Source organism: Strigops habroptila, chromosome 7 (genome assembly GCF_004027225.2).
Source record: "Strigops habroptila isolate Jane chromosome 7, bStrHab1.2.pri, whole genome shotgun sequence".
Taxonomy (NCBI): domain Eukaryota; kingdom Metazoa; phylum Chordata; class Aves; order Psittaciformes; family Psittacidae; genus Strigops; species Strigops habroptila.
In genome coordinates, this window is record NC_044283.2 from 24399022 (window position 1) to 24637488 (window position 238467).

Consider the following 238467-nt stretch of genomic DNA (forward strand, 5'->3'; position numbering starts at 1 on the left):
TCAAGAGCACGGTCGGTGGTGAGCAGCCAAGGCTCCTGCTGGTCCTGTCTGAGAGGTTTGGGAAGTTCCCCGCAGCCGAGCCATGTTAGTGTTGTGGGAGCAGCCCTTGCCTGTGTCAGGGCAAAGGTGCTGTCCCCATTCTAAACACCTACTCCCTGCCTGGGTGCACAGGCAGGTACGAGGCTTCCTTGAAGCAGGAACCCTCGCTGGTTACAGATGAGCCAGATGATAGGATTCAAGGTGGGTTTTGGTTCAACGAGCCCAGGGATATGCTGGCAGCTGAGCGTTTTCTTAACAAACAGCAAGCACTGGAAATCACAGCATCCCCACAGGTTTGAATTTCTCTGAACGCAAAGCTGAAGAACACCAGACCCGCAGTGGGTCCTGGGTGTTCCTGGAAGTGGTGGCCAACATATCTTCATGTTGCGGTGAGAAGCTGTTGGAGGTGAGGTGGTTTATCTGCGCAGAAAGTGGCTTAAAGGAGCTGAAAGTGTCAGTTCAAGTGAATTAAAACACCTCACACTTAATGGCTTTTGCTATTCAAGAGGAAACTCTTGGGAAATGAATTGTGTGTGTGAAATTCCTAGAGGTGAATGACCCACGGGGATGGGGGCAAGGGGCAGGGATGTTCTCCCTCTTCTGCCTGGCGTGCACATTCTCCATAACAGCATCTGCCACATTCAAATCCTTCGATGGCCTGAACCACATCAAAAATGCCAGGAGTAAACTGTCTCTAGGCCATACTTGTCACAAGAGAGGTATGAACAGAATTGTTACCAGAAGTGCTGAGGTGGGAAAAAAACCAAACCCAACCCAAAAGGTTCTAAAGAACAATAGAGGGAAGGAGTTGTTCTTTGTGGTGTTCATGTGCTGATCTCCTCACCTGTGGATGGGCCTCACATGTGGGGAGTTCACCAAGGGGAAGAGCAAGTCCTGCACCTGGAAAGGAACAACCCCAGGCGCTGGGGTAATGAGAGCAGCGTGGGGACCTGGCCTGAGCCTGCTGTCCACCCAGGGCACCACAGGGTTGGGGGGCTCCATCTGTCAGTGTCTCTACCAACGAAGCAAATCAACAGCCACAAAAATCCTTTGTGTAGATGTGAAATGACAAAGCCCTCTTGATAGCAAAAAGGTTGAAGACAAGATATTGTGGTTAAAAGGTGTGATGTTGTGGAAAGAAAGCAACTCAGTGATGCTGAGTCAAATGAAATTCTGGTATCAGCTCAGCCAACTGCTTTGGGCAGCTTCCAAAGCCATCGTCGGGAGAAATGAGGAACTCATTACCAGGGCTGTTGTTACAAGATTTCAAGGCTGAAGAGTGAACAAGTAACAAATGGACTTGAGCTCTTGAGATCTGACCATGATGGCGAGTCTGTCTTGATACGTTTAAAAGGAAGGCCCCTGTGCCTGTGCTCATAGCTCCAGGGGTGGCGGTGCCCTCAAATGGCCAAACAATATCCAACCCCCTGTAACCTGATGTGGGTTGTGCTGGTCAGACACAATGTGCTTGGAGAAAGGAGATGGAGGGAGGTGGTGGGACAAAGTGGAGCCACAGCACTGGTGGCGTCAGTACCCTCCCCATGGGCACACGAAGAGCCTCAGGGAGCAGCAGCCTGTGGATTAACCAGGCAGGTGGCCTGGAAACTGGGGCCTTTCCGTCCCTCTGTCCCCAGAAGGGCACCTCTTCACCACTCTGCTGTGGGTCGGGTCAGGCTCACACCACACTGCACCTCCCGCGGCGCCGCTCCCGCCGGTCCACAGCGGGTTCCCACCATCACAGCTCTGCTTAAGCCTCTGCCGTGCGCGGCCACCCGGACGCTGAGGAAGCTGCTGTCAGCCTCGGCTGCAATAAAATAAATGTATTGGTTTAATTACTGTTTTTCAGCAGGTCAACGCTCCCTTCATTATCCTGCTTAGGAGATTTCCAGTAACATCTGCTGAGTCAGTGCTTTGGCAGGGCTGGCGCCTGAAGGTTGCAGGAGATTATACAAGACAGCCCTTGTGTTATTCCCACACGCCGGCCTTACTGGATCAGCGCGCCACTCTGACATGTTGAACTTGGGGTTATGAACCACTGTCCTGACAAAAAAACCCTGGATCAGCAGGAAGAGAAAATGAGAAGGTGAAGCTCCTGCCACAACTCTGTATATAGAAGACAGCTCAAGTAGTGCTTGATGGAAACAATCATCACCATTTTAGAGGACTCAGAGCCAAATACATCAATAAATCAACCACCCATTTCTCAAGGAATGCATCTCCAAGCACAACTTCATGTGTTCATTGAGAAGAGCCTGGCTCCGTTTGTTTACGTGCTCTCCTGTAGGTATTTACACATTGATGTGTTCTGTTCATGGTCTTACCAGGAAGCTGTCTTTGAAACTTGGAAAGCCAGAGAGATGGCCATGCCTACCTCATGGTCAGCACAATAGGACCGTAATGGGCAGTCTGTGAGGGATTGGTATTTCATACATACACCCATGGAAACCACCAAAGATTAAAAATACACACCACTTTAGGGCGAGTGGTCTGGATAGAGTTAATTTTCTTCCTGATAGCTGGTACAGTGCTGAGTTTTGTATTTAGGATGAGAAGAACATCAGTAACACACCGATGTTCAGTTGTTGCTGAGCAGTGCTTACACAGAGTCAAGGAGTTCTCTGCTCCCTGCACCACCCCACAGTGAGTAGGCTGGGGGTGCACACGGAGTTGGGAGCAATTGCATTGTGCATCATTTGTTTTGTATATTCTAATTGTTTTATCATTATTGTTATTTTCTTCATTTTCTGTCTCATTAAACCATCTTTATCTCAACCCAGGAGTTTTCCCACCTTCACTCTTGCCTTCTCTTCCCCACCCTGCTGGGGGGGGGGGCAGGGGAGTGCTTACTGCAGCTGGGGTTAAACCACAACAGAAGGGGAATGCTGCATCTCCTGCGATGATAGTTTGTAATAGACCAGATGACCACAAAATGTCCCTAAAGCATCTGAAGATGGGGCCATTCAGTGCATGCTGACAGCCCCTTGTGCAGCTCCCAAGATGACCATGTGCAGCTCACAGACGGGGTGACATTACAACAACATACAGGTTACAAGAGCCAGAATCCGCATGGTAGGTGCACTGTCAGAAACAACTCCCCGCTTGACAAAGGGAGCGAGTGAGAGCAACAACCTGTGCTGAGCTGGGGAGGACACCTACTGTGAACCTGGAGAGTCCTTGTGGGAAAAGCAGAGTTTAAAATCCTGTTACTAAAGCAGAGCCTGAGGAACTGTAAATACATACCTCCAGGAGCATCAGAAATTAATCATGGCACCCAGTCCTCTTTCTCCCCAAAACCTTTCATGCTAGAAGACAAGATCATGCAGAGGAAAGCAAGAAGGCAATGCAGAAGATGCAATGTGCAGGCATGGATGGACACAGCAAAGAGGGCCCTGAAAAACAGCTGGGAAGCAATGTACTGTGGCCGGAAGATTGGGTAAGGGGATGGGAAAGGACACTACAGAAAGGTACAGACTATTGCAGTCATGTCTGCTCCCAGGGTCTGCAGAGTGGCTTCCGTGTCCGTGTCCCAGCTTGAATCCTGTCTTGGTATAACAGCATGAGGAGGGGTGAACAGTGATCACTGCCTCCACCATCCAGAATAACTTACCCAGACTACAGATTGCTCTCTCCTCTCCTGGAACACTCAGGGATGGAAGCAGCCAAGGGGGGGGGTGACATTAATTACTTGGGCAGCAACAATCTCTCCTGATTTTGTAGGAAAGTGGAGAAGAGCTTATCTGTGGGCAGTGGGGAGCTGTGTCCATGCAGGGCACCCCTCATGTGCTCTGGAGGCAGCACATAAACCTCCTGAGAGAAGAGTGATGGCTCAGACCTCTGCCACTAGCATTAAGCCCACCCCGTTTCTGGTTTTGGTACCAAGATGGATGATGCAGAGGTACCTCGATATACAGCACTGCAAATGGTATTTGGAGTTTTCACAAAACACTCTGAGTGTCCCAGCTTTCCTCGCGGTAGGGTGCCAGGCTATGTGCCCGCTGCCCAGACAGACGCTGCTGCTGCAACTATGGCATGCCAAGGTATGAAATCAGAGTATCACCCATGAAGTTTCTGGAGCGTGCAGTGATAACCCACCTGCTTTATGGCAATTGGACCCAACACCAAAGCAACTCGGCCATCATCACCTGCCATCTCTTGCTTCAGCTTTGGTGCATCAGGGTCAACACACATCAATCTCTGCTTCCAGGGCAATGAGAGGAGACTTAAATGCCTGAACTTACGGAGCAAAACACGTATTTCTTGTTCTGGAGCACGCCTGCCTCGCAGCATTATGAACACACATCTGAGCTCTTGTGGCTGTTGGAATCACAGTCATGTCACAGGAGGAGGACGCTCAGTGTACCTGAGGTTATTTGGTCATGCTTCTGGCCTCAGCTGACATGCTGCTGAGCTGCACTGCTGCCAGTGTGTTAAAAATCAGCTTGGACAACCTCTGTGCTCCCACCAAGCAGCAGACCTGCCTCCTGACAGCTGTCCCTCCTCATCAGGTAACACAGGACTCACCTGTGCTGCCCTTCCATGTCGCTCTGCTGACCTTGGATCTAGCTGTGCAGTTGGTGATGAATCCACCACGTTCAAAGTTGAACAGCCTCTTAGAATCCTAGAATCACTTCCTGCCAAAGCTGAAGGAGTCACCACAAGCCCTGACTCTTCCTCCTCCTGGCTCGCAACACCCAGCCATGGCACAGTGCCTCGATAACAGTTTGTCATGTCTTTTGCTAGGCGGAAACAGAAGATGCTCTGCTGCAGCTCAGAAAGGTCTTTCCATCAGGCCAGGTGGAGGACTTCTTCCAGGGCAATGGCACGGTGACTGCACGTTGCCTGTTGTGGGCAATGATTCCAGTAACTCTTCATATGCAGTTTGGAGAGTGACACCAAGGCCCTGGGGAATGCGCTCACATCATCATTAGGCTGAGTACAGCTACAACACTGCTCCTACCAATTACTGCAGTCAGGGTGGCTGCTGCTGCGCCTTTTGTAGCCGGGTGAGGGGCAGGTTTATCTGAACCAACCTTTTGCTGTGGTCCCACTCATGTCTTTACAAGCAGCTGCAAATTCCAAACTCTTGCTGATTTCCTTTCAGACCACAGAAAATAAGGCTGGAAACTTGCCTTGAGTGAGAGATGTTCCTACTTTGAACTTAAGGTATTGTGGTGAGTCAGATTGGTGACAGTAGTCATCCTGTGGGTCACCGCAGTGAGCTGGTGCTAAGGAATCTCCAATGAGAGCTGCGGGACTGGCCACCTTCCGTCAGAAACAGAAGATCAGAGTGTGAGCTCGAAGGGAAAAACTGGGTCACTCGCCCCCTTTGGTCTCTTACACGAGGTAAAACTACAGGAGTGAGACATTTTGGATCCACCCTCCTGACCTGGGCTGTGCGGCAGCGAAGGGACAGACCTCTGCTTCTGTACCAGGACTTCCAAGTTCTGCTCCTGAGGAAGTCTGGTCTCGTTTGCTGCCCTCCAGGAACCAAGGCAAATGGATCCAGGGAATGTTGGGCTTAGAAACCTCTTTCAGGAATGGAAGTTGCTGTTGGTATTTGAAGTTTAGTAGGAGTATTATATTTTACTATTTGAGCTTCCCTCTGACCATCTGAGTACCTGGGATACTCACTGGCAGGATGATTCCCTCATTGTCAGGAATTTAAGCAGGGGAAAGCTTCAAGGGACACATAAAGTGCTGCTGTACAGAACGACTTCGCCAGTTCCTGTTTAACACCTTGCTATTCCCTATGCAAACCTGTTCCCGCACAAAGTACAATTCCTTGGGCTGAGACCAGCTACTTTGTGACTAATGCTTGGTTATCAGCTATGCACACCTGCAGCCTGGCTGACAAGTTGACTTCATAGTCCAGCTTCTTTAGTTTTCCTCGAGCACTGATTTGGGACTTGATTTCCCTGCACAAGCCAACCTATTACTGCCAATATACGTAATAATGGAGCACACATGCAAGCCAGCTAGGATCCACATGGATGATTTCTTAAAGCAGCACATTTCCTGTGTATTGCAAATGTTTAGTGATCCCAAATCTTTCTCCATCTTTAGAGGAGACAGTTCAGCTGTTACAGGCCCACTGACTAACTTAGAAGTCAGGAGCCTGTCTGATACTGAACTTGGTCCAACGTGTGCTAAGTACCTAATGGCTAGAAGTACATTTTAGATAAGGATTTGCTATTTATCACTTATAAAACTTAGGGGCTTCTCAGCATGTGCAGAAAAGATTTGTAATGTGTATTTATTTTTCCTGTTTAAGATTGCTCTAGGAAACATCATTTTGTCTAAAACAACTATTCAGATTTAATTTTGTGGAGTGCTAGAGGTTTAATTTGGTGTTATCACAAAGTACACTCTCAGAACAGCGTTCCTGTCTTACTGTTCTGAAAAGTGAGCAGTCCAGGCACCAGAAGACACAAAGAAACAGAAATAAATGTATGTCTGCTAAGAAACAAAGCCACACTTCTATGAAGATGGGAACTTAAAGATGACGAGAACTTAGATCTATGTAACTGAATGTGAAACCTCAGGACCTTTAAATCCTACACTATGGATAAAAGCCATAAAGACTGGGTTTTATCGGCTTCCTTTTATTCTTTATCACACATTAACAAGTGAAAAACTCTGAGCATCAGTTTTCTTATTACAATGAGAGAATCCCCATTCTTATGTAAAATATTGAAGTACAAACCCCCCTCCCCTCTTTCTTTGGAATAATTTGCCTTCAGTTCCACAGTTTCATACTGATTACTCTTAAACAGATTTTAAAGCATCAGAAGAAGCGCTAGCAACACGTAAATTACACAGGTATAAAAACTACGCCTGTACTTCCCCATGTTTGATAGAGGCTGATGGTTCCAACAACCTGCTATTGCAAGTGAGACTGCTGTAAGGAGCCCTGGCCTTAAGGGATACTGCTCTTACAGAAAGATGTCCATTGCTGAGGCCACTCTGGACTGTGCCATGGGTGCTCTCAGGGCTTTGGAGAGGGAGCAGTGGGGGGCAGGCAAGAAATGCAGTTTTCTGGGGCAAGTTCTGACAAGAAACCAGCGAGCCACTGGCAGACCTTTCCTGTACTTTGCATGCTGCATTCTGCTCAGCCAATTCTGCCCAGCCTAATTTGCTGCATGAGTGTACCGATTTCCTTTAACTATACTATCAACTTAAACTGTACTGATAATCAACATAAGGAAATAACTCAAATGTCTCCTTATTGAAAAAAGAAAAAACCCCCCAAACAACAAAATCCCCAAAAACATCCCCTCTCACTCCCCCAACCCCACAAACAAACAAAACCACGAAACAGCAGAAAAAAACTGCATAACTCTGTGGAAAGACAACTGCCTGCCCTGAGCACGGCACTGAACCTCCAGAAAACCATCTAACCTCAACTATTCTATGATGATTCCTTGAGTTACTTGACATTTGAACTGATTAAAAACTGACCAAAAAAGGGGACACCGTCCCCACAAACCAAACCCCAAAGCCCAGCAATTATCCACTTCACAAAAACCAAAGCTTTTGGAAATAATTCTGAATATTTGCAACATGTGTCAAGTCCAGGTTTCAAATCACTGTTAGAAGCACACCAGAGCTCATTTCTAAAAGAGTTTCTTTTTTACATAGCACCTGAAAACATCTAACAAAAACATTTCAACATTTCGTTTAAACCAAAATACCACAACTTTGTGTGAGGGAAGTACGTGACCAGAGCACTAAAAAGAAAAATGCGCTATGATCACTAAATCCATCTCGTGAAATTATTTCAGTGTTGGGAATCAAAACCCTGATGGATGTGCCATTAAATGCTTTTAAAATATCCCAGTCTCTCCTTTGTCAAAGGCATTTCAAATCCTTCAAGTCAAAGCAACACAGATTGCTTTTGAGAAAGCTGCATGTGCTGCTTTATGAAGAGTCCGATTTTCTCTGTTACAGAGGAAAAATAACTGTAACACCAGTTGAAAACTTGTTTAAGAGAGACTTACTCATTGTCTAAGCACACAACCGCACCCTACCCATTTTAGAAGAGCAAGTAATCCTAACTAATGTCAACAGTATCCAGCTCTTCCACAATGAATCAAGGGATTTAAAACCAATTTGCAGAGGAAAAATGTGGAACTGAGGCAGGGGGAAGCAAAATGAACTGCTCACTCTCACTCTGCAGACCGACCCCCTTCTGCCCATAAAACTTTACAAGGTAAAACTCTGTAACTTCACCTAAACCCCCTACCTTTTAAACTAGTAACTGTCTGCATTACAACATCTTTGCTCAATTCAGTATTTCTATGAACATCCGAGACCATGCACAGATACAGCAAGTAGTTTTCTGTGAAAGAAAATCATAAAAAAAGAAATTAAAAGACTGCCACATGACACCTAGAAGCGTTTATTTTATGCAACAAACTTAAATATGATCATGTGTACATAAAAGCGTACACTGTATCTATGCTGAACAATGCCAGGAAACATAATATTGATGCAACAATCTTCTAAAATAAACATTAAAAAATGAGCCTGGACAGGAAGACAAAATGCAAAACAGACTTACTTCCAATCAGCACAATGCTTAAAATTGAGAGCAATCCTAAACATTTCCAACTTTCCTTACAAAGCTGCCAAAGTCCAACTATTTTTAAAAATTGATATTTTTTTTTTTTGTTTTCTTTACATCAATAATAAAAATCTGGTGACAAACATTATAAAACCAAATGCTGGACTGCCTTTACTCCTTTAAAATTTAGAATATTCCAACAGAACCGTAGGAGTAAAAACACTTAAAAGTGATATATGTTTTTATAAAACAAACATCAATATGTACATTTATTGCAAATTATATTAAACTAAAATGGAGGGAAATTAAAAAATGAAATGTCTACTTGCGAATTAATAATAATTTTAAGTGATTACTTTCCCACTCTGATAAAAATCAGAAAGCAACATTTATAAAATTGCCACCACATGACTTTTCATAGCAGGGAACTGAAATCTGTACATCTTATTTTTGCAGAAAAGTAGGCAGGCAGAAAGAATTATACATAAAACAGTCTCCAAAAGTAAAGCAAAAAAACTTTTTTTGTGATTTTTTTTTTTCTCTAGTCTTGTTTAAAATCCATTCAGTAGACTTCTACTTTTGCTGTGAAACATGGGAATACCTGGCTCTAGGATCATGAATTTTAAATGTCAGTGTAAGGACCTCCTCTGACTTTCTTTAAAAAAAAAATGCAGCATGAAAATTAATGGTGTAAATACACTTTTAAACTCCAGAATGCAGGAACTGGAACCAAATGTTAAGCAATTTGCTTAATTATTGACTTTTCATAAAAAAAGTCTCGGGGGAAATAAGTACAGATGCTTTTAGCCTCTTTCTCAAGAGTTTCTGCTTTACATTTCCATTGAGAAGGATTAATTTCATGTGAAAGGGAAGCATAATTTTCCTTCTGGTTTCAGAGCTGAAAGCTGTGTGTTTTGAAGTAATTTCAGTTCCTGTGCAGGAAATTTCTGAATCCTAGTTTTTGCAGAAGCTTGGAGCGTGCCTTTATTTGGCCTTCATTTCCTCCCTTTTCGAGCAAGTTTTCTTTTTACCTTTTTTAGGGGAGAAAAGAAAAAGTTAATTTTAAGAACATGGAAATTAAAATTAATTCTGCATCAAAATCCTACCTATATTGTTTACATTTTAGCTTTTACGCTCTTTATACTGTGACTTTTTCCAACTCCATCTTCTCAGCAATTACATAATCAATTGAACAGAACTTAATTTCCTTATTTTATAGCACAACTTCCTGAAAAACTTGAAAATACACAAGTTGAATAATAATTATTCCATAACTGAGTCATTTTTTTTAGCATAAACAGAAACATAATTATCCATAGCTTTCACTGGAATCAGAGAATAAGAACGATAACTTGTTCTAATTAACTCTATTTAATTACTCAGGTTTATAAAAATAGCCTTTCTGAAGAACAAGCACTACTTCAAATGTTTTTCAAATATTTACAGTAAGTTGTACATGTCTACTTAAAAGCAAAAATAAAATCTATCAGACACACTATCTTCACATACATTTTTCTAGAAGACAGATTTGTTTTGATATCTTACTGTATAAACTACAATAAAAACCACAGAATTGTCCTACATAAGATGCCTGCTACACCTTAAGGAAGCCTCCCTCTGCTATCTCTGTATCCTCAGTATCTTCCTGGCTGCTCCCACAGGCCTTAAAAAGATCCATTGCATTTTGGGAACATTCTGGACTGGAGTCTATCTCCAACAGTGAATCTCCATCACTTCCAAGCACGTGGCTTCTGAAAAACGTTAACAATGTTTTGGTATTTTTTCCAAGAACACTGAGGTATTACATATTTAAAGAAGCTCTCCGATACAGATGGCTTATTATAGGCTATGGATAGTGCAGTTTGATATGAAGACTTAAAGAATCTGATGTATAAAAAAAGCATTGCAAGGCAGTACATGGATATTACTCTCTTGAATGACTGAACAATTTACTAGTGTATGAACCTTGCTGTGAGAGGGAAAGGTATTTCTTTCTGATTGAGTTTCTCTGCAAGATTCTGTTCAATTTACAAAATCTCTAGAAAGAAAACACTCCAATGATTATTTCTTCCTTTAGTTTAATTTGTGATTTCTTCCAGCACACTGGTTTGCTGATCTTCTCTTACTGCACAAGTTTGGACACTTTCGCATTAACATTATTATTGTACCAGCTAAACAAATTTCTCAGTGTTTATGTGCGTTTGTGGGTTGTTTATATTGGAAATTAAATCAACACACTTAAACACCGAAGTATAGAAAAACAAATTATCATCCAAGAGCTGTTTTGTAATTTACACAGTACCAAATTCTGCTTTTGATTACTTAAAATACAGATATTGAAATATTGTTAATATTAAACAGGCACAGACCCAAAATATCATAAAAGAATTAGTCAGAATCACAATTTGTTGTGTTCATTAGTCAGTTTTCAAGCCTTTTTTTATCAATGAACTGAAGCAGAGAAAAGCACCTGAATTCCTGCGTACTTGGCATTAATGAATGCACTGAAATACCCTCAATTTTTAGTCCTTTTACAAAGCAAGACTGGTAAGGGGAACCATGATGCAACAGACAAAAAAGTAAAATTTGGTGAAAACAGGTTAGATTACCCTGTCCTGACCAAACAAATTCAATTTCTCCAATTCTAGCTGCCTGGTACTTTGAAAATCAGAACACAATATAACGTATGTTGCACCGAAGTGTTTATAAATCCTCACGGTTTAGGTGTGCTCTTTAACTGTGCTGGATCTGTTATAATTGTACATTCAGGGTCTATCTTGGGACAGGAAAAGCCTACCCCACCCATATATTTTATTATCTGTTTATTTTTACCTTTGTAGATCAATTTGTCTCTGTGTTGCTGCTGGCTTTTTTGCTGTGTCTTGCTGTTTTGGTGCTTTGGCATTACCTGCCTCTAAACTACCTGGACTTTCTTGACTGACTGCTGCCCTTTTCCTTCCCCTGACAGGTGGCTTGTTTGTTTCCTCATTTTTTGCAGTGGTACCCTGAGGTTCAGGTTTGGGTGGACGCCCTCTCCTGGTTTTTGCTGCGAGTGATGGTCCTGTTTCATCTACATTTTTTTCTTCTGGTTTTTGATGAATATTCTCAGTTCCAGATGCTGTTGCTGTTCTTTTTTTCCCACGTTCGGTGCTGTTTCCTTGGGTAGCCTGATCAGAATTAATCTCCTAGGAAGTAAAAATCATGAATGTGAAGAAAAAAAGGATTCCCAAAGGTGAACTGAAATTGCTACCTCCCTCCAACAGAAACATGAGTTTATAAAACAGTAAGTGTTCTTACAAAAAACACATCACATGATCTTAGACCTAGTTTTACTAAATGGGATTTCAGGCATTAACCTTGCAAAAAGATTTTCTGCACTGTGTGTAATGTTAATATCTGTACCCAATGTATCTTTTAGCTGCTTGAAAGTGAGATTACAGTAAGATTAATAATCTCAGATCCTCCCATGAGGGTTCTTCTGGACAAGCTCCTTTTGCTGTCTCTTTGCCAACTGACAGGAGAGAACTGAGGAGCAAGAGTAATGATGCTGGTACAGCAAATGATATTTACTTCAGTACGTGCAAATTTTGAGACCAACCTTCAGTAAAAATGCAGATTACTAAAGCCCTAAATGCCAGTAAAAGGAAAAAAACCCAAGGCTTGCAAAGAATAAAGGGAGCAAGACCTAGTCACAAATGCAACTTGCTGTCTTTGTTAATTCTTTGTCATGTCTGAATAGGTATGGCCTATGTGCATGTTTTCCTCAATACAGTGAACAAGGTAATGGGAATGATAAAATTTCATGAAGCAGCGTCTGTGTATGTGAAACAGAAAGGGTAGTGGCAATGTAGGTCTCTACACAGTAAAGTATTCATAGGGAAACAAAAAGGAAGCCAGTGGATGCTAGACCTTCATTTGAACATTGGCTTCCAGAACAGTTAGGAGGAGGGGCAGAGAAAAGGGCACTGAAGAAGTGTGACTCTGCATTTTCAAACAAACCAATTGAGGCCACTCACTAATGTAAGTGCTGCATCTGAACACCTTTTGTGTTAAATATTCCACCATTATTTCTTAAACATTTAAATAAGTCAGGCAGTCTCTGTAATGTTTATAACTGTTCTAGCAGCTTCATAGCAGACATTTACAACTGCTATTCCCAAGAACTTTAAAAAAAACCACTCTGATAATTTTAACTGAAGTCAAGTTTCATGAAGGTAGAAAGCATTTTTGAAGATTAATTTCATAAAGGCTTTACCTAACTTCTCTAACTTTTCAGGAGAACCCTATTTTGAGAAAGAGAATGAAAAAAGGAACCATATGTTCAGATTTGAGAAAGACTTTTCTTCATCAGCTCAGAGGTGTATCATGCGGATGTTATTTTAAAAGATTAATAAACCCCTAACTTTTCTATGTGATACCAAATAGAATGCTGATGATGCAAATCCAAAACACCTGCTTATTACTCTGATTTCATTTAATCAAAAAAGACTGAGTAGGAATATAACTTAAAGTGCATGCAGCATGAACCATCTGTGTATCCCTACATTATTACAAAAAGTCTATTTTGATTTTAGAATCACAGAATCATCTAGGTTGAAAGTGACCTCTGGATATCTTCTGGTCAAGCCTTCTTGTTGAAAGCAGGGTTATCCAGAGCCCTTGACAAGCCAAGCCACGAATAGCAACATCCCACCACTTTTCTGAGCAACCTATTCCAGTGATTAATTTTCCTCACAATTTCCCCTGAAGCAACTTCTGCCTGTAGCCTTTTATCCTGTCATCATGCAGCCTTGAGAAGAGAGTACTTCCATCTTCTCCATTTATCTTTTAGGTATTGAAAGACTGATTAGATCCCCTCAAGGATTTTCTTCTCTAGGCTGAATAAACCCAACACTTTCAACCTTTCTTCATGTAATGACATCTCCAAGCCTTTATCATCTTGGTAGCCCTCTGCAAAGCTCTCTCCAGTTTTTCAGTATGTGTGCTCAAGTGGCAAGAACACAGTATTCTGGCCACAGTATTCCACGTGTGGCCTAGTGAATGCCAGATAGGATGGAATAAATACATCCCTCAATCTGCAATCCCATCTCTTGCTGATGCAGCCCAGGACCCAGGTTGCCCTCACTGCTACCAAGGCACACTGTCAACTCGTGCTCTGTTGATTGTCTACTGGGATGGTCCCTCAGGTTCTTCTCAGCCAAGTTACACTCCAGACACACAGATCCCAGAGTGTTGTACTGCTGCCTGAATTTAATCCACCCAGGCACAGGACTTCACATTTACCTTTGTTCAACTTCATGCAATTGTATATTTTATAAGTTAAGAAAATCATTACTATTTAAGCATGATCCTTCAGTTTAACATACAGGTGTCAACCTTCACTTTGAATCCCAGCCCTACTGCTACGTATACTGGAAAACATAGAATAAAGGTTGGAATCCTTTGGAATTTTAGAAAAAAGCAGGAAGTCCCTTCTGATTTGCCTGAGCTATTTTTGAGCATGAGCTCTGCTAATTACTCCAGATAAAATAAACAATGGTTTTGAAAATAAAGGATCTAATACTGGGCCAGGAAATTGATGTAATTACAAGAAACAAAATTGGACATTACCAGTTCCTCAGAGACCACCTGCAATAAGATGTACTAAATAGACCCCCAATGCCAAGCTTATTATACGTATACAGTTCATAAAATACCCAGACATACCTTGTTTTTCACAGGTTCCGTCTTTGCTGGTGTGACTGAAATAATCCTCACAGGATTTTCATCATTTTCACTGACCCCGGTTTCTGATATATCTGAACTTTGTTCCCTGGTAGCATAATTGAAGAAAAAATAAAATATACAGAACAAAAGATGAAAAATGTGTGCAATTATTTAAAAAGAAAAAGAAAAAAGAAAAAAGAAAAAAGAAGAAAAAAATCAAGGGGGAAAAAAAAAAAAAAAAAAATCAATGCAGACAGGCTACACTAGTTTGAAAAAAAGAAAAGAGCTGAATTTGCCAGAGTTCACACTTAAGATTTTCTTTCCCAGAACTGGGAAAGGTCTAGAAGGGATTAGTTACAAGCCAAATCCCTTATCACTGATACAATGCCATAAAATGCTTTTTGCAAACTTAAGACTAGTGCTCTACATGAGGCCATGTTCTTTTTCCAGATAGAAAAAGCCAATACTGGCAAAGGTAGTGAAGAAAAATAAAGACCAGCAATTCACCACCAACTTCAAGTTAATTTACACAAACACACAATAGTTTTAAAAACACAACAGTTTAAAAAATAATCACAATTACTACAGCACATATCACGCACGCTTACAGAACAAATTCTGAACTCGGTTATACTTCCATTTGGCCTTATGAAATGCAGTAACTAGAGGTGATGTTCCCTACTTCCTTTAACCCTTTATCTTAGCCAGTTAACCAATTCAAAAACAAATTAATCCATCTTAAAATTTGAAAATGTAAACTGCTTCTCCAGACTTATGACAAATTTAAAACTCTGGATCCACATAAAATAACACTCAGTAGAAGAAAGACTGAATATTAACAGTCATATGTTGCATCTTTCCACTGAGATCCTGGTCCTCTTCAGCAAGTTTTTTTTAATTGTTCTTAAATATTTCGTCTACATCAAAAACGTTCGTTGTTACCAATCAGGATTAATCCTAATTTATACATCAAAAATGTGGGAGTTGCAAAAACTGTATGGCTGGTCTCTTCAGTTCTGACGCAAAAGTATGAATATTCAACCACCACCATTTCAGACAGTATAGCATCTCTTCTGTTCTATTATATGTAATTACACCTAAAGACTGGGCTGAACTTTTGTTTACTAAAAAAACAACCCAAAACCCCAAAACAGAAAGCAAAGATGGAAATTTTGCCTACAGACAACTATTACATTTCTTAAAACTGGACAAAATAAAGGCCTTCTTCAAACACACTGGCACACACCAGATCACCTCCTGTCTTAAAACATGCAAGCACACTGAAGAAGATGAAGTAGAGAGTTATTGAAAGAAATTTTAAACTCCTTTACCTTGATCTGTTTCCTGCAGAAGAGCTCAGCTCAGAGTTTACACTGATATTGCTTCCAGTCTCTGATCCTGTAGTTCTGATGTACGGCCTCCTTCCAGTTGCAGATAACGGTTTGTTTACTGTACCTAATACACCAGTTGGTTTTGGCTGGAAGAAAATGTTTAAATATTATGAAATAGCAACTTCAGATAGATACTTGATTTTTAAAATATTTACTTAAGTATTTTAAGGTACTTTTTTCTGAATTAACAGTCTCAATCCCAATGCCATCAGCTTAGAGCTACAGACCTCATCTTTACTTTAAAAACCACTGTCTGCCCTACTTCTATTTCTTATAATTTAACAGCACTTCATGAATTGCCTTGCTCTCTCTCATGAAGGGACAGCAGCTGGAAAAGTCTCAACAAAAGCCGGAATGTTAGGTAATACTAGTCTCAACACGGCTGAGCGCCTCTGGGTAAGGATGAAGAGGGAAGCAAATAAAGCAGATGATGTTGCAGGAATCTACTGTAAGCCACCCAGGCAAGATGACACCACTGATGAATTATTCTACAAGGAAATAAAGGATAAATCTACATCAACAGCCCTTGTCTTTATGGGTGATTTTAACTTCCCAGACATCAACCGTGAATATCATACAGTGGAGTCAAACAGATACAGGAAATTTCTGAAGCACACTGAAGGTAACTTCTTGGTGCAGGTACTAAGGGAGATGAACAGGAAAGGGGCCCTCCTAGGTTTGTGGTTTGTAAACAGAGAGGAACTTGTGGGCAAAGTGGTGATTGGTGGCTGTCTTCAAGTGACGACAAAGTAGCTGAGTTCCAAATTGTTGGCAATAGGAGAAAAACTGCCAATAAAACTCTGATCCTTGATATGGAGAGAGCAGACTTCAGGCTGCTGAAGGAGCCAACATCAGAGATAACACTGGGCCATTGCTTGAGGAAGTTGGTCACCTCACAAATAGGAAGTGACAAAGCAGAGATGTTTAATGCCGCCTTTGCCTCTGACTTCAACACCAATGACAGGCCCTGGGATGCCTAGAGCCCTGACTGGACAACCATGACTGGGTAGCGATGAACTCCCAGGAGATCCAGAACTTGTTTGAGACTTGCTGCTTCAGTTGGATGCACATAAATATATGGGGCCCAACGGGATTCATCCCAGGGTACTGAAAAAGCTGGCTGATGTTACTGCAGGTTCTTCCTCCATTATTTTTCAATGGTCTTGGGAGTACAGATTCTCCAGCTGGGATGGTGTAATGCTGGTTATACATACAAATGGGGGGATGAGAGGCTGGAGAGCAGCCTTGTGGAAAGAGAGCTGGAGGTTTGCGTTGATGGCAAGTTGAACATGAGTCAACAGTGTGCCTTGGAAGCCAAAAGGTCCAACCATGTCCTGGTGTGCATCAAGCACAGCATAGCTAGCTGGTTGAGGGAGGTGACTGTCCCACTCCACACTTCGCTGGCGCGGCCCCAGCTTGAGTACTGTGTGCAGTTTTTGGTGCCTCAGTATACGAAGGACATCAAACTATTACAGTGTGTCCAGAGGAGGGTGATCAAGATGGTGAAAGGCCTTCAGGACAAAACTTATGAGGAGCAGCTGAGGTCACTTGGTTTGTTCAGTGGAGAAGGCCAAGGGGTGACCTCATCGCAGTCTACGACTCATCTCAAGGTGACCAGTGATACGACACAAGGAAATGGAATGAAGCTGTGTCAGGGGAAGTTCAGACTGGACGTTAGGAAAAGGTTCTTCACTGAGAGGATGGCTGCCCACTGGAAGAGGGTCCCCAGGGAAGTGGTCGTGGCACAAAGCCTGTCAGAGTTCAAGGAGCACCTGGACAGTGCTCTTCATCACACAGTTTAGTTTTAGGTAGTCATGTGAGGAGCAGGGAGTCGGACTAGATGACCCTTATGAGTCCCTTCCAATGTGAGATATTCTATGATTCTAACATCCAATATTTGCAAAGCAAAGCACCTCAGGGAAACGTTTTCCAAAAGGCAGTACATAATTAGGTTCACTACAACAACAGGAAGTGCATGTACTTTTACTATACAGAAAGCTAGTGTAAAAATATTTAACACTATTTCTCTATTCTCGGGTTCTTTGATACAGCAATGGTATTTTAGATCTTGCTATGGCTGGTGTCTGTTGACCAATCAATCTAGTCTAGGCAGCAGGAAGTTTTTATTTTGTCTCTGGAGAGGAGTCAAGGAAGTTTTCATAACTGGCATGTCACATTCTTCATGTAATTTTACATTTCCTCAGAGACCAAGTTAATTTATTAAGACATTCCCACAAGAAAAAATAATTCCCATGTGTGGAAGTTATGAGGGAGCAGGCAGGAGAGGGATACCACAGATGCTAGGAAACATTTGGCTAGAGAAAAAAAAGCTGTGATCTCTGCAGAAACAGCCTGTTACTGAGCACATGTTCAGTAGCTGTATCATCCTAGTGCTAACACTGCACAACATTTACTCAAACATATTATTCTTATAATATTTTATTTGCTCTATTTATTGAGTAATTCAATTTACTGCATGCCCAAAGAAGGGCAATGAAGCTGGTGAAGGATCTGGAGCACAAATCTTAATCAGGAGCACCTGAGGGAACTGGGGCTGTTTAGGTTGGAGAAAAGGAAGCTCAGGGGAGACCTTATCGAGAGAGAAGTTTTGAAAGGAAGTTGTAGTGATGTGGGTGTCAGTCTCTTCTCCCAAGTAACAGGACAAGAGGAAATGGCCTCAAGTTGTACAAGGGGAGGTTTAGACTGGATATTAGAAAAAATTTCTTCACCAAAAGTGTTAGAACAGGCTGCTCAGGGAAGTGGTGCAGTCACCATCCCTGGAGGTATTTAAAAGACCTGTAGATGTAGGGACATTGTTTAGTGGTGGTCTTGATAGTATCACGTTAACCGCTGGACTCGATCTTAAAGGTCTTTTCCAACCTAAATGATTCTATGGTTCTATGGGTACTTCATAAAAAGTATGAAGCATTCTGACAGCTAACAGAAGAGAGAAAAATGTTAGAGAAAAAGTGCTTTTGCACAACAAGGTTGTGCAGAATTTTGCAATCAGGTTGCAAATTTCTGGCACCTACTACCATAAGAGATTCTGAAGGCAGAACATCGTGAAGCTTAAAATCAGAGCGGACAATTTTGGGAACAAGTCCATAAGCAAATCTCAAAACCAACAGGCATGGATGCAGAATCTAGCATCCCATTAAGAAAATTATGAATGCTGGGTGAGTAAGAAGGAGAATGTATTGCAGAAAGTGACTAGACTTGCATACTCTCCCTAACCATGTTGTATTGGTCCCTCTGGAAAAACAGTATCAGGCCAAAAAAGACCATTGGTCTGAGCCAGTGGGGTATCCTTACACATCTTCTTTTTCTGTAATGGAAGTAGGCAGAAAAAGAAGCACACGCTTGTGTATTCTATAAGGTATGAAATAAATGTTTGTTTTCCCAGAACATTAAATAGCTTTAGTCTACAGTGCTGAATGCCTTATCAAAAGAAAAATGTGGTAAGTTTACACAGCCAACTAAACCTGCTTCAAATGCTTCATTCATTACATTTGAACATTGCCAAAGGTGAAACAATTACAGCCGTAGATAGATACATTCTTCTGAAGATATTTAAAGCACCAGTCTGGTAGCAGCTGCTGCTAAAGAAGGTTGTTTTCTGCTTGCCTCCTCCCTTCCTACCATAACTCCAACCCAGCTGAGTAGCATACAGGCTTGTGTCACAGGATGAACATGAAGCAAGGAGACATAGGATTCTGCCAACTGAGCAAACCTCACCCCACATGAACTGCTCTGATAGCAGAAACCTTTTGCGTAAATGAAAAATCAGTGTGAGAAAAGGCAATTTTAAATTATATGGCTATTTACAGTGATCATTCGTCTCTACTCTTACAATGAACAATTACCACAAAATTCTGCTCTAACTGAAGACTTCAGGAACCAATGCAGCCACAGTTCATGGAACATAGAACATGAAAACTAATAAATGCACATGAAATTGGTCTGAAACCCATGATTTGTATTGTTCTAAGGATTTTTATACTTTACAGGTCAGCCAGCATTCTTTCACTAAGCTCAAGAAAAAACAGAAGAGGTAATTTTTTGGGCTAGACTAAAAAGCATTCTGACATAATTTAACCAGAACCTAGGAAAGAAAAACCTAGAAAGTTTCAGAATCCCACGAAAGGCCAGCTGATGGTAAAAGGTATAAAAACGGGTTCTGGGGTTTTTTTTGTGGGTTTTTTTTCTGTTGTTCCCCCCACCAAGACTTTGTATTTTCTCTCCCCTGTGAAAGTTATCAGCCCAATTATGTCTGAAATAAGATGTTCAAAACAGTGTAGACATTTGCAGTTGAATTTAACAGCATTAACAGCTATATTAAAAATGTTGAGATTGAAAATTTAAGACCTCCAATGGTAGGGGTGTCACAAGTTCATATGTGCATCATAACTTTATGCCACGCTTATCTGAATAATGGAAAAACCTATAGTTATGTAACAACCATAGTTAACCAAGAACCTATGCCTCAGTGCACAGATAACAATCCTGGTGTTGTGTACTCACCAGGCATAATGGTGAAAGTGCTAAATATGCCATCAAAGAATCACAAATTATTGCACACAAACTCTTAATACCATTTTTAAACTACAGCAGTCCAGAACATTTTAAAACAAATCACAAGTAATATTCAAAGAATCATAACTTGTCAAAATACAGTACCTTTCCTGTCAAAAGAAGAACCCTTGTCTCTTCTGAAATGTAATTCCTGTCATTGCAAAAATCCTGTATAGAAAATAAAATAAAAATCAGTATGTGTTTTGATCTCTCAATCTTGCTGTTGTTTTTTCATGTATACATGACTGGCTTCTCAAACTAGATGCTACTATCAAGTGCAACAGACATTTTACACCATGCAATCTGCTGCAAATGAATCAATCTAATAAAGATAGGTCAAAATAGTATTTTGGAGGAGATCTGTAGCAAGCATTACTGAATGACAGTATGTTGTACCTGAAGCTGGGATTAACATTTCCCATTCTAAACTAAATTTCTTTTTAAACAGACTCTAGAAAGGCTGTTAATAAACAGTCTAAGACACCGAAAAATATGAATTATATTCTTCAGTACAGCCAACACGTCAGGTCTGGGCCAGAGAATTACTTTAGTTCCACTTACACTTTTTAGAAGTATGCTTCTTAAAGCACACTACTGCTATTGCTGACAGCCGGGTTGTACTCACCAAGACTATTACTAGGCAATAAAAGGACCAAAGTGTACAGCAAGCAAACCAGCCAAACAGCTACTGACAGATATAAACATACCACTGATAACACAAAAACATTCCCTTTTTCTTTTTTGTCTGCTTTGCATTCCAACTCAGATATACAGTCAGCTGATACATATATTCTCGTAGCTCTCATCTGGCTACAAACATTTCTGGCACATGTTCATAATAAAAGAGATAGCATAGCATACAACTGATATTCAAAAAATTCACTGCTGAGGATAAAATACATGCATTTTCACACTCATGGTATTATGTTACGGAGATAACCAGCTTTCAAATGTAAAAATGAAAATGCTTCCCTTCATTACTTTGGAAATTAAACAAACAAATTTACCTTCTCAGGTTGCGTAAAAAATTTGGTTGGCAATACAGGGTCCTTTGGTGAATCTGCATTGCACAAAGCACTTTTGCTGTTGATTACACATAGTGCTACATCACATACTGTATAAAGTTTCTGAAGAAAAAGAAAAAAAGACAAGTATGGTTTAGGAATTACTGTTTTTACAGTGTACAGAGAACATAATTCTTTAAAAAGTTTAATCTGTGTGTTGAAATAACCACCACAAAGGACATATTTTGTAATTACATCATTAACCGTACTGCTGGCTCTTCAACCACATACAGAAGTCCCCGTTTTTCATATGGTATTACTTTTTCAAAAAACTAGTAATACTTTACATGCCTATGCTGTAAAACAGAATCGCTTGCTCAATCAAATCACCATAAATGGTTTCTAATCTCTGCTAGAAACTAATAGGTTTAACAGCAGCCGTATAACACAGCATTTCCTCCCCCAACTGCAGAAGACACTTATGTTGGGAAACCAGGCAGTAGGAGTTAAAATAAGGCAGGCAGGCAGAAACAGTAATATTTAACAGATTTTGTTTATTAACCTCATTAGGTATTGTGTGCTGGGTAAGGTCAGCAAGGTTCTGAAGAATGAGACTGGCAACATACAGACAATGCTTGCAATTAACACTCTCTCTAAAAGACCATAAAAACATCTGAACTAGTGCTTTCAGATTTCCTGTAAATCCTGTTCATCAAGTGTTGGGTGATGGGCTGAGGATTTCACAACACTTATCTGAATTGTTTTTCTTACTTCATTTGCCTTTGGCTCATCAGGAGACTGAGCATCTCGGGTAAGCTTGATGTTTTCTGCCATCTTTTTCATGAAAGCATGGCTATTGTTCTCATTCTTTGTCATTAAAACTTCAAGCATGAACCACAGGCACCTAAAAAGCCATAAAACCACAAGCAGTTATATTCCAGCTTTTATACTGTAGCTCCCACATATAGCAAGGTCTTAAAAATTTTTGTCATTTGTACTAGCTTTTTCTTAAGAAATCACAATCAATTTGAAGATATAAACAGGTAACATCATCTGAAGGTGTAAACAGAATCTAGACTTCTAACATACAGAGTCTTAATCATACTTTTCAGATTAAATCTGCCAAATCAGTGTGTTTCTTATTGAATCTATAAATGCTGCCCAACCAAACAACTTTTTCCTCTTCTAAACACGAATAGAAGCAAGAATCCTGGTGCTACCATAGTATGGATGAAATTATGTAATCGCTACCTTGGGGTTCCTATCAACAGTGTACCATGACCATACTCAAAACAGGCTTAAACAAATCATACTGCTGCTAGACACTTACCCACACTATGTGGTTTAATACTGGAATTCAAATAGGAGAGGAGATCCAAAACTGAACAGGTCAGATTTTTGCTAATGCTCCATATGGGAGGAAAAGCAATCCTTACAGATAGACATAACGGAATTAGCTTTCCTCATTTTCTTTCTTTAAATCTAATTTATTTAGACATTTTGACTAAAAAGTTTGCTTTAAGAATTTTTCAATTATGATATAAAGCACAATTGGTCCATCCACGCTATCATTTGCTACCAAGCTTTACAGCTGCACGTGGCTAGAAGGTCAACAGTCATAATATGGTAAAATAATACTTAGTTGGGAAAGACATATGGGCGGGTCTGAGAAATGCAGGCTTTGCCAGTAGCTAATTTAATTCTGAAGCTCTGGAAGAGAGATTATCTTGTAGAAAAAGGCTAATAAAAAACTAGAAAAACAGGATGACTGAACATCAGAATTCCCTGTTCACAAAAGCCCCAATCTTCTTAACTGATACAAATTTAAGATTGTAACACAAGAGATGAAGGAACATTTCTCTCAAGAACTCAAAGTAAAAGAGGGCTGTGCTCTGTCAAAACACTTCAATAGTTATCTGGTGTTGAAATAAAATAAGACATCTATATTCTGACTTGCATCAAAGAGCTGTAAAGGCTTTAGTAAATAAATCTCTTGGATACCTTTACATCCATCTATTCACTATTCTCAAGAACTTAAATGGGATGCATACAGGACCGATAAAATACCATACTGATGCCACTTCTACAAAACCAAATATTACTACTGAGGACAAATTTTACTCTGGTAATTCCAGTTAACATGTATCAACTTCAATAGTTTTATTTCCTCACTAAGTCAACAAATTAAATCATTATCAACCCTGAACAAGACCTTTCCAGAAAAACAGTGGGATTTCATGTAATAAAACCAGGCACTTAGGGGAACACAGTCACATGAAGAAAGTTCATTCTCTGTATCTATTTCAGTATTTTTGGAATATGAATTTGGAAGAAAAAGACACTGTCTCGATATAAAAAACAAACCCAAACATACCTCTGCAGGACAATCTTAAACTTCCTAAGGATGAGTATCACAGATTATAGTTAAGGAACTTGCTAAGCATGTATTTACTTTACGTGACTGAATTTACGGCATGTAAAACCAAGATGAACTAGGGAGACAACTGCAAAACACACTGCCAAGTCTGCTTTTCTAAGTTTGCAAGCATCAATGTTAACACTTTAAAGTGAACACTATGAGTCTCAGAACTCTTGAAAGACACTGTATTACATTATATGAGAAAAATGTTTTGCATTTATCTCAGGAGACTACTCAGAGAAGTATTCCTGCCAAAATTCCTGTACAGAGTATTTCTTTGTTTGGAGCAGTCCTCTCTGGCTAGTTCAGCCAGCCTGTGACAAACATGAGGGAGGAAATCTGACAACAAAGGAAAGCTATACAAGGGGCGTCAAAAAAAGCTCTAGTGCACTAGAAAGCACTTCTCAGATAAGTATTAACTCAAGAACTGTGAATCAGAACTTGTTGCATGTATTTTGGATTGAGCACATGCTGGAAGATGCTTTCAGATGTTGGCAGGAACAGAAGGTCCTGGGGCAAAACATAGACTTGATGATTAGGCAAGAAATCTTCACTGACTTCAGATTCTGACCAGGTGTGAGTCAAGTAACTCAGAAATCAGAACAGATTAAGTTTTTCATTTAAAGAAAAAATTAGACTTGGACTCTCACAGGTAAGGGTGCAAAAAGAATTAAGATGTGAACTCGTCTATTTGTACCAAGAATGAACTGCTTTTCTGAGGATGTATATTGTAGTATGTGGTTATACATGCCTTTGTAACAGCAAAACGCCACTGCTCACAGTTCCACCAAAAAGAAATACAAGAAAAAGCCCCAAAACACTAAAATCAAAGCTGGGGGTGGGGTGGGGTGAGGTGTGTATGTGCTTTAATAATTTTTATGAAGTGTTAAAACTTAACTATTTTTTAAAATTCATTACAAGACACAAAAGAATACAAAAGTTATACTTAAAGTATGAAAGATTATTTGAGGCAAACAAGAAGGTCTCAAAGTGGAAGCAGTACAGAACAAGCTTCTGTATGACAGGCTTGTGTACACTAATCTGTGCTGAATACATCAAGAAGCACTAAGCTGCACTGCAGACATATAGTGCAAATGATAAGTCGGCAGCAAACTTAACATGAATTCTAGTAGATTTGCTTAGGGGGAAAAAAAAGAGTTTTCAAGTCTTGGAAAATCTATCTTATAGTATCTGAACTGACATTACTTGGCATTCCTTAAGTGCACTGCGAAATTCTGCAGATATTCCTAGGCACAAATACAAGAATCTAAAAATCATTGCTTCACTTTATAAGAAGGCTAGACAACTCACTTATTTGGTATACTACGGTGTGACCTACAGGCTACCATTTGAGCTTTCATGATATACTGCTAAGCAGTTGTTGATGGCTTCTTCCCTTGGTTAAAGTGTTACACATTTCCATGATTACTGTTTTGCAAAATGCCATTGATGAAACAAAGAGTACCTCAGTTTTCTCCAAGCACAGAATTCTCAGCATAACAATTCTAGAATCATTTGACACTTACTCTTTCACATCACGAAGTTGATCAACATCCTGAGGTTTTGTGAAATCTGGATCGTGTGCCAGTAAGTGAATCATATATGGTACCACGTATTCGGGCAGCAAGGATAGCAATTTTTCTACAATAACAAAAATGAAATCATAAATAACATCTATATTACACCCGCATGCACATCACAAGAAATACTTTTTCAAAGTATTACTTTTTCAAGTGTGGAATGTAAAAATTTCAATTTGCATTTTCTTCCTACAAATTTTACTTTTAATGAATCATTAAAAAAAAATGAGTGAGTTTTACTACTAAGAAACTACTTGGTCTTACTTCAGGAACACTGTCGTAAAGCCTCAAATATCAAAACCCAACATTTTATTTTTTGAGCAATACAACTACCACAGTAACAACATTGGATTTTACAAGCATAATTCTTAACCATGTACAGAAAAGTTTTTTATGGTTTACGCTACTGCTAAACTACATAAATTTAGATTTGAATGTGTCTAGTATAAAGATGAGGAAACAAATTAAACTTATCCAATATTTCTTTACAGAAGCAATTTGCTTTAGTTTTAATGATCATTCCTTCCAGTTTACTATTTGACTATTCTTAACGACTTTACTGATATACTAACCGTTAGCCATAGGATTCTGCTTAATATATTCTCTTCGTATACTGATGTTTTTGAGCAAGCACTGTCTGGCATGTGCTCTTCTCTCCTTCACAGGGTCTTTGGCACACAAAGCAAAGATTGCCATATATTCCAAAGGGAGCAGTAATTTCACAAGTGCCTTATGCAGTTTCTGGGCAAATATCTGCCTCACTTGGTAGCACTCATCCTATAGCAAAACATAAAGAGTGCAAAAATCTCGGTTTTAAAACAGAAAAACAAACAAACAAAAATAAAAAAGGCATTCAAGGTGGAATTCAAGGAGGAGACACTTTAAAAATATCAAGAGGTGCAGCACAATAAGTACCATGAAATTTCAAGAACTCTTAAAAGCTGCAGTGAGGAATAGAAAATACTCAGTGTAGCGGCAACAAAAGCTCAGACGTAAGGACTCTGAACCCAATTAATTAAAAGTCACTTCAATTCAAATGCAGTTACTTACATTAATGACAAGCGCACAGAGCTGGAACTGTTCTGGGGTAATTATTTCATGGTAACAGGGTTCCTGTGCAAGCTTCATTATTGCACTACCAGCAGCTAATCGCAGTCGAGACATATCCGACTTACTATATAAACATGAGAGGGAAAAAAGCAACAAACAAAACAAAACTCACTCAAATATTCTTGAATTACTTGCATGTCACAATTTCTTCTTTTTACAAGATCAATGCGCAATTACGGTTTTTCTCTGTCAGATCAGATCACAGTTCTATAGTTTCAGATTGAGCTAAATTAATCCAACCAAATCTGTGAAAACAAGGTGCTCCTCGCTTCCCACAAAGTAACTGATTCTAGTAAAATACTGAAATGAGTCAAGTTTCTTGTTTTCATATCATTGGTTAAATGAAAGCAACGCTTCTGCTGCAGGTTTTGTCTTTCCTTCCTTCACCCTCAGAATGAAGATGTGGTGCAAAGTTACCTCACTGCTGGAATAAAAAAGCTCCACTCAAAATCACACAACTCCCAAGTGTGTTAAATCTCATCACTCAATTGTTTTCAAAGACACTCTTGCAGGTCTTTTATTCTCTACTATGTCTTTTGCTGTTCAGATATCTACAGGGTTCCGAGTTAGATTATTAGTAAATTACAAGAAACGAGTATCAAGAATATTTTTGTTCTGCCATTCCATTCCTAACGCTGAATTCCAATCAGATCTGTTTTCTATCATCCCATTAGCTGCCTTAAAATTCTAAAGCAGCTCCAAAATAATTAATATTCTTTGAAATTCTACAACAAAACTGATGGTAGCCTGAAAGGAACAAAATCTGACCTGATCCGCTTCTGTTCTGTCAAGTCTCCTTCACTGACAAGCATAGCTGATAATAACCGGAGCGTGGAGTTTGCAGATTTCGACTGGTTGTTTTTCATACCCAACAGCCAGCGTACCAAAAGTTTAATTGCTTGCACCTATCAAACACAAACAAATCGACAATGAACGTACTTCCTAGAGTTGATAAATCACTAAAACCTACTGCTGTCAAACTGAAATTTCCACAGACTCCTATTTTTTTGATACATTTTTAAAGGAACAGAATGAAGCAGTAAATATTTACAGAGTAAAGGAGGAAGTGGCGGTCTTTGTGACATCAGGACATTTAAACTATGTGTCTTCACACAAGTGCATCTAGAGGATGCAGGATACTTGCTACCTGATTAAAAATAAGAGCAACTAGATAAACGTTTCTAGAAATGGTCATAATTAGATTCACAGTAAATAGCCCATAAAGATGAATGAATAAAATTTATCAGGGTGTCAGTTTATTTCAAATCTGTTTACAGTCAGTAAAGTCAAGTCAATTTTCTTGTAAGGAATACTAAAACTTTTGAATCTCTTAATTTTCTCAACATTCAACATAATTAATATTAGTAAGTGAAGACACCAAAATGCATAGGTTCTACCGGTTCTGTAACTGTGTGTATAATCCACAGAAACTCTACAACACTGCATATGCTAAGGAGACTAATGCAAAGGTACTCAAAGGGATTTATTTTAATACTCTGTTTCACAACTTTGAAAAAAGTAAATTTTTAACCTCAAATATAGGCATTATTACTGACAGCAGATCATTCACCTTTGCTAGCACTTCAGGAGAAACTTCTTCATCTGGAGACCACAATTTTCCATTTTTCTCACCTGTTGACTACAGACATTCATGTAAGTTTAAGAACTGGCTCAACCCATACAAAAAATGCAGAAGTAAAAATGGAAAAAAGTTAAGGACTAAGCTTTCTTTCACACAAAGATCTTTTATAACGCAATTATCACTGTACTAGCCATCTATAGAACATTCCTCTATTTACTCACTTAACAGAAAAAGCTCTACTCCCCACAGAGTTGATAACAGGCAAACAGAAGAGTAAGGACTTACCAAAGAAAGAAAATCTTACCCTGTCATTCATTAGAAGATCTTTCACAATAAAGTTTGCAACAACAGATTTCATTGGAGAAGCAAACTGGTCTGGAGCCAACATAGAAATATGACCCAATGAGACTAATGGAGTTATAAGTTGCTCTGGTACATCAGCGTTCAAACTTCTACTAAGAGGCTGAGGAAGGGTGGGGGGAAAAAAAAAAATAAATCAACTACAGATAAGTAAATTAGCATGCCTAAAAATAGTTTGTTTTACTGCTGGATTGCTGCTGAGTTTCACAGTTTTTCTTTAAGAATAACATTAGCAAATAAAAATGCAGAAAGAATGTGATTTCCTAATTAAAAGAGAAACCAAAAATCTTACATGAGATAGGGGCAGAACAAGTTTTATAATCTCTTCCTGTTTTAATGGTGAAATACATTCAGACCTGGGAGACATGGGAAAAGCTCTGACTCAATTCTGTTCAGGAGCTATAAAAACCTAAATTGTAACTGCAAATGGCAGAAAATAATAGCAGGTAAAAAAACCTTGGAAACCACTAGGGACATTTCTGTTAGCAATCAGTATTTCCCTTCCAGGAAACAATCACCAGGATAATTCTGTGGTGCTGTGCCACCCAGCATCCTCATATCATATTCTGGTGTTAGGGAAGGAACATGCACTTTCACAGAAGTCTAAGCAGAGATCAAACTCTTACAAGTCAAAGCTTTTCACACTTCTGAATTATGAGTAGGTTCAAAGATAGCCAAGATTAAGGGCCTAAGATATTCTACAAGTGCAGATTAATAATGTTATTATTTAAGAAATTACAGTGAAAAGTAATAAACCCTCTGCTATGTAGAAGGTGACTTTCTGCTTTACAACTTGTCTAAGCAAGCAGCAAGCTAACGTCTGAGCCTACGAGTCAAGTAGTTATTCTGCACTAACTTCCTTTGTAAGAAAGTGCTGTACATGCAAAAACCTTAAAGCAAAGTAATTTAATACAAGTTTGGAAGCAGAGGATGTTATCTCTCATTTAGTATCTGCTAAATGTGTCCTCATGGAATTTAGTGTACATCATCCCAGCATATCTAGCTTACTTTCCCCTAACTTTTCCTGTGTAGACAAAAAGGAAAACTCTATCTATCATACATCAGAATATTACAAAATTGTGACTGTAAGAGAGAAACATTAATCATTTGCTGTTGTAAAATTAACGGCTTGTCTTGACCACCATGCACCTGTAGGCTTCTTGACCTCTTAAATTATCTGTTAATAAACAGTCTGAATTAATGTTAATTAGTGGTATCAATTAAGAACAACATAAACAGATCTTAAAAACAAAAAAACACGACATACCTCAAAGATCTGTGCAAGCTGCACTTCTTTATTTGAAAATATGGCATGTATACAGTGAACAGCTTGTTTTGCCTGATGAGGAGTGCCTCTTTTTGCTTTCTGATGCAAAATCGGAATTAGTGTTCTGTGAACATTAAACAAGATATTTCAAAATGCAATTTGCAATCTACAAAAAATAAAGCTCTTCACCTATACAAATCTATCCTCACTGTCTTACGATTCACATTCCTTTGAAGTCTGTTCAGGAAAGATCATAATCATAAACTAAAAAGCAGGATGGAATTGTATTAAGTAATACTTGTTGAACATCTGGCTGTTCACATTTAAGCAGAAAAAAGCCCACAGGGAAAAATCAAGCATGAAAGAAAATAATGATTAAAATAATGCAGTTTAGGAAGCCAAATAGGAAGTGGTAGGAACCTGACAGGTTCAGCTAAGGTAAACACCTGGGGTTGTTACCCAAGCTTGGAAGTGACAGGGCTGAAGGAAATCCATGAAAGCTAGCAATAACCATTAAACATCAGTGTGTTTATAGGCCTTTACTGCTTAAACTTTGGTCTTCAGCTGCAATGTATACTCAAGTGAACAACTGCTTGGTTCTGAGCTTTTGCATTTGAATCCTCTGAAATCTATCTGCTGATAAGAGGCCACTGAAGGCAAGAGCAGGGCAGAAGCCACGCCAGAGCCTACGTCAAGGTCGGTCAGACTGTTCGGTTCCACTCATGAGAGCTCTGGAAGGCGAGAGGTCATCGTCTGAGACACTAACTCCTGAGGTTTACCACACAACTCACCCAGCAACTGACAAGAGAAAACAAAATTACCTAGAAAGAGTCTGAGAGAGAATCATCTAAAAGAAAATTCCTTGCTTTCTTGAAAGGTTCCATAACAATACATCATTCAGTTCATGGATTATTTAGCATCCAGACTTCACTGACACATTCTACGTAATTGAGAGCAGCAACAAGAAGTGGAAGAACAGCTTGCAGGGTTGAAAGAATGAGATCTCATACAATTTCCTCAAAAAACACACAAACCTCAAAACAAACAGAAGGCTCCCTAGAAAAATATTAAGAGTATCCTGAAGTAGGAAAACGTCTCTTCTCAAACCTGCCAAGACTCGACAAATTGGATTAAGACCCAAAATAGCAAAGAATTTGGTAAAACCTAGTTAAAATAGGTTTATAGTTAAAATAGTTAAAATAGGTTTCAATGCCTAACCTACAGTTTTCATAGTGTAAATATGTGCATATTAAAGGGATGTGCCAAGCATCGATGCACCAGTTACAAACCATACACCTCCTCACACCACAACTGACACAGATCTGCAAAAGGTGAAACCTGACATGTTTACATGCTCCTTTAAATGTTTACATCTACAAGTTTACACATCGTGCACAGGCTCTATTTGAGCATGGCCAATGATTCCATCACTGTGGAGTCATACAGCAGTCCATATAATGAAGAACTTGGGCTACTGCTGGTGAACGCTGCTTCAAAGGACAGCAAGCAGACTGCTTGCTTTAAACAAGTGGTTTAAAAAAAACCCAAACCAACAACAAAAAACAGGTCACTTGAAACAAACTATCTTGCTGATTATATGAAGTCTTCCGTTTATGATAAAGATTTCTGAATATACAAAATCTGGAACATCTACTTGTCCTCAGACTTCTTTTTCTTTGTGTCAGTGTAAACACTAACCTGATTTTGGCTTTCAGAACATTAACCTGACTTGCGTGCAAACCATGCCAAAGGCTAAACCTCCATTTTGACAGCTCTATTTTTAAGTTGAGACTGCCCAGACTATACTTCAGCAATACCTGGCTAAGGCATGAAGCCAAAAGAAATGTTAGCAATACCAGCTCCTCTGACAGAAGATGGTATACCCCAGCACTGCGCAGTCTTCACTAAACTCTAGTAGAGAAGTACAGACAATTGGAAGTACAGACAGCTATACTGGGAACTACAGTGGCAATGGGGACTGCTGTGCTTATTCTTCTCTTCACTCCTGCAAATGTCTTAAAAGGACTCTTGTATGTGAACTTCCAACATGTTTCTTTTGCCCAAAATCCGACCCAAATCCATAAAAATCACTCAGGTTACCTCTTCAGTTCCCTGACAACTTCAGGTGTACACTGGTACGCACTTCAGCATGGTAATATCCGAGATGCTATTTCAATAAAGAAGAATTTGAAACCTGTGCTTTATAATCTGGATTAGGTAGTTACTAAGAGGCTAATTTTAAGGTCTTAGATGTTACCCACAAGGTTTTAAATAGTCTGTGAATACCTAGCAGATTATGCAGCTTTAATCAGCAGTTAAAGCACGAATTGTATAATGATGACTTACAGACAGCCAATTATTCTTTGTTACAAATTCATGCCTGCTTTTGGATCTTGTTTCCCAACTTGTTTCATAACAAACAGAGCTGTTAACCATCACAGATTAATTTTTGTTCCTTACAAAGATAGAAAAATTGCATGAAGGGCAGATATGAGTAGAAATGATGCCAAAGAATTATACCTACACCATATTCTTGCTGTTGCTTATTTTGTAACCTGGGAAACATGCTACACACTGCTTTTAATGTGTCTATTATAAGAAGATTTTTAAGTACCACCTACCATCTTCAACAAATACACAAACAATGCCAGAACACAAAATTTTAAAAATGAAAAGACAGAAAGGTAGTAAAAGAGTACAAAATGATGGAAGAGAAGCTGTTCATGTTTACAAGACTATAAAGTTAATTTTAGGGGCAACATATCGAATAAACAATCAAGAGGAAGAATTCCAGGTATGAAAAGCAGCACGTAAAGAAATATACTCACGATCTTATCTGTGGCAAGTCCGTTTCTATTTTGTGACCCGTGTTTCTGAAAATCTGTATGGCTGCCTCAGCTACCTTATCATCTTCCATCCTGAGGCACTGAAGCAGAGACTCATAGGTCTCTGCAGAGTGGAACGAGGTAGGATGTGTAAAGGACAGAACCTGCAGACAGACGTTAAAACAAAGGTATATTTATTCACGGTAAATGAATCATCAGAAAAACAAAATTATGGCTGTTTATGAGCATTACCATCAATAGCTATTACATACTCATATGAGATTATTACGTTCAGTAAGTTCATTTTGGAGAATGTGATGCTAAGCATTTTCAAATAAATTAATCTATGCTTTGTTCAGGTCCTCCCCTCCTCCAAATATTTTATAAGATAGTACATTACTTGAATATGTAAATGTATTTACTAAAACGAACACTTATTCAAGAGTATTCATGTATATTACAATATACTTAAGAACGCTTTTTTCAACTTAACTGAACAGAAATCTTAACTTTTCCGGAATCTATAGTCTCTGAGCAGAAAAGAAATCAAGGAAGTTAAGGTACCTACAAACAAAACAGATTACTGGCCTTTTAATCTAAAGCTAATGAAATATAACACATTCTGTTAAATAGAACAAACATCAAAAAGAAACTAAGCATGCAGAGATTCAAGGCAGGACAAGAGAGAACAAAAGCTTCTCCCAAAGCAAAACTATAGTAAGTAAAGTTCAGACAATGTAAGGTAGGGAGAACAATGAAAAGTTGCATGTATTTTGTGTATTCTTTGGATTTATCTTATCTTGGTTTCTTTGATCAGAGTTGCCCACTTGCATGAGTATCAGTGTGTGAAATAACATTCTCGAAGATATCCACATCACAGCGACAGAATCTTCAACCTTGGCAGATTTCTGAGTTACATTACTTCTTTGCATACTTCATATAACTGTTTCTACCGTGGTTGCCATTACCAAACTTGGTGTGATGTGTCTCCATAAACTCCACCTCATTCACTCACACTTCTGAAAAGTCTCACTTGAATTATGTAACCTTGCTCTCTTCTCCCTCCTATGTTTTATACTTCTTTGTAACATGTTGAAAATAAAGTCTCACCAGTGAACTGCCAAATCCATCACAGATGCTTTCCAGATATTTCAAATCCTTCTTTCTACCCCAGCTATTTCTCATCACCGCTGAGAACACAAGTTCCCCCATCCCCCCTTTTTAGCCTCTACATAACTTGGCTCTTGAGTTTATTGCTTGCCCTCCTTCCAGGATCACACAGGCCCCAAAGAATGTACCTCTCCTAATTTCCCCATTTCTCTTCCTCTCACTTTACCTCTGCACTTTATTCTAAATGACTCCCCTAAGCAGAAACCAATTTCTGCTTTAACATGTGTATTTCAAGTCTAGGCACCCTTTCCAAAACATACTTCTTCAAAAAAAGCCCATCTCTTTCATTATTCTTTTCTCAAGTGAGTATTAAATAACACATTCATACATTGAAAAAGTAATTATCTAAATAACAACTACTAAAACCATGCTAACATTAATTCATTAGTTATACCACTTTTGTCCCTTCCATTACAAACTACAGCTGCATTAATGTAGATTACCTTGAGAAGTTCAAGTCCTGCACGAATAGCAGTATCAGGACTTACACCCTCCTCTTCGTCATCAGCTGTCCCCTCTATGGATTTATTCATTAGTTTTACTAGTGCACTGAAATAAGAGATACAAAATGAAAAAAGCAAATGAATGTGACAATGTACAAAGATTACTTGTTTTTGACAACAAATAAAGGGAAGGCAATACGTGATTATGGAGGAGGTGGTGTGGTGGTCGATTTTTTGGTTTTGTTTTGTAATCAAGGTATTCCCTCATTCCTTTTCCTTCTAACTTAAGCTTTATACAAACTTAATTTTTTGGTGGGCAGGGGGACGGAATAAAACAAACAAACAAAAAACCCCAAAGAAAACCCACCTTGTTGGCAGCATTCAGACCAACACACAGTTGCATGAGTTTCAGAATGTAATTAGCTTGCCAGACAAGTCTCAAAAGAAATCCAAACATTCTCTTACACAATCCCAAAAAAGCTAATTAATTCAACTGCTATATGCAAGACTGTTGCAGTTAATTATGTGAATTTCACCAGAAGTTCCACAAATAGCAGTTTCACCAGGAACAACTACTGTATTTTTTAAAATCATTTGCAGACGGCACTGCAAAAAAGTATTAAAAAACCCCACAAAATTGCATCCTCTGCAACCCCAGCCACCCAGGCTGCTGGAAATGAAGACATCTAAATAAAATGTTTATTTTTAAAATGCGTATTTTTACTTCTAGGACAGATTAATCTAAATCCCAAGAAAATACCCCCCTCCCCACTTCTTTTAAAACTCCTCCCCCCACATCATCTTTATAATCATTTGTGAGTTGGCATGATCTTTGAAACTTACCTAATGGCTTCTGAGTCAATATGTACAGGGGCAATTCTTTCCAAAAGAAATTTGACCATTTCCAGAAAAGGATTTGTTGGCTGCTTAGGATTTGCAAGTTTCCGGGCTATCTCTCTCTACAAGAATGTTAGATACAAACAAGAATTGTACTTATTTTACTTACTTCTTAAGCATGTTGAGTAAGCTAAATATAGCCACTTCTAACCACACACTGCCTCTATAATCAGTGAAACATATTCTAAGGCGGGCTGTTATCTCCAAATCTTTATCACATTATATTGAAAGCAGACATGCTTTACCAAACTATTTGAATGTAAGATGCATTCAGGTTTCTGAATGTTCTTCATTTAGAAGAGTTCTTCAGAGTTTTTTAAGGAATTGCAAGCCAGATCCAAAACAGAATCAAGGGAGACTTAAGTGCAATGTAGATGCAATTTGCATATCTACATTGAGAAGAGTAATCCATAAATCTCTAGGTAGCCCTGTTGTATGTTTGGGGGTTGGAACTAGATGATCTTAAGGTCCTTTCCAACCGTAACTATTCTATGATTCTATGTGTGAGATTTCATAAGCAACAATGAAAAAACAGCACTACTTGCAGATGTGCAGAAGCACTACACTACCTTTGCTACAACAGATGTTCAGACCCTATGTACTTGCTTATGAATGTTTTGGATCCAAAAATCTGTTTTTCCCCTCTGAATGCCCCAGATGTCAAGAATACTAAATTCAGCTGCAAACCCAGCAGAAGATGGACATGAAGTTACTTTTTCTTTTGAATGTAAGTCTAAAAATCTCTCAAAGAAATGACTTCTTGACATTCCTTCTCCTAAATGGTTGAATGCTGCAGACCATACAAACTAGGAAATTGTTCTCTTACACTAAATTATTTTCAGGAAGAGGGAAGAAACCTTCCTCTTGAAATTGCATCGCTGCATTCTCAATAAGCAAAATTTACTAGCTTAGAAGGAGACATACTTTCTACATCAAGTGATTAGGACATAGTTCTTAAGGTCATTTTGTTCCCTTCCCTGTACAATATCAGAGCCATTACACAAAACCCAATATGCAGAAGGTATAACATTTGGCTTGTTCGTACTCAGAAGTTTCACCAGTGTCAGAAGACAGTTTAGGAACCACAGAAGAGACACTTAAAAAATTAAATTAGTCTTTTAGACTTCATGCTTGATGCTGCTATTTCCAGGAACGAATAAAGCTAATGTTTTCAACAGGAAGCAAGATTATGATCATAAACTGTATTTTCCATAATCTCTACAGGTTAATCAGAAAGGTATTTTATTAAAATCAGAAATATATAAAAATCATGTTAAGGTACCAAAAGAGACCATTAACTCCAAAGAACTGGTTTAAGCACAAATATCTGAAGCATAAAAGTTTGCTTTTCCATTTCCTTACCACACAGACATCTGCCTGTTTACAAGAACATGTAGGGCTAATTAGCAGTTCAAGCTGGGACCGAAGTTTCTCATCGTCACCCAGAACCTGATTGAATTTCTTCACAAAATCTTGTGCTTTTCCAGGATCTGGAAGGTTTTCTGTACAATTAAACACAATTCATCATAAGATAAATCTGCCACTTCAGTATGCCAAGATTCACAGAAATACAATTTCCAGGAATGCTGTAATAACAGTTTATAGAACTTATTAACACTTACTTGCTATGGTCATCAGCTTTCCAAACATGGCAGCACTGTTTGCTTCTGACTGAGGACAACAGCAAAAAACAAACAAACAAATCAGTGATATCTCCCTTATAAAAATATACCTTTAAGCTGATCTGTTAGTTCTCCAGCACTACAGTCTACTCTGGAATCTTACGTTTTATGTTTCTATTTTAAGAATGAGCACTAGAATAGTATAACAGCATCATTAGCAGCTAATACACACGGAAAAAGGGGAAAAAAATCTTCTTGCAATATCAAAGAACTACAAAAATTCACTAATTCGTGTAACACATCAAAATAAATTGTTGGGAAAAAACCTCAATAAAAACCCCCACAATTCCCCCAAGCCCAACTCCACACCAAACCCCAAAGCAATGCCCTTCTATTTAAATTGCTGGTAGTTTGAAGATATGATTATAAATAAAATTTCAGTATAAATACTCCAAAACTTTTGTTTTCAAGCAAATAAATAAATCATTATGTCACAACATATTCCACTCTCAAAATACGCTGTAAAATGAAAACCAAAAAAGGTCAAAAGCAGACAAAAAACATGCTGATTTTTTTTTTTTTACTTTTCCTGAAGTTATTCACCAGTAATATAAAATAAAATTATAAACTTAAGGAGACCATATATATTTAAGCATTACTGAAAGCAACTTTACTTAATGAGAACAGAATATTTTCTACGTATAGAAATCAACAGAATAATAAATTCACATGAAACAAATAATAATAGTAATATAGTATTAAAACCCCCTCCAATAAATTAGTCTAGCAGGTCCATTGTATAAGGTATTAATATTTTCAAAACCGTACAGTGGGTTGTTTATGCAAGTCTAGTAATTCTCGTACGTGACTCCTCAGCATGTTCTGGCACTTCCACATCTCATTCAATGCTCTGCAAAAGCACAAAACCAGAAAAGAAAAGCTTACCCATTTATCCATGACAAGAACATGCTGGATGTAACATAAATAACCAACCTTGTTTACTAATACAAGTGCAACATCTGCTAGGTACAATCAAAACCTAACAAGTATTAAACAAACCTGTTCCAAACAAGGTGGAACTGATTTTCTCTTTTTACAGAACATCCCCTCTCTTATTATTCTGCTTGGAACAATTTCACGTATGGGGGACAGCCACAAACACACAAATCATCTTGAAAACAACATTTTCCGACATAAAACACAGGCCAGTATAAACAAGAATTCAGTTACAGATACCTTCATCATGGACCCTAATATAAAACAAATCTAGAATTCATTACTTGCACATTTTTAACTCTGCATTATTCTCACTGGATGAAAACAAATGGATAAAACCAGTCTTCAAATATCAAGGTATCTTTTTGTCTAATGGACATGTGGATTTTGTATTGAAAAATGTTTTGAAATACTCTTGCAAATAATGCTAAGCATCAATTACTTATATTTTTATTTAAATCCTGATAATACAGGTAAGATGATATAGATGTCGGAAAAGGTGAGAAAGCCAAGTATTTGCTCAATAGAAACTATACTCACTTGACAGCATTTGGATCCAAGCTAGCATACAAATAGTACAAGCACTTCATTCGCTCTTCCGTTTCCAAATTGTGTGGAACGAGATACTGAGCAAAGATTTTCTCTACCAGTAATCTGTAGGAAGAGAGATAAAAACTGTACATTTCCAAAAGTGGTGATAACTTTTAGACATCTGAAAAACCCAAGAAATATCAGAAGTCATTGAAATTAGATTTTTCATCAGAGAAGACAAAAAAGTAGGGGTCTTTTTCTCATCTGTAAAGATCTTTTCCACTGTTGATAGAAAGATTAGCAAGAACTGCTTCTTGAGAGCTTTTCCATGTTCTTTCATTTTCACCTCCAAGAGGGAGTGTCACCCCTTTATGTGTCACCATCCAAATTCTTTTTCCTTTAGGCTCTGAGAATCATCCTTTGTTCACTCTCATACATAAGACAGAGGGATACAGAGAATAAAGAGCCCAAATAGAGAAGAAAGAATAATGAGTAGTTTCAAATGTTTTGCTTTTTTTCCTCAGCTTTATCTTAACCCCTCCCTCAAGGATACTTCAGATTTTTACTTTTCCTCCTGCTTGCGTTACATTCTTGTATTCTAATACAGGAGCTAAAAATCAGCATTAAAAAGGTGGAGACAAAGGAACACCAAAAAGTATACAACAGAAGCACCAAAAGGAAAACTAAGTGAGAGCAAACCAAACCAGCAAAAAGTCTCCAATTATCTCCTTAAAAAAAAAAATAAATTTTGAAGTTTCACATAAAATACAAAACTTGAGCTACAAAATATGACTGTACAGTTCATTAATTATCATCCCCCAAAGGAAGAAATCATTCAGACATTAATTTAATCCATAGCAATGAAAGCTGTGCACAATGTTCAGCTATACAATCTGATATTTATGGACAAATACTTTGTGTACTTAATTTTACAAACTATTTCACCATGATTCCCAGTAAGCACTCTGGGAGTGTCTTATACAAAGATCATAGATGGCAGCACAGGTCTCACACACACTTTATTTCTACTCAAAGAAAATTCCAAGACAAATGGCAAGGCAGAAGAATAGAAGTATGATCATGAACACGGATACAACTATTTCAAGGCACTCTGTTCACATTAAAGAAAACCTGGCTTTCTGCCTTTAAACATACATAAATACACATTTTACTACTGTTGACTCCAAGAACTAAACTGCTTGGGGATCTTCAGACCCCAGGGGACTCCATCTCTGTTTAACATGCTAGGAGATTGGTAGCATCAGAGTTATCTTAATTTATGAACATGGCTCTAGCCCATGTTTCTACAGACATGTAGAAACATTTCCCTTAGTGACATGGTTCCTTAGTGACATGGTTTAGTGGCAGACTTGGCAGTCCTGAGGTAAAGGTTGGACTCGATGATCTTCAAGTTCTTTTCCAACCTAGTTCTTTCTGTGATTCTATTCTGTATGTTCTAGAAACTGTCAATACAAATTGTGAGACTGTATCATGGCTTTCCTGGACCATGTTGGTTAGGGTAAAGATTTACAAATAGGGAATACCTCTGGGTCACACTTTTCTGCTGTAAGGAAAGTTATTGGCTAGCATATCTAAAGCAGGTAACAGGGCAGTGTTTAAGATGTGGTTACATTACTCCATTCCCTATGCGTTTGTTGTAAGACAAAGAAGCTCAGAGCACGCAGGTGATAAACAGTTCTCATGGTTAGAAGTTCTCTATCTTGAGTAGACATGCACATCAATAGTCAAGTAACATTAAAACCATTATAAAGTGACAGAGTTAAGGATTTGTGAAGAAAATTTGTTCTGTTCCGCTTCCTGCCTCAATACTGTGTGATACTGCACAATTATTTTTGAAAGAACTAGTGTTATCCTATGCATACAATGGAAACTACTCCAAGGCTCAGACAGGTGTTCGTTGTTACTTTTTATCCTCCTCCCTCATTATGGAAGGAAAACGGGCTAGAGTTGGCTAATTATGACTTACGCTCATGTGTTTAAAGGATTGGATGGACTCTGTCTTAAAAGATCACAGCGTATCTACAGCTCTTCAGATGCTAAAAGTACTAACTTTCTAATTCTGAAATCTATGACATTGAAATGCATTATTATCCCCTGAGATGGGGAAAACAACCCAGTAGTGTGACTGAGCAAGAACTTCACTGTCAGCCTAATGTGAATGAAAATTCATAGAATCATAGAATAGTTTGGGTTGGAAGGGACCTTTAAGATCATCTAGTTCCAAGCCCCCTGACACAGGCAGGAACACCTTCCACTAGTTCAAAGCCCCATCCAGCGTGGCCTTGAACACTTCCAGGGATGGGGCATCCACAACTTCTCTGGGCAACCTGTTCCAGTGTCTCACCACCCTCACAGGTACCAAACTGAACTAGAGGAACACTGAAAGTCAAGCTGCCAACCTTTCAGAGGATACCCAGAAAAGAAACAGTATACAACCCATACCTACCAATGAAAAGACCAGATTCAATGGCTTAATCAGACATTCAGAAGAAATAATGTCAAAGAATCTCAGCTTTGATGACACAGTCTTTGTTTAAAACTCCTTGCCTCACTTCCCTGACAGTGTTCTGCATTTCCCATGAGCAGGAGCATTGAAAACATCTGCACCATTCAGTATGGAACTTTTGATTCATTCTCTGCTCACCATCAAACCTGTGTACTGACAGCAAGTCATGAACATGATAGAAAAAACCCACGATGAATCTATCAATGCAAATTAAAGCATATTTGACGCCTATACATATGCAGAATTAGCTTTGTATAAACTATGTAAAGACTTCCTAATTTTTCACTATTTGATACTTCTACCTCAGCAGACTTGCAGCGTAATTATGATCAGCCAGGTGAACAAAGCAAGAGCCTCCGACGCTGCAGTGGTAAGAATTCACTATCATAACTGGCAACTGAAGGAGGCTATTAGCCTATTCAGTAGTCACTAAGACTAGCCACTAAGATTATGAAACATACTGAGGTAGCAGGCTGTATAACCGAGATGCTAAAAAACACTATGAAGAAATTTCTGAGTCTGCTGTATTAAAAATCTAGGCTGAAATTCTTTGTGTGATCTCACAGTCTGGCTCTCCTTATGAAAGCAAAGAATTAATAGTGAGAGTTGAAAACTATCTTCCAGAACCTTGGCCAAAATACTTTTCTATAAGCCAAAATGTTATTTCCAAAAAATTAAAGGGACTGAGTGACAAAACAGGTAAGAGTAGACAACAGAAGCAGCACCCTGATATTTCTCCAGCTTTTGTTCTACCTAAAGGGTCCATTTCTACATAGCATATGAAAAGGAGATGTCTGTACATGTACTGTGGTACATAAATGCACGATGCCCACAGATCACGAATTTTAACACTGTAGTTTCTGGAAGGTAGCAATACAAACAAGAACTGGGTATAGTAAATGCAAAATTTGACAATTTTTTTCCATGCAGTAGTTAGTTAATGACCATTTACTATCATCACAGTAAACAGAATGAACACATGACCGGGCAATGCGACCACCCTGAACATCTTAATGATACGATATGATAATGAAATATATCATACTTAAAACCAAAAATACAGAATGTGATATAACAGCTTTTCAGGATACACAAATTTGCAGAGTATTTCTTATCACTATAAAAAATTAAAATTAGGGAGGCTTAGGTTGACTCACTTGTCATCAATGCTATTTTGATAATATATGTGCAAAAGTTTATCCTTTATCCAGCTCACTTTCTCTGCAGCATCTTTTCCAGCCTCGGCATGAAGACAATACTTCTTGTATAGCTGGGCAAGCCCCATCATAGCTTCTTTTCTTACTCGCCACTTGTGGGGGAAGAAATAAAAAGGACGTGAGGAAGTGGTTTTGGTAAATATCAAACATATACAAAACACAATAAAGATGCAGAAGCATGAAAACAGCCGTATTGTGATGTCCTATACTTAAGACGTCAAAAGCTGAAAAATGCTGTTTAGAGCCTCTAAATGAGAATTTGTAAAGACTGCATAAGGGGTTTCTATCCTGTACTATGCAGATTAAGTATTGTCTGTACAGAGGAATCCAGTAATCTCTCTGTGCTGAGAAAAGAAAATCTGGGAACTAGTTCGTTTAAAAAAGTACAGGTTAACATGCATGCCTGAATAAGTTCTTTCTTCAGCCAGTATTTGGAAGACTTACCTATTCAGAGACAGGCACCAAGCAAAGGTGGCAGCCTTCTTCCTCCCCATAGCCTTACACTATCTTACAGCACACTTGACTAGAAATGGGAGATCCGGAGCTCAGGCCTAGCTAAACCTGACAGGGCTGGAATTCAGGTCACTTTCCAGGACAGTGAAAAAGGCACTTTCTGCTGAAGCCTCAAAGTAACCACAGTAAGACTGCTGGGATCCAGGAAAAAGGCAGACTACAACATCCACAGATGGAGTTCCTGGGTTTTCATCCTTGCTTTTGGTGGTCACTACTTTGTTCCCTCATGTAAACAGGAAATGTCTCATTATTAAACACTTTAACAGACAAGATCTGTAAGCTCTCCTACGCTGACTTGTGCAAGGAATAACACCGAAACAGACTGAGCATTAATCTAGATAGAATAGTGTCTCCCACTGAACGATTTATACAGACAACCTCAGCGGAAACTTGTTTTCCCTCACCATTTAAAAGAAATGCACGAAATTCAAACTGAGATAATTTCTTCCAGAACACACCAGACATCAATTTTGGTCTTGAACTCCAATGACTACCAACACTCACATCATTTCACCCTATCAAGTATAAATGTAGATACTACTATTCACACAGTGCATAATTTTTTAATTTTTTTTTTTTTTTTTTTTTTTTTTACACTGAGGGTTTGTTTCAATAACACTAGGTGATACTGCAGGTTTAATTTCTTAACAGTTTTACCGACTGACTTTCTTTTCTTGAAGGGCAAAGAAAAGAAAAATCTTGAAGATAATATGTTATGTTAGCACAACAGCCTTAGACACCACTGGCTGCTGGAGTAAGTTATATCAAGAAGATAGAAAAAATAGAATTGTGTTTTGCTAGAGATTTCTTAAATATTAAAACCACAAGTAACACGTCAATGACTTTGACAGTACATAGTATAATACTTTGTTTTCACAAAAGAGAAAATGTTTAGATATAAACAGATGTAATTGTTCAACTTCTCTGCAGGAATTTGTTCACGCCCACTGTGATCTAAAGCACATTTTAAAGAAAATAAAGATCTGAAAGAGGAAACATTTTCAGAAAAGTATTAATATCTTAATGTGTTCAGATATATCCTTCCAATGCAATCCGATTTCCTATGCAAGACAGGAAGGACGGCAAAAGAAGACAATGGATTATGGATTGTAATGAATGATTCTATAAAAGTTAAGCCTAAAATGAAAGCAAAGTACTTAACAAAGGGTTGTAAGGAAAGAAGGTTTGGAGTGTCAATAGATTTCTCATCATTGAAACTGCTGTAGAGAATGTAAGTCAGAGAAGACAGAAAGGCAGTTTCAGGCAGAAGATGAGAGGCATTGGATAGATTCCCTTAGAGAATGCTTTGAGACGCCATGGAAGCAAGTCACTGAACAGGAGATACAGGTTGAGGGTGGGGGTGGAGGGGGAAAGAGTAAGGTGCTACTGAAAATTAAAGCTCAAACAGCATACAGAAGGGTGAAAGATGAAGGCAACTGAAAATAAAGTGGAAAAGTGGAATGTAATAATCGGTTTAAAAGGGAGCTGATCAATAGACACAGCTAAGAGAAGTACTACCCTGATTTAATTAACAAACTAATTTTGACAGTCTTGGCTTCCTTGGTTAACCAGCATAATTAAACTCCTTCGCTGAAGACTACTGGGCTGAGTTTTCAAAAAAAAAAAAAACTGTTACTCAATTTTAAGACAATCCCATACCTGTTGCAGTAGCTAACCTATTCCTTCCATAGACTTAAGAATATTAACATCTATAAAAATCTTTCTCCTTCACCTGGAAAAAGCCACAATGCTTTTTAGCACACACAGAGAAGGAGTCATCAAAACTAACACATGCAGAAAAAAATGAGTAGAGAGAAATAGAAAACTGGAGTCTGTTCTTATGGCTTCTCATTCTATAGCTTCAGACTTCAAGCTGATGAGGTAAAAAGTCTGCTCTAACAAAGAGACTGAGTCTCCAGACCACAAAGGCTGCTGGGAGAAATGGGAACAGAAGTCAGCTGTCAAAACTCTTCTCTAAGTTTTCAGGTTCTTAAGGATACTGCAGCACAAAGGAAAAAGTACCTGAAAAATTTTTAGAAGCTTATTAAAAAAATAAAATAAAATTTTTAAGTATCTCCTGAAACTAACTATTCTGAAAAGTGAAGTCACTGGAAAGACCCTAGAGACAATGCTCCAATGGAAAATTCCTCACCATTCTTACCAAACACTGGATTCCAGTTTTTGGAAAGCATCTGTTCCCAGAGTTACTTTTCCAGCTGGAGGACCAATAAAAATTGATTTGAAAACTACAGATGTTAAGGGGGGTTGTGTGTTTGATTGGGTTTTGTTGTTATTTTTTAATAGCTGTAATCATTGTGCAAATGCCCATATAGATCGAGTTAGCAAGGATGTTTTCTAAAAAACAAAGTACTGTCTTTTAGCAAAAAATTTCTGCTCTAAAGAAGTCATTAGGCTATCTTTATTAATACCGGGCCAATTAGAATATCGTCAGGAGAAAAAAACAGATTAAATAAATGGCATAACAGCAGTATTTAAGTTTAAATTTTCACATTATTTTATAAAGAAAAAAGGCAGAACTGAAATAACAGATTAGTGTGTTTAAACAATCATCACTTTACTTCAGCTTGTTGGACAAATGTTCTTTTTATAGTAATACCTATACTCATTTGATAGATGATTGCAGGCCTGAGAAGAATTAGATGAAGTCAAATTGATGAATGATCACTTAGGAATTTGCAGTAGATTTGTCCAGCAGAAACCTGGCTACAAGGGGTAAATGCATAATATAATTGAGTTCTTTAAAGCAAAAGAATAATTAAAATAGGTATAATGCACTCTGTCTGGAACTGCAAAAATCCTACATAGAAAATATAAAGACAGTTACATGGACAAATCAATGTCCCCCTCCCAAACTGGAGAAAATCCTAAAGAAAAAAAAAAATCTGAAAGTTCAGAAGTCCTCCATACGTGCTTTACAACAGTAATAATATGTACAAAGACATGCTATATTGTTACGGTCTACTTCAAATGCTAATATTTGTTCTATTAATTCCTAGTCAGCCCTCAAGTTTTCATTTCTCTTCAGGATGTGTTTTCATTAAAGCTCTCTCCAGAGATTTTTATAAGAGAATCATCAACTAAAGGTGAAATTATTCTTCACTAGTGAGTGCCTGAAAAGGCACCTAACCTTGAAATTTAATGTATTGTCAAACCTATGTTTGGTGTGAAATCACTGAGTCAAACATACTAGGAACATTAAGAAGTACCACACTGGGTTTAAGGCTACATGAACCAAAAATCCGTAGCTCCATAGAAATAAGTATTACAGTGGTACAACTGCCTGTGCTCTTACTGATGGCAACATGCTAAAGTAGAACAGAAACATTATGTATAAGACACAGTAACTATCCTCCCACCCTGACTAGATGAGAGTCCCAGTAGGAAGTGGTGGTTACACTAAAAATTTTTAGATCTCACAAATGATGTTTTGGACATGCCTGTTTAATGGCTTAAAAAGAAAGAAGGTGGTCTTAATCCCTCGTGAGAAGCACGCAAGGTCAAGCTGCAGGTACAACTAATTGAAGAGCTGCTTTATAATAAAAAAACATACTCAAAATCACCTTTTCATTTTGTGCAAAGATGACAGACAACCACTTCTCAAAATCCATTATAGTAACATTCTCATTTAAAAAGGGGAACATTAAAAAAAAGAGAAAATTATTTTAAAATAATTAACTCACTAGAATGACGTAAGTTATAGGAAGGATGCCCCCTATCAAAAAGGAACAGGGGCGGGGGGGAGGGGATAAATAAAAAAGTCAACGTTGCTACACAGCACAGAGAAATCTGCTCTTAGAACATCCCCCTCCAAAGAGCATGGAGCCACATCCAAAAAAGTGTAAACAGCAAAGAGTATAAGCTCTGTCAAGCTGAAGATAAATTCTTGATGAAGCACGGCAAAAGTTTCAGAACCGAATTATTAAAAGCATACTAGTTAAACATCTTCACCAAAGCCTCCAGAAGCCTCCAGAAGCAAGAAGCCTTCCAGAGGCTGGAAGACAAACAAGATCTATTCCAGGAGGTCTGAAGAGCTTTCTTATGGTGTTATCAGAAGACATTTCAAAACAAATTGATAAAATGAGCAGTAACAAAATCATTAAGACCAGGATCCCATCCATGACTTCTACAGGCATTTAGAAATGATACACCTAATACTAACTTATCCTGCTATTGTAATCTGTCAATGAACAGACTGGACACAGCAAATGTGAAAGAAACCAAAAGGTCCCAAGAGGAACAGAGCGCCACTCACCAGAACATCTGATTTTGAATGGGCAAACAGGTTGAAACAAAACAGTAACAACAACAAAGAGCAGACACTGCTGAAAAATGAAGTTACAGGAATGAGTCATTACACTTTACATAATGGGAAGTTTTGTCCAAGAAAACTTAAATTTTAGCAGAACCACAAGTATATCAGTAAAATGCATTAGAATCCCAAAAACCTTCCATGAAAGTCTCACACCAGAGGATCTTAAAATAAAAATGCTGTTGTGAATTAATTATTAACTAAAACATAGGGGACAATGACAATGGGTGGAAATAAATGACTGGTTTTCACAATGATGGGAACAAAAAGACCTATTGATGGAGTCAGAAGGGAACCTGTGACACTTAACATATGAAAAATTATTAGAAAATTAACTGAACAGTGTGCATAAAGTTTACTGAGGTAGTCAAATCTGATACTGTAATGAAGAACTGCAGAAAAATGTCATGCTACTGAACTGTTACAATATAAAATGAAAGAAATTCATTTCAAGGCCACCTGCATTAACTCTGCATGCATAGTATTAGGCAAATGCATCGTCTAAAATTATTCCGGAAAAATACTGAAGTCAACATGGATGTTTTCCAAAACTGTCTGCTCTATGCTCAGAAATAACATAAATGACAGAATGTTAAAAAATAAGAAAACAAAAATTATCATAAAGCATGTACACAACACAGTGCACACCTTAAATGCCATGGCCGAGTCTGGTCACCTTGGTTCCAACAGGATATAGAACAACCAGACAAGAATGATCAGAAGTGTGCAATAATCAATTTGTGAGGAAGTTAATCAGATGATTCTTTAGCTTAGAAAGCAAAGGAGTGGAGAAGATAAAGGTAAACATATTTATTAATCATAAGTGGGTCATAATATTTATCATTTATATAATGCAAGAACAAGATACCCTGTGAAATTATTGGACAAGTTTAAAACAAATAAGTGAAGTTACCTTTTCCACAATGCATTATACTTGAATTTACTGATGCAAATGCCATGGATTTTTATAAAGTCCAAGTAAATTAAAAAACGAACTTGGTAAGTTCATGGAATAAAGCTCCATTAAAAGCTATGATGAATGTGATCAAGCAGATTTAATAAATCCTTAAATCACAAATTGCTGGAAGCCAAGACTGACCACTGTGAGAATTCTACTGGGCTATAGGGACCTTTGGCCTGAACATATGTAGCAATTCTTTGTTCTTACGACATGACTGTGTTCTCCACAAGTCACACGATCTTATTTGCTTGACACTTTTTATTCCGTAATTGGGAATCTACATTAAGATGTTCTGTAAGAAAACTGGTTTTCCCCATAGCATTGTAGTTAATAGCCAACTCTAAGATTCTCCGTTTCTGCAGTGGCTTTTTTTTTTTCTGTTGTTTTACCAAATTATATTAGAAGCAGATATTCCTGAAAATGAAATATTAGCACTTACCCGTTTGTCTAGCGTTCTTTCCCTTACAAAGCCAAGCAGCTGGTCATTGACTAAAGAAAGATCTCTCTTGCCCGCAGTAATAATTGTAACAATAACGTCATGTCGAATGGCTTCTTCTGGGTCATGTGATCTAACCTTCAAATATTCTGTTGTGATCAGAAACAATGAAAAACTTGTCTTTTTATGTAGATATGATGTATTCCGATTTATTAATAATGTTAAAACAATTAAATGACAGTCACATATCACAAGCATATAATCTATTAGAGACGTAACTGCCCATGGGAAACATCTGCTCCAGCACTATGTTAAATATAAAACAATTACATAACTGTAAGTATCAGAATAATATAAAAGCGCACAGCTTTTATAATAACCTTATTTGCAACAAGTGAAATAAAGCCAATTAGAATATATAAAAAATAAAGGGGGGTGGGGGAGTGAGAATAGGAAGAGCAAACACACTTGTTCCCAAAGAGCCAAGAAGGCAAATAACTGAAAAATACTGACGATTACTGCAGGTTAGCTTGCATCAGAAGAACAGTATTTTTAGTTAAGCCTAAAATTCTTCTCATAGTGGAAAAAATGATGCTGAAGGGAATGAAAAACTTCATAGTTTTGATCAGCACAATGGCATTTTCTACACTCTCTGGAAGAGAGTACTGGGGAACACACTGAATTTTTTTAACAATAAATCAAGATGTTGCACCAGTATTTGCTTCGACTTGCCAGAAGTTTGATTAGAATTTGAAAATACTTTAAAACTCATTCTGCAATGGGTAGCTTCTTAAAGACTCACTCTGACAAAGTCCACACAATGTCACACTCCTCTTCCTAACAGCTAGCACCTGTCATCAGCAGAAAGCTATTTCTCAGTAGTCAGCTCTTCCACCCAGCATCAAGCTTCATACATTTTACAACTCCAGAGCTGTGTACAGAAATAATTACATTCTTCCTTGCTCATTCCTTAAATTATTCTAAACCCCTGTATAAGCATCTCACCAGTGAGATCTTTCGCTAAGTCTGGATGGTTCATTAAACAATGACTGGCGAATTTCACACTCTCTAATCTCACAGGGACGTGGATATCATTGAACCTAGAGGGATAGAAGATGATGAATGTTAATTTTTAATTAGGCTTGCAAATCAAGATTGTTCTCTATGTAGTGACATGTATTGATAGTATGTTACATTAACTATCAGAATACTTTAATATGGCAAAATAATACAAGAGAAATGTTTTGTATTTACCTCCGTAATGTACCTCATACAAATTTTTATGTTATTTCTTGTGAAATTAAGTCAGGACTAAAATTAAGGGATGGATATGCTAGATATGGATGAAACTGTTTTTTGTCCATTGACTTTTGAACTCTTCTCCATACGCTGCTGATCATGTATGTGTGTGTATATTTATATACACATACATGAAATTATAAAAACATACATTGCCATATAACATGTACCACTTGAAAACATTCACTTTTAAAAACCAAGAAATTTCTATACTTACTTAAAAGGAAATTTCTCTTCACTCAATAAGTTAAATGCCAAATAAACCAGATATAGTTGCAGACATAGCTGGAACAGCACAAAATTTCAGACAATGCTGGCATAGCTATTATGTGATTTCTGTTATGTATGTAATGTGCTATATATCTAACCTATACTCCCATAGCTGACAGCACTATAGCTGCAGTCCTTTAGGCTTCTTCATTCTAAAATATACCTATATGCAAGCCTCTGCTTCAAAGATTTAACAAAAGTACTTGTTCAAATACAAATAGCTACATCCTCTAAAAACACAACAAAAAATGCAATACTATTGCAAAATTCGGGGGTGGGGGGGGAGTGAGGGGAAGAAAAGAAAAAGGAAAAAAAAAAAAAAAAAAAAAAAGAGACTTGAAATTCAGAATCCTATCTCAGTTTCTCTTACCGCCCAAGAAAGCACTGCCAAAGAGGACGATTTTGTGTGGCCAGATCAGAATCTTTGGAGCCAAAGAGTTTAGCCAGAAGTCGAACAACAGCCAAGCGTTCTTCTCCGTCGTTGCTCTGAAAGCCAGAACATTAAAAGGAAACTGTAAGTCATTACCTGTAATATCTTAGTGATAATTCCTGGCTTCCTTTTCCTTCTGCTTTTGTAAGTTAGACTAAAAAGTGAGTTTAAAATAATTTCTGATAATTCTTAGTCTCCCTAATTAGATTATTAGATGAATATGAATAAAAATACACAGAACAGCTATTAAGCTAACATATTACAGCCATTGAATAGATGGCTGTGCTTTCAAATTCCTTCTTTTAGGAATAAAAACCCACACACATTAGTTCGAATAACATGCATCCTTAACATTTTCAACAATGAATGATCATTCTTTTGTTTTAAAATGCACTTTAAGACTATTTTATACATGTAGAAAAGACACCACTTAAGACGCTATAAATGGACGTGCACTAACAAGAGATACATGTCATTTCACCAAATACGTATTTCTTGGTTGGTTGGTGCGACCATACCCTGTATTTACATGCACACGCAAAGTTATTTCTCTTGTCCATGTACAATCTTATGAAAGACAAACCCCCAAATCAGGATAAATTCACTATTTTCAAGGATTCGAAAGAAGCCTTATAAGCTGATTATGAAGATCTGATAGAATATTTGGAAATACTTCCTTACTGTTAAAACAGATGACACACTTGCATTTCATGAGATAAGCCAACCAAAGCTTTATTAAATTTCAGGTGAAACTCAACGATGAAGTACATTAAACTTTTGCATTAAACCATATGAATTTGTCATTATAATGATCATCTATTTCGTGTGCATAATACACATTTGCAAGCAGACAAAGCACACACGCGTATACAACTTTCCAGTGTCCTTCCTTTTATTTTAAAGATAAATGTAATATTAAGCAATCAATATAAAATTTTTATCCCTCCAGTAGGACACTTACTAAATCTGCACTCCTTAATATCCACACAAATTTCATTATTTGTTGAAAGCTATACTGTAACCTACCTTCAGCTTGAATTCAAGCTGTGGCATGACAGACAGCAGTAAGTGAGGATCTATGGCAAAAAGCTCTTGTATCAAGTCGAACACATGTTCTGATAAGTCACTTACTGAAGACTTTCCCAGTACCAGAACCTGGTTAAAAAACTAGAATACAAACAATATTATTTAGCATGTTTTCCTTTATTAATGCAAACACTATTTAAAAAATTATTTTAATGTAGTATCATACTTCTGTTCTTCATACATACCTTCTAATGGAAGGTACTCAATGTACACTTTTTCATTACATCAAAGCATTTCATCCTTGCAGTTTTGGCTCAAGCAAACTACAAACATCATAGTTCAGTTCTGTTACTTCCATAAGGATTAATTCATGGTAATTTGATAATTCAAAATATCAATAACTATCTCCCCAGCAAAATTAACAGCAAATGAAAGAATTGTTAATTTAAAATACATTTTCATCCAATAGAAGTTGAGAAAAAATTAGTATCTTATTTTTAATTTTCTTATAATTTAAAACCAATCCAAATGGAAAATCATCAAATGTTGAAAAAGAAGCTTCTCTACTTTTAATCCATTTTAAAGAATGTCAGATGACTTTATGATATGTCTTGCGATATTGATGGTAATGTATCAACGTTGTCAGCGATCTAACAGAAAAAAACAAGGTAGCCTAAAATATTAATAATTTCTTTTGGATTTGTTAAATTTTAATATGCTTGGATACTTCCTACTACATACTGTGAGTATTAATATTATTTGAGCAGTGCAAATGCTACAAAGCTATTATACACTTGAATAAGAAAGTAAGAAAAATAATATTAAATCAACCCAAAGGTCATTTTAAGCACTATCCTCCTCCCAGCTACGACTAATTACAAAAGCTTAAAGAAACAGGGGAATGTGAAAGTGTTACTTGTTAGTGAGATTTCTTGAACTTTTAAATACTTATTGATTAATCTTTTATGAATTTGCCTAATGCCCTTTTTAAACTACTCTGACTTCTAAGAGATCTACTGGCTTCAGCACCAAGGAATGCAACAGAACGGACCAGACTACATCCCCCACAAGACTACATTCTCCACAAAACAGCAACAGATGTAGCTGCTGTTTTAATAGGTAGAACATACAACATCAACACTCAACAGAAGGCATTACAGTAGAAGGAAGATTTGTAAGAAAACCCTCAATTCTTTTACTGTTTATGACTAAAACAAGTTTAGAGTGGAAAAAATAAATAAATAAAAAAAATCTAGTGAAGTGCTGGTAGTTTGAAATGCTTCATAATACAGCTTGGTATGAAATGAGGCTGTCTGGTTACTGGACATACGAAGTACTAACAATTCCTTTTTGTTCCAACAGGATTTTTTTGGTGGTCACTTATTTTCACAGCCTAGATTTAGGCTTTACTGTAGACTGAGATGAGTAAAAATTAATTTCCTTTTCACTTATTTGAAACACCTCACATACTATTTTAACACCCAAGGTAGTAATATCCTATTTGGAAAATGGTAGCTGTATTGCAAAATGTATCTTTTATAAACTGTCACTTTTAAACAAACAAACAAATTTCCAATAAATCAAGACAGTAACAAGAACACTTGTTAATTGTAGGTAACATGAATTAATTAATTTACATACATTGGCAATACACGGTTCAATGGTCTGGACCGTCCTTTTCAACAGGACTTTTGCAAGATCAAATGCTTGTTTATTAAGGTTCTGAAATAAAGAAAATATAACAATAAAATTTTAAAGAGACAAACTATTTCAGATGACTTTACTTTTCTCTCCCAACCTTGAAAGACCATGACCTTAGAAAGGTACGTTTTACCACCAATCTATTTCTTTTCAAAGCTGTCGAAGTTCAGTAATGTTAATTCTACAACTACAGACTTAGAAAAATCTTAAACCTATTTTTTCCACACACTTAAATCTAATCCAAAACTGTCACTTCTGCACATTCTAAGACTTTTATCACTCCAGTTGTTACCTTTAGCATTGCATTCATACCTATAAAAAGTTTCCACGTGCAATCACATTAAAAAGCTTGAAGAAACATTACCATACACATTACCACACACTTCAGTAATTAACTGAAAAATGAACTAGTCTAACTTACTATTTAAATGTGGGTTTTTTTCGCTTCACATAGTCATGAAAAGTACACCCTGTAGCAAAGTTCAGCCTTGTCTACAGGGTAAAACTGTGCACTGACTTCTCCACAGACTGTACTGTATGCTCTGAGATAACCCAAAGAAAGCATCTATGCTTGGGCAAAGTTAGCTGCAAACTTTCCAAATAAACATTTGATTATAACATAACAAATCTGAACATTGTTTTTATTACTCTTGAGCAAGATAAAGAATGTAACTGCACGTCTGAAAAATGTGACTGTCCAAATCTGCACAAAATCCAATATGCAGTATCTCATCTCATCTAGGGATTAATGCAGCTTGGAGGAGGAGGGGGAAGGGTGCAGGAGAACGGTGGATTAGCCGATTGCCCTGAAAATTACAAATGACTGCAGACAAAATACAGGTAAAGCCTAAGGATGACTGATTCTTGGAAAGACAGTATTTGGCAAATCTACACTGAGAATGTTCTTTTAGCTAATGAGATGACAGACTGAAAGACAGTTCATCAACTGATAGCAATGAGAAATAAATGGCCAAAGGCTCAAACAAGTATCTCCTCAGTCGCCACAGCACTAAGCTGATGTCTTCTTATAGAAGACAGACACATATGTATGAGCTCTTCTCAAATTCAAAACAAAAGTTTCTCTCCAAATTGGACCCTGATTAAAATCTTGTTGGCAGATACGTCTGTATGAAACTACAGGACTGCCAACCTCATACAGAAAATTTATTTTATTTGGATCTTCAATAAAGCTTCAAAGATTTCCTGCAATGAAGTTGTGTTGGCTTTGTTTTTTGGTTTGGTTTTTTTTTTGCCTAGCCAGGCTCACTGGAGCTCAAAAACACCCTGAACAAAAAAAACAAACCCCAAAACCCCAACACCACAAAACAAACAAAAACCAAGAGAACAACAACCAACCACAAAGAACTCCCAAAGAACCAAACACCAAAACAGCCTAGAAAAGAAATATATATTGATAAAGTATGTATCTATTAATAAATAATTAACAAATAATCAATCTGTTAGGAGAAAAAAACAAAACAAAAACTTTAAAGCTCTGGATTGGCCATGTTACAGAGGATGCAGAAGAAAATACTGATTTTAATTACAGGACATACATGTTTTTAAGGAATAACCTTGATAGTAAGAGTGGCAAGAAAAATATTCACTGAATAGCACTGGTTTTAAAGTTAATAAAAAGAACTACAGTTTCATGCCATAGGTGGTCTGAGCAAAATGTGACACACCATTCTGCTATTGAAAACCTGGATTTACTGGAGGAGAGCCACATTAGCACATACAGAGAGAACAATGTACGGTAAAACCACTTTACTGATAATGGAGGTACAAATGAATATAATTTACAGGCTGAGGTAGACTCTACTTCACGTCTACGTACTGGCATATTCCTTTTTATTGCAGTACTGCCTTACACAATGCAAGAGAATTTTTTAAAAAACAAAACCACCAGAAAAGTGGAATATATTATATCCAAACCACGTTATTTCAGCTCCTTTATAAAGATGAACTTCCATTAAACCACACTGATAATTTTATTATGTCATAGCAGAGAATGACTAGTATTCAATTGCTTTGCACGGACATAAAAGTACCTTCATTATATGTTCTCTACAAGAAAACAAACTGTGCTTTTCCAGCTATGGTGCTTCTGATTTACATACCTACAGACAAATAATATAATCACAGAATTTCCTAGGAGATCTTTTCATGAAAGAAGAACATAATTACTGCAGTCAAACTCTGCTTGGCAGTGCAGACAAAAGAACTTTCTGGTTGTTGTTTTGTTGTTTGGGGTTTTTTTTTACTACCATGGCAAAGCAGTATTTTAAGTTCTGTTGTTACAGGAAACAAACAAGTTAGAACAGACCAAAATACTGACTGAAGTATGATATTGAGCACTGACCACAGCATATTATTTGCTCAGTCATGATGGCCAAAAGCCAGTAAGAACTGCCCACCAGTCCTCTAAGTAATACTAAACATGCAGTACAACCCAACATTTACACCAAGTTTTCCTCCCTCTTTCTCAGAGCTTTTTTTCAGAATTTCCTTCATTAGGCAAAATTATATGATTAAGCTAACAATGTTAATGCTAAAGGATCATACTCACTTTTACTTTGCCTACACCAAGTAGTCACAACACGATGTTCAGTTGTAAAAAGTTTACCAGGTCTTTGCATCCTCAGAGCAATGCCCAGCACCTGACATACACATCCGCATTCCTCTATTTCCACTCCTGATCTCTACTGTCTATAGTTGATTATAAACAACTTACAGTGTATTTTCAAAAGGACTCTTTTTCCATTATTATGAATAAGATGCCTGCCTTCCTGTTAGCAGCTTTAATAAGGGATCATCTTGTTGCTGTTGGTAAAAATGAGCTGAGAGAATGATATTCCCATCTCATGGCCACAACAGAAGGAATGCAAACTCAGGACCTGAGTAGATAGGTATCTTTATACATCCATTGCTGAGATTTTGCAAGTAAATGACAATGGCCATGGTTTAGTCACTCCTGTGATACATATTTCCAGGAATTCTCCCTCTTTAGGTAACCAAAGGAATTATCCCTGATTTTATATGCTAATTTAACTTTAATTATGTAGTCACAGATGGAGCTGCCTTAATTTTGTCATTATTTTAAATTACTAAATGAACAAACACATACCCAGTAATCAGAGTACAGTTCATTTACTGTAGCTCTTATCTGAAACTGAATTGTTCTTCGCACAACATTCAGTAAGAGGCACAAGCGTTATAGCAAGGGAATTTTCTTGGTCAGTGCAGGGCAACTCCAGCCTGCACCTCACTTCCCCGATTTCACAGCTAAGGGAGCTGTGTTTATTCTCCTTTCAACTTTATTCAGCCATTATGGTAAATGTACTTCAAAAGTTCAACTGCAGACCCAGTGACCAGATAAGTTGTTTCACACAATGAAACCAGGACAGCATCAGTGACAGTTCATGAAGCTGGCTGTAAAGGGGGCATCTCTGAAAAACATGTCCAAGTAGCTGTGTAGATGGGCTAAGACAACACCTGCATGACAGCAGCAATCTGCTGGGAGGAGCTCACATAACACTTCTCTAGGAAGAGACGGAGGTCACTTATAAGTGAGTTAAAGACATGCTGAACTTCAGAAAAGGCAGAAAGATTATGGAGCTCATAAAAGAATGGAACACTAAAAGCAACCAACTAACTAAAAAAAGTACTGTACTTCACACAGTAATTAGGTTTATTAAGAGAAAAGTTTAAGGGGGAAAGATACTGGGAAAGAACAATAAAACAAACCAATGAGGGAGGTGGAAGGGAGTCTGGCAAGCTGAGGCAAGCAGCAAGTCACCACAGAGGTCTTAGGGAATTATCTTTTTTTTATTTTAAATAAAAAAAAAAAATAATACTTCACATCTTCTCGATTTAAAAAAAAAAACAACAAACAAACAAAACCCAAAAAACAACCCAACCCAAACCAAAACCAAACCAAAAAACTAACCTAAAAATCAAAACAACCAACAACCCTTAAGATACAACGTTTTCTTCTTATATATTACATTTGCTTGAAAACACTTTATTACTGTTTCAGTACAGAGTTCCTGAGGTGCCAAGTAGGCAGAATCTCTTGATACTGAATAATCTAGCCACAGCTAATGAACAAAGGAGATTTTCAATTCATTGTTTCCCCAAGGCTTTGAAAAAAACTAAACAATCAAACAGCAGTTGTGATGGCTAAAGTGTGTGGAGAGATAAACAAGCAAAAGGCAATAAAAGTTGTTATAATGGTATACTACTATAATATTTTACTTTGCAGACCTTGTGTGCAGGAATGAGGTTAATCAAAATCGAGTCCAGCAGCTCCTGAGTTACTCCATCGCCTTCCATGATGATAGAACTCATCAAATCCAGCATATGCATTTGTACCTTCTGGTTGTGGCTATTACTAAGATGATAAAGAATATTATCAATACTAAATTTTCAGACAAATATTAACAGTACTGTTCAGAAACAATGTCTAATGCTGTCCCAGCTTGCCCTCCCTCACACTCTCCACATCTCAAAACTATTTTATGTGCCTTTCCTCTCTTACAGAAAGCTTCAAAAATCTGTAACACCCTAGCTTTGCTTTTAGAAACCAAAGAAGAAAATACAACATGGCAATATAAATGTAGATAAATGAGTCAGAACTCAGTATACTGTTAAAACATGGGCCAGAAATTTTAAAACATGTTTACTTTTAGACACATACCCCTCCATACTGTCAGTAATTCACACTCATTTGCTTTCCCTGTATCTCCTTGCTTGAAGGAATGAAGACTTGCTCTATTCAGTCATATTTATTTGTAGGCTATGCAAGGATTCAGTCTACCCCCAAAAATGATGCTAGTTTGACAATTTGTTATAAAACTGAAGTGATTCCACTTACTTGATAACTGAAAAAAGAGTCCTAAAAAGCTGAATAAAAATTTCATTGCAATCTTCCAACTCAAAGCAGATGTTGTAAGATTTAACCCAAGCTAAATTCTAAAACAAAAATAGGATATTAAGGATATTAAAACTTCACATTAAGTCACATGAATATAATCATGTTAGTTACATTTTTTTCTATTTAAGGAAAAACATTATACAATAGATTGTAAACCCTTTGGGGAAAGAGACAGGATATTTGCTTTGCATATGAAGAGCTCTTAACACAAAAGGGCTTTGCAACATACATCCAGAAAAAACCTAGATATAGAATAATCCTATTTCTTATGCATAAAAGCTGATTGACAGAAATTATCAATATAAGAAATCCATGTTTCTCAACTTTTTTCTTCATGCCACAAAACAATACAGTTTTAAACATCAATAAAAGGTTTACAAACAAGATACTGTTTCTAAATACACACTGATAAAACCCCCACACTTCTTGTCAAGAGTAGATTTTTCTAGTGTTTTTAAACCAAAATCTTATATGCCTTCTCCCATCATTAATATAAGCAGATTTGCATTTTAATCAGCATTTGAAATTCTCTTTTGATGAGGTAATATAACATCAAGGATGCATGATACGAAAGACAACGTATAGAATTGTAAGATAAAGGCTAAATGTTAATAAACACCAATCGGTTTAATGTTCTCAACAATAGGCTGCATAAACTTATTAAACACAAACAGAATTATAACTCCTAAAAGAAGTTATTCATTGAACTTTAATGAGCCTGGTATGATTTACAGAATAAAAGAAATTTCCCAGGCATACGGGCACATCTGGAGAAAGACTGATTACATTTCCTAGGCTTATAGAGCAAATACCATCTAGTGAAAGTTATAATTATTGTGTTACCTCTAACAAGTAAAAGTATCTGTTAAACTGAGGGCTCTTCGTGTCCTCCAAGCCTTTTAATTGTCTTGTAATAAACAAGAAAATGTCCTGTCAAAAAACAATAAAGTGTTTACAAGCTTGACTCTGCAGAGAGTAAAAATACAACCCTTCAGTAGTGACATCTACCCCTATTTACAAACTCATGACACGGGAACATGAAATTGTCTTTTTCAGGCACTAACAGAAAGCTTACAACCAACACAGATACCAGTTATCTAGCATTCCTTTACACATCTCTGGCCCTTGAAGCACTACGCTGACTCACAGGACTAAAGCAAAATCTCTTTAATAAAACTAAACATGAGTATAAATGCAATTTAGGAAAAAAAAAAAAAAAAAAAACCAAACCAAAAAAAGTCAGGGGTGGTGGTTTGGGGTTGTTGGTAGGTTGGTCTGGGGTTTTTGTTGGGAGAGTGGGGTGGTGTGGTTTTGTGTTTTTTCCTCAGAAGGAGAATGAGGTAGGAAGAAAGCCTTTTTACCTTAAGTTTGTCATGGGAAGTATATGGAGCTTCAGGAGCATAGATACGAAAGATATCAGCCAAGCAACACGCTACAAGGAGGCGCACATCTTTATTGGGATTCCTGAGGAAGAATTCAGATGCAAGGTGCAAGGCTAATGGGAGATACTGCTGCTTCTCATCCTCCGAGTCCTGGTCCATATCCATGAAGGTTTTTACCACCATCTGAAAAACACAGGAAAAAACCCATTTGAGTGCTTTCTGCTTTTATTCCTTATTACTAAACAATATTTTCTAAAAGGATGCAATACCACCAACACATGTTCCATTGCACAAGCACAGTACTAAAATTTTTTTGTTAGGACAAACATCAGAAAAAGAGAAATGCTACTCTGGTACTTAAAGGCTTACTCAAGTTGGTATTTAAAGTTAAGATACTAAAATATGCTTTGCAGCTCTCCTTATTTTGCCACTCTTAACCTGAGTTGCAGCACAGAAACTGCTGTACACCAAGGAGGTTGGAGATAGCAGCACCACTTCATCAAAGCAGTCCCAGACCACTTCAAAGCGACGACTTGCCTCAGTGTAGAGTATGAGGGGATGCAAGTCATCTGGCCTAGCGTATACATCACAGTATAATGCAGTTGATCTAAGAGCTACGCCAAGACTTGAGAGGAGCCTAAGAGGCCAGTCTTACGCTCTGCCTGTAGCAAGGCACAGAGCTGAAGAACTACTTTACAGGCGCACAATTCTTTGATCAGGTTTAGTCAAACTAGATACCAGGTAAGAATTTAATCCCTCATGGAAAGTATGTCTAATGCCGCATATCTATTCCTTCTGTATACTGAAACCTGCACCAATACCCTTATCTATATCATGAAAAAAATCAACTATGTGGTCTCCTTGTTTCTTCTAGCACACTGAGGAAGTACTAACTCCTCTGAATTGCCACCAAAATTGTTTATTTTTGATTATTATACAACCCCAGTTAATTGAAACATGTGAACTGAAAGTGAAAATTTAGTTTGAAGAAATAAAAAGCTGCAGGTTTAACTTCTGGAATAGGGTTTGTTAAAGAATGAGGATGACTTCTAAGACATCAGCACAGAACGGGGAAATGTGCCACAGATTCTTAGTATGACCTTAATCAAATTGGTCTTTGTGTCCCATTCCTCCATGTTGCTTGAGCATCCTTAAGAGTTAAAATTGTGAAGAACAGCCATATTGCATACCAGTTGGATTTAGTATACCCATTACACATATTAAAGAGATGTAAGAGAAAACACAGAATGATAAGTCTTGACAGGTCAAATTCACCTCTAGAATATTAACAGTAAAACACAACAGGAGATTGACCTTACACACTAATAAACACATCTCCTACTCTTACCACAATTCTTTTGTTATTGTGTCATTCAAATGATGCTAAGCTTGTTCTTCCGTTATTAAGCATGCCCCCGCTTCCAACATGAAAACACTTCACCTCCTCCCTGCGTTTGGCGACCCAGTTTTAAACACAGTAGAGCTTATAAATTAAAATAAATGTTTGGCAACAACCTTTCCCACAGTACGTTACTTAAAACTCCTCAATTTCTATAAATATGCAAGTACATTCCTTTATGAAGCAACCTATAGCAGAACCAAAAATGAAGAAAGGAATGGAAGGGGGAGGACACAACAGAATAAAAGAGAAGTTTACAACCACAGCCCATAAAATTCCAAATTCTACCTGCATTGGCCTGTTTCCCTACAAATATTCTTAAGATGTATTTTGAAACACTAGCTGAAAGGACAAAACCATCTTTCTATCGACAGCACAGGTCTGTCTGTTGCAGTGTCACACATCACCTTTCCTTCCTAGATACCAGAATCAAAAAAACAGGTAACACAGGCTTCAAACCCTACCAGATTCTTTCAATAAGGAAGGTTAAACAAAACAAAACAAAGAAATAAAAAAAAAGAAAAAACCTCCCAAACAAACCACCACACCGGTCATTTTACTAAATTTTTAGATAACCTATATAAGAAATCACCTGATCTTTCCCCTAAGCCAGATCTCCTTTCTCCCTATGCACATCATAAGCTTCATAACCAGAATACCCTCCTAGATTCAGATCCCTCTACAGGTTCTCATATTCTTATGTCAATATGCATGAAATCTTGCATATATCCCTTCTTTAATACATCAAAACCAGATATAGAAGGCAGCATGGTGCTGTGAAAACGCACAACTTTCTTACCACATAACAAAACATTCATTAAAGTAACGAAACTAGTATTTGGCACTGTCTTGCCTGTTTGAAAACGCGCCAACTTTAAACATTTTCCTATACTGCTCCTGTATTCAGAAGGAACTGCCCAAAAACATTCATAAAACCTCATTCTGTTTCTCAGCAAAGCAGTCCTCGATACTTCTTTTCTGTTACAAAACAACACTTGGGCAGTAGCTGGGCCATTGGCATGCTGCAACTGCTATTTAACATACTGATCTATGTTTCCTCCATTGTTTCTTTATAGTCACATATCTGCTGCTTCTTGCGTGCTGTCTTTTGTTTTATAATAAAGTCTTTGGTGCATGATGCTCTGTTTATGACATGCACAAAAAACCAACATAGTATCTTCATCTTTATCTAGCATCCCAGATACCAAAGCAATACAAATAATGTATGTGGGGTACACAAAATATATAGTAAAATGCAAATAATGAAAGTAATATATAAACAAACCACACAGGGCTAGACCACAGTTAAAATAATGATGTAAATCCTTCCTAGTACCAGGGCACATGCGAGATTTGGGAAAAATTGAATTAATAAAGCCATTAATTTGTTGGAATGTCATCGCAGTTCAATACAATAATTCTATACATGTCTTGAATATATGCAATTAACTTTATCTAAAATCCTACAGCCTGGGGGTAGTCTCTATAGCCAAGCAACTACTGCCAATGATTACAGTATTACGCAACAGAATTATTTCCAAATGCTTCCTAATCTATATATGAGATTAACTGTTAAAATAAAAGAAAAGGTGAAAAAAAAAAAAAAAGTCCAGACACTAAATACAACACATGCTTAGCTCTTCACACTCGCTAGACAGCCAAGAACTCGCTCAAAATTTCAACAGTTACAGAACAGGTACTCTTGCCCTCTAGCACAACTGAGAAATTAGTTATCAAGTGACAATTAAGAAAGCAACTGAAGTCTTTAGAAGTACAAGATATTCCATGTTTAATGAAATCACTTATTCATACTAGAACCGCATATCCTCAACTACAACACACTGACCAACAACAGCTCCATGATTTCCTGGGGTACTCATGTGTTTACAGTCATCCCTTGTCTTATTTCCTCTATGACAAGAACTACCTTCCCTTCCTGCCCTCATGATTATATTGTCTAACGCAAAGTCTTGGTCTAGGATTATAGTTCACAAATATGACCAATAATCCAAAGAAATTAAATGACAACGTACTGCAAGTTATTTTCTGTGCTAAGGTCTGACAAAGAAAAGTTACTTCTAATCATGTGGGACTGGTATTACTTGAGATACACAGAACCAACAGAAATAAACATGTAAAGTTAAGCATACTTCCCAAAAGTCTTTCATAAATTGTATGTAGCCAGAGTTGCAAGTCTTCCGACAGCTCCTACAACTCCATTCCATGGCCTGTTGCAAATTATAGGTTTTCTCACGGGAATTTAAAAAATGCAGCAGCAGTATTCAAGTTGCGTGATACCCAATAAATATTGATAACATCTTATAAACAACCGCTCAGAATGGGTTTAGAAAGATTTTCATACTTAAATTTTTAACCATACCACTGCAAGACAGTATTAATTGTGACAGCTAGAAACTGACCCCTTAAAGGAATCTGCTAATGAACCTAAAAACTTGAAACAAACTCTATATAGACAAAGAAAAGGTCCAAACGATTAAAGATTTTCAATTCTTAAACCCACTCTGAAAGCCACTCGCGACTACTAATATACACAAGTGCAACAATGAGAGACTATGACAAAGCAAGTAAGCCCCAAAAAATGCAAGTTGTGGTTAATATTTAATTGAACCAGAGGGAAGTAAAATACAACTGCAGAGAGGAGATAAGAACTGCTACTGCTGGACAGATTTTAGAACAATTATTTTTTCCAAGAATCTGCATGTTCAGAAAAATCTTTACTAAAGTTATTCACACTATAAATACTCAATTAAAGCAAATTACATTCAAGATGTCATCCGATCTATCCTAATTACCCGTGTTCTAATTGCAAAAAAAAGAAAAAAGCCCAAACCAAGCAAAACCCCCCTCCAATTCCTCTTTGTATTAAGGTTTTCACTTTAGGTCTAGAAGAAGTTTCAATTTCCCAAAGTTTTGATTCTACCATTACATAAATATTTCTCTAGCAGAATGAAGTAGTTATTTCAGAGTTACGTACTAATATTATCATACTAAGCCAGTTTTTAGTCCAGGGAAAAGTGATCAAACCGTATGTCATGGTTTAGCCCCAGCCAGCAACTAAATACCACGCAGCTGCTCACTCACTCCCCCTACCCTCAGTGGGATGGGGAGGAGAATTGGAAAAAGGTAAAACCCACAGGTTAAGATAGGAACAGTTCAAAAATTGAAAGAAAGTAAAACATACTACTACTAGTAATAATAATAATACAAGAGAGAGAATTAAAACAAACAAAAAACCCCCAAGTGATGCACAATACAATTGCTCACCACTCAGTGACCCATGCCCAGCCTGTCCCTGAGCAGCGATCTGCCCTTCCGGGTGACTCCCCCCAGTTTCTATACTGGGCATGACGTGCTGTGGTATGGAATACCCCTTTGGCTAGTTTGGGTCAGGTGTCCTGCCTCTGCTTCCTCCCGGCTTCCCGTGCCCCTCCTCACTGGCAGAGCATGAGACTGAAAAGTCCTTGATCAGGGTAAGTGCTACTCAGCAACAACTAAAACATCGGTGTGTTATCAGTGTTGTTCTCAGACTGAAGCCAAAACACAGGGCTGCACCAGCTACGAGGAAGAAAATTAACTCTATCCCAGCCGAAATCAAGACACTGTAACATGAACTCACTACTTTTTCAAATTCCAGCACTATTGTCTAACTGAAGTCTTGCTGTACAGTTGAAACAACCTAGAGCACTACTATTCATTTGTATAAACCCCTACAGACTTTGTAGCTCCCATTACTGAAAATTGTTCATTCTCTGCAAAAAGCAGGAGACAGAAGAGTGTTATTTAAAAATATTAATGTAACATCATCCATTCTTTTCCAAACAATTAAACACTCAAATAAAACACTAATTACTAGCAAACATAAACAAAACACAGCTATTCACATTTACTATTAAATTCGTTCTGCATTACTTTTGGTTTAATGTACCTACCTCCATTAAGTTGTCACATACTGGTGACAGTAGGTGAAGGTACTTTAGTTAGACTGCAGAAATAAAAGTGTTAAAACTATTCTAGAAATTTTCATTATTGCCATTTTTACCATAGTACCTTCAAATTCTAATTATTATACCAAGATTTTACGCTCTCAGGCTCTGCAAACATGTAAGTGAAATGCTCCGACTATTACATTAGAGATAGTAAAGAATTGCAAACACGTCACTCAAACTAGCAAAAACAACTAGAATGAAGTTGTTATGCAGACTGCTAGGTCACTTTAACACATTATGAACATACTGAAAATTAAAGAATTTAAAGCTTTCAGGGAGGCATTCATCCAACTGCTAAAAACACACACTGTGCAAGCCAGTCACTCTGCCTACTCTTTCACCCGCTGCAGAGAAATGCACAGACCACGGCTGAACTAAAGTTGCCATGGGAGGGGAACCTCAATTCATCCCACTCCAACCAGTTTGATGCCAGTGCCAACAAGAGATGCCCAGAGCCTGGAGAAAAATCGCAGGTCAGCAGGAGAGCACTAGAAGAACAGTACAAAGGAATTCCAGTCACTCCGGCCAGTAAGTTGGCTTCATCAGGGACGCATCTTAAATGCCTCTAGACAAATTCACGTAGCAAGGGAAATAATCAAGAGGAGTTAGTGTATGCCTGCAGCGCTATGATCTTACTGGCATCTCGGAGATGTGGTGGGATGGTTCCTATGACTGGAGTGCTGGAACGGAAGGATACAGGCTCTTTAGGAAAGACAGGCAGGGAAGACGAGGAGGGGGTGTTGCCGTGTCAATAATCAGCTGGAGTGCACAGACCTCCGCGTGGGGATGGATGAGGAGCCGACTGAGAGCTTATGGGTCAGGATTAAAGGGCTGCCCTCCCTTTAATCCTGATCCATAAGCTCTGGTCAGGCGACATTACAGTGGGTATCTGCTACAGACCACCCAAACAGGAAGACCAAGTGGATGAGGCCCTCTATAGACAGATAGGAACAGCCTCATGTTCACAAGCCGTGGTACTCGTGGGGGACTTCAACCACCCCAGTATCTGTTGAAGAGACAACACCGCAGGGTATAAGCAATCCAGGAGGTTCCACGAATAGATGATAACTTCTTTCTCCAAGTGACTGAAGAGCCAATGAGGACAGGTGCTATGCTGGACCCTGTTCTCACCAACAAGGAGGAGCTGGTGGGGAATGTGAAGCTCAAGGACAGCCTTGGCTACAGTGACCATGAAACAGTGGAGTTCAAGATCCTTAGAGCAGCAAGGATGGTGTGCAGCAAGCTCGCTACCCTGGACTTCAGGAGAGCACACTTTGGCCTCTTCAGGGATCTGTTTGGTAGAGTACCATGGAATAAAACCATGGAGGGAAAAGAGGCCCAAAAAAGCTGGTCAATACTCAAGGATTACCTCCTCCAAGCTCAGGAGGAGCTCCTTAGTAGTGATGCTCCCAGCAAAGGCAAGGTCAGGCAAAACATGTCAGGAGGCCTGCGTGGATGAACAAGAAGGTCCTGGATACAATCCAACACGAAAAGGAAGCCTACAGAGGGTGGAAGCAATGAAAAGTCACAGAAGGCAAAGGGAGGGACTGAGTGAAGAACTGCCTGTTGTGGAAGAAGACCAGGTTCAAGAACATCTAAGGAACCTGAAGGCACACAAGTCCATGGGACCTGATGAGATGCATCCACAGGTCCTGAGGGAAGTGGCAGATGAAATGACCAAGCCACTATCAATCATATTTGAAAAGTTAAGGCAGTGAGGTAAAGTTCGGCCTGACTGGAAAAGGGGAAACATAACCCCCATTTTTAAAAAGGGAAAAAAAAGGAAAACATGGGGAACTACTGGCTGGTCACTCTCACCTCAGTGCCTGGCAAGACCATGGAGCAGATCCTCCTGGAAACTATGCTAAGGCACATGGACAATAAGGGGGTGCCTGGTGACAGCCAACATGGCTACACTAAGGACAAATCTGGCAAGCTTCTATGACAGGGTTAGTGTTGGTGGATAAGGGAAGAGTGACTGACACCGCATGTAGTGACAAGAAAAGGGGGGATGGCTTTAAACTGAAAGAGGACAGATTTAGATTAAACATTTGGAAGAAATTCTTCTTACATATGAGGGTGCTGAGGCGCTGGCACAGGGTGCCCAGAGAAGCTGTGGCTGCCCCATCCCTGGCAGTGTTCAAGGCCAGGTTGGACGGGGCTTTGAGCAACCTGGTCTAGTGGAAGGTGTCCCTGCCCATTAGCAGGGCGTTGGAACTAGATGATCTTTAAGGTCCCTTCCAGCCCAAACCATTCTACGATAATGTGAATGTGTCTCTTTTCCAGCTCATTGTTGCTATGCATTTTTTTGAAGTTTGCTGCTGTAATTAGTAAATTTACCACTGCCTTCACATGGGTAGAACAGCATATTCTGTATTGTTTTACTTACATCCAGCAACTCAAGACTATTTTCAAAGAGCCCAGATGTTAAATTAATCAGACATACTAAAAACCATAAAACTATTTTGTAATGAAACCAGTATTTGGAGCCATTCATTAATTATTTGAAGTAACTTCCTTGATGCATATTTTTAAGCAACTGCATAATGAATAAGTATCACACACATACAGCACCATAATTGAAACAGGACAGGCATTGTTATCAATTTGGAAGAGAGGTTGTACAATTAGCCACATGCTGTATCTCTGTAATGAACACAAAGCAGAATTCCGATTCTGCTGTAAATCTAGAAGATTCCTCAAGTAACATAAATGCAACAGATGGGGGCGAAACGGCAAGGAAAATGGGAAAAAAAGTCAAATGCCTTAATCCAAAATGTCTTTCGTTGCACAAGTTAGAACATGCTACTTCAATAGTGGTGGAATATTTTGCCCTGCAAAATCAGTCACGTAACATTGACAACTTGATTACAGTAACTTGTATGGACTACTGCAAGGAAAGATTGAAAAAAAATGCTTCCCAAGATTACAACAGCACAAAAGGAAGTAAAAGGTGTCCTTCCTGCCCAGAAGATAATCCTAATAGTGTTATCACTGCATGTAGTAAATCTTGTACTCTGGCCATGAACAAGTCCATGGGAAAAATGAGAGTCAAGATGTGCAAGGACAACACTACACTGCCCTTCCTTATCACTACAACTTCGACAAAACATAACATCTTGTTCAGAACTGCCTATTATACTATCATTGACTTTAAGTTTTTATTGTAGTAAGATTTGGAAGATTTAAAATAATTTTTGTGCAACCTCAGTTCCTTCACTACTGTATGTGATAGCGAAGCGTGTTTTTTTTTCTCCAAGCCAAATGACACTTTAAAGGCAAGTCTATTCCTTTTGTCTTTAAGCAAGTACCACTATGCTTCACATAAGAACATCCTGCAAGTTCATTTATATCCACTGTAGTTAACAAAAAACCCCACCACCACAAAAAAAAAAAAACAACCCACAAACAAAAAACCCAAAACAAGGCAAAAAATACTCTCCCCCCCACCCGACCCCCCAAACACTCCATCAAAACAGGCTTTGCTTTTGTGTGATGTTAGAATTCCTCATTAAGGGGAAAGTGGATTATTATCAGCTTAAATGGCCTGGAATTTAACAGAACTTCCCTTGTAACTGACTGGCTTTATCTTTCTTACAGCTCTGTACACACTGACATGGTAAAAAACACTGAAGGAAGACAAAGCGCATATGGAAATTCAGACCTGTTTGCCAACCAGGAGTCACAGTAGCACACAGTTTAAATCCCCTCTCCCAGCAGCTATGGTTTTGGTTCCATGGAGAACCAATTTAGCCACTTGCTGCCACTGTCTCCTCCCTTTCCCGTTACTTACCCTGTCCTGCTCCTAGTTACGCAGGGCCACTGTGTATTTTGCACTGGCCCCAACACATGCTGGATAACTGTGAGTCAATCTAACCTACTAATCTGCCTGAAAACCTCCTCAGAAAGAGTCCCGGATATTTTTCTGACAGGTATAATTAGATCATAGACAGATGTGATACAGTAGAAGGGAAGGCAGTTAGAATTCAATGGCCAAGACCAGAGTGGGAAGAAGAATTTAGTTTTCTGGTACATAAACTCTTAACAACCTAATTGTGACACAACTTCTTAACCTTAATAGTGGCAAGCACATGGAGCCTGAAATAGGCAGCTATACCCAAATCCTACTAGTCCCCCTTTTATCTTCATCTCTATACATTAGAAACTGGCATAAGATATGAGAATGCATCACTTTAAATTCAAGGTCTCAGAACCATGTTGTTACAGTAATTTCCAAAACTTGTATCCCAAGAATCAACTGATTTATTCATTTTAATTGAATTATTATTTCCAGAGATTTCCCATTTACCTTTGTGGGCCATCACTTTTATTTTGCCTCTAGGTTCTTAACTACTCTCATCACATCCTCATCTCATACCTTTCGAGGCAAAGGTTCACTGGACTGCAGTACTGCACAGAGCACATTCACATGCTATTCAAAAAAGCACACATGCCTAATTTATATAAGAAAAAAATAATATCCATAGTATTTACCATTTGGCTCCTTACCCAGTGTTAAGGATTTTTGTTCAGTGAAAGATTTCACTGAATGGTCTAGATTGACACATCAGTCTTCCCTTAGTCCTTTTCAACTTCATAAAGTCAATAATTTTGTTTTCTCTCTCTATTCTTCACCTTACTTTTATGGACATTAAACCTAAAAGCTTCCACTGAATTCACCCTACTCACTTACATTATTTGACTTACTAGGAATTCTGTGAAATCCTCCTTGGTTATGATCAACCAAACTAACTCACCTACCTCATCATGTTTCCTGCTCCCCAAACAGCTAGAAGCTTTTCCAAGTGTGCAGAGTACTATCCAACCTTAGGTCATGGTATAGTTTGTCATTAGCAAAAATTATTTCTTTAACTATACTTTTTGATAGCAGTCAGCTTTTGATGCATGACACCACTTGGCTACTCAACTCAAACCCTTTTAAAGTAATTTTAATGTAAGAAATGATGAGAAATATTGTTAATTCGCTGTACCATATTGAAATACTGTCAGTATTTTATTATCCTACTTTTAAGCTGCTTCACACACTTTTTCTTTTACACAAGCTATAATACTGTGGATCAAATCACACATTTTAACAATGTATGGGTATGTATTCTCAAATAATGAGAAGTAAGAGGCAGTGAACTTATTTATCAGAACACTATCTTTTCATACTCATGCCACTCACCATCTCCTACACATCCATGATTTCAGTGTGGTGCTACAGCACCAATTTTTGTTTTATTTTTTTAAAGCAATTGAGTCCTCAGCAGTATCTAGTCGCTATTACTGGAAAGATTTGTAATGGGATTCTTGCCAATTTTCCTGCCAAAGTCTGACAATTGTTTAAGTACTTTAAAGAAGGTTGATAAATTAAAAACACTGAAAGTGTTCTAAGTTCTCAGAAACTTTGCTTCCCCATAGATAGATACATAACGAAAGAGTATTTGCAGAGGGATTAAAAAGAGCCTAGTCTTTAAATGTTCTAATGATAATTCAAGATATCATCAGTTAGAAGCATTTCATTAAATAGTCCTTTTCCCCTAGGTATACTAGCAAGTGTTATACATGGCTGGGGCAAAACAAAACAAAAAAAATCTTAAAACTGTATTCCCCAGGTGAAGGCGTTTCCATTTCCATACAAAGTTTCCCAAGTACTTTGATAATAGCCTCCAGATGTGAGAGAGAGGATTCTTTAGAACCAGCTCACTGCTGTGTGATAATTCATTTCCTCTTCCAAAGAGAATGTGGTGCTGGACAAGAACTACAATAGCATTTTCATCTCTACTGTAAATTGACTGTAAGAATTGATTTTGAAGTGAATATTTAGGCTCAGTTCTCACAAAATCACGTTAAGAGTTTCACACTGAAACATGACTAAAGGCTATGCTTCCAGCAATACTGGTGTTTTAAAGACTATATCCATGTCTATTTCTACAACCAGAGTGCAGGTACATCCCGCGGTACATCACAGTCTTCTGACTCAAGCCATCCAAAAGCAGGTGGCGTATAAAGCATATCATTCTGTCTTTCCTGCTTGTGTTCCAATATAACCAATAAATGAGACAAAACTAGGTTTGGGGTTTTTTTCTAAGAAAAAAGGTTTGGGGTCTTTTTCTATTTCAGCAATCTTATACATTTTGGTGAGTTGAAAACTTGCTATAGCTACTGAAGCAAAAAATGATGCGAAATATTTTTACCTCGTTCTTTAGCTCTGATTGCATGGTCTATGACAGTAGAAGAAGAGATAAATCAAAATTTCTGTAACGGAACTCGTTCAATGACTGGCATTTACACATAATACTATCATACTCCATAGCACAAAAAGGTATCAAAGTGAACAAAAAAATACTCTTTAGCCATGGCATTCACTTTCTAGTTTCTTTAGGCACCAGATTCCACTGGGCCTTAAGACCGAACATTAGGAGACAAATCATGTGAAACCCTAGCGCAAACTCATATCAAGTGATAAAATCTCACTGAAGAATTTTGTCTATGTTCCTGTCATCTCCTGGAGCCTTAATACAGAACTGTCATATTAACAACAATTACCTAGAATGCAGAAGATGCGAGTTTCACATTCCCACGTGAATGGCTGGACAAAAGTCCTATCTGTAAAACTGTGAAAAAGTTTTGCTATTTTACAGTCAAAACTAGTATTACCAACCAGCAACAACAAAAACAAACTCCCTTAACCAACCAATGGCACATGGAACCAGAACCTGCTCCCCCCCAGAAGGCACTGGCTGACACGGACATTCCTGTTCATCTCACTGCTGCAAACTTCATCCAGCTGGTGGTGTACCAGCTACTGCACCTGCTAAATCAGACACACTGCAACAAAGAATTTCTATTCAGACCAATTAGCACTTTCCAGTGAAGCACTACTTTACCAGAAAATTTTGCTACCTGTTGAGCACTATCCATACGATTAACACAAAAAATAAAAGTTTTCTCTTTAAGCAGCTACCAAGCTTAAAAACAGAGCACTCTAGAATGGAATGAAAGCAAAATGCAGAAATCTGCTTACTCTGCGTATGGCTGGTGGCTTCATTTTATTTTTAAGTAACCCCATTAAAAACAACGTTTCAGGGAATTCTTAAACAGGAAAAAATTGGTGTGTGAAAAACTGAACCTGAAAGATACGTGGAGTGGCTTCCTGGCTATAAGTTTCTTTAACTCTTAAATAAGGAGGAAGAAAATTATTTATAATTAGTGCATGGAAAAGTATTGTATTGGTAGAATTCATCTATTAGAATCACAGAATGGCTTGGGTTGGAAGGGACCTTAAAGCTCATCTAATTCTAACCCCCTGCCATGTGCCAGGACACCTTCCGCTAGACCAGGCTGCTCATGGCCAGGTCCAACCTGGCCTATTTAGTAAGTTTGATAACTTATAAATAACTGTTTAATCTATTAACTATTTAATATCAACTATTTAATAAGTATAATTTATTTTACTCTGAATAATGGCAAGTAACCCTAGTAACACAGACTGATTTCTAATACATGTTAAAAGAATAAAAGAGCATTTTAATGAAATTTTCTATTTTCTTTAAAATGGGGAGACTAAAGGCAAAATAAAAGGCACCAATATTGCTAATATAAGGATATGAAAGTCAAAACCACAGTGCTCAGCAACGTGATGATGCTGAAGACATAATGATTATGTGCAGGATATTCAGTTTCTGAGAAATAAGCCTGGAAAATGAATATGACAAGCCTATGTATTTTATTATAATACAGATAGCACAGAATAATACGAAAAGTTTTCAACAAATTAAACTTGTAATATTATCATAATTGCCCATATTAAAAATGTGGAAATATTTCAAATTGAATATATCATTTTCAGAAAGCATTTTGGGGGACTTTATATGACAGTATTTAAAATGTTATTTTTAAGGTTTTTACTGTTCATTTCATGCTACAGTATCTCACACAAGAATGCAGACTTTTCCATTTTCACTATGGGAGGTGCATTTGTATGACAAAGAAAAAGTAAAAAAGGATAAGAGAAAAGGCAAAAGCAGCAGACTGAGGAAAAGATGGGAAGACAGGAAAAAAAACAGAGATTTTCCCATTCATGCCTCTATCTTGTATCTGTTTTTATTTGTTGAATCTTGATGTTTACACCCAATCACAGGACTATATTTTCAGCTGGTGCCAAGTTTGGCAAACATTTTAATAGTATCTTCAAGCCATATAGCTACATTCAGCTGATCAAAAATTATCCCTCATCCAAAACATGTACTCTATTTTCAAAACTAAGACTCTCTTTTGCCTAATTAAAGGAAAAAAATCAAATTACTTTTACAGAACTCCACTATACCTTTCTGGAGTAGCAATACTATTTTAAAGAATAATGAGTTGTAGTGGCTTTGTTGATCTTCTGCAGTTATTTTAATTTCAGGCTAATAAAATTCCTCTCTGGGAATTCTTCTCTAATAGTTTGAGAACTTTAAGTAATTCCTGATCTCCTCCATCAGAGTTCTGCAACTATTTTGCCTATCAGTTCCATCAAATTCTTGCCTTGTGGATGGCTGGAATATGCCCATAACTGCTGTACCTGTCTCTCAACATTCCTCATATGTAATCACAGAGTTTTATAGCTACAGATTTTGCCAAGATAAGAAGCAGGCAATATATCGGATATAAAACGTTAATGCAAGACTTTTGTTGTTGTCAATAGATGTCTGATTTTTTTATTTTCTTTTTTTAAGAAGTTCCAGTAAGGAGTCTTCCCATGCTAAAACTTTATTAGTGAAATATTTAAAGATCACAGATGTTCCCCAAACCACAGAGACCACTGCAATTTCCTTGCAATTTTGCTAGAAATGGAGTTCAGATGAAGACTTCATGATATAACCATACCCAGTACACACATCCGTTACCCACCATTAGGCAGATTTCCCAGACCATTGTTGGTGACTCACATCACCTGCATTGTGCAGCATTGTCCCATTTAACCTCTAGATACACTTCTCCCATTTTAACCTCTAGATACACTTCTGCTTTATTTTGAAGCTCTCTAATTAGTATAACAATTTCATTATCTAAGAAAAAAAAAGGGATTTTTTTAAAATTTATCTATATATTTAACATATTAAAATACACTATTCAAGTTCAGTCTCAGAATTAACTATGCTGAATTTAGATTAAAATAACACTTTGCTAAACTACATTGCCGAAATCAGCAACCTGCAAGTACTAAATATCATTTAAACAGCTGCCAGCAATATTCTCATAAAGAATGCCTAAAATAGGAATCGCAGAAAAATTTTACAGGTGCAACATACTTAAAACACTTGAGGCATAGTAGCTCTGTACTTGCGAAATGCTTTGTCATGTTCAGCCAGAAAATCACTTATCCTCTCTATGACAAAATTTGAGAAATTTCAACCCCAAAAGCACAAAACATAGAAGTTGATCCACTCTTTGAGGTTAAGCTCCTAAAATTACTTTAACACCTAGTTTAATACTTTATTAGAAATATTTTGTTACCCACTAAATGTTATAGTTTGTAAGAGTCTCACAGTACAGTTATTTAAACTTATTCAATAAATTCTACCAATGCAATAGTACCACTGTCTCAAGACAGTGTACACACTGCAGCAGTAACTTCTGCCTTTACTTGAAATAGCTGGAAGATGTGGCTGATTCCTTCTATAAAATCAGACACCTGAAACAATACTAACCTGTACCGAAGCATAAATTTGGTAACGACTGGGAGAGGCTTTGGTCATTTCACAAATGTCTACTTCTGTGCCAGAGGCAGTACCAAGGAGAAATCCGAGCAGCTTACAGAGAAGGCAGCAAGCCTCAGCCTAAAAAGTTATTGCCCAGAACAGATAAGAAAGTGCACACTTTATCAAGAGCACTGGATTGAAGTGCCTGAAGCCACAAGCAAAAATAACCAGTGGTTGTTTAAAAATCTGTTTATTCTCTGTTTTTGTTTCTCTGACTCAAAAATTGAACAGAGGCTCAGCACGTTCATATGCTGGAGATTTAAAAAGCAGCTAAAACATTAGAAGGAATTATAAAAAACAATGATTGGGAAAAATTAAAAAAGGAGGGGAAATGTTACCTATAAAGGACAACAGATCTCTCACAAACTCTGCAAGAGAATGACAACTAGTTGACCAGGTGACTGTCAAAATAAAACACTTGATCTTTCTTAAGCATACATGAGACATTACATAAGCACAAAATTTAACTTCTCTTATCTAAAAACATTCATCTATCTTATCTAAAAACATGCATTTATCTTATCTAAAAACATGCATCCAACAGTTTCTGGCAACACTACTGCGCAGCTATTTTCATAGAAGTTTCCAAACAACTCACTACTAGAAAAATGGGTGAAATTCAGTTCTAAGGTTGGCTGAAGTTTGGCAACTGCAGAATTTCAATACATACACCACCACAAAAGTGCAAGCTCCCTGTAAACACTGTCTCTTCAAAGAATAAACAAAATTATATTCAAACATTTTTCAACAGCAGACAGATTTTTGGCCTATCAAAGAGTCCTTAACTACATATTCTGCACAACTCTCAGGCCCTGAAGTGTAAGAAATAAGAGTTAAATGAGCAACAGCTAAGGAAGCAGCATTTTCACTTTCTATGAATAATTCTGGAAGAGCTTCACGTGCAACAGTAAACTCATGATCTGTTCTGCTATGAGCCCTGTGGAGTGTTAATAATGCTGGCTTTGGGATGACACACAATATTCTACTACTTGCATTTTATCAGTTCGTGCTTGGGGTGGTGAGAGCTATTTATGGTGCCCGTCTGCTGGGTAGTACAGCATTTTTTGAATGTGTGATTATATGGAAATAAAAGATTAATTTTTTTATATGTGTATGTATGCACATACATACTCCTCTACAGACAGATACACATCCTGTAAGTTAGCTCAAGTCCTCGTTTCAAGAACAAGCCACTACCACAGGCATTAGGAGGTGGGGGGGGGGAAGAGAATGAGAGCTGGCATAAAGACAAATCTGTTTGCAAGCACTGGCCTGTACCGCCTACTCCAGTTCAAGTCACAGCACAAGACTCAGTAGTTTGGACTGCAGAACAGGAAAAGACCAGTGTAAACATCAAAGACCGCATCTCATAATCATAATACTGGTACAGAACTGTGAGCCGTTGGGCTTAGGGAGGCCTGAAAAACACTGAAACCTCAAATTCTTTCTTTTGTTCAAATAGGAAAGACAACAAGGGGAAAAAAGAGGAAACCAAACATTCCTAGATAAAGAAGTGTGTGTCAGTACCTCTCACTGAATATTACCACAACAATTCTGAATTCCAATATAAAATCCATTTATTTTGAAAGCAATCATGTATTAGAATGAATGGTATGATCTATTACAGCAGCCAGTCAGCTAAAACATTAGAAAACTCATCGTGGATTCCACAACATTCACATTCATTCAAAATTACTGGCACCAGCACAAGCCACACATTTGCGATTAAACGCAGCACTGATTTCAATTATTCCTAACCAGAAAACATTCTCCTCTGTATCTTAGTTTCCTTCTCAGATGTGGAAGGGTAGCACATCATTCAGTGCACTTATATTTGCAGTTCTCTGAAACAAGGGACACCATTTTGTAGACAGATACTGCCTCGTCAAATTGGGGGGGTAAGGGATGTTTGTAAAATTTCTCAAGGTGCAGTTTTACTGCAGTGTGAGTCAACCCAAATCTGTCAGACCTGTCCTTCCATTACTCCAGCATGCATGCAACTGATGAGTGACACCACTGAAACATCCCTTTTGTTGGCCAGGTAACTTTTCAGATAGCTCTGCTTCCTGAAGCAGTTCACTGCATGGCTGTAAAAATGCACAGGGGAGGGTGGTACTGCTTCAGTCCCAGGGTGCAGTTTAATGAATCTTTAGGTTGATTTAATAAGGTCAAACCCAATGAACACAGTATTCCAAATTAAGCTGTCACTGCAAGTACAGTTCTGCCAACCCAAGACTGTCAGATAGCTTTGACCAACACAAGGAGGGGGTAGTAAGTGACTGCATTAAGTCACATTGACCCAAACAAAAACTAACCTGAAAAACAATTCTGCCAACCCAAGACTGTCAGATAGCTCTGGCCAACACAAGGAGGGGGTAAGTGACTGCATCAAGTCACACTGACCCAAATGAAAACTAACCTGAAAAATAAAGTGTTTTTGAATAGGATCACTTCCACAATCCATTAGTCTGCAGGCCAGAGATGCACCTGGATTGGCATGTGGAAAAGGATGGCCCACAAGCAAACCAGAGCACTTTAGTAGCTCAAAGTGCTGCCTTTGGTGTTTGTGCTTCTTAGCATTCCGGTGGAGTGAGGTACACCAGGGCTTGATTCGGGGCACTCCTCCAGCTACTGGTGTAGCAACTCCAGCCTTTCCAACTATACTACTTTCCCTCTCCTTGCCTACAACCACTGTGTGCCTCTATTTTTTACTACCCCCCCCACCCCCCCCCGCCCTTGATTTGTTTCTATGACTTTGAGAGTGCAGGTGACTCAAGGCGGCGAATGACTTTGAATTGTTATTCTGCCTGAGCAGCAATGGTGAAGTGGTGAAGATGAGTAACCGTTTCCTTCAGTAGCGGCGTCAACTTAAAGAGTGCTCAAAGTAGTCAAGTACCAAGATACAACAATATTGGGATGACAAGCTTCCAAAACACAATTCTGGCAATTTGTAAAGAGGACTTGCACTTTTTTATTTTTCCTTTTTAGATAAACTAACTTGCTTTTGACCATGTTGAAATACCCGCTGTGCACATCAGCACAGATTAATAACCTGACCTGTAGAACTAACCTGTCATTACTTACCCTTCCACCTTTTCAACTTCCTGATGAAATTATTTTTGCCTATAGCTTTGTTCTCAAGCAGATTGATAAAAATTATGAAAAGCAATGGGAAAACTCTCAACAATCCCTCTAAAAATACTAGCAACTAATATTTTCCTCACTTCTAAAATTCTGAGACTAGTTTTAAAGTTAATTTTATGGGGATGTTGCATGATGCCAGGCTTCTAACCGAAGTGTTGACAGGTGTTAAATCAGATAGTATACAGAAACTCATCACGGCCCACATACAGACTGGAGTCAGAGTGACTCTGAAGAGTCTCAGGACAGCGTGAATTAGGGCACGGCACAACACTACAATTTCTCAGGAGGCAGAGCGAGTGTAAGAGTCCCTGAAGATGTCTCTTAAACCAGCTTCACTGCTAGATACAATGTGGTGGAGAACTCCATCCTCTCAGCTGTATACGGGCATGAGAAACCAATTTTAGCATCAGAAATGGCACAGAGCACTGCAACTCTAGGATGAGTGTGCTTTAATCTACATAACAAATCCAACTCACACGAGAATGCTCCGATCTGCACAAGTACCTAAACCAAGAACAGGCAAAGATGTCAAAATGAAACAAAATTAAATGGCAGCATTTTTACTTTGTAATCCAACTGAAAGAGTTTTAACCTTTAAAGCGAAACAAAGGCTAGGACTAAAAGAGAGTAACTCTGGAAAACATTACATGCCACCCTCGCTGAGGTTTAGAAACATAGCCTTTAACTTGGTTTTCATTCCATTTCAAAGAGATTTTATTAACAACTTATTTTCTACTGACCTACTTCCAGTTGCACCAATGTATATATATTCTACAAAGATACAGGTTTTGTACTTGGTGAACTCTCCCATTTCCTAAAGCAAAATTCTCATGATTTTACAGCAGTCTAGACTACTGGTTCCAACTGGAACAAAGCTGAAATCATATTTCCAGATTTCCCGATTTCCCTTAGGCTGCAGAGTTATGCCTACTTTCATATTCCGTATTTTCTAAGAGAAAATGTCCCTAACAGCTCACAAATGCAACTCTCAGACCTTAATTTACTGACTTCACACAAGCAAAAATAGTACTGCTTTTCTTGCCACTGGAATTTTACTGGTAATAGCAGAAGCGGGAGCTTTAGAGAAGAGATGGATTAGAAGTTTTTCAGAAATAATGACACATGCCAACTATGTTTACAAAGGATGAATAAGGTATTTAAATAAAGACGTATTTTCAGCAAAAAGCTTTAAAGTTGCCTAGCATTTCTGTGGTTTGCTTTGTAAGTACAGCAGTTCAGTGCAGAGAAAGAACCACCTGTCAAAAAAAACAAACATATTAGAGTAACCTTTTCCATTTCCCCCCAGAATGCCGAATTCTATTTCTACTGTCAAAAAAGTACTGAGTTTACTTCATTTCATTCATACTACTTCAACAGCTTAAGAACTGAACTTCAGTTATTCTACAATACATTGTGCTATTGCACAAACAAAGGGGCATAATTTCTCAATGATTCTTCTTTACTGTTTCACTTTACTGTTTAAAAACAACATTTTTAAAGAAAAATTGTATCCTTTCTGACTGGAACATCAGGACTAAAGCCCACAGAAAAGCACTGCAGTCAGTGAGAGCTAAATAACTATCAGGTTTTATTCTTAAATCACAAGAAAATAACAGGTTTTATAGTCCTCAAAATTTAACTTCTAATAATTCCCTACTAAATTATTCATATGGTTTGATTAAATTTCAATAATGAGTTTATTATGGAGAACCATTACTACGTTTTGGATAATTAAGTACATGCATGTATTTTCAAATAGTAACAGAAGAACACCACAGTTAAAACATAAAATGGTACCAAACCAACAAGATTTACCCTACTTTGAATACTCTATCTGAAGGTAGAGTAAAAATTTTAAGGGCAAATATCCAACAGCACTTTCATTAAATAAGTAACACGAGTAAAGTAACTCAGTTTTTTTTAAAGGAAAAACATTTTAACAAACTTCTTTTTACATTAACACTGTGTCATAAAGCTCAAATAGCAAATTTTCTATATATTAAGCACTTCCTAAGTTTAATTCTAGTTTCACTACACACATTTTGCCTCAGCATTTGTAACATCACCATGATTCTAAGCAGCCAAAAAAACCAAGACTCCCCCCCAAATTATGTAAGAAAAATACTATAGAAAACATTAACCAAAGAACCACTGCCTTTAAGTTAAAAAATTAGTCATGTTTTCAAATACCATGCACAGCCCTCTACCAGTCTGTGGTTTAAGAGAGTATTAAAAAGTTTCTGTGCTTCATTTTAGTGTTTTATCTCCTTTACTGCTGCTATATGAAATGAGCTTTATCATGTGCAGCAATATTAACGATGGCTGGTTTCCAAAAGATCTGTTCCCCATCACTCTCCTCCAAAAGAGCTGCCAACTCACTCCCTTCTGCATCTCTCACTCTCATCCTCCTGCACACCTGCCCAGTTCCCCCTGGGTGCCATGCCTGGAGAGCTGGGGAGGGGGCAGCACATTCCCTGCAACATCTGAAACACCATGTGGGAATTAGTTGAGTTTATTCCAGCTAGCACACGGGCTGCTGCCTTTTGAAATGTTTAACAGTGCTCGTCCAGTTTCCCTTTATCAACAGAATTAGGATTTCTCTATTCTGCTCAGCACCAATTAGATGAATCTTTCATCTCTGAAACCTTTGCCTAACTGCCAGCAAGTTTTGAACTAATGTAACTTCAGGGAAGATCAGGAATAAAGAAATTAGACCGGCTGACTGGGTAAAAACCTTACTTCATTAGAAAAGCAAGCTAAAAACATTTGTCCAGACAAATCTCTATCACATACGCAAAGTAAACTGAAAGACACAAATATGTTTTCTTTCCATTTATGAGAGACTAATTCTCAGGCACTAAAACTACAGTAATAAGATTTTCATAATAAGTAAAAGTTTCAAGTTGGCCTTTTGATGGTCTCTCATGTTAGATACAGTGATAAACAGATCAGCAAGTTACAGAATAGTAAAAAAAACCAAACCAAACCAAACAAAAAAAAAAAAACCCCAACTCTGTAAACCTGGAGATCTAAAGCTATTCCCTGATGGCCAATCAGGTTATTTTCACAGAAAGCTGTAAGATGGACAGAGACTACAACTGCAGAGGAGATTCTTTAGTGACTGCAAGCAAATACTAACACTACTACACACTAACATGACTACTTTTTTAAAAAAATCATGTGCATTTTTCAGGTGCTGTAGCCAGCAAGGTAGGGTTTTGGGGAAGACTCCAGAAATACCTGATTTCATCAAATTCCTTTTAAAATATTCTTTCTCCTTCTCTTTCATCTACAATATCTGTATCAGTTCAAAAAAATATTTGTAAATAGAAGAGACCTATGTCTGCTTAATGCTTATGATATGTTTTGCCAGCACAAAACTTATTCTCTGTTTCAACAGTTTGGAAAGTTTTGATAAATCTCCTGGAGAATAAATGCCATTATTTGTGCCAGGAGATATTAAAATACAACACTAAAAAAAATGTAAGGCCTAAAATTGCTAATGATTACCAAATAGTGTTTCAGCAAAAGGTGACAGGCTCTATTCGTGGATGACAACAGAGTACCATTAAGATTAGGGAATATAACTGAACAACTAGAAACAAGAGGAAACTTACTTGAGAATAAGCAAGACTTTAAAAAGGCTGACCAATCTTCACAGTAAATTTGAATGGATTTTTCTCCCACTGTGGCTACAAAATTGATAATTGATCCTAACACTGCAGCTGACATCTCCATCAGATAACTATGAATCTTCTGTTTCACATAAATAAAACATATGTTTAGAATATCCCATGCTATCTAGGTACCACAAAGTTTTCAACATTAATTTCTAAGCAGGAACATACTCTGTGCCAATTTTATCTTTGTTTACCTTTAACAGTACTTCATCATGCTTAAGACATCTTTGCAACGGCCAAAATCTGATGTCAGCACAGCAGAGGGAATACAGTTCATTAGTTTACTGCAGCTGCAGAGCCAGCAAACACATACTGCTTTGAGTGACACCAGTAATAAGCATGTGTTTTAGATTTCTACGTAATAATGATGATCAAAAAGATGCTGCAGTCTGGAAAAAATTCATGTATGAAGAATCTTTAACATAGATTGTGCACTAGACATAAGTGTGGTTTCTTTAACTACCAAAATGGCTATAAGATATACTGCGAACGAATGATCTGTTAATTATTTTGCCTGTTGTTTTTCTTTCTGGTTGCAAAGATGCACATATGCACTAAGCAGACAAAATAGTATCAATTTATTCAAGCAGACAAGGAAGAAAAGTAACCTCAGATGATGTTTGATTTCCCTTCCTACCAATCATCTCCATATTAGTGTCTGCAAATCAAGGGATAATTTTTCTTTCACTTCACTGTTGTGAGATTAACACTTCATTTATGAGTCTTTGAGCACAGCTAAGGCTCCTGCTGTTTTGCAGACTTATGTGTACAAACTCCTCATGAGAATACAGCTATATGTCAAGGATTTTGTATCCAAACTTTGTTTAAATTATCTGAATACACAAAAAGTCTCCCACATTATACCATAAAAATACATACTGACAGGCACACCCAAACTAAGTGATTTATATGATTAAAGCATGTCATTTATATGAAAGACAACATCAGCTCAGCTCTGCTCAGCTGCAACCTTCCAGTATGACCCTAAGAAATACTTAACCTTCAACAATTATTCAAGTTTCTATTTCAATGAGTGCTCTTTCTTCAGGAGGGGGTCAAAACCAGAAATTCCTAATTTGCTATCTGTCATTCATTATTTTGTATGCTTTTACCACAATAACTCTTTTCATCTCTTTTCCACAGTAAACAATCTTATACCTCTCAAACCTCCAGTCAGTCTCCTCAAGCCTAACGTTTATGCACTATTTGGTAACTGATTATGTATCTTTAGTTGTTTGGGATTTTTTCCTTAAAAAAAACACCCCAAAAATAAACAAACAAAACCAACAACACATACAAAAACCCACCCCACCACAAAAACTTGAAGCCATTACTTGGTTCAGTCCACAGAAAGGACTTGCTCTGGAGTTAATCATGGTTGCTTAGTAGAGAAGCATACTGCCCAAAGGCCATCTTTCTTATTAAATGAAGCTGGAAGACTGTAACTGAAGGAAAACACTGCAGGAAAGGAATATTCTATACTATCTTTTAAAACAGTTCAGCCTGATGTTAAGCCACCTATCACAAAGTTTCTATACAACGCTTGTTAAACAGCCTATAACGAAGTTCTCAAAACATTTGTCATTTTCTGGGTTCTTAAGCAGAGACAATGAGGTCTGGTTTACATTAGTGCTAGGAACTCAGAAATGTAACTGAAATCAAAGGAACTTGTGGTCTGAACATAAAGTGCAACAGAATGCACAGTCACTTCAGAAGTCACATTTTAGAAATGCCAACTCAGGCATACGAAGCCAGCTTGTCTTTCTTGTGCTTGGATTTTTCCTTTTCAGTTGCTCTTCAGTTCCCCATCTTTTAAACTGTGATTAACATTATACACCCACCCCACAAAAAAAGCACTAGCACAAGAACAAAATTAATAATTTTTTGAGGTTTATTAGAATACATGAGGGCATAAAGACTTCTGAACTAGCCCGTGCATTTCGGTGGTCTGTCATCAGAAGTTATCATTCCTAATTTAGCAACCTCTGTTTCTTCCCCCTTTCAAATTGGGGCTTCTTTTCTTTCACAATATATTTATCTTATTGTTGCCAGGAAACCATTACAATAATATTGTACATCTGAAACTGCCCCTAATTACTGATGCACTTGTAACAAAAGAAAATTATCAGATACAAAAACAAAGGGTGTCATCATCAATCAATTTGAAATTCAGTAACATCTGGGGGAATTGGGTGAGCCTACACATGGTCTATTCCTCTAAGGATTGAGAAAACTGGGACATTTACAAAGCAAACAGCTAATATTCCATTGGAATTAAAAAAAAAAAAAAAAAAAAAAAAAAGAAAAAGAAAAAAAATAGGAAAGAAAACCAGAACAAGGTTTCTTCTTCTCTGACTAGTGGCCTGTCCTAGTTAATGAAAAACTTGATTGTTACAAGAGTCAAACTAATTAAAAAGATTTAACTATGAGCAAAATCAAATTAGAAATTTGGCTTTAGGCTTATGTGGCCAGCAACAGCTCAAGAACATTGCAAACTGCAGTCTGCAGTTAAATACAATTAATGTAAGTTTTCCAATTGTTAGAATAATTAACTGTGGATCATTTCTGTAACCTGGCTATATGACCTCCACAGAGCTACTTCTAATTCTTAAATATAAGCATGTAAGTACATGCAAGTCAGAGGTCTTAGCCACAAAAATACCCATGTCATCTAAGTCTTGACAGCAAATAGTATTTATTAACTAATACAATCCAACATACTTAATATGTTTACCTTTTCCCCCTCAAACGTACCAAATTCTAATGTATGGCAATAGAAAAGATTTTCTTCTCTCAGATGATACGATAACTTGTATTTTTCAGTTTCATTCAAAATAGCTACCTAGGCATAGCCAGCTCAGATCAAAGATCCATCTAACTACACAGTCTCAGAAAGTGGCCATTAATTTGTGCAGAAACATCAGGTGAGTGAAGAGCAACTTTTTTTTCTTCTCACATACCTGCGCCTACTCCAGAACATTTAAGCAGCAAACAAGCAACCTTTCCCAAATTTAACGTTATGTAACAGATGCCTAAAAATCACCTGCGCATAATATGATAAATTATTAGCATTAACTATTTTTAGTGATATGAGGATAATCTTTCAAAGATAAAGACACAACAGGCCCAACTGCAAAGAGGCCAACATCTAATAACTAGAGGAACATGCAGAAAGACAATGGGAAGAAGGAGAGGGAGTGTTTGTTTCACTCTGGCACAAATACATATCAGATAACTAGGAAATGCCATGGGACAAGATGAGGAAGACTTCAAGGCACACTACGAGTGCTAACTTTTCCAGGCAATCACAAGCTAGGCCTTGGGGTGGGGTGGCAGGGGGAGAACTGGAGGAGAGGGTGAAGGGGTGGGATGTGGTAGGATGGAAGTCAAAAGAAACTTGGACAGAGAATGCCAGAAAAGACTACTGGACTGATTGCAAACAAAAGGAAAAGCACTCCCCAAAACAACAACAACAAAAACAGAGTAATAACACCAGCTCTGGCAAAGAACTTCACCATCCTCAACAAATTCTAACCTATAAAACTCTTAATTTCACAAAAACATACTTTTTACAGTACCTTAAACCTTTGTCAAGAATCCCTGTGCTGAAACTAATTTATCACTCCTTTTCCTTTGGAAGGTTTCAGAAACTTCCTCCTTTTTTTGGGGGTGGGGGTAATTTTGTATCTTTAGTGTCTGACTAAATGTGCTTTTTACAGATTTTATGAATTTGTGTTGCTTACACTGGTATTTAAAGGTAAAAGCAAACACTCGACTACAAATGTTTCCTTTTTTTCTACAGACTCATCATATGCTTTACTAAACTATAGTTGTTGGTACAAAGCTGTATCTGAACTCATCATCATGCGTTATTTCTTTTACTTAAAAAAAAAATCTAGCAGGCAAGATAGTTTTGCAGAAACAATGCAAAAGTCCCCATCTCTATCTCAGAAGATAACATTTGTAAACTTTCACATTTGAATCAACAAGTTCCTTCAACACTCTAAGGCAGGGCTGCCATAGAAAGAAGCTGCTTCTTCCCCTATGCCAGCACAAGTATTTGTGAGCTCTCACGATAAATCAGGCAAGGAAATTATTCATGCTAAAATTAACACAGATTTGTTTTGTTTAGTTGGGGTTTTTTGCTTTGGGGTTGTTTGGTTTTGGGTTTTTTTTCCTTAAGTTTTAACCCAGATCTGCTCACCCATCCGTTTTGGCACCTAGCAAAACAAAATGCTTGTAGAGAGGGTACAGAACAGAGGTTGGGACAAGCAGCAGAGCGAGCCGCTTCTTTCAGTGGCAGTTCTGGCTTTGCCTACAAAGGCTGTTTAAGTCAGCCTCTGAGAAAGTCTCCAGGCATTTTGGATCAATGGGGCTATTTTTACTGTGTCTGACATTAAGTACACTACTATTAATCTTATTCATAGTAATTACAAGGTTTTATATAAATGACATCAAGATATTCTCTTGTGACCAGAGAAAGTTGTATCTGAGATTTAACAGTTTACTGACAGCAATATACAAGTCTGGAGTTTGACAAAGCGGTAAAACACAGTCAATTTTGAAACAAATCCAATAGTCAGAAAGAAGCATTGCAGCAAAGCAGATGCTGAGTTTCCAAAACTTCTTTCAACCTTCAACTATCTTTGGAAAGAAATATTACATTGCTAGTACAATTGTTCTCAACTTGCATTTAGTTGCTGGCCCACTTTTGGAACTAAAGGACTATTTGGGTACCTTGTAATAGTTTGGCTTTCTCCACCTCTGTCACTTGGTTGAATAAAAGTTACCACTTTCCCCACAAGCCTTACTAAATTGACAAGCATGTGACTTACAGCCCCAAAACCAATCACCATATAACCTGAACAGATGCAGTGTAAAGAGGAACACTGGCCTAAAAAAAAAATAAATACAAAAGTCATTCTGTAGTCAAAGTACAGCAAGCCTTAACTCTCCACTACATGCCAGCAGCCTAGCTTGGTTAAACATTATTTGATCTATGAAATGGACACTTGTCCCCAGCCACACCACAGTTAAAATCATTTCTTTGATAGCTGAAATTATACATCACATAACCATCTCACTCTAAAAAGGCACTGACCCATCAATGTAATCTAACACCAGAAAACACCTTTTTGACTTCATTAAGCACCTGAACTAGTGTTTCATTCATCATACATATGCAATCCAGAGGCTTTCTACATCACTCCAGAGGTCCGTGTTGATTTTAAAATCCTCAGTACTTTCAGGACTGTGCTAATGTTATCATACAGATATATCAAAACACTGTAAAAGAATCTGGCCTACATTTTATTACCCACAACCCCAAGCAGAAGGAGGGAAAGGATAGAAAAACATTCTTTTTAGAAGTCCTTGGCACAAAAGCTGCTGCTCAGGCACTTTGGGACAGGTGCCCAGAACGTCTCAAGTTCCAATAATAAGAAAAGCCTTCATTACGAGAAGAGATCTGGACACAGAAATACAGATGCAATATCAGAAAACTTGCTAATAAAGACACAAATTTGTAACCAGTTAAGTTGGCAATTACTTCAACAAGCTAAAAGAACAAAAATTTGCAGGAACTGTCCCAAAGCCTGGTGGCCAAAACACAAATTTACACACACATTTCTTCTAAGAGACACACAGAGCATCTTTAGATCACGCATGGCCAAGGCAGCAGCAAACCCCCTACAGTTTCAAGGACTGATTCATGCCTGAATTTATACATTCTGCTAAAGACAGCATTTATCATGAGATCATATTTAAGGTGTGGAAAGTTGTCTTATAAATAAAAAAAAAAAACCATCACTTTTTTAAGCATTTCCATCCCAAGCACTGCATCGTCATAATATTCTACATGCCAAACGAATGATTTTATAAATCAAGTTGATATAAAGCAGCATGGATTTCATAAATAAAGATTATATATGTGTATACAAAGACATGAAGGAAAAAAAAGACTTCTTGTTTAGTTCTAAAGTGAACAGAACTTCCAATTTTCTTGATGCTTCAGTAAAGCCAATAGCTGACAAAAAAATCCTCAAACTCAGGTTAAACAGTACCAATAAGAAAAGAAAAATCTTCCTGTGTTGTTTCAGTGATGGTAGGTCCACTAGCAAAGTGTTTGTTCCCATGTAGTCTACAGTCTTGAAGTCATCTGAATTCCTTAACATTAGTTCATTAAAAGACAGAAATAACAACCAAAAAAATCTGCTCTTAGCCTGAAAATTATGTCCAATACATACACATTAATTCAGCAAAACATATGCATGACTTTGAAACTCTATTATTCCTATTATCTAGGAACTGCACAGCTCACCATTGCAAGTTCTCTAACCGGCACAAAATAAACTACCCATTTCAATAAGCACCTCAAAACTGCGCTCCTCTCTTTTTGACACAGACTTTCATACAAGGTCTCTGTCCAAACAATCAAAACTGTAGGATCTTCTCCTGTAACTGGCAATGTTCCACTGGAGTTTTAAAAATACTAGGCTGGACTTGTCCATTCAAAATTTGCATAACTGTAATTGGACAACAAGGCTCGTTTTCAAAGAAACAACTGACGTGTGTCTTGCTGCTTTGAAAGCTAAGCACAAAGCCTACATTCTCTTCACATTTATAGGCAAGAGATTTTTCTATGTACTAACTGACCAGCCAAGACCATGATTTCTGTTTTTTAATCTTTGTGGGGTCACTGCTGTGATGGGAAACAGATCATCAGGTAAGAGAGTATTTCCAATCTCTAAAACAATTATGACTATCTCTCCATCCTGGGCATAGGACCAAGTCCCAGGTTACAACTTTCTGATCCAAACACCACAGTGTTAACAAGCAAGTTGTGCCAATATTTGATCAATGCTCAACTTTATTTTCGGCACAGAGTTAAGAAATAATACTACTGTATCACGTTTCCAGTGAAAAAAGGTATTAAAAAAGTAAAAAAACAGAGATAAGCCTCATTCTCCCAGGACACTATCAAGCAAGCAGAGAAGATGCTTTTGTAACAGTTGCTTTGGCTTATGAAAATTTTGCAACTTTGCCAAGTACCAGTTGTACTGAATAGGAAAGAAACATTAAGTATTATACAAAATTACAAAATCTGAGGTAGAATTTACCTAGGAAACAACTTCAAAATTCCATCTACCAACTCCAGAAATTAATCTTTGCTGTTTGCGACCAGTGCTATCTTTTCAGTAAAGAATACCTTTAACTAGATCTACTTGTTTCCCCTGCTCAAGTATGCTTGCTCAAAGTGCTGGAACCCACAAAAAGCTTCTTCTAGCTTACCAACAAAAGTTTTCAGGAACATATCCTGCATTATTACTCATGATTCCACTTCAGACCTCTCCCGAAAACTGGATATATTTCACACACAAAATAGCAGTTTAATGTATCGACCCTGGCTTTGCAACTACTTGCAAGACTACAGTCACGAATCACAAAAATGACTCTTCCTCTTTTAAGGAAAAGTAAAGAGGTGGTATTTCCACAAAGGTCTGCAGGCAAGAAGGAGATATTTCAACTGTGCCAAGGACGCTCTGGCCGTTCTCCTTCCCAGTGATGAAATGTTTACCTTAACAAGCAAAAGTTTCAGGGAAAGGGGTGGTGGTCAGCACTGCTCACCTTTAACCGTTTAACCACCTCATCGTTGGTGATTTTGTCCGTAATCTCCTTCACTCCAGGAGGATAGTAGATGATTTTACCATCGGCAGCAGGTTTTGGTTGGGTAGCAGGGAAGTCCATCCTGGTGCTGCTGGTTATAAACTTTCCTTCTCCACAGTCCTCTACCGGCCTCTATCGGTCAGAAAACAAAAGTTCAACAGAATGGAAACGACTTTCTAACCCTCTTTTTCCATTTCTCACCCTCAATTCGCAGAAGGCCCCGGTTATCACCCCGCCGGCTGCGCCCCCCTCCGCCACCCCCCCCGCCCCGGGCGGTGCCGCAGCGAGGCCCGGCCCGCCGCTGCCGCCGCTCCCCACAACTCCGGCCCCTCCATTCCCCTCCGGCGCCTCCTTTCATTGCGGGGCTGCTCCAGCCCAACACTGTTAGTTCGGAGCCGACGGGTTTACAATGAAATTTCGGGCTCGATCGAAGGATGCCCGGGGTCCGAGGGCCCGTTACGGCCCGAGGAGAGGGACGGGGCTGCACTTCCCGGCCCCGGGGGGGGGCTCCGGACCCGGCACACCGGCCCCAGAGCCGGGAGACGAGGCCTAAACAGTTAGGCCTCAAAACTATCAGGAGGCAGAGAAACCAACAGGAGAGGGGGAGGGAGGGAGGGAGGGAGGGAGGCGGCGGCGAGCACAAACAAAACAGCCCCGCCGGTCCCCCCGCCCGGCGCCGAGACCCCCAGCCGCCCCCCCCCGCGGCGCCGGGAGCCCCCCCAGGGAGGGGGCCAGGCCACTCTCCACTTTCCATTTGTTCCCGCAACTTCATGTCCCCTCAGCCCCTCGCCCCGCCGCCCCTCCTCGCCCCGCCACCCCGCGCCCGGCCGGGCCCACAAAGAGCCCCCCCCCCCCCCCCCCGACTCCGCGCACACACCCCCGCCAGCGGCGGGCGGCGCGGAGCGGGGGAGCGGCCACGGAGGGAAGCGGGACCCGGAGCCGCCTTTACCTCATGCAGCTCCGGAAGGTGCAGCATTGAGTAGCCTCCGTGCCGGGTGGTCCTCGCCGGTCCGCCGCCACCCCCGCCGGCCGCTGCCCTGGCTGCTCCGCCGCCTCCCTGCTCCGCGGTGCGGCGGCGGCTCCTGCTCGGGGAGGGGTGGGGGTTGGGGGAGGCTGCTCGGTGGCGGCAGCGGCGGCTGGGGAGAGGGGGAGGCTCCGGCGGAGCGTGCGCCGCGGGGACACAGTGCCGCTCTCCGTCCGGCCGGGGAAGAACAGCCCGGGAGGAGGCTCCGCGCCGCCCCCCTGCCCGCCTGCCCGCCCGCCCTCGGGCCTGGGGCCGGGCCCGCAGCGCCGCCCAGCCAGGACCCCCCAGCCCCGGGGTAGGGGCGAGGCCGGCCAGTAAGTCTCGCTGCCCGCCGAGCCCCGCGCAGGGCGGCGGCGGGCAGTACCGGGTGCGGCCGCCGCAGCGCTGCCTCCCGCTTGGCGCCAAAACCCCCGGAGCGGCCGGGACGGGTGGGCCGCGGCCCGAGCGAGGCCCGGGCCCCGACCCCGCGAGGCTCCCCTCCGGGGCGGTGGGGGGCAAGGGCCGGCTCCGAGGGTGATGCCTGGGCGGCGAGGGCCCGGCCGCCGGGATCGCCGGGGAGGGCGCCGGCGGGTGCCCGACTGCAGGGCGGCAGCGCACAGTGCGGGAGGGGAAGAGGCATGTTTGTGCTTCCTCAGGGAGCCGGGCTGCTCATGGCCGCGCGGTCTCGTCTGGCCGGTCCTCGGGCATCGGGGGCCGGTGGCGAGGCCTGGTCGGCGTGATAGAAAATGGGGGGGGAGCGGTGTGAGCGGTGGCACGGAGAGTGCTGTGGCAGGTAGGAGCAAATAGCCCTTCTTCAGGCAGCTGGGGGGAAGAGCAGCATCCACGCATTGACGCCCAAATCTTTCTTTCTTTGTTGGCAGATGAGTTTCTCGAACATTAATTTAGTTATAAATCTTCAGGAGAGACCTGAATATGCATTCCAGAGCAGCCCTTGCCAGCCACCTCAGGAAATCCTTCCTTTCAAAATGTCTCTGTAATTTAATATTCTTTAATATTTCCAAGAGATGGGGTATGTCTGGAAAGTCAGTGGCAAAGTGGGATATATCTGTCTGGTTTCAGTCTGTATGATGTGCACTGCATGTCTGAAGCATAGGTGGCTATAAAGTGTTTGCCAGATGCCCCCCCAGCTCAGAAAAGGTGCATGACAACTGAAAGATGACTTTTAAGACTAATTTAGGGTCTTCAGCTGACTACTCTTGGTTACTTGAGCTAAAAGTATCATTTTCCTCAGTTTGGAAAATCTCTAAAAAGTTTTTGGTAAAGCACATTAAAAGTGTGAGGCTGGGGCTAACCTGTGTGGAGAGGTGGCTCCTCAGAGGCCTTGCTGGGCACAGCAGAGGGGCTGACATGGCCTGCCAGTCATGCAGGAAAGATGCAGGAGGGCGAGAGGATAGGAAAGGGCTGGGTAAGTAAGATTATGGTGAAGTATGCCGAATTCCAGATTTACAAGGTGTGGGAGGAAAATGTGCAAAGACCGAGGAGCTCCCAGGTGCTTCTGGTGCAATAGCATGTGGGTAGGAAATTGCTTTTCTATACCTGTGTTCCTTGTTTTGTCCTAGGGAGTTAAAGCCTTGAATGTCCATAGCCTTTATGAAACTGGCTCAGAAGAATTATTTGTAGTGAAAATAACTGGGAATTGGAAGGAACACTGAGGTGATCTCAGACACTGATTTTGACATCTAGAAGGGTGCCACCACACAAGGCATTTAAATGTAGCTGTAAGTCCAGGTTTAAATAAAAGGATTCTCTCCAGGCTTAAAGATCGATGGATTGGGGCATTGGCAATGGACAAGTGACCGTAAGAGTGGGATACATGATTCACTTTTAACAGGGTTGTACTGATTTAATAAACAAATAAAGCCAACACCAAGTGTTTCATCTTTTTCCTAATCCAAATTTCAGTGGCCATTTAGATTTGCCTTAGAGCTGAAGTACTCAGACTAGCTATCAACTCTTATTCATTGTCAGTAAAATAATATGTACTGTCAGAACTATTATACTTTTAAGAATTTTTTTTTAATTTTTTTTTTTCATTCTTACACTTGTTAAATTAGGTGCTTTGCATCCTAAATCAATGTGGTGCGGATTCCTTATTTTAATACACTTGTGTTAATCAGAAACAGATCCTGGAAGATTATAACTAAAAAAAGTATGTATAAAAAACCTATATGAGCTGTCTTTGGTTTAAATAGAAAAGGAGAGAATGTAAGTTAGTAAAAATAATGCAATAAATACATTTGAAGTGACCTTTGCTGAAGTTTTTTTCCTGACCGAAGCAAAAAGCTAGGAAGATGTTAGGCAGGCTTCTCTTTGGGCAGAATTGAAGTAGTATGGGTGTTACAGTCCAGAAATTTCACTTAAGACTCAGAACTTCCTGGGTTTCAATGTTTATTTGGGGGTCCTTTCCAACACAAACTATTCTGTGATCTTATGATTTTCAAGTATTCTTTTATTGTTATTAAAAAGCAGTGGTTTGTGTATATCATTAATGTGATCTACAATGTGTAGTTACAAGATTTTCATGAACCGACGCCATCTTTACCTAGAAATTTTTATACAGCAGGTCATGAAGTAGGAGTAAGAATGAGAAGGTAGAGGGTTACGTTCCCACAGCTTGCTTGTAGTCTAAGTGAAGGACAAACAGCGCAGAGCCTGTAGTATGCATGCACTTGCAGTCACTTTTATTTTCCACTGAACAGTAAGATAAACTCTGGCATTCTAAGGCATATGTACACTAAAACTAACCTGTAAAGATTTCACTTGAAAAGTCAAATTTAGCTCATTTAATTACAGTTTTATTTCATCTCAAGGAAGTTGTTTGTGAATCCCTACACTGAAGTACTCTTGGTTGTGGACCAAGAACTCTCTGTCTTCTTGCAGACTTCAGATAAATAGTGAAGCTAGCAATTACTGTGGATTATTTGAATAATTTTAATTCTCAGGGGTTTATATCTGTAGTATCACACAGAAAAAGTCCTGAAATACATCAGTAGAGAGTTGAGTAGCTAGGAGAGGTTCACACTAGATTTCTGCTGTCATACGTAATGACTAGTCAGAAGTATGAAAACCTGGATCACCCCTCAGCATCAATGTTGGAGTCCTTAGCCATTAGATATAGGTGCAGTTTCTACTGGTGGACTGTTCCATTGCTGGTATAATTCACTGACTGTAGGTTCTGGTATGAACACAACCTTGCTGACATAGCCTAGGTCCATGGTGGGAGTATTTTGCCAGCATAGTATTGTAAAACTATCAGAGCACTCTGAGGATTGGCTTTAATTTAAAAGCTGATAGTCAGATACATGGTGTTTTGTATGATCTTGGACAAATCATGATCAGCAAAGTGGTTGAGAGAGGAGTAGGTGCAAATTCTGTAATCGTGGGATGATTAGGCAATGGTCCATCTTTTCTCAGAAGAGAAGCAGCAAGATTTGTACTCCTGCACCGTTTGAAGTTCTAAAGGGCTAAAACAAAGCGTGTGGTTCTGACACCACACCCCATTAAGGGAGGTATGAATGAACACTTCACTGCCAATTAGCTTGAATATATGCATGGCATTTTCAGAATGTGCAAACATAAAAGCTTCAGATAATCTGACCTATGGAACTCTTAATCTGAATAGTCCTGAAAACTGCTCGCAGATATGATTACAGCTGCTAGTGTCTGGTTTGTTGCCTTTGCTTGTTTGACCTTCACCCTTCTAATTTCAGCAAGCAGCTGAGATCTGACTTGGACTCTGCTTCCAGGTTCACATGATCCCTTGCGTTTTAATGGATGGCTCCGTCTAGTAATAAGACCCAATCCTTCAGTCTTTACCCAGATTTTATTGAGTCCCTATGTGTACAAATTTCTGTTGGAATTTCCTTACTTTTACTCCCATTATTTGTATTGGAATGTACTTACTCCAATCTGTTTGTTGTTTGTTTATTAACATATTTTAGACTACCATTGCAAGTGTAATTTATAAGCAGACTGAAATACAAGGTGCTGAACACTTGCGGGCCAGTCTTGTGGGGTGATTCTTTCTCTCTGTTATGGTCAGGAGATGTTAAAGGAAAGTAGCAAGAAAAGAAGAATGTGGTGGTTTTACTGGTAGGGGAAATAATGCAGCACAAGGTTTTCAGAACAAAACAGCTTTCAGGTGAAACAGAAGAGAGTATGGACTGATTACTTTAAGCACAGAAAATCCTTTAATTCATATTGATTAAATTAAGCTATGCGCACATGTTTCCAGGAACAGCTTAACGGTTGTCCTCAGGTCTTTGTTAGAACAGTAAGTATGGATAGTAGTAATGACCAAGAACTAAATAGTCATATTAAGAACAGCGTGTCATGAATTGCAGAGTAAGTCATATCTGTCAGTCCACTGGGCAGACAAGTAAGAAATCCTATCTGGTAGGTTAAGAAAGCACTTGTCTTCCTAATAATAACTGTGCTCTTGAAAGCTCCTGCTTTGCAGAACCAGGCTGTAGAGTGTGGTCCTTCACTATTAGATTTTTTAAGTCACAGTCAAATAGCTCAAGAGGGGGAGGAAAAAAGCTTAATTACTTGTTTTCAAGTCTAGCATTTAGCCAGTTTTTTATATCTAGCAGGTTGCTTTCTGGCAGGCTGCTTCCTAATCATGAAGGCTTTGGGGGGTTTTTTCTCCCTTAAGAAAGCCTATTTACTTTTTCAGTGTTACACATTTTTTTCCTGCAATACACTCGTTTCTCTGAACTCAGTAAAAATCAAACCCTGGGAAATAATTTTTCGCCCTCAGTTTTGCATAGAAGCTTTTTCTCTCTCCCGTTTTTTTTTTTTTTTTTTTTTTTTTTACTTTGGTATTAGTCCTCGTTTCTGGTTGTCTTTTCTCTTTGCCCGTCTGTTGATTCTCTCCCACATGCAGTTGCACGCAGCTCCTCCAGTTAAAATTATAGCCTTTAAGTTTGCTGCACTGGATCTTCAGAGATATTCCTGAGGTTTCTAACTAAACTCTGCAGTGTAACATATCTTTGATAACAGCACCTAATTGTTTTAACTACCTGTTTTTATAAAAGATCTGATGTATTTTACATCTGTTGTAAATTGAGGTGGGTCAGAGGTGGGTTTCTTCACGATGTGTGTTGCCATAACGGAAGACCTCCAAAAGGTGTCCCATTCCAGAGGGTATTTTCAGTTTAACTACTTTCATCTAAGAACAGACCAGGAAGCATGTTTCATCCAGAAAACAGGGATTTACATGTGTCTCCCATGCTCTACATTGACAAAGCAAAATCAGTAAAACAGTGGAGGAGGACTTGTGTGTATTATCTCATGAAGACAATCAGCTGGACACACAAAGTGCTTCCTTGAAGAAGAGGTGGGTCCCACAACTCACTGACTTTTCATGGAAAAGCGTCAGTTCTGAAAAAAGGGAAGAACCAAATACTCTATGATGAAATACCCCTTTGAAACTGATCCCTAGCCATAGTCTGTCTACATGTTATTTTGTTCTGGGTTTGGTAAGGAGGGCTTTCTCCTGTGCTGTCTGAAAATGTCCTTATTCTGAGTCATGCTTGGAGATAGGGCAGTTGTAACAGAATCTTAGAATAGTTTGGGTTGAAGGGATCTTTCAGATCATCTAGTTCCAACTACCCTCTGGATGTGACCTACTGACTAACTCCGTGAACAGCTGGAAGTTTGATTTCCTAAAATTCAGGGTCCTGACTTTGCTCCTTGCCTGACCCATATCCCTCAGGGCTGTGAACTCAACCAGTGCATGATCACTGCAGCCCAGGCTGACTGCAGTCTTGATGTCACTGATTAGCTCAGTTGTCCAGTATCGCATCCCCCATGGTAGGGCTGTTGTTACCTGGCATAAGAAGTTATCCTCAGTGCATTCCAGGAGTCTCCTGGATTGCCTACACCTTGCTGTTCTACTTTTCCAGCAGGTGTTGAAGTCCCCCAGCAGCACGAGAGCCTGTGAGCGCGATGCCTTCTGTAGCAGGAGTAAGAAGGCTTCGTCAACAGGATCTCCTTGATCTGGTGGCCTCTAGTAGGCATCAACCACAAGGTTCCCTTTGTTGCCTTGGTCTCTAATCAACCCGCTCATGGCTATTCTTCAGAGACAGCTGTACTTGCCAGAGACAGTTAGCTTTGCCACCGGACTTCTGTGGTATCAAGGCACTTTCAGAAATTACAAAGATGGTCATTGTCAGTGTATCTAAGCCATGGCAAAAAAGTGTATACTTGCAAATACACTTGTAATTTACAAAATACTGTATTGACAGAACAGTTGCACTTGCTTCCTTTGCTTGCAAATGAAGTAAAATCAATTTATTGACACCTGCATATTGGTGATTTCATATGAGAATTTTTAGAAGCCTCCTTGATCCAGTGCTAGTTTTGAGCATTCAGAAACTGAAGTCACAGCAGCCTACTGCATGTCATCTATCCACCTCCTTTCTAGCTGCTCTCTGTTATGATGACTTGTCACCGTTCCCTCCGTAATTACATTCTCAAGGTTATTTCCATCTCCACTCCTGATGTGTCCAAAGCACATACATTTACACCTGTTCATTTCTGACAACCAAGTCCACTTTTCTCCAATGATATATTTAATAGGAGCATTTATCATCTGTCTAGGAGATAGGCAAGAGTCTTTGCTTGCACCACATCTCAAAAGCTTAAATTTTCTTTCTGTCACTATCAATAATTTATCAGAAGTCACATTCATAAGTAGCTACAGCAAAAAATTAAGCATTTCACTAGTCATATCTTCTACTTTTGGGGTGGTTTGTTTTTCCCCAGGCTTTTGTAAGGGAAGCCATCGATGGATCAACTATTCTTCAAATTTTTCCAGTTCCTATTCGATTCTGATTGGATAAGTTTGATCCCAGGTAACTGAATTTATGAACAGTCTCTGTAGCTAGACCATTAAGCATGATGTTAACTTATATTCTATTTTTATTAATTAAGTAACGTTATTTTATTTATGGCACACTCAAGAATAACCTGCATTTTTCATTAGCCTTTTATTGGCTCTCTAATACTGCTGCACAGCAGAAGCAGTTATGACAAAGTATGTTACATCCTCAGCTGAAGGTCACTTAAAAGGAGTCCATTTCAAATTCAGCTTTTCCATTCTGTAAGTCCTTCCCAGATTTCTTTTCCCCCAGCCAGGTTGCAAGGAAATCTGCAGTTACCTGTAGCTGTAATGGTAGCGTATGGCTCTTTATGATTGCTGTATTATTTCAAATAACAGGGCAGATTTGGGGAATTTCTGAGTGTATGGGACTGCATAGAGGAAATAACACTGAGGAAATTGGGAAAGTTTGGTAATATATTTAGCTCATGGCAGCTACCTACTAGTGGGAAGTCAGTATGAGCAGAGTCTCTCCCTCTGCCCCATTAGTTGAAAACTGTCCTGTTCTCAACTGTTAAAAACCTGTTAAAAAATGAGAACGTGTGGAACTAGCAAATTCTGATTAAGAGGCTCCTTTGTGGAAAGTATGGATTGTATTTGTGATGCTGCTGTTCCTAATTCTTTCACAGATACAATGTCTGCTGCTTATAGTACAGAAAAGAATTATATGAAACTTTACAAATTAATATGAACTTGGAATTTATGATTATGGTCAAAGAAAGATCTGATGAATGGATGGTCTCAGAGCTGTACTGTAATGATGGGGTCATTTCATTTTGATGGATAGGTATGTGGTGTACTATTCAGAGGCTTAAAAAGGGGTTGCATTTATCAAACTCGGGGAAGCATCAAAGTGTTTGGGTATGACTCTGAGCAATAGAATTATTACAGTTTGCCTTTGAACAAAGTCAGGAAATATATTGATCATATAGGTTTATGCTGCTAGGAAAGCAACTAATGATGATTCAATCAATGTGTTCTGCGAATGGCTTGAGGGGATAATCATTAAAACTTATACCACTATACCATTTGGGAACTTGAATATGAAAGTTGGAATTTCAAACCCTTGTAAAGAACAATTTGCATTTGAGTTCACAAAATAAAATTACTTTTTTGGATTGTGCAGCTCTGGTCACTTCATCCTTACAATTAATGCGCTGGGTGTTTACATCCACACAGGTCATCAGCCAGCATGACAGAGAAGCACACTGACAACACAGTGGTTCAGCAGCAGGGAATACTGAGTATCAGTGGAAGAAGATTTTCCTAAATTCAGGGTATGTGGCAGCAGAGAAGGTATCTAAGGTTATTTGAGCCAATACTTGTATGGGTGTTTAACAGAGCGGACAATGAATTGGTGTCTAAAGAGAAGACAGAATATCAGGTATTGAGTAGACAAAGCCAGAAGTAGACTAGAAAAAGCAAGAAAAAATACAGAAATGGGAAAAGCATAGTCCTGGCAAACATGAATGCTTAGTAATATAAGAGCTGTGTTTGCAATAGTCAGATTTCTAACCAAAAATTCTCCATGACGGAATATAAAAATGTTCATGATGGTAGAGTGATTGCTGGCAGTGATGATATTAAATGCCAGCAGAGGGATTACTGCTTGTAAAGTAGCCTGATATGTATCCACTTACAATTTCACCAACATCTAATACCACTATTTATATCCTATCTGAATTTGGCAAGGCAGCTCATGTGTACTCTGTGTACACAGTGTAGTGTAACTACACTGTATCAAGCACATAAACACTTGCTTTCTTAAGTATGTCTCTGTACTACTCTTTTTCTCTTCCAGACACTGCATAATTATTCCTAAATCATTTACAGTTTCAGCGAAGTGCATGCTAAAATTGTGAACTTCCTTTATCTGATACCATTAAAAACGCACAGACTTTTAGCCAGCATGTGAACATTTAAGTCACTACTTTACCAGGGTTTTTCTAGTCAGTTTTTGTTTATGGAATGCCATTGATCTATACTTAATCAATATTTTTTAAACGTCCTTCAAGATCTGCTCAGCAGCCACCGCTTATCCAGTATCTCGAGTCTTCTTATCGAGAAGAAAACTTGAGTAAACCATTTTTTTTTTCATTCATTTTCAGTATCATTTAGCTCAACACTGCCTGGATGCACTCTGGTAGGCATGTATCCTTGCTTCAAGACCTGTAACAATATGTTCTCTCACCAGCTTCATAGTAAAAAGGATTTAAATGAAAAAATATGTTGACAAGTCTATAAAATTCTGAACATAGTAAGAGAGAACAGAACAATGTTACTTTTAGGGGAGAAGAACGTTAGCTAGCAATAGATCCTTAAACTCCCTAAGGAAGCAGCTTCATTTAGCAAGCAAGAAATAACACTAAAGGAAGTACACAAATGCTGACATAATCTGTTACTTTTATTAACCAAGTGCTTTACAGTTTCCTGAATTTAAGCAAATTTGCAGTAATATTTTGTCTATCTTACCAAACCCTTATCTTGGTGTTTCTCTCTCTGCTACTTTCTAAAAGGTTTGTCCCTTGACCCTTTGCCAGATAGAAGAAATGGGAACACAAGAAAAGGTATGAGTGAGCAGAAGAAACCAAAGGAGCAAAGATGAACACATGTGGTAGAGAATCTGCAGCTGGCTGTGCATTAGGGAGTTTCACATTAACAAACAAAAGATGCAGAGATAGGAGATGAAATAAATAGCCCTGAGTAAATCACAAGTATATTTTAAATACCATTATTTGTGATCAGTAAGTAAAATTTTGCCAAAGTCAAGCTGAACTGGAGAAACCAAATTCTGAGAGCAATATGATTAATTGTTCTGTTATATATCTTAAAACTTGTTACACTTACAGTTCATATGTGCTTAATATAAAGGCTCCTTTTGAATTTGATTTTGGCTTTGCATATTTGGAAGCTACAAAAATAATACTTCCTGAAACTAGCTGGACAAACTTGCAAGAAGATTTTTAAAAAGCAGAGCATACTATTAAAATTGAAAGATAAAAAGGAGATTGTTGTGGATTTCGTTTGCCCTGTGTTTACATATGAAGGGGAGTTCCAGATCGGCTGGAGAACTATGTGAAAATACATTGGGAGCTTTAGTTTCTTCATGTGTATGTGCTGCCATGGTTGGTAAATGTCTTCTTGCTGAGCTTGGGGAAGAACATATGTGTGACAGTGGCTGCAGTCACACTTGGGAGTGACACAACCTGCCATCCTCAAAGGGGTGAACCTGACAGTGTATTGTTGAAACACTAAATGTAAATGAAACAAGCTTAAATGATGGAAGTGTCGCTTGTTTTCTATTTCAATCCTAATAACAGGTTTAAACATAATCCATATAGGGATTAATTTGTATGTGCCTTTGATCGCTGCTGAACTCAAAAAGTAGATGTATGACCAGCAACAATTAGGAGAGTCCAAAACATTTGCCTTTAAGAGTCATCAGTCACAAACTGAATAATGCTGCTGAGGAAAGTAATTATTGATGGGTGTATGGATGAGGGGAAAATTTGTTCTGCTGAGTATTTAACTTCTTAATTTTCTACTCTTCGTACTGTGTAGTAGGTATAGTTTATTTTTGCACATGGAAAATGGGCAAATTCATAACGAACACTGGTGTACAGATAAAATTCTTACTTGGTTTTGGAGTACACGTTGTTCTCTCCTAACCGTCATCACTGCACAACACAAGAAATCATACCTCAAAAATTGCAGAACTACATAGAAAATATGAACTATTCCCATTTCAGTGTTCAAGTTAGTGTGTTCTTACCTAAAAGGGACCTACAAGAAATCTGGAGAGGGCCTTTTTACAAGGGCATGTAGTGATAGGACAAGGGGGAATGGCTTTAAGATGAAAGAGGATAGATTCAGATTATGTATTAGGAAAAAATTCTTTGCTTTGAGGTTGGTGAGGCGCTGGCACAGGTTGCCCAGAGAAGCTGTGCCTGCCCTGTCCCTGGCGGTGTTCAAGGCCAGGTTGGATGGGCAACCTGCTCTAGTGGAAGGTGTCCCTGCCCATGGCAGGGGGTTGGAACTGGATGATCTTTAAGGTCCTTTCCAACACTAACTGTTCAGATGATTCTATGTTTCTTTCTTCCAGGTTTTGGTGAATGTAAACAGAGAAATAAAGTAATTGAAAAAGGTCAGTTTTCAATCCTCTATTTGAAGAAGGCTTAAACATGTTTTCATGGATGGATCAACTGTTTTGGGGTTGGGTTTTTTTTGGTTTTTTTTAAATAAGTTGTCTATTACAGATGAGCCCAGATCCAAATTACACCATCTCTGCTCCATCCTGAATTGTGTGTGTGAGCTAAATCTGGTTACAGATACCAATCTGAAATGTCATGAGCAGGGTGGAGTGGAGCTTGTCTTAGGATCTGACTCCCTTGTTCTCTGGACTTGAAATTGCTATGAATTTGGCAGGTCTGAGCTAACTAAATTTTACCTAGTCCTCAAATAAATCAGAAAATGTAGACTGTCTTGTTACCAAGGAGTGACTGTAGTTTTATGTCTCTGAAACTTCAAGATGGTCCTTAGCTGCCTGTGGCTTTCTAAATTTGAGTTTCTTTTGTTGCTGGTGTTATTCACTGGGAAAGAATGTGGCCCCATTTCCAGTGACAGAGGGTGTGAAATGTTAAAAAGTAGAGAGGATAGGTGGATTTTAAAGGGACAAAACCAACCAAACAAAAAGGTCAGAATTTACAGGAAAGCAAAAGGTGGCCTTGTTCCTTATTCAGCAGCGAGCAAATAGCCATGCAGTCAGTTTCCTATCTAAATAATTAGGTTCTATCATGTGACAGTTACAAAGAATCACATACTGAACAAAGGATTTCCTTTAAAAAAAATAGTTTATACAGGTGTTTTTAAACGCACATCACTCCGTGCTCCCTTCCGCATCTCCTTGTCTTTTTTTTTTCAGCAGAAGACATGCAGCATGCAAGTTATTCAAGTTTGAAAACTAGTTAGTGAAATTTAATTCATAAATGAGTGCTAGTGGGTTTAGACCGTAACAAGTTCCTTAATTTATTTTTATAAGCAGTTGAAGTAATTTGCAGATGTTTGTGACAGAGGTCAAGTGCAAGGGTTGCTGTAAGCTAGCGAGCTTTTGTGTAACAAATGATGAGTGAGGAAAATTGACACGAAGCAGGATGCCTGCAAGGTACTTGTATATCGTAGACTTTTGAAGTTATTGAGTTGTGGTATCAGAAAATTTTGTAAAATGTGCAGGTCTGGATAAGATCTGTACTTGGAAATAAAGCCTCTATGAAACCCTTTGGGGAAAGAAATGAAATAGATTTTTGTATTGTTTTAATCGTCTTAATTGAAGGTCAGTCACTGTGAGGAAAATGGGTTTATGTATCACTTATGATTGGCAAGCAATTAACTTCTGCTAAATTAATTGTATAGACAGTGGAGTAGAGTCTGTCTTGACAGGCAAAAGCATTTGTTCATTCAGGTGACGTTAATAGATGAAATGAAACTTGCCTACAAGTATGTAACATCGGATCTACTTAGAAATTCCATTCTGCAGCAAGGTCCGATGTTTTAACACTTAAAAATTTCTGAATCAGAGCAAACATTAGACATCCCAAAACTTCCAGTAGAAAGAAAGTACTGGGGTTTATGTTGAATCACTGAAAGTTTTAATGATTTTTTTTCCCAGTATTTTAGTAAGGTGAAATGGACTGATAACCTTTAACATCACCAAACCCATAAAATATGAAAATATATAAAGTAAAAAGAAGCCAAAATTTCACTTGAAGTAATATTACATATATTATATACATGTATATACATATATGCATATATACATATATAATATTACATAGTCAAAAGAAAATTGATAGCTAATGTCAAATTGACTTTTTCAATAAATGGTTTGTTTTCAAGTGTTTAATTCTCCATCTCAATATGACCTAGTCACATTAAGTATACTTGGGAATTAATGTGTTTGAGGAAATGCATCTGTTCTGCTCTAAGGAAAACAGTTACTTTAGGTGATACAGAACACCTTAATGAGATAAAATCCTAATACAAACAAGGTAGCTTGTAGTTTTTACATGCTGTTACAGTGAAACTAAGCAGGTAGGAACATAAGATAATTTTAACCCTAATAAATATGATATTGTTCCAACAAAACCAAAATAAAACCAAAAACCCACCAAACTTCTTTCCCTTTCTGTCTGCCCTGTTGTTTCCTTAAAGAAGACGAGGTCCAACATAGGATGATTCGATTCAGTAGCTATCACTTCTTAGATAGCTTCTTAGAGTCTTGACTCTAGGTAAGATATCCCTGGAGAAGCTCTGCTGCCCAAGAAAATAAAACAGTGTAGTCTCACTGCAAATTCTGGAATGATGTTAATTGTCTCTCAGTTCAAAATCAGTGCAACTTCTTCTGCAGCTGTGGCTGCCCTCTTAACAACTGCCTGCAGGCAGTTACCTTGCACATTGGAAACCTGGAGATTTTCTGTCCTGGGGCAGTTTTGTTCCTACAGCTCTGTTTTTACCAGTGAATGGAGGCCATTAACGATACTGTTCCTTGGAAACGTCCTCCTTCTTGATCAGCATACAACAGTTGTTTTGTAAAAATCAGTAAGTAAACTTTCACATCCTGGTCAAATTCCAGTTCAGGTAACAGCACCCTGCTTACAGAGTTCCTACAGTTTTAAACGGATAGTTAACTGTCTGTTAAGCTACTCCGTAGTATTGTATGGTGTAGTTAAACAGCTGTTGCATTTTGTTTGAGAGATGGTCTCAGCTAATTGATGTATAAAGTGGACCCCCCCCATGATGGTTTTGGGTTTTTTTTTTCTCTTTTTACAATATATTTTGGGTATGGTAAAGTTACAGAAGTGTCAAACTGCTTTTTTACTTTTTTTTTTTAATTGTTATTATAATTTTCCATTAAACTTAGTCTAATTACTGCAGTAAATTCAACAAATAATTTCAATCTTATTTTTAAAAATAATACAGAAATACAGATACTCAGTTTTACTATTAGCCTTGTTCTTAAATCCTATCTTAAATACACTGATCTCTAAGATCTCTGATATTAAATTTGCCATGGGATGGGATTGGTGCAGTTTTTAAAAATAAAGGCAGTGATATTCAACAGATAAAACCATGACAGTTAGAACGAAAGTCAGCTAACTGCTTTTTATATGTGCCAAGGAGGCATATTAAGCATAATTTAGTTTTTTCCTTTCTGCTTTTCAAACAGATCAGGATGGATTTTTGATATCCACAAAATTTGACATATCAGATTGATAAAAACAGCACAGCCGAGAACATCCAATACGGAATCAGATTCACCACAAATCAAAACTGAAGTGCGAGCTTATTTCAAATTCAGAAGATCCTTATAGCAGTGAGGCTGCTGTCAGCTATATAAGCATGACCTCGTTCTTTGCCTGCAGAGGAGATACATTTAAGTGTAATTCTTTACTTCTTGGATTACAGCATTTATTGTCATAATCTCTCTGCATCTCCTTTCCAAAAACCCAAGCATCTTTGTAGTCCATATATTCTGGCAATATTTAGTATAATAAGCAAATTTTATTTCTGTTCTGCAATATGTCTGGAGTATCTCATTAAAGTACAAGTATGTTAAATGCAGACTAGTAATACACTGCTTTAGAATGCCTTTAAACAGGAATTTTCAAATCTACAACTATTAATGTTCAGCAATAACCTTATAAACAAGCGCCTTTGATAGTTTACTGATGGGTAGGTGAATCAAAGTACTGATTTACTGATTTGTTTAGTTTTATAAAACTTCTATGCTTCCTCTCCCCTTTTTTTGTTTCTACTTAAGGAATTAAACTTCTGCTTTGGAAATCACATGCTGGCTGAGGGAATAGTTATCTTTTGTAGGAACACAAACTTCCAAGATCATGGACAAAGTAATATTAACTGGAGACACAGACATTCCAAGAAGCCAAGTTAAACATCTTAAATCAGCACTAAGGTAAATCCATTAAAAAAAAAAGGGGGGAGGGGAAGGGGGGTAGAAGCTGACACTTTTTATTTCCCCCAGTGGTAAATGAAACCTAAAGCTGGCTCAGACTGTGGAAGGCTCCTCAGGAAGAGGAAGGGTTATAGCTTGGAGGGACTGAATCAATTTTGATGAAAATGGTTTCTGCAGGAACTAGATGAGGGGTCTTTTCATCTCAGGAAAAAAACATGATAATTTGGGGCTTTAATTGTATATATTAATGGTCCAAAGTAAAATTCTGAATAAGGATAAAAACTATACCTTAAGTTCCTGGAAAGATAACTTATTTCAGGCTTGCTGCAGGCAGGCATGAATTTTTAATGCACCCTTATTTCTCAGGCGTTTTCCTACAGTATTTATTTTGTATATTCAATATGTTACTATAAGTAAAAATAAGTCTTTAAAACTGACAAAGTTAAACATGTCTTTCTTGCTACACCAGAATGTTCTTCAAACCAAAAATTTAGCTGCAAATTGTTCTTGCAAATCAAAGTCTAATTTTTTTTAACTATAGACCCTCAAAGCCAATTTGAGCACAGAAGAAAGGAAATCACAATTTGCTGAGTAGACTTAGGCTGTATATAATCAGAGACATTAAAAAGGACTGACATTTCCTTGTTTTTATGGCCAAACTCTGGTAATAATACTATTTTAATGTGATTTATAACATAAGCAAGAGCATAGTAAAGTATTTTTACTTTGAGAAGGCAGCATTTAGAAACTAAAATGGAAAATCTGTTGTTAAAGCATTCAGTGAAGACCAGACTAAACACTTGAGCCAAACAGCACAGATTACATGCTGTATGTTCAAGCCACTCCAAGTAAAAACAAGCCAACTGTAGACATAAGGAGAGGGAGGAGTGAAAAAAAACCCCAACCAACCAACCAACCAAAGCCAACAAATACCCCCCACCCAATAGCAAATAGGTGATTATTGTGCTAAGTTTGAAAAAGTTTGGTAGAAACTCAAAAAAAAATAAAGACACATACTTAAAAGAACTTCTAATACAGTGCTTATAATTATGTAGACACCAAAATCCCCCGTGTTTAAAGTGTTAACTGTGGTGGCGAGAAATCTGCCAGTACCCAAATTAGTCTGCCATTTTCATGGTGTCAAATACTGTAATATGTACAACTGGCAAAGAACAACATAGTTTCATGCCTCAAGTGCCAGCAGCAACCCCACTAGCAGTGCAGTTTAATGGAGGCTATCAGACTCGAGCATACTGAAAACCTCTCTCTTCCTCTTTTTTGGCAACCTTAAAAATATAAAGACATAGTCATTAAACTGGAATTTACATGACCTATTTTTCCAAACGTATGATTAACACATCACACCCTTAAAGAAAAATGATTTTGTTTCTGATACTTGTCCAGACACTGAATGCATGAAGGAAACAGTGCCTGATAAATGCATGAAGCTACCACATGCACACACAAATTCTGATCAAGGCTTTCCCTCCAGATTTTTGGACATGTACAGTATCAGTGTATTGAATAATTATTTATTTTCCTTTCGTGAGTCATGGTAAGAGGCAGCTTTTTTGAAACTTGACAGCACATCCTGTGTATGAGTACATATACGCTTTACGTATGGTATTAGAAATGTGAATGTTTATTCTTGTTTATTTAAACATTGCACACCATAAAACTAAAAGATAAGCACTGAAATAGCAAAGTAATGGGCAAACTATTAATGCCTAAATCAATTCCTAAAACATTAAATGCTTTGAGTACTAATTTGAAAATTTATAGCATTACTTTTACTGTAAAATACATACAATCCTACCCATAAAACCTATTTGCCTTTATGTTGCTGTGCTGCCAAAGAGGACTGTGATCCCTACAAACTAATTAATTCCAAGAGGAATTACTCTGAGCACCTTTCTACAGTTTTCACAAGACTATAGTGAGCTACCCATGCATAATTAGTTCACCTTAAAACTAGCTATTTCTTTTGCACTTGCTTATTCCTTGTTGGCATTAAAACTAAAGTTACAGCTCTAATGCAGACAGGTTGGTTTTGGTGCAGACGGAAAGTCTCTGCAGGCCCCAGAAGGAAGGAGCAGTGGGATTAGGAGTGACTGAGATACAAAACTGGCCCTGACTTTTTGGTCTTTCTTGCGAAGCATGTAAGATTAGGTGCTAAATAAGCAGCGCTGTAGTAGCCTGCTGAAGGCTAGTTCTCGCTTCCGTCTTTGAAAGAAAATGAAGGACAAATGACGCTGGGGATGCCACCCCGTTCAGGAATGGGATGAATCACAATGAGAGGCACCTTCGGGCCTGGAAACAATCTTACTCTCCTCGGGGGAAACGTTTTTCCCCTCTCACAGGAGTGTCACTGCTTCTACTCCCCGGGAAGATCACAGCGGGACACCTCCAGGCAACGTCCACCTGAGGCATTGTGCCCTAATGGGAGGCGGTTGAATGCGATGGCGGGGAGGTAGCTCAAGACAATGGGGTAGGAAGGCACCCATCTCCTTCTGGAATTCGATGAACAAGCAGGAAGAAGTGGAGACCCCGCCTATTATCTTGATGGGGCGGGCAGTGTGAGCTGCCCTATTCTTAGAATTCAGTAATGGGTAAACTTCGTGTCCATGGGTAAACTTAATGCCCATTTGCTGAGCGTGAAATTTCTCAGGTCAGCAAGTTTCTATACAACTGCAGAAAAGTTTCCCAGTGCAACTTCCTTGAGGAGTGTTGTCGTTTGTTTTTTAATTGTTATTTTTAAGAGCTTTGCCCCTTGTGTTGATGAATTCAAAACTCTTGTTCAGATGCCTAGTTCCCTTCATGGTGGCTTCACAGGAGTTCTAATTAAAGAGCTGCTTATCATCTCAGTCTGTCAGGAGCATGCCTCTCTTTCATCTTTCCATAATCTCCCATTGTTCAACAAATGTCCATTGCTCGTTGCAGATAATGAAGCCCTCTCCTAATAGTTGCTCCTCTGCACTCCTCTTGCAGCTCATCACCTCCACGGCAATCACTGATGCCAGCTCCCACCACTCTCCTCGGCTTCCTTAAAAACTCATGCCATTTCTCCTCCAGCATCAGCCCCCAGATCCACTGCATCATTCTGCACTGCAGCTTTCTCTTCTGCTACGACTTTAGACGCTGCTTAGTAGAACAGGACAGCGGCAGTGGCACCAGAAATTAAACATCTATCCATTTTTTGTTACGGATTTGAAACCTGTCGCTACGTGGCTATGAGGTTTCACTATGCTCTTCTTGACCTCTGTAATCAACGAACGTCCTGTCACCAGTAACGTGCCCTCTACAGGCGAGGTCTGTCTGTTCACGCCGGTTCTCCCATGCCGGTGGAGCACCCAGTCACCCTTTTCGACGGTGAACTCGTGAAGCTGTTTCAGCAGTCAAGTTTTATCGGTAACCACTAGACAAGGTGGCGAGGGCCGCCTCCTGGGGAGGAGGGCTGCCCGCAGCCTCAGCCGGCAGCAGGCGGCTCCCGCTCCCCTGTGGGAGTTTCTTCTTTTCCTTCGGAATGACCCCTTGCAGCGCTGCCGGTGCCGGCAGGCCCCGCCGCACCACAGGCGCTGCCGCCCGCGACACCCGAGGCCGGGAGCGGCCGCTGCCCCTGGCCACCGCGGGCCCGGCCACCGGGGCGTCTCCTCGCTACGCGACGGCCGGGTTACACGCCGGAGCGGCCCGGGCGGCGCTGTGGGCCCCAGGCGGGCAGGGGGGCGGCGCGGCGCGGAGCCTCCTCCCGGGCTGTTCTTCCCCGGCCGGACGGAGAGCGGCACTGTGTCCCCGCGGCGCACGCTCCGCCGGAGCCTCCCCCTCTCCCCGGCCGCCGCCGAGCAGCTCCCCAGTCCCCGCGTCCGCCGCCGGCGGAAGCCAGCGAGCCGAGCGGCGGGAGGTAAAGGCCGGCGGGGTCTGGCGCGAAGCGGCGGGACCGGGGAGGAGCCTCGCCTCCCCCCCGCTCCCGATAGGGTGCGGGCCCCGCGCTGTTCGCCGGGGCCTCCGCCATCTCGGGGGCGGGGAGGCGGCCGGCCCATGCGGCGGCTGCGGCACAGCTCTCCCACAGTGGCGGCCGGGCGTGCGGGGCCCCCATCGCTGCGTCCCCGCAGCGCGGAGGGGCCCGGTGGCGCCGGGGGGCCCGTCCCCAGGCGTCACTGGAGGGGAGTTGCCTGCGGGTGGGAGGCGAGGCAGCGGGGCGGGTGCTGTGCTGCGCGGCGGGCCCGCCCGCCAGCGGGGCTCGGCCGGGGGCCACGGGTCCGCGATGGCAGCTCTCCTGGGCGGGAAGGGGGCCGCGGCCGGGGGAGCGTTGTCGCTAGCGGCGGGTGGTCCTCTCAGCGCCGGGCTGAGGCCGCCGCTCCGGCCTGCCCTCCCGGGGACCTTCCTGTGGGCCTTGCCCCCGGAGCTGCCGCTGGGCCGCCGCTCCCCGCCGTTGCGATGGACACTGCGGGCGCTTGTCGGCGTGAGGGGCCGGCTGCCTGCCCCGCTCTGCCGGTGGCTCTTCCTCGCCCGGCACTCGTGTAAGCGGTGCCCGGAGTTCCCCTCAGAAGTAGCGGCTCCTGCCCCCGTCAGCCCCCGGGAGGGCCGCGGCCTGCTCTGCCCTGCCCTGCCTTCCCCTGCCGGCGGCTGGGGCCCGTGTGGCGGCCCCGACCGCTGCAGGAAGGGTCGGTGGAAACGCTTCGCGCGTTTGTCCCGAGAAAATGATGCGGAGTGTCCGTGAGTCCTGAAAGCACCTCGTAGGGAACAGAGCCCTGCGAGAGGAATCTACCCCGTGCGAAATGACATCAAAAGATTTTTAGTACTTCAAGGGCTCGTTCGTTTTGAACAGTCGAGAACAGCTGAAACGTGTTCATCGCGTAGTTATTTGTGTCCTTTGTAGCGTGGTATTACTGCGTGCTTTGGACACGGTCATAAGGTCACTGGGCTTTCCGAAGAGCCTGACTGAAAGGGATAGGGGAAAAAATACTCTAAAGAGACATGTAAAATGTTTTTATGCAGTGTCTTGACAAAGTTTAGTATGCATTGAGTCTTCCAGGAGGACGAGAATAATTCATGTAGAACTTGAGCAAAAAACCACCAGAAGTAGTTTGGGTGTTTCAGGTAAAGCAAAACAACAGAGAAGATAATCAGGTTGCTCTTCATCCATTTCAGCGTCACTGGAATAAAAGCTTTAGATGGTATGTCTTGGGCTGTGGTTGGAGAGCTGAAGGTTGAAATACAGGCCTGAAGCAAATGACAGAAGGGCAGAAAAATTTAAGTATGGCGTATGTTTGTAAGCATGAGAGATTTCCCCATGATTCATCCAGGTACAGTCACCATGACTAGGGCAAGGCTTGCTTGCGTCATGTGTTTGCAGCACTTTCAAATTGCAGTAGTTTGTGTTCTATAGATAAGTGAAGAAGGGAATCTAACAGCATCAAACACATCTTAAAAGATCCTTTAATTTCTTCTTTCTAGGCTTTGCCCTGTCGTGTTTTAGTTTTGTTTTTAACCATGGGGTTGCCATGTACTTTTTGTGGTCTCACTTTTTTTTGAAGAACTCTCCCTCTATTGTATTGGCATTATTGTGCTTTAGCTGGCGAGGGCACTGATGTAGAGGGAAGCGAGGTTCTTAGTGTTACCAGTGTGAAAGTGCGTTTCCCTGGCAAAAATGTTAGCCTTGGCAGGGTGTTGGGAAACATCCATGGTAGGCTTACAGCTGTTTATGGTGTAAGTGGATTGTTACCTGTGGCATTGTCTGTTTTACAGAAGATAATTATGTTGTGAATTGGTTAGTAAATATGTTGCGATAGGAACGTTGGGGGTTCCTGGTTTTGAGGAATTGCATCGTCTCTTGTCTTTCACTCCTACCTGTGTACTGATCTGTAGTCTATGCTAAACGGCTGACATAGTCTAAATATTGTTTTAAATAGAGTTTTCTGCATGTAAATTTAGCTCTGGTAAAAGTTCCTGAATTACTAATCGTTCGGTTTTAGGAAGTTGCTGCTGTTTTTCTTACAGAGGCTCTGCCACTATGAAAATGTCAGCAGGGTGTTACTTAGCTGTCAGTTACACTGCCTCTCAGAATTGAGTAAGGCCATACATTGCTATTTTCTCCTGAATCCAGCTGTGGTTATGGAAGAGGTTAAATTTTCCAGCTGTTTCTTCTCGCCAGGGATTTTTGATCTACCAGTGAGTTAGTTTATGTAACTGATCTGTGTTCCATCTCAAAAATTGCCTGTGTTAACTCAAACCACCATTTAAAACTAAATGGATTTGGCTGACATTTTTTACAGTCATATAAGGTGAACTCATGTGAACTACTTTTTGAAGGTAAATGACAGGTTTAACCTCTATGAAGTAATTAATGAGAGTTATTTGGATGCCATAAGCTTTTTGTTGATGTACCTAGCTCAGGATGAGGTTGTCTGTCTTGATTTACATGAAGCTAATAGCTGTACAATGCTGTGTGTGTGCTATGTTCAGCTGGCCTAGTGGCTTCAGTAGGGGAAGTGCGTTTGAACATATGAAGTAGATATGATTGCCCTGGTAGGTCTGTGTAATGTAGTTCCAGCCTAGGACCAGATACATGATTTTATTTTATTTTTTTCCCCAGAATATATTTAGGATGTCTACAGGAATAAGCTATTCTCACTCCTGTCTTGCTTGCTTTCTGTGATTTGGTTTCTTGCTTTCTGAAGTTGAAATTGTGTAATGCAAGTTGAATCAGCGTGAGTTGGCTAAGTGGAGTATGTGTCACTCTGGGATGTTCCTGTTTGGGAAATTCTGGACTGGCTGTCGTGTTGCTGTTGTATGTGGACAACCAGCAAAGTTCATAAACTGCTTTATGTCTCTTTCCAACCTGACTCCTCAGCTTCTTTGTGTGGCTGCTATTGTTGTAAGATCACTGGTTAATAGATAACACCTTGGTGAAAAACCTGGCTTCTGTTCCAGTGTACCTTGTGCTCTTATGCCCTGGCAGTCACGAGATCATCAGTCTCCCGTTCTTGCAAGTGCTTTCTGCAGACCTGCGTGCATCTTCATTTTGTTTCTGTGTTTGAGCCCATGCTGAAGTTCAGAAATTGCTTGTGCTTCAGCTTTGTCTCAGTGTGCAATAAACCTTCATTTAGAGTCACAGAACTGAAAACTATATGAGGTGGTTTAAGAGGGAAGTGGCAGCTGGGGATCACGAGAGTGCAGCACTGTATGCATCACAGACTTGAAGGCCTTAAGCAGAACTTCAGGTAGGAAGAGGTTATAGTGCAGAAAGTTGGCCAGACAGTGCTGCTTTTGAATTGTTCTGTGTATCTCACACAAGGGAAACGTGTGGACCTGAGAAGCCCTTGTATGTGGAAGCATCAGAATCAAGACCTGGTCACATTGCAGAAGCCCCATTAGGTGTCTGCACAGGTCTGAAGATTCACGCGCTGGAGCCTGAGTCTTTGACAGCCACTTCCCTTTGTTCCCAACCAAGTTAGAGTTGCAGCATCATCTATAAGAAGAAAGTAACCTGTCTTCATTTGCGTCAACAGCTGAAGCAAGCCAATATTTGGGGAAGTAGCGTTTGCATTTATTGCCAGCCCTGACTGCTGCCAGTGCAGAAAACTAAATAAAAGTATTATTTTAATATTCCGCTTTTCGTTCCTCCATAATGCCACCTGCATGTGTGTGCCCATAATCGTAGAATCACAGAATACCAGCTTGGAAGGGACCTCAAGGATCATCTGGTCCAACCTTTCTAGGTAAAAGCAGGGTCTAGAGAAGATGGCTCCAAACTTCACACTACTGTGATCACTGCAGCCCACGTCCTTACGTGACCCAAATACTGCTTTGTTGGCCTTCTCGTCTTGGTTTGGAGGTTAGTAGCAGATGCCTGCTGTAAGATCCGTCTTGAAGATGATCCCTCTGATCTTGTCCCAGAGGCATTCGGTAAGGCTTCCTAGTCTTGAATTACAGGTACAGGCACTGCTGTCTGTGTGAAGGTTTTTCAGAGACAGGTGTGTATGAAAGTTCATCTGGAGAGGATGTGAAAGGAAATTCTGTTGTGCTGAGGAACTGTAATTCCGCAGACGTGTTACTTTTATTCACTGCCCTTCAGCTTCGCTTTTGGATGGAGTCTCTGGAAAGTTGGGCAAGTTGCAGCTCCATCTGGCAGGAGTTCTCTTTTCTCTTTCCAAATACTTCTCTCCTTCATGCTTTTTTGTAATGTGGAGCAGGAATGCAGTCTTAAGCAGCAGTACTAATTGCAGGTGTTGAACTGCAGAAGCACCACCATAACCAGAAGTCTGGTCTCCTTTGTGCAGCCTGTTACATTGCTCTAGGGGCTAGGCATAGGTCACTGCAAAGCAGCTGAGCTGTGTGGAGTCTTCACTGAGGACAACCCCGGTAGCCTGAGAGCTCTGTCTCCTGGAAGATCTCCCCTCAAAACTGAGATCATGCACGGGCATGGGTAATCAGCATGCTCGAGCAGGGCTGTGAGCTGTATGGGAGGCTATCAAAGAACATAGGAGGGAAGCTATAAAAGGATCTCCTATCTCTAAGCTCTCCTAGAGCTGGAAAGACATTTTGCAGATACTCTTTATGATTTTCTGGAAAAAAAAACCAAACCCCCAAACCAAGCCCAAAAAACCCAAAATCCCACCCACCAAACCCCAAAAAAATCAACAACAAAAAAACCCCCACACCCACCAAAAAAAGCCCAAACCCAACCTCCCTCCCTCTCCCCCCAAAAAAATCCCAACCAAACAACAAAACGTACAAAACCCAAACTCAGCCAACCCCAGAACCAACCCAACTACTTGTTGATTTTTCTGGCTTGTCAGGCTCCATTATCTGCACACTCCATAACCCAAGGCTACTTTTTTTGCCACGTCCCAAGCTTTGACCTTCAGCACACATGAAAAGGCAGGCAAGTACAAAAGCAGTTGTTGCCAAGCAGACCTGGTGCTGGAGAATGCACTTGCTGGTGGCTCTCCTCTTGCTACCTCGCTACTTTAACCCTGTGCAGCCAGCAGGAGATCCGTCTGTGTTTGGGAGCTTGTGCTTCCCTGCAGGGAGGCCTCTAGCAGGAGCAGCTTCCTGGCTTAAAAGGAAACCATGTGATGTGGAGTTCGGCACCTTCTGTCACCTGTGAAACACCGGCTGACCAGCGCTGCAGGTTGACTTCTCCTCATGATGTGGCATGTGGACAAGATCTTTTGAGTCCTTCCTAGCAAACATGGCTCTGCTCTTCCTGAAAGATGTATTTACTTCCTAAGCATCGACTTTGGATGAGTTTATGCTGGTTTTGTACTCTTGAACTGTGTGTGTAATTGGAGAAATTTTTTTTTCATACTCAAAGTAAGTTTTATTTTTTGCAGTTGCTTCAAAAGAATCTGTTTCTGCTCCAGGCTATACACAAGGCTTAAAAATCACAAAAGTGGGGAAAAAAAACCCTAGCAGAGCAGGTTGCATAAAACAAGTGTTTTGAGATGTATATGTCAGTGTCTTGCACTTTGAGAGAATGAGATGTGAGAAAGAGGACCTTAGTTAAAAGTGTTGAAATAGCCAAAGCCCTTGGAACAACTGGTGGGAATAACACTGAGTGGGAGAAGGAAAAGAGCAGAAAAGATGCTTGAAGTGTTTTTAAAAGTGCATCATCTCTAGCTGGGTATAGATTTTCACATTAAATAACAGTGTTTAAGTGGCCTGCTCTGATGCTGACTGTTGGCAGAATTGGAGGAACACAAAAGGCTCCCAAACTGTCTCTTTTGCTACTGTTACGCTTATTGAGAAGAATCTGCTGGAAGGCATTTCCTTTTTCTCTTCCCTTTTTTACCTTTTGGTTTTCAGGGAATGGACTCAAACATTGTCCACAAAGAAAAGCTTCTTTTATAAATACAGTGACAGAGTACAATGGTTTGGTCCGCTTTGATTTCATTGGCTTCTTTTTTCTCTTGTGCTTGTATTTAAATACTTGTTTTGCTCCATTTATGGGACTTCAAAGTGCAAGTAAACAAATGTGGAAGTAACGTTTGTATTTTAATTCATGTGTTAGAGCCTGATTCAGACAGCAGAAGTCTTGAGTAGTGGAAATCAAGTAGCATTACACTGTTAGCAGGTACACTTCAGCTTTTTCATTCTGTTCTAGGCTGAATTCATATTCACAGATGGAATGTTCTGTAAAATTGCTGAATGGCATTTCAGCCTTTCTTGGTGTGGTTTTTGTGAAGCTCATGTTTGGGAGTGGGGTGAATAGCGTTCTCTGCCTGCAACTGGTCCTTTACTTCAGAAATGTGGATCCTCATCGTAAAGTTCTTGCTTATGTGAAGTGCTCTGTATGTTTTGATGGCAGTTCTTAATGGCTGGAGTAGCGGAATGAGGTACAAAAAGGGAGACAGGTTCCTCTGTCTCTTGTGAAGACTGCTACAAGGTAATTGAGCCATGAAGCTGCCCTGTTAGGAATGCTACAGAATATTTGTTCCAAATTCTTTACCTGATTTGGGTGTGTATGCTCATAGTTTGTACAGTTTGGGTTTTTTTCTTTGTTTGTTTTAATTGATTTTATTTTCATTGAAAAATTTATCAGGAAAGCGAGCTCTAGGCTAATACGTACACTGGAATCAAGTCAGGCTTTGTGTAGCCCTGACATCTTCGGTGTGTACACAGTGGATTAAGAGTTTGCAGCCACTTTGATGAAGAGAAGTGCAGTTTTATAGTATTGGTAGGGCACTGCAAGTTAGTCGTGTAAGTAACATATTCTGATTTTGATGTACCAGGTTTACTTTGCCTATTTCCCCACATGATGGAACGCATCTTTTCTTGACCAGCATGGATATGTAGACCTTTTCAAGATGGTTAAGAACTGTGGTGAAGAACCAAGTGGAGAGACGAGTGAGGAAACTTATTTCTGACTAATTCTGCTGCCGTTATGTTACTTCTTTATCCAATGTAAGTCAGCTTTTTTAGATGAGAAATTAATAGCCGAAATCAAGTAGGTATTCTTACCCTTAGGAAAACTTACATTTGAGCTCGACTCGGCATGTTGGGTACTTTGCCAGTAAGATGTTAGCTGTGCTTAATCTACTAAAACAATTACATATATTGCTCCGTGTTAAAGCTTTGCTTAAAGTTGTATGGTCTGCGAGCAAAACGTCAATTTTAATTTGTGTTCTGATCATTCTTTTTGTCAGGAGGGGCATCCACTTCTGCTGACGTCTGATTTGTATGTTTGAAACGATGGTTTCCTGACAGAAGAGTGTGTTACATTTTTTTACAGCAGATCTTTGTTAAATGCACCATCAGTGGTGGTTTTGGAAAGACGAGAATGGACCTGCTGCGGGGCAGCTCAGTGAAGCTGAAAATGTAAGTTCTGTGCTATTACTATGTTATTAGAATTACAGATTATTTTTTTTTTCAGTCTCCAGGATGTCAGTATATACATGTGTATGTTTTTTAAAAGCCAGGAGATTCAAATGAACATTACATGATGTTTTATGTAGTTTGGGAAAAAAAAAAAAATTGTTTAGAAACCCCCAATAGCAAAAGCAACCCAAAATTTTAAACAAACAAAAGCCCCCACAGAAAGCCAAAATCAACAAGAAAACCCTAGCCCTAGAATCAGCCTGGTTTATATGTATGGAGTTAACTTCCTTAAATTGATCACAGAAATTTAAAAATGGATACAAATCGGGCAGCTTTGGTCATATTGGTGAAATGTTACGTTGTGTCAAGGCTGGAGACTTCCTTTGTCTGCAAAAAAGGAAGAAAAGTAATACTGACAACTTATTTGTCATTTGAACTTGATCTCAGTTAAACCAGAAACGTACTGTGCTGATGAATGCTTTTAGTAAACCTTGAATAGAGATTAGAATGTCTTTCTGGGCTGTTTGCTTGAAAATAAGTTCTTGTGATGACTTTGAAAAATTATGTTTACAGCTGATTGTTTCTCAGTGGAGTGTCTCTGATTTGAAGAGCTTTGGGAATACTTTTGGTATCAACTAAGGCACTGTGAAGTAGTTTAGTTTCTCTTCCTTTATTCTGTATGTCCTGTCTCTTCTTGAGTACTACCTGTTTCCTTCTCTTCCTTTACTTGAGATTGTATGTGTAATAGAACTTGCAGTCAGTCCGCTTTACTTGAGAATTATAACACATCTTGGAAACGCAAGGTACCATGTGTGGTTACTAAGGAGACATCTCAGTGTAAAAGATGTATGGGATGTGTCAGGCCTTCATCAGATCTTTACTCAGCAACTGCGTATACATTTTCATGTTACTGAAATGAAACAATAATGCCTGTCTTAAGCCTGAGACTTATATTGTTTTTCCAGAAATTTTAGAAGTCAGATGATGCCTAATATTTTTTCATAGTAGCTTTTGTCTGATTTTGTAAAAATACAGTTCTTCAACAATATATAGCAGTCTGTAGGAAGCAGAGAGCATTTGCTATGGAAAACAAAATATGTTTAGCTGGACAAATTTAATGTCGCTTCAGTGTAAACATGACTCTGCCTTTTAGCTTCATTTTAGAAAAGGCATTTGTACCCCCCTTTTTTTTTTTTTTCCCCTAATTTCCTCAGAGTTCTAGGAGAATTCTTCTCAGCAAGTTTGCCGATATAACAGTACTGGTTGGCAGGTTAGCGATGCGATGGCTTGTGTTTGACAAGTGTATGTTAGCAATTATTTCCTAGAATAAATGAAATCTTACATCTTTTAAAAATAACAGAGGGTTATTGGGGATTCCCCTCCACCCTTAGATTTTTGTTTGGATGGTTTAAAAGTTTAGATTATATGTCATAAGGAAGAGTACACTTTGCATTTTTCTAAGGACAACTTACAATTAAGTTAAAGTTAAAATTTGCATTACCTGTGTTGGAGCCTGATTGGTGTTGGTTTTTTATCTTTTTCATTTTTTCCCCTCAGTGTGAGGAACCAGACCAGGATGACTGTTATACTATTATTTCAGATTAATTTCTTCAATGAACAATTGTATTAATGACAATAAAATGGAACCTTTTAGAACATGACTTTACAAAGGAATTTCTTTGCACTAAGTACAGTGATTTAAATTCACATTTATGGAATAATTTTCTTATATATTTTCCCAAGACTGTCATGCTTCATCAATTAGGTTATGAATTTAGGTATGAGACTGAAAAAAATGGAGAGGGACAGGAAAAGAAAGCTTGCATATTTTTCCTCTTCTGTATAACTGACGTACACTTTGTATTTATTGTAAACATCTTTCTTTCTTTTTCCTAGGGAATTATAAACACATTCTTAGAACTAGTTTATGAAACGATTGGTTTTCCTTTCACTGGAAGGTTGAATGTTGTTAGTAAGATGCTGGGATTGAGAGTTGAGATCTTGATCCATCTTGCTGTGCCAGGTTGGCCACTTCTCTACACTTCGTTGTTCTGTCTGTCAAACAGAAAAGTATGTTGTGTTAGGTTGATTATGTCAGTGCCTGCCTGTTTCTGTAGTGACTGGATTGCCAGCAATGGAATCTGATCTCTGGCTACATGAGTCTGTGCCTGCAGAATGTCTGTGATGAATCCATCCAGCTCCTTAGGGATAGCAGTACTGGAACAGGCAACACATGAGGCTCATAATCTACCATCAGAAATAAACTGTGGCCAGCTAGAAGGATTAAAGTGCCATGACCTGACAAGTCTACTTTTTCTCTTCTAAGTTGGTAGGATTTGAAAATTATCTTACTTTGTAGAGAATATCAGTATCTTAATGTCTCTTTTGTTTGTAAGATTGCTTAATTTGTAAGGTAATTTTCATACAGGCAGATTCTTGAATATATGCTTGTTTGTGGTAGTTGAATTACATTGGAGACAAATAGGAGGAGATCTTTAATATCAGATGTGTATTTCTGAAGAGCTATGAGTGCGGAGGTGCTTGTGGATTTTGTTTTGCTTTGTTTTTAGAGATGAAATTGAGACTGCCACAGGAGTATTGTTTTTCTTGAGTGCTGAAATGAAACAGCTGTTTGCTCTAATTGCATGTGTGTCGAATGATGGTACCCAGAACTGACAAGCAAACCTCCGAGTATATTGCAGCCTCTGGCTAATTGTCTAGAATTCCCCTTCAGTGCGTTCAGCACAGCTCTGTTCTGCTAAATCATTATGTTATTACAACTCCATTTTCATCTTGGGGAAAAAAAAAGAAACCAAACAACCCTCATCCACAGCTCACTGATTCATAGTATGTTATCCAGAACCAATGAATGTAGCTGAGCCAAGACTGGCTATTGGGTTATTTAAAATTATTTTCTCTTTCATAGTAACTAATTTTCAGAGAAACTTGAATCTCTGCAAAGGCAAGTCTCTAGATAAAATCCTGTGTAGAGTTCAGCGCATGCTCTTAAAAGTAAGTGGAAATCAATCCTTTTGTTTGAGTGTGTTAGTATTATCTCTCACAGTACAGTGTGCTTTTTATGTGCACTGGCATCTCTTTTTATATACTTCTGTTGTGCTTGGTAATATCAACAGAAGATATTCCCCAGGAATCTGTCCAGGAATTTCATTGAAAATACTGTGGTAAACAAAGGAGATGCTGTCAAAATACCTGTCTGCAATACTGGCCATGGTAAATACCTTATTTAAATGAAATCCTTGGCAGTGCTGATCTATCTATTTGATAGGTTTAACAATTTCTACAGTTCTACTAAGACTTTAGATGAAGAGATGGGGCAAAATGTGCATCTGTGCATTGCCTTAGTGTATGTGGATGTAGTGGGTCACGAAGGTTTTGACCTATGTGTAAGTTCTGAGGTGACTGATGCCTTTTTCCCTTCTGCATTTTTCCCTTCTGTGATTAACTGCGATAGACAGTTTAGGCCTCAATAACCCTGAAGTGATGCACTGTAAATTCACTGATTGAGGTTCATGCAGACTGAAGTGTGTGACTTCATTAGGTCATTAGAATAAGGCATCCTAATATATAGTGGGATACACAGCCTAAGGCAGGAAATACTTCTCTATAGGATATTCCCTTCCCAATGTAAGGCACTCAGTTGTTAAAAGTCCTAGCTTCAGAGCGTGTTTTTCAGCAGGAGGTCCTTACAGGTTTGATCATTGTAAGAGAATTGGATTAAAACACTGACAACACCTGGAGTGTTCTGCTTAAAGCCTCTTGGTGCTCAGTAATGTCAGGGTGTATGAATACCTTTCTCTTTTGCAGGATCTTTTCTTTGTCACAGAACCTGTTTTAGTGAGGAACAGTCACATTTTTTTAGCACTGACATATTGTGTGAAGTTAGGTGTCAACTTTTTTACTGGCTGGAGGACGAATCAATTAGAAATACAAGTTTGAGAAACAGGACTTGCTATAACTTTTTTGATAGTTTTGCTTGAATACTTTTTTGTGACAGTAAAGATTGGCATAAGGATGGCTGATCAGAGAGGTGAACCAAAAAAAGTGTAATGAAAAAAAGCAGCTGCAATTGTCCTAGCTCAGTCTGGCTAACTAGCATCTTCCATTGTCATTTCTCCTTTAGTTTTGGAAGTCCACCTCTTCCTTTTCCTGTGTATTGTTTTCTTTGTCATGCATTTCAGACTTCCCTGACCTCTTCATTGTTTCAGACAACTGTCTCATTTCTCTGTCTAAGGTCCATACACATATGGTAGAAACTCCTGGGACCCTGGTGTTGTCTGGTTTTCTTATGTAAGTTTCTATGACTTGGGAATGGAACAGTCCACACATTCTAAAACTTCTCTTGGTAGTTGGAACAGATTGCTAGGGAATAATGGAGAAGTGCTGTCCAAATCTGGCACTTATCTAGCATGGTCATTTGATTGCCAATGGTCCAGGGAGGGAAGGACCAAGTGGTCTTGGAAGTGCTGCCATTGAGTTATCTGCACATGTTGAATTGGTCATCACTGGCAAAATAATGTTTATCTAAAAACAGGTATTTTATGGCCTACTCAGTAACTGTTGTCACTAAATAGGGACTCTTTAATTAACTTGAGATACTGAGCCTTACCAAAGTTTGCTAGTCTTCTTACTTGTAAAAATTATAAATAAGTTTATTATGAGCATCACTGGAACACAACAGAGCTTTGATGTTATTTGATATAAAGAAAAAAGTGAGACCACGCCATACTCTGCTTGTACTTCAATTAATAATCACTTTCCTTTCCTATACAAGATTAATGCAGTAATTGCAGTTACCATAGATGCCACAATGTTATAACTAACGTATTCAAAGGCTTTATGGCAGAAGTGTGGGGGGTGAACAGAAGCTTCTTCTGGCTTTATGGCTTATAAAGCTGTAAAATTTAAAAAAATTTCAAAATCCCCCCCAGGCTGAGGCCGGAAGGCACTTGTGGGTGTTACCCTGCTCAACCCGCTGCGCAAACAGGGTCACCTGCGGCAGGTTGCTCAGGGCTGTGTTCAGTCAGGGTTTAAGAATCTGCGTAATTGCAGACTTCACAACCTCTCTGGGCAACCTGTGCCGGTGTTTGAACATTGAGGAACCCCAGCTGATTACTCTTGATAAATCGGGGTGGGGTGGTGGGAAGTAATGAAGGACTTCTGGAAGATTTGAAGATTTCTGTTATGTTTTCTAGTACTTGTGTAAGAGGAGCAAACATTCTGCATTTTAACAAAGTGTAAGTGTTCCATAATGTTAACTGGTCATCAGTAGGTGTTAGCAGAGGAGTATTTGTGAACTGGCTGCCTTGCACTGCTGTTTTTACTGTTCTGGATTTTTCTTTTAAACTCCCATTGTATTTGTTCTTTCTTCCAGACGCAGATTAAATATCTAGTTAGTTGGAAAATAAGGGTGCTGTTTAGCTGTCAGCCATTAGAAAAGAAGAAAGGCAGCCTTCTAGAAAATGCTTTCCAGGGTGCTTGCGTATTTTTTTTTTTTTTTGATCTTTCAAACAGGAGACATGGAAATGTGACTGTGTATTTTATTAAAATTTCTCTGTTCTCTTTTTTCCAGGTCTGCTATTTCTGTTATGTGTATCCCAGTTACGAGAGGTTTTTTGTGATTTCTGAGCTTGGTGCTGTCAGCCTCATGTGAACAAACTAAAGTGAAAACCAAGCTGATTTTTGGAAAACAAAATGCCGCGGAAAAGGAAAACTGGTGGGAGTCCTTCTCTAAAGAGTGGCAATTATGACAGAACTACTGTTGCTGTATCCCAAGGGGACCCAACCTGCTCACTGTCACAAGCAATGCATAGTGTCAGTAAGGAGAAGCTCTTGAACAGCATGTCAGAGATGTTTGCTGACCTAGATCCCACTGTGGTTTATATGGTTCTGTCTGAATGTGATTTTAAAGGTAAATAACGTACAGTTGGCATTACAGTTTTGTTGCATGGGCAGGCAGCTCTTAACTAGGGCAACTCCAGAAAAGTTGGTGTAGGTGTTGCAATCATATTTGTGAGTTTAGCTTTTAATGAGCAGGTGAGTCATAATATTTTGAAATGTTATAGCTCCTTCCTTGCAGGATTCTCCCAAGTTTGACAGCATTTCTGTGAGGCTGGTAACTTGCTGTAGCAGTGTGCTCCATAAATGGAGGTGCAGTTTAAGCAGCTTGTTCTGTGACACACAGCAGGCGGTCACAGAGTTGTGAGAAGAGTCGTCTTTTTTTTTTTTTCCAATTAGTTTCTGTGCCATATCTGGTCGATGCACAAACTGTTTCTGCAGCAGGCGTATTCTGTGTTCTAGACCACATTTTTTTTAAGACAGTGGTACACCATATGTGGTCCAGGCAGCATTTGCTTTTCCTTAAATACTTTAATTGAGCTTTTGTTTCACTTTCTATTTTGCACTGTCATCTTGTCATCTCCACTGAGGATTAGTTTTTGCAGGATAAATACTGTTTGTCATGTTGAATTCTCTGCAGCCTCGTTTGGACTATGTTTCTTCCTCTGTATTCTGCCAAGCTACATACCCACCTCTCCTGGCAGACTGTTTTCTTGTCTGTTTTCTAGTCCTTCCCATGCTTGTGTGGTTTTGAAATTCTTCTGTGTATAAGTTCATTTGCTCATAATGGATGAGATGAGATGCAGAAGGAGTTACAACATCTGAGGAGTTACTTGGAAGGGGAATAAGTCATATATGGAGCATTTCAATCAATCTGTATTCATATTATCAGATGTGGTTAGCTGAGTTTTTTCTGAGAGTATTTGCAAAGAAGGCAGGGTTTGCTATTTTGTATATGTGTGAAAGCTGGGTAGCTATTAAAAGGACTGCATTTATTGCCATTTTTACTTTACCTAAATTGCACAGAGTTTATATCTTAATACCGCTCTCACGTTTGTTGCTATGATTGTCGTTCCTTTTAAAATGAAAATTGATGGAATTACTGAGTCATGCGTTGAGCTTTTAATAAGATTTACCTTTATCAAAATAACAGATTTATCTAGAGGCTTATTGGAGAATTCAGTAAATACACTAGGTTCATTATTGTGTTACATTATTAACAAGAGTTTAAAAATGGAAAGATTAGCATCTTTTCATGTGAGTAATAATAAGTTGCTCTCATACAGTAGAGAAGATGGAAGGACAAGGAAGATTTTATTTAATGTGTGCAGAAAGAGTTGGATTTTAATAGACTTCGACTTTTTGCTACAGTGTCTTTCAGAAGAACAGGAGCTTAGTTTTAAGGCCCAGGTGATACTTGTGCCAGGTTTTAATTTTATTCACATTGATCACAGGCAACCTATACTCCCTTTGGTGGCTTTACAAAGAATTAATGCAGATACTGTTTTTTTCAGGCTATATTAGATATTTTCAACTAGGCCTAGCCATAATGAATGTATTTTGCGTACTTTTATCTCTTTTGTCCTCAGTAGTGTTTTTCAGTTCATTTTACACTATTTAGCCTATATAACATAGGTTAAAAGTAAGTACCCATTTAAACACCCAGTTCTGATATTTTTTCCAGTTAAACTGAATAATTTTTAGACATTATTTCCTTAGTAATTTATATGCTTATTAGGTTATTATTTTGCAGTATGTCCATATTGAGTTCAGCCTTTACCTCTAATGAGAAACAGATCAAGGGAGTTGCAGAAGGTGTGTTAAAAGATGAATTGGTAAACTGTTTTTTGGTTGTCTCTTTAGCTGTGACAGATACTCCTTCTAGTAAAAAACCTCCATTCACATCAGCTTATGTTTGTTCAGTTGACCATGTTTTATTCTCTTTACCTTATTCAACAGTAGAAAACGCTATGGATTATCTGCTAGAGCTGTCCACTCATGCTGAAGGAGTAGGATCTTCAGAAACCTTGGGTTTTGATTCAGTAGCACCATCGCTAGCTCTTGTTAATCAACAAAGATCTGTTGCAAATGAAAGAAGGTGGGAAAGTACTGCAGGGCAAAGTAATTCTGAAGAAACAATGGAAGAGGTCCTATCAAATGATGTGCCGCTGACTGGAGAACTGGACTCCTTAATAGAAAATGCCTCTCAGAGATATAGCTTGAGTGATGGATTGCCCAATTCTGCAAATGACCAAATAGTACATAAGCACTCTGTGGAACACGATGGCTTTAACGAATTTCCGGAGTGGGAAAAATCTGTTTCAGGTTGCAGCCTTGTACTTTTTCCACAGCAGACAGGGACAAATAATGAGGTTTTAGAAAACTTCTGCTGTTCTCAGCCACCAGTGAGTCAGCTAAGTGTCCATACAAGCTCACCAGCTGCATCTGACACTTCTGCACAAATACAGGAAGATTCCAATTTGTCAGAAGTACATCCTCAGCATGATGTGGCTTCTGAAGTCTTTAAACAACCCAATGGAGAAATACCTTGTGGAAATTCTGATCAGACACAAGATACTGTTTTGGATCAGAAAAGTGTGACTGCTGCTTCTGGTGAGTCCTCCCAAAGACCTCTGGAACTTGAAGTAGCTGTCACTGGAAATCCTAATTCAAGATGCCTGGAACAGCATGAAGAGGTAGTGACTGCCTTTAACAGCCACCAGAGTACCTCTCTTCCAGAGGCATATGTCTCTCTTGAAACATCCAGTTTCAAAACACCAGAACCTGTAGATTTGCAGCAAACTCAGCAGGGTTATAACTTAAGTTTTTCCCCACCATCATGTCAACCTCAACAACACTGGAATCTCATGGCTCCCGTGTTTTATCCATCCAGTGGAAGTCACAGCTTTGTAACTCCTGTGGCTGCCAGTCCAGGGCAGTGGAGACCTGTTTCAGATTATAGGACTTCAGAAAAAGAACATTGTTTTTCCTCTCCAGTGGTTTCAAATGCCTGGGATAGCAACCTTTCTCTGAAGGTATGGGCAAATCAAGATAGAAACTCCAAATTGAACCTCTCGCAAGCACAGCAGTCACCCGTTTGTCATATGACGAGAAAAAGGATGCACCTTATAGGTCAAGTACTTGTTCTTCTCAGAGGTGTTCCAGGATCAGGAAAATCATATTTGGCAAGGTAGACCATCTATATTGTGAGTTTCTAAAAGGAATTGTTTAATTGTGAACAGGATTTAGTGCAGGCAGAGACAGTTGTCTGACATTTGTAAATAGTTATGCTTATACCCTAATCACCAGCTCCATGGTACATGCAGCATGATGAGTACCAGTAATCGTCAAGAGCTAAGTTGCTCGCAGCTCCTTGATCTCTAGAGGAAATTGAAATAGGAAGGGTTAGCTTTAACTGCTGTCACTGGCCAAAGGAGTTTGTGTCACCAGAGGATCACTGCATTAGTATTAGGTCTGCTGTGTTCTTCCAGTCCCTGTTCATTTCAAGTGTTCCCTTCCAATAACATGAATGGAAATATGCCAGCTCTTTATAGGCAGAAACTCCCTTTCCACTGTTGGAATTCTTTTGTGTAAGTAGTACGTGTGGAGCTTCTTGAGTTGAATTCTTGATTTCTTTTATGACTCTCCAAAAGCCTAGCTTGAGCTTAGACTCCTCTGGCTGGCACCTGAAATACTGGGTGCAATTAATACTGTGCATGTATTTGTCAGTGTGAAAGTGTGTCACTAGATGTACATGGAAAAATAACTCCCTTGTTGTTTTGAAATGAGACTCACAGGGAACCTCTGTCAACTCTTTCCCCTAGGTACCTTCAGCCTTTGGAAAAGGAGGAAAATTATTATATATCACCTTTGCCTGGAGGGTGATTTCCAACCCCCCTCCTCTTCCCCCTTACTTAAATTTACTGCTTCCATTCCAAGTAATTTCAGTTTTGCGCAAGATGCTTTTGTGCAAGATGCTAAATACATGTGTGTATGGTAGAAGATAACAGGCCTGGGGAGGAGAAGTGGGAAAAGCTATTTACTTCTTTATCTTTCACAGGACTTTACTTGAGGATAACCCAGGTGGAGTCATTCTTAGTACTGATGATTACTTTTATAAATATGGACAATACCAATTTGATCCCAGTTGCTTAGGGGAAGCACATGACTGGAACAGGAAACGAGGTGAGCAATAAATAAGGGATTAGCTTGCTCCTTTACAGTTCAATGCTTGTGCGCTGTTTTAAAAGCTGCCTGTCTTGTAATGCCTGTTTCACAGGACAAGCATTTATGCCATCGTAGAAGTATTTTTTAATATGTGTGTGGAAAAAGAATATGAGCACAGACCCAGAAATCATCTGTCCATTTATTATCTGTCCATGAAATTGAAAATGCCAGTGTCTTTGTCAAAAGATTGTTTTGCCTTCAGATTTCGTCATGCTAGTGTCCTGTTTCTGGAGTGGTAATCTGTACCATCTCCCAGAAATATTTCTTCTGAAATGAGCCATTATATATGCATATGCAATAAGTAATGAGGATGTAGATACAAATAACATTTACACAGATCATTTCCTGCTCTTGATTATTTTTTTCTTTTAAGCACTAAATCATTGGCAAATTTAAAACAAAATTATAAAAGCAAGACAGAAGAAATAAACTTTTTTTTCTCCTTTCCGTAATTGGTGTATTTTTTGATACTGACTCCCACTAAACTTACCACAGAACAACTATTTTTAAGCTTTTATTTGCTAAATTTGAACCATGCTCACTTTTCTACTGTCAAATTTCTAACTAGTAGAGAAACGGGTTAATAAATGTAGGAATCAACGATAACTTCAGTTGTTCAGACATACTGTAACATAGCTACAGAAACATTGTGCTGTATCTCAAAGCTAGTGATTCTAAACGTTTCATTGCTGTGTATTTAAACTACAATAATTCTTTTGCTTTTTCATATTTTGTATAGTTTTACAGAGTGGACTAATCTTAAGACTGCTATAAAGTCAAGAATTTTGTATGCAACAAAGAAGTCCACTTTAAGGTGATCATACAGGTTTTTTAGTTGAATTTACTGATTGATTAGTCATCTTGGTGCGTTTTACATCTGCATTTTCATTCCTTGATTATCATACATGTGTTAATTCAGAAGAATAATACTGTATTAGTAGCTTTACACGTGAGGGGGGCATTTCTGAAAAAAAGAGGGCCTTGAAACAGATCAAGCTGTGACGAGAGTTCTTTACACAGTGGTTAATCATTATGGATTATCTACTTTATAAAATACAACAAATTTAGAGAATTAGTATAAATGTTATATGTCCACCCTTTTATAGTGAAATTAACTATATCATGTTCTTTTGTACATGTGTGTCTTTCAGCCAAAGAAGCATTTGAAATGAGAATCTCTCCCATAATAATAGACAACACAAACATACAAGCATGGGAGATGAAGCCTTATGTTACTTTGGTTAGTATTACAGTTTGATCAATGTGAAAAGGGATTATTGACCAGCATGGCAACAACATATGTTTTAAAATGAGATTGTCTTTCTCAGTCTAGCTGTTGCTCCACAAGGAAGTCTGGAGTCAAAAAAAAGTGTTACATGGAATCATATTACCCAGTGTCGTATTCTGTGCGCGTCTGAGTATTGACGTGGCCTAGTTTCCAAGTGACAAAACCAAGTGCTTTGTACTTGGGGTCAAAAATGAATATTGTTGTGGAAACTGAATTCTGTTCCTCTTTCATATGATCAGTAAAATTATAAGCTACTTTTAAAATATAATCAGCACTAATTAATGAATGATGTTTGATGCTCCGTGAAACTTGAAAACGCAGTCTTAGTTTCATCCTAAATATGACATAGAGGCAGATTTCTCCTACCATGGTACAGAAACACATTAGAGAGTGTAGTACGTAGAACTGCCAGGTTTTGAGCAGATACTCTATGTATGCTGCATGTGGTAATGGATTGTCTTTGATAATTCAGTGGGACTTAACGCAGATAATTTTATTAATAGAATTTTTATTTTATTATCCTTGCATTTATTAATAATTGTCAGATTAACAGTTCTTTCATAAATTAAGTCCTACATTTTGCTGTATAGTGAAATAAAGATATAACCAAAGTTCTTCCAGGAAGTGCAGGGTTTGGTAAGGTAATAAGATTTATTTCTGAAAACAGGAACGGAGAGAAGTGGCACAGTATTCGCAGTGTTTCTCCTGATTAGACTTTGGGTTCCTTTTCTGTCACGATGAGACTAGACCATGTAAGGACCATTTACTTACAGCCCACTCAAGTTTCCCATATGGCAGGATGCTGTCCACAGTAACTGTGTTAATGTCACTGAATTGCTAGCTTTGGAACTGGCTTGCATTTGGTCAGCTCTGAATGTAAGCAGTGAGCTTTTCTCTCTCTTGGAGATGTGCATACTGTCCCTGGCAAGAGGAGAAGTTCTTCAGTCTTGACTCAGGAGGTAGAACATTCAAAGGGGTAATATAAAATAATGATTTTGTTTGTTTGTTTTTGTGATCATGACACACATCTAGTTTTACAGTAAGAGATGCATATACATGTTTTTAAAAATCTCTGTTTATATGATCAGAAGTACAACACTGAACAGAAGTGTGTTATTCCAAATGTTTAATTGGTTTTGAAAAGCACTAAAACCAGTTTTAAAGAAGCAGGCTATACATGTTGTGTGCTTTTTCACAGGAATAAGAAATGGGTGATGTGGCTTGTTCTGGTTTTTATCTATTTTATTTAGGCTCAGCAGTTCAAATACAAAGTTGTGTTCCGAGAACCAGGCACATGGTGGAAGTTTAAACCCAAAGAACTTGAAAGGTAAGACTATAAAGGAGAATTTAATATTAGATTGTATATCTTTCACAGACTATGATTTTTAAAAAGATACCGCTTAGTACAGTGGCTGGTGAGGTAGTCAAGATTTTTGTGATATCAAGTGTCTTTTCAATAATAATTTTTTTCTACAATATTAACTTTTGTGGGATTTTATATGTATTTTGAGATTATTCCCCTGTCACTTTTTTCTAACTATATACAAAAGATACTATTAGCAATAGATATTATGTAATGTTTTCATGATTGCAATTCTTTTGCATTTAAGGTACAGTGACTACTCCTTTGGGTTCCTGAGGTTACAAAATGATGTCAGGTTGGGACTGTTTTTGCATCTGGCTGGTCTGTTGCCTTACTTGAAATGTTTCTGCTGTCACTGAGTTTAAGGCAATCAGCGTCTCGTGAGAAGGATAAACCCCTGTACATCACCATTATTGTTTACCTTCTCTTTAGCAGGACCTTCTACACAGTCATAGAGCCATTACTTAGAGCCAAAATGGGCAAGATGTAACCCTATGTAAGTGAATAATATGTACCTAGGAAATTGGCTAGATGCCAGGTTCAAAGGGTCCAAAGTCCAAGAGGAGGCTGATGTCCCTCTAGGATGAATGCTAGGGCCGCCACGATTTAATCTTCTGTTTATGACTTGGATACTGGAACAGAATGCACTCTCAGCAGATTGGCAGATGATACTGAATTGAGCAAGAATACTTTGTTCAGCCTTAAGAAGAGAACATTAAGGAAGGACCATGTTGTCATCTTCAGCTATCTTTTGAGAGGTCACAGAGAACACTAAAAAGATCTCTTCCAAGAATTGTGCAGGGATAGGGCAAAACAAGCATAATTCAGTTGGAACTTTGGAAATTTTGATTACATAAAGCAAGTGAGTTTTTGGCTTTTCTTTGATCGTTTTTTGGTTTTGTTTTTTTCTTTTGAGGGTGGTCACACACTGAAAGAGTTTGCCCAGAGAGTTGGGAGACTTTCAGTCATTGAGGATATTCAAAATTTGACAAGACAAAGCTCTGGGCAACCTAATCTAGCTATACTTCCTCTGAATTGGAGGTTGGACTGTGTGACCACCAGGGGTCCCTTTCAACATAAGTTGTTTTGTGATTTCATAGTATCTGTTGTCATCTGAATTTGCATGCCTAGCTTAAGGTTGGCCACTTTTCAAGTGTGGTAAGGAAGATTATTTTCTCTCCTAAAATAGAACTTAAACATTTTCTCCTGTACCTTCAATTTCTGTTTTGTCATCCTTGGCAGGATTCACTTGTTCTAGGTGGAACTGCTGCAGAGCATATTCCTAGTTGGTGTTCAACAGAGTCACTGAAAATTTCCAGCCAAAGCGTGACCAAAATAATAAGTGAATAGGTTTTCCTCAAGGCTCAAGGAGTTCTTAGCAAAACCAAAGAAGGAAGAGTTAATTCAGGAATCTTCCATACCCAGTTTGATATCCTGCATCACTGTCAGGTTCTGATAGGGTGTGTTTCTGGTACTGGTTTGAAGAAGATGCATTATTGGTACAGTTTTAGGTTTTAGTATTAAGCAAAACATCCTCTTGCAGAACAGGGCCACCAGGTGGGGTGGAGAATTGGAGCAGCAGTTTGTCTGAGGCACCCGATGTGGAGTGCCTTAGTGCACCGATACAGAAAGAACTGCTGTTTCACAGCTTTTGCTCTGTCCCCCTGAAATCTCTGGTTAGTCTTGCTATAAACCTATCATAATTAAATTATTATTAAATTATTCTCTCATTGTAATATAAAAATCTGAAATGTTTTTTGTTTTTTTTGTTTTTTTTGTTTTTTTTATATGCATAGGCGAAACATTCACGGTGTGTCTAAAGAAAAGATCAAAAGAATGTTGGAGCGGTATGAACACTGCCTTACTGTTAGTTCAGTATTGGATTCTTCAGTCCCAGACAAAGCAGAAGCTGCTGGTTGGAGTGAAGATCCTTGTCAGGAGGAAAGCTCTAGGTTAGATTCTTATACTAGCTTTGTAGTCTCACATAAAAGGCTAAAAATTCAAACTTCTTAGCAGTGGGAGCTGGATAATGCTGTTGAACAGTGAATGCATTAAAAAAATAGTTAAATAATAAAAAGAAATACACTACATAGTTTTCTTAATTTATAAGAATTTCAGGATTTCTAGAAATGAGCAGTCAAGTGATTTAGGCAACTTTCCTCCCCATGTCTGTGTTTTGATTGATTTTCTTGTATCTCGGAAACATGCTATTGGATGTATGTTGTAGGTAGAAAACACTTAAAATCTGTAAAATGCTTTTCAGAAGAATGTAGTCCCAAATTACAATTTCTGAGGCTGTGTGTTGATATGAGATGATGTTTTTGCGGTAGAATTCTTTGTGCAGTAGAAACGAGTTATCTACTTGCTTCTCAGTATATTTAGTTCAGACTTGTCTCCATTTATGTTAGTTGTATGTGTGACTATTTTATAGTGGCTAATCTGAATAATGCTGTATATGCTTTATAATAATGCATAGGAAATCAAGTTTTTTTTGTAGTTATTATTTAATTTGGGTTTTGCATGCTTAATGTTTTTGAAACTGGTGGAACTGTGCTCTACCATCCCTGAGAGAAGCAAGCGAGCCACCCAAAACAAAAGAAATTAAGGATCCCCTACCCTCTTGACACCAGACAGATGGAGTGGACCTACGAGATAGGGGAGGTTGGAAACAGGTTACTCCTCATGTAGAGAGCGTATTACCCCCCAGGTTATGTCACCTTCCCAAGTACCCCTCTACAACAGATTGGAGGTATTTGAGCATCAGGAAAATGAGAAAGATGATGAAGTAGATAAGGGATCATCCAGGTTGGAGGAGTCGCCATGGAAGAGTCAGAGAACGCTTTGTATCATGACCAGCTCTACTAGGAAAAAAAATAATTGGTTGTGGTTGGTGACTCCACCCTGAGAGGAACAGAGGGCCTGTCGCCCCAGGAGGAGTACAAGGACATTTTTAGGTTATGCAGGGAGAAAATTTGAAAGGCAAAGGCACAGCTGGAACTAAATCTGGCCACTGCCATAAAAGATAATAAAAACTACTTTTACAAATATGTTAGCAATAAAAGGAGGGCCACGGAGAACCTCCATCCTGTCCTGGGTGAAACTAAGAGAAACCTAGTGACTGAGGCTGAGGAAAAGACTGAGGTACTTAATGCTGCCTTTGTCTCAGTCTTTAATAGTCACACCAGCCATCCTCAGGGTACTCAGTTCCCTGAGTTAGATAGCAGAGATGGGGAGCTGACTGAAGTCCCCATAATCCAGGAAGAAATGGTTCGTGACCTCCTGCTCCACTTGGACACACACAAGTCTATGGGGCTGGATGGGTTACACCCAAGAGTGCTGAAGGAGCTGGCAGAGGAGCTTGCTAAGCCACTCTCCATCATCTATCATCAGTCCTGGTCTAGTGGGCAGGTTTGAGAGGATGGAGGTTGGCCAGTGCGACACCTCTCTCCAAAATGGGCAGGAAGGAAGACCCTGGAAACTACAGGCCTGTCAACCTGAGCTCAGTGCTGGGGAAGGTCGTGGAGCAGATGATCCTAAGTGAGATCATAAAGACGTGCGGGAAGATGGAGGGATCAGGCCCAGTCAGCATGGGTTCATGAAGGGCAGGTCCTGCTTGACCAACCTGGTCTCCTACGATAAGGTGATCCACCTGGTTGATGAGGGAGCGGCTGTGGACATTGTCTATTTGGGGTTAAGTAAAGCATTTGGCACTGTCTCCCACAGCATTCTCCTGGATAAACTGGCTGCTCATGGCTTGGATAGGTGGATTCTTTGCTGGGTTGGAAACTGGCTGGATGGTAGAGTCCAGAGAGTGGTGGTAAATGGTGTCACTAGTTGGCAGCCGGTCACTAGTGGCGTCCCTCAGGGCTCAGTGTTAGGGCCAGTGTGGTTTGACTTCATCATTGATGATCTGGATGAGGGTATCGAGTGCACCCTCAGTAAATTTGCGGACAACACCAGGTTGGGTGGGAGTGTTGATCTGCTGAAGGATAGGGAGGCTCTGCAGAGGGATCCGAACAGTCTGGATTAATGGCCTGTGGCCAATGATATGAGGTTCAACAAGGCAAAGTGCCAGGTCTTGCACTTGGGCCACAACAAGCCCAGGCAATGCTCCAGGCTTAGGGAAGAGTGGCTGGAAAGCTGCTTGACGGAAAAGGACCTGGGGGTGCTGATTGACAGCCACTGAGCATGAGCCAGTGTGCTTCAGTACATAACTGAATGCTGGGAATGGGAGAAAATATACTTTTAAGAAAGTATTCTTAACCCCATGCTGAAGTAAGAAAGGGATACTTAGCAAGGGAAGTTCTGCATTGCTTAGCTCCTTTTTTATAAAGGAGTATTGAGGTTGGGGCTAAGTCATCTTAAATTTGCTTTCCTCTCATTAGAGATCTCCAGCTGGATGATTAGTGTCCTAAAAGGTGGTTTCTGGTCTGTAATTTGAAAATATTAAATAGTCAAGCCAAAATTGAAAATGTGGACAAGTGCTTGAAGGAGGTTTGAAATGGGTTTATCTTTTATTTGAATTTGTCTTTCAGAGCATTACATTCTGATGTAAAGGAAGAACCTTTTGCTTCAGATTTGGGGCCTCTTGAATTAGCTGAAGATGATAAAACTTTTCCCAGTACTTCTTTAACATTAGAAAGTAACCATGATCCTGAACATCTTCATAAAGAGGGAAAAGAAATTGAAAATAACTCAGTGGAACACAACTCTGAGAACAGCACTGTTCAAGATGACTTGGATGTTTATTTGTCAGATTGTGTAGAAAAAGAACTGCCCTTGGAGAAGAAAGAAGAAAAGGGAGAAAAACTAGGAAAAAATACTGAAACAGAAAAGGATGAGATCAATGTGACCATGACTGAAGAGACTGTGTCCTTGCATACAGGAGGAGCTGAGGAGCACAGTGATAACAACATTCTCAAAGTTCAAACTGAAGTTGAACAATCTGGCCAAATATGTACAGAACCAAAATCAACAGAAAGTAGTAACACAGCAGAACCAAGCAGTTCAGCTTTTGGCACGTCAGGAAAACCAGAACTACTGAACTTTCTGGGTGACTGGCCTGTAGAACAAACAATGGGACAGAGAGTCAAAAGAGCTAGAAGACTAGAAAAATCTTCTCTGAAGAGTGATAAGGAAGGTAAAACTCCCAGTCAGCAGAATCCTGAGTTATGTAAAGAGCAAGCAGGCCTGCCTGGGACCTGTACTGTTGAAAAAGGACATGAGGAAGAAAATCTAGCCTCTGGCTGTTTCTCTGTTAGTTCAGATAAAGTTATACCACAGTTGCAAATGATAGGACATTGGCCTGTTGCGGGCTCATTAGAACAGAGACAGCAAAGGTCAAGGAGAATGAGAAAGACAGATCTAAATCAGTCCAATGAAGATAGAAATGCTGAAGGTGACATTAACAGAAATGCTCTTGAGACTGTGGATGTGCTTCATGGGACACCTGTGAACATTGCAGAGCAACCGGATGCAGAGACTTTGCATATGCACCAACCTGAAACAGAGGCTAGTGAAACAGTAGGTGAGAAAAAAACCCAGCAAAATAAGAGAATGAGGAAACATCACAAATTAGCCCTCACTTTTACAAATAACAATTTGCCCCATCCCAAAGAAGAGGAATACTTGTCAGTGCTTAATGGCGCAGAAGAGAAACAGGATGCGTGCTCATGTAGGCAAAAAAGTAGCCATTCACAGACTGAATCACAGGACTTTGCTCTCCTGTGGAGGTTAGAAAAGAAAATGCTTTTTCCTGAGACTACCAAAGTATTGCATGGCAGACTAGATGGCTTCAAACCCAAAGATGTAAATACTGTTTCAGATTCTCAGGAAAAAATTCCCTATCGAGTTATGTATGATAAAAGTACATTTGTGGAAGAAAGTGAGCTTATCAATATTGATGAGTCTGAAAAGCTAAATATGCTATGTAAGCTCTTTGATTCTGTTTCATTTGAAGCTGTGAAAGATCTGTATGAAAGATGTAACAAAGACATAGACTGGGCCACAGGTCTGCTCTTAGACTCTGATGAAAAGTTACGCAAAGATGTTGGCATCGAATGCTTTCAAGTAAGAGAAGCTGAGCCAGTTGTTGCAGACCTTGATTTCAAGGCAAGTAGAAACTATGGTGAGAATCTCAAGGACTGCGAACAAATGTCGCAAATAATTGGGGCTGTTGATATCTCTGAGCCTTCAGAAGATAAGAGCTCATCACTCAGCATTGCAGAAAGTCGAGCTGCCAAGGCAACTGTGACAGATGTTGATGTGTCTGACGCATTGACTGCTACCTCACTGAAGGATTCGTCAGAACTGAAGAATTGTGGAGATGCAGCCCCTGGAACTGACGCAGGCAGCTCAGCAGCAGGTATCGTTGAGCCATTCGTTTCAGGAAAGCAGAAGGTAGAAGCTGAGAGTCCTTTTGAAGAACATATAAATAAGCCATTAGTCTCACAACTTGATGGAGGTTTCTGTGTACCCATGACTCTGCCTCATGGTCCTAACACAACTTCTACCAATTTGAAATTTGAATTAAATAACGAGAGTGACAGTAACCCTTCAGAAAGCAATGCAGAGAATTCCAAAGTGATGGCTTCGTTACTGGAAGTGGATCATGCACCTCTGGTCGATCTTAGGAATGATGAAGAACTGGAAACCCAGGGGAGTTCCGAAGAGATATGTGGTAAAGAAGAAATTGAAACTCAAAGCAGGGATGAGGCCAAAACCAGCATACAAAGTCCTATACCAGCATCACGTGCAGCCTTCAATATAGATTGCTTAGAACTAACGTTACCTCCTGAACTGGCACTCCAATTGAAAGAAATATTTGGGCCTGTTGGCATTGATGCAGGTATGGGCATAACTGTATCCATATTTTTATGTAAAAAAAAAAAACCCAAATCCAAACAACAAACCCTCTCAGTTTGGGTGAGAAAACCTTTCTTCCTTTGCCTATGCTTTTTTCGCTTCATGCTTGGTTTTTAGGGAATGGGTTTACACAATTCCTCATGATGCTGTTGTTTGCTGCTGTTAATCCAAAAATGAAACTGAACTAAGTGTGGCATAAAATATAGATGCAGTAGTGCTGCCTTCTGCCCTTGTCTTTTTGTACATGCACGTACTTTAAAATCATAAGAAAATATATTGGCTTATTTGCATTTTGAGCAATAGGCTTTGAGCCTATATTCAGATTCTGAGAGACTGTGATGAAGGAAGCTGTAAGCAGCTTGAACATGCATCACAGAAGCTAAAGACTGATAGAAAAAGGAAGAAAACACAGGGAATATATAGCTTGTTTGTTCTCTCCCCTTGCCTCCTTCCCCCTCTTTTTTTCTTTTTTCTTTCTTTCTCTTTTTCTCCTGAAGATTACCTGACGTGAAACCCTGGATACCTCATTTATAGGTGGTTTGACTGCTGGCCTCTTTGCCTTCCATGCCTCCTCCAAAAAAAAAAAAAAGATGTTTGGTTTTGGTAGCAGAAAGGTGTTGTGTCTGAATTATGCCTTATGATATGTATGTACTTCTTGCCTTTTTAGTTTTGAAAGGATGAGAAACATTATCAGAAAGATCTTTTAGGGAAAAAAAGTATCATGATACCATGATAATTCCTGCTATTTTCTGTAGAATTAGAGGGCTTACTTGGAGTTTACTTCTCTGAATTTGTGTGTATGAAAGGAGGCTTGTGACTGCTGTTGGGCAGTGGCGAGTATGTTGTGTTCCATAAAAGCAGTTGCATGTGGATTACAATAAAACAGAGGGAATCACAGTTTCACGAATGAAACTGTGGCTATAAATTACCAGTGGCTTTGTAAAAGAAGGTTCTGATAGAAAAATGGAAAAAAGGAAGATGTAGGAACATACAATTCATGTTAACTTGGTTTTTCCTACCCTGTCAGAGTTTTTGAACACAGATAACGGATTCTGTGTGGAATGCTTAATATATTTATTTATCTATTTATTTATTTTATCTTGGCAGTTGCTGAGGTTTTTTTCAGGTATGACAGTTTGTGCAGAATCTCCAGAATTCAAATTAACAAGTCTAGGCTACTGCATTTTAATTGCTTAGATAAGTTTTTATAGAACGCTTTAACAAATGTATTTTCTTTCTTCCATAAGGATCACTAACTGTTGAGGATTGTGTGGTTCATATTGATCTGAATTTGGCCAAAGTGATTCATGAAAAATGGAAAGAATCTGTTCTGGTTAGTAGATTTCTTGCTTATGATGTGGTGTGGCACGCTTGTGCTGGGTCAGACCATTTGTCTCCTTATGTGTTAGTCTAAATGTGTAAGATAAAAGTATGATAAAATGTAAAACAATGATAAAATACAGTGGTAGTTTGTGAAATATGTGGAGTGTATCAGCTCGTCATGTCGTAATCATCAGAGCTGTTTAAGACAGTTTAAGGGATGAAGAAACTGCATGTCATGAGTGCCTCATCATGAAGCCAAGGTTCTTAAAAAAGAAGGATCATAATGCACAATTTCACTACAAGATTGATCAAAAATTCCACTGGCCAAAAATAATTGCTGGCTTTTTGACATGTAAGAAGAGTTCCTCTATGGATAATTATATATACAAAACATCTCCATGTACATTAATTGAGAAGAGTTCTCTGACCTCCCTTCCTTCATAGCCTTATGAAACTGAATGCTTTTTGGCGAAATTTTTGTTTGGTTTATTTAATTAAGGTTATGAAATCTTAGCAGTGGGGCATGTTGCTCTAGCTTGATATATTTTTTGAAAGATAGTTCTATCCTTTAAACTTCATAATAATTTTTCTTAAAATATCCAATCTTTGAGAAATCCTGTGAGACATTATTTCGAAGCTGGTTTACTTAGAAGCTAACACTTGCAAAGTTTCACTGCAAAATTTATAGCTTACTTCTAACATTCATAGTTTTACTGTTTTTATTTAGAAGCGTCGGAGGAGAGATGAATCATGTAAGTTGTCTGCAGAAGGTAAGTGATGTATTTCTCTTACTTGTAAAAATACTTAATTCTCATTATAAAAATATTTAATTCTTTGAAACTTCAGTAAGTTTGCAAATATTTTGTCTGATGCAAAAATGATGGGTTCATTTATTAAGCTAAGCTTTTATTTATTGCTCTGGGTTCCATTTAGCATTCTCTTACAGAGGAGTGTGGGGGAAAGGAAGTTAATTATAAGCAGAATAACTAGCCCTAGGTAGATGCAAGGAAAAAGCCGATCATTTTGTGTACTTCAGAGAACTTAAAAAGAAGCTCTGCCTGGATCACACAGCGTTTGGTAGGACTTCTGTAATCCCACAGAATTCTGTTCTGTAAGCAAGAAAAGGTGCAGCCAGAGAATTACTAGCAGAGTGAGATTCTTGTAGGTGAGGGAAAGAAGGTCAGAAATACCTTAAACAGGGGAAGTTTAGATTAGATATAAGGAAGAAGTTCTTTACAGTGAGGGTGGTGAGGCACTGGAATGGGTTGCCCAAGGAAGTTGTGAATGCTCCATCGCTGGCGGTGTTCAAGGCCAGGTTGGATGGAGTCTGGGGTGACACGGTTTAGTGCAAGGTGTCCCTGCCCATGGCAGGGGGGTTGGAACTGACGATCTTAACGTCCTTTCCAACCCTAACTATTCTATGATTCTATAGTACAACATCGTTCACATGTTGTCTTTGCCGGAGGAATTGATAGCATGAAGATCTATGCCTTGTTCAAAGTTGAGATCTCTGGCAATTCAGTTTTCATTCAGCTCCCAGAAGAAATGTCCCCCTACAGCAGAACCCACTACTCTTGCATGGGACCTGGGTGGAGATTTGGCTTGCAATGACCAAACAGCGCTGTTTGCATTAACTTCTAGAAGTGTTAAGTTGGCAGATTTGTTAAGCATCTGTCCTTGAGTTGTAGAGGAAAGGCAGGTAAACATGTAAACACATGAGTCAATAATTCACTTATAAAAAGAAACAAACCTCCCCACTTTAGTGGGCGTGGAGGATGGTTAAGGGCTGTAAGATATGTCTTGGTACTTGAAAATTTGGTGAGGGAGTCAGATAGTTTTGCTTTTCTTTTACAAAATAGATGAAGACCATCAGGCAGTCTTCAGAAAATAGAATGAGGAAGGTGAAAACAATGTGTTGCTTTCTGTTTTAGCATTCATATTAATGTTTTAACAAAACCCAATCCCTCTAGGTTGAAAAACTTAATTATTTTGGCTTTGTGTGTATAAATAAGCTAATAACTGTTTTATTTATCTTCTCATTTTTATTGCTGTGAAGGTCCTACTGTGATTCAGCAGATAGATACAGATGACTCAGAAATGCTGTTATCTCAGACTGCAGACAGTAGAATACAGAAGAAAAAAATGAGCTGGGTATCTGGCTCATCTAACAACATACAGACTAAAAACCCAGCAACATCAGAAGTTTTTCCTTTTATGGATCACTGGAATGCTCAGATTCAGAAAGTTTCTCTCAGACAAATAATTTCTGAAGAAATAGCTATGCAGGAGAAACAAGACCTGGTATGGATAGCACCATTTTTAATGCAGTTTAAATTCATTACTATTAATGAACCAGAGTATGTCTTATCTGGTGACTCATCTTTGTGCTGCTGATTTCAGCCTAAATGCCTGAGACAAATGCATGCCAGTCGGGATTGTTGATCATGATGATACAGGAGTTTGCTTGTGGTAGATGTTTCCCTTTTAAAAAAAATCTCATTTTAAAATGTAACGTTTTGGTTGTTTCACAAACAGATCACGGCGCATTTCACTCTCCAGGTTAGCATTTGAGTTTGTTTGATCTGTTTTTCTGATTGCTCACCTAAACCCAAAGATCAGTGTGAATTCCCACACTTACTGGTAAAGCAATATCAAAAAAAGTTCTTAATTGTTCTTAATTAGCTCTCTGCCTTATTTGCTTAGAAGTAGATTGATTTTAGTATTTTTTTGTAAGGAGAACCCACAACATTCCTAACAGATGAGACATTAAAATAAGTACGTGAGGTTAACCTCAAACAGGTTTCTGTACCCACTTGTCAGAAAAGAGTAATTTTGTAAAAGATTTTGGATAATTCTGTATCTTCCACACAGTTCCCATACCCTGGCTGGTTGGCCTGTGTGTAATATGCCCTCTACTGTCCGGCAGCTCCTTGGAACAGGCATTCTTGTTTGTTACTGTCTGATAAGTAGCTGTCCTAAAGAAGAGGAGCTTTGTTCTTGCTGGTATAGGAAGTTGGATGGTTTAGCCTGTCCTTCGAAAGAATGGCTTGTGGATTCTTTCTTTGAACTGCTTACTGATAATAACGACTGTGGCTTACTGATAATAACAACTGTGATGCTCACAGCTTTATTTACAGTTTGGATATGTGCAGCTTGGCTTTGTTCTGACCACTTTAGCAAATCTGAGTGCTGGAATGATCAGTCCAATTTATTCTGGGCTATAATTATGGTTTTCTTCTCAGCATGACTTCACAATATGAGTATTTATTACAATACAGCTTCAGATAAACCAAACCAAATTTGTTTACGCTGTTTAATAATAAGATCTTGTTTCAACCCCAGGCCCTCAGTATAGATAGTGGACTTTGTGCAAGCTCACCACTGGACTAGAGAGACTAGCAGGGAATGCATTCCAAAATTTAAATTCCTCCTAAAAAAATCCTCGTTTTGCTTTGTCCGTTGTGAGGGAGCTCCAGCTGCGTTACTTCAAATGACTGCAGAGTACTGTACAATATAATACAACATACAGTACAGTGTAATACAACTCACCTGTTCCTGCTTTATTCTCATCAAGTCAGTGTGGCAGCTGACATTGGCATGTTGTCTTTGCTGTGGGTGCATAACTACTGAGTAGGTATTGTTTGAAATCTTAAATAACAGCCAGGTTAGATTGGCTCCTCTGTTACTGTATTTTGTTCTAATCAAGAACTTTTAATATTTTTCCTTTGTCTTATGGGTAGAATCGTGTTCCTTGTATGGCTAGAAAAGACTGTGCAGCTAAACTAAAGGAGAAGCAACTTTTTGAGATGTTTCCAAGTATCAGTCAAGATTTCTTAATGGATATCTTCAAGGACAACAAGTAAGAAATCCTTTAAGTTCTTTGTAAAAATGGTACTTGGTAATGCTCTGTATTGCACAGTTACTGTCTTAAATATTAGGAGTTAAGATATTGCTAAAGAATGGCTTTTTCCAAACTAGCACACTTTTGTAGATATACATAAAGCAAAACTAGCTTATGTTAAAAGCAAAAAGCACATAGAAACTCTATGTGTAGACTTGTTTCTTTTATGGGGGAGTAAACAGTTTCTCTCCTTGGGAGAAGAATGTCTCTGGGTGTTGACCTTTGACTGAACGTCAGTGGAACTGCATATTTGCTGTGGAGCTGAGGTTTAAATCAAGTGGGAGGAATTAGTGGAGGTAGTAATAGTGGGTTCACAGGAAATGGGATCTGCCCAAGAGGAAGACTACCATCACCTGATGTTAGCTGTGAGTACTCTTCTGGTTACTACAGCAGCTCTGAAGAAATGAGCCATTTCTCAATCTCTTCCTGATGACATTCTCTCTTCTGCGTTAATTTCTGGGGTATGTGGCTACCTTGTTAAATCCAAGCTGAGAGAACTGAACTTTCTTTCAAGAGAGACTTCTTTTTTCATCATTGGCCAATTGAACATCTCTACGTATGGGTTTGCATGCATACTTGTCAGTCTTTCTGCTTGTCCATGTTGTTACTAAAACCTTTCCTTGTGGGATGTTTAAAATATGTCCCTCATCCATTTCTGTAGCTTAAGCATTTCACTATCTCTTGTTTTTCACATTCTAAATTCTCTTCATAACGTTGACTTTGCAAAAATCTATCTTTACTTTTGATCAGCCTTCTTGTCTGCTTAATAAACAGCAGGAAGAATAAAGAAGAAAGAGGGCTTATTAGAAATCTGATGGCAACTGATGTCCTGTTCTCATTTCATTAAATTAATAACAAAGCTTGACTGGAAATACAAGGAATTTCCTGCTAAATGGTTTCAGAAAACTGAGCTAGTTTTAAACTAGTTTGTACTATCTATCCCTGACCAGAGAAGATTTAAGATGAAGTAACTTACCCAGCCCAAAAAGCAGTGTTTACTTCTAAACTAATGTCTGTTTGATTAAGGTAGGATGCAATTTACTTTAGTATTTCATTGTTATTTTAATATTCAAGTGCCCCATAATTACATTGCAGTCAACCAAGACTGCATGTGTGTTGGTGCCAGTAATGCAGTACAGTAAGCCTGCAAGCCTTTTTGTAGTGAGGTGGAAAATTCCATTCCAGTGCTTTATTTCCATTGTAATCTTTCTGTAACAATATCAAGGTTTACAATATGTATTTTAATAAATGTAGCAGTTATTAATAGCTTTGTAAAGTCACAGATTTTACTTATCCTTCACAGCTACTCTTTAGAACAAACCGAACAGTTTCTGAACTGTGTTCTGGAGGCAGATCCTGTAAAAACAGTTATAGCTCAAGAAAGTGTTCAGCAAAATGAAATGGTTTCTTCCTGCAGTGCTGCAAAGAACCGGGAGAAGAAGGTATTTCTGTTTGTTTGGTTTTTTTTAAATAGTAGTTACAAACAGACCCAAATCATGTTAATGAAAACACCCGACAGTGCATACTTAGCTTCAACATTGCGAATTCCTACAGGCAAAAAAAAATAAGGAAGAGGATGAACCTTTGAGCGAAATACTTCAAAAAATTGAGTATCCACAATACGATGATTTAAGAGCAGAAGCTTTTTGTCACCAGCAAAAGAGACAGGAATGTTTGAAAAAGGCTGGGGAGGCCCATCACATGGGTATGAAGTCTGTGGCAGCATTTTATGCTCATCAGGTAAATGTAAACATTGTGCTTTTTGCCTAAATTTATAGAGGTACTTAAATACTGAATTGGAAGTTATAAGGAAAACATTGTGCCTACTAGAGTTGATAAATTTGCTCAATTACTGTTTCCTGTGTAAGTGTTGTATTGAGAATCACCTTACAAGTAAACTCTTCTTTCACTATTGATACAGGAAGCTGATGTAAGCAAATTCAGTGCAAGACCTTGTGGAAGATGGTATTTAGTGCTCAGTCACACATACTTGTTTGTTCATAGATCGCATTCTCACATCCAAATACTTGCAAGCACCAAGATTTTGTCCATGTGGTCCGGCCAGGTTCACTCATGTGTGACATGGACTGCAACAAAGAGCAGTTTTCAAATCCTTCATATGTCCCTTGGGTTCCTCTTTATTGGTCATGAACTGTTTTTAGACGTTTTCTGTACTTTTTAGGAGTATTAAAAGGATAGGTATTAAAAGTAGGACAGGTATTAAGATGTGATCTTCTGCCTCAGAATCTTGCTTGCTTCATCCTCTGAAGATCCTGGGCAAGATTGGGCCTGCCATCTTTGCTTCTTCATTCTGACTATCTTTATGGCTACAGTCTGTCTTGGGTTGGGATAAACAAGGTGTAGTATGCCATGGTTTTTGCCATCCATCTGGTTTTAGAATGTAAATCTGCTGCTGATCAGTCTTGTGTGCACTGGCCTTGGAGCACAGGCTCTCTGGTCTTGATTCAAGCAGATTTCTTGGTATATACCAGTTTGATTACCATTGATCGTTGTTGTTGATCATATTCTTGATTGTAAGTATCAACTGTTCTTGTAATCATAGAATCATAGCATACCAGGTTGGAGGGGACCTCAAGGATCATCCGGTCCTACCTTTCTAGACAAAGCATGACCTGGACTAGATGTTCAAGCACCCTGTCCAGCCAAATCTTAAAAGTATCTAATACTGGGGAATCTCCACTTTTAAACACTGACAGGCTTAGGACATCGAAATGTTCCATACATGGTTTCTTGGTGCCTTCACATGAAACCATTGATTCACACCATTCTTAAAAACAAATCTGTTACGAATATCTTCAAAGGCTGTAGCTTTTCTCTGATGTAATAGCATATAAAAAATTGTTAAGAATTCACGTTATAGAAGCATTTAATTTTAACTGAGTTGCATTATGACAGAACAAAAGTATAATAATGAATCACTTGAATTTGCATATTATCTTAAAAAAACTTTCATGCAGTTGGTATAACATCACTCAATGTTTAGATTGTTACTATGCATGTAGGAAATACTTTGATTATTGGTCTTTATAATGAACACTTTATGTTCTTGGTTTATAAATTCTTGAAGTTTGGAGAGATTCTAAATGAAGGTTTGCATAATTTTAAATAGAAATCTTATTTCAAGTCCTGTCTTTCGTTCTTAGCCATAACAAGTACAGTGGGGAAATGTATTACGTATTTTCTTTTAGGCAATAAAAAGGCACATTAAGCTACCTTTATTCATGAAAAATACTTGATGCTTCGTGGTGTTAGCCTGTCTTGGGAATCCCCTGCAAGTGAGAGTTACGGGGCTGATGTCTGTAATGTAATACATTTCAGATGATCCATTTTAAGAACAGGCTGTCACTTCTGTTCTCTTGAGCCCTTTTCAGTCCAATACCTGGAGTCAAGTCTTCCATTCCTTTTCAGACTGTGCCTACAGATCTTTGAAGACATAATTTGGTGCTTCAGTCTCTCAGATACTACCACTGCACGGTTCAGAGGAAATAGTTGTGACTTGTTCACTGTGTAATGTCAATAGCCCTATACTGCTCCTTGCCATTAATTCCAGTAGGGACTGTATTGACCTTGTCAGTCATAAAAAATTTGTCAAAAACAGAAGAATAGATAATAGGCAACTATTTAAAAAGAAAGAAAGAAAACCAACCTGAAAGTGTTTGCCCTTGGCTTGTCTGATTTTTAGGGAATGCTTTGAGAAGAATTAACCTCAACTACAACACGCAGCACGTTTTTCTGGAGCTGTTGGGCATTTTCTCTGACATTGTTTCACTAAATTTTTAGCAAAATATTAGCAGAAAGAAAAATTCTACGGTTAGGATAGTGAATCTGAAAATCAGCACGGAATGTAACTTTTTAGCTTATGTAAAGACCTTATGGTTTTGTGCCTTTTCTGGCTTTTTTTTTTTTTTACTTCTTGTAAGGCTTTTGTTATAATTTCTTTTTTGTGCCAGCTTTGAGTAGTTTCTTAAGAACAGATTTCATGAAATCTCCTTGTGAGTAGGTCTCACTGAGCCTCTTCTACAAGTTCTGTTGGGATTATAAATTTTACTGCTTCAAACTGTGAGCTAAAAGCACCCTGCCAGTACTGTCGTTTTGAAACGAACCACCGGTGTGGAGCTTACATTATGTCTCGGCATGTAATAGTTGCTGTGCTTATGAATAAAGGGTCGCCTTCATGAGCAGAAGATGAAAGAAGCCAACCATGCAGCTGCTGTGCAAATCTTTGGGAAAGTAAATACGTCCTTGCTACCTATGAATGTGTTGGATCTGCATGGTCTCCATGTGGATGAAGCAGTGAATCAGTTGTCCAGAGTGCTGCAGGAAAAAAGTGAAGGTAGGATTAAGCTATTATTTCTTGCCTCCTAAAAGTTATTCTTGTAATTTTCTGCTAAGAAATGATATATGGCATGGAATTGGTTTGGGTTTTTTTTGACATGGCAATGATGTATTTTCCTCTCTGTCTTGCTGTGCATCACTTTCCCCAACTTCACATTGCTTTGTTGGAACTATGTTGCTTTTTTAATCTTTAAAGAAAAATCATTATGTTGGAATTCTAACCACAGTGATTACATTGTCTTCAGCTTTTTCATGAAAGTGTGTGATTTGAGCTATCTTTCGGTAGCTTCCATATCAGTTTGCCAGCAGGATCTCTTGAGATCAGAATACTGCTGCTCCCATAAATGCCATATTGTGCAGTTTTGCTTGAGGGCTTGCTTTTTCTCCCAGTGGAGTGTTCAAGTACTCCATGAGTGTTCTTGCTATAGAGAGATAAATTTTCTGCATTATTAGTTTACCTTATAAATTTAAGCACATTGGGAATGCTTTTATAAGAAATATTTCTTACACGAGGTACCACTCCACAAACTTAATTTTTTGGAAACAGCTACTCCACATAGCAGAAGCAGAACTGTTCAGTAGGGCTTTGGATAATCCTTTTCTTTCAGTATACATCAGAGAATTAAATTGCATTATCTTGTGCTATTCCTAAAATGATGCTTGTATACTTTAAGCTGTAACCTAATGCTTTTTAGAGCTAAATTTTTTGAGCTGCACTTACATCAGGAGTCCTGGAATAATGGTAGGGGCTCTGTGTTCAGTCCATTCACCTAAACTTAAGAAAACTTCAGTGTGAATACATGGGAAGGGGATCAATACCAGGGACTTAGTGCTGGCAGAATTAATGGTAAACTAATGTAAAACCCAAATAAAAGAGAGAGGGCAGTTGAGATGTCATGTGAATTCGTAATCTCGAGCTGCCAAATCTCGCCTTGTTGTGAGAATCCAGTTTAATTTGCGTTTTTACTCTTTTTCAAAGTGTTAACCTAGATTGCTGTGATCTCTGAGAGAAGAGCAGTTTCTTATCAGGGCTAGATGCCCTAATAAATCTCATGTGATACGTTGATACATTGATCCATGTGTCACAGCATAGCAGAAGTTAGACCAAATAAGTGTGACTTAAATGTTGAAAACTGTGTGGATTTCTATTTTCCTCCTCCTTCCATTATGCAACAAAGTGTTATTTCTTTACTCACATTATTTTTAGATAAAACATGAAACAATAGGGAGAAGCGTCACTTAAAAAGTAACTAAATTACACCCGCCCCTTTTAATTTTGCAATTTTAATTTAAATCCCAGGATATAAATTCCAAGTGAGGATCAGATGATAGAAACAGTAAAGCTGCTATGAAATTAGAAGGATTTGCGATGATCACAACATGCATATTGCAAGCAACCTACATTTAAAAAGCTTGACTATGTTTTTTCAGAGTATCTTTTTCAGAAGAGAGGGAAAATGGCTATGTTTATGTAAAAGAGGCACAGCCAGCATGGGAAAGCGGGGTTCTGAACCACTAGTGAGAGTTTTCAGAAGAACGGATGGAAAGGTCATACTGAATGCCAAGTCTCTGTTGAGGGAAAATCTTAACCGTTACAATCCCTGCTGTAACAGAGTACCAGCAGACCGGTGGTAAACCGTATCTTTGTGTTATCACGGGAAGAGGAAGCCATAGTCAGGGAGGAGTTGCTCGCATCAGACCAGCAGCTATGAGATACCTCACAAGCCACAACTTCAGGTGAGTTTAGATTTGTGTTACTGATACTTTTTTTTTTTTTTTTAAACCCACATTTAACTAACTGAAAATTGAAGTTAATTTTAGAATACTGTTAAACTACTAAATAGATCAAGGCAGGTCTGCTGTTTCACATTAAAGTAGGTCTGCTGTTTGTTAATCCAATCCAAATGTGTGGCATAATGCCATCTTATACACGGCACCTATGAAATGTTAGATCCTCTGAAATAGATGAAAACACTGTGAATTAAATTTACCTAACATAGTTTAATTACATATTTCCATTCAGTTAATCGTGATTTTTACTAGTCTCCAATACCTGCTTTAGTGCTTAGCTTTTTATGTGGGACAGCAGTTTAACACGTCTGGGTTGGCATCAGCATGTTTGCTGCTTTTTCTTTATAGGAATGCGTGAAGGTGACTGTAATGGTGGGACTCAGAAACAGCAAAGACTTCCCTTCTTACTTTCTATGGAAGACAAGGGAGAAAATTTGTTTTGAAAGAGGGAATGAAAGGGGAGCAGGAAAAGAGAAGCAGAATTAATATAACCAAGAATATTGGCCAGCATATTTTTTTCCTTAAATCTTCCCCTTAGTTCCTGCTGTTTCCAGCTCTTCACCTCTCCAGACCCTGTAAAATCCTTCTTGACTGTCACATCCAGAGGACATGATGCTGATTTCCTGACTCTCACCTGCATGCATACTTGACCGAAAGCCTTACCACTTCCCATACGTTTGATGAGGGCTGAAGGAGGTGGCATTGCACATAGCTTTCACGTTGAAGCTTCATCTTTTCTTGTTTACAGGTTCACAGAAATAAAACCAGGCTGCCTGAAAGTCATGCTGAATTGAAGGGTTGTCGAGAAGAGGAATATAGAGATGTCAGATCACAGCTAAAACTTTTTGAACAACTGCAATAGTATTTTGTAATCTGTTTTAAAGGATGATATTTTATTAGAAATGGTCTCAATTTACAGCAAGTGATTTTGTCAGTATGTTTCCAAGAAAATTTTTGTGTGGAATGGATCCTTTTTTGAACCTGCAAAAAGAAGACACTCACAGGATTTGAAGTCTCACACGCGCAGATTGAGAACTCTGCTGAGCAATACATAATGTTTTAAAGGGAAGTTAAGGTACAATTTTAAAATATAACTGTCTTCTCAGCATACCCAGGATATGTCATCTGACCCTCACACATTTAAATTGCTGTGGATTCTATGCTTTTAAAACATAGTACTTTGTATGACATTATTTTGTGATTCAGAACTTTGTGCTAAACCCTTGAGAAGAGCACAGGGGAGGTGGGAACTGGGCAACTACTGATATTTCAAATCCAGTTGCAGCTGAGTGCTGAATATTTCCAGGTTTATTCAAAAGCCTCATGGCTTTTTAGTGATTATTTTGTGATACGTTGACCAGTTCTATTGTCCTTTTTCCATTTTAAACTTCTCCGGATACTGATGGGTGTTGCATATAAAGGACTGTGCATTAAGACCAGCTGTGAGTTTGGTAATTTTGCAGACTTACTGTGATCTATTAAAGTGAAAAATACAACACTGTAGTTCAATCTCTACTTACACATAGCTAATACTGTAATTTTACAGTATTTATGCAGGAAATGCCCTTAACTTTTCTCAACATCTACTGGATTAAAAGCATTTCTTCCTTTATGGTATTTTAAATGGAGCAAATTGAGTACTGTTTCACTTTACAGGTGTCTAATAGTGATGTGTCTTCATTCTGTGTGTATTAAATTTGGTGATTTCCTTGTAGAAAAGATTGTCAGTGAGAAATTTTAAATGTATTTTTAACATCAAAGTGAATGCTAAAACTACAGTAGTAATTGCCTAACTGGAAAGTCTGGGAATACAAAAGTTATTCCGTTGATGGTGGTGTTGCATCAGCATCTAGAAATACCTGTGTAAAAAACCAAAACAACAACAAAAACCCCCAAACACTCCCCCCCCAATTAAATATAAACATCAGTACTGTGGCAAGTGTTTCCAGTAAGCAATCAAAAACTTTTTAAATAGAAATATCTTCTAGCATGCGTTACTACTTTTATTTATGTGTTTGCCTCTTGAAAGGCATACAAATTTTTGTTGTAAGGCTTCTTCAGAACGGGTATCGAGTTGTGTATTAGGAGCGATATTAATAGGTTAAGGATTAAGGGGAGGGCTTATTCATTTTAAACCACTTTTGCAGTAGTTCTTATCCAGGAACTACATGCGCACAGAATTTGTGTATGAATCCATATATGTGTGCAAGCTCTGCCATTTGTGTGCATGAGTAGTAATAAACAAGGAACTTCTGTGAGAAAAGCTGTGCACAGAAATAGGTTTCACTTGAAAATGTGTCTGTATAAGTTGCTGACAAACTGAAAGATATGTTTCCTGAATATCTGTATTTACTGTAATATATACACAGTGAATGCAATGTAGACTTAAAAATGAGTTTGTCATGCTTCAACAGATACAATTATCTTTTCATGGTGATTTCAAGTGGAAGAATAGCTTGAATAAAATTTAATCAGAGGGACTTTTACTGGAATAATAGTCATAATATTTTTTGCAGGTACTTAGTTCATCTGAATCATGTCCTTTTTCTTTCTCTCTGGGCTGCTCATGTAGCCAGTAGGTGAAACACAAAAAAGCCTGTGCTCCACAAATAGCATTAGCAGAGCTGTTTCTCCCACTGCATGAACGCCTGTGCAGTGAAGTCTGTGCTCCACCCTCTGTGACAGTGCCTAAATGGACTGAGATGTCACTTAGGCACTTGGACTTGAGACAACAGTTCAGACTATAAGCAGTTCAGGGGTGCAGATGCCGGAATTGCCTTAGTGAATTTAGGATCTTTCTTTTGGACCAAGGAACTTCATTCTGCTCCTGAACATGTTTTCCTTGGTGCTGCTGTTTATACTGAACGGAGATGCAGCTTTCTGGGGCAAGTCTTTAAAGTGGAGTCCCTGTTGTTTGGTTCAGGTGGCTGAGCTGCCCAGCAAAGGTCTCAGTGTATGCTCAGAAGTGTTGTGTGTTGAGCCGTTGGGTGCCCAAGCCCTACAGTGATGTGCTTGTAAACAGGGAAGTGGCAAAACTTCTGTTTGATTTGAGAGGGGGTCTGATTCACTCAGCATATTCACACCTTTCCTGACACGGGCAAAGACAGCTTAGGTTGCAGTTCAACAGGCAAGCAGAAAGAATTGTTGTCTTGCCCATCTGTTCATCGTCATCTAGTTGTTGACAAGTACCTTGGAGATGAGAAACACAGCTTTTTACCTGCTTCTGGTTTATCAAGGGGATGATGATTGTGCTTCACTCTCGCTTCCCCAGAGAACACATAACCAGTGTGCTCAGGGGTATTCTTGAAGTCACCGCTTCCTGAGCCTCTTCCAAAGTCAGCTACTGTAAGATAAAAATGCACAATCAAGGGGACAAGAGATTAAAGACTAAAAATTGTATAAACTTGTAGTCTGGAAGAGGACTAGAACTCTGCAGAAAAGGAGGTTCAATGTACTTCCACGTTATTTTTTAATCTCTTACTCCTACTTGGATAAGTGCATAAAAATGTTCAGGGCAAAACCTCAGCTACACCCATTACCAGGAGAGTTTTTCTCCAGTCTGTCGAAGTCAGCAGAGGAGTACATAGCTTAAGAGCAATTTGGAGTGCTTCTCTCTCTCCCTCTCTCCATTGTCCTTTTGGGTACAGGTTGAGGTTCACTAAGGTACTCTGAATACCCTATGTGCTTATAGGTTGATCATTCACCTGGTAAAAGTTGTTTGATTACAGGCTGAACTTCAATGGAAGATGATGGTTTAAATTCATAACATGGGCAGAACTGATCTTGCCTGTATTGAAGTTAGCGACAGAGCCTTTATCAGCTTCAGCAACTCAGGGTGAGGCATTGCAGTTCCAACTTGGAGAAAATATAACGAGCTCAGCCTTTTTCTTCCATACAATCTTGAGCATGTGCTTAGCAGCTGTGCTGAGCTGGATACACAATGGAGCAGAAGATGAGTGCACAGAGAGAAAGAAAATAGATTTTTATTAGTAAGGATTTCCATGCTTTCAGCTACTTGCCAAACTGTCCAGAAAAAAAACCACTGGACTTCTTGTATTTCTTTGACTGTTTTATAATGTATAGTGGATGAATTACATCAAATATAATTGTTTCAAAATGGTATTTCAAAGTAGGTTACATTTTAGAACTTTCAGCCTTTCTGATGTCTTCTGCAATTACATCAGTGAGAATCCTGAGGTAGTGTGTAAATTCTGTATCATCTTATACTTTTAATTAAAATAGCACTTAACAGTATTGCCACCAGCACTCTGAAATAATGTGCGACTGTTAAAATACCTATTTTGTGTACCACTTTTTATCCTATTCTTCAACAGTATGTGGTTACGATGACTAGTAGCTTTTAATACGTGACTTTTGGGTTCTTTTTTGCAAAACATTTTAACCTTTATCCCAATTTTTCATTTAGGAGATTTATCTTTTTTGTATAGATATATATACAAAATTTAATATTGTGCTAGCATTGATGAATAATCTTACAGTAAATTAAAAAACAAAGACCCAGAGGTGCAATGAAGAAGGTTGTTCTCCTGAGTAATGTGTTTAAAAACATATTTGTTGATTGTGAATATAGTAGGGCAAAAGTGATTTTTTAAAAAAATGTTTCAAGATATCTTGACAACACTTTAATCACTTTTGCTTTTAAAAGTATGTGGTACAATTGTATTTAAACTTAATGTTTTTGTAGGCCTGTTGAAGGACACATCGAGTGAAGTTTAACTGGCATTTTTTTTGTGGCTGTTGGAAACCATTGTGACTTGGGAATTCCTATTTAAACAATGTCCAGATGCTCTAGTCAAAACCTAGAACATCACTAGCACTAGAACATCTGGAACATTACTGTTGTAAGTATGTGGAATATCAGGGAAGATCTCGTAGGCTTATCAGAACATGCACTCTTAAGGTTTTACTTGAGGAGGTGAAAAGTAACCACATTGTTACTTAATCTTGCCACAAAATGTGGTGGGTAGACAAGAAAATAATTTAGTTGCTGATAATGGCAAAGAGGGATCATTATAAATGTAATATGAGAAATTATACATAGACTGTATGTTACTGACGCTTATGTCTTCAAATGTAATTCACATTTCCAGAACAATATTGTGCTCTTTGTGGAGCCAAGGAGAGGATAGAGTATCAGCACTGTAACAAAGAAGAGTTCGTCAACTTACCACAATTCCCAAGTACCATGTTCTCTTAAAAAAGCCCACACAAACCCCAATGTTCTTGCTATTTCAGCTAAATAAACTCTGCAGAGGATTAAATGACTATATGCAAATATGCATGTGAAAAGACCTAGTATTGCAGCTACCAGCTGTAAAAGCTGTTAGGACCAGTACCTTGGAAGATGCAAATGTCTATTTTTAAATTAAAATTAAAAAATGCTTTTTTTATCTGTATAAAGTTGTAATTTTGCTGTTAACGGTAACTTTCATTTTTTTACTGAAATACAGTTTTGTAATTTGCATTTAGAATTTCTAATGTGAAAAGGATTTACAAAATCTAGTTTAATAAAGGATTTTTGCCACAAGTATAGCCTTCTGTCCTTCCTTGAAAGACTACATCTCAGCTTGCAACAAATTTCGTCAAATAGTAGTCTTGGAGTTCTGCATGAAAGCCACTTGCCTTGACTTCAATTTACCATCTGTAGGGAGATGAAGCAACCATCTGCGGGTGTAAAGAGGAACAGATTTGTGGCCTGATTTTAAGTGTTGTGAGTGGGTGCTGAATGCTCACATTACTGAAAATGAGGGTCATGGTTTCAGATTTTTTTGGCCTGAAGATGCTGAAGAGATGCTGTTCAGGCCTAGCTTATCTTGTGGGAGAGTGAGGGAGTGGTGTATGTCAAGGGGAGGGGGAGGTATGGCCACTGTCAAGAGGAGAGTTTGCAGGAGGGAAGTGTTCTGGATAGACCTCATTTAGCAAGACCCCGTGGGTCGGGGGCAGTGATAGGTCAGCTCCTGAGGAAGCACCATCACTGTATCATTGTGGATTCAGAGCTAGTAAGCCTGGCTTTTCCCAAGCCTGCTCTGTGCAGATCAAATGAGCTTTTTGTGTGTCATGTTCCTGGAAGTGTGTGGAAAGATACATGAGAGCAAAGTGTTGGTTGGAGTCCAGCCTATTTTTGTTAGCTCAGGTTGAGGACAACTGGCTTTGACCCAAGTTAACTCCTGCAGTCATTCCTATGACTTCACCGCCTTGTAGCTTGGCTAGGCTGCAGAGACAAGCCAGGCTTTTGCATTTGCACAGCAAAGCCCTAACTAATAAGCTGTTCAAGAGAGCAGGGAAAACAGGTTTGGGGAACACATGAAAGTTTAGCAGATGCTGGCTTAAATCTGAGGTGGCCGATTCTGAGCCACAGATACTAGACCACAGAATTGCTGAATGTGTGGTTGGTTATGTGCTCCTTACTTACTCCTTAGGACTCCTTGCCCTGTCAGTGTGGCTCAAAGTCCATCTTGAGGATCAGTCTCTCAAATGGTCATGTTTTAAAATGGAGGTACTGCTACTGGACTTGCTTTCTTTCTGGAGGCAGGACACAGTTCATCGTGCAGACCCAGCTTTACTCCTGTCCTTGCTAACACAGTCCACCCTGAGTCACCAGCTGCTGTTGCAGTCCATGCCCTTATTTCCCTGGTGTGCTGGGTTAGCTCTGAGCTCCTCTCTGCAGCTGGGAGCTTGCTCCGACACTGCGGATTTCTGAGAGCCCTTCTCCCTATTTAAAAGTGGGAAATGGAGTATTTTAGTCTGTCCTTACTTAGGGAAATAATTTGAACTCTAAGGCTGAAAATCGAAGTGTGGTAAAATAAAAATACTGCCTGAGGCAAACAGAAAATTTCAGCCCAAGTCGTTAAACTATAATTAAACATTGTGTCTGTTGGTGGAATGCATCGGGTAGCTCGACAATAGGTGGTGCCCTTGCCAATAGCATTGAGTGATGGTGGCAGCAGCTTTTACCGTGCCAGTACCAGAGCTGTTGTTTCTCTGTATGACATGTACTAAAGGATGTTATTACACATCACGTGCTGTTCGTTTCTTCCTCGGAGGGAGAATACTGTATTCAGAGTATTGTTCTGGTGACTTCTTTTTTCTTCTTTACAGATGGGTGTGGTAGAGTTTGTTTTCAAAATCTACTTACTGCTCTGTGCTAGACGGGGAAGACAAGTTCGTTTTGCACTCAGATTTGAAGATGATAACGTGGGGTTTCTCCTTTAGCTAACCTGGTTTGCTTTTTGTAGGTTAGTTGTTTGGATGCTTGGACGAATCGGTCTGTTTGGGGACTGACTCAAAGACATGCTGTTTGGTGGAGTCCTGTCTCACTGTGGGTGTTGCTGGTGTCTTCTTGAAACCTTCGTGGGTAAAGACCCTCTGGATGCTGCTTGACTTTGTGCATCACGGGGCTTGGCTGGGCTAGCAGTGGCTTCTCAGTAGCTGCCATCAGTCATTCTGCAGGATAGGTCAGGAGATAAAGTTCCTTTCTTCCAACAGCTTGAGTGGCTTCTGCACAGATTTGGGAGGTGCCGTCTTTTGAGGATTGGCTCAAAGAGCTTTTCCCATAAACAGGGCCCGTGTTTGTCCTGAATGACAGTTAGGAGCTTTGGAGAACCCGCAAGACTTTACTACCTTTGGGCTGGTCTGCCCCGCCTCCCTGAGTGCTGGAGAGCTGAACGAGGTCTGCAGCCTGCCTCTCCCAGCGGAGATGGTGAGGAAACCTATGGGCACACGGATACCCTGTAGGCTGTAAGAACCTTGTGGGGAAGATCTAGGGAGGCATGTGGATGGGACACGTCTGAGGGGGCACACTGCCAGGTGCAGGCACAGGCCCTGAAAGAGCTGTGGGGAGGGCTGGCTACTGGATCCAGACCAGTACCAAGGAAGTGCTGTGATGAAGAAGAAAAGCCTGTTACACCATGAGGGGCTTTATGCTGGAGGATGGATGGTGACATGGAGGAGGGGCATGCCTCCTCCATGGATGGAGAGGATGGCAAACACCAGAAGGGATCTGCAAAAGCTGATAGAGAAAGGTGTTGTGTGGTGGGTGGGCAGTGCAGAGGTATCTGGGAGACCCTGAGGCGCTGCAGGACCATGCAGCAACGTACCACGCAGGGATGGGGCACTACTGCTAGGGCAGCCTATTCCATCAGCTCCAGCAGAGCAGTGCTGGTACATCTAAACCAGCATCTCAAAGCTGACTGTCGCTGGGATGTACCATTCAGAAGTCTTGCTCTGGTAGGGCTCAAGATCCTGTGAGCGACTTGTTTTGTACCATGATCAGGTTTTGGGTTTTCTTTTAGCTTTATGTAGCTTTCATATTTTAAGAATGCTACCGATCTTTGTCTTGATAGAGACAAAAAACCATGTTGCAGACTTTGGGGGTGGGATGGGAGGACTTGCAGGTTTGGTAGCTTTTTTGGCAAAAAATGGGGGCTTTTGGCATGCATTCCATGATGGACATATAGACAATCCCTGCCACTTCATGGTTTGAAAAAGCAGCCATGTACCCCCAGTGCCACCAGAGTTCCCCATGGCCTGAGCCCCCTGTGCTGTCATTCTGTGTGATCTTTAACTCAAGCCATGGAAACAGAAAGGGCTAAGGGGGAGCACAGGATAAAAGCCACCATCTCGCTTTCCTCCCTCTTGTCCTAAGCTGGTTTGTGTCCTTTGTCATGGTGCTGCGTCTAAAACTAGATTTGTGTACTCCTTGTGAGTAGGGAATGTTTTATCATATGGCTCAGGAGACATCTTACGTGACTTGAGGAGCACTAAAATAATAGTTTAAATAGTAAATGGTGATGCATTTCCTCTGTGTGATCAGGTTGTGGCATCTGTAGCTTTCTTTGGGCAGTCGGACATTGCACTGTGGCAGTGCTGCTATGACAGCTGCTCTTTCTACAAGCTTGGTAAGCAGCTGTATGGATCATTATTATTTTTGTGTTATCCCGAGAAACAGGACCCTCCTTCTTCTTACACACCTATGGCTGGTTGTGCACACTGGACAGGAGAGCAAGCAATGGCAATCCTCTGTCTGACAAATTTAATTGATTTGGGCTGTAAATGGAGGAATGGTAGTCCTGTCAAGCCATGCAATGGGAGCTCTATGTGACAGTGTTTGCCCTGTTGGCTAACTCACAAGGCATTGCCTTGGATTCCCACCTCTAAGTCAGGGTAAAAATAGTCTTCCTCACTTGTGTGTCCTTCTTGCCTTTCCACATTATCATCCCCTTTTACTCTCTTGCAGTGCCATACAGGCAAGCCACGGGTGACTGGAAGTTTCAGGTTTTTTGGTGTTTATCAAGATAGAAATGTAAAGTTTCTATCTTGATACACTGCAGAGAGAACAGAACATCCCTGGAGGGATGATGTACCCTGGCTGGCAGGGGGAATTTCCCCATTCAGTGCTTTGGGAGCAATTCAGGTCATCTGTGTCCGGCTCCTGTTCTGAGCTTTCTTTTAGGAAAACATTTCCATGTTCATGGAGTAGAAATGAGCAACTGGCTGGTGAAACGGGGAGCCTGAGGCTGCACGGTGTGACTATCCCCATCTTCAAAACGGGAGGAAGTAGGGAAAACACATTCAAAATCAAAACCACTGCTGCCTTCACCTTGCTGGTTTTCCCAATGGCTGCTGCCTGTGCTGGGGCAGGAGGCCTGGTCTGTGCTAGCGTGTCTTTCCCCGACGAGGGAACCCCGCGGCAGGGCAGCGCTGTGGGACTGGAAGGTGCAGGAGGTGCGGGTGGGTGCCCGGGCGCTGTGTGCTGGGCGTTAACGTTGCTGCCGTTAAGCCGCCCCGAGCTGCGGTGCCCTGGGGCGCAGTGCCACCGCCATGGCGGCACCTGGGGGTGCTGAGGGCAGGGAAGGGGGAGCCGCGGGCCGGGGCTGGTGAGAAAAGCCGCTTCCTCCAGCACTCCCCTGCTGTGACAGAGCTCAGCTCTGCCCTCCCGCGCAGGATGAAAGGAGGAACCAGCGTTTCCTCAGTGCTTCTGGCCTCCGTCAGCGCTTCCTGACCGGGGCAGCAGCGCCGGGGAGCACCCGGGGCAAGGCCGGTGTGAGTGCGGGAAGCGGAGCCGGCCCTGAAGCCATGGAGTAGCCTGGGGTTGGATGTGATTTCACAGAGCAAACCACCGCAGCCTCCTGCACGGTCTCAGAAAAGCCACTGGGATTATTTTTGCATTAAATCCAGATGGGGGAAGGAAGTGTGAACGTCCCCGGGGAGGGAGAAAATTGCAAAAGTCAGACAATTTACAGAAACAGATGTGTGCTTGCACGCTATGTGTGTGGAAGTGTTTGCCGGCGGCAGGGGGCTGCCCTCGGAGCCCGGAGCTGCTGCATGGGGCCTGCCCGCCCTGCCTGGGCTCCGCTCCACCTGCCCTGCCACCACGTCCCCACCGCGGGCAGCCTGCCTGCTGCTCTTGCCCTCTCCCTGCCAGCTCCGGGGCTGCACGGCCACTCCGTGCTCCTCGGGGCAAGCATCTCCTAAGAGCTGCAGCAAAACAACAGCAGGCAAATGCAGAAGGAACCTTGTTCCCTCAATGGGGTGGATGAGTATTTTGGGAATTAGTACCTGATTTGTGGGAAGAAGACTGAATTTGTTCTCAGTGGTGTGACTACTTTTTTGCTAGACTGTCTCAGAACGACAGACAGGGCAGTTAAGTAACCCTCAGCGCAGTCCCTGAGCACGCTTGCCTTTCAAGAAAGGGGAAGAAGGTTTCCGTATTGCTCTGGAAGAAAATACTTCCCATACATTGTCCTGACTGCCAGCTCTGCACTGGCGTCATGGGAGGAATTTTGCTAGGAAGTGAGCACGCCAGTTTCTGCTTATCAATACCAAGAAAGAAATATGTGTAAATTTTGTCGTGCAGCATACACTGCTGGCAGCCTAGTCTCAAGAGGAATACCCCAGAGAAATAGCTAACCAGTAACCCATACACAGCAGGAAAACTTAAAAAAGTAGTAAAGAGTTGTTCTGGAGTTAAGACTGCAGAAGGCTGTGGTTTCAGAAAGTGGGGAAATCTCGGCCTGGCTTGTCTGCACAAATGGATGGGTTTCATGTAAAGAACAGAGCTATATCAATATTGAAAAGAGGCTGGATAAACGTAGATGCTCACACCCAAATGTTAGTGCCAAACCCAAGTCTGATCATCATTTGCACAACTCGGGGTTCTCTTTTGAGCCTGAGATGTCTGTGCTGCTCAGGCGTGCCCAGGTCTGAGTCACTCTGTGCTTTGCACCCATCTCGTCACTGTTTGCACCCAGAAACTGGCTGGCCCAGGGCCAAATCCCATGGAGCAAGGGTAGTTGGAGGGCTACTCTGTGGCCACTTGAAGCCTGTCACTGAAGGCAACTCCACTTCTGTGTTACAGGGGGTTAGATCTGCTTTTGCAGGGCAGCTCCTTGGCCAGCTCCACCTGCTAAGCACGTCGGCAGCGCCCAGGCTGTGGCTGCCCCATGCTGCCCCTCTGCCTACCAATGGCCCTTGCATGGCCCTTCTGGAGGGCTTTGACTCACCACTGCCTGAAGACCCTAGTCCTGTCCACACGATGTGCCGGGAACCCACCTCATGCTCTTTCGTCACCACACGCTTCGGTTTGTGCCACTGCAATACCAAAACTGAGGGTACTGTCACTGCATTAGCTTGCTGAAGTACCAAAGCCTAAATTCATTCAAGGCAAAGTAATTAATAGTGTGAGAGTTTTACTAAAATCCGTGTAGGAACTGCTTGTGAAATGGCATTTTCATTTCCCCTTTGAGATTCAGTTCTCTGACAATGAGTAATGCCACACAAGTTGCTGTGCCCACTCTACACGAGAGACTTTAGCAATGCTCTTTGTTGTGTTGCGAGGAAGCCTCCCTTTCTCTGAGGTATCTGTTCCTGGGAAGGGAGTGCTTTCAGCCCCATGCCGAAATGGGTCTGGGCAACCTACTTGGTTTTCCCTGTACTGCCTGGTAAAGTCTTTTGAGAATTCCCCTCAGCAGAGGGAAAGCAAATAGCCACATCCTAGTTTTCCCAACACACAGCTGACATCACATTTTTGCTGCCTCCTTTTGAAAATGTTAACAAAAAAGAATTAGGCTCATTTGTTACAAAATAAGCACACATCTTGTGTGATGTTTATATCTCTGGTGCATGGTCTAGACATTAGCAACAATTAGCTTTATTTTGTCTTAATATAATGATCACCTGGTACAGGAGAAAGGCTGTAGGGCTAATACAGGCTGTATTGGAGGACTAAATGAGCGTCAAGAGCATCATGATTTACTTCCTGAGCATTGTGCATACCATGCTATTTGGGCCAGACCAAAATCAGAGCTGAGTGAACCTGAGAACAATGAGGAAATCAGGCAGGGGGGACAGGAATAGCTTCCTTCCTTGATCTTAATCCCTTCCTAATATCAGCAACCTGCCGGTTTTTCTGAATGAGACAGAAATCAGTGGATTAAGAGACAAATTGACCTTTCGTTGTAAGCTGGCCCATGACTTTACATGACAAAGCCCTGGATAATGTTATTTTACATAATTGGTCATAAACCCTTAGTTACTTGAGGTTTAATACTTTATTTTTTGCTGTCAACTTAATTTTCAATGCAAAAATAATTTGCAACCCTCCACTCCACCCCCATGGATATTTTCCACAACAAAGTATTTGTTTCTGAAAGTCCCAGATAATGACTCATACTGAGTTTAAGAAAAAGGAGAAGCAACATCTTTTTTAATGTATTAACAATATTCTCTCACAGTCAGATGTTCCCCTTCACTGCACAGCATGAAGAGGTGAAAAGGTGCAGAAAAACTGCAGTAAGAAGGGGGGGGGGGGGGTGTGAAGCAAGGATCAACAGAAACTTGTGAGGCTGCAATATTACACGTAACTTTGGAATTGCCTATGTGTTGTTCAGAGAACGTGGAGCTGAGGGTCTATTTGTGGAGTTCCAGGTCATGAGGAAGTGAAGTCATGGAGCCAGCACATGGCGCATGTGCATCCCTAAGAAAGGTTTCAGATTTTTATTTAAAAAACCCCAAAAGAATGGAAGATGCAAAAATAAATCTGACATTCAGCTATTTTTGGGAAGTTATTGGGTCAAGATGCTCCAGGAAGTACAGTGGAGGGAAATGGGTGGAAATCGAGACATTGTCAGAACACGTTTCTTATTCTGCAGTCTTGTTTTCTTGTTGAGCTCACTCGATTCAAAAGTTGTTTATGAAGTATTTTACAGATGGATGCACTCTTTACCCAAAATGCAAACTGCTTAGCCAGGGGGCCTCACATCTGGATTAGTCTGCAGCTCAAAACAGAAAAGAGTAGTTGCATTTTTAAGCAGCTGCTATCTGTAGCAGACCTAAAATGGGCAATGATCACCAAAGACGTTTATATTGATATAATTTGCAAATGATACTTATTTCTCTACTTCTGACAAGCCACAGTGTTCTGGTGGAAACATTTTAGAATGTTTGGGTGTCTGATTTTCTTTATCACTATCACAGTGGAAACTTATTGCCTGATTGCATGCACTGGTATTGGGAAACCCAAATCTGGTTAAAAACAGAAGAATAGGTGTTTAATGTGAAAATTAAGTAACACAAGTTCTCACATAAACTGATAAAGCACTGAAGCCACTTATCCAAAATCTTGTCTCAAATTAAAAGGAAGATTGAAGCTTTTAAGAAGATAGTATTCCAGAAATGCCTTCTGTGAGCCACCCTTCCTTACCCTTGCTCCTGTTGATAATTAACTAAATTAATTTCATGTCATAGGCAAAAGAAACAAATTGATTCCCCAGCCTAACTGTGCAGCACTGTTCTGCAAGCTTTGTATCAGCAGGTTTACAGCGTGTTTACACAGGTTATAGTCATCAGCTAGTTGTATTTTTGGCACAAACTGCCTTTCATCTACACATAAATTATCTTTTTGTTTCCTTTTTGCTTTATCTTGTAATTTATTCTGGTGGGTTTTAATCATTTTTGGAAGCGGTATGACTTTATCTTGGAATGCATTTTACTGTCATAATGTTAATGTGGACAAATTCACTAGCTGTCTTCAATGAGCTCCCATCCTGCAAGGAACACAAAATGCATGGCTTTAGATATGGATCAGGCAGCCTGTTCCTACTGCTTCGTGGCTGGAGATGGTCTGAAATAGCTTCACTGAGCCCAAAATATTTCCTGAAAAGGGCTTGGGTTCCATTTCTCTGCCTCCTGAGCTGGTTTCAAGGCTGCTGGGGAACCCACTGCTGATGCCTCTGACTGAGCAGCAGACAGCCCACTGTGCTGGTCGTTAGGGCCCCTCATGTTCAGCTCTGGGGCAGCTCTCCTGCTGTGCCAGAGCTCTTGGGCTGCTTCAGGAGTATGGAATAGGAATGCTCTCCCTGTAGTCCGATTACCTGATCATCCAAAGAAGACAACCTCTTGTGCTCACAGCTTCTGGAGCACAGACCATAGATCTGGCACTTGAAATCCCGCAACTGTCATCAGATCTTTGCCTTCAGCGCTGCGATAGAAAGCTGGAAGTAATGAGTCTGCCCAGCTCCAGCTGTCTGTGCTGGGAAAGGAAGGAATCCCTACACCTGTGGTCCCTTCTCCTGCTCAGTTGTCCTTGTGCTGGTAGAAGAGAGGACAAGTATGCTAGTGAAACATCCTGGTCAATCCTAAACAATGCTGTTGGGGAATCCTCACTGAATTACGATAAATCCCTATAAATCAGTGTTGAATCAACCCAAATATGCCTGCCTTGAGTTTTGCACAAGGTCGATTAAACATGGTTTTTTAAAGACAGGGCCATACTCCAGCTTGCATGAAAATATCGCATCTCGTTTGTGTGTGAATTGCACATAGCGCTGCTAGGCAGTTGTTGATCTGCTCCTTTTCTCCTAGCATGTATAGGATAGCATAGCATGGGCTGTGCTATGCTGTTAGCCACTGCAGCAGAGAGTAGGCAGCTGTAGGAGCGGCAGAGTGCAAAGAGAAAGCTTTCTGCAGCCTGGAGGTTTTGCCCTCCTCCCCCATCTTCAAGGTTTTTACATCTGCTCCCATAGTCACCAGAGAGTAAGACATATACACTCATATAACAACCCACAACAAAACCCACACAGCAGAGCTGAGGAGCTGCCACCCGGAAGCTGACTTACCCTAAACCACTCTGCTATTTCTCATCACACTACATCTGGGTCTGCTGTCACTGCTGCATCCGGATGAGCTAGACCCAGTTGCCAGGACCAGATTGGCCTGTATGTGCAGTGGTCTCTGGTCACCTCTCGAGGTTTGGTTTTGTTTTGTTTCGTTTTCCCTCTCAATAACACAATTGCATTAATCTGCTGGAAAAGAAGTCCATCTGAAAGCCAAGAACACAGAACACAACTCTTTTTTTCTTTCCCTATCTCATCTAGAATAGTTGATTTCCGTAACGTTTATTTCCAACAGCCGCTTTCAGCTTCCTGCATCTGGTGAGTTCTTTGCATTTTCTTTTTATTGTTCCTAAAAGTCTTAATGTGACTCGATGTTCTGAATCAAATTCAGTATCTTTAGTTTTACTTTTAATAATAAGTTTGTGAAATGGATTCACATAATCAGTTTTATTTTTAATACCATTTTTTAATTACTCAGTATTGTGATACCCTGTTAAGCAGCGGTCTAATCCTGCCTAGGTTGCATACAATATGTTCCAGAGTTTGTTTCCACTTGAGCATAAAAAGGCCTTGTATAAAAGTATAAAGAGGGGTGTGTGATGGGCTGTGCCATGCCAGTATTTTCCATGTTACTGTAAGAGAAAAGAGAGAAGATGAGAATTACTTTAAAGATGGTGGGTCTGATTCTGAGCCCCTTTGCTGTTGAATGAATTATGAACCCATAAAAGATAAGCATGTGTAAACGTGCAACACCTCAAAGGGTGGCTTTCTTCCCCATTTGTGAAGTACATCATGGTTATGACAAAACTGTTCTGCTTCATCTTAAATGTTCCCAAGCAAATTTAGGTGAAGATTTTATTGTGAGAATTTGAGAAAGGTGAAATTTAGGTTCTTAAGGACTGAAGTGAGATTCAAAGTATTTTTCATTTGCCAACCTATCTGTCACTGGCTCTGGTTCTAGCAGCTGTGTGCCCCCGCTGGCTCTAACAAGTTCGTCTACCACCTTCCAAGATGGAAGGATTTTGTTTGCTGTTTAAATGGTCGTGGCTGCAACGCTTTCATCTCACTCCATGGCTTCTTCTCCTCTGCATTCTGAGCCATCCATGGCGTGCTCATGGTGTGGAATCCCTTGGAGAGCAGTATGTACGTGTGTGCATGTGTGCACATCTGAGCACACCCATTTCCAGATTTTGCTTACAAAACCTGCATATTGTGATGCTCTAGTGGTTGTGGGATGGTCTTGTCACATTGCCAATGAGAGGTAGTTAATCTAAAAGGTGAAGGAGGAGGAAGCACACAGAGGCGGGAAGCATCTGTCTGACACAGTCCGCACAAAAAATCTGAATGTGGCTTTAAGATTTTGTGATTTCTCCTTTCAGAAGTGTTTCCACCTGTGGATGGGGCGAGAGTGGGGCTGTGGCATCTGGAGGAATCTAGCTTTAACCCAGGATTTATCCTGAAGAAAATACTTGCAGAGGAAAAAGGTAGGATAAATGATATCAGTTAGTTGTTAGCAGACACATCTGCCAGCCTTTTTTTGGTGTCAGTACATGCCTATCTGGTGCTGCTGTCAGAATAAGGTAGGATTGTGTATTGCATTGCTCTGCTTTTTTTTAATGTTTCCCAGACCCACCATTTAGACCAGTGGGTGTTTACAGATGTTCCAGTAGAAGAGACCATGCACGTATACTTACTTAACTTTAGAACAGGATTTAATCTCATTTTTCAGAGACAGATCTCATGATATAGTCATGCAAGAGAAGCCAAATTTACCAGAGAAAGTGAGTACAGACTAGATGTGAATACCAAGTTTGAGACTTGGGCAGCAACTGCAGGATAGAAAAACCCCACGTGTGCTTGCTTCCTGCTAAGTTGAGAGAGTAGGCCTTGACGGGGCGCAATACCAAGTTTTGTATTCACCAGATTAGGTGTTGCAAAGCAGGAAAAATAATACTTTTGTATTTACGGTGAATCTGGTTTTGTATGTAAGTAATCTGGACTTACTAAATTCCAGAGCAAAGAATTAAAATTTTAAAAATGGGCTTGATTTTCATGTATAGCAAGACATAAATTCACAGTCCATCGGCAGGGCAAAGTGGCTGTAAATTCCTGTCATTTAATCCCACTTTAAGGGAATTTTACCATGCCAAAGCAGCGTGAGATGGTCTCATGGTGGAAGAGCATCAGGCCTCACATGATCGCTTATATCAGAGGACAGTCCCTGTATCTACATGCAGCACAGTAAAACCACAAAGTTGGAACTCTATTTCCAGAAAGTTACTAAAAATACTCTTCCAGCCTGGTGACCAGCTTTCTCAAGAAAATGTTTATATGTAGAAATTTAACAGATTCTGGCTCAGCTGCTCCATTGGGAGTGTGAATTTGGGGATGAAATGAAAGCGTTTTCCCTCCTGCATAAACCCAGCAACCAATAGACTGATGCTGAAGTCGCATCAGCTGGTAACAGCTGCCAGTGCCAGTGGTATCAGGGAGGCAATCTCCTGTACAGCGAGGGGCAGCCATATAAATCTTTAAAGACGCCTGTGGATGCTTTGCAATATACCCAGAGCACACAGGAAATGAGCAGAAATCGTGGTGGCGGTCTTGCAGGCTGCACCACTGGCCTTTCTTGGAGAGCAGCAGGTCTGCACCAGCTGCAGCTCCTGGGGAGCTTTTCTTGGTGACTCTTTCTGATAACTAACTGGGAGGACACCCAGGCAAGGAGGTGAAATTGTGCTGTTTCTCCTCTTGCCTTTGCTGTGCAGCTCTAGATGCATAGCACAGCTGGCTGAGGAGCTTTAAATGAAAGGGATTTTCAAAGAAAAATACCTCTTCTCTCTAAAGCAAACACACACACCCCCCTTTTTCTTTATAAGATGTTGGTGCTGTTATTCTATAGTTTTCAGTAAGTAACAGTTGAATGTTACTGAATGCACTGTTTAAGTGCCTAATTTGATTTGGCATTGATCATACAGTGAAAAATTGCAGATTTTCTAATAATGCTTTTGATTATGGTTTGAAAAGAAATAAGAGACATAACTGTGAAATTTGCCGTTTTCAAAGTCTTACTGTGACATTTCAGGTATCGTGCTACGCAGCTTAACATCGTTTCCAAATTAGGTTCTCACTTTTGGCCAGTGGTTTTATTAAATCAGCAGTTTTCAAGTGTTTCCATGCCATGAGCACAGCTTACAGCTGAAAAATGTCTTGGGATGACCCTAGCATAGTAATTAAGAAAAGAAGTTGGCTGCAGCTGTCTCAAGCCCGCTGTTAAAGCACTACAGCTTTAAAATACTGGTCAGGATCGCACAAATACAATGAAGTGATGTAACAAGAAGATTTGTAGGCTGCAGCCTACTGTTAGCTCTCCTTCCCAAAACCAAATACAGTTTCATATGTGCTTAGCACAATTTAGTTGTGCTTGAATTTTTACATCAGTGAAGAATGGGAAAACCTTCCTAATCCACCAAAAGCACTGGTCTGCAGCGGAAGGAGAGACTTTTACAGCCAGTAAAACCTCTGTAATGCAACAGTGAGAGTGAGTACTGGCAGTCATAGGTACAAAACCTTGATGTATCAGATCTAAGATGGGCAGCTGCCAGAGTAGCAGGGAGCAGTAGTGCCTGCAGTCACGTTCTGCCGGAGGCTGTGCTGGAGGATCACCCTCACTACTGGCCTGGCAGCTGGAGGATAGCTGGGAGCACAGTCTGAACACTGACCGGATGCGTGTGCTCCTCACAGAGCGGCTGCAGGAGTATTTGCTCGTGCCTGGTCCCGCTTGTGGCTGTGCCCTGCGTTTGTTGCAGATTCTTTGATCTTTCCCACCCTGCCCAATCGCTTGCTGCTGTGTCTGCGTTGTATTTCTTTTGCACAAGGAATTGCGTTTGGTCTTTGGTTACGGAAGCCAAAGAGAAGTGTAAATTCCTAAGAGATGAGGCTGGCACTGAACTTGGCGTGCTTGTCTCTACCTGATGAAATGTATGAACCCACTGGAAACCACATGAGGATTCTGCTATGGTTTGGGGGTTTCCCCAGCAGGGGGCCCGTGGTGACCTATCACATAGGGAAGACCCAGAATGAGCTGGGAAGGGAACAAACACTTCTCCTGGCAGAAGCTGGCATGGAGGGCTGTGGTTATGTGCTGTGCACGATGCCACTTGTCACACACAAGTGTGAGCGTGGCATACCAGTCTCAATAACTGGCACTTGCCCCATGTAAGGTTGTTGTACCATCTGGTGATACCTCTTCCTTACGAGTGACAGTAAGTTGTTTTTGAAGGTTATCCTGGTTTATGTCAAACTACAGATGAGACTGGATCTCCTCATATAAAAGTGTGAGACCAAGACCTCTACATAGTTTGGGATGGGATCTGTTTTGGTCGTCTCCTGTGCATTTGGTCATTGAGAAAATGCGAAACCTCTCACTCTCACAAGAAAACCATTCTTTTATTTGGATGATTGCCATGCTGGTGGACAGAGTTTGCAGCTTGCTTTTGTTTCATTTTTCCATTAAATGACTGCGAGTAAGAACTGGTAAAGTCTTTAGGGTTCACAGCTATTGAATTAATGACATACTGAATTATCTATTAACTTCCTCTCATCATCTGTACGCTTGTGTTTTTCTCGTTACAAAAATGTATTATAAAACATCTGTCTTAAAAATCCCTCCTGTAAATTCCTTAATTTCCATCAATTTAAATGCAGATTTTAAAATTCATCTATCTTTCAGTGGAGTTTTAATTCTAGATGAAAAGCCATTGGGTAAAATATCTTTGAGTTTGAATCAAGTCCACCAGGATTCAAAAATAAAGCATGGAAAATGTGCTCATAATGTTCAAATGTAGCTCTCCAAAAATATCTCTCTTTCCATATGTGTGATCATTTTCACACAAAATATGTAAAAATCAAGAAAATCAAGGAAAACTTTCTATGCTTCCCACTGAAAACCAGAAACTCTGCATTCAGATTTACCGTAGTGTGCGGATTTGCATGATCTTTAAACCAACTGAAAGCCAAAGAGATGTCAGCTTTAAGCATCTCAAATGGCTTCTCAAAATACTGAGCTGAAGAGTGAGTGAGAAGGGTTTATGTATTACTTTTGGTGGTAAAGAGCAGAGACTTTTCTCCTCTTAACCTATTCCATATGACCCAGCGCTGTCTGCAGTATTCTATGTTTTATATAAAAGTGACAAGAGATTAAGGTTATAGTGGAATTGAAGAAAAGTAAAGGAAAATAGGCCCTGAAATGTATGTTCTGCTATGGCATATGGTTGGCATAACATACAGATCAAAGCAAAATCTGAACTACCAGGTATAACTTGGGCTAAATACAGGAAAAAAAAAAGAAATCTTGACAGCATGTTTGTTTGAAATTGGGCTTTAATGATAACTCTGCATAGGCCGTAGGTAATTTAGTGTAGGCAAGTATGCATGCCCATTTATTGTGTTTGGTTTAATTCACTACAATTAAGGGATTCTAGGGGGGCTACATAGTGGGAATTATAATTTTCCTGTCTGTCCTGTAAATATATATTAACTCTTCTTGTGTGGGTACAGAGCATGAATGCTGACTTGTGGGACAGATTGTGGAAGGCGATGCCTTTTTTAGTTTATAAAACAAACCAAAAGGATGAGACCTTAAGTCAACAAATGCAGGAAAAGTCATGATAATCGCATGTTTTGTATCACACCTTCTACTCGCGAAGCGATTGAAATGATTTCCAAGCAAGCCCTCCACATTTTTAACGTTTTCATGTACATGCGTGCACACACAAGATTTTTGGTTTAACTTGAAAAGATGGCAGTTTCCTCTGGCTGAAATCTACACTAAAAATTTAAATAGTCTTATATACACAGAGACAAGAAAAAGCTTTTTGTTGCTGGCAGTTCCAAGGGGAAAAGCTAAAATTGTCAGCCAGTTTCTCAGTGGTTTAAAATAAATAACCAACTGAATTATTGTTGCTTACTTTACCAGCTTTGCTCATTAACTCGAGAAGTTTAACATTCATCACAGTGAAACTGAAGTGGTATGCAATAAATGTGTTCTTCCCAAATAAAAAAAGACATCAATATGTTTTAGCAAGAAGTCATTATTGTGAATTGTTTGACCAACTGAAGTATCGTTATTTGCTGCTTAAAACACCAATGCATTCAACACATTTTATTCCTATCACAAAACGTGCAAAAATAATCTTCCATCAAATATTGGGTAATTCAGTTCTAACTAAGATTTTCCTCCTCCACCTTTATCTCCCACTGAAATCAAACTTATGCAGATATATAATTTAATGAACATGGAGAACCTCTTTCTCCTCCCGCTGAGGTTAGGGGCAAAAGATCTGGGCTTGAGAGTCTCTTTATTTTGTGGCAGGCATTTTACAAAACCAGATCAAAATTAAACCTGAATAGACCTCTGAAAGTAACCTTGGAGAACTGGTGAGGGATCACATGGAGGGCAGTGGGGAAATGGTAGGACATTTTTAAAATACTTTTTAACATAAAGGAGGGTGTTACACCACCTGTATCATTCATATATTAGCTTTTAGCTATACTATTAATATTGATTACTTGGTAATGTTTAAGAGACCCACTCAAGAAGATCAGGTACAGTGCAAACAGGGGAGAGGAGTGCAGTCCTGCTCCAGGTTAGAGTCAAAACATGCAGGAGCCAGCCCTCACCACTGCAGTGGGCTCAACACAGGCTCTGAAAGAGAGGAAGACTTTCTGCCTGCAAATGCAAGTACATATATGGAGCTGCCAGGTTGTTAGGTTTAACATTTTGCCATGTTACATATCTGGGGGATTTAATATAAATCCATACATCTCCTTAACGATAAATCATTGTAACATATTGTAAAGATGTGTCTAGAAAATTTAATGGCTGCGTACACAATAGAAATCTAATTGTTTACAATGTGTGAGCATGTAATTTATGCATACGTGTATGACTATTATCTATCAGTTACAAACCTAGGTCATTGCAAATCCAGACTTAGCACAACAGTCATTTCTGCTCATATGTATGCAAGTGTGTACCTATATGTAGAAATAAAGTAGTTTAAAGACCATGGTAATTTCAGTAATGCTTCCATTCTTTCATGCGAAATATGTATGCAGGTTTTCAAATGACAGTAAAATATCTTGCCCTGAATATGCATCTGTTCCATACAGCAATCTGTTGCGAAGTCTTTCGCAAATGGATGAATATCAATGTGTGTATATATATAGATGTTTATGTATGTATATATAGACATATAAACACACATGCATGCACATATGGATGTCATATTTTTTGTACATGGATGTATAGATTCATTATTGAAACAATTATGTTTTTAAATATACAATGCTTTATTTACAACATTTTCGTGTGTGTATGTATATGCATATACTCTTCTATGCACTCAGTCTAGCAAATGCTGCATCATTCTGCAAGAAATTACAAATGCTTATTTAAAACTAAAAAATATTAGTTGTGTATGAAAGGGAAATGGATACTTCATGATGATAATGCCTGTATTTGCAGATGGTCAAAAAAGCCCCCCAAAACAAAAAAAGAAATAGGGAAAGGGCTAGGCTTTCTGGAAAGAAAACACAATTATTGTTGAAGGTTGTAAATAAAAGAGTACTTCACATTTTGTCAGCCAAAAAAAAAAAAAAGGGAGATTTTAAAGAGTTAAACTTGTAGAAAAAAAAATCTACAAAAATATGTTGTGCCTTTTTGATTCGTTTTAAACTTCAAGAAAGGTGAACTGTGTTAAACAAGGATGTGGCATGAAAAATTTGAAGTGGTTTGAGGCCCAAAGCTGCAAACATTTCCACATGTGAGTAATTCTATACACACAGTAGTCTCATTGAAGTAAATTACTTAAATATCATGCATTTTATAATATCAGTCCTTCAGTTTGACTACAGTGCAGTTAGACTTGAGTGGAAATTTGATTTGTAACTGCAAGTCCATTCTGATAGAGTAGCTTTTCATAGGTGCCTGTGATAGTACTATAGTCAATATATAGCACTTTATCCATGTTCATCTGCAAGCGTATCTGTATCTCCATCCGGACCCAAAAGCAGTTCTATGTCAGTGGTGAACATATATATACACACACATATATATATGTATGTGTGTGTGTACAAAAACAGACTATGAGGGAATGCAGACGGACAGATGGTTGGCGAACTTCTGTGCTTGAACGTACACACGTGTGACATTTGCACACCAGCTGCTCCATGTACGACTGTATCTGTGGTGAGACTCAAGAAGAATTTCTTCTCTGTTTAAGATCAGAGAAAAAAAATAATCACAGGGAAGGGTGGGAAAGGAAGGTGACATACCCATTATCTTGTGGAAGAGAAACACTCAGTAAACGGAAGGGCATGTGCCATGCTTTGGGCACGACATGCGCTCCATTTCTGCTGACTTTGGAAGATACTGGATCAGACTGAAAATGGCACATGACCTGGTGGTTCTCTGTGAAGGGGCTACTTTCCTGTGCTCCATTTACCCAAATTTTAATTTGGAGAGGACAGAATATTTATACTGAAAATGGGTCGCTTTTGAATGCCCTATAGTGCCATGAATACCACATAGTCTGTAATTTACCAAATCATGCCATAAACATGTGGAAAAAAATTACTTCAGGCTCATGCCCTGAATTTTGGAGCAGGCATTTAGCACTGTCAGATCTCCTTGACTTCTGTTGAATTTCAGATCTTGGATTAATACATGAGAGTCTTACAGACTTTTTGTTAATTTTTTGAGTGGTTGTAATCATTTGTCTTCATGTTTATTTTTAAAGTAGCTGAGTCAAGGTGTGATTAGTCACAGTTAAAGGGTTCTTGAGATAAAATAAATATTTCTTTTGTCTAATTGGGTAATTAAAATGAGAGTTAAATAGTTTTTCTCAGGGTCTATAGTAAATTGAATAGATCTTTAGACATGCATTATCCATTGCTTATATATATATTCATTATAGGTACTATTACTAAAGTAATGAACAATTATTTTTTAATCTAAGGGATCTCATTATACAGTTTTATATGTATGTGCAGTGTGTAAGCATGTGTGTAAATATGTACATTTTCTAATATGGAAAGCTGTCATCCTTTTATTAGGACTTCACCTCTTATTTAATCTTGTAAATAACATTGGTCTGCATTTGTCGCTATTTTATAGCAAGATTCCCCAATCTTATGTGAGGGACTTTCTTTAAAATCTGATGTCTTGTGCTCCCTTGCTAAAAATAAAGTTGTCAAGATGACTGAATATTTCATCATAAATCCTTTTCTTCAGTTTCAGTTGTTAAAACTTCCAAAGAAAGAAACTGAGGTTTAAATTTTCAGATGTTATCTTGATCCAGAAGTGATTTTTTGCAAAGGGTCCTAAGGAAGTGGTTGTCCCTTTTCTTTAAATTTCATAAATTAGAAATTATATTTTTAAAAAAGGGGTTTTGTTTGTTTTGCCTTTTTTTTTTTTTTTAAACAAGACACTGAAATTTGTAACTGGAACAGAATTTCAGTTTTGCAAAAAAAGGAGTGAAAGAAAAATTTCTAAGTTGTTATATCTGCAATATTTTTTTAAATGCTGGAAGAAGATTGTTTTTGAGATGACAAGACATCCTGGCTTTGCAAGTATGGGTTCATTACATGTTGCTTGCTCTTCTAACTTTAGGAAGGCATTGCAAGTATGATTGTACTTGAGAACAAAATATCTGTATAAAAGCTTTTATCCAAGCTTCAAGGCATCCTCTCAATTCTTTAGAATTTCAAAATAGAATGAGAGATAGTCTGGCAACTGATCCATCAGTATTATAAATACACTTGCTTGGAAAGAGAAGGAGTTGAATACAGATTTTTTGCTGGAGTAGTTTGGGGCAAAGATGCAGCACCTTGCAAAAGTACAGGCTGTGAGCAGTTCTCCTTTATGGCAGTGGTACCACCACTGAATGCTGCTATGGACTGAAACTCTGACCCTGTCTGAGGTGGCAGGAGGCTGTTTACTAATTTGGCAAGACAGGGCCACTTTGTGCAATAGATCAAAATTGTCTTAAAATGAGTTTAAAAACCAGGAGGCAGCTAAAGCAGATGTCAGAGCATCAGCTTAATGCATGACAGGAAACTTCACAGTATGGGGCCATTTGCTTGCAGACCAGCTGCAGTCTCCAGACGGCCTGCAGCTGACGTATTAGTTTTCGGTAGCCCCATGCTGTGGCAGCAAAGGCCTGCGCAGCAGTCTAGAGGTTTCTATCTGGAGCAAGTACAACTCATGCATGGAGTTGAAAACAAGGTAGCATGACCTTGGCAACTGGGTCATCTATCTGAGCATCCAGACTGGATCCACAACAGATGCGGTGTCTCTGTCACAGCGGCCAGTTGTCTCCCTGCTGCATCTTCTGAGTGCTGCCCCTAATCAGGCAACACATCTCTGCCCTGTCTTAATTTCCTGCCAGCCTTCCTCCTCCTCCCTGTCCTTCTGCTTTGCAGGAGTTGTTCTCAGGTCCTGTCCTTGCCCTGCAGTGACCACTGCACTCACAGAAGTGAAGGTGTAAAGCTGTGCACTTTTCTTTCTGGTTAATGAAGGTAGTCTCTATATTGCTTTCCTCTCCTTGAGAGCCTCTAAGATATGCAAGGAGAGTTTTTATGTACCCGCAGTGCAGTTAGAGGGAGCACTGATTACAATCAACACAATAGAGGGGAATTGTAGGCAGTTTTGCAGACCCCCCGTCTGCATGAGGTGGCATTTGCAGGAGTAATGTAGGCAGGCAAAGAGAATATGTGCATTCAAGCATCACACGGCAGGTGGAAGTCTCTTCAGTGTTTTTCAGCTTTTTTTAGTCGTATAAATATTTTTATTTCCTCACAACGTCAGGTCTCTTCAAGGGCTGGTATACACAGTGCTCAAACTGAAAAATTAGCCTGCTTTTATCCTGATATCAACAGGAGCTGCACTGAGATGTAATTGTGGTAGAGACCGGATAATGGCAATAATGGTTAGCATGTTAATTGCTTTAACTCTCTGAAGCATTTTGTGACTGCCTGATCTAAAAAGATGCAAGACATGCTCGCAATGACCTTATAGTAGATGCTGGAGAATGAAAATCCCATTTGGTTCAGTTGATAAACTTACCCCTTCTGATACAAGAAATCCTTGCTTTCCTTTGTTGGTAGAATTGTTTCAACAAATACGAGATTAGCTTTTCATGGGATGTATATTCATGTGAATCCTCCACCTACAAAGAGCTTGGTGCTGCTGTGATCCTCTTCCCATCCTGTCGTATTACATAACTCACCTTCTCCGTATCATATTCAGCCATGATCAAGTGTGAGGAATTTACTTGCACGAGATTGCTGAGGAGCAAGACAGGCAGTGACCAGAGAGCAGCTTTTGTATGGCTTCTTGTGCTCATGTCATCAGTGAAGTCCGAGGGCTCTGTGACCACACACCAGTGCCACGGTTCTGTATTCCAAAGACAGAGGGAACAAAAATAGGAAAGCAAAACAAAAAAGTTGCATTAGTTACATAGACAATATAATACAGTGGAAAAAACAGTGCACTATCTAAAACTGTGCAAGATTTTTCTTTGAGGTTAATCTCAAAGTTTATTAAATGTCACTACTCAGAATGACTACATCAGAATTAAACATATATTTTTTATAATATTTTAAAAGCACTCACCTTATTATTAAAATAAAATCTTCTATTGTTACGAGTGATGAAAGCATAAACCAAAGTAGTGTAAAAGAAGATACAGGTTTATATCTGGAATTCCAGATCTAAAATGGACTTCATAAAGTTAGTAAAATTTGGAAAACTGAATTGTTGGGGAAAAAAAATAATCCATCAGCAGCCTAGACTCGACCATCTGTGATCAGAAGCTTTTGCGCAGTCTTTTAGTGGGAATGGCATGCTGTACTGTCAGACCAAGACAATAGTCAATAATATGCAAGAAAGAACCAAAGCTTTTGCGAATATTTGCACAAGTGGTTGTATACTGAGGTGCAGAAGTGCCCAGTACTGGCCTGTCTTTTAAAGGACATTGTTTTCTGTTGATGTTTAATTTGAAGAGTTTTCCATCAATTGAGGTGAACTTGTGTAATTATTTTAATACACTAATACTGCTCTTACCCTGAGGCTGTGTCAAGGACAAGCTATGTGCATAATTAAAAAGACATCTTCAGTATGCGCATATGTAGTCCCAACTATATACATAGGCACATGAACTCCAAACGGCTGTGAATAAAAGCAGGATCAGGGCCACTGACAGCAGCCTGTCTCCAGGATCAGAATATGGACCTTGTTATATACTTGTACATTTTTATTCATCAATGGATTGTAGAACAATATAATTTGCTGCAAAAACGATTCTGCACTGTTGTGGTGAATATTTCAGCTTTTGTTATTTGTGTGTAGACTATCCATATTCATTAATCCTTAATATCTTTTTCAGACTCTAATCATTTGTATACTTTCTTTCAAAATAGCCAACATAATCAGACCTGGCAATCAACAAGCCGAGTACCAGAACAATCCTTTTATCTATCTTTCTTTGTTCTGGCATTTATGAAATAGCAAAAATCATGCTTTGAACATCCTTATTTTCCCCCACATTCATAAAATAATGAGCCTGAAGGTTTTAAGGACTACTTGCACCAAAGAAATGTTTGGTCTGAAAGGATGCCAGAGAGGGACTCTTCATCAGGGACTGTAGAGATAGTACAACAGTAATGGATTTAAACTTAAACAGGGGAAGTTCAGGTTAGATATAAGGAAGAAGTTCTTTACTGTGAGGGTGGTGAGGCACTGGAATGGGTTGCCCAAAGAAGTGGTAAATGCTCCATCCCTGGCAGTGTTCAAGGCCAGGTGGGACAGAGACTTGAGCAACATGGTCTAACGTGAGGCATCCCTGCCCATGGCAGGGAGGGTGGATCTAGATAATATTAAGGTCCTTTCCAACCCTAACCATTGTATGATTCTATGATTCTACATGCTAACTTTCTCCTGGGAGCGTGCAGCTTTATCTGAATCATATGCTACTGGCTTGTGGTGAATTGTGGTGTTTTCAAACTGTACTGCTGACACAATTTTGAAGTAGAATACCCTGAAGGAAACATGATGATGCATTTAGGTAATTGGACTGTGTATTCTGCATATATATTTCAAATTTTTCACAGACATAGTCTGTAAATGTCTTGTTTAATTCTGCTGAGAGCTTGTCTGGGGAATGGAGAAGGCGAGACAGTGGAGTTAGAGCTACTGAATCTTTAAAAGCAAATTTCCAATGGCTGCCACCAAAACTTAACTTCACGGAGCAGCTTGTTTCCCAGCAGCCAGGAATGCCATGAAGTGGCATCGGCCTCCAACCCACTTCCTAGAAGTGAGCTCAGATGGCGAGAGCACTGTCCTGCTGGCAGACCAGGAAGTGCAATCTGTTACAATGACTCCTCTAGATACCGGTAACTCAAGTACGCATGAGGACTGCCCTGCAGGCTTGGTGCTGCCTCTACAAAATGATGTGCTCTGGCCAAGCTGCCGACACATCTTCTTTTGGCCAGTGCACTGGGAGAGATACAGGTGTGCTGGCAGCACGAGAGGAGGTAGGGTGCTGCACTACAGAAGAAGAACAGGGGAGTTGCCGGTAGCAGTTGTCAGTGCCTGTAAAATGTTCTCTCTAAGCTCCTCTGGCACTTTGCAGAGTAAGCCAAAGCTTTGAGTATACTAGAAATGGGGGTGGGTGGTGGTGGTGGTGGGGTTAGGGTAGTGAAACTGGAGAATATTATGGTAATGTACAGTATATGCGTTTCGTGATCATCATTCAGTTCTGTGCAAATACCCTTAAGCTGTTACTTCTCTCTTCATATATGGAGACAGAAATGTGTTATTTGTGTAACATACACAGGACATTTTGAAGTTATGCAGTGATACTTTTAAAAATTGCTTCTGTTGAGCAGAACTTATTTCCCCTCAGTTTGCAGTGAGTGATTTTTCATAGCATCTTGTTTGTCACCCTGTATGTGCACTGAATCTTGCAGACAGCTAGTGGGGAAGAGACAAACGCTTTCAAAATAGGAAAATTTGACTGAACGCTGGCAGGATCTCAAAAGTAATTACTTACTCTGAAGAGGTACTCTCAGTTCAGTTTTACAACAAAGTAAACGTCAGAGGAGCTGTATCCCCTTCCAATGAAATGGTTTGACTGGGGCAAGCACTGGTGGTGTGGCTTTCTTTGGCTTGTGCTTCTATTGTTGAAAGTGATTTGTAAAAAAAATGTTGAACTTTTTGGTATTTTTGTTGTGGATCCTTCATTGCTTTTGAAATCTCTTAAGGTTCATCTTGGTTCACACCTTAAGTCCTTGCTTCCTCATTGTCACAAGTGGTTCTGTACTTCTGCTCATTGTAGGATTGCTTAAATAGCCAAATTGGCTAGCGAAGGGTTTTTTTTTCTTGACTACATCTAGAGAGCATGGGTATGTATTAAAGGGAATCTGAACTGATCGGTTAAGAGGGATTCAGGATTCTGTCACTCTTGGTGAAAGTCAGAGGCAGGAAATGTCTCGCTGAAAGCAGGCTAGTACCAGTTATACCAAAGTTAAACTGATTTTATTGTTTTTTTAGACAATTGGAGGGAAAAAAATAGTTGGTGTCAGTAGAGAATGGCAGAGGTGATAGGACCGTTAGCTCCTGTGGAGCAGCAACAAGGTTATTCATGTGAATGGCTGTTGCAGAAGCAGCCACCTGAGAGGGAGCGGCAAGGTTCAGCATCCTCGATGTGGGGTACTCCCCACGGCTGTCCAAAGACATGTCCAGGCATCTTTACCTTGATGAAGAATGTTCTGTTCTCTGTGGGTTACAACTGTCACATTTTATTTTTCCTCTTCCAGAAATGTCATTTGACTCACTGAAGAATTAAAAAACCAACAGCACCACAGAACCGTGTGGGAGAAAAGGGGATTTTAGGCTCAAGTGACACAATCAGGTCTTGAGAAGAAGAGATTTGGATGGTTTCTCACCAAATGGAAATTATCTAGAAAGCCTCCGAGACCCCTGCAACTCTTCATTCCACTCCTGCTGTGTGGAGACAGAGCTCTTGGCCCTGAACGTTAATAAAATGCTGGATTCAGTCAAGTGTGTCCTGGTGGGAGACTCTGCGGTGGGGAAAACATCTCTGTTGGTACGTTTCACCTCTGATACTTTTCCAGATGACTACAGACCCACTGTATATGAAAATACTGGAGTAGACGTCTTCATGGATGGTGTACAGATCAGCCTAGGTCTTTGGGACACATCTGGCAGTGATGCCTTCAAAGGCATTCGCCCCCTCTCATACCAACAGGCAGATGTGGTGTTGATGTGCTACTCAGTGGCAAACCACAATTCCTTTCTGAACCTGAGGAACAAATGGATTGGTGAGATCCGCAGCCATTTGCCCCGCATCCCTGTTTTGGTAGTGGCCACTCAGACTGACCAGCGGGACGTGGGGCCCTACCGCTCCTCCTGCATCAGCCCCATAGACGGGAAGCGGCTTGCCCAGGAGGTGCGAGCCAAAGGCTACCTGGAGTGCTCTGCCCTCAGCAACCGGGGCGTGCAGCAGGTGTTTGAGTACGCTGTGCGGACAGCAGTCAACCAGGCCAAACGGCAGAACAGGCGGAAGCTCTTCTCCGTTAATGAGTGCAAGATCTTTTGAGGACCATCAGCAGTGGGTTTGCCCACGTTCGTTCCTTCTGTCTTCACGCAAAGGTACTGCGGTAGAGAGAGTGGGAAGTGAATCAAAGGAGGCCTCCTGGCAGGACCACAGTGCAGGTGCCCCTGCTGAGACAGATGTGCACTCCATCTGATCACACATGGGCACTATCTTGAAAAACATGAGGTGCAGGTACATGCCTTTATTCATAAGCCTTTGTTTGAACTTTGCTAGCCTGGACTGGAGCAGGCCTAGCCTGGAGAGCTACAGATATTAGCTGTGCTGATTTTGTTGTTGTTTCTGTTGATGTTCCTCAGTTGTTGGTTTGTCTACATTTATTTAATGACAAACATCTGCTTCAATCAACCCCCATCTCTTGACATGTCTGTCCATGTGGAGTTTTTTTTTTATTTTAAGAACTTTGTGTTATAAAATCTGACTACTTTGTATTCTATTTAAAAGACTCTTGTATACATTGTTGTAAAATCCTGACAGTTTGTTTTCATATTTTGGAGGTCTTCCTTTAGCTAACCACAGAAGCAAATCGTCCTATCCACGTAATGAATGGCCTGCAGACAAGCCTAGCACTTCTCAGACCTCCTTGAGTCACTGTGTAGCAGTAATGAAATCAAGTACATCTAACACGGGAGTGATCAAAACTTAGTGACATTTGATAGCTGTCCTGTGGCTTTGTGAGTTTTAGATGGGGCAAAACAGGAGGAAACTAACCTGATTCTTCCTAGACCTCACCTGGTTACAACCCCAGAAGGGCTGGCTTGCAGTCAGGGCTGGTTTAGACATATGGTTGGGGTGGCCGAGATGAATCTGTGCTATCATCACTCTGCTGTCTCTGCTGTAATTCTGGAGGTAAAAGATTTGAGTCTCCAGAGATGAAAGGTTTGGGTTTTTTTTACATGAGCACTAAAATTCTCACATGTTTTTAGTACATTTTTTTTGAAACAGTGAAACCTGTCACCAACTATAGTAAAAATTAAGTACAGAGCAATATTGAATGTGCATATTTGGAATAGCTAAATAATTTTTTATACTAAGTATAACTGCCCAGGTTGTATCAAACTGAGAGCGAAACAGGCTTTGTATCCTGGGGAGCCTGACAAGTCTAAGAGTCAAATCCTGACATACCTACTGAGGCCAACTTACCCTCCTGCACAGAAAGCCAGGCTAAGGAGTTGGAAATTCCAGGTGTGTAAGATCACTCTGCTGCAAGATGGAATGGGGTCAGCACGCAATGCTGTACATTCCTCGTGACTTGCAGTGTTCCTCTCCTCCTAACGTTATCTGTCCCCTCTGCCCCACACCATCTCTCAGGTCTTGCAGATCAGTCTCATCCAAAGGTTTCCATAGAGGAAATCCCCTAGGGGATTCCTTAGTGCAGCAAGGTTTTTTAATCCCTTTCTCTGTCCTTCATCAAGCTCAGAACTGACCTTTGAAGGGCTTATAACATGGTGCCGTAAAAAGTGGCGCGTAGGATGATTCTCTTTCCACGTGGATCCGGCGAGAATGACCTGTGCCTGTTTTGACTGAGCCCTGGCTCATGTGTTCCAACAGAAATGGATGCAGTGGCTTGTCTGATTCAAATCCAAGATGGGACTTCAGGAGTTATCCTACTAAGCAAATAAGCTATAGCTCAGATCTCATCTATCTATAGTCTGTCCCTGAAAAACAAGTTGGATGTTCTCCTCCATACTCTATTCTACCTCTGAGCTTCTCTATAAAGAGACATTCTGAATGAAATCATTCCCCTCCTATGAATCCCAGAGATGACCTCACCAGTAACGTAGGGTGAGCAAGTATTTGCATCGCAGGCACCTTGAATAGCAGTGGTGCACGGGACACTTGATGTGATCATCCTGCCAGCTCCTAGGCTGGTAAACATTTACCAGTCATCAACCTAATAGTAAGAGAGGCTTGTAGTCAGAAAAACATACTGGTCTCATGTGAGGTTTTCATATCAGCTGTAAATCTTTACAAGATTCTGCACCCGAGAACATGAGGGCTCCCATCACCATCCATCTTTCCTGTACTCTTTCCTACTTCTCTTTCTCTTCAGATGTTGATTGCAAATTTTTTGCCGCCTGAAACACTAAAACTGACATGTTTGTAAAAGAACCTGAACAGTGCCATACTTCTGCAGAGTTACACAAGTGGTTAGGTATTTGCTGTCTTTGGCTTTTGGAAGAAATACATTTCTACATCTCAACTCTTGCAATGCCTCTTCACTGAATGTTTAGCTCATTGTAACCTAATTTAAAAGTAGCCACTGTTACTGTTTGAACATTAAAGATCACATGCAAAATGTCACATTGTGAATCTCCAAATCTGTTACAATTGTGGACATTTGGTTAATGGTCCCCACTCCTCTAAGGAATTTAATACCTGGTTTCAACTTTCCTTGAGACATATTTTTGCCAGCACATTCTGTTAAATGGTCTTTTTTTCTGTGAGGTAAGCTTTGTTTACAACAGTTCATGCTGCTGTTTTCATGTGTTGAAGAGCAGTAACAGCTAGGCCTGGATGCTGTGTTGTGGTGTCTGCCATGGCATAGCCAGGTTCGGGGACCAGAAGGCTCCAGAGGGTTGTTGTATCAAACTAAGCCAGATGAAGATGCATTCTAGAATCATGCCATAACTGACAATCCCATCTTATCTGTGTTTGCTTCACAAGGCTTCTGAGGGTGTTTTACAAAATGAAGAATTCAAGGTCTGCTTGCAATTCCGTGAAGAAAAGTGGACAGAATTCCCTGAGACACCTGAGCTGACAACACAGGATGCACAGGGAATTTAGGGGTGGCTTGATATTGTGCATCCTAGAGCCAGCGCAAGGTGTGAGGGCACCAAAAGCCAGCTGACTTTTAAAATCAAATTAGAGAGAGGTTAAAGTAATGAGGGGATTTTAGTTTGGTGCTCTGTGGAAAAAAGGGTATCAATCAGTTTTCACAGCCTGGTTATTTTCAGACTCTCAGAGCTAAGAGGCACTTTTCACTGGGAACAAACTGTGAAGAGCAGTATTTTAGTATCTGTAATTATGCAGCTTTCCCTGAGCTGTAGCACTTGGGGAAAAGTGAGCACACAAAAAGTGTATGCAAAAAGTGTGTGCAAAAAGTGTGGCAACTCAAACGCAGAGAGTGAAACCCAGATAGTTCAGAACTCAGCCCAAGATTTCAGCCAGGCGGCTTATTGGGGTGAGGCTCGCACAACTTCAGCAGTTCAGGACTGCTGAGGTCTGCCACGAAACCCTACCAGGGTGATGCTGCTAACGCCGCTTGAGCAACAGGGTCACCGGGTACGGCTCGGGAGTAAAGATCTGGCTCTAATATTCAAAATAGATTCAAACGACAGCTGGGCGCACGTTATTTTCAACTTCTCTTGCTCTGAAAAACAGCAGGTTGGGGAAGAAAGAAACAACGTGCAGCCTCGCCTCAGTCGGGTCAAACTGTTGCCCAAATCTTCCCTTTCCGTCTTCTCAAACTGATCTCTTTCAGTTTGTTACTCCACTGCTAATTTTACTTTCACTTGCTGGTAAAATAGGTTAAAAAATTAAAAGAAAAAAAAGAAAGAAAATACGTGGAACTTAGAATGAGATCAGCAATGACAGCAGTAGCACTGTTCTTTTGTCCGCATCCGACTTCCCATTTTGACAGAAAAAGTAATTTTGAATCACTAATTGTTTTACTGAACTCTGCAAATCTGATACAAAGTTGAATAGATATGCAATTGTGATTAAAATTGGGAATAATTATTTTAGCAGAAGAAGCATTTTCCTTTACTAAGTTGCAAAACGTAGTGAGTACACGTTACATTATTTAAATACAGATTCCTAGGCTTTTTATGTATGCTGCCTGATCTGCAGCATGCAATATAAATATTTTCTAAGATTAAATAATAAAGAAATGTTTCAGATCTTCTCCCCCAGCCCCAATTTTTCACATGGGACGTTATTCAAGCTCGTTAGATATAACTGATACTGTTTTGCCTGATATTTGCAAATAACAGTTTGCAAATATTTGTGCAGTTTTTGTGGGCACTCTGCGATTGCTAAGGTGTGTGAACACATATTAGCTGATGCTTGTCTTGATAAAGAAAATGCATTTAAAGCAGACTTTCTGTACGTGGCACCACTATGAAATAAATCACCACAGGGGTCAAACACGAATTGAAAACCCCTGTCGGCACTCTGACATCTCAGCCTTTCCTGTATTACTATTGCATTTGAGTGAGTACAGCCATTAAAATAATTTCAAATAAATGGGGCGATTCAAGTCTCTTAGCACTTTCTCCTAATGCCTCTGCTACACAGGGCTCAGGTTAATATACAAAGAATAAATAGCTTCATTTCAGAACATCAGAACGGCTTGCCTGCTCTTGCCTTTGTGAGCAAGTTAACTACCTTGACTTAATTAAAAGTCAGTTCAGCCTCTGAAAAAAAGCCAGCTAGGAGCACTATTGGGTTAGCCAAACTCCCTTGCTCTGAAATGACAGTAATGAACTTTCATCTTTGGATGTGAGGAAACAAATTTTATGTCGCAAGAGATTTCCTTCACAGCTGTAAGTGCAAAAACTCCTGACCGGTTATCACTGTGTACCTGTCCTGGCTGACCTGTGTGCCCTCCGTGTTGTGCTTTGAGTACCCAGCTGTTCAAAACAAAATGCAAGGAGAAAACCACCTCCGTGCATGTATTTGTATTGCTGTAACTGCTTTACTATAGCCATGGTGGGCTTTCCACTGCTCTGGACCTCTCGCTCCATCACTGCACAACCACGCAGCTGCTGTGTGCCTGCATGACCCGTGTGGCTCGGGAGGTGGAAGAAGAGTATTGAGGAGATGCTCCTCAAGACTCCCCTCACCAGGCATCACAGGTAACTGCCCTACTCTGCACACAGGGCTGGCCCTGCCTCAGTCAAGCTCCTGTCACTTGCAGGTGCCCTGACACTGACAGATTTATTTGTGGTTCATCTCTCTCAGTCATTACCCAGGCCTGGTTTCTGCAGGTGCTGTCCTGCTGGTAGCGTGGGCTGAAGGGCTCGTCCGTTTCAGCTTTGCTGGGCTCCAGTGGCTGCATTCTGGGGAGAGGTCTCAAAGCACTGAACGAAACCCTGTGACACATTCCTTCCTGAGCGCAGGAAGCTGGTCTCCAGCCTTACATGAGCCGTGAATTAGTTATTAGCAAACAAAACAATAGCTATTGCTGCCTTTCTGGTTATGGAGAAATGAATGAGCGGCATGCCTGTGTGAGCTCTTTCACAACCGCCCTGCGCAGGGCTGGCTGGGGGGATTTCTGTCTTTACTCCTCTCACCTTGGGCAGCCATCGGTATGATTCATGCAGGGGTGGAGCAGAAGGGCACAGGCCTGCGTGTGGCGGTGGCTGTTTCTGTCTCTGGAAAAGAGGAAGGAAACGACAACCGATGCCTCCACACGGTGTGAGGTGCTCACCCGCATCTGCAGCGTTTCCAAGAAGCCTCTGACGGGCGCTGACTCCTGTGGGTGCCGTGGCAGCTCCCGCCTGTGCCTTGGAGGACACAAGATGAGCCAGGGCAGCTCTCACACTGAGACCTGAGCTGCCCTCTGGAAATGCTCCATCGTACCACAAAATGGTGAGATTTTCAACACAGCAGGCTTTGCTTTGGAAATCAAGATCCCTTGCAAATGCAGGCTGCCCTGGATGTGGTTTAGTTGTCCACTAGCCACAGGCAGGGCTGTGGTGGCTGAAGGCACACAGCCAGCCCCTGGGCATGACGGGAGGAACCCAAGGCTCATACTCCTCAACTTGGCAGATGAATTAATTACATAGAAGCAACTGGAGGGAGAGTTGCGTGTCTTATATGCCAAACCTCTCATAACACACAAGCAACAGCTGAATTTTCTTTCTCAGAAAACTCTGAGGTTTTTATATATAAAATGTTAAGTGACTTTCTGGATATTACCTTGACTAAATGCTTGCATTTATCTGCCACCATGACACCAGATTTGCTGATTAAAAGCTAGTGTCAGCACCAGCCTGCTGTGAATGTTGCAGCGCTCAACACAGCATGCATCTGTGTAAGGGTTGAAGGTCACAGGATTTTGTAAGAGACTGGTTTGGGACTTCTAATGGATCTTGGGCACTAAAACATACTGTCCTGGTTTCGGCTCTAACAGCTAATTTTCTTCCTAGTAGCTGGTGCTGTGCTGTGTTTTGGCTTCAGTCTGAGAACAACACTGATAACACACCGATGTTTTTAGTTGTTGCTAAGTAATGCTTACCCTGATCAAGGACTTCTCAGTCTCTCATGCTCTGCCAGTGAGGAGGGGCACAGGAAGCCGGGAGGAAGCAGAGACAGGACACCTGACCCAAACTAGCCAAAGGGGTATTCCATACCACAGCATGTCGTGCCCAGTATAGAAACTGGGGGGAGCCACTCAGGAGGGACCAATTGCTGCTCGGGTCAGGCTGGGCATGGGTCAGCTGGTGGTGAGCAATTGTATTGTGCATCACTTGTGTTTTCTGAGCTTTCATTTCTTCTCTTGTTGTTTCCTATTATTATTGTTATTTTTGGTATTCTTTCTATTATCACTATATTTTACTTTATTTTAGTTATTAAATTGTTCTTATCTCAATGTGTGGGGTTTACATTCCTTCAGTTCTCACCCTGAGGAGGCAGCTGGGTCTAAGCCATGACACATATACAGATATTTTAAATTATTAGATAGTATGTGGAATTTGTGCTGGTATCTGATCCATCATAGAATTATTGACCAACTAAAACAGAGCTGCAGCCTTGGATCGTGATCAGGGAATTGGCTTAGATAATTAATATTGCTGTTCAATCCCCCTCCCACTATGCAGAGCTTGACCAAACCCATGTCAGGTCAATGGGAAGCTTTTAAATTTAATGAGGCTCCGGACCAGACCCGTGTAAGCCTGCACAACTCCAAACTGGGTGCTGGTGTAATCAACCTGCTCAGTATCAGCTTGGCCCAAATGGATTCACCCTGACTGAGCCTGCTGTCTGTGGCTGGCTGGTGAATGGCAGAAGGATGCACTGCAGATGTGAAACCCTACTCCACAGACACCCTGGCTGCCCCCAGCCCCACTGCTGTAGCTGGGTGACACCAGATGAGCCACGGCTCTGCCTGCCCCTGTGTGAAGTGGGGAGACGGCAGGGACCTTTGTCTCAAGTACTTTCTGATCAGTCATGAAGGATCTTGGTGCTGACAGGTGCTTTTGGGTTTGCCAGGCTCTAGATCCCCTTCTGAGAAATGCTTCAGCTCATGGGCCTGACATGCAGAATTTGCTCTGAGTGGATTTGTAGTACAACTTTTTGGGATTAGTGCTTTCCAGCGTTTCAATTCACTGAAGGTGTAGGGAGTAGGTAGGCATAAGTGACAGAAAGTGAAGGGACAATACATGATGGTGCGTTCATACTATTTTAATAGATTGTAATTGCAACTATCAACATAATGCCCTTTTTAATTGTACAATACATGGGTACGGGCTGAGCTAACATCTGATTCATCAGTGGCATGTTTAGAAATCAAATTCTCCTGGAGGGAGTTATGCTGAATGCTGGGAGGGTAAAGCAGAGTCCCTCCATACTTACCCCTACCCCCCTCACTGGAGCATGCTCTTGCAGTCCCTGTAGTGAGTGGACTCTGGGCTGGACTGATCTTGATGTGTGCAACAGGGACATTCTTACATTAAGGATTTAGTGCCCAATTGACAAGTCTCACTGAAATGCCATCACCTTGAAAACGTTCCCATTTCCTTTGCAGGTGAACAGAAGAGACTGAACACAACCCAAGCAAGAAATTAGGTTTGGCATGACCAGGGAGAGTAGCCATGAGGTGAGCAACTATGGTCTTTTCACTCTTAGATTTTCATCCTTCCGTGATAACATACTGGGGAGAAATTACCGATGTTCCCCATACTGTTCCTTTGTGACGGGAAGGATTTTTTTTCCTGCACTGAGAACAGTCAGAGGTATCCACATGGAGTCTCAGGCTCCCACTGCAGTACAACACGTAAGGAGATAGACTGACCCAAGCAGAGGAGCTTCTGGCTCTACTCCATGACTTCCACAACTTTCCATCTGACTGCCAAGAAAGCTGATGTGTTGCCCTTGCTCTGGAGCATCCTCAAGTTTTTGGCTCTCTAATATGCAGGGACATAGCTTTGCTATTTTCCCCTGACTATCCAGAGTCATTTAAAGAAAATGAGGCATCTTTATCCAGAAATTCCTCTCTTGCTTTCATAGCTGACACAGGCTTTTGACTCCCACTACAGAGATGTCAGAATGTAACTTTTAAATTATAGTGAAAGAAATCCTATAAGGCTTGTTTAGCAAAAAGAAGATTGGTTGGGAAGTTGCCCACCCCCCCCAATAGCTAGTTCTGGTGGACTCAATAGATCGACTCAATAGATGTCAGCCAGTGCTGGTAGAGTTAATTCTCTGTGAAACTGCACAGCAGAGGCTGGAGGGATAACACTGCATTGTGTATTAAATACATGAACGATACAACTTTAATCAGAGAGTAAAAATAGCATATGAAAACAGAGATGTATTCTGGAAAGATCTAAAGCAGAAGGGGTTGGCTAACTGGGTTCCTGAAAAAAGAAAAGGCTGAGTTTTGATTGGGATCTGGGACAAATCACTCAGGGATGCTATCAAACTATCCAGAATTAACAGGGCATTTGCTGAGCAGAAGTGCTTAGATGTCTGCAGGGTAGTGCTCTAATGTTGTGCATATGGCAGAAGAACTAAAACTGTGGGAAAACTGAGACCTGTGGCAGAGTGGCACGAAAAAACCCTGCCTTTAACTCCACAAAATCAAGTGTGCTGAGCTGCATGTGCTGTGGTGAACAGGAAGAGCTATGAGCATGCCAGGCATGAGGGGTGAGATGTAGAAACAGCAGCAGACCGCATCATGTCACAGGAGTCTGCAAGCACAGGGGGAAGACACCTGGAGTGAGAAGAGGACCTGGGAGCTCAGAGGCGCTCTTCACAAGAGCAATGACAAAGCTGCAGCAGCAGATGGGCAGAATTACCATGAATGTGAATGCAAATTACATTCATTTCTTCACAGGGCAGAGGTATGTCAGCAACTGTGGTGACAAAGATAATTATGTTACACTTAAAATATCCCTGGGCTGTGGAAAAAAAGCTGTGCCAGGACCTCTGAGGACTTGCATGTGTATAAGAAGATGTGGAAATAAAAACCTTTGACTGGACCCAGGGCTCCCAGAACTGCTACCACTTTCTGGAGGTGATGCTGTGCTTTTGCTGTGGGAAGCCTGGACAATGGGGATTCTGAAGCACAACCCCGTGCTGGTGTTGCCCTGGTGGGTACACATTACAGAGAAATGAGCCACACTTTCTCTGAAGCCCAGAGGGAAGGAGGTGATGAATCAGCCATTTTGCTGAAAGGGACTCCAAGAAGCAGGAACCCGAGAGAGCTCACCCACAACTGAAACAAGAGAGGAGCTGTGTCGATACACGGGATACCAACGATGGGTCCGCAAGGCCACATGAGTGCCCTGAAGGCTATAGAAGGATGTCTGATGACTACGCCAAGTCTAATTCTTACCATTCCCTAGCTTGGCTGGGGTGGGGACGAGAGATGTAGAAGACAGGCTTTTGAGGGACTTCCATAGCCCACATTTCTCTTGTTGCTCCCTGTCTGGCCAGTTTAGCACAGCAGATTCCCATCTTTTTCAGTCCAGAGGCCTCCACTGTTGATCTTCAACATGGGCAGTACAACCCCCACAAAATCATTTTGCTTTCACAGACTGAGTGCATACATGGAACAGGTCATTAAGAAGCAGGTCTGCATCTTCTGCCTCCCTCCATCATGGTCACAGGTCAATGAGAAAGCTCCCTTTTGATGTAGCAAATGTTGATCAAGTTGCAAATCCACTTGAATGTGACAGAGACGCTGTTAGGACATAGCAAGGCAACTCTCCTAAGACAGATATAAACCCAAACATTTCTATAACGCAAAGAGGGCTGGGGTTATAGAATGACAAATGTTGGCAAGCCGAAGGATAGAGATGATGCAGTCTGCAAGAGCTGACACCAGCTGGATTTTATGATCACTGCTCTGTGCTCTTTGCAGGTAAGTGTGAACGCTGCCAGCAATGCAGTGCGAATTCAGTCACGTACCTGTGCTTCAGTTAGCTCAAGTGTGAGTCAGTTACTGAAGCATAGAATCATAGACTCTACTAGGTTGGAAAAGACCTTGAAGATCATCAAGTCCAACCACCACTCCAGGACTGCCAAGACCGTCACCAAACCATGTCACTAAGGGCCTCGTCTACATGTTTTGCCAACAATGCACAGATGTAGCATTAAGAGCCACAAAATTAAGTCTGCTGTAAATGGCACAAACAGGAATCTTCTTTTTTTCTTTTTTTTCTTTCTTTCTCTGAAGTGTCCTACAGTTTGTTTAGCAAACTATTTTTGCAGGAACACAAACGTGCACTGACGGAGCACTTGCACTTATTGCATATACCATTTTGAGGTGTATATGGTGTAGTTAAGGAGAACTCAGTTCAAACATATGTAATACACAGCTTACGGAGATGGTCTGCACACCTGCAGATGGGAACATCTGAGAAGCAGTTTAGGTTCGTAGCTGCGCTAGACCACTTGATCAAAAAATAGTGAAGAGCCGTAACAGCAGCAGTGGTGGAGGCTCTAACAATGAGAGGAACTTAAGGATGTGGTTTACTCTCAAGAAGGTCTTGAAAGAAGGTAGGAGGGGGAAGGAGAGAGAGAGGTGGGCTGCTGTAAGCAGAACAGTAGGAGCTAAAGCGTAGCGAAAGGAGATATAGATAAAAAGTGAAAAAGGTTACTGAGAACTGAAGAAGTCTGAGGAGAGACAATGGCTGAAGGGAGCTTTTCCGCAGCTCTGCACCCCTGTTTTCAAAAGCTGTTCACTTGGTGTGGTTTGCAGAACAAGAGGGTATTTGGACAATTTATTCTGATTCTTCTGCAACAAATGGGATACCCCAAACTAGGAATTCATTGATTGAAGTGCAGCATGAGGAATGACCTGCATTTGCTGGTCAAATCAAAGGGCTCTCCCATGAGTTCAGTTTCTGTCATGCACGAAAGCACAGAAGGATGGCTAAGGCCACCCCCAACCCAGTGCTCTCAGGCAGAGTTAAAGGCAAAGTCTAATATGCTGCCTTCAAAAAGCAAATCTGCTTTCTACCTGCACTGCAGCAGACAATGACACCCGTGCATGGCCCTGCACTTGCCTCCCAGTGCCTGCTTCTCTCCCAGACCTTGCCCAGGCCTCAGGGTGCATGTCCCTGGCTCAGGGGAATGTGACACAGGGGATGGGGAAGCTGCCCCTTGGCCAGTCCCGCTCTGTCCAGGGCCAGGAGAGTGGTCCTGAGCCCATGGGAAGAAGTCTGAGCTCAGGAGAAAGTGGGGTGTCTATTTCAGAGGTGCTGGTTCAAGGGGTCTGTGGAGACAGGACAGAGCATTTGTGAATGCCCATGGTGTGGGGAGGCACCAGATCTGTGACACCCAGTGACACCAAGTGGTAGCTGCCGGGGTGCAGTAGTGTCTCTGGCAGTGAAATTGCTGCTATTTCCCTCAGTGGTCTGGAGCCTGCATGCTTAGCATAAACATGAAACTGGTAGGGAAACCCAAGGCTTGGTGACCTTGTGTTGCCAAAGCAAACGTTTCCAAGATACAGCCTCACTCTCAACAGATTTTGCATTTGACGTGGGAGCTTTTCACTGCTGGGGCTCAAGCTGTAGCACTGATCCTGCCCGGCTTTGCTGCAGACCACCAGGAGACAGCCTGCCAAGTGTGCAGCACTTTTCACAAAAGGTCTCACTTGCCAGTTGAGTGATCAGGGCACAAATCACCTTGTGCCTGGGATGAAGTGACACAGAAAGTCTTCACAGCACATGCCATGGGACCAGCACTCTACCGTAAAGTCCTGCAGATGCTAGAGAGTCCTGGTGGCTCTCAATGACACATGGTCCTCTTGGGATATGAGCTCTACATACCTGTGAGTTTTGGCAGGGTTTGTTTTTGGAACAATGTAACTACTCTGAGCATAGCTTAGAGCAGGGCTGCTGGCCCAGCAGCTGGCATTTCTAAGTGTTTCAGATCCCATCTCCCATCTGCATGGCACTGCAGAAGAATTGTTAGGAAAGAAGCATCCACAGAATTGAACAGAGATGAAAGATTAGTAGTGGGCACCTGTAGGTAACACAGTCATGAGCTGTATTCTTCCTACTCCTCACCTTGCAATAATGTGCTCACAGGATCCATCAGCACCAGCTGTTTGCAGATGTGCAGTGGTGTGGGCAAGGGTCTGCTTCTGCCTGCCACCCACTCTCCTGAAAAATAGGCCCAGAAATGCAGCAGAGATAAATCGGTACTCCTGAATAAACCAATTCCTTTGGTTAGTTCCAGGCACTGGTAAGGTGAACCGTGCCCCAGAAAAGCATAGTTCTCACTTGTGGCTGTCAAGGGAGCGTAGACAAATCAGCCATAGCTGTCCACACTCTGACACCTGAGGATGTGGAGACTGATTCCACCCTTGCCTACGGACACCATGCACAGACCACAGTTAGCCAGCTTCTGGGATCCTTCTGCGCCCTTTCTGATACTGGCCACAGCTATTGCCGCTGTGGTGCCTAATTCATGGCAGCAAAAGGAGTGAAGCTGTCTTTCCCAGGGATCTGTGTCTCAAAGGTGGATGAGTTCAGCTCAGATCACAGCATTTTCACATCAGTTGTTTGCATATTCCCATGAAATTTTTAAGAACTGAGTATTTCTGAGGGTTTTGCTCCTCCACTGAATTTAATTGAAATTTGCCAATGCACGAACAAGTTGTTGGAGAGAAGAGAGACAAGCAGAGAGCTATCACATAATCCATGTTTTCTTAGGAATTCAGGTGGCTAGACTGATCACCTTATTTCTGTGGTTAGTCTGATCTCTGTGGAAAAATCTTTCCAAACAACAGCATATTCAGCTATATCATGCACGTGATTGAGACACTGCTATTGAAACTGTGGGCAGAGAGTAACAAAACAGATTTCTACTTGCATTTAAACCTTATTTTATAATACATTACCATTGAGAGGGATGGAGGCACTCGTCACAGCTATTGTTTGTCTTTCTGAAGTTGATTGCACCTTAAAGGTGTTTTTTCCCCCACCTGTCACACCAGAGGCAGAACTAAAAACTTCCAGGTATGTGCAGCAAAGCAGCATGAAGGTATGAATATCTATATTTGGTGTAGAATCAAATAAAATGCAGAGGAATTAGAGACAAAGCTAACCTTGTGGGCCTACATGTTTGAAGTTCAACTTCTGCATCAAGATCAAGACTGACTTACTCTACCCTGTGGATCTGAGGCATTTAATCTCATGGCAGCCACTGCAGAGGCTTCTCCTTGGACAGGGTATAAAGTCAGCTGTGACAAGCTGATGTTAAATCCAGAGGGGAATACAGAGTTCTTTTTAACAGTGGATTAACAGCAAAAGGGATGTGATTTGCATCGTTTCTGTCTGTTCTTGGATTTTTAGCCGTGAGGTTTTCTGCCAAAGCAGATGTATGTTAAATCTAACAATTTAAATGAAGTGTTGTTCATCAATTACGCGTTAATGTTAAGGCCTTAAAATGTTTCACTAAACAGTGCAGAGTGTTGGGGCGATCACCCAGCACGAACGTGGCCCTGTCTGCTGAAGGGAATGGAAATTATTAAACCCGGCACAGGTTTAGCGAGCTGCAGCACGGAAAGAGAGAGGCTCTGACTCATCTACTCTGCAAACGACCGCATGAGACTGCAGTTTCCCTTTTTGATGTGGTCTCCTTACAGAAGTGTATGCCAGCTGAATTATCACGATGAAATGTTATTCCTTCCACCTGGCTAAGCACTTGGTAATTTGACTTGAGGTTCTGGGGAAGGAGAGCTGAAGCTGCTTCAGTGGGTGTTGTACCCACGGTTCAAGCAATCATTCAGTCAGTGCCTTCAGGGATGAGCTGAGCTCTCCCACCCACTCTTCATCCCCTTCGTGGAGGAGAAAAGGGAGGTGCATGCAGAAAGGACTGTGGCTTGTCCTCTGAGGTCCACACACACAAGAAAGAGTTGAAGGTGACTGCAGTGAAATAAGGAGGCCTCTGCTGCCTGTGTGCCTGACAATAGTTGTTATATAAAACATTCTTTGAGATTAGGGCACACTCCTGTGTTTTATTAGAACAACGTAATAGGAAGGAGCAGCTCTCAGATGCATAGTCCCTCCTTCGGCATCAGACAAACCTCCTTCTCCCTTACTGTGTACATCTGTAGATCACTTTGCTGTGCCACTGCTATGATTTGGGAATGCTTTTAATTGCAAAGTATGTCCAGTATGCAGTTACAAATGATATTAATTTGGACGTCTTTGTTAGCCATACCAAGAAGCAACTTAATGACAGTCACCGGGCTCTAGCTACTGGACTTCCTTGCCAATGAGCTAATTGCCTGAAGCAAAGAGAAGCACTCAGGACGGGAATGGGCCAGAAGAAAGGCAAAGCTTACCGTGGAGTAAGCTGCCTGGTTAAAATACCTCTGGGTGAATGCTCTTGCTCTTTGATGAAGTGTGAATGTGAAGCCATTTACACCTCTTTACCTTGCGTTTTGCTGAGTGGGTGTGTGTACTCATGAGTAGTTACCAAGGAATAAATGACACGCTGTAAATTCACACCATCAATTAATTTCTTCATATGCCCATGCTCTTAGACAGAGGAACACCCTGTTTCTGGATGGTGGGTGAGGAGAGGTGTGAGGAAGATAGGCTGTCAAAACAAAGCTGCTTCTGTGCATATGTAGTAGGAAAATTAAGTGGCTGAGAAACCTTATGGCCACAAGCTGTGTGCCTGCAGTCTTCCCTGTGGTTTTGGCCGCCTCAGGCTGGCTCTAAGGCAGCACACAGGGTCTACCTGGAGAGCTGCAAGGGGAAAGGACCACTGGCAGAAACAGGAGCTGGAGTGGTCAAGGTGGCATCTTCAGCTCAGGTGCCAACACCCCAATTGGAAGTGGTAGGCACCCAAAGCCCTTCTTCGGGGTTCTGTAGACACAAAAAGAAGAACAAGAGAAAAAAAGAAATGTTATAGCTTGCTTCTGCAGGGCCAGGTGGGGAAATTTTGTGGAAGAATAAAGAAGTTGAACTTGCTTCAGTGCTTTTTGTATGGTTGGAGGTATAGAGGCAAGCATGCCCCAAAATCTTTGACCCAGGAAGCCTTTCTTTGCTTCTTGCACTCACACTAGGCTTGCTGTGCTCTCCCCATGGGAGTATTACCATGTATTCCATCACTGGATTTTTCAGCTTAATTTTGCTGCTCAATTTTCCCTCAGGAGCCTTCAGAGCGTTCCTATTCCTCAGTCTCCCTGGAAGAAAGGAGGCAGGCAGCCACACTTCCATTCAGGTTGGGATGAGCAAGTCCCAGGTACAGAGATGGAGATGTGCACAAGGGGTGGAGGGAAGCTGGGAAGCTTCTCCTGGGCATGGGAGCTGCTGGCAGCACCAGCCACACCACTGCCTAGCTTTTGCAGCCACTGTCACAGAAAACCAAATAGAGAGTTCTGGGGTTACCTTCTCTGGGTAACATTACGAAGTGAGGTTGGCGCTGGGTGTTAAAACACTGTCCTGGTTCTGGAGTTTTTCACAGGGTCTCAGATAAGGTGGGGGAGTCGCTTGTGCTCGGAGACGATTGGCGAGTGAGCTGAAGCAAACTAAGCGGCTTAACCACAGGGACCTGTTTTCTTTCTGCACCGGAAACACCTGCCAAAAAGGCTGCGCTCACCCAGGCTGTACGAAGAAAAGCCCCACATGAAACTTCCAGCCCTAGAGCAGCAGGTCAGGGGGTTATGATCAGCACATGGGTTTGAACCGAAGGCAGCTCTCTGTGCCGTTTCACCAGGTGCATGGCAAAGAGAGGGGCTCAGGGCGGCCGGCTCCTGGGAAAGGCATTTCTCACAACAGGCAGGTCCCTGGGAGGTGTGTTTCACCTGCTGGCTGGGAAACACTTGGGAAAAATAGACTACAACACAACGACTGCTGCAATTTATATTGCAAGGCACTGGTTATGGAGCTGATGGCTCCAGCAGGAGAGATGCGGTGTGGCGAGCAGCTCTTTCCCGAGCACCGTGTAGGGGATTGTGTGTGCTGGGTCTGCACTCACCCTGGTCACCCAGCAGCAGAGGTGCTGCAGCCCTGCCCCGGGGTGGCCTGGATCCACTGTGCCCCGAAAAGGGGTACCACGTCCTTGGCCACAACGGTGACCCTGCGTTTCCATAATCTTGATGGTGTTTCATGAGGAGGAGCAGTTGACGGCTTTTGTCCCCTCTGACCTCTTTGACATGTGGTTTGCATGACAAAAGCCCAGGGCAAGTCACAGCCCCAGAGCAGGAACACACAAGCCCTTGCCTAGGGAAGCACAGCCTGCAGAGAGGGGCAGCCTGTAAAGTCTGATCGGACAAGTAGTTAAATGTTATTTGCCTCCTGTCGTTTCGCAGATACCCACTGCACATGATTCACTCTTTGTGCTCCACTCGTCAGCATTTCTCCTCCAACAAAATGGAGGCTTGCCAAGCTGGGGCACACTTAAATGTCGAAGATCTGGACAGCTTTGGCATGCTGCCTTTATCTGGTATGTTTTCATAGGATCATAGAATCAATTATAGAATCACTGAATCACAGGATCATGAATCAAAGAATCATAGAATAGTTTCCCTCAGGTGTCTGTACGGGTGACTGCAATTAGCACCTCTTGCTGAGCGATCACTTGGTACGTGATGGCTCTGAGGGCTGAGGGTGCTTGAGGCAGGAGGGTGGCATCGGCTTCCATGCTACAGCAGCCCACACTACTGCTTGTTGTGAGCACCACCCAGTGCAGAGCAGCTCTCAGGACACCGCGGATGTGTCTCCTAAACATTGTGAGCATTTTGGTTTGTAGTAGATGGGCTTTTGTGAAGCTGCCCACGTACGCCAAAAGGGCGCAGTCCCAACACTTGCAGAACCCGTTTTGTGAACCAAGTGGTGAGGGCCAGAAATGCTTGTGGAAGAACTAACCTTTGGCGATCATGTCATGTCCAGGCATGAAAAGACCAGGGAACATCTGACAGAGAAGACTTAAATACCCATTGAATAAAGAGTATCTTATTAAAAATTGAAAGCCAGCAGAAAACACCCTGACACTAATGTGACCTCAGTGGCAGAAAGATGGTCACATCTATATACTCAAAGTTGCAGGAGATACTGTTAACACAAACGAGATGCTCTACAGACAACATGCATAATCTCTGTTCTTCACATGCTTGAGGCAGTTAACTTCTTGTTAAATTTCCCTATGACATTGCACACAGGGTATAACAACAACAGTACATTTTCACTAAAATGCTCTATGACTTCTGCTGTTTAACCCCCTAGAGGCTTTCATTCCAAAGGTTAGTAGTAAACAAACTGTACAATGTGCCTGTAGTGAGGGTGTAAGAGGTCACGCTGCCAAGCAACTGCAGGTGAGAGGATAGGGTGTGCCAGGAAGTGACCAGGCAACTAATGCTACAGCATACTGCCATGAAAACCAAGATGAGATGCAAGATGTGGTTCCAAACTGATCTAGTTTTAAAGTAAATCTGAGTTTCTGAAGGATTGAGCGCAACATGACAGGAAGTAAAGAGCTGAGTAAATCTAAATGAGGGGTTTGTACTGGATGTTGGGGTCCAGCCTATGTAAACTGTTGGAATTTGTGGCTTAACAGTATCAGATGATTGTCTTTAAAACAAAAAGATTTAGTAATTTTAAAGTCTCAGCTCTCCAAATCCAAACTTGTAGATTATGGTGCCTAAGGAGTTTGTGCGTTACATCCAGGCTTTACACTGGTTTACCTTGACTTTTTGAGGATCACGTTTACATATTATTTTGCCCCACTCCACTACAGTCTGAGCCTGGAAAGAAGAAACAAGTATCTAGCAGTAAAGTATCTATCTGCATCTATCGGCTCACATTGCTAGGGTAAGACAAAGTTAAATTTGTCTACACTGTCAGTTGATTCCCCTGCCTTAGAAAGCTGCTGCATTTCAGTCCCGTTTTGCCCAATGGATTACAAGATTTTCACCCCTGTGATGTGCACAACGCTTAGCAAACCTGCAGGGAAAACTTCTTGGAAGTTTTAATCAATTAAATTGATGTAATTTCCTTGCCCTTCCCTGGCTTTGTTATCCAGGAGATGTTGCTGCAGTAACTTGGCCTCGGGATATACAGCATTTAAAACTATGGGTGGTTGCACTGCAGGTAGATAATGCCCCAGGAAGACTACTTCACAGAGGTGTTTTTAGGATGCAATTTGATGAAAACTTTCTGACAGGAGAACCAACCTATGCCATTTTCTTACTTGGCCTCAGCTGGGTTAGTACAGCTTTTTGTAGATCTACACGATAAAGTTAATCTGATTATTTTTAATCTACATTTGTTTTTACATTTGCTTCAGGTTTAGTCAAGCAAAGTGTACCAGCACAGAGAGGGAATCGACAGTGGTGGCTTGTGGCAAGCTGGTACGGCTGCTGAGAAAACACTTGTGAACCTGTAAGTGCAGCTCAGCCTTAAGCATTTGTTCAGAAGCTTTTTTCCCTGTTGGGAGAAAAGTGACCATTACCGTTTGGAGCTGCATACAGAGCTGATGAGGAACCATCAGTGGCATTCAGCTGATTTTTGTGGTGTGTCAGTTTTTCCTCCCCCATGCTGTTCTTCCCTGCTTGCTTGGCACCATGGAGATCATTGCTGGGGGCACCCAAAGAGGCTTTCCAGACTTTGAGTTGGCTATAGTGAGCTCTACATCCCTTCTCATCCCATCTCTTGGATGGACTGTAATTACATCAATATGGAGAAACAACACATTTCTATCTTTGAGATTCTTCGTATGAAGCCATCACTGTTACTACCATGAATACCCTGCTTTCTGTCTGAGACAAGCCAGTACCCCCTTCCCTCTCAGAAATTTAAGGAGCAGTAAAATGAGAGCATTTACCATCCTTGTAGTTGAAAGCACTCTTCTCACAGCCTTGAAAAGATTATCAGTTCACACTTGGATTTTAACAGACCTGCTGGGTAGGGATGGTATGAACTTTCAACTGCACACCTGAGGACAACCTCAGGGTTGCTCTTTCCCTCTTGGTTACTGCAGCCTACTATGCTTCTGTGATGTACATCAGCACTTTTCTGGTGGCACAAGGGACAGTAAAACAGGCTGTCCAGCCGCTTCTCTCCAACCTGTCATTGCCACATGCCAGCCCCTGAGTTCCAGGTCGAAGAGCAGCCGAGGGCTCCACGTGTCATCACACAGCATAAGGCTGAGCAGTCATGCACACTAACACTTGGGCCTGTGCAGTCAGATCCATCCCCACCATCATGCACAAAACAGAATCCTGTTTCTCCTTCCTTAACAATCCCCATTTTCCCTCTTGAGGAAAACATGTGCGACCCACAGAACCCCCTGGTGTTCTCACAGTGAACCAAAGTCTTCCCTCTCACTCCAGAAGCAAGTGTTCTCCCTGTCTCCTCTCAATAACCAAGGCTGGTGAGCCAAACTCCTCCCTCTCTCACCATCCAGCTGACACCTCTGCTCTCTCTGGCACACTTACCATGTGGGTATTTAACTGAACTGATTACCTCGCAGCCGCAGAGAGTGCTAGCCGCTCTGACTTACCGCTTCATGAACACAAGCAAGACTGGGGCTCAGCATGTGCATCACAGCATGCTAGTTCTGCAACAGCTTGTAGTAAAGCTGAAGAAGGGGAGCTACCGAGTGTTGTATGCTAGGGAATTAACAGATTGCTGTCTACTATCACGGCTCTGTCGTTGCAATGCGCTCTGCATGGAGAGAAGCGCAAGGGCTTTCTGTAGCTAAAGATTGTCTTGGAAACTAGACTGGGTGTCAGGTAGCACAGTACGATGCAGGCCATTTTCTGTATGCTTAGTTGTCTCCTAGGCAGCTTCTGAAGGCACTGATGTGATGCGCTATAGGGCATGCCATGATTTGCACACTCTTGTTATGAAAAGTGACACTAAACCTTCTTATGATCCTGCTTCTCAGATACTAGTTATTTAATTAAGAATCTTTCTTTAATGAGTGCTCCAATTATAGAATTAGGGTTATTTCTGTTAGCCACCTCCTATGTTCTCTACTACAATGGATCCTTTGAACCAAGCAGGGTCATCTTTGATGCATTAGCCACATTTCAATTAAAGGCTACTTTTGGTCTGTACCAGAGTTTGATACATCCTTTGAAGAGGCATCAGTGAAGGATCTAGGAATTGTCAAGGGGAAAGCATCTATGAGTAAGGAGACAGACTGCAGCACCAATACCTGAGGCTGGATGCAGCTGCTACAGAACTGCAGTTTGGACAACAGGGTTAATTTCCCTGCTGGTGTCACACTCAGTTAGCCGCTAAATTCCCTCCACAGTCACAGCTTCCAATTACTATCAACTAGCTTTACTTCTCATTGGATTAGACAGTGAAAAAAGATGCATGCTTGTATCAAGTTATCTTGTCAGCACTGTGATAACTAGCCTTTGAGCAGGGACTAACAGAAAGACTCTAGAGAAGGTCTTGAAAGAAAGTTTAATAGAAGATTACACAAAATCAAACTATGATCAGAACAAACATGCTGAGTAACAGGCACACTAACCCACAAATCACAGCAGGTTTAAAACCATGACGCTCCATTTTCCCAGACCATTCCAGGTGGGAAAAGTCACCTTGTACTAGTTACTTCCCTTCTCTGTAACTTTACAGAGCACTTGAAGTTCAGTCTGTATAAGATATAAAGTTTCTGCATTCCAGAAGATACCCCTTGCTATGGAAGCCGAAGAGATAGATGTAACTATGTCGTCTTCAAGATCTTCACTACCACCTTGCTGTTAACAGCTTCATCAGAATACCCATGAGATACCGCTCTCACGGCTCCCCAGCCAGAAGGAATGCATGCCATACTGGTTTGGCAGGAGCCCAGCAAGCCCAATAGCACAGTGGAAGACAGTTAGGAACTCCCTCTTTGTCACAGCCATACTATCCAAGTGCACAGGGAGGGGGCCCTCTCCTTGTACCCGTGCTGCCACATAGTTGGGGAGAGCTTCAACAGGACATACCCATACCTCTTTAGAGAAACTCAATCGGATCAAATTCCTCTGTCGGCCCATATAAGATGTATGCAAACTAAGGTCTGCACTCCCTACAGTCAGCTGGAGGTCACTCAAGTACAGGAGCTCTGGCTGCGCTCTATCTCAGTGATTTGCCACCATCTCTTCTATGCAGAGTGCACCAAAAAAAGCTACGGTAAACATGGCATGGAACAATATACACTCATAAGGAGAGCTACACACAGACTCCAGAGTTCCCAGTGGAGATCTTAACATTTCAATAGTTACAGGAGAGTACTGATCATTTGAAGGGCCAGTCCTATGTTTCAACCTTGATATCCTGTGGAAGATAACAGGATCTTGAAAAGGATCAGGATGATCTACCATTCTGGAGATGAAGGACAATCCTTCCATATACATTATTACTTTTGTAGGATGCAGATCCTGGGACTCCATGTTGACCAAGAACTCTCTCGCTTGATCCACTGGAATTGGCCAGACTGCAGATAGCCATGCCTTCTCTAAAGGCAAGGAAATTCTTCAGGCCCTCATAGTAGATGTGCCATAAGTGGCTATCTCCTGAGCCCTCCAGTAACAGCAGAGCCTCCAGGGGCCAAGGGCCCAAGGGATGCTTCCAAGGAGCCTGGCTGAGTTCATCTGTTGAAAGAAAACCACATTAGCAATGGCAAACAAGGTGGTCTCAGAGAGAGTAAAGTATATTCATCCCCTTTAACACACTTCAGTTTTATTCTTGAACTTCTCTGGAAAAAAACCTGTCCCATGCATTCTTATGACTTTCGCCTGCACAGCTTCCAACAGCCAGGGCACAGAAGGATTAAGTTCTCAAAACCCACAAAATCACAGTGAATTTTCTCTTTACAGCAACGCCTCAAGCCTGATGACAGATCCAGCACAGTACTGCAAGATTTCTGCAACCTCAGACCTCCATTGATGTGTTGGAAGTGACAAAACCACCACAAACCAGCAATGGATCCAGCAGCGCACATAAGTCCCAGGACTCTTCCAGCACTGGGTTCAGACTCCATGGAAGCCTGCACCCACCTCCCCACCACACAGCCGGCTGATCCCCGGGGCCACACTCACCAGCTCCTTCCCTGCTACCAGTCTCCACTCCACCGGGACCCTGCCATCTGGCACGGCCACCCAGACCCCGCGTTCCGGCGCGGCCACCCAGACCCCGCGGCAGCCAGCCCATGCCGGGCTCCCGCCGCAGCAGTGCCCGAGGGGCGAAGGGGCAGCGGGCGGCTCGATCCCAGCGCTCTACATCGCCAACAGAATGGCACCCGCACAGCCAAGAGCACAAAGCAGCCAGTCCTCAGCCGTGCCGCCGTGCTGCCCTTTTGTAGCCCGGCCCTTATTTCTAACCAGTCGGAATGTCCCCCTCGCCCCTCTCTTACCCAGTGGCGGAGCCCGGCGGCTCAGCCTGTGCCTGAGGGACGATGCGGAGCGGAGGGGCCGACTCGACGGGGCAATCCCCATCTCCCCCCGCCGCAGGGGCTGCCGCGGCGAGGATGGGATTTCACCGGCCGGAGCGACACTGCCCGTTTTCGCCTTCATTGTGCTGTGCCTGGGGCGTAAGGAAGGAGCCGGAGGTGACAGAGGGTGCGCCCGCGGGCGCGCCTCTGCCTTGTGACTGAACCTCCGCGGCCCTGGTTGTGCTGCTTCTGTGCCGTTTTGTTGCAGAAATAAGACAACCTGCGGAGGTACAAACGCGGTACAGGACCGCATGAGGGACAGGGGTAATGGTCAGAGCTTGAGGGAGAGGGTCTCCCGGGGACAGAGGTTGCCAGTGTCCCTGCCCTGCTGTGTTCAAGAGGAGAGAGCCATAACTCTCCATAGCTTTCTCCACAGCTGCCACGAAAGGGTGTCTGTCTCGTTAAGCTGAGTGCAAACATCTAGGTATGCTACCTATAATTAACAGCAAGGGATGAGTAGTTCAGAGCAATCAGGTGCCCTGAACTGTTCTACAAGAAGCTGCAGGAAACCACTTCTTGGAGAGCCCAGGAGAACAATGGGTGAGGAACACAAGTACTTCTCTCTTCTTTTAACCTTATCAGTAACTCTATCCCTATTTCAGACTCTGATAAGGGACAATGTAACCAACACCGGTGCTTCAAGCCCTTCGATTTGCAGGCCGGGCCCGGCTCCTCACGGTGCCGCCCCTCGTTAGCAGCCACTTCACACCCACTCTGCTGCCCGGGAGGGAGCGCGTCGGGCGGGCAACCAATGGCAGCGCTCCGGACGGAGGAGGGCGTTGCGAGCGGCTCCGCGGCTATAAAAGGGCCCGTGGCGGCAGCTGTAGTAGTCTTCGTGCTGTTGAGAGCTGCGATCTTGTGGTGCTCGTTCTGCTCCCGCTATGTCCTACAGCGACGGCGCCCCGGCTGGGCCTCTCGCTGCGCCCTTTTGGGAGATGCTGACGCTGCTGGCCCAGGAGCCGGGCATGGAGTGGCTGGAGTGGGCCCTTGCTGGGCAAGCAGACCCCTTCTCGCATCGCAGCCGAGGAGCAGAACGCAGGGCCGCGGCGGTGGTGCACCTGGGCAGCTCCTGGCAGAGCCGGGAGCGCGGCGCGGCGGGGGCCGGTGAGTACGGGCTGTGCTCCGTGGGGGGGTCGCCAGCATGTGCAGCGGTGGCGGCGGCACAGTGCCTGCCGCATCCTCCATAGCTGGAGGCTGGCCCGTGGCTCTGGATGGGGAATGAGTGGTGGTTGTGGCTCCCGCCAGGCAGCATTTCCTTAGTTTCTCTTCAGTTCTTGTGCGGGGCTGGAGCTTTTAGAAGGAGGCGTTGAGGCAGTCCCCTGCCTGGGCTGGGAAATATGCTGCTTTTTGGCGGGAGTGTGGTATGCGCCCCTTTCAGTTGCGATTTCCATAAGTCATACTAAGGAAGCCTTGGTTTTAAAATTGCCTTTTGCTTGTCTTCCCCATTACTACTCTACAAAGTTGTAAATTCCCAGCGTGTTACCAGATCTGGTGCCTGAAATGAGCCTGAGATGTTGCTTTTAGTTTTCAGTTTGAAAAATATCTCAGCTCTGGGTGTAGCTGCATGTGAGTTGTCTTTAATCAGATAAAGAAGCAGAGCATTGTCTAGGGGGTATATTGCACTGAGGAACACTGTGTTTATTGCTGTTAAATGGCATGCTTGTGCTTGTTGTCAGCATGTGCTAATGTGGATCCTTTCTTGCAGAGAGGGAGTTCAGTTGCTCTCGGAAACATTCCTTGGGACCTTGGCCTCTGAAGACTTTGTCATTGTTGGAGTGTTCAGGGGATAGTAGGCTTTGGCAAGCCTGCCTCGAAGGACTGAAGAAATTCCTCGTCTTTAGGAGAAGCATGGGAATGCCTGCAACCTGGCCAATTCCAGAGGAGCAAGTAAGAGGGTTTTTAACTGCAGAATCTCTTTATTCACCCTCAAAGACACTGATGTATGTGGCGGGACTGTCTTATTTATCAAAATTGACTGGTAACTCTGATCCTCTGGAAGATCCTATCACCCGTTTCATGGTGATAGGGCTGAAACGTCGAGCAGGCATCCTGAGGGATAAATACTTGCCTGTAACAATTGAGGTGTTGCGGTCTCTCTTAGGTGCTCTGGAGACTGTATGCATAACTCATTATGAATGCTTACTGTTTCGTGCATTATTTACTGTAGCTTTTTTTGGGGCACTTCGAATAGGAGAGATGGTTGCAAAGCACCGTGATGTACTGCAGCCTGAGCTGCTGTACCTGAGTGACCTTCAGCTAATAGAGAGGAGAGTGGTGTTTCATCTGCGTAACTCTTCTGTGGGTCAGGAGAGACATGTCATCAGCCTTGGACTGTCTGGAGAGCCATGGGTATGCCCTGTTCTGGCTGTCCAGAGCTATGTGATGGTTCGTTCACAGTTGGAAGGGCCACTCTTTATGCACTTGGATAATAGAACTGTAACAAAGAGGGAGTTCCTGACTGTCCTCCGGGGGGCCCTGCAGCTGCTGGGGCTGTGCCCAGAACAGTATGGTGTGCATTCCTTCTGGCTGGGGACTGCTGTCACCGCTGCACGCTGCGGATATCCACGGGAAGATGTAACTCGCCTGGCAAGATGGCCCTGTATGGTCCTAGGCAGATCATAGCCTTGGAGACCGACAGGAAAACAGAAGCTAATGAATTACCTTCTTTGGAGTTAACTGTATGGTTTCTGGTCTTTGGCATTAACACCTGTAACAAACTTTCTACCTCACAGTGGGGCGATCTCTGCAGTTCACTCACAGTGGCTGCTTGTGCTGTCTGTAGTGTAGAGGGTGGGGGAGTGTCAAACCTGCTGTGCCTGGAGCTTGTCTCTTTCTTGACAGAACATGTCTGCAGGCAGTTTTATCTTGTATAACGTGAATTAATAAATGTTACCTTTTTAAAAACAGTCTCTGCCTACTAGTGATATTGTTGCACTTTGCCCAGAAGAAATTGTAGTCTTGGCTTTGAGAGCAGTGAATGACAAACAGGTTCTGAAGATAAACTCTGAAGTGGGAGGTAGTTAAATTGCTGCATGTTTTGGTGTAGCTGTACACTTTTTAACACTAACATGTCACTAAGGTCAAAAGAGAAATATAAGCTACATTATTAGCCCAATAACAGACAGTAAAGGATAAGCTTTTTAAAACATTGATAATCATAATATGCTCAAAGTGATATCTGGTACTGTTTAAATGGGGGACAGCAGCCTTTCTGCTCGGCGAACTCTGCCTCCAAAAATACTTCATTTAATCCTCTAGATACAATTCCCTCTGAACATAATTAGCCTAATCGGTATTTTAAATAACAAAATAGCACATGGTTCACTTAATGATTTTCTTATGATGTGATACTAACTGTTCCTAATTCAACCTGTTTTTTTTCCTGAATTTTAAGTTACTACTTAAAATTGAGGAGTTCTTAATCACAGTCATAAAGTACAATGCTTCGAGTACTTACAATTTTGCAATTACAACATTTGTAATATTTTTATAGCATGTGGTATATATTTTTCACCATATGGCTGGGCTGGGGAGAGAGTTGGTGAGTCACAGTCCTCTGGCTGAGAACTGTGGTGAGCAAGCTTTTGATCACCATTATTACTATCACTGCTCCAAACCTGGACCGTGATTATTGCTAAATGGGCTCACTTTGTATCTTACTCTGGCCTATACCCTTTTTCTAACAAAGCGATGGACCACAGAAGTGTGGGACCTAGCTGAAATTTAATGCTGGCTTGATCCCCATGTAGCTAATTAGCTGTGATTTCTGAGACTTGGTTAGTAAAAATTAACACTATGTAAGGCAGTCCCAACCTGCTGCTCTTTACTGTTACAGCAGCATTGTGTTCACTGTGGGAATTAACTACTTTTGTGGCTATGACCGTATCTGAGATCTTTGTTCTAACTGTATTTCAGCTAAAAGCTGTCTTTTTTCATTTTGTAGCTTTGTTCACTAGAAATGCTTGTTTATACAGTCACTTCTGCTTCCGTGCATGAAATCTGAGTGTAACTAGAGCTAAGGTGGTACAAATGTAGTATCTGCTCAGGGGCTTATCCTGAGGTGCCCACCAGCTGCTGGTTAGGCTGAGCAGACACTGGGAACATACCTGCATAAGGAACTGCTTTGTGCTCTGTGGAAGCTTTGATGGATTTTTGCTGTCTCTGTATATGTGATGTGTCTGCTCATTGGCTTGTGCTGTACACAGGCATGCCAGATTGCCTTGCTGTGAAAAGACCTATGTGTTGGCAATATGTGGTATGGTTTTGGTTGTGGGGCAGGAGGGACTGCAGGGTTGACCTCTATTGGAAGAGGTATGGGGCTGCTCAGTTCAGCTTTTTGTTTCCCAGTACCCAAATATTTTAATTGGCAAGGAATTCATTTTCCCTGAGTTCAGTCTGTCTTACCTGTGACAGTGATTGAGTGATCTCCCAATCTTTAGCCCTCATACAAGTAGATCAGAGTAGCTGCACCAGTGTTGCAGACCTGGGAGGTGTCAAAATGAACTGGGTACAAAACCAGCTCAGTAGGTGTGCCTGACCATTTAACTCCTTGCTAGGACTTTTTAATTGATTTCAGCAATGAACTGTGCTCCCCAACTGGGGAGACAGGAAAGTCTTGCAAATATTTTTTTTTTTAGAGTGTAAATGGATGTTCTAGTAAGACAGGAACAGCTGTGTTAATGCTAGCATCTTCAATGTATGTGCCATTTTTAAAACTTAGAGGTAAGTCTGTCTTCTGGGAACCTGGTATTTGGCAAATAAATGCTGTGCTGATTGCTCTACAATACTGGGAAAATGGGTGTCTGTCTTCTCTGTAATTTCTATGTCTGTATGATAAGTGAAGCAGAAGAGAGAATTACCTTTGTTCTTATTTCTACCTGCATTCTGTAGCTGCAGCCAGAGATTCTGGTCTTGTATTCATTTAAGTGAAAGTACAGTCTAGGAAGCAGCTGGAGAGATAGATGATGAAGAACCAACTATAGTTATCAACTTCACTGAATTTTGATCCTAGCATTGAGAAGAAATGTGTTTTTAAGGAATAGCCATCACTGAGGTAATCGGCTTTTTTAAAATCCCTGTTTTGATAGGCTGGCTGGCATATTTTTGGATAACAGGGTTATAGATGCAGTGCTGAATCTGTAATTTCTTGTTGGAGCTATAGATCACCTTTTACATGGCAAATAAAACAGACAGCTGGTAAGTAAATGAAACCCCTCTTCTCCTGAATGTTAGGAGTTATGTATCTCATCAGCTCGGAATCCTAAAATGGTTATCTTTAACAAATTTATATTTACAGAGTTTTTCTATTTAGCTGTTTCAATGATCCTGAATAGAAACAGAAGAGGATATAAGGTATTTAAGAAGCAAAATGGGGAATTATTTCAACTCACAACTCTTTCTTACAATGTTAATGATTTCCACACATTTTTATCATGTTAAGGTGAAAGACTAAGCATACTGACTTCAGAAAGAGCTAAATTACTCTTGTACTACTGATCACTGTCTGCTGTGCGAATTCACCATATTATGTAGAGAAGGGTGAATTTGCTGAATTGTTATTCATGTGGAAGCTTGAGCTCTTACAATTTCTACAATTTATAATTGTTAAATTTTTTAACTAATTGGACTATTTTCAAGAATAAATGGGAAATGATTAGTTTTTGTTAAAACCACCAAACTTTCTTTGTGCACCTGGTTGGTATGCTTTTGACTCTATTCTGATTGTGATGCTTATAACAAATACATATTCTTTAGAATGACAGAAATAATGTTACCCATTAATTACTACAGTACTAATTAATCAAATATAAAGCATATGTCCTTACACAGCTAAAACTTTCACTGTTGAAATGGTACCTCAGAGTTCGGGTTCCTGAAACGGATGAAATTTGCAAGAAATGGCTTCTTTGCATATCTACTGAAAATGAAGTAGGTAAGTAAATCGCAGACTTGTCAGGTTCTACAACAGGATCCAGGAGTACTTCTTGCTTGTGGAATGAAAGCATCTCCTGCTACTCTGACTAAGCAGCATTCAGTGTCCTTTGATGGCAAAGGCCCAAATCCAAAAAGCTAAGAATAAATAGGCATTTGCCTTTAAACTTCTTGGGGTTTTCTTTTCAGTGGTTATATAAACAATTATTTGTGCTATAAAAAGTGCTGAGGAGATTCTTTGAGACAATCTGCAAGTGCAAGCAATTGCATCTACCATACTTTGTTTCTGGTTTGCAACCAGCACCTGCAATTAATTTATTACTTAAACATCCCATAAGTACCTCTTGAGTACCTAGAAGTGGTTTGGTTTTTTTTGGTTTTGGTCACCTTGGCTTCTTCCTTCTACTTAAAGATATGTATATCAGTTGTGATGTTTACTTGTATGTTGAAGAGACTTGATTGCTCCATAGCAAGGAGAATACTGACATTTGGTAGCAGCTATAATAGCAGCATGCTCTGTTTACCCTGCTCTGGATTTCTGTTGAAGATGTTTCATTTCATATTCTTAAGTCATACCCCATCAGGAGGTTTGTAATTGCTAATGTTGTGAACTTGGAAGCTGTGTAGGCATTGAAAGTACATTTATTTTAAGATATTTCAAGAAAAAGCAGTGTTTTCCAACCAAGATAGGTGAGGAACATTCTGCTTTGTGTTGTAATGCAAGTTCAGCTAGAAGCATTAGTATATTGCCGAATGCTACTGGCTCATTGAATCATCTCTTCCAGTGAGATGTCATAATGTGTTGCCATCTCATTCTCTGAGGCTGGCTGTATATTCACTGCAACACGTTGCTTAACCACACAAATGTCTTATTTGCTACTTACATTGCCTTCAAGTACTAGCAGAAGGGAAAGAGAACAACATGTACCACGAATTCCATGCTTTTTCCCTTATGTATAGCTTCCCACCAATTATCTGTCAGAGTCCAGACCTGACCATTCCTGAGTCATTAATACTATTGGATTAGGAGTAGCTCTCTGAAATGGCAATGTTACAGTCTGCTTTTGTTAGAGCCCACGGGTAAAGCCAATATGGAATTTGTTGCTAAAATTGTTCCAAGTTCTAGCAATGTTTTTATACTAGCTCTTTTATACTAGTTTGAGGAACTGGCTTTTGTGCTTTTATATACAATTCCCAAAAGCTACAACTGTAGAATGGTTGTACAATAGATTGTCTCCTCATAGTTCTGCCGTAGCTATAAGTTGTGCATTAATCCCTCTTGCCTTTTCCCCAACATCTTGGTTCTGTTTCAGAATGAAATACCCTCCCTTAGGGTAAAGGCAGTGGAGCAATTGGCAAAGATACTTCACCATTTACAAATGCTTTGGAAAACATTGGCTGCTTGCCACCAACTGTTGGCAGGCAAGCAGCCAATGTTTTCCAAAGCACACAACCCAACCAGGTATAACATGTGGTTATAGTAGTATTTTAATGTAAGAGCACATTTTTTGTCTTAACAGCTTTTATACTTCATATCACCTTCCACAGAACCTGAAGAACAGCGGTTATTAAGCCTGGAAGATTCAGCTCAGTGTTGTAGGCCAGCACTTCTAGATGGCAAATCCTTTGTGGGCAAAAAAAGTTTTTCAGCCCAGCTAACCAAAAGAAAAGGATGTTCTTCAGTGGTGACTCCCTATATTAAGACTTGAATGCTTTCCCTTGGAAGTACTAAGCATTCATTTTGATGCATTTGTTGTGGGTTGAAAAGAAGGAACCAGTATCTTGGTGTTGAGCAACTGCTCAAAATTTTGCAGATGAAAGCCAATGGTATGAATACTGCCTCCCTTAACTGATCAGCAGCCACTGTGCTCAGAGATGATTGAAACAAGTGATACTGTCTTCACCTGAGATGGTGGTGCTTTGTCCCCAAGAACTAAATGATTCTGTTGTGCCAGAACAAGCGTAGTTGCAGAGTTTGAATAAAACTGCAGGTTTACTACCATATATTGCTCAAGTGGAACTTTTTTTCCTGCTCAGTCCATAGCATAATGTAGCTGTGCTCATGCTAGGACTTTCTAAAGACTGTCAGTACCCACGTACCACAAGATGTTTCAGTAGCTAAAACCCATGATTTAAGAAAAGTTCTTTTCCCTCAAAGAGATGAGTAACTGCTTGCCTTATCCTACAGAGGGGTTTGTTCAGGCATAAATGCATTGTGTAGTTTAAGTTGTGTCCTCCCCCATGTAGTTGCTTTGGTACTTTTGAAGTGGGAAGCTCTGCAGTGAGCTTGGGAAACTAGTGTATTTGGTTTAGAAAAAAACCCCTTGCACTTGAAGTGGTTTGCCAAGCTGGATATTTTGCTCTGAGTAAAGGAGTATTTTTGTTTTCTTCCTCGAAATTCTGAGAACATGGAGAAATCGCCTGTTGTAGATTGTGATTGTGATGGAGCAGAAACAATTGGATAATGCCAAATTTTGCAATATAAATATTTGCTTTGTGTCTTTTTTCAGAGATTTGTATTACAGGTAAAATTGTATGCAACACTTTATAAAGTAGCATGTATGAATACTGTTTCAGCATTCATCTTGCAGTTGGAGTTCTGTGAATTCCTTAAAAACGCAGTTAACATTTAGGTTGAGACATTATGGTCTGCATTTTTCTTTTTCTAGTCTTCATCATCTTCTGGCATCCCGCCTTTTCAGCCAGCTGCACTGTTTTAGTTCACAGCATTAGTCTTGGCTCTTTGTAGAGAGCTCTTAAGCTCTGGGGAACTCAGACAAGAACACAAAAGTTTAGATGTACCATATTCTGTGTTGCAAGGTAGATGTGAGCTTATCAGGAAAGCATACATTCTCAGGGGATGCTAGACCCTCTATGTGGGTACCCTTGTGCACATGATGAGTTTTGGTAGTGCTTTAAAGGGATGTTCCCACCCCACTTGGAATTGGAGAGAGTCAAATTTGAGGTTTGAGTTAGTATCTAATTTGTCTATACTAGTCAGCTTGCAAGCATCCTGGTGAAGAAGGATGAACATGCTGCCTTTTATCAATTTAATAATACAAGGTTACTAGGGGCGAAAGGTTTTTCTCCTGGGAAGGTGCTGGGAGGTGGTCAGCAGAGTTGCCTGTGTGAGTGGACCCAAATAAAATTTATACTCGGAAAAACTCACAAATGTAACAGGTTAGTATTTTCCATCTCTGGAAAATGTAGCTAGCATTCTACATTATCTCATTAACTGACGCTGTGAATGCTTCCTAATGTGCTTCCTGTCTTCCATGTGTACAACAGGGTGGAAGAAAATATGAATGAGTATGCTGGTTTCAGGTGATAGGGGATTTTTAAAGAGAAGGAAAGAGGAGGCAGTAGGTGGGTGAGAAAAAATGAGGTGGAGAGAAACATGCTGCATCTAAATGAAGTGCTGTACTCTTCTCCAGAGGAGGCACAGTGAGGCTATTCTATTGGCAAGAAGAGCGGTTGTTACCCATGCTGTTAAGACTTCAGTTGGTCTAAGAAGAGAAGTCTGACTCTAAAGAGTTAGTGTGCTGCTTGACCCCATCACAAGATAATATTCTGTAGCAAATGCTGTGAAGAATGTGAATATAACAGCTTCTTGGGAGAAAAATTGGCAAGAAGGCAAGTAGAAGCAGACTGTGAGACACTTCTTACAAACTGTGCTTAGAAACCAATCTGTTCTTTTTTATTGTTCTCTGATGAAGGGATGGATTATAAATGGTACAGACAGCCTTGAGGCCTGCAATAACACAGTGTCTAGCTTTTCCAGTTGGAGGCTGAAAACCTGAATGCTTCTTATGCGAAAAAGGGTAGGAATCCATTAAAAAAATTCTCAAAGTACATGTCAAAACCTCAGCCATAGGAGCAAGTGATTATTCTAGGCAGAAAGACAGATTTGTTTATTTGAAAGAACAAAATTTTAAATGTGTTTACACTTCTTTCCTGCTTTGCTTATAATTTGGCTAAGATAAATATCTTGAGTTGAAAGTATTAATATAGAAGAGATCCCTCCCCGTCATCTTCCCTTCAGTCTGTCCTGACAGTGCATGCAAAGCCAAACTTCCCTTACATGGCAGTACACTGAATTCAGAGTTTTTGATATTGATAACAGCATGTGTGCTTGCCTAGAACAACAAAAAGTTACATGTGTCATGTGAGTTGTTATACAAGCTCAGAGCACCAATGAATGGTACATTCTTATCCTGCTGAATGTAAGCATGAACACAACATTCTGCTCCATTAATAGCCCATATGCATTCTCACAAAGTGAAAATAAATGTTTGAACAAAATATATGGAAGCAGGGTTGGATATTGTGCCATGGGCCTTAACTGCTCTCTGCATAAAGAAGTGGTCTGTGCTCTATATATGGTTTTGTATCATACAGTTGTTGACAATGATATATATTTTCTCGCTCTGAAACCCTCTCGTGACTGGTCTCATGTATGGTAAGCCAGCAGAGGAGCTGGATTCAGCCACTTGGTGGTTTTGTTCCTTCTACTTATCGGCTTTTCTCTAAAAGAACGTCTTGTCTCTACTTGTTTTATATCAAGTGTAAGGCAAAAAATCAGCGAAATTAATCAAAGTAAACAAAAATGCAATGTGATTTTTGTGCGATAAACGAAAATCGTCTTGAATAGCTGGGTACATTAGTAGGCTGGCTAACAGGGCCATCTGCTGGCAGATGTACTCTAACGAGATAACTCTGAATTTTGCTGGGAACGAGCCTACTTCTGAGGGAGGTTAATGGCTTGATTCTAACTTCCAAACACCCGTGACTTTTCTTAAATTATCTTTGTAAGCGGCTTCCTACTTTATAGTAATTTCTGGCTTCATAGCAGAACTTATTACTGTAAAAAGAGAACTGCTTAACTATAAATTTAAGCTCCATTCAAATGTTAAATGGGGTGTTTGATCTGTGAGTAGTATTGCCATAGCTTATGCCATAATTTAAAGCTATTCTGAGGACACATGGCTCTGTTGATGAATCTTTCAGATCAATGAACAACGATTAATGCTAATATTTGCTCTTCACACAAAATGTCTGCATTAGGGACATTTTGATTACAATTACAGATCAGATTTCTTGTGAACAAACATAAAGAAACCAAATGGTCTGGCATACTAAGATCATTACATTTCTTGTCTTTAACACTGAAAAGGCTTTTGGATATATTTTAGGTTTATTTTCACAAGCACTGTGTAATCAATGCATCATCTTAAACAACAAATGTGTTCTTGTATATGTGTGGTCATGTTTGCCTGTCTGTATGTCCAATATTTGGTGATTAGCAATACGACAGATCATAACTGAGGTTATGATCTCTCTCTCTGCAAGTTTATAGCGAATAACATGGAATGTATGTTTATATAAGAATGAATTGAGTAACCAACACATGTAAGCATGCTTCTTGTTTTTGTCTTTTGAGAACCTTCAGTTTCCTTTCACGAAGATTTCATTACAGGAAAGGTGCAAGGTTTTTTAATTTGCATAAGATCATGCATATTAATATGCATCAGTCTACACTGCTTGGCAGCGCTGGTGTAACAGATCACAAGGTTGTCTCTAGCCTGTGGCAAAGCAAGGTTAGTCTTGTTTCCAGTAGTGTTTATAGCAGGACACTTAAAGCAGTATTCTTGGTCACTCTGGTAACTACAGCAAAGCAGTAGCTGCTTGCTGACATAATGGCAGTGGACTGCACGCTAAAGGTATCCTCTGAGAATGCACTGATGTGACTGTATCCAAAAACCTTCATCTTCCATCTCTGATTTTTGTTGTCTCTAACAGCATATACATTCCTCCCACAGAAAAAGCAGATTATCACATATTGACTATGGGCTGCTCTGACATTTTTGACTTCTAAACAATTCCATTTTGACTTCTTTTGACAATTCAGCAAATGAAGTGAGAGAGATGAATTTCATTACGGGTGCTTTGACTGGTATTCTTTATTGCTTACCTATTGAACCTGGCCATAAACGTCATTGATTTATAGACACCATGAAAGCACAAACATTAGCCAGGAGTGGTACTGTATAGAAATCGTGTACAAAGGAGTCAGATTCCTTCTAACCAAAAGATTACACGAGTAAAACAATAGTGGTCTTTATATTTTGTGTGGATCAGAGCTATTCTGGACCAATTCTTTTTGCTGGTAGTTCATTCTATATTCTCACATTTCTATTTTGGTGACTGTTTTGTTACCTGTTCTAAAAGGATGACAAAATGCATTTCAGTATATCAGGAAATATGGATTTGACTGTGGAAATGAGGAAATAATCTTCTCTTGTCTCTGAGAAACTTCTAAGAAGATTCCTGTAGTGCTGGAAACTAACTTGGCCACATGACTAACATAGAGCTAATGAAGTTCAGACCATTGGGGTAGATGGGAGGCCAGGTGTACTGTTGTTTTATATTCATATCTCTCTCCTGTAAGTCTTTTGGCTAAATGCAGGAGCTCTCCAGTAACTCTGTAATTCTCTGTAAAGTCTTCTCAAGTTCACCTGGGAAAAATTGTACTGTATTGGGAAATGGCATTTTATCTGCAGAGTCCACTTTTGCTCCTGATTTACTATGCTGAATTCTGGTCTGAGTTGTCTACACCTGTGGAAGTTGTCATTTGGACAGTGATATGGGGCTGCTGCAAATGTTGCCTGTGCTGTCTGACTGGTGTAGCTGCCACCTCTTCCATATGGTGAAACATTGTTTTGTCAACATGGGAGTATGTAGGCTGTGGAGTTCTTTTGCTGTGTGACATGTTGGATGTGTGATGTACATTGACTATACCAATTAAAGTACTAAGGCAGGTAACTTCCTTGTGAGGGTCCATAAGTTCCACACAACTGGTTCTGAGCAGGCTATTGCTCAAAACAGGGGCAGTAAAATGTGGCCCAATGAAGAACTGTAACAGGGTTCTTCATAAAGTGGACAAAAATATTACATTTGTAGTACAAATTGCAATGGAATAGGATTTTTGTGCTGATACCCAATCCGTTTGTCGTCTTCAGCATTAGCTTGAGGGCAGGCAGCTCTCAGGTTACTGGGAGAGGGAGGGCTCATCAGAGCCCCAGGCAGTGGCGAGGACAAAGACCATCCATTGCTGTAGGACTCTGACAGCTGCTGAGGGAGGACTGAGCTGCTTCTAGCAGCTCATCAGTGCCTCAGCATCTTTGTGCTGTGCAAATTGATTTTTCTTTTTGTTAGTTTTGGATGGTGATAAACATTTTTGTCCTAGGGAGAACAGTTATATTTATTATCCAAAAATGAAGAGAAATAGCCTGTCCTCCTTTTACGTGTCTCTGTGGTTGCTGTTCACAACAGCGATACTTCAAGGTGAGAATACTGCTTGATAGCTAAATGTTGCATTGATGTTTACTTTACTCGGGAGATGGTGTCTTGATGGGTCTTGTGTGGTTGAGCTCCAGAAGTCTTTCAGCCGTTTTGTTTTACTTTGTCTCACTGATGATACAGACAAAATGAATGATCGTATACAACCAGAACTTAAATGCTTTTTGTGAAGCTTTGATTTGTCAGGATTTCTTCTTAATCAGGAAGGTTTGCTTTGGACTCTAACTAGTCCAGGAAGTCACTGCGAGTCACCAGAGCGATGTACTTCAAAGCGCTTGCTTACTGTGTATTGTCAGCTAGCATTTGCACAAGTCTTGAGTGTTACTGTCCTTACTCTTTGCTTGCAGAAATGTGTGAATCTATCTAAAGGTAATACAGAGACTGCCTAGAGAAACTGTGATGTACAACAGTGTGGAACAGCACAAATAGTGCTTAAAACTTGAAGTTTCAGTGAATTATCTTCAGTGGCTAAGTCTGGATAGCAAGAAGCATCTCCAAAAACATGGTTTAGAAAACATGTTTGTGCAATTGCCAATTTGTGAAGAAAAGCAGCTCAGACTTTTTCCAGGTAGCTAAAAAAAAAACCACCATATATATAAAAATTAATAAATTCTGAAAGTAGCATGGATCTATCACAGCTGTATTTAGGGAGAGATCATAAATTATTAGCCTGGGAGTAGGTTTGACTTCAGACTTTGATTCTAATTGTAGCTTGGCAGATAGGTGACTAAGAAAATAATCTATATTTAATCTATAAATATATATAAAAATAATCTATTTAATCTATAAAAATATGCCTATGAAAGACATCAGTAAAATAATGGTAATGGTATTTATCTTCAAAAAGACAGGAATCTCTGTATGCATCTTTTCTTTGGATGTGAAAAGCTAAACTTAGCTATTAATTTACCACAGGTGAATGCTGTCTTTATTCAAATAGCTTCATCAGGTATACTTCTGTTTCTGAACTAAATGATATTCTACAGTATATGAATGATAAATATAGGAAATACCACTTGAAGCTGTAGGATGAAGACGTCTTCTCATACTACCCAGTGCTTAATCTGATGTTCTGAACACATCTGTCATCTAGCTGTAGAATCAGCCAAGGGAAAATATGCTCACATGCTGTTTAATGAACTCTTTGAAGACTACTCAAATGCTCTAAGACCGGTGGAAGACACAGATAAAGTACTGAATGTCACTCTTCAGATCACATTGTCCCAAATTAAAGACATGGTGAGTAAGAGGTTTTCTAAAGATGTGCAGAAATGTACTAGCTGTGAACCTTTTGCTTGGAGTAGGAAAAGCAACTTGCATTGTGTTGTGACAACTTCAGTAATGCTTCCTCAGGAAAGTCATGTTCTCCCAGTTCTTTATAGATTCTTATCTGACTTCCATTGTAAGTCTGCAAACTTCGAGCTGCTGAACTGTTAAGACTTCTTTTGTAGTTAGGTGTTGATATCACACCCTCCAGGCAACTTCTGCTGAGTTTTAAATAGAGCAAATGCTTTTTCTAAGATGCAATTCATTCCTACATAAACACCCTATTTTAGCCTTCAGTAATTTTTCTATAAATTTGGTTCAGCCAGATATACTTTTAAGGCAAAAGAAAATGTGTCTGAAAGGAGAATGGAAAATAATTTTTGTGACTTCTGAATTACAACTTCAAGGCCTCACCAAGCTTGAAGTACTTGTTAGACTGAATCTGTTTGCTGCTTGGTATTCTTAAAAGGAAATCCTTAAGATACTGGGAGCCTTAGACAATGATAAAAGCTAGGAAGGATGCAGGGGGAAGAAGGCTGGGCAAAAGAGAGTCCAAACAAATGAGCTCAGTATGGTGTATAGGCATATGTCTGGGAAGTACTCTTGTGGCCTGTCAGTGTTCTGACCTGTTTTGAGCACTACTTTAAAACTATAGAACAAATGCTGTCTGCAATCTAAGATGTGATTTTTGTCACCTTCAGCTAGAAATACTTCTACATTTCTATGCAGGATGAAAGGAACCAAATTTTGTCAGCTTACTTATGGATTCGACAAAGCTGGTATGATGCATACCTCAAATGGGACAAAGATAAATACGATGGGTTGGATTCTATCAGGATTCCAAGCAATTTGGTTTGGAGACCAGATATTGTCCTATATAACAAGTGAGTCTGGCTGGAGAAAATCAGCTTGAATATGTCTGATGGAGGGAGAGGGTTGAAGGAGAAAATGACCCACAGAGTTTGAATTTCTATAGCTTTATCTTACTATAGCAAGGTGTGTGTTTGTTGTCTTAACATTTGCTGCTGATCATCTAAATATTTTGCAATACAGCCATAGGCAAAGTTTGGTAGTTGATCATGCTACACAGCAAAGCTGTTCCCAGTTTCTCTGCACTGGGAATTGAATACCCTGACGGTCTGAAGTGCTTTCTGCTGAGGCTGCTGAAGAGCTCTGGAAGATTGTCCACAAAAAGGTGGTACAAAAAGGCTGCACTCCTTTTCTGCTCTCCCAGGCTGGTAGTGAACAGTAGATTATTTTCATCTTTGAATGGATTCTTACCCTACTGTATCCTATTTGAGGTCAATTTTGAAGAAGCTAAGGCCAATAAATGGAATCTAATTTAGCAGCGCTGATATTTGGCATTAATGGGCATTAGTACCTGTAAAAAGTAGTTAATAGCAAGTTTGTGCTGAAATTCAGTAGAAATAGAAATATGATTTCAGAAGCATGATTTTAATGGTGTGAAGTGAGGGTCTTCCCCTTTGCCCCCTCTTCCCTGGCCCACACTCTGAAGTTGTTGCCTGTCAATCCTGACTGTCTTTTTTCTGTCTTTTAGGGCTGATGATGACTTTTCAGAGCCTGTGAATACTAATGTTGTGTTGAGATATGATGGAAAAATCACTTGGGATGCACCTGCTATCACAAAGAGCTCATGTGTAGTGGATGTGTCTTATTTTCCTTTTGACAGCCAACAGTGTAACCTTACGTTTGGGTCTTGGACCTATAATGGTAATCAGGTAGACATCATCAATTCTCTTGATAGTGGTGACCTCTCTGACTTCGTAGAAGATGTGGAATGGGAGATTCATGGCATGCCAGCAGTTAAGAACGTCATCACTTATGGCTGCTGCTCTGAGCCTTACCCAGATGTGACCTTCACACTGATTTTGAAAAGGAAGTCTTCATTCTACATATTTAATTTGTTGCTTCCTTGCATTTTGATCTCTTTCCTGGCCCCACTGGGATTCTATCTCCCTGCAGACTCTGGGGAAAAAGTGTCTCTGGGTGTTACAGTTCTTCTTGCTCTAACTGTGTTCCAGCTGATGGTTGCAGAGATCATGCCTCCCTCTGAAAATGTACCTTTGATAGGTGAGCTTTATACACTTCGTCTGTTAATATGGTTTATTAATAGCAGGGCTATATGTGTAATTTGTGGCTTTTGGGAAGATAAAGGTGCTACACTCTTAAAACATACTTAAATACTTAGAATACATGTGGAATTTGTACAAATATGCTGCAGCTCTTTAAGTTTTTGTGTTTATTTTAAATTACGTATTATCAATTTTGTATTAAATGTAGTTAGACATTTAGAGTTATTTTATCATGTCTTGTAGTAAAGCTAATAATGGAGACAGTTTTAGAATCAGTGTATGAAGTGTAAGCAAGAACTAAGTACAAGGTCACACTGCTTCCAGACACGTTTGTCAGATCCAAATGGTTGGATGGCCTGGCTAGGACGCTCAGAGTTGACTTAATATCTGTCAATGGTTACACCGAGTTGTAATGCCTGGCTATCCATTATGCTGGATTTTAACTTTTGTCTGAGAGTTCAGAAGAGCTGATGTGTAGTAAAAGGGTGATGTTCAGCACTGTCCTGTCTACCTTCTGCCAGGACCTTCCGCCTGTCCCTGGCTGATCTGCTCTCTCAGGCGTGAGGCTGCCTGCCTTGGAACACAGTTGCCTCCACACTGGCTTCCAGCTTCATTAACAGAATTCAGATCTCATTACTTCTATTTTCATTATTAATGTGTATATATAAAACTGCATGGCTTAACTGAGACAAAATACTGGTCAAAGAATAGGCCTGAATGCATTTCCCACACCAGCAGCAGCTATTCCTGCCTAGAATAGGCAGGACCTAGCTTCAGTCTGCTTTCTCTATTATCTCACTCTTCCTCAGCTTCCTTTCCGACCCCCGGGATCACACCACGCTTGTCTGTGGTGCATCCTGTGTCACTGATGCCAGCCCTTGCTTTTCCTGCAGAGGCTGCACAGCAGCAGAGCAGGGCTGGGAGCTGCCTCTTTGCATAGAACAGAAGCCACAGTAGGTTATCTGAGAGCTGTGTACTGCAGTTATGAAAAGCAGTGGCTGAGGGGCACAGTTTGTACTTGCTGTATTTGTTATCTGTTCCTGGACAGAGTGAACCTTGTTCTTATTTGAGTTAGCCATGCTAAAATTTGTACATACAGCTAACAAATCTCAACAGGCGATGGAGCCACCTTTCAGCTATGTGCCTGGTCTCTTAGCTGTCACTATGCTAGTTGTGGATATCAGCAAGGTCTGGATATTCGCTGGCCTGTGTGAGTGTGAAGGCATCCATCTGCGCATATGGGGTGTGTCAGTAGCTCCAACAAAGCATTATTGCTTTTATTAATAGTGGGAAGTGGGATTTCTAATATGCCATGTGAAGTCATCGGCATTGGGATTTTGCAGGCACCAGGAAAAGAGCAAGGCTCCTGGTAAACATTAAGCTGCTTTCTGAATGGGTGTATCTTGAGAAAAGAGAGGTTTTTGATTTGCAAATATTTACCATGCTAATACCTTACTCACCTGAGAAAGGCATGCCAGTATGAGGTTTTGCTTTAATGACTTTAATTTTTGTTTTTAAGTGGTAAATTGTGATCTAAGTAGAGAGAATCGTGGTGGTTAAAAATTGATTTCACTTGCATTTGTTTAGCACAATGTTGTCATATTGTTGGTTTTGCCCTTTTTTTAATTTTTTTTTTAAATTTTTTTTTTTGGGTAACAACTTTAATATGATTTTATTTTGTGTTCCAGGAAAGTATTACATAGCAACTATGACCATGATCACAGCTTCCACAGCGCTGACAATCATTATCATGAATCTCCATCACTGTGGTTCAGAAGCAAAGCCTGTTCCACAATGGGCCAGGGTGGTTATTTTGGACTACATGTCAAAAATCTTTTTTGTTTATGATGTGGGTGAAAATTGCACAAGTCCAAGAAGAGAAAAAGAAGAAGAACAGAAGTTAGAGGGGGATGAAGGGTGTCAGAGTAGGCACACAGAGGTAAGGAGTCACCTTTCCAGTAGGAATGATGACTGTGATCTCAAGGAGAAGCCCAATGGAAATTTCAATAAAAGCTATGGAGCTCATGGTGACATTAATGTTAGGGAGACTGTTAATTGCTGTTCCTGTTACAAAATGCTGATTAAAAATATTGAGTATATTGCTAATTGTATTCGAGACCATAAAGCAAACAGGGCCAAAGGAATTGAGTGGAAAAAAGTTGCAAAAGTGATGGACAGGTTTTTCATGTGGATTTTCTTTATTATGGTGTTTTTTATGAGTGTGCTCATCATTGGAAAAGCAGCTTAACTGAAGATGAACACATTCCTTTTATACTGGGTTAGCTTGTTCTGGTGAAGCTGTGGGACAGGGATGATTCTGAGATCTTTGTCTTGCATTCTGTAACAATAAACAAATTGATTTTGTAGGCTGTGATGGTGTGTTGAGACATTTCTCAGTGAGGGCTTTGTTGATGACTTTCTTTGCCTTTTAGTGGGGGAGTGCAGCCCTGATGAGGATCCTGGGCAAGAATTCTATGTTCTGTCTTGATGAGTGTCAGCCATGACTTCAGGCTGAATGGGGTGGAGCATTGCAATGATGGAGCAGGCACCCTAGCATGGAGCACTATATTCACAGGTCTGCATCTCTGCAGCTTGTAACTTGACCTGCCCTTCCCCCACCAACGTGCATTTGTGACATGGTGGCAGTTTTTGGAAATCATGTCTTCATGGCATTGCCTGTTTTCTTTTTTAGCTTGTCTTCCTAACTGATCTTTTTGTTATGGCTCTCTAATCACAGTCCTATCATTTCATAGGCTCTATATGTCTATCTGCTGTGCCTTTCACTTCTAATACCATTGAGCTTACTGAATATGATAGTTACCTCGATCTTCCTCTTTGTCACCTCCTGCTGCTGAATACTACCCTATTTGTCACCAGGGCTCCAGTAAACCAGATTCCCAGAATAATTTCCTCACTGAGTCAGAGGACCCCTCTTGAGCCTAATAATAGGAGGGACTTCTGTCCTTCCTGGATGTCTCATTCCCCATGGCATTTGTCAAGATGGGCCTTTAAATGCTGCTTGAGACTGCTCAAATACAAGGTGGTGACTTTTGTCTCTGCTCATTTTGTTGACCTTCATCAATATTCACCCCATGTGTCCCTTCACCACTCTTACATCCTCTTTAATACTTAAATTTTAAAGTGATTACAGGAGTGCAAAGGTTGTTCTGTGCATTGCTTAGCACAAAAGCATGATCTTACAGTCTCATTAGTGTTGTAATCAACACTCCTTGCTCAACACCTTAATACTTATGTGTATGTGAAGGTGTTTGTTGCTGACAACACCAAAACCCCATCTACTGTGCCTTTTTTCCTGCTAACCCCCCTCAGCCTAATAGAACTTGGAAAGATGCCTCATCTATTAAAGTGAGAAGCTAGTACCCTAGGCACGCCCATGGCAGATAAATTGCTTTTACAAAGCACCCTGAACTTTGAAACCAGGATATTCTAGATGCAGTGGGAAAGGCGGGATGACACCGTAATGGATCCCAGTCAAAAGTTCATGTGATAAAACTCACTTTCATTATTGTTGCAGTTAATAGAGGCATGCCTGTAAACATGTAACTTAAGAGTAAGGAGTCAAAATGGCAAAGTGGTGCAGTTATGCCCAAATTTATTGGAAGTGAAGTATTTCCAATTATTATTATGTAAATGATGCATTGAATTGTCAATGCCAAGTTTTCTTCTGTGTGGAATTATTAATGCTGTAAACTGATCTGGATTCTCATACATAATGCAAGCCTTGAAGTCCAGGTTTTAATGTAAAGCTAAACTGGGTGGCTAGCCAAGAATAAACTCAGTATGTGGAAAGTCTGATGTGTTCCCTGTATACTATCAGTTCCCAGTCAACCAGGGTAACTTTGAATAACTCCTTTAGAAGACTAGCTGTTCACTTTCACTGTGCAGAAAAACCGTTGCACCCATTTGCCATGGAGTTCAGGGTCTGGCACTTATACTGCCTGTTTGAGGAAACTGATTTGCTCTTTGCTATGGAAAAAAATACTATTCCAAAAGTTAAGGGAGCAAAGTACTTAAATGTAAGAGTAAAATATCCAGAAAATGAGTCTTCAGCATGGAAAACGGGTGACCAAATGCTTGTCTCTACTTTATGGATGGCATAAAGTAGAGAGTTACTGTTCACTGCCTCTTCCAATATAGGATCTAGGTACATTAAATGTACATGGTGTGTGTCAGTGGCGGAGTCTGTATGAATGTGCAAAGGCTGAGGAACTCCTTGCACTGGGATTTGTGAATGATGAAAGATTATATGGATTTATATAGCTGGGGGGTAAATATGGAAGACAAATCTATCAGCATACTACTAACTACAGTCATGAAGTGTTGAAAGGTGGAGCAATATTTTAGGGATTCATAACTCAGAGTTCTTCACTGCTCTTCATCCCACTAGTGGCACCCATTGAGACAGCTTCCAGGTTTAGACAGACCTTTAGTCTGACTCAGAAAATCTTTCTTAGCAGTTCAGATTTTGTCCATGTCATTCTGTTCAAAACAAACTGCTGCAACTATGGGCTTCCCATGTGCAAGGGTAAGTTTGCAATCACAGGTGGATCATGGACATCTGTCATGCTGGTGCTCTTCAGCCTGATGCATGCTTCAATGGTGTTGAAACCATACTTTGCACTTCCCTAGCATTTTTTTATGTAAAGATGTGATTAGTTCTAAAGAATTCTCTTCCTTACAAAAATGATTTAAAATATATTCCTAACTATTTGAATTAACTATTACATTTGTTTTTATTTTGTTACCCTTTTCTCCAGATCATCAGGCATTCTCAAGTGTTTTTATTACTTTATTTACATATGGTGATTATTATTCTTGCTCTTGGTAACATTTTCCTGGTTTTAGCTCCTAAGAGCCTTGGATTCAATAAAGAATGTGAGCAGCAGATGGTGGGAGCCAGTAGAAGCTGGTACCTGAGCTGTTATTGTGAAGCCTCATGCTAGGATCCTCAGAGCCACACCTTTGGACTTGATAATTTTGCAGGGTAAAAGCATGTGATGCTGCATGGTAATCTTCTGGTGACAAGGCTGACCCAAGGTCCACGCTCCTTAAGCCATACAACAGGTACCTAGTTTAAAGCTAGCTCAGGAGTTTCTAACTAAACTGTAGGGGCTGTAGTTTAAGTGTTCCTCCAAGGTCTTAACGTTTAGTTTGTATGTCTCTGTATTTAGCCATTTCAGTAGGAAAAACCTGCTCTAAATCAATCAATCAAGTGTGTTACCAGTCAGAACTATACGCAACAACTCTAGGGCTGAGTGGAAATAAGAGTGTTCAATTCTGTCTGTCCTGGTCTCTTCCTCTTTCCTTTGGGTGCCTCATGCTTAGATCCAGTAATTTCTGAGGAAGATTAAATCAAGAGATGCTGAATGGCTATGATTATAGTAACAGAAAATTGCTTATGCACTTGTCTCGATAACTCTGCAGGCTTAACATGAAGGCAGTGGGGTGACTATACTGAGGAAGACAATGATGCTACAAAAATACTGTTTGAGATCTGTGTGCTGCAGAAGCCTGCGAGGAATGGGCTGACATTTATTTTTGTTGTTGTACCACCTCTCTCCTCTTGTATTGAGTCATCACAGTGTCTAAAATTAGGATAAAGCTATCTCCTGTGGTGCCATCACCATGCTCTCTTCCACGCGCAGGATTACAGAACTGAAGTGTGATGGGATGTTGGGGTCTTGAGCTTCCAATGGTGCAGAAAGGTAGGAGATGCCCTTAGCTACCTCAGGAAATCTGTTTTTGGTTTTGGAAATTGCAGCCTGACGATTCCAGCTAAACCCAAAAGGATCATCCTGGACAGTAAATAACATCTTCAAATAGAGAAGTGGGTTTCACAATGTTTCAGAAATTCAGATGTTACATCATAATCTATCTGCATGTTTCATCCTCTGGCTGACAAAACTTTGTTCTCTGACCCTGCCAGAAGTACGGCAAGTGTCTGAGAGTTGTTTCTCAAGCAGTTTAGGAGTGTGGCAAGAACTGATTTTGTGTCTGTCCCCCCACTGGAGAAGCAGCAGACCTGTAGTGCAATTGTTTAGGAGGTGGGAAAAGGAGTGTGAGGTGAGAGGGGATTCCTTTCATTCTGTTTATAAAACTGGGAAGAATCCATCTTGTCTTACAAACTTTTGTTACTTGTTGAAGAAAAGGATATGTGGATTCCTCTTCAAATCTTTTTCATCAGTGACAGGATAAAGTTCCAAAGGTGGCCTATGGAGTTTGTATGCAACAACCTCCTTTGTACTTGCAGGCAGAGTTACCTAGAGCTCAACTAAATGAAGAGAGCAAGATGAACATCTTTTCTCACTGTTTCTGAAGTCCACTAATAAGGAGAAATCTGTGTTAGAGACAAGTCCAGCTGTATGGAGGGGACAAGAAGGGAGCAGAGGAGTTTGTATCTAGCTTGTGTTGTGCAAATTAGAGCTTCATAGTCTCCAGACACCTTTTAAGACCTCCATTCTGCAAGGGGGCAGTGAACAATACTGTTTTTACATTGCTGGCCATAAGGAATAACTGAAATTGCAAGTACCCAGCTCAGGTTTGTTTTTACCTCTCTAAATATTTTTGTGCATTTGATTGCTACTCTGTGGGCCACAGACTACTGAAGGTCTGCAAGGCCACCAGGAATACACTGCAGTTGTTCTATCAAGCTGTACTGGTTTAACCCATCCTTCCATGTAGCTGTATTTGGAGCTTAAAAAATCTCACAAGCTGTCCAATTCAGCCACTTGGGTAGACAACAAGGACAGTAAATTTATAAAATCATTTATTGTGCTAGTACTTCTTTGGGTCTTGCAAGCCATATTACCTCTTGTGAGCTGTCAGCAGCACAAGGGCATCCCAGGTCTGTCTTTACCGCAAAGGTTAGTCTCTCAGGTGATGCAGCCTGCCTTTTGATTACATGGGGTGCAGGGACTGACCTCACAGTAGGCTAGTGGTGAACTAAGTCATGCCCGTTCTTTGTCATGTGGGGTCCTAAGTTGCTTTGGCTGGCTGTGACAGTGCTGCACTTCAAGATGTAGTTCTAGCCATTGTGTTTGAGAAGGCAAGCCAGGCGTACCTTCACAATGAGATAAAATATAACAACTGAGGGAGGATGTCAGTTGATGGGGAGTATAGTAGGGTGGAGAATGTGGTCTATGCCTAGTTCAGATGCAGTTTTTGCACAGAACTCTTATGCTTCCTCTGGGCTACTTCATAGCCTGAAGTTTCTTCTGGCACCCATGCATATTCAACTAATTTTCTGTCCAACTCACCTGATTTCTCACAAAGTTGATAGGTGTGCTTCCTCCACAGGAGGCCTGGTATGGTTCAGAGATATTTCAATGTATCATGTGTCCTCCAGCTTGTGTCTGGTTTTTTTTAGCATGTCAACGTTCTAGGTGACTGCTGATACCTGTGGTGAATGTGTTGCTTTTATCTAGTGTTTTTAGCACAACTGGAAACAGCAAGGTTATCATAAGATTATCTTTCCTCATAGCTAAAGGATGGGAATTATTCATAAAAATTAACACTAATATCACAAACTTAAAGGGTAAACCAGCTTCTCACCCCCTTGCACTGAGCCACTAGTGTACTGCAAGTGAGCTCAGGGCTATATTCAGATATGGGCAAAACTTAGTCACCTTCAGGTAAGCTGCCTTATTTCTGCTTTTGATTGCACATTCGCTGCCCTGCAGAGGTTTTTTGATCCATAACAGAGAGAATTTCTCAACACTGTGGTTCAAAGTGGGGTGGGCTGGACAAGTGCTTATTTGACACAGCACCCTTGAGCTTCATGAATTCTCAGGAGCGCTTCAAGCCAGCAAGTGTTGTGTTGCTGGGAGCATTACACTGGGACCCTCGATTCTTGAGGCATCAGCAGCAAACCAACCTGGAGGCCCTGCCTCCAGGAGAGGAGAAGGTGAAGAGTGGTGGTGGGAAATGAGACCGGGTCCCGGTGTCTCTCTGGAAAGTCAGCACTCTGCAAAAGCTCCTCCTGTGGGGATCGTTCCTCACCTAAATCCTGAGGCCTCTAGGGGTCATACAAGTGCTGTTCTAGTTGCTGGGTGCTTCAGGGCCATGTGTGTAAGCAAATTTTAATGATCCAAAACCCAGAAACCTGCACTTAAACACAAATGTTCTATTTTCTCCAAGGTGCAACAAGTTGTAGCCTTGGTGTCCCGTTAGCACAGTTGTTCCTGCTAACCTTCTATTAAGGTCTAAGTAAATGAAGAATGGTATCCTACGGACAAGTGCAAAGACCATTTCCTGGCTTCCGCAGAAGCCATGCTTTAATTTATAGTGTGACCCAGGGGCTAGTAGTCTTATGAACACAACTGATCGAAGTAGTCTGTTAGTCCTCCAACTACTGCAGATTGAAGGCTTCATAAGCAGTGGAGATTGGTCCTACAACCTGACCAGGACAGTCTGGCATATTGCTGAGACCAAGAGAAAATGTCTGCTGCAGGCATTGGGTGCTATGGCAGGAGGAACTTAAGCCCTCGGCCAGGTCAGCACAGATGTGGCTATTTAGGTTTTCCGACTAACTTTAAGTAGTTTGGAAAAAAGAGAGGGTTTGTGCAGATGACTTCTTTCCATTGATCTTGCTCTTCTGAGTTCTTTGGCCCTTTTACTCCTCTAATCCTTATATTCTTTTCTGAGAGTAGAAAGACCTGTGTTATGCCCTAGGTTATGACCATACCCCCTATAAGTAACAACATTTTGAGACCTCACTTGGAGTACTGCGTACAGTTCTGGTGTCCTCAACATAAAAAGGACATGGAGCTGTTGGAGCGAGTCCAGAGGAGGGCCACGAGGATGATAAGAGGGCTGGAGCACCTCCTGTATGAAGACAGGCTGAGAGAGTTGGGGCTGTTCAGCCTGGAGAAGAGAAGGCTGCGTGGAGACCTCATAGCAGCCTTCCAGTATCTGAAGGGGGCCTGTAAGGATGCTGGGGAGGGACTCTTCCTTAGAGACTATAGGGGTAGGAGAAGGGGTAATGGCTTCAAACTTAAACAGGGGAAGTTTAGATTAGATATAAGGAAGAAGTTCTTTACAGTGAGGGTGGTGAAGCACTAGAATGGGTTGCCCAGGGAGGTTGTGGATGCTCCATCCCTGGCGGTGTTCAAGGCCAGGTTGGACAGAGCCTTGGGCCACATGGTTTAGTGTGAGGTGTCCCTGCCCATGGCAGGGGGGTTGGAACTAGATGATCTTAAGGTCCTTTCCAACCCTTACTATTCTATGATTTTAACGTTAGCATGATGGTACTGTTCCCTGTGCCCGACAAACGCCTCCTTGAGTTCACTAGTCACAGATGTTGACTGAATAGGGCAACATCACTGGCATGGAAGAAAGAGGGAACATTTGCTCTCACTATGACTTTACAACTCTGCTCACTGCAAGAGTGAAAGAAGGTCCTGTCTCTCTCCGAGAATCTCTACAGCCAGCTAGACAGAGGTGGGGTAAATCATGAAGGAAGTTCCATAGATGGCTTTCACTTCAAAAGATGGACACATTGGTAAGTGCAATTTGTAACATTTCTGAAGAAGGATTGTCTGAAGGCTGAGGTGAGCTTAATGGGGGACAAGTGGGAAAAGCATTCCATTGTTACTGGCCTGGAGGCCCCTTGTATCCTTGGCATAGACTGCTTCAGGAGAGGGTACTTCAAGGACCCCAAGGGGTACTGATGGGCTTTTGGTCTAGCCACTGTGAACATAGAAGATCAAATAGCTGTCTACCCTGCCTGGCCTCTTGGAAGATCCCTTCCTTGTGGGATTGCTGTGAGTTAAAGAACAGCAGGTGCCAATTGCTACCAGGATGGTGCACCAGTGGCAATATTGCACAAACCAAGACTCCCTGGCTCCCATCCATGAGCTGATTCATTAACTGGAGACCCAAGGAGTGATCAGCAAGACTCGCTCGCCTTTTAATAGTTTCATATGGCCAGTGCAAAAGTCTAACGGAGGGTGGAGGTTAACAGTAGACTAGTGTGGCCTGAACAAAGTGATGCCACCACCAGGTGCTGCTGTACTAGACATGTTAAAGCTTCCATGTGAACATTGTTCATTTCCATTGTGCTGCAGCTGTGACTGTTACATTGCTGTTTCCTAGAATGTATTTTCCTTAAAAAAACCCCAACAAACACAAAAAACAGCCAGAACAAGAAGGTAATTATTAACCGGATTCATATGACTATTGGTTTAAATGCATTTAATGCATCCTGTTGTAAAAAGGAGCATGGGACCATTACTCATTTCAGAAATTCCTGTCCATACAGGACATCTGAAAAGTTACAAGTGGTGAACTTTAAAGAAAGAAGCCTTGCAGGTATGCAGTGGGACCTAAAATTGCAGGTTTTGCACATGGATGATGCAGCTTTATCACAGTCTTTAAAGATCCAAGGGACAGACTTGCAGTGGTTTGACATCTGTTTTCAATGAGATGCTTTAGCACATTAAAAGTGAGGCACCAAAATATTGTTATAACTCTGAGCCATGGTCTTGCTGAGACTGAGGCCTTGTTGTGGCTTGCCTAGCAGCAGGCACCCTATGGTATTCTTGCAGGATGTATGAATAAATTGCTCTAGGTGGAGGTGAATATGAGACAGAACACAATGATATTGCTTTGTTTTTTTCATTGCCTGATATGTTTAGTGGGGATGCTTACGTGGGACAGCATATATTGCTAGTGATTTCTCTATTCTACTTAACTACAGCTTTTTTCCACCCCAAATGAAGCATTTCTTGACAAGTTTAGAGATGGCACTTGTGAAAATAAAGCACAGTGCTAGAATAGCTGCTCTGGATCCTACCTAGGCTGCTGGCACCTGTGAGTACTTCGTACATTGGGACCAGGACCACAGCTTTGTAGGTGTCCCAAAGGGCTTACCTACAGCTCTGAAGTTCTCACATGTTGATCCTTCAGGTGCACTCAAATATTATTGCTGAATAAACAAACACAGGCAATTTGTATCACAGAGATAAAGATTTCTCTTACAATGGATTAAATCTGCAGGGAAAGGGACTGGAGAATTACTTTAATCCAGGAAGAGCTGTGGGGGGGAGGGTGTGCCCAACAAAACCCGGCTCTGTTAGAATTTCGTTACTCTTCACCTGGTACATAAGCCTGCCCTCTTTTTATCACTCCTATGGATTGTGCTGTCTCACTGCAAGTAATATCCCTCCAAAGAGCAACTTTATCTATAACATGTAATTAACCTTATTGCATGCTATTGAGAGAAAAGGGTTTCACTGTTGTACCAAGCTAGAAGTTCCAAGGTTCATGGCAAAACTGGGTTGAAAAAGCATCTTATCAGTGATCTATGCAGTCACTTGTAATTTGCTCTTGTTCTCTTAAATACTGTCCAACGACTCTAGATCTTGCATGAAATAAGTGGGTTTACTTTTATGACTTCAGTATATAACAACTATGGGAGGAGGTTTGCAAAATGTCACATGGGAAGATCAATGCTAATTCCTTTCACTGCAGCCAGTGGCTGTTGCACAGCCTAGCTTCTGTCCTGGCTTTTCTGCTTCAACCTCGCAGAGCTAAATGTCAGAGGTTTATTACATGCTTTCTATCTGGGTTAATTTTTTCAGCCTCTGAATCTAATAATTGCTGTTTGTAAATTTTCCTGGTGGTAAAGGTCACAAAGATAACTTGGCCCCTGTAGCTTAACCTCTTGGTACATCTCAGGTTATGAAAGGCAGTGTTGAAGTCTGCCAATTAAATTAATTACTCTTCTGAGGTTTCATCATGAAGAAAGACTGTTTTGCCTTTGTAGTTCACTTCCATCCGATTTTTACATGATATCTCAGAGTTGGGTTAGGAACCTCTAATTTTACTAGGCTGCAATCAGATAGTAGAAACAGCTTTGCCAGACCAACCTTATACTGAGCTATCTGTTGCATAGGTGCCTTCCCCTAACTCATGAGACTGGGAAACATGCTGTTGCTTTTGTTTTCCCTCTAAACTTTCCGCCTTTGCCTCTACATCATCTCCAAGCTGATGAAATCAGAACAAAGTCTGAGAATAAGACAACTGTGTTTTGATGCCTAAAGTGGCACTAGCCAGCACCCAGTGTTCACTCTAGCTCCTGCAGACAACTCAGTCATGAAGGTGTGTGTTTCAGAGGGTCAGATTCACTTTCCAAAGCTCCACATATGTACAAATAGGGGATCCACTGCCCCAAACCAACCTGTTCTGGTTAGAGAGAATGAGGAGCAAGCTGGCACCAGGTATCTTCCTAGAAACCCAGGGCTGTCCTGCTCCTTCCATCGGGAACTGCTAGTTATCCTCTGCTCACTTGCACTGAAATGTACAGGCCCATGTCCGCTGCTCTTTCTGGAAGTCACACTGGCAGAGTCCAGCAGCGCAGTAGAGCTGAGTTAATCTCAAATCCTGCAGATCAGCCAAAGCTTGAGATGTTATGAGCAGTGTTAGGAGAGGATGTGCAGAAGCAGATGCCCCTGACTTTTCTGCGTGCTGTCCCCTTCAGCTCCTTTGCAGAGGTGGTCCTATTGTGTTCTACCGCTTTAAACAGGCCCAGCTCCTGCAGTATCTCCTCAGCAGCGAGATGCTTCAGACCCCTGATCATCCTTGTGGCCTCCAATGCACGGCTATTTCCCCTTTGTGTTCCAGCCCAGGGCCGGACCCCCCCTGCAGCTCTCCTCTCTGCAAGTCCAGGCCTGCAGATATTGGAGAAGGAACATATGTTGTAACACCCGTGTCTTGTTGTACTGGCGAAAAGCTGATTTCAGCTGTCTCCAGCCCCTTTGCTGTATTGTTTTAATACAGAATATGAATGCAGTGGTCAAATGGACCTTGAAGCAGCTTTTCAGGCAGCATGTGGTGGAAGCTAGGGCAGCTTTAGGAAAAAAAAAAGAGATCTCCAGAGAAGATCTAAAGGCAAAATTCAAAATTATTCTTAAAAAAAAAAAAAATGCATTTGCCTACCGTCCCTTTCCAGAACATCCAATCTTCATCTGTGCTCCTTTTTCATTCACTCACTGCACATCGCTTTTCCAAAGCTCAACTTCACAACTCCTCTGCTCCATCATTTCCCGACTTGGAAATCCTTTGCAGTGTGTCTTCAGTACTTGATCTCAGATAGATGAGACTCGCAATTGAAGTCAGCTTTCATTTCACCTTGTGCACAGGACATACTGGATACATGAGCAATGCTGTGCCCAGTATGTCCATCATATCTGCTCCATTTCTGCCAGCTGTTAGGCTATATTCCAAACCAGGACTGTGCTCAGGCATGATCTGAAATAGCCTGAATGCCTATGGCAACCCCTGGCACTGAAGATACTATCCACCTGCCAATACAAATCTCTTTCTGTAATATTGGGTATGTTGTAAGCTTTAACTGTTCCTGTGGGCTGAGTGTGGCTGCTATTTCTCCATAAGTGAATCTTGAATTGCCCTGTGGAAAGTAGCTCTTTCATTCATAACTCCTTCCTTAAAATCAATGGCAACAAATACTGACATTTTCAAAAGTGATCAAGATGAAGTTTTCAGGGACACATCACTCTAAAATCTTCAGAACTGCAGAGCAGGCTCTGCTGGACAGGTTAGCGTGTTGGGAGTGAAACACTGATCATCTGCCACACTGTCTCTACAGGTAAATGCTCCTTCACACCTTCCCCACAATGAGACATTATTCTCCTTCTACATTTAGGTCCAGGAAAATCAGGTATAGTTTAAATGGAAACAACTGTGTGACATAAGGGGAATGCGCAAAATACCTATGCAAAATGAAAAGGAAGGATGGCTGACTGAGCTGTCTTCAGTTTGATGTGAGAGAGAGTACTTGCTGGAGATGTCTGCTGACAGTTACTAAATAAACAGAAAACATGCTCTCCTGAAGAAATCCCTTGAGCTAGAAGTGCTTGGGTACAGTAGATAAACTTACCCTGTTCTTTTTCTTCCCAGGCTATTGACTTCTGTCATTGCTGGAGTCTAAATCCTAGGCTAAATGGACCTTGCATCAGATTCTGCACAGCTGCCTATAAGTTTTGACTTTGCAGCTGCTAAGAAGATGGAAAGATCTTCCTGGGGAATTCATGAATTCTCTGGTAGGTTGTGAATGGTGCGGAAGCAAATAGATATTGTCATTCTGCTGCTTCTACACCATTCATCTTGGGCTAATCTGAAACACCATTTTCTCTCTTAACATCCCTTGTAGTAGCAAGCAAAATAGGTAAGTTCAAGCTGCTTTGCAGTTTGAGCTGTGCAAGCATAGAAATTAAAAAGTTTAGAGTAAGATTATTTGCCTCTCTTTTGGCAAATCCCCCACATACTATGTAGGACCAGAACAGCAGTCACATGAAGCTCCTTAGAGTGGGAATATCCAACCAAAAATCTGAACCTCACGTTAGCAGTCACTTTGCAAGCAAGTCTGCAAGCAAGCTGTCATCCAGCAACTGCCAGGGTAAGTCTGCGACCAAGTGGGGAGGTGTTGGCAGCATGAACTCGCATGTCCCATCCTGCAGGAGTAGAAGTGAGTGAGGGGCTAGGGCTGCAGTACAGGGGCTGATGCTGCAGCTGCCCAACGCTGTGCTGCTCGCTCAATGTGTGTGTGTTTGTCCTGTTTGGGAAGCAGCTGAAGTGGATGCCTCTGAACAGCTTTTTGGCAGAAATCTTGTAATGGTTTGCCCAGCTTTATCATTTGCTCATTCCTGCATCAGTTCATCCTTGACACTGATCCTTTTATGTCTATTTAAACATGTCTATTTCTGGCTTTCACCAGTTTGAGCCTCATGTTTTGGAAAAGAAAAGAAAAGAAAAAAAAAAAAAGTGCTTTCTTATGCCAGTCCCCAGTTGTTTTATCCAAAAGCTGTTTTATTCCTGGAAATTTGTAGTCTGCTTTACTTACCCTTTGATTAGAGACATTGGCTCATTTGAACCTGGCTCTCAGTTTTGATCAATATATCCTAGAACTGTCATCAAAAACTTTTGTTCCATCTGATCAAAGCAGAAAGATAAAATGTAAAGAATTCCCTCCATTTTCTTTAGCAATCCTTTGCTTTTTGAGGAGAGACTTGTTCCTTGTCTGTTCTCTCTGTCCGTCCTCCCAGGACTCATCTACTATTAAATCTTACCTTTTGGGGTGCTGTTTTCTTCTTGGTACAAGCAAAGCCCTAATTACACTGAATTTCTGGACTAAAACCACTGGGCAGCCATACCTTAGCCAGCCCTGCCATTTCTGGAGTGACATTGTTGCTTGCATAAAGCTGCCCTTTGTTTCCCATGTTGACCTCTACTTTTTTTCTTTCCTCTTCTGGTTTCATTAAAAGAATAGCTTTCACCTCTGTTTCAGGAGGTGCGTGTTCCCCTGCACACTCATGTGCTGGCTCTTTTGTATTGCTTTCACGTCAAACTCGACAGAAGTGGAAAACTTGCAGGGAACAAGACCTGAGTACTCTAAGCCCCATCCAACCCTGTGACATTGTCCTGCCTGTCACACCAGGGTTGTAACGTCAAACTCCAAGGAAAAACATTCTGGAAGTGTACCTAGATACAATTTAGTCAGATAATGAGTATATTCCTACCCTTTCTACTCACTATGGGGTTTAAACCTCTTGGAGCTTATGGACTGACCTAATTAATAAATAGACAGGCAACAATTAATTTAAAAAATAGAAAAAGAAAAGAGAAAAGACTGTTCTGATAAGACTGGAATCAATGATAGGAAAATACAGAAGGACTCGAGGAAAGCCTTGCCAAGCATAATTTATAATAATGCTTTTAAGTTTGTAATGAACTGTCAGAAGGCTATTCTGACAGAAATATCTTTGTGGCAGGTATGTTCTCTTCCCCCTGCATCCCTTCACTCTTCCCCTAGCATAATGTGTGGTGTCGGGATGTTTTAGTAGTTTCTTCTTAAAGACTGATCTTGAAATATCCAAAGTCATGGCGCTAGCAGTATTTAAGGTTATTATATGCTATTGCTCATTTTAGACAGGCCATTGCAGGGTGTTTCTAAGTTTTGTCAAAGTCAAATTTTGACGTGCTTCTTAGTAGGAATTTTCTGTGGTTGTGGTAAAATAAAAAAGAAAACACTGCACAGTCTGAGCTGCACCAGTCAGATTGGACACGCAGACGGGTGATGACACAGGAAACTTGTTCACCTTTTCATTTTCTTTACTTTTTGGTGTCTGTTCTTTATTCAAAGGCAATATAATGTCTGTGGATCACAGCAGACAGAGTAGCTCTCCCTGCAGCTTTCCTTGTTTGCAGCATGAAAACCCATTTCTCAAGTGGACTGGAGTCAAACCTCTTAAAGGTGAAGGGGTGATTGTGGTGTCTGTGGGAGTGCTGCCATCGGTAGGATCCCAAAACCACGGGTTAATCTTCCTCTCACTGATGGCGCTTGCTACTGTCCCTATGGCCCCTCCTAAGCAGTGAGAAGGTGTGTAATGCCATTACACAAGCAGCAGGAGAGAGTCAGGAGACCAGATGAGCAGAGGCTAGTGGAGCAGCCCACAGGGGAAACACAGCTGGGCTGCTGGCAGGGATCGTGGGGCCATGCTGGGTCCAGGAATTAGCTGTGGAAGAAACCTACTCACAGGAATAAATAGGAGCAGGAGAGCTGCCAGTCGTTAAAAATGGCTTGCAGCAGGAAATACTGGGTCTGAGTGTCAGCAGCCCCATGGGAAAATTCACAGTGCAGGTTTAAGAAGTGATATTGCCCGATATCATCTACAAGATGTTTTCTGTGCCACAGGTGGGGCTTTCACATTGCTCAGCCACACTCACCAGCCCAGGGCATCACTAGTTGTGTGTTTTCATTTGCTCCCGCTGCGTTGCCATCGCCCTGTGGAAGGAGGCAAGCCGAGACGGGCACAGGTGCCAGGCTGCTCCTGGGGAGCTCCCTCGGGCTGCACAGGCTCTCCCCTCTGCCACCTGCATGTGTCAGTGCAATGGTTCATGTGGGGACGTGGCAGACTGCACCAGGAAGCTGAGCCTGGTTAAACACAAACCCTTGCTCCTCCCCTTCAGCCCATCCCGGCTGGCAGCAGTGGTTCTCTGGGGATGGTTGTGGGTGCTTGGGATGGGTGGCTTGCCTGCTCTTGCTCTAGGCTGTTCAAAGCTGTGCCAGCTCCAATCTGGATGTCATGGTCTCATAGCACTTGAGATGGAAAACCCTGCTTAACCTGTGCAGCTGCACAGCTAGTACATCCCAGGGAATAGTAGCAGTACCTTTACAGAGGTACGTTTCAAATTTAGCTGTTATCTTGCTTAGGCCAGTGTTTCCATGGATTGAGCAGACTGAAGCAAAAAGCTGTTTAAACAGTCAAGACTAATGTTGCCCTAAAGAAGATATTGTTATACGTTAGCGTGTGGAAGTGCAGCCAAACAGAAACAAAAAGAGCAAAAAGCCACAATTCTCAGAAATCAGCAGGAATGCCACCCTGGTGCTGCAGAGGACAATCTCCAGTGACTGGCACTCTGACAACCCCTATCGCACCCATCAGTGGTTTGCGGGGCGGTTCTCTGTGCTAACAGAATGGCAGTGTATACCCCCATGGGCAGGATGGGCCACGCCAGGGGTGACTCAGGGGCACGCTCTGCAGAGTGTCTTGCATGTTTTCTGTTTCCATTAACGTTTTCCCAGTCTGTGCCCTATCTCAGTTGACAATGCTGACTAACCATCACCTCACCAAGGATGCTCCCCCACTCATAACCTAGCCCAAAGAGTCTCAGAGGCATGGGCTGGCCTTGTCCCTGTGGGGATGCAGGCTGGTCCCCAGGGATGCTCTGGCAGGAGGGAAATGCTGAGTTCACCCAGCCTCTCCATGCCAAGGATGTGATTCACGCTGCTTGTAAAATGGTGGAAGGATGGTCGTGGTCCAGGGTGGTGGCAGCAGCCCTGTGCCACTCTTTGGGCTGAACCAGCTTTCCCTATCCCAGTACACTGGAGTGCCCAGCTCATCGGGCACCCAGCTTTCACTTCAAAAGTTGATGGTTTTCTGGAGGTGAAGCAAAGGGTGTAAAGCTTGCTGCTTTCCAGTATGGTGTTAAGTAACTTCTTAACGACTTATATGTGTGTAATTACTGTTGCTTTAGCTCAGAAAGCAATTGGCTTTTGGAAAGCTGTTATTCATACTCTGGATGCAAAAGTAAATGATGGGCAATCCTCACCTGCAGTGAGTTGACATGCCCCTAAATGCCATAGCCAGGGAGGAAAAGTGAAGCTCACTGAGAGTTTTCAAGCTAGGGAAGGGTATTCGGTCACAAACAGCTGCCCTGTCCCAGCCTTTCCTATGTAAAACCACTCTGTTGTGTTCTTTTTTTCTCTTGTGGGCAAATCATTTACTGTAATTTAATGATCACAACCACATAAAATTCACTTCCTTGTGGTAAAAAAAAAAAAAGGGATTAAATGTCTCGCTTTATCTTTCCACATAGGTCACATGGCCAGGGCTGGTTGTAAAATGTTGAAAAACTAGTTTGAGGTGTACTCAGTGCCAAGTGCTGTATATTTCCGTATTCTCCCTGCCCTCCTATCGCTCACAAAGATGCCACAGAGACAAGGAAGTTTGCTTTTTCAGGGAGTGGATATTTTTTAAAATCAATTTAAAGCAGCATTTATTATTCTTAAACCTAATCCTTTAAGACCTCAGTGCTGTCCTAGTCACAGCCCCAAAAGGGATGAGAAGAACTCATGCAAGCACCAAAAAGTGAAACAGAGTCACTTAAAACAATCAGAGTGTCTCAAAAGGAGACCCTTGTGCAGTTTGTAACCTCTTGTGCAAGTAGCAACGCAGTTCCCTGTGGTTTTGGGGCATCAATACACCCTTTGGAAGTGGGCTGGGAGCTCAGGCAAAGGCAAGGTGGCTGAACCTGGCAAAAGCCCACCAGAGGCAGTGAGGAGGTTGGTGGGTTGGATCAGTGTTTGGGAATTTGGCTCATGAGTGAGGGCTGATGGGTGTAAAGGAGTTTGGGACTCAGCACAGTGCTGAACAGGACTTGGGTTTTATCCCCAAGCACAAATTGCAGCAGATTTCCATGATTTCTTTTTTCCACGAGCACCTGGCTCATGTCGGCTGTGCTGGAAGCAGGTCCTGAGGTTTCACTGCTTTCGAGCTCTGGCTGGAGGTGAGCCTGGCAGCTGGTGAGTCCTTGTCCATTGCTTCTGGGCGGTGGCAGTGCTTGTGAATGCCGAAGGCATGCTGACACCTTGATCAGCTGAAGCTGTTGTTACCAGTGTGCGCGTCCAAATTAAGGACACAAACCAATCTCTTCTTCCCTGCTACAGGCTGACGCCTGTTCTCTCTGACCAGCTTTCCCACAGACCAGCCATCCCATCATTGCTGTTCCCAGTCTGTATGGATGATGTCTGCAGTGCTTTCTCCAGGTATGCCTCCACCAGAAAATCATTGAACACCTCATGACTTGGGCTGAAAGTCCGAGTCAGACACGATGCTCTTCCCCGTCTCTCATTTTTGACATGTATGCCAAGCCCGATGTACTTCACCTCATGCTTCTTGGGGCTCATCTGCAAGATGAGAACCTTTGGGTGTGCTCCAGGGCCTGCTGCAGCACTGTGGGGTCAGGGGGTGGCCGACAGCATTGCCAGCACACTGCAGGAGCCAGTATGTCTACACGGAATGTGGCGTGCGCCGCAGCCCTCTCAGACAGTAGCACTCCACAGTGTGGATACAGGGAGGCACAGTCTTTCTTTTGAAAGAGTTTACTGCAATGCTTTAGGTAGTAGCAAGAATTTACCCAGCTGGTAGAAGTGGAGGGTTAGTGGAGGTGAAGCCTGGACTGCTTATATGATGCTGAAGAAACAGATTATTGGGCATTTTCTTGCTTGGATATGTCCTTGGTGACCTGAACGTTGATAAGGTGCTAGTGCTCCCCAACATTTTGTCTGCCAGAGCCCTCCTGAGTGCTCTGCCAAGCTCTTGGCAGCTGCACCGTTGCTGCTTGGAGGACTGCAAAATGACAGAGCCTCCACGGCGCTGCTTGGATGCCAGCATTGCAGATGCTGATGAGGATGAGTCCCTCTGCATCCTGCATGAAGGTTGGTGAGCCAAAGGATCTGTCTGCCTGGAACAAAGCCAAGCCTTGGGGGAATCCTTAGCTTATCCATGCGGCCAGAAAGCTTTCCTGCGAGGGATAGCAGCTGAAAAGTCAAAGGCTAGAGAAATTGTGGATGCCCTGTGTAGAGCCAGTTCATGAATTACAAGTTTAATAAGTAATCCTTCATCATTGCATGCCCTGTTGAATGACTGCAAGACACCCTGGTCCATATCCTACAGGTTTGTTTCAGGAGTGAGAATTGCTCATTGCAGTTACTGCTTCAAAGCTGTGGAACAAAGGAACTCCTCTAAGTGTAGGCTGGTTTACCTCTGACCGATTTAAATGAATCTCTCTCTCTGCTGGTTAGCTTGAGCTCACTCCTGTGGCTTGTGTAGGCTGTTTGCAGAGAGGTTTTTTCATGCTTCAGGAAGATCTTCTGGCTTACCTGTGGCTTCCTGCTTCCCACCAATGCACGGATCGCAGGCAGCGGTTGGGCTAACACTGAACTTCAGTGACATTGCAGAAATGCACACAGGCAGGCTCAAAGTGCAGCCTGGCTGGCAAAAATTACATGTGTGTGTTTGGAAAGAGGTAAAAAACCCCAATGAAGAAAAGCATATCTCACTTCAAAGTAAAAGTACAATTATGGGCAAGCAGACCATGAAAAGCAATACAGCTTCCTTCAGCATGACAACCACCCTGCAAACCCGCTGCATGTGGAAGTGCAAGAACAGTCCTGCACAGGGTGGGCACCAATCCACAGCCCAGGTTTGTGATCTTGCCTCTCCAAACACCCTGGGGAAAGGCTCCCCACAGCTCAGGGCTGTGGGGAGCCCTGTGCAGATGGATGGAGGCAAAGTGCTGGGGCCTGCCGTCGGGCAGAGCATTGACCGGCACAGCCTGTTTAGATGAAGACATCTTTTACCATGTTGGGAAGACATGGCTCTTTGGTGCACGTGGGGCAAATGTGAGCACATCTGAATGTTTTTCCCCATAAAGTTTGTTGGTGAATACTTAGTCCTTGACTTCTCACCTCCCACATGCAGGATCTGCAGTTTTGCCCAAGCGAGGACTGCGGGGCAGAGCTTCTGCTTTCTTTGATTAGGAACCCAGTGAATCCCAGTCCCGGTCTTCTGGCTGGAGGAAAAAAATATCCCATCCAGTTCACAAGCTTGACAGGAAATACTTTGTATGGAAATACTTCTATATCACCAGACTTGTAAACATTTCCATAGTCTCTTTGCTGTTTAGCATCTTGAACAATCATAATTGCATGGCACAGCCTGCCTTTGTGTCAGGAGGGAAGGACTTGATGCCACAAAACTGCCTTTTTTTGTTCCCTTGCAGTGGGGGACTTGCAAGGGAACAGAAGTTGTTCCCTTGCAAGTTCCCTTGAACTTGCAGCTTCTCCTTGCA

General features: G+C 40.7%; 5 protein-coding genes across 12 annotated transcripts; 4 read left to right on the plus strand and 1 right to left on the minus strand.

Moving 5' to 3' along the window:
- Positions 1–7614: 7614 nt before the first annotated feature.
- Positions 7615–89960, minus strand: PDS5A (PDS5 cohesin associated factor A). Of its 2 annotated transcripts, XM_030493347.1 has the most exons (34): positions 89699–89928; positions 88711–88881; positions 59085–59288; positions 58567–58653; positions 57664–57761; positions 57054–57180; positions 52728–52808; positions 51087–51227; positions 50001–50116; positions 49067–49161; positions 48065–48210; positions 41762–41913; positions 38087–38200; positions 37379–37460; positions 36551–36599; positions 36291–36430; positions 34875–34990; positions 34032–34137; positions 32422–32582; positions 29594–29717; positions 28271–28429; positions 27955–28023; positions 27153–27289; positions 26325–26448; positions 25847–26051; positions 25221–25335; positions 22047–22179; positions 21279–21398; positions 20377–20439; positions 15640–15785; positions 14309–14414; positions 11435–11787; positions 10203–10353; positions 7615–9633 (listed from the first exon to the last, which is right to left on the minus strand). In XM_030493347.1, exons 1-34 carry the CDS (start codon positions 89723–89725, stop codon positions 9598–9600), a joined length of 4254 nt encoding a protein of 1417 aa, XP_030349207.1. In that variant the 5' UTR covers positions 89726–89928; the 3' UTR covers positions 7615–9597. The 2 variants fall into 2 exon arrangements, with proteins under 2 accessions (XP_030349207.1, XP_030349206.1); XM_030493346.1 differs by lacking the exon at positions 10203–10353 and having other exon boundaries at positions 89699–89960.
- A 5302-nt stretch (positions 89961–95262) lies between these two features.
- LOC115610789 (translation initiation factor IF-2-like) lies at positions 95263–109342 on the plus strand. The gene is made up of 4 exons (XM_030492796.1): positions 95263–97443; positions 97836–97933; positions 99173–99223; positions 103879–109342. The coding sequence occupies exon 4, from the start codon at positions 108149–108151 to the stop codon at positions 109340–109342; it is 1194 nt and encodes a 397-aa protein (XP_030348656.1). The 5' UTR covers positions 95263–97443; positions 97836–97933; positions 99173–99223; positions 103879–108148.
- On the plus strand, positions 108426–152461 carry N4BP2 (NEDD4 binding protein 2). Of its 6 annotated transcripts, none has more exons than XR_003992438.1 (19): positions 108439–108523; positions 115359–115530; positions 115773–115944; positions 121535–121873; positions 123760–124990; positions 125861–125985; positions 127179–127267; positions 128566–128642; positions 130475–130630; positions 133214–135525; positions 136790–136875; positions 137593–137635; positions 138922–139166; positions 140606–140724; positions 142070–142208; positions 142321–142506; positions 144952–145120; positions 146554–146859; positions 147662–152461. XR_003992438.1 is itself a non-coding variant. In XM_030493348.1 (19 exons), the coding sequence occupies exons 4-19, from the start codon at positions 121657–121659 to the stop codon at positions 147705–147707; spliced, it is 5364 nt and encodes a 1787-aa protein (XP_030349208.1). In that variant the 5' UTR covers positions 108439–108523; positions 115359–115530; positions 115773–115944; positions 121535–121656; the 3' UTR covers positions 147708–152461. The 6 variants fall into 6 exon arrangements, 5 of the variants coding, with proteins under 5 accessions (XP_030349213.1, XP_030349208.1, XP_030349211.1 ...); XM_030493348.1 differs by having other exon boundaries at positions 146736–146859; XM_030493351.1 differs by having other exon boundaries at positions 123763–124990; positions 146736–146859; positions 147662–149041.
- Positions 152462–162071: 9610 nt separating this feature from the next.
- Positions 162072–178187, plus strand: RHOH (ras homolog family member H). Of its 2 annotated transcripts, XM_030491941.1 has the most exons (3): positions 162072–162362; positions 163424–163528; positions 176922–178187. In XM_030491941.1, exon 3 carries the CDS (start codon positions 177149–177151, stop codon positions 177722–177724), a length of 576 nt encoding a protein of 191 aa, XP_030347801.1. In that variant the 5' UTR covers positions 162072–162362; positions 163424–163528; positions 176922–177148; the 3' UTR covers positions 177725–178187. The 2 variants fall into 2 exon arrangements, with proteins under 2 accessions (XP_030347801.1, XP_030347802.1); XM_030491942.1 differs by lacking the exons at positions 162072–162362; positions 163424–163528 and adding an exon at positions 168218–168512.
- A 35383-nt stretch (positions 178188–213570) lies between these two features.
- Positions 213571–219318, plus strand: CHRNA9 (cholinergic receptor nicotinic alpha 9 subunit). The gene is made up of 5 exons (XM_030492291.1): positions 213571–213640; positions 214749–214894; positions 215651–215805; positions 216480–217012; positions 218703–219318. The coding sequence occupies exons 1-5, from the start codon at positions 213571–213573 to the stop codon at positions 219260–219262; spliced, it is 1464 nt and encodes a 487-aa protein (XP_030348151.1). The 3' UTR covers positions 219263–219318.
- Positions 219319–238467: the final 19149 nt, after the last annotated feature.

What these genes read in the sequence shown, in the direction of transcription:
- PDS5A (XM_030493347.1), bottom strand. Translation starts at nt 89,725, where the DNA reads ATGCTGCACCTTCCGGAGCTGCATGAG. An exon ending in GATACTTTTACTTGTTAGAG is followed by an intron (nt 57,762 to 58,566) that starts GTAACACAATAA and finishes TTTTTGTTTTAG; the next exon opens with AATTTAGCTTGGGTTAAATC. An exon ending in AGCTTGAATTCAAGCTGAAG is followed by an intron (nt 50,117 to 51,086) that starts GTAGGTTACAGT and finishes TCTGGCTTTCAG; the next exon opens with AGCAACGACGGAGAAGAACG.
- LOC115610789 (XM_030492796.1), top strand. Translation starts at nt 108,149, where the DNA reads ATGACCCCTTGCAGCGCTGCCGGTGCCGGCAGGCCCCGCCGCACCACA.
- N4BP2 (XM_030493348.1), top strand. Translation starts at nt 121,657, where the DNA reads ATGCCGCGGAAAAGGAAAACTGGTGGGAGTCCTTCTCTAAAGAGTGGC. An exon ending in TGACTGGAACAGGAAACGAG is followed by an intron (nt 125,986 to 127,178) that starts GTGAGCAATAAA and finishes TGTGTCTTTCAG; the next exon opens with CCAAAGAAGCATTTGAAATG. An exon ending in GATATCTTCAAGGACAACAA is followed by an intron (nt 140,725 to 142,069) that starts GTAAGAAATCCT and finishes TATCCTTCACAG; the next exon opens with CTACTCTTTAGAACAAACCG.
- RHOH (XM_030491941.1), top strand. Translation starts at nt 177,149, where the DNA reads ATGCTGGATTCAGTCAAGTGTGTCCTGGTGGGAGACTCTGCGGTGGGG.
- CHRNA9 (XM_030492291.1), top strand. Translation starts at nt 213,571, where the DNA reads ATGAAGAGAAATAGCCTGTCCTCCTTTTACGTGTCTCTGTGGTTGCTG. An exon ending in CACAACAGCGATACTTCAAG is followed by an intron (nt 213,641 to 214,748) that starts GTGAGAATACTG and finishes TCTGTCATCTAG; the next exon opens with CTGTAGAATCAGCCAAGGGA. An exon ending in TGAAAATGTACCTTTGATAG is followed by an intron (nt 217,013 to 218,702) that starts GTGAGCTTTATA and finishes TTTGTGTTCCAG; the next exon opens with GAAAGTATTACATAGCAACT.